Source organism: Bubalus bubalis, chromosome 24 (genome assembly GCF_019923935.1).
Source record: "Bubalus bubalis isolate 160015118507 breed Murrah chromosome 24, NDDB_SH_1, whole genome shotgun sequence".
Lineage (NCBI taxonomy): Eukaryota > Metazoa > Chordata > Mammalia > Artiodactyla > Bovidae > Bubalus > Bubalus bubalis.
In genome coordinates this window covers 25439353-25712999 of record NC_059180.1, presented here as the reverse complement: position 1 = coordinate 25712999, position 273647 = coordinate 25439353, and the positions used below count along the sequence as shown (strand labels likewise).

The window sequence follows — 273647 nt, the reverse complement described above, 5'->3', positions numbered from 1 at the left end:
GCGAGCCGACTGTCCTCCGGCTTCCTGCGCTAGTTGCAGCTCTCCGCGGACCGCGCCGAAGTCCAGCCCCGCCGCGGGGGATCACGGGAGAGGGGATCTCCGCCACCACCCCCACACGCACACCCTCCCACTTACGCCGGGGAAAGCACCTGACCCCCCTGAGGGCCAGGCAGTCAGGTGTAAACCGGCCACCAGTCAAGAACCTGCGGTGCCCTTGAGGGGGTGGGAGGAGCTAGGGGGCGCGCGTGCACGCACACGCACACACACACGTGCCTTCCTCAAGGCACGTGTGTCCACGTTCCTCACCTTCTACGGTAAAAAGTGGAAATTTTTTTAAAACGAGTTGATCTCCACCTACCCTGCCTCTACCTGAAATGTGCACATAGAGTCATGACACCCTGACCATTTCTTCTCATTGCAAAAAAAAAAAGTAGGAAAAGCTAATTACTGACGAGCACCAACCCCATCCCCTGAAACGTGAAATATTCTCTATCTTCTCACGTTAACACTTGCCCACTTTCCCCGCCAAAAAGAGACTGGAGAGTGGTGGGGGTGGTGGACAGCCTAAGCACTCTCTCCCCCATCGCGACAGTCCTCCGAAAGCCTTCAGTAAATCATTTGATACGTAATGCGAATGCCATGTACAATAAAATTTCAGCAAGGTGCACATCAGACAGGTAACAGGAGTTACATTTGGGGAGGTTATTCAAATGGATCTTACCCCTCTCTGCACAGAGGGTCTTAACCTATTCTATGTTGCAAGAGGAAAGTCTATATATTGCTTGTGTGATTAAAAATGGCTACCAAACAAAGTCAAGATTATGAGATGTTACTCATCCTCTTTCCGATCCTTCCTTATGCCCACCAACCCCTCATAAAGGTATGATCCTGCCAGTTGTAGAGGATGGAAAGTTAGATTTTCAAATGCACTTTCTCACCCCCGCCCCCACTCCACCCAGAGGAAAAAAGAAACTCCTCTGAACTGGGGCTGTTTGACTCAACCCAGAAATTCCCACTAGGTCAGATCTAAGTATGGTCACCCACATGCGTAAAAAAAAAAGTTTGTTGTTTTGGTTTTTTTTAATAAAATACCTGTGTGAAAAGAAATACATCTGGAAATTTGCCCTGGGTTCCCCCATACTTACTTGAGGAAGGATCCCACTGTTGTAAAAGGGGGCCCTACTCAACCCCTGTCCAAGAAATTCTGGAAGTAGGGTCAGAGAGATAATCTATTCAATATTATTAGAAATAGCTAAAAAAAAAAAAGGAAGAAGAAGAAGAAATAGCTAAAATTGCTATCGGAGAAGGCAATGGCACCCCACTCCAGTACTCTTGCCTGGAAAATCCCAGGGATGGAGGAGCCTGGTAGGCTGCAGTCCATGGGGTCGCTAAGAGTCGGACACAACTGAGCGACTTCCCTTTCACTTTTCACTTTCATGCATTGGAGAAGGAAATAGCAACCCACTCCAGTGTTCTTGCCTGGAGAATACCAGGAACGGGGGAGCCTGGTGGGCTGCCGTCTATGGGGTCGCACAGAGTCCGACACGACTCTGAAGCGACTTAGCAGCAGCAGTAGCAGCAGCAGCAAAATTGCTATGTTTGCTCAGTCTTCCCTCTCTCCAACATCCTGCAAGCCTGTCTCACAATCTGACTAAAAAAGCCCCCTCGCCCAAAAGCCTTTTCTTAATTCTAAATTTTGAGGCTTCCTTGTACGTGTTTTCCTCAGATTGTTTTCTTTTTGTGCTCCAGGTGAGTTCCTGCCCTCCTCCTCTCTGGGGCTCTCAGACCCCTGAGCAAATGGCTGATGTAGCCAATTAATCATGTTGATTTCCTTCAACAGTTGATTGCAACAGCGGTTCAGTGACCAAATTATGTCAGTTGTTCAAATTCCAAAAGGATTTCCAAAAGACTAATCAGTACCTTAGAACCCTGAGAAAAATTTCGGGAGTCCTCTAACCTTTTCAAATTACAGAACACCAGCAGAGTAATTCAAGGAAGGGCTCTGGGATCAAATTCCAACTCTGTAAAAGCTTGGGCTGAAGGTAGGGGGTTGGGGGGGGGGGGGCGGGGGAGGAGGGGAGGCTGCGTGCCCCAGGTTCTCATCTGTAAAATATAGATGATAATATTAGCACTGACCTCTTCAGGATGTTGAGAGGGCTAATAGCAATCATGCATGTAAAGTGCTTTTCACAGTGCCTGCCACTTGGTAAGCAATCAAAAAATGTTAGCTAAAAATCAGATCCTCCACTTCACTGAAGCACATGGCTATTTGGATAATATATGACCAGTGAAGAATGAGAAAAAAAAAAAGTAGCTGGCAGGGGTTGTGCCCAATTGCTCAAACAATTGCTTTTTATTTATCATTTTTTCCCCTATTGTTTACATAGAAATGATTAACCCTCAAAAACAGTGTTGATACAGAGGAGGTGTAAGGACGCAGAAGGTGAGTGAGTGTCATTTAGCAGCAACTTCCTGGAAAGCAATTTAAGAGTGTGTATCCAAAGACTTAAAATGAATTCCCTTTCCTCCTAGGAGATTCCTCTCCTAGGACTCTATCCTAAGAAGATATGCGACACTGCAAAGTTATTTTCTTCAAATAAAGATCAGATCATGTGACCATCCTGGTTAAAACACATCAATGGCTTCCCATTCTCTAGATAAAATCTAGACTCATCATTACTAACAGCCTGTAAAAACTGGCTTATCCTGCATTGTAAATATCCCAGGGCTGCTCATACCCGTGAACAGGATCCTAATAATGGTTCTAAATTTCTTCATCATAGTAAAATCCTCTCACCTAGGCTGTACCCTAGTTTAAAAAATCAGAATCTCAAAATGTAGACTCAGGCATTAATATTTTTTAGACTTCCCCAGAGGATTCTAATACACACACACACGACTGAGAAACACCATTTTTGAGCACCTAAGAACTGAAAACGCTATTTGGGACTCCACCCTCCACCCTTACCTCCCAATATACGTTGGTTATAAAAATTCTAAACCACTGGGAAAGAAAGATTTAAAAGCTCAGTTTTCCCGTGATGACTACATGGATACTTAAAAATACATATACATCAAATATGATCAATGCTCAAAACTTTAAATTTTTTCTCACTTCTTTTGGTGGTTCAGCTTCTCTGGTTCCATTAGCACTTTTTTAATTCCACTCTGAACACAGAGACCATTTCTGTTCCTGAAACACACTGAGCCTCTCCAGTCCCAGAGTTGGTTGTTTTTTTTTTTTGCTTATTTGTTTTTGTACTTGATGTTGCCTCTGCCTGGAATGCCTTTCGTAACTTTGCTCCCATTAGAGCTGGGACTAAGGTAAAGAGTGGAGTGCCTCTGGTGCTGAATTTAAGGACGTACTCACTCTTGAGACTGTCCAAATGCAACCCTGCACTTGGCACAGGCCTGCAAGTAAGTGCCTCCTTAAATCAGGGCAGCTAGGCACCTCTTTTGTCTCCCCCTAGTCCTGTTTTCCTTGGGCCATCTCAATTCTTTTGAGAGGTTTTCCCTGACCTCCCTCCTCAAAAAAGCAGGCCAGTATCAGAGAAGGCAATGGCACCTCACTCCAGTACTCTTGCCTGGAAAATCCCATGGATGGGGGAGCCTGGTAGGCTGCAGTCCATGGGGTCGCTAAGAGTCAGACATGACTGAGGGACTTCACTTTCACTTTTCACTTTCATGCATTGGAGAAGGAAATGGCAACCCACTCCAGAGTTCTTGCCTGGAGAATCCCAGGAACGGGGGAGCCTGGTGGGCTGCCGTCTACGGGTTGCACAGAGTTGGACACGACTGAAGTGACTTAGCAGCACCCTATCCAGGTGTGCTCTATCACACACCCCATTTCTTTCCTTGGCAACACCCATCACCATCTGCAAGTATTGGGTTTCTTTGCATATTTATTATCTGTCTCACCCTTAGGGTACAAACTGGGTGAGATTCAAGCTCATACCTGTCTCACCTCTACCTCCCCCATCCCCAGCCAACAGCACAGCAGTTGACTTAGAGTAAATAAACACTCAAAAAATAGTTGTTAGTGGAAGGAATGAAATGAACATCAACTAAGATATGGACCAAATTCAGTTCAGTCTCAGTCATGTTTGACTCTGCATGTCTTCAGTCATGCAACCTACGGACTGCAGCACACCAGACTTCCCTGTCCATCACCAATTCCTGGAGCTTCCTCAAACTCATGTGCATAGAGTTAGTGATGCCATCCAACCATCTCATCCTCTGTTGTCCACTTCTCCTCCTACTTAAAGGTTGACCTTTCCCAGCATCAGGGTCTTTTCTCATGAGTCAGTTCTTCACATCAGGTGGCCAAAGTATTGGAGTTTCAGCTTCAGCATCAGTCCTTCCAATGAATACTCAGGGTTGATTTACTTTAAGATTGACTGGTTAGATCTCCTTGCAATCCAAGGAACTCTCAAGAGTTTTCTCCAACACCACAGTTCAGAAGCATCAATTCTTCAGTGCTCAGCTTTCTTTATGGTCCAATTCTCATGTCCATACATGACTACTGGAAAAAAACATAGCTTTGACTAGATGGGCCTTTGTGGGCAAAGAAACGTCTCTGCTTTTTAGTATGCTGTCTAGATTTGTTATAGCTTTTCTTCCAAGGAGCAAGTGTCTTTTAATTTCATGGATGCAGTCACCATCTGCAGTGATTTTGGAGCCCCAAAAAAGAAAGTCTCTCACTGTTTCCATTGTTTCCCCATCTATTTGCCATGATGCTTTGGGACTGATGCTATGATCTTAGTTTTTTGAATGTTGAGTTTTAAGCCAACTTTTTCACTCTACTCTTTACTTTCATCAAGAGGCTCTTTAGTTCCTCTTCGCTTTCTGCCATAAGGGTGGTGTCATTTCCATATCTGAAGTTATTGATATTTCTCCTGGCAATCTTGATTCCAGCTTGTGCTTCATCCAGCCTGGCATTTCCCGTGATGTACTCTGCATATAAGTTAAATAAGCAGGGTGACAATATACAGCCCTGACATACTCCTTACCAATTTGGAACCAGTCCATTGTGAGCTGCATACAGATTTCTCAGGAGGCAAGTAAGGTGGTCTAGTATTCCCATCTCTTTAAGAATTTTCCACAGTTGATTGTGATCCACACAGTCAAAGGCTTTGGCATAGTCAATAAAGCAGAAGTAGATGTTTTTCTGGAATTCTCTTGCTCTTTCAGTGATCCAATGGATGATGGCAATTTGATCTCTGATTCCTTTGCCTTTTCTAAATCCAGTTTGAACATCTGGAAGTTTTCAGTTCATATACTATTGAAGCCTAGCTTGGACAATTTTGAGCATTACCTTGCTAGTGTGTGAGATGAGTGCAGTTGTGCTGTAGTTTGAACATTCTTTGGCATTACCTTTCTTTGGGATTGAAATGAAAACCTTTTCCAGTCCTGTGGCCACTGCTGAGTTTTCCATATTTGCTGGCATACTAAGTGCAGCACTTTCACAGCATCATCTTTTAGGATTTTAATAGCTCAGCTGAAATTCCATCACTTTCACTAGTTTGTTTGTAGTGATGCTTCCTAAGGCCCACTTGACTTCACGTTCCAGGATGTCTGTGTGAGTGGTGTGAGTGATCACACCATTGTGGTTAATTATTTAATTATGGGTAGCATAGATGCTTTTTTTTTTCTATGCAGCTAGTGGAGAAATACAAATTGTTGCCAAGTTTTCAAATGGAAGGTTTATTAAATATATTTCACTACGCAGATTAAAAAAAATCAAGACGTGACATAGTATCTGTGCTTTTGCTGTAGTAATATCAGATTAATTTTTCCCCCAACATTTTTATTTGGATATTTAATCTTAAAATTCAGTTATAAGTTGCAGTTCTCCTTTTCAGTCCTGAGATAACTTCCCCTTGATATATGAGGAGAAGACTCATTTTGCCTCCTCTTTTCTTCCCTCAGTCTCTCATTTAGTATCAGTCAGACTCTCAGGGACTTTCATAGATTAGCAAACATATTGACTAAGGGGTATTTAAATAGATTTGCTTGGTGGCTGGTGACCATGTTGATACTTTATCAGGAAGTTAAAATAACCAAGCAGATCAGTGTCAGTGAGGAGAGATCCCCCAAATTACCATCTATCATGCTGACTGGTAATGGCTTGTATATATGTTGCTAATTTGTGTACAGTAACTTTTGTACATGAGTAAAAGTACATGTGCAGCCAGCCAGTCTTTAGTATATATCATTTCTTTTTTTATCCTTTTTTTTTTTTAAGTTTAAGTAAGAATGATCATTCTTACCCTTATCTGTCAGAGGGCAGACAGAATGAAAACCGCAGTCACAGAAAACTAACCAAACCAATCACATGGATCACAGCTTTGTCTAACTCAATGAAACTATGAGCCATGCCATGTAGGGCCACCCAGGATGGACAGGTCATGGTGGCAACTTCAGACAAAATATGATCCAGCAAAGAAGGGAATGACAAACCCTTTCCGTATTCTTGCCTTGAGAACCCCATGAACAGTATGAAAAGGCAAAAAGATAGGACTCTGAAAGGTGAACTCCCCAGGTTGGTAGGTGCCCAACATGCTACTGGAGAAGAGTGGAGAAATAGCTACAGAAAGAATGAAGAAATGAAGCCAAAGCAAAAATAATGCCCAGTTGTGGATATGACTGGTAATAGAAGTAAAGATATGGACCAAAATTGATTTTTTAAAGTATTGGTCTCAGTTTTACTTATAAAAAGCAAAAAAAAAAAAAAAAAAAAAATTGAGGCATTATCTCAATGTTCAACAACAGGGAGCATTAGGATTTAGCCCATTCGTACTTGTAATTTTCTGCAGTTCATTAGAAATTATAATTATGAAACATTTTAATGGAATTGGGAAAATATTACGTTTACATGTTTTAAAAAGAATATGAATTAGAGAAATGGAAATCAAATGAGGTATCATCTCATACCCGTCAGAATGGCCATCATCAAAAGCCAAGAAACATGGGCTTCCCTGATGGTCCAGTGAGTAAGAACCTATGCTTCTACTGCAACAGGCACTAAATCAATCCATGGTAGGGAAACTGTGGTCCCACATGTCCCATGGCACAGCCAAAAAAAGTCTATAAACAATATGTGCTGGAAAGGGTGTGGAGAAAAGGGAAACCACCTACACTTGCTTGCCCACCTGTGAGTTGGTATAACCATTATGGAGAATAGTGTGGAATTTCCTTAAAAAACTAAAACTGGTGATCCAGCAGTCCTAGTGCTGGGCATGTATCTGGAGAAAACCATAATTCAAAAAGATACTCACACCGCAGTGTTCACTGCAACACTGGTTACAGTAAGACATGAAAGCAACCTCAATCAACAGAGGAGTGGATGAAGAAAGTGTGGTACATGTAGAATATTACTCAGCCATTAAAAAGATTTAACTAATGCCATTTGCAGCAACATGGATGAACCTGGAGATTTTCATACTGAGTGCAGTAAGTCAGACCAGAGATAGACAAGTGACATGCTACCACTTATATGTGGAATCTAAAAAAAAAGAGGGATACAAATGAATTTATCTACAAAATGGAAACAAATTCACAGACTTCGAGAACAAATTTATGGTTACCAAAGGAGAAAGGATAAATTAGGAATTTGGGGTTGACATGTACACACTGCTATATTTAAAATTGATAACCAACAAAGACCTACTGTATAGCACAGGGAACTCTCCTCAAAACTATGTAACAACCTAAATGGGAAAAGAATTTGAAAAATAATAGATAAATGTGTAAATAAAATAAATAAAGTGGCAGAACCAAAAAGAAGAAGAGGAAGAACGAGAAGTGGTACATATATATGATGCAATACTGCTGCTGCTGCTGCTGAGTCACTTCAGTCGTGTCCGACTCTGTGCGACCCCAGAGACGGCATCTCACCAGGCTCCCCCGTCCCTGGGATTCTCCAGGCAAGAACGCTGGAGTGGGTTGCCATTTCCTTCTCCAATGCATGAAAGGGAAAAGTGAAAGTGAAGTCGCTCAGTCGTGTCTGACTCTTAGTGACCCCATGGACTGCAGCCTACCAGGCTCCCCCATCCATGGGATTTTCCAGGCAACAGTACTGGAGTGGGGTGCCATTGCAATACTACTCAGTCATAAAAACAAATGAAATAATTTGCAGAAACATGAATGAATGTAGAGATTATCATGATAAGTGATAAGTGAAGTAAGTCAGACAGAGAAAGAAAATATCATACGATATTGTTTATATGTGGAATCTTTTAAAAAGTAATACAAATGAACTTATTTACAAAACAGAAACAGACTTGTAGACTTTGAAGACAAACTTATGATCACCAGAAGTGAAAGGTGAGGAGGAAGAATAAATTAGGAGTTTGGGATTAACATATCCACACTACTATATATAAAATGGGCTTCCCTGGTAGCTCAGCTGGTAAAGAATCCACCTGCAATGCAGGAGATCCCGGTTCGATTCCCAGGTTGGGACAATCCCCTGGAGAAGGGATAGGCTACCCACTCCAGTATTCTTGGGCTTCCCTAGTGTCTCAGACAGTAAAGAATCCACTTGCAATGCAGGAGACCTGGATTCGACCCCTGGATTGAGAAGATCCCCTGGAGAAGGGCATGGCAACCCACTCCAGTATTCTTGCCTGGAGAACCCCATGGACAGAGGAGCCCGATGGGCTACAGTCCATGGTGTCACAAAGAGTCAGACATGACTGAGCAACTAAGCACAGCACATATGTAAAATAGATAATCAACAAGGACCTACTGTGTAGGACAGAGAACTCTATTCAATATTCTGTAATAATCCATATGAGAAAATAATCTGGAAAAAACATTGAATATATGTATAGCTGAACCACTTTGCTGTACAGCTGAAACTAACACAACATTGTAAATCAACTACAATGTAAAATAAAGATCAAATTAAAAATAAAAAATAAATTTAAAAGAGCATGAGATACAAATGTGAACATGTGCTGTGACCTCAAGTCTGTTTAAAAACAGTTTTATAGAAAAAACAATTAGAAGAAAATGTATTAAATTTACTTAATATTGATGTCCTGGGATAAGTGGAATCATAGGTGATTTTCCCCCTGCTAAATGCTAGTTTCTAATTAAAATACAGAAATAGCATTTGAAAGCACAATTTAAAAAAACTAAAGCATTTGATAAATACGTGTTAAGTGAATGAACAAAGAAAGAATACTCTACCGTGGCAGTGACCCACATAGACTAATTAAATACACTTTGGCCAAAGCATAGAGTCTCAGCTCTATAACAGTGACCAACTCTAGCTAATATTTATTGAGCATTTATTAATGTCTAATTTACTGATTTACTTCACAGAATTCTCCAAAACCATGCTCTGTGGTAATTATCTCTGATGCCAAGAGTAACTGAGCAGCCTGCCCAAAATCACCCAGCTGGTAACACGCGGGGAACTGTCGTAAGAAGGACAGAAGGGACATTTAGTCCCAACTTCACATTCGTCAAGCCCTCAAATTTAGACCCTTGACGCTATTGCCTAGTGAGGTCATATGCAGAGTCCCAGAAACACAGTGATGAGAAAGAAGCCTGGATTTTAAAAATTGTGTCCCTTTACCAGCCACAGACCTGGAGGTAACCCTTTATAATTGCATTACATTATTCACTGGCAAATAGGTAAGTTCTGTTGCCTTGTAGTTTCTTCCTCTAGTATTAAAAACAGTCATTTGGAAAAAGAAAGCTCTTAAAATGTACCACAAATTTTGTGTCCTGTTTGCTATTTCTTGTTTGTTTTTTTTTAATACACCCAGAAACTCTAAAGCTGTAAGTTGACCTGAACCTTTAATTTCTGAAATACAGGGTATAAGAATTTGAACCAGAGGCACTAGGATTTTCCTAGACAGATCTTCAAGATTTCCTAGACAGATACTAAAATGTATATCCTGAGTAAACAAAAGATAAAGCACTCTCTTTTGTTTCCTATAATCCCCAGACCTGGTGCAGGATTGACTCTGATTTGTCTTCAAAAATCGAGGGACCTCATATTCAAATAGAAGACAGGAGTACAAGAGTGATTTTTAAAACACAGCCTTAAAAGCAAATCCACATCATAAAGACATTAAAGCAGATTTTTTAAAAAGAAAAGCAGTAACCCTCTTATTCCTGCTTCCAGCTAGGAAAGCTTTGTCACAGGTCAGGCTCCCTCAGTAAGGTCTATTTTTGTAGCCAGTTTTCAAGTTGGTGCTGAAGGAATTTGGCTGGAAAACCTCTTGACACATTTGAAATCTCCACTCAAGCTGCCTCAGCTTGAGGCAAAGCCAAGCTTCTATGAATCAGGGCACAAGACGTGCTGCCCAGTGACTCGCGCACACTCCAAACAATAAAATAGGAGGGCAGTGATGCCCATCTAAAGCTGTTTGTGACTTGTAAAGTGCTGAAAACATGAGGATGAGGTTCCCACATGCTTGGCTCTGAGGTGCCCTAGAATTTATGTGATGATTCTAAAGGAGCCAGCTCCTTTGCTTATTAAAATTTAAACAATAATAGGCACATATGTGAGCTTCCCAGGTCACTCAGCGGTAAAGAATCTGCCTGCAATGCAGGAGTTGCAGGAGAGGCAGGTTCCATCCTCGGGTTGGAAAGATCCCCTGGAGGAGGGCATGGCAACCCACTCCAGTATTCTTGACTGGAGAATCTCATAGACAGAGGAATTTCAATCCCTGAGTTGGGAAGATTCCCCTGGAGGAAGAGATGGCAACCTTCTCCAGTATTCTTGCCTGTGAAATTCCATGGACAGAAGAGCCTGGTGGGCTACAGTCCATAGGGTCACAAGGAGTTGGACATGACTAAAGCGAGTTAGCATGCACACACGCACACAGGCACAAATGTAAATAAAATGCAGATATGCAAATAAAATATCCCCAGCAAGCCATTTCCATCCATTTTTTGGACAGTTATCTTTTTCTTTTTTTTTTTTTTTTTTTACTCTGCTGGGTCTTTGTAGCTGTGCAGGCTTTTCTCCAGCTGCGGTGCATGGGCTTCGCATTGCGGTGGCTTTTCCTGTTGCAGCACACAGGCTCTAGAGTGAGTGGGCTTCAGCAGTTGCAGCGTGTGGGCTCAGTAGTTGCAGTTTCTGGGCTCTAGAACACACTGGGCTCAATAGATGTGGTGCACGGGCTTAGCTGCTCTGTGACATGTGAGATTTTCCCAGCCCAAGGATGGAATCTGTATCTCCTGCACTGGCAGGCAGATTCTTTACCACTGAGCCACCAGGGAAGCCCTGGACAGTTACCTTTTAACATTTTAAATATATCCTATGTTCTTTTTAATGGCTGAGTAATACTCCACCGTGTATATATACCACAGCTTGCTTATCCATTCATCTGCTGATGGACATCTAGGTTGCTTCCATGTCCTGGCTATTATAAACAGTGCTGTGATGAACATTGGGGTACACGTGTCTCTTTCAATTCTGGTTTCCTCAGTGTGTATGCCCAGCAGTGGGATTGCTGGATCATAAGGCAGTTCTATTTCCAGTTTTTTAAGGAATCTCCACACTGTTCTCCATAGTGGCTGTACTAGTTTGCATTCCCACCAACAGTGTAAGAGGGTTCCCTTTTCTCCACACCCTCTCCAGCATTTATTACTTGTAGACTTTTGGATTGCAGCCATTCTGACTGGCGTGAAATGGTACCTCATAGTGGTTTTGATTTGCATTTCTCTGATAATGAGTGATGTTGAGCATCTTTTCATGTCTTTGTTAGCCATCTGTATGTCTTCTTTGGAGAAATGTCTATTTAGTTCTTTGGCCCATTTTTTGATTGGGTCGTTTATTTTCTGGAATTGAGCTATAGGAGTTGCTTGTATATTTTTGAGATTAGTTGTTTGTCAGTTGCTTCATTTGCTATTATTTTCTCCCATTCTGAAGGCTGTCTTTTCACCTTGCTTATAGTTTCCTTTGTTGTGCAGAAGCTTTTAAATGGTAACAATAACCCTGTATACGAGACAGCAAAAGAGACACTGATGTATAGAACAGTCTTTTGGACTCTGTGGGAGAGGGAGAGGGTGGGATGATTTGGGAGAATGGCATTTAAATATGCATAATATCATATATGAAACGAGTCTCCAGTCCAGGTTCGATGCATGATACTGGATGCTTGGGGCTGGTGCACTGGGACGACCCAGAGGGATGGTATGGGGAAGGAGGAGGGAGGAGGGTTCAGGATGGGGAACCCATGTATACCTGTGGTGGATTCATTTCGATATATGGCAAAACCAATACAATATTGTAAAGTTAAAAAATAAAATAAAATTTAAAAAATATATATATCCTATGTATATTTCCTTCCTGTACCTCATTCCTCATTGGGTGCATGCTCAATCATGTCTGACTCTTTGCGACCACATGGACTATATATAGTCCACCGGGCTGCTTTGTCCATCCCATTTCCCAGGCAAGAATAGTGGAGAGGGTTGTCATTTCCTCCTCCAGGGGATCTTCCTAACCCAGGGATCAAACCTGAGTTTCCTGCAATTCCTGCATTGCAGGTGGATTCTTTACCACTGCACCACCTGGGAAGCCTCTCCTGTATCTAATATATGCCTTTTGGAAGAACTGGATTGTAAGGGAACAAAACTTTTTACTTCTAATGCTAACTGACAAGTAATGTCTGGCTAGAGATAGTTTATCCTCCTTTCTCTCGGGCCTTTAGTGGGAGCTCCTACCAATATAGACTTTGGTTTTCCCTCATTTTTAAATCCATGGCTTCGCCTGTCATTTCCTGGTCTTTTACCAACCTTCAGCCTTCCAAACATTTTGCCTAAGGTCAGGGCCCACCAGGATTGGGTTGAAGAGAAAGGATATTAACATGTGGTGGAGGGTTGGAAGAGGAAGTATACAGATGGCAGCTAACTTGGGACAAAGAAGAGTGGCACCTTTGGTATTTGTTATCACTGCCTGGAAGTCATCCAAGTCTGATGATGATGGTGGTGATGAAGATGATACAACTGGTAATAACAATAGCTGACGTTTACTGATCTCTCACTTCTCTCCAAGCCACTGCTAAGGCTGTACAATAACTAATTCATTGTCCGTGGAATCCTCAAGATGAGGTTGGTTGCTCTTCTTATTCCCATTTTACAGGTGAAGAAGCAGAGGCTTTCAGTGGACATGACTTGCCCAAAGCGACACAGGTAGTATATAGTAGAGCTGAAGCTTTAAATTCACATGCGGTTGCCTGTCCCCATGCTCCCCCTATAATTTACTTTAGCCAACAATCAACTCAATGTATCAATTTGTATGAGTACCCATCTTTCAAAAAGCAAACAGATACTGCACATTTAATTCACTATAGTTAAAGAGTTGAGCCTACCACGTAAGGAAGGGATAAATATTTCCCTGCAGAGCTTCTTGCTGAAATAGAACTCTTTGACCTCTTTAGTGGACTGCTCTATGTGTCGTAACTGAAACTGAAACGATCCCTTCATCCCATGCCAAGGAGCAAATGAAGGCTTATTCTGGAAGGTCTTTTGTGTTACAATGATTTGAAGGTCACTCAACTTGGCCTGGGTGTTTGGACCATCCCCCAGGCATACCACCTCTCAGGGTACCCTCCTGCTGGGGCCCGGAAGAAGCTTCTCAGTAAAAGCATGACTTGAGGTGGTTTTTGGATGCAGGGGAAGCAGATGGCCCAATATGACATCACCTCTGGTAAGGGAAACAGAAACATGAAAATAATGGGATTGTAGGAAAATAATAGCCTAATCTTAGATTATCAGCTAGTGTTTCGGAAGTGTTTATTCCTAGCAATATATCAGGGATGGAAGACAGTTAATAAAAGACCAAGTCTGGCCCTGAGCTCCCCAACTGAAACTCAGAAACCACCTTTTCCACTATTTTGTTAAAATAATAATGATTACTTACAGAGAATTTTAATTATATTTATTTGAAACTGCCACCATTCCTCAAACACTGGGATATAAATATTATCAAATCCTGATTTTTACATAGGAGGAAACTGTACTCAGAAAGCTTAGTGAGTAATTTGCCCCCTGCCACTCAGCTGGTAAATAGCAGAACCTGGTTTTGAATCCTGGGCTATCTGATGTCAAAGATACCCCGTACCTGAAAACCACTTGAGGGGTGTATAATGTGGGAATGTTTTTCTGACCATTCCATAAAGTACCAAAATAATGTGCCTCAAAGGACACTATCAACAGAGTGAAAGGGAGGAAATATTTGTGAATCATGTATCTGAAATGGAGTTAAAATTCAGAATATATAAAGATCTCCTACAGCTCAACAACACCACAAACAAGTCAATTAAAAAATGGGCAAAGGGGGCTTCCCTGGTGGCTCAGTGGTAAAGAATCTGCCTGCCAATGCAGGAGACACGGGTTTGATTCCTGGTCCAGGAAGATCCCACATGCCATGGTGCAACTAAGCCCATGTGCCCCAACTATTGAGCCCGTGCTCTAGAGCCCGAGAACCACAACTACTGCAGCCTGTGTACCCAAGAGCCCATGCTCTGCAACAAGAGAAGCCACCACAATGAGAAGCCCATGCACCACAGCTAGAGAGTAGCCCCTGCTCACTGCAACTAGAGAAAAGTTCGTGCAGCAATGAAGACCCAGTATGGCCAAAAATAGATAAGTAAATTTTTTTTTTTAATGGGCAAAGGACTTGAATAGACATTTCTCCAAAGAAGATGTACAAATGGCCAATAAACACATGAAAAGATGCTCAACATCACTAACCTCAAAACAAAACCACAATAAGATACCACTTTATACCCTTTAAGACAATCATTATAAATGAACAAGCAGAAACCAGCAAGTGTTGGTGAGGATATGGAGAAAATAAGTTTTGTGTGTTGCTGGTGGGCATGTAAAATAGTGCAATCACTGTGAAAAACAGCATGGAAATTCCTTAGAAAATTAAAAAATAAAATTACCATATGATTCATCCATTCTACTTCTGGGTACATGCCCCAAAGAATTGAAAGCAGGCACTCAAACAGGTTTTTCCACACCCATGCTCATAGCAACATTACTCACACAGCCAAAGATAGAAGCAATCCGACTTTCCATTGATGGATGAATGGATAAATAAAATGTGGTATATCCATACAATGGAATATTATTCACCCTTAAAAAGAAAGTCTGACATATGCTACAATATAGATGCTTGCAGGCATTATACTAGATGAAATAAACTAACACAAAAAAATAAATACTGTATGATTCTACTTATATGAGGAACTTAGAGTAATCAACTTCGTATGGACAGAAAGTAGAAGGGTGGTTGCCAGGGCCTGGAAGGAGGGGAGAACAGGGAGTTACTCTCTAAAGGGTGCAAAGTTTCAGTTTGGGAGGATGACAAGTTTCTGGAGATTGATGGTGGTAATGGTAGAACAACAGTGTGAATGTAGTTCATGCCACAGAACTCTACACATAAATGGTGGATTTTATGTTATGTGTATTTTATCTCAAGCTAAAAATGGTAAAAAAAAAAAAATAGAAAAAGAACAAGACATAGGAAATATTACTGTTCTGTACTTAATAATTCTGTCTTCCTAACATTAACAGGAAGCAAAAGTAACAATCTCTCACTTTAAAAAAATTGAATTATTCTTAAAGTAATGAATTAAGGAATTTTTCTTATGTGCCACTTATAGAAATAATTTTTACATTAAAAAATATTGTTAGCACCAGTTGTATCAGAATAGAATTTCAGACATTTTGGAAGACAGAACACGTGAATAAGAGTGGTAGTTTGTACTGACATTATGGTAGCCGTTAGCCACTCGGGGCTATTGAGCACTTGAAATGTGTCTGATTCCCCTTGATATATGATGTAAATAAAATATACACCAGTTTTCAAAGGCTTATTACAAAAAGAGAGTGTAAACTATCTCATTAATAATTTTTACATTGAGTATAAGAAGTGATTGTAGTTTGGATATATTGGATTAAATAAACTTTATTTTTTTAATTAATTTCACTTACGTCTCTTTACACCTTTTTTTGGGTTTGTTTTGGTTTTCTGTTTGTTTGTTTTGGATGTGCTGTGCAGCTTGTGGGATCTTAGTTCCTTGCGTGTGTACATGCTCAGTTGCCTCTGACTCTTTGTGACCCCATGGACTGTAGCCCACCAGGCTCCTCTGTCCATGAGATTTTCCAGGCAAGAATACTGGAGTGGGTTGCCATTTCTTTCTCCAGGGAGTCTTTCCAACCCAAAGATAGAACCTGTATCTCTTGTGCACACGAATTCTTTATCGCCTGGGGAGCAGGGATCAAACCTGGGCCCTGAGCAGTGAAACTGTGGAATCCTAACCACTAGAATTCTTTCTCTACTTTTTAAATGTGGCTACTAGAAAATTTGAAATTATATATGTGGCTCAAATTATATTTCTATTGGACAGAACTGTGCTAGACAAAGGATAAGAGTGTATTTTTATTGAGCATTGTCTAAGGGATGCTGACACTATATCTGGGCACCTCTAGAGGTACAAGCTATCCCTGGGGCCTTGGCAGCTCATCTGCAGTCTCTGCTGAGAATTAACTCCCAGGGTCTCCTCACTGGACCTAACCTTTCTAACCTCCATGGTCCAAATCACCTCTTGCATGCAAATTATCTTTACCTTAAGACCTGAAGGAACTCTTTTTCTGACCCTCTAGAATGATCTTAACCACTCCTGTTGTCACTTAAGTGTATTAAGTCTTAACTCCCCAACCAAGCCAATGTGGGTAGTTTGTGGTGAGGAAATACCCAACAAGCATCCTGTGCCTCCTCCTAGGATGTAGACATCCTAGTAGACATCACAACAGACATCGGCAATCAATCACGGCACTATAACCAAACATTAAGAATCAATCATAGCATATATTCTCTCCAAGCCCATTCAAGGGCTTCTTCTTATTTTTTAATACAGAACTCTAGGCAGCTACCACCCACTGATCAAAGCTGTCATGAGAGAAAAAAACCTATTTGCCATCCCTGTAATAGTCACCTATTGAACTGAATTGTCAGAGTAAATTCAGCAGAGAACCATATGTTTAATACTTTTCTCTCTTTGCACCATAAGCTGTATAACAACAAACTGAGGCCAATAAGAGGATTTTATTTATAGTCTGTCCAAGCATGTTATTGTTGCCTGATACCAGGTGTTTGAGTAATTCCTATATGTCTACTGAAGCCCGGGAAAGTTGTAAAGCACGTTGTCTATTTTCTCTGAGATAGTTTTTAGCAGGTTCCATCATTCCCTCTCCAAGTACATACAGAGCAAAAGGTATTGGCATTATATAACAAGTCAGGCTCTCCAAAAGTGAGTTTCATGAAACACTAGTTCTGTAATTCTGTAGGATGCAAATAAATATTCAATGAAGAATTAATTCTCTAGTCAAGTAGGTGAGACACATTGGGTTTAGAAAATGTTAAAATGATTTATTGTGACTCTCCAAAAGGGGAATCTAGTACACTCCCCAATTTTTTTGATGTAGAGTCCCATTTTCATATCTTGAGAACTATGTTCTAAGATACATATTTTTAGGAAATACTATCCCAAAGATTAGTGCTGATGCTGTGTTTTTGAAAATGGTAGGGGCAGGTGGGAGGCAGGAATGCTGATGGTAAGAATCACTGTAATATCTCCTTTATTTTCAAATTTATTTCTTCAAACACAAGCATTTGTTGCCATCATTTATCTGGTTAACAGGTGATAGATAAATCATATTTATTTAGGGTGGAAGATCAGTAAGCCTGATTCAACCCCTTGAGTTGGCTGATGAGAAAACTAAGGTTCAGAGAGATTAGGTGCCAATAGCCAAAGTCACCAAGCACATCAATGTCTAACAAATTAGGAAGCTTTAAAAAAAAAAAAGGCAAAATATGAAGCGGCCCAGAACTATCATCTCCGTAATTTCCTGTACCTTAGACTACCCTCATCCTTTATTTGTTTACCTGCAAGAGAAAATTACATTTTGGGGGAAGGTCATGAAGGTAGATATACTCCATTCACCCAACAGAAATAGAGGAGAGATTTATTATAGCAAAGAGCAGGAGAGCCTCTTGAGCCCTTAGCCTTCCTGAGGAAACCCAGCAAAGTGAGCTTAGAGTTCTTAACACTAATGATGATACCCGTCAAAGAACTTCTCTGACTTGATTTCTAGAGCTCTGGACATAAGTTTACTGTTCTAAATGCATAGTGTCCTCAAAAGTGGGCCCTGTGACAAGTGAAGGTTAATGGTTGAAGTTGGCCTATCAATGGGGACCTTTACAGACTCTGAAAACTCAGTAGACCTCTACTTGGGGCTTAATTTCAAGACTCTCACTAATAAGATCAAAGAGACCACATGGCATGTGTCCCCCACACTCAATGGCTTCTACTCTTGCACAGCCCAAACATCTTTGCCTCTGGCTAATGCTGTTGGCACTGACCTTGGCTTGGTCAGGTTTTCTCAACGTTAGCACTGTTAGCATTTGGGGCCAGATAATTATCTGTTGTGGGTGCTGTCCTGGGCACTGTAGGATGCTTAGCAACTTTCCTGGCCTCTACTCACTAGATCCCAGTGGTATCCCCTAACTTGTAACAATCAAAAATATGTCCAACAAAAGCCCCTTGGGGAGCAAAATTGCCCCTGGCTGAGAACCATGGTTAGATGAACTCAGTGAGGATGATGAGCACTTTCAACAGAGTCAGTTTCCACTAGATAATGAGCTTTTCAGGCAAGGATGCAGGAAACATATGTTAATAATTTTTTATCTCTCTCCTTGGCACCTAGTAGGTATTCACTCACCAATTCACTGCACAAATATTTATTAAGCACCTATTATGTGCTAGGCCTTCTTGCAGGAGATAAGGATATAGCACTGAATATCAAATAATCCATGGCCTCAAAGAATTTATATTTCAGAGGAGGTAAGATAGATAATAAAAATACAAAACAAAGTATAAATAAATATATGAAGTAATTTTAGTCACTAAGAGCTTTGAAGAAAAAAAGCAGATAAACATGAAAGAGGGCTGCTTAAACCAGAGTAGTCTATCCGTTGGAATTATTTTAGTAACAGGATCCAAAATAACCGTGCCTTCAACAAAATAAAAGTTTATTTCTCTCTCAAGTAGAAGTTCAGAAGCAAGTAATCCAGAACTCTTATGCCAGTTCTGCTCCATGAAGTCCTCAGTGATCCAGGCTCCTTCTATTCTATCCCTCTGCTGTACTTGGCCTCCATTTCCAAGGTTACCTCCTGGTCTGAGGTAACTGCTGCCGCTCCAGCCATCACGTCATGTTCCAGTCAGGAGAATGAATAAATGAGAAGAAAAAGAAGCTAAAAGCATGTACCAATTATTTTTTAAGGATGGTTCTTGGATATTGCCACATAATATTTCTGCTTATACTGCATTGGACAGAACTTGGTCATATAGCTAGAGCCAGTTTTTTTTTCTTTTTTGGCTATGTTGCCTGTGGGATCTTAGTTCCCCAACCAGGGATCGAACCTGTGCCCCCTGCTTTGGAAGAATAGAGTCTTAACCACTGGACCACCAAGGAAGTCACCCGTATTTTTCATAACTACACACAAACACATGTATACAGAGATGAGTGTACAGCCACATCTCCCTTTTGAGATGAGGAAAAAGGCTAAATAAGTGGATTGGGTTAATAAAAAAATATCTTATAGGTTACAAAAATTGCAAGGCATAAAAGTTCTATTGCCTTTGGTCACAAAATCAGCCTATTTTAATCTGGACCTCTTTCACTTTAAGAAAATAGTAAATCCAGGTTAATATTGATTCCAATTATGAGTCATCCTTGGTTTCACTTTCTAAATCATTCAGCAGTGGGTCTGGTGAGATCTTGAAAAGAAACTGGAGGGTGGGGTGGAGAGGGAGAAAGAAACAGCTAGTTTATAGGGAGGCCTCCTGGGAGTAGCTGTTAGACAAGGTGGTAACTAATAACACGATGAACAGAATTTGTCCAGAATACATCCAGATGGTAATTAAAATGTTTCTTCCTCCCTTACTCACTCTGTAGGGCCCCCTTGAGGTGCTCTTTGAATTTATTTCCTTTCCTCCTTTCCTTTCCCTAATCTAAATGGGTGGGGCCGGGGGGAGGGGAGTGTCGCCCGAGAACCAGAAAACAAAATCACCTCTGGACCCGGTTCAGTAAATCATTGATCTAGAAGTCAGAAAGTTTCAGACACACGCTTCAGATTGTGTTTTTTGTACCCCAGGCCAGTGCTTGTCACATTTTAATGTGCTTATGAGTCACTTGGGATCTTGCTAAAGCACAGACTGATTCAGCAGGTCTGGAGTGGGGCCTGAGACCTTGCATTTCCAACAAGCCGCCTCCCGTAGCCCCCCACCCTGTGATGGCTAGTCTGGAGACCTCACTCTTGAGCAGCGAGGTCCCAGATAGAGCAGTGGTTTTCAAACTCGCCTGCCCGTTTGAATTACCTGGAGGATCTTGAACAACTCCTGATGCCTAAGCCTTATGGCCAGCTTCTGACTGAATTAGTGTGGGTGAAGCCTGGGCATGATTGGGATTTTCAAAGCTTCCCAAGAGGTACTAGTATGAAGCACATTTGAGGACTCACCGCCCTAGACTAGAGCCGTTAGTTCTCACACTTTAAAGTGCATCAGGGTCATCTGGAGGGTTTGTTAAATCATACAGATTGCTGGACCCCACCCTGCATGGTTTCAGTGGGTCTGGGTGGGGCCGGACAGAGAATCTGCTTTTCTAATGAAGTGCTTTTTAATTTTTTTTTAACTTTTTATTTTGTATTGGGGTATAGCAGATTAACAAACAATGTTGTCATAGTTTTAGGTGAACAGAGAAGGAACTCAGTCATACATATACATGTATCCATTCTCCCCAAAATTCCCCTCTCATACAGGCTGCCACGTAACATTGAACAGAGTTCCACATGCTGTACAGTAGGTCCTTGTTGGTTACTCATTTTAAATACAGCAGTGTGTACATATCCCAAACTCCCTAACTTTCCCTTCCCCCCAGCAACTATAAGCTTGTTTTCAAAGTCTATGAGTCTGTTCTGCAAGTTCATTTGTATCATTTATTTTTAGATTCCACATATAAGGGATGTCATACAACATTTCTCCTCCTTTCTCTGACTTTTTTCATTCAGTATGATGGTCAGTAGGTCCATTCATGTTTCTGCAAATGGCTTTATTTCACTCTTTTTAATGGCTGAATAATACTCCATCTAACAAAGTGCTTTTGATGCTGTTAGTCTGAAGATTTCACTTTGAGAGGCACCATCTGTGGGCTAGGGAAGAGGAGAAGGAACACACAGCAATGTCACTAAGGGGAGGCATTAATCTTCACTCAAGCAAGCACCTAGGGAAGCATAAATTACCGATGCCTGGAAGTTGCCTTGACTGTCCTCTCACCACCTGGAGAGGACTGACCACCGATTACAGCCAGCCTATGGCCCCTACTTTATGGCACAAGACTTGCCAGCTCTCCCACTCCATGCTGATGACCCCTTTTGCCACAGTTCAGACCAGTAGTAGCCCCTCTAGAATAGAGGGTGGTGGCCTTGTCCTCAGAGAGGTGATACTCTTGGGGAGGATGAATGCTGCATTTGGACAAGCTGCAGATCACCCACCGAGTCTAGATGGAGGTAGAACATCCACCATTGCCTCAGGAAAAGCCCATGACGCCATTTCACAGAGATGCTTTAGTGACCCTGGTTCTTATGCAAACAGTGGAAGACCTCAGTTATAACCACAGGAATGCTGAGATGTGGTGGAATAAAAGAGAATTCTCTTATGGGTAGCAGATAAGAACGTTCAATGACCAGGACTGTCTCCCCAAAACACTGAGCTCCTAAATCCAAAGAGTTATTTTCCATATTTAATGTTTTCTCCAGCTTTTTAAATTAAAAAAGAAGGAAGAAAGAAGCATGCTATAGATTTATAACAAACTTCAAGATAGAGCAGAGGTAAGACTGAGCCGCTCTTTTAAAATATTCACTTTTATCTTCCCCAAAGAAAATTCCTTTACTTACCTATGTATTTTCTTTCAAGGATGTTTTCATAGTCAGCAGTCTGAGTTAAGTCTATGTGTGTTGAGTTGCTAAGTTGTGTACGACTCTTTGTGACCCCATAGACTTGGGAGCCTGGGATCACACCCCATGTGATCCCAGGCTCCTCTGTCCATGGGATTTCCCAGGCAAGAATACCGGAGTGGGTTGCCATTTCCTTCTCTAGGGGATCTTTTCAGCCTAGGAATTGAATTCACACTCCTTCATTGGCAGGCAGATTCTTAGCAGTTTAAAAAAAAAAACAAATATATATGATATATAACATTGTGTACGTTGTACATTGTACAACATGTTGATAAGATTGCTATTGTAGTACCTCTTTCACATCACATAATTATCATTTCCTTTTAAGATCTAGTCTCTCAGCTAGTCTGGTGATTATAATACAATGCTTTATTGTATATATTTACTATAGTATGTATTAGCTCTCTTGGCTTTATTTACTACTTAATTGCAAGTTTGTTTAATCCTTAGAAGAAAATAGCCCTAGAGATGTGGGAAGGAAAGTATCATTTATTAAGCATCTACTATGTTTTAGGGATTCCACAAACCTTTTTGTGTTCATTAACTCATGTATTGTAGTAGAAAGCTCTGCTATCACTGGAATTATAATTGTCTGGAATTTTTTGGAAAAAAATTTTTAAGCAAACTAAAGATAAAGCATTCTTTATCATAGAGAAAATGACATAGACATTAAAGAAGCATGTAGAACTCTGAATCTATGTGGGCCATTAAGCCACAAAAACTTTCTGGACCTTGTATGGTGACCATTCAAATTCCTGCTGAGAGCCTGTTTTCGTTTTTGTTTTTTGTTTTTTTCCTGCGAGATCTTAGTTCCCCCATCAGGGATGGAACCTGTGCCCCCTGCAGTGGAAACATGGAGTCTTAACCACTGGACTAGGGAAGTCCTGAGAGCTACCTGTTTAATCATATCACAAACAAAGTTTTAGCAGTTGCTTCTAATGGGTTTTCAAGGCTTTGGGGTCCCCCAGAATTAGGGGGTGGTATGGCTTATTTTTGGATGTGAGAGTTGGACTGTGAAGAAGGCTGAGTGCCGAAGAATTGATGCTTTTGAACTGTGGTGTTGGAGAAGACTCCTGAGAGTCCCTTGGACTGCAAGGAGATCCAACCAGTCCATTCTAAAGGAGATCAGCCCTGGGTGTTCTTTGGAAGGAATGATGCTAAAGCTGAAACTCCAGTACTTTGGCCACCTCATGCGAAGAGTTGACTCATTGGAAAAGACTCTGATGCTGGGAGGGATTGGGGGCAGGAGGAGAAGGGGACGACAGAGGATGAGATGGCTGGATGGCATCACTGACTTGATGGACGTGAGTCTGAGTGAACTCCGGGAGTTGATGAGGGACAGGGAGGCCTGGCGTGCTGCGATTCATGGGGTCGCAAAGAGTCGGATACGACTGAGCAACTGAACTGAACTGATGGCTTATTTTGCCTGCTGGCAGAAACTTTAAATACAGCAAGTTCCCTACATATGAACCTTCAAGTTGTAAGCTTTCAAAGATGTGAATGTGAGTCACTGCTTTTTTTTTTCCAAGAGGGTAGATAGAATTGAATCCAGCAAGGAACCAGAACCTACGCCATGGTGTGAGTGAACCTGCAGCTTGCCCTCTGTCTCTTCTTGCTGAAAATTCTTCAGTTCTGCCGTCTCCCACCTCCTCTCCCTCCTCCAGTCAGTAACTCTTCCTGCCTGTTCTCTTGATGCCAGCCCCTGGATGTCAGCTGTTGTGCTGTACTACTTACTTTTCAATGTACTGTAGGATTAAAAACATTTTATATTTTGTGTTTGGTTTTTTATGTATTACTTGCATGAAAAGTATTATAAACCTATTATAAGCACCAAAGTACAGTACTATGCAGTCAATTGTGTTAGTTGGGTACCTAGGCTAACTTTGTTGGACTTAACACACAAACTGGACTTACGAATGTGCTCTTGGAATGAAACTTGTTTGTGGGCAGGGGCCTTACTGTAATGTATATACATTTTTGTTACTCTGCTATATGTTGACCATAAATTATATAGCAAAATGAAGCCATGTATTAGGCAAAGGATTTTTCCCCCTCCAAAATACTGTATTAAACATTGACCTTGAATGTGCAAGAGTGGCAGTCGCCATCACTGAAAGTACTGTGGTCAGAGGCAGTGGATGATAAGATGCAGAGACGCCCGGATGTTCCACTTGACCTTGCTCGCCTCTGCTCTGTCCCCAGCCCTGTACCACCAGATGCTCGGTAGGGGCACCACACAGAGGTGCAGCTTGCCAGGGGGCCTTCCCTCGGCTGTCCTATTTTGGTGCTTGGCTGCCCAAATGGACTGGCTGGTGCCTTCTCTGATCCTGTGGCTTCCCTCCTGGACTGTCCTTTCCCCACTCCTTCTAGCACTCTATGTGTTAATTCCTGGGATAAATCTCTCATCCCATCACCCATAGGGTTGTGTGTTGAACCTTGGACCAGACCACAAAGGCCAAGGTGAAGAATGAAGGAAGCTACTGAAGGCCCCTGAGCCAAAGGGTGGCCTATATCTGTGAGTGGGGCTCTTTTGACTGCAGCTAGGGTTCAAGGCCCTTGGGCTTCTCCACAGAGCAGGGTGCTGTGCAGAAAAAATTGCCTTCTGGCTACTTCCCAAGTCTGCCCCACAGCTGGTTCCCTGTGCCCTCTTGCTTCACTGACCAGGGGTCATTATGATTTTGCCCCTCAGTCTTGACAAGAAGGCTTCCCTTGTGGCTTAGCTGGTAAAGAATCCACCTGCAATGCAGGAGACCTGGGTTCGATCCCTGGGTTGGGAAGATCCCATGGAGAAGGGAAAGGCTACCCACTCCAGTATTCTGGCCTGGAGAATTCCATGGACTGTGTATAGTCCATGGGGCTGCAAAGAGTTGGACATGACTGAGCAACTTTCACTTGTTTAAATATATAAATATTCTCACTTCAGGGCTTCCCTGGTAGCTCAGAAGGTAAAGAATCTGCCTGCAATGCGGGAGACCCAGGTTCGATTCCTGGGTTGGGAAGATCCTGTGGAGAAGGAAATGGCAACCCACTCTAGTACTCTTGCCTGGAAAATACCATGGACAGAGGAGCCTGGTAGGCTACAATCCATGGGGTTGAAAAGAGTCAGACACGACTGAACGACTTCATTTTCTTTATTCTCACTTCACTTGACAAGAAGAGTTGGTGTTTGCATTCAACAAATAGAAGGACTGATGTGCAAGAAGATTCTAGTTCTTTATGGCAGTGGTGTTTATATGCAGCTGCTTTGTGGCAGTCACAGGAATAGGTTAAATGAGGTGGCTTTTAAAACAAGAATAGCAGGAAATCTGCCTTCCAGCAGGATATATATACAGCACTCTGGGAAGGAGCACGTGTAATTGGCCAAAAGAGGTATTAGTGGTTACATTTCAGAATCCACTGGGGGGCTTTAAAAATATCCAGGCTCTCCACTGCAGACCATTTAAATTCAGTTTCTGAGGGTGAGGCTCAGACATCTTGGTGGAGGTATTTTTTTCTTTTTTAGTCTAAAGTGATTCCCAAGAGTAGTCAGGATTGAGAATCCATTCAACCACAGTGAAGAGGTTGCAAAAGGGGACCTATGGGCCATATCTGATCGAGGATAGTATTATCTTTCAGAAATTTGGATTTGCTGCTAATACTGAAACAGGGAAATTGCAAATACAAACCTAAATTTCCAGCTTCTTTCCTTTGAGATCCCAGAAGTGGGGCCATAGTCCCCACTAACCCTTAGTGTCTTGCCCAGTCTGTTTCACTCATTCTATTATCTCCCTGTCCACTGTAGACACTGAATTTGGGGACCTCACAGGGATTAAGAGCAGGTGTCAGTAAACTACAGCCCTTGAGCTAAATCTGGCTTGCTGCCTGTTTTTGTATGGCCTGTAAGTTAAGAATGGTTTCTATGTTTTGAAATTGCTGAGGGAAAAAGTGAAAGGGGAATATTTCATGACACATGAAAAATTACATAAAATTCAAATGTCAGTGCCATATTAGAACATGGATCATGGCCATGCTTATTTGCTGATGTGTTGTATGTGGTCACTTTTGTGCTGCAACAGCGGACTGTGTGGTCACAAATCCTGTGACTTTTATCTACTACTTGTCACTTGTTACAGACACAGTTTGCTGATTAAGAGAGTAAGATTTAGAATCAAACAAAGCTAGATTTGGACTCTGTTTCTATTATCAGTTATTGGAGAGAAATTGGGCAAATTCCATCACCTCTTGGTAAAAGGCAGAGAAGAAATCTTACCCTGCGAGCCACCATGATGATGTTCAGATGACTATGTTCAGCTGCCAGCCTAGTGCTGAGAAAGTGCACAATACATTGTATCCAACAGAAGAGGAAGACTGAAAATCATCCGCTTTGAGAATGATAGTGTTTTTCATTGACTAACAGAAAAAGATCCAGGGGTCCTTAACTATTTTAAAAGAAAGCTCATTGCTCTTCTAAAGAGATTACATTACTATGTCATTAAAGTCACTTTGCAACAATTCAATGGAGTTATTATTCTACGTTAAATATCTTTTAAGTGTAAAAGCTGCGATGTTTATCAAATGCAAAATCACCTTTTTACTTGACACTATTGATTATTGGCTTTGTTACCATATGAAAACCTTGGAAATAATTACCATTTAGCATGAATAATAATTCAGTTTATTCAGAAACTGAACTGTCCATGCTGCTGCTGCTAAGTCGCTTCGGTCGTGTCCGACTCTGTGCGACCCCAAAGATGGCAGCCCACCAGGCTCCCCTGTCCCTGGGATTCTCCAGGCAAGAACACTGAAGTGGGTTGCCATTTCCTTCTCCAATGCATGAAAGTGAAAACTGAAAGTGAAGTCGCTCAGTCGTGTCCAACTCTTAGTGACCTCATGGACTGCAGCCTACCAGGCTCCTCCATCCATGGGATTTTCCAGGCAATAGTACTGGAGTGGGTTGCCATTTTACTGAGTGAAAATTGTCTTTTCTGTGATATCACTTTATGTGTTACATTGGAAGTTTATTAATTATCCAGAAGCTGATATTGTTGATTTCCAAAAAGAAAAAAGAAGCAGAATCTTCTTCTGTTTGATGAAAGTTGACCAAATCAAAGACTTGGTTATAAATATTTATCATTTAGTTAAATCATCAGAACTGATCATGCATTTAAAATACTCATAACTTAACATTTACCATTTTAAAATAAACAATCTTATGGCATTAAGTACCATGCACAATGTTGCAGAGCTGTAACCACTATCGAGTTCCAGAACTTTTTCATCACCCCCGCAAAGAAACCTCATACCCACTAAGCAGTCACTCCCAGTTCTCCGCCTCACCCCAGTTCCTAGCAACCACTAACCTGCTCTCTCTCAATGAATTTGCCTATTCTGGATATTTCATTTATATGACCTGGGGTGCCTGGCTTCTTTCACTTAGCATAGCGTTTTCAAGATTTATCTGTGCTGCACTATAGCATGTCCCAGGACTTCCCTGATAGCTCAGTTGGTAAAGAATTCACCTGCAGTGCAGGAGATCCTGGTACAAGTCCTGGGTTGTGAGGATCCGCTGGAGAAGGGATAGGCTACCCACTCTAGTATTCTTGGGCTTCCCTTGTGGCTCAGCTGGTAAAGAATCCATCTGCAATGCAGGAGACCTGGGTTCAATTCCTGGGTTGGGAAGATCCCTGGAGAAGGGAAAGGCTAGCCACTCCACTATTCTGGCTCAGAGAATTCCATGTATAGTCCACGGGGTGCAAAGAGTCAGACACCGCTGAGTGACTTTAACTTTCATTTTTCACAGCCTGTACCAGTTCTATGTTTCTTTTTGTGGCTGAATAAAATTCTATAGCATGGGATTTCCCTGGTGGTCCAGTGGTTAAGAATTCCCCTGCCAATCCAGGAGACACAGATTTGATCCCTGGTCCTGGAAGAACCCCATGCTGTGGGACAACTCGGTCCACACGCTGCAGCTACTGAGCCCACCTGCCCCAGAACCCGAGCTCTGCAGCAAGAGAAGCCACTGCAGTGAGAAGCCTGCACACCTCAGCTAGAGAGTAGCCTCTTCTCCCTGCAACCAGAAAAGCCTGTGCATAGCAAGGAAGACCCAGCACAGCCAAAAATAAATAAAACTTAAAAAAATTAAATTTAAAAATTGTACAGGAGGCAGTGACCTAAAACATCCCAAAGAAAAAGAAATGCAAGAATGCAAAGTGATTGTCTGAGGAGGCTTTACAAATAGCTGAGGAAAGAAGAGAAGTGAAAGGCAAGGGAGAAAGAGAAAGATATACCCAACTGAAAGCAGAATTCCAGAGAACAGCAAGGAGAGATAAGAAGGCCTTCTTAAATGAACAATGCAAAGAAATAGAGAAAAACAATAGAATGGGAAATACTCATGATCTCCTCAAGAAAATTACAGATATAAAGGGAACATTTCATGCAAGGATGGGCACGAAAAAGGACAGAAACAGCAAGGATCTAACAGAAGCAGAAGAGATTAAGAAGAGGTGGCAAGAATACAGAGAAGAACTATACAAAAAAGGTCTTAATGGCTTGCATAACCATGATGCTGTGGTCACTTACCTTAAGCCAAAATTGTGGAGTGTGATGTCAAAGGGACCTTAGGAAGCATCGATACAAACGAAGCTACTGGAGGTGATGAATTCCAGCCGAGCTATTTCAAATCCTAAAAGATTATGCTGTTAAAGTGCTGCACTCAATATGCCAGCAAATTTGAAAAACTCAGCAGTGGCCGCAGGACTGGAAAAGGTCAGTTTTCATTCAAATCCCAAAGTAGGGTAATGTCAAAGAATGTTCAGACTACCATACAAAGTATGGTACTACTTTGTATGTACTACTACACATGTTAGTAAGGTTATGTTGAAAATCCTTCAAGCTAGGCTTCACTAGTATATGAATCAAGAACTTCCAGTTGTACACTGAATTTAGAAAAGGCAGAGGAACCAGAGTTCAGATTGCTAGCATTCACTGGATCATGGAGAAAGCAAGGGAGTTCCAGAAACATATCTGCTTCTGCTTCATTGACTACACTAAAGCCTTTGACTGGGTCACTACAAGCTGAAGCCTTTGACTATGGATCACAACGAGCTGTGGAAAACTCTTAAAGAGATGGGAATACCAGACAAACCTTACCTATCTCCTGAGAAATCTATGTGGGCCGGGAAGCAACGTTAGAATTGGACATGCTACAACTGACTAGTTTCAAATTGGGAAAGGAATATGACAAGCTGTGTATTGTCACCCTGTTTATTTAACTTCGGTGCAGAGTACACCATGCTAAATGCTGGGTTGGATGAATCACAAGCTGGAATCAAGACTGTCAGAAGAAATATCAGTAACTTCAGATATGCAAATGACACAATCCTTATAGCAGAAAGCAAAGAGGAACTAAAGAGCCTCTTGAAAGTGAAAGAGGAAAATGAAAAAGCTTGCTTAAAACTCAACATTCAAAAAACTAAGATCATGGCATCCGGTCCCATTCAGTTCAGTTCAGTTCAGTCGCTCAGTCATGTCTGACTCTTTGCAACTCCATGGATCGCAGCATGCCAGGCCTCCCTGTCCATCACCAACTCCCGGAGTTCACTCAGACTCACATCCATCGAGTCAGTGATGCCATCCAGCCATCTCGTCCTCTGTCGTCCCCTTCTCTTCCTGCCTTCAATCTTTCCCAACATCAGGGTCTTTTCCAATGAGTCAACTCTTCGCATGAGGTGGTCCAAGTATTGGAGTTTCAGCTTCAGCATCAGTCCTTCCAATGAACACCCAGGACTGATCTCCTTTAGTATGGACTGGTTGGATCTCCTTGCAGTCCAAGGGACTCTCAAGAGTCTTCTCCAACACCACAGTTCAAAAGCATCAATTCTTTGGTCCTCAGCTTTCTTCACAGTCCAACTCTCACATCCATACATGACCACTGAAAAAACCATCTAGGTTGGTCATAACTTTCCTTCCAAGAAGTAAGCGTCTTTTAATTTCATGGCTGCAATCACCATCTGCAGTGATTTTGGAGCCCAAAAAAACAAAGTCTGATACTGTTCCCACTGTTTCCCCATCTATTTCCCATGAAGTGATGGGACCAGATGCCATAATCTTAGTTTTCTGAATGTTGAGCTTTAAGCCAACTTTTTCACTCTCCTCTTTCACTTTCATCAAGAGGCTTTTGAGTTCCTCTTCACTTTCTGCCATAAGGGTGGTGTCATCTGCATATCTGAGGTTATTAATATTTTTCCCGGCAATCTTGATTCCAGCTTGTGCTTCTTCCAGCCCAGCATTTCTCATGATGTACTCTGCATATAAGTTAAATAAGCAAGGTGACAATATACTGCCTTGATGTACTCCTTTTCCGGTCCCATTACTTCACAACAAATAGATGGGGTAACAATGCAAACAGTAAGAGACTTCATTTTCTTGGGCTCCAAAATCACTGCAGATGGTAGCTGCAGCCATGAAATTAAAAGACGCCTGCTCCTTGGAAGAAAAGCTATGACCAACCTAGACAGCATATTAAAAAGCAGAGACATTACTTTGCCAAGAAAGATCTGTCTAGTCAAAGCTATGGTTTTTCCAGTAGTCATGTACAGATGTGTGAGCTGGGCCATAAAGAAGGCTGAGCACCAAAGAACTGATGCTTTCAAACTGTGGTGCTGGAGAAGACACTTGAGAGTCCCTTGGACTGCAAGGAGATCCAACCAGTCCATCCTAAAGGAAATCAATCCTGTATATTCATTGGAAGGATTGATGCTGAAGCTGAAGGTCCAATACTTTGGCTACCTGATGTGAAGAACTGACTCATTGGAAAAGACCCTGATGCTGGGAAAGATTGAAGGCAGCAGGAGAAGGGGATGTCAGAGGCTGAGCTGGTTGGATGACATGACTGACTCGATGGACATGAGTTTGAGCAAGCTCCAGGAGCTGGTGATGGACGGGGAAGTCTGGCATGCTCGCAAAGAGTCAGACATGACTCAATGACTGAACTGAACTGAACTGAACTGAAGATCATAGCATCGAGTCCTATCACTTCATGGTAAATATAAGGGGGAAAAGTGGAAGCAGTGACAGATTTTATTTTCTTGGGCTCCATAATCACTGCAGATGATGACTGCAGCCATGAAATTAAAAGACGGTTGGTCCTTGCAAGGAAAGCTATGACAAACCTAGACAGTGCATTAAGTAGCAGAGACATCACTTTACTGACTAAGGTCCATACAGTTAAAGTTAAGGTTTTTCCAGCAGTCATGTACAAATGTGAGAGTTGGACTATAAAGAAGGCTGAGTGCCTAAGAATTGATGCTTTTGAATTGTGTTGCTAGAGAAGATTCTTGAGAGTCCCTTGGACTGCAAGGAGATCACGCTAGTCAATCCTAAAGGAAATCAACCTTGAATATTCATTGGAAGGACTGTTGCTGAAGTTAAGATACCAATATTTTGATCACCTGATGGGAAGAGCTGACTCATTGGGGAAAAAAAACCCTGATGCTGAGAAAGATTGAAGGCAAAAGGAGTAGCAGGCAGCAGAGGATGAGATTGTTAGATAGCTTCACTGATTCAATGGACATGAATCTGAGCAAACTCTGGGAGATAATAGAGGACAGAGGAGCCTGGCATGCTACAATTCATGAGGCTGCAAAGAGTCGGACACGACTTAGCCACTGAACAACAACAATATCATTTAAAAAAATATTTCAGTGTTTGGATATCCCATGTTTTGTTTCTTCATTCATCCACTGATAGATATTTGGATTGTTTCCACTTAGAGCTAGTGTGAATAGTGCTGTGATGAACTTCATGTACATATTTTTTGTTGGAAAACCTGTCAGAATTCTACTATCAAGACCCTTTCAGACAGTGCTAAGTGTCTGAAAGAAAATGAGCTAGAGGAACAGTAAAAGAACTGAAACCTAGATTAAAAAGATTCTTGATAATGCATTTGTTTGCTTGCATAATACTGTCTCACCCCCTTGAATGCAAAGGCCATGAGGGCCGGGACTGTAGGTGTGTTCAGTGCTACACCTTGAGAGAGTGAACATACAGACTGTGCCCGGACCACATATATAAATAGAACTCAGACTCACAGTCTGCAGCAACCAGCCAAGAAGCCAACCCATGACTGCCAGTAACCAGTCCAGGAAACCATTCTGCCGTCTCTAAATCAGACTTGGAGGAAGTCAGACCACTGTCTTCAGCAACCAGCCCAGAAGCCAAATAACAACCCCTGCAACCATCAGCCCTCCATAACCAGGACTTGATTCATAACTGACAACTTCCCTAATTTTTGTTCCCACTTCTAACTAGAGGGACCAACTAGAGAAAGTTAACCATGCAAGCCTAACCAGTTACACAAGGACGTGCTTCTAGTTAGCCCGCCCCACCTTTCCTATGCCAACAGCCTCTTATGGGACACACCTGGATCCTTCTCCCATCCCCTCCTCTTCTTTTTTCAACTATAAAGCTTTCCCACTCCTCTGCCTACCCTTGAGTCTCTGCCAAAAGGCAAATGATAGGGGCTGCGTCCCTTGCTCTAGCAGGCTCTGAATACATGGCTTCTTCATGGTTCCTTCGGATGGTCTTTATCTGTTTCCACAGCCTCCTTCCCCAGGACAGGGCCTGGCGCACAGAGGGGACTGGTCAGTGACTGTGGATGGTGTGAACACACGTTGCTGAGGACAGGTCTGTCCTTTCACAGTCCCTGCCAGGGCCCTCAAGCCCACAGCACACTCTGAGGTCTCATCCCAGCCCCCCTCTCTCTTTAGAACTCTAGACCTGCTTGTGCAGGGCTGACAGGCTGTGTCTGCCGAGACATCCACAGGTCCCGGGATGCAGTGTGTCCACATCTGCTGGTCCCTCCTCTCTTCCTTCTATACCTCTTCACCTGGTGTCATCACCCAGGTCCCCCCCAGTGCCCCGCCTGGAACCTGGGAGTCAGCCTACCCGCTCCTTCTCATTCTCCCCAACCTATTCAGTTCAGTTCAGTCACTCAGTCTTGTCTGACTCTTTGCAACCCCATGGACTGCAGCACGCCAGGCTTCCCTGTCCATCACCAACTCCTGGAACTTGTTCAGACTCATGTCCAATGAGTTGGTGATGCCATCCAACCGTCTCATCCTCTGTCATCCCCTTCACTTTTTGGATTCAATCTTTCCCAGCATCAGGGTCTTTTCTAAGGAGTCCGTTCTTCACATCAAGGGGCCAAAGTATTGGAGCTTCAGCTTCAGCATCAGTCCTTCCAGTGAACACTCAGGGTTGATTTCCTTTAGGATTGACTGGTTATAACCCGTCAGTAAGTCCTGCTGGTTCTACTCCAGAATGCCTGGTGAATCCACATGTTCTTCTAGCTCACTACTGGTCAGGCCCTCATTGCGGCAACAGCCCCAAACTGGTCTAGCTGCCCTCATCCTGGTCTCCTCCAAAAGAGCCAGGGGACACTCCCCTGAACAACCTATTTCTGATCAGGAGACGCCCCCACTGAGTCACCCTCAGGCTAGAGTCTAAACCTAAAAGAAGGGAATTCCCTGGCTGTCCAATAGTTAAGACTCTGCGGTCTCAATGCAGGTGGCACAGATTTGACCCCCAGTCATGGAACCAAGATCCTGCATGCCCTGTGGCATGGCATAGCCAAAATAAAATAAAAATAAACCTAAGAGAAGAGTTTTTCTGGAGCCTCCCAGACCTGGTCCCTGCCCACCTTCCCAGTTTTAACTCTGGTCTAGCCTATATTCTAACCATGGGCATGGCAGGTGATGGCACTCTCTGCCCTCCCTGTCCCCCTCTCTCCCCTCACTTACTTGGCAGGTGGCTTCTCTTCTTCAAGCCTCAGGGAGCCACTGCCTCAATGGTGAAGCCTCATCCTGACTGCCCTGATACCCTCCTGTTATCTGATAGATTATTCTGGGCTCATTTCCCTAGGGCAAGATTTTCTGGTCAGTCCCCTTCCCCACCTCCATGTGTAAATTCCTTGAGGGCACAAAATGTAGTTTTAACCTTTGTCATCTCAGAACCAAATACAATGCCTGGCACTTGGCAGGTATCAGAATGTCAATATTTGTTGAGCAAATAAATGTTTGCACAAGAACTGTATCAAAGCTGGATTACCCAACTGACTTTAGGGCTAGTTAGTGAAAGAGGGGGAACTCCCCAAATTATTTGGAAAGATTTTGATATGTGATAGTTGAATAAAAACAATGAGTCATTATTCTCAGAAAATAGAGGAAATGAGAATTTGGTTGGACTTCCTTACATGCCTCTTGCTGTCTTGGTTTTTCTTATTTTTTAACTTTATTTTATTTCATTTTCTTCCAGTTTTGTTGAGATATAATTGACATGCAGCACTGCACAAGTTTAAGGTATACAGCATCATGAAATGATTATCACGATAAGCTTAATGAACATCCATCATTCCATATAGAGACAAAATGAAAGGAATAGGAAAAAAAAGTATCTTTTCCTTGTGATGAGAACTCAGGGTTTACTCTCTTAATTTTCATATATAACATAGCAGCAGTAATTATATTTACTCTGTTGTCCATTATTCCCCTAATACTCACTTATCTTAGAACTGCCAAGGTTATTTATTTATTTATTTATTTAGATTCCTATTATTATTAGGCTTACCTGGTGGCTCAGATGGTAAAAAATTTACCTGCAAAGCAGGAGACCTGGTTTCAGTCCCTGGGTTGGGAAGATCCCCTGGAGAAGCAAATGGCAATCCACTCCAGTATTCTTGCCTGGAGAATTCCATGTGTCCATGGCTTGTTTTTTTTACTATTATGTTCTCAATTGTATTTGTAATACTTGACATATGAAACTTGCTTTTGAATATGTTTTAGGAATATTGAGAATGTGAACCATTATATAATTTGTTATTACCTTTTTAAAAATTAGGATCCACAGTAAAGATTTCTTTCATAGTTCTTCCTTTCCTTCCAAATACAATCTTAATCCCTACTGTGCAGATATATATATTTTTAATTATTTAATTTTTGGTTGCACTGAGTCTTCGCTGTCGCTCAGGGGCTTTCTCTTCGTTGCAGTGTGTGGGCTTCTCGTTGTGGTGGCTTCTCTTGTTGCAGAGCACAGGCTCCAGGGCATGGAGGCTCAGTAGCTGTGGTGCACGGGCTAAGTTGCTCCGAGGCATGTGGAATCTTCGCGGAGCAGAGACGGAAACTGTGTCCCCTGCATTGGCATGCAGAGTGCTATCCACTGTACCGCCAAGGAAGACTCAGCTATGTGTTTTTCAATCTCATGTCTCCTTTTTTGTCTAGCTTCCATGAAGTGCCACACTGTATCTTTGGGCCATATTTTATAATTACTCAATACTTTCTAACTACTAACTTCTCTGACTATTATTTAACCTTTCTTCTTCTTTTTTTGTCTTTACTTTTAATTTTTTTCTTTTGGCTGCACTAGGTCTTCGCTGCAGCCCTTGGGCTTTCTCTAGTTGCAGACTATGAGTGGGTTCTAGAGGGCGCAGGCTCAGTAGATGCCATGTGCTGGCTTAGTTGCCCCTCAGCATGTGGGATCTTAGTCCCTAATCAGGGATCAAATTTGATCTGCCTGCATTGGAAGGTGGATTCTCCACCACTGGACCACCACGGAAGGCTGTACCATTACTTTTCAAGCTTACCTATTACCGTAGTTGTTCCTGGTTTTTTAGTCAACACACTAATTTTTTTAAATAGCAGTTTTAGAAGAATTGAGCAGAGAGAACATAGAGTTCCTATATATTCTCTCTCTCCTTAAGTTTCACTTATTATTAACAGCTGGCATTGGTATAATACATCTGTTTCAATTGATGACCCCATTGTTGTGTTGTGGAACTCTTCTCGACCTCATGGACTGCAGTACACCAGGCTTCCCTGTCCTTCACTGTCTCCTGGAGTTTGCTCAAACTCATGTCCATTGAGTCAGTGATATCATCCAACCATCTCATCCTCTGTTATCCCCTTCTCCTCCTGCCTTCAATCTTTCCCAGCATCAGGGTTTTTTCCAGTGGGTCAGCTCTTTGCAAAAGGTGACCAAAGTTTTGGACCTTCAGCTTCATCATCAGTCCATCCAATGAATACTCAGGGTTAATTTCCTTGAGGATTGACTGGTTTGAGGTCCTTGCAGTCCAAGGGACTCTCAACAGTCTTCTCCAGCCCCACAGTTCCAAAACATCGATTCTTAGGTGCTCAGCCTTCTTTATTGTCCAACTCTCACATCTGTACATGACTACTGGAAAAACAACAGCTTTCATTATACAGACCTTTGTTGGTAAAGTGATGTCTCTACTGTTTTTTAATATACTATCTAGGTTTGTCATAGCTTTTCTTCCAAGCAACAAGTGTCTTTTAATTTCATGGTTGTAATCACCTTCTGCAATAATTTTGGAGCCCCCAAAAATAAAGTTTATCACTCTTTCCATTGTCTCCTCATCTATTTGTCATGAAGTGATGGGACCAAATGTCATGATCTTAGATTTCTGCATTTTCAGTTTTAAGGCAGCTTTTTTTACTTTCCTCTTTCACCTTTATTAAGAGGCTCTTTAGTTCCTCTTTGCTTTGTGCCATAAGGGTGGTGTCATCTGCGTATCTGAGGTTATTATATTTCTCCCGGCAATCTTGATTCCAACTTGTACTTCATCCAGCCTGGCATTTCACATGATGTACTCTGCATCACGTGAATAAGCAGAGTGACAATATACAGCCTTGACATACTTCTTTCCCGGTTTTGAACCAGTCCGTTGTTACATGTCCAGTTCTAACTGCTGCTTCTTGACCTGCATACAGGTTTCTCAGGAGGTAGGTAAGGTGGTCTGGTACTTTCATCTCTTTCAGAATTTTCCACAGTTTGTTGTGATCCACGTAACTGTGGTGTTGGAGAAGACTCTTGAGAGTCCCTTGGACTGCAAGGAGATCCAACCAGTCTATTCTGAAGGAGATCAGCCCTGGGATTTCTTTGGAGGGAATGATGCTAAAGCTGAAACTCCAGTACTTTGGCCACCTCATGCGAAGAGCTGACTCATTGGAAAAGACTCTGATGCTGGGAGGGATTGGGGGCAGGAGGAGAAGGGGACGCCAGAGGATGAGATGGCTGGATGGCATCACTGACTCGATGGACTTAAGTCTGAGTGAACTCCGGGAGTTTGTGATGGACAGGGAGGCCTGGCGTGCTGCAATTCATAGGGTCGCAAAGAGTCGGACACAACTGAGCGACTGAACTGAACTAAACTAAACATAGTCAAATGTTTTAGCATAGTCAATGAAGCAGAAGTAGATGTTTTTCTGGAATTCCCTTGTTTTTTCTATGATCCAATGGATGTTGGTAATTTGATCTCTGGTTCCTCTGCCTTTTCTAAATCTAGCTTGTACAACTGGAAGTTCTTGGTTCACGTACTGTTGAAGCCTAGCTTGAACGATTTTTAGCATTATGTTGCTAGCCTGTGAAATGAGTGCAATTGCATAGTAGTTTGAACATTCTTTGGCATCGCCCTTCTTTGGGGATTGGAATGAAAACTGACCTTTTCCAGTCCTGTGGCCACTGCTGAGTTTTCCAGATTTGCTGGCATATTGAATGCAGCACTTTCACAGTATCATCTTTTAGGATTTGAAATAGCTCAGCTGGAATTCCATCACCTCCACTAGCTTTCCTCATAGTGATGTTTCCTAAGGCCCACTTGACTTCACTTTCCAGGATGACCCCATATTGATACGTTATTTTAAACTTATCAACCAAGCTCATAGCATGTTTCTTGTTGCTTTAGTCGCTAAGTTGTGTCTGACTCTTTTGTGACCCCGTGGACTGCAGCCTGCCAGGCTCCTCTGTCCATGGGATTTCCCAGGCAAGAATACTGGAGTGGGTTGCCATTTCCTTCTCCAGGAGATCTTCCCAACCCAGGAATCGAATCTGCTTATCTTGCATTGGCAGGCAGATTCTTTACCTATGAGCCACCAGAGAAGCCCTCGTAACTTATATTAGAGTTCACTCGTTGAAGTATACAGTTCTATCCATTTTGACAAATGTATAACATCATGAATCCATCATTTCAGAATCACAGAGAAGAGTTTCACTGCTCTAAAAATCCCTGGTGCTTCCTGCTGCCCCTCACCCCCACCTCTGCACTTTGCTCTTACTTTTTGTTTCTCTTTTGAATTATGTAAGAAAGAGGACAGAGGGGAGTCATAATCACTTTATTCCATCTTCTCATTATATAAATTTTCAAACAGCCCTAAATGTGGAATAAATGAACATCAGTATGCCTTCCACCTGGATTCAACAATCATTAACACTTTGTCACTTTTATTCTCTATTATTTATTTATTTTATTTCACACATTTTTTCTGAACTATTTGCAAGTAAGTTGCAGACAGTGTGGACTGTTGAACTCTAAATGCTTCAGCATGCTTCTACAATAATAAAGACATTCTCCTATACAACCTTAATGCCATTATCATAGCCAAGGAAATTAACTATATTCTATATTGTCATCTAATAGTCACTTCACATTCAAATTCCCCCAGGTGTCTTCAAAATGCCTTTTATGACTGCTTTGTTTTCTCAAACCAGGATGCCATTAAATTTCACGTTTGCCCTCTAATGTTGTATCTTTGGTCATTTTTTATTCAGAACTATCAATTCATCTCCTTCCATTTTTGGGGGGGGGGGACATTCACTATGGAAAAATTTATGTAGAATATACATAGCATAAAATTTTCCATCTTAATCATTATTTTATTTTATTTTATTTGGCTGTGTCTTGCAGCATTCAGGATCTTAGTACCCTGACCTGGGATCCAACATGTGCCCCCTGCAGGGGAAGCATGGAGTCTTAACCACTGGACTGTCAGGGAGCTGCCTTAACCATTTCTAACTGTACTATTCTTGATCCTATATGAAGAAAACCCTAAAGGCTTCACACACACACACACACACACACACACACACACAAACTATTAGAAGTAATAGACAAATTCAGTGAAGTTTCAGGATAGAACATGAAAAAATCAGTAGCGTTTCTTCACACTAACAATGAACTTTCTGAAACAAATAACATTGACTTTTAAAAGCCTCAAGCCAGTTGTCTTCAAATATATCCCCCACCTTCTGAATTTGCTTGTTTCTTCCTAATGGTAATTTCTTCCATCTGACAAACTGGAAGTTAGTTCTAGAGGCTTGATCAAATTCAGGCTAATTGTTTTGGGACAAGAACACTTCAGAGATGGTATGTCCATCAGAGTGCATCACCTCAGGAGGACACGCAGCTTTACATGCTATGTGTGTGTGTGAGTTGCTCAGTCATGTCCAACTCTTTGCGATCCCATGCCAGGTTCCTCTGTCCATGGGATATTCCAGGCAAGAAATACTGGAGAGTGTCGTTATTCCCTTCTCCAGGAAATCTTCTTGACCCAGGGATCAAACCCATGTCTCCTGCATTGTAGGTGGATTCTTTACCGTCTGAGTCACCAGGGAAGCCCATGCTGTAACATAGGAAGGACTCAATCCAGCCTTGAGTTGAATGAAATCTCTGCTTCTCTAATCTCACCTAAGGGTCTTAAAATTTATATCTCTACAGTCTCTATAGCTGTCTCCAGCAAACTTCACGCTGAATTTTCTCTCAGCCACTGTGTCCTGCCTTTAAAAATAACTTTAATCTTTAGCAGCCAAGGATGGAAAGGAAATGAGCTGTAAATGCTCTCCTCTACCCCACTCTGCTCTTCCATATTCAGAGGACTGCTTTAATCTCAAGATGCATTTTTATCCTTTACTTTTTGATCACTAAATGGTTATGACTTTTTTGCTTTGATTTTATTATGTTGGTGCATTTTCCTTCCAAAGGTGTTGAAATAGGCAATTTCTGAAAAGTTCAAAGAGGCATCTTAAGATCTGGCCCCAGTTTCACTCATTGTCTCTGATTCATTAATCAGAAATGTAGTAGTCTAAATTTACTTAAAATTGCAGAAGGAAAGACAAATGGAAAACACTCAGATACTTCTGAAGACGTTTGCAAAGGTTGGAGTAGGGGGTTGTTAATAAAGATTACAAAAATAGCTGTTGTTTACCCAACACCTGCCGCATGCCTGGCTGCCTGGGGTTCTTGTCCAACATGTTTTCTGATTCTCTGACCCCAGGTGGGTGTCCAACAATTCAGTTCCCTTCCTGGAGTTAGGTCTGATCCCATAAGCTCGGTCCCACAAGACTGCCCCCACTTCAAATAGCAGCCTCAAGACCAGGGCCACCCATACTTCTGACCAATGGCTACAAATTTGGGGGTTCTCTCAACTGCCCCCTCAAGTTCAGTAATTTGCTAGAATGGCTCACAGAACTTGAAATCGTGTAACTCAGATTGGACTTGAACCCACAATCTTTTAACTGAGCTCACACACCTGGTTTCAGGACTTAATGAAGCTCAGGTTCTAGACGTCTCATCGCAGAAAGTACTCAGTAAGAGACAAAGTAACAGGTAAGAAATGGATTTATTTAGAGAGAAACACACTCCACAGGGACAGTGAGGGCCATCTCAGAAGGCAAGAGTGGCACCAGGGGGTGGGGTTGCCAGTTTTTACAGGGGAGGGTAATTTCATAGGCTGTTGAGGAGAAGGATTGTTCCAACTGTTTTGGGGAAGCAGTTGGAGGTTTCTAAGAATTGGGTCATCACCCACTTTTTGAACTTTGATGGTCTACCTCAGAACTGTCATGGTACTGGTGAGTGTGCCACTTAGCTTATGATAATGTGTTACAAAAAGCATATAATAAGGTTCAAAGTCCACTGGAATCTTCCACCATCTTGGATCTAGTTAATTCTAACCAGTTCTTGTCATGTCCTGTGTCTCTGTCATTCTTTTAAAGCTTGTACCCTGCCCCCTTCCCTCTTGTTTCGATCTCAGGAATACACTTCATTATATTTACCAATTTATTGTAAAAGATAAAACTCAAAGATGGCAGAGAAGCCCAGGCAAGGTGTGACGGGAGGGCAGCACAGAGCTTCCACACCCTTTTTTGGAAAGTCGCCCTTCCAGCACCAACCCAGGAACTCTCGGAACTCAATCTCATTGGAAAAGTGGAAAAGTTTTTGTACAGCTCACCCCCAGCTCCTCCTCCCCTCCCTGGAGGTCAGTTGTTCCATCATTAAGTCATATCTGACTCTTTGTGTCCCCATGGACTGCAGCACGCCAGGCTCCCTCTCCTTCACTATCTCCTGAAGTTTGCTCAAACTCATATCCGCTGAGTCAGTGATGCCACCCAGCCGTCTCATCCTCTGTCATCCCCCTTCTCCTCCTGCCTTCAATCTTTCTCAGCATCAGGGTCTTTTCTGATGAGTCGGCTCTTTGCATCAGGTGGCCAAAGTATTGGAGCTTCAGTTTTAGCATCAGTCCTTCCAGTGAATACTTAGGGTTGATTTCCTTTAGGATTGACTGGTTTGACCTCCTTGCAGTCCAAGGGACTTTCAAGAGTCTTCTTCAGCACCACATTCAAAACCATCAATCCTTTAACATTCAGTCTTCTTTATGGTCCAGTCCTCACATCTGTATATGACTACTGTAGACCATAACTTTGACTATATGGACATTTTCAGCAAAGTGATGTCTCTGCTTTTTAATATGATGTCTGGAGGTCAGTGGGAGAAGGCAATGGCACCCCACTCCAGTACTGTTGCCCGGAAAATCCCATGGACGGAGAAGCCTGGTAGGCTGCAGTCCATGGGGTCGCACAGAGTTGGACACGACTGAAGCGACTTAGCAGCAGCAGCAGCTGGAGGTCAGTAGGTGGGGCTAAAAGTTCTTACTCTCTAATCAAAGATAGTCAGCCCTCATACAGTATCTTTGGGTTCAGAACACTTGAATTCAACCAACTGAAAATCAAAATTATTTTTTTTAAACATCTGGAAAGATCCAAGAAGCAAAACTTGAATTTGCTGGGTTCTGGCAACTATTTACATATCACTTACATTCTATTTACAACTATTTATATAGCATTTACATTGTATTAGGTATTATAAGTAATCTAGAGACAATTTAAAGTATAAGAGAGGATGTGTATAGGTTATATGCAAATACTACACCATTTTATATGGGGGACTTGAGCATCTGTGGATTTTGGTATCCGAAGGGGTCCTGGAACCATCCCCCATGGATACTGTGGGTTGACTGTGTTCGGTGTTTTCGGTAACCAGCCCCACCTTGAGGCTATATAAGGCCCCATCCTAAATCATCTCATTAGCATACCCTAAGATATGATGAAGACTCCTACCACTCAAGAGATTACAAGGATATTAAGAACCCTGGACAAAGATCCATTGCATTTCTTGGATGTCACACTAGTACATGCTTTCTGATTATCTGCTCTGTGCCAGAGACTGGGTAAAGGGCTGGAGGTACAGTGGACACTGGCAGAGGCGGGGAACAAGAAAGGCATGGTTCCTGTCTTTGCTGATCTTGATATTTAGTTCAGGAAACAGATAACTAAATAGGCAATTACAATTCAACTTTAAAAGTGTTATTGAGAGAGCAGGAAAGAGGGCAAGGCACAACCATTCAAGGAATGACCCGGCCATTAAAGATACAACGAAAACTGGTTAGAACCTACGAGGCCCAAGATGGCAGAAGATTTGACTTCCAGCAGACCTTGAGCCTCATTATATGCTCATTGTACTACATTAGCATGTAATAAACAGGCACCGTGACAGTTTCAAGATTGACCATAAGAGACTAAAAAGTGGGCTGTGGCCCAATTTCTGAAAATAGTTGGAATAACTCTCCCACTATGAAATTACCCAGCCCATAAAAACTAATCACCCCAGCACCCTGGGGCCACTCTTGCCTCTGAGATGGACCTCATTCTGCCTATTAATGTGTAGCTCTCTAAATAAACCTGTTTTCACTTTACCATGGCTTATTCTTGAATTCTTTCATGTGCGAAGCCTACGACCCTCACTTGGAGGCCCACCCCAGGGACTCACCTGAGACCTGGGACACGATCATCCTCTTGCACCCCGTTTTCCTGCAATGATATGAAGAAGATACAAAGAATGTTGGAGTACAGAGGAAAGGGATAAGGGTAAGGACAGAGCACTTATACTATACTGACTGTGAAAACAGAATTTCACATGCAGAAGAATGAAGGTGGATCCTTATTTAATACCATATAAAAATTAACACAAGATGGACTAAAGATGTAAATGTAAGGATTAAAATTATAAAACTCTTAGAAGGAAACATAGAACAAAAGTTTCATGACATCAGATTGGCTTCTTGGATATGACACCAAGAAGCCACAGGTGAAAAAAAGAAAATATAGACAAATCGGGCTTGCTGAAAATTAAAAATTTGTGTGTGTCAAAAGACACTATCAACAGAGTGAAAAGATAATTCACAGAATGGGAGGAAATATTTGCAAACATATATCTGATAAGGGATTCATATCCAGAATATGTAGAGAACTCGTAAAACTTAACAACAAAATAGCTCAATTAAAAAAGGGACAAAGGACCTGAACAGATATTTTTCCAAAGATGATATACACATGGCAAATAAGTACATGAAAAGATGTTCAACATTATTAACTATTAGGGAAATGCAAGTCAAATCTCAATGAGATATCACCTCATCACAATGGCTATTACCAAAAAAACAAACAAAAACTGAAAAAAACACCAAACCCAAGTATTGGTGGGGATGTAGAGAAGGTGCTATACTTGTGGATTGATGGTGGGAATGCAAAATGGTGCAGTCATTATGGAACACAGTATGGTGGCTCCTCAAAAAAGAATTAAACATAGAATTACTGTACGAGCCAGAAATTCTGCTTCTGAAATTCTGAATTTCAATTCTTTCAAAGAATGGAAAGTATGGTCTCTAAGTGACATTTGTACACCCATGTTTTAGCTAAAACATGGACTCAATCCAAATGTCTATCCAAGGATGAATGGATAAACACAACATGATAAATATATGCAATGGATTATCATTCATCCTTAAAAAGTAAGGAGATTCTGACACATACTACAACATGGTTGAACCTTGAATTCTGAAATGTCAGACACACACACACTAAAACACATACTGTATGATTCCACTACGAGGTACTTAGAGTAGCCAAAATCATAGAGACAAAATGTAGATTGATGGTTGTCAGGGGTTGGGCGAAGGGAAATGAGGAGCTATGACTAACAGGTATGGATTTTCAGTTTTGCAAGATGAAAACATACAACAATGGATAGATGGTGGTGGTTGCACAATACAAATGTATCACAATTAAAAAAAAGACAACAACAAATATTGGTGAGGATACGGAGAAATTGTAATAGTCAAACACTGCTGTGGGATTCTAAGATAGCGCAGCTAGTTTAGTTACGGTCTGGCAGTTCTAATAAAAGTTAAATGTAGTTACCATGTGACCCAGAAAATCCACTGCTAGATATATGCTCCAAAAAAAGTGGAAACATATGTCTACATAAAAACTTGTACACAACATTATTCATAATAGCCAGAATGTTGGAACAACCCCAATGTCCATCAATTGATGGGTGGATAAAAAATATGATAGATACATGCAAAGGAATATTATTCATCCATTAAAAAATGAAGTATTGATTTATGCTACAACATGGATGAACCTTAAAAATGTTAATCTAATCCTACTAACCCTTCATCTAACCCTTCTGATTCTTTGCAACCCCATGAACTGCAGCCTGCCAGTCTCCTCTCTCCATGGAATTTTCCAGGCAGGAATACTGGAATGCGTTGCCGCTTCCTCCTCAAGGGGCCTTGGATCATGCTGCCGCTGCTAAGTCGCTTCAGTCATGCCCGACTCTGTGCGACCCCATAGACGGCAGCCCACCAGGCTCCCCCGTCCCTGGGATTCTCCAGGCAAGAACACTGGAGTGGGTTGCCATTGCCTTCTCCAATGCATGAAAGTGAGAGTGAAGTCGCTCAGTAGTGTCTGACTCTTCGCGACCGCATGGACTGCAGCCTACCAGACTCCTCCGCCCATGGGATTTTCCAGGCAAGAGTACTGGAGTGGGGTGCCACTGCCTTCTTCCGCCTTGGATCATACTAAGTAGCAAATCGAGGCTCTAGCCTGCTCTTGACTTAGCAGTTCAGCTTACACAAACAGCTCTATCTCCGGAGCTCCTGAAAGGGCAAGTGCCCAGGAATAGGACCCTGAAATCAAGTGCACTTCAGCCCCCTCAGTCACCTAGTGTAATATACACAGTAGCTGTAACTGGACAGTGTCAGGAGGTCAATGGCTCCTGCTGTGAGAACGATCTCTGTGGCTTGGCCTGGGCATTTATAAGCAGCAAGAGACCATTACATAGCACTGGCCTTGTATTATGGTCCCAGAACACGTATAAAAAGTGTAAACGAAAGAGAAAGTTCACAGGCTTATTTAAGTTATTGCTTCTTGTGACTGAATAAAAAGTTAGTATTTTGATACCTTCCAAAAATCTTCTAGCTACAGTTATTAATCTCATGCCAGAAATCTCAGTTCTTTCAATTTTAGTCCACAGCCTATGTTGCTGAGGCCTTGTTTTAATTTCTTTTTTGAAGCCTGGAATAATGTTATATTGGAAAAATAGACACAATAGATTGAATCCCAGATGTAAACCCATTGAAAGAGCCATAGACCCAAACCAAAGGTCAACTAACACTCAAAGAAATTTCTTCCTTTTCCAGAAATGATCAGATAAGATCAGATCAGATCAGATCAGTCGCTCAGTCGTGTCCGACTCTTTGCGACCCCATGAATCGCAGCACGCCAGGCCTCCCTGTCCATCCCGGAGTTCACTCAGACTCACATCCATTGAGTCAGTGATGCCATCCAGCCATCTCATCCTCTGTCATCCCCTTCTCCTCCTGCCCCCAATCCCTCCCAGCATCAGAGTCTTTTCCAATGAGTCAACTCTTTGCATGAGGTGGCCAAAGTACTGGAGTTTCAGCTTTAGCATCATTGCTTCCAAAGAAATCCCAGGGCTGATCTCCTTCAGAACGGACTGATTGGATCTCCTTGCAGTCCAAGGGACTCTCAAGAGTCTTTTCCAACACCACAGTTCAAAAGCATCAATTCTTTGGTTCTCAGCCTTCTTCACGGTCCAACCCTCACATCCATACATGACCACAGGAAAAACCATAGCCTTGACTAGATGGACCTTTGTTGGCAAAGTAATGTCTCTGCTTTTGAATATGCTATCTAGGTTGGTCATAACTTTCCTTCCAAGGAATAAGCATCTTTTAATTTCATGGCTGCACTCACCATCTGCAGTGATTTTGGAGCCCCCCCCAAAATAAAGTCTGACACTGTTTCCACTGTTTCCCCATCTATTTCCCATGAAGTGATGGGACCAGATGCCATGATCTTCGTTTTCTGAATGTTGAGCTTTAAGCCAACTTTTTCACTCTCCACTTTCACTTTCATCAAGAGGCTTTTGAGTTCCTCTTCACTTTCTGCCATAAGGGTGGGGTCATCTGCATATCTGAGGTTATTGATATTTCTCCTGGCAATCTTGATTCCAGTTTGTGTTTCTTCCAGTCCAGTGTTTCTCATGATGTGCTCTGCATATAAGTTAAATAAACAGGGTGACAATATACAGCCTTGACGTACTCCTTTTCCTATTTGGAACCAGTCTGTTGTTCCATGTCCAGTTCTAACTGTTGCTTCCTGACCTGCATACAAATTTCTCAAGAGGCAGGTCAGGTGGTCTGGTATTCCCATCTCTTTCAGGATTTCCCACAGTTTATTGTGATGCACACAGTCAAAAGCTTTGGCATAGTCAATAAAGCAGAAATAGATGTTTTTCTGGAACTCTCTTGCTTTTTACAGAAAGGATACTGTTTATTTAATCATCTGATATTTATTTAATCCAATAGGTACCAGGTACTGTACCTCATGTATTCATGTATTGCCTTGTTTATATTTGTTAAAGCCTTCAGGTATGAGCAAGAGAATACTTGACTGGGATGTAGTCATCAGTTATTGCTGGATAACAAACAATCCCTGAATCTCAGTTGCTTATTATAGCAAACTTTTTTTTTCCCCTCCTTGCTCATACATCTGTGGATTGGCTGGAATTGACTGTTCTAGGTTGGGCTTAGCATCAGGTCATGAGTTTGGTTAAATCCTGCTTCACACATCTCTTCTGAGACTAGCAGGTTTCTTGAGGCACATTCTTTCATGGAGACGGCAGAGGTTCAAGAGGGCAAGCCCAGCTGTGTAAGCATACGTTTCATTGGCCAATATCCCAAAGGCCCGTTCAAGTCACCTGACCAAGCCCAAAGTTAAGACATGGTGAAGGACACCCTGACCTTCATGAGGCCAAGAGTGTAGATGGATAATTCTACCACAGGACAAGAAATAATTGGGACCAACCTGCCAATATATCTCTGCTGTTGTTGTTGTTCAGTCACTTAGTCGTGTCCAACTCTTTGCGATCCCATGGACTGAAGCATGCCAGACTTCCCTGTCTTATACCATCTCTTGGAGTTTGTTCAAACTCATGTCTATTGAGTTTGTGATGCTATCCAGCTATCTCATCTTCTGTTGCCCCCTTCTCCTCCTGCCCTCAATCTTTCCCAGAATCAGGGTCTTTATATCTCTGTATCTCTCTCTCTCTCTCTCTCTCTCTATATATATATATATATATATATGGTCTATATATCACCATGGCATAGGGTTATATATCACCATGGCATAGCCACATAGGCACTTTTCCCATAGGAAGTCCAGAAGCAGGCAGCAGGCAGCCCACGGCTGGTAAGGCTGTTCAATGATGGTGCCCTCCCGGGGCTTTTCTCTTTCCTCTTTGCCATCTTCAGCATGTTGGAGTCTGCCTTGATGAATACATTTCCTGGCTTGGGATATGGCTGCTCCACTTGCTGCCCTACTTCTGCAAGAGCAAGCAGGAAGCAGGTAGGGACAGAGCCTGATTCCATTAGACAAAAGCTTTCCCAGAAACCCTCAGCTTATTAGTCATTGACAGAAACTGTGTCACTTCCACCACGGAGATGAGCCTGCTTACAAAGGCACATTGCTGCCCCAGACAAAATCGGGGTCCTTTCAGGAAGAAGAGGTGGCAGACATTGGGTAGGAGTTGCAGTGTCTGCCATGCTGAGGAAGTGTCCTGAAAACTCTTATGAAATAAGCATTATTGCCATTCCAAAGATGGAGAAATCCTGGCTCAGAAACGTTAACTCATCCAAGTTGCCTCAGCCAGGATATAGGGCTATAATAGGATTGAGATTTGGACATAGTACATTTATTTCACAGCAAATCACTCCTTCCCACTAAGCTGGGGCCCAATACACTTAGTTCTTGTCTTTCTGTCTGCCACTAATGCAAATGTGTGACTTTGGATGTATCAGCCAATAAGAGTGAGTCTCAATTTCTGCAGCTTCCCCAAGTCCAGGTGGCAGTAGAAGAACTTTGAGTTCTTCTTCAAGCTTGAGTATTCTGTGCTACTTCTTTTTTAAAAAGTATTTATTTATTTATTTGACTGCTCCAGGTCTTAGTTGCAGCGTGTGGGATCTAGTTTGAACCTGGGTCCCCTGCACTGGGAGTGTGGGGTCTTAGCCACTGGATCACAGGAGAAGTCCCTTATGTGTTACTTCTAAAACAGATGATGAAGATATAGACCCTTCCTTCCTGCAGTGTGTTCAGTCATTTATTATACACTTGAGATTGAAGAGCAAGTTGATCCATTGTGGCCTATTTCATATTTCAAGTTTTTACGTTTTCAAGTGTTTCTTCTAGCTCAATTCAATTACTTGGCAATCTATTGAAAACTAATACTACAGAAAAATTGATGTTTAGATCAATATAGACATCATATTTTCCCCCAGAACATATATATCTAGTAAATTACTTCTCTCTGGTGTTTTGTTTTTAAAGAACTACTTGTTTATTTAGTTACAGCTATGGTGAATGCACGAGGGCTTTCTCTAGTTGTGGTGAGTGGGGCTACTCTCGAGTTGCGGGGGTGGGTTTTTCATTGTGGTGGCTTCTCTTGCTGCAGAGCACAGGCTCTAGGCACTCGGGCTTTAGTAGCTGTGCCACATGGACTTAGTTATTTCACAGCATGTGGGGTCTTCCCAGAACAGTTATTTCACAGCATGTGGGATCTTCCCAGAACAGTGACTGAACCGGCATCCCCTGCATTGCAAGATGGATTCTTAACCACCTGACCCCGAGGGAAGCCTTTTTAAGTCTTAAAAACAAACCCCCACACACATTTAGGGTCTTTTTAGCTACACCAAAAGAAATTAAAATTTACCCATAGTTCCAATCACTCAAAGATAATGAATATGTCTAGAATATTTACATGTATAGAAATAATTTATTTTATACATGTACAGAGGAACCTGGTGGACTACATTCCCTAGGGTCACAAAAAGTCAGACACGACTGAGAAACTGAACATGTATGATTATATGTTATACACATCTATATATGTAAATGCTGCTGCTGCTGCTGCTGCTGCTAACTCACTTCAGTCGTGTCTGACTCTATGCGACCCCATAGACGGCAGCCCACCAGGCTCCCCCGTCTCTGGGATTCTCCAGGCAAGAACACTGGAGTGGGTTGCCATTTCCTTCTCCAATGCATGAAAGTGAAAAGTGAGAGTGAAGTCGCTCAGTGGTGATCGACTCTTCGCAACCCCATGGAGTGCAGCTTACCAGGCTCCTCCATCCATGGGATTTTCCAGGCACGAGTACTGACTGGAGTGGGGTGCCATTGCTTTCTCCAACATATGTAAATGGATAACATTATTTTGGATCTGCTTTGTTTTCAATTCATAAGCATATTTCTATGACAATAAATATACACTATATCATTACTTGCAATGCCTATTAACATGCCTTTAATTTACACAAATATACTACTACAATTTGGTTAACTGTTGCTGTTGTTTTCAGGTTTTTGATATTAAAAAGTAGTAATTTCCCACAATGTAATACAAGTAACTGGAGTAATGCAATGTGATGTCAGATAGCACATTGATGAAGTCTTAAACATTTAAATAGTTATATATTTATTTGTATTTTATAATACATTTGTGTGTATATTATGTATTTATTATAAACACCATAACTAGACTTTTGATAGTCATATAATGTTTGATTTTAAAATAAAATGAATTTAACTAAGTGTCCTGGGTCATTTAGAAAATAGTATGCTGGTATGTAGATATAACACAGAACACAAACACAGAGCTTGAATGAGCCAAGTTTAGAAAACACTTCCACAAACAATGCTACGATAAATATCCCTGGGCACCTGTCTCTGTGTACTTGTTTGATGCTTTCCTTAGGACGAATTCTTAGAATTGCTCAAAAAGGAGGCACATTTTTCAGGTTTTAAATATGTTCTGCCAAACTTTTCTGCATAAAGGATGCCCCAACTTACCCTCCCACATTCCACCCCACTGATAGAAGCTTCAGGAAGGTAGATACTTTGTTCAATTCTGTAGACCTGGTATTTAGAGTAGTACTTAGAAAATAATGGGTTCTCAATTAAAAAAGTGCACTAGGTGGATTTGTCAAGGACTTTGAAGAGCCTGAGATCTTATTCCACTTGTAACTGAACAAGTTGGCATGCCACAGCTTTGTGAACGTGGCGCTGAAAGCTCAGCTTCTCTGTACACCCGTGCCAAGTCAAATTTTGGAGACAGAGTTTTGGGTGAAGTAGGAAAGAGTGGCTTTATTATTTGCCAGGGAAAGGGGAACACAGTGGGCTGATGCCCTCAAAACCATGTGTTCCAACTTGTGGAAGATAGTGAGAAGTTTTATAACAATTGTCCAAAGAGGGTGTGATCAGCTCGTGCACATTCTTCTGATGGGTTGATAGTGAGGTAAGTGGGAGTCAACATTATCAACCTTCAAGTCCAGTCGGTCTGGGGTCTGCAGGCTTGTGGGCAGCATACCATGATTAAGGGTTAAATTCTCCCACCTGGAGGGGGTTTCAGTCTCTGCAAAATCTCTCAAAGATATTGCCGTCTGTATCCATTGAAAGGGAAATAGGACCTTGCCTCAAGGCTGCTCCTGATGGTTTGTTTCTCCCTTGTCTCACACCCGCTGCCTTTGCTAATTAACAACTGCTTGAATCTGCCCATTGGAACGCAGGGAAGGTCATGGAGGCTGAAGGAAGGCTGCTTCCTGTAATACAAAAAATGGGGGACACAGATAGTCTTTGTACCCAGAAGCCCTACTGGGCCCTGCTTGGCATCTGATGCTGCAGAGCAAACAAGATTCTCAGCTCTGAGACAAAAGGCCTCATCACTCACTGCAATAGCAGTGGTTGGTGTACAGTATTCATGCTGGTTCCCCAAGCCCCAGTTCCCCAAGGGTGATGCCAAAGGGGGACAGGCGGCCGGCAGACACGACAGGCTGTGTTACAGAAAAGAGACCTTGAGCTTAGAGATGCTCATCATACATAATGGACAATAAGCCTGCCTGGCCTTTGCCCAGAAGTGAGTGAAGTCGCTCAGTCGTGTCCGACTCTTTGCGACCCCATGGACTGTAGCCTACCAGATTCCTCCATCCATGGGATTTTCCAGGCAAGAATACTGGAGTGGGTTGCCATTTCCTTCTCTAGGAGATCTTCCCGACCCAGGGATTGAACCTGGGTCTCCCGCATTGTAGGCAGACACTTTACCATCTGAGCAACCAGGGAAGTCCAGAGGGAGATGTTAATTTCTTCCTCTCTTCCTCCCCTCCCTGCCCCTCCCCCTCATCCTTCTTCCTCCTCACCTTTGCCTTCCCCTCTCCCTTCTTCATCTCCTCCTATCCTCCTTCTCTTCCTCTCCTTCTTTTTTGAGATACTACCTTCTTTGTACTATGCGTGTATGCTCAGTCACTCAGTCACGTCTGACTCCATGCGACCCCATGGTCTGTAGCCCGCCAGGCTCCTCTCTCCCTGGGATTTCCCAAGCAAGAATACTGGAGCAGGGTGCCATTTGCTCCTCCAGGGGATCTTCCCAACCCAGGGATTGAACCCGCATTTCCTGCATTGGTAGGCAGATTCTTTACCACTATGCCACCTGGGAAGTCCTACGTTCTCATACTGGACAGTAAACTAAATTTGATCTTTGCTCTGTCTCAATCTTCCAAGGCTGTTATAAACATTCTTAAAAATACACTCTGGAAAAATTCTGTTCAAAAAACATGCAGGAAAACTAGACCCATGGAGAATTGTCTCCCAACAACATCCGTCCTTCATTTCTATACTGTCCTGGCTTTTGGTAAATTCTTCCATGAGTATGCCACTCCACTGGCCATGTCAGTTCATCTGATCAACAGAAGCTAGAACCAAATCCATCCATTTTGTCTCATACAGCACTTAATTAAGCCTAGTGTCAATCGACTTGAACCAACAGTATTGTCCTTGGCAATTCCCATGGTCCTGGACTTGGCCAGCTGAACAAGTCCCATAAACCATCTGGGTCATTCTTGGAAATCCAGGTGACTTTCTCCTTAAATGGTTGTGTTGACCTTTCCTCTTGGCCTAAGGCATTGGTCCCCATGCAGCCCGATGTTCTAGAGGTTGCACAGATTCCACTGTGACCTGCAGAAAAGAAACTATGGCAATCACATTATCCATAACAACCCTGGCCAGTGAGATGAGGCTGACCTAAATGTCTTCTAGGGATGAGGTGGTACCACTGATCACTTTGGCTAAAATCAGGGATTGGTTCCATACCATCTATCCCAACTGGATGACTTCCTTTTCGTGGATAACTGAAAAATAACAAGTATGAAAAACAATGGATCATAGCCTCGTTTTGAAGGGATCCCTGCAGCTATGCCAGATATTGTGGCATTTTCTTAAATACTTGAAGATCTCTTCTGACCACCCCGATGGTGTTTTCAGGAAGGAGACATGTCAATGCCTGACTTGCACAAAAGAAGTACCTTCCCAGGGTTACACATGGTGCTCCTGAAAAGATCATTGCTTACAATTGTGGGGGCCTCCAAAGTGGGATGTACATCAGTCAGAGGGGACAGGGTGATGAACCGGTAGGTCTAAAGGTGCCAGTTCGGTTTGAGTAATTAAGGAACTGCCTGAGGGCAACCTGTCTTGTGCATCCACGCCGCCAACTGGGGCATTTGCCCAAATGACTGAGCAATGGCTATGGGAAAGGAGGCGGACAGGAGGTAGACAGGTGATTTGCATGGGAGGTACAAGAGCTGGGGCCAACTCCTGCTGTTCCCAGACTTTTCTGTCAGATTAAGGAGCATGCTAAGTTGCTTTAGTTGTATCCGACTCTGCACTCCCATGGACTGTAGCCCCCCAGTCTCCTCTGTCCACGGGGTTCTCCAGAACACTGGAGTGGATTGCCATTTCCTCCTCCAGGGGATCTTCTGGACCCCGGGATCAAACCTACCTGTGTCTCTCATGTCTCCTGCATTGGCAGGCGGGTTTCTTTACAATTAGTCCCACCTGGGAAGCTCAAGGTTAAGGAGACCCATGATCAAACCACCACTAGAGCCACCTAGTGGGGAATGGCAGGCCAGCTGACAGATTTCAGACATGTGCAGCCGCTTGAGATCAGGGCGTTTTCCTTCCTGAGGAAAGCTCGAGAGGTGGCTCTGAAAGACAAGATTGCTAATGTGCTTTCCTTCTCTCCACCTTCTGGGGTCCAAGGCGCCTCCTCCACAGTGCCTGTGCCCGTGCTGTTCCTCCACCTCCATGAATCACCGTCCACCTCCTAGTAGATATAACCTCACCCTTTCCAATCAGCCCCTCCATCTGAGGCCAGTGCAAGGACAAAGATGCTTTTATAAAGCTTAAAGAGAATGATTATGATCCCGCTTTAGGGGCTACTACCTGGGTACTCAAAGAAGTATTCATTATTTTTATGATCTCAGTTCAGTCGCTCAGTCATGTCCGACTCTTTGCGACCCCATGAACCGCAGCACGCCAGGCCTCCCTGTCCATCACCAACTCCCAGAGTCCACCCAAACTCATGTCCATCAAGTTGGTGATGCCATCCAACCATCTCATCCTCTGTTGTCCCCTTCTCCTCCTGCCCTCAATCTTTCCCAGCATCAGGGTCTTTTTTTTTATGATCTAGGGCCATATTAATCCAACAGGTGAGTCCAGGTGGCTGAGGCACAATTGAGTTTGAATCTCCTAGTCCCCTTCAGTCAGGTTTCTACCTTGCAATGATTAATTTCATATGTCAGCTTGACTGGGCCACTGAGGGACCCAGACAAATATTATTCTGGGTGTGTCTGTGCTGGTGTGTCTGGATTAGACTGCCTGTCTGTCTTCCCTTTGGGACATCAGTCTTCTGTCTTTGGAATTGAACCCAGATGGGAGCTCATATCATTATCCCTCCTGGTTCTCAGGGCTCTGGACTCAGACGAGAACTACACCATCACCGGCGGCTCTCTTGCATCACCAGCCTCATGTCTGCAGGTCTCGGACTTCAGCCTTCATCATAGCGTGAGTCTCTCATATGTATCATATATCTCTATGTCTGTACATACTCATCTCCTGCTATTTCTGTTTCTCTGGAGAAGCCCCACTAATACATTCCAGGAGAAGGTAAACTTGGTTGCAATGAGCCCAGAAATGGTTCAGATGAAATTCTGATTTTTTAAAAAAAAAAGTCACTCCCTAACACTTTCATTTTGAGCATTATTCAAGATGCGGCCAAGAGCAGATGATCCCTTTCCAGGGACATCTGTATTCAGTGGCCAGACAGCCTAACTAGGTGCTGGGACCAGGAGAAGGGGAGAGAGGGAGAGCCAGAAACCTCCCCGAGTCGGTTAGTTAGAACTTAATACTACAAGGGGCTTATGGATGGTAGGGAGCGTTATGGGATAAACTGCGTCTCTCCAAAATTCATATGTCGAAATCCTACTATCTCACTCACAATGTGACAATATTTGGAGATAGGGCCTTTAAAGAGGTAATTATGGTAAAATGGAGTCACAAGGGTGAGCCCTAATTCAATTTATATATAATATATATTTATGTGTGTGTGTTAAGTTGCTTTAGTCTTGCCTGACTCTTTGCAACCCCATGGACTGTAGCCCACCAGATTCCTCTGTCCACAGGATTCTCCAGGCAAGAATACTGGAGTGGGTTGTTTGTCCAAATATACACTACCCTTCTGCCACAACAGCTACAGGATTTTGGCAGGAGCAGACCCTTTACTGTGTCACCCCACCCCCTGGAGTAAACCAGGATGACGGCTGCAGCAGAATAGGACTTAAACATCTTCTGTGTTGCTACCGACTAGGAGGTCGCTCTCCAGAGGGTCCTGCCAGCGTCCTTTATTGGCTTCTGAGCATCTGTTGTGGCTTGAGAGTCACAGTCAAGTCACTCAGCACAAAGCCTCCAAGGCCCGTAAAGAAGCAAAAACCAGGAAGGTGAGACTTCTCAGGGAACGTCCAAGTGACTTTCCTTTCTGTTTTCCCTCTCTGCATCCTGCAGATAAAAGGGCTCTACTGTTTGGGTAAACTCCAGGAGATAGTGGAGGACAGAGGAACCTGGTGGGCTACAGTCCATGGGGTCGAGAACAGTCGGACACGACAGAGCAACTGAACAACAACAGCTGTTTTTCACAAACCCCAGAGTCCTCTGACTCCCAAAGTGGCATCACTCAACAGAGGTATCAAATTGAAACTGGTTAAAACAGGACTTAAGATTTGGGATGTGGATAGAGAAGATGGATGCCTCCAGAAAGAACAGAATGAGTTGGGAGCGTCCAGTATCTCTAGATTCAAGGTATCGCATGTGAGTGTGAATAAATGAATAAACATATATGATGTGCCCAAGGTCACACAGCCAGTTAGCCAGGGCTGGGACTCAATCCCAGGGCGCTGGCTGAGGCTGCTGGAAACTTCTGAACAGTATTGTCGTCTGGAATCTCGTCTTTCGCCTAGCATGTGTCTGCCAGGGCATTGCTCACACCAGAATGGAAGAATTTATTGTCTGTCCCTCCCACATGACTCCAAGCACATTGTTTCTTTACCTATTGATTTATTTTCAATCGACTCCCATTAGGATGCAAACTTTATAAGGGCGGGGCTGTTTTCTTTTCTTTTTAATTGATATGAAACTCACATAGCAAAGTTAACTCTTAGAAAGTGTGTACAATTCCCTAGCATTAAATACATTCACAGTGTTGTGGAACCGGCACCTCTCTCTAGTTCCAAAACATTGTAATCATCTTAAAGGAGACTGTACCCATTAAGCAGTCCCTCCCCCATCAATTCCTCTAGCCAGCCCCTGGCAACCACTAAGCTATTAATAACTTTCTCTCTTTAAGGGTTTGCCTGTTCTGGACATTTCAAATAAACGAAGTCATACAATATGTGTCTGACCTCTTTCACTTAGCATGATGTGTTTGAGATTTATCCAAGATATAGCATGCATCAGTATTTCATTTCTTTTTATGGCTGAATAATACAATATTCCACTGTATGGATATGCTGCATTTTGTTTATCCATTCATTCATTAACAGCTTTCCGGGACTGCGAAAACGTAGGGTTTTTTCTCCTTTTTTTTTTTTTTTTTTTTTTTTTTGGTCCACTGCTTTCCCTTAATGCGAGAACTGAGAAATTAAGGAGGGGCCAGGTGTTATTCATTTTATCCTCTCCAGTTGATAAGGGGCATTACTAGGTTTGTAGTGGAGAAGGCAATGGCACCCCACACCAGTACTCTTGCCTGGAGAATCCCATGGATGGAGGAGCCTGGTGGGCTGCAGTCCATGGGGTCGCTAAGAGTCGGACACGACTGAGCGACTTCACTTTCATTTTTCTCTTTCATGCATTGGAGAAGGAAATGGCAACCCACTCCAGTGTTCTTGCCTGGAGAATCCCAGGGATGGGGGAGCCTGGTGGGCTGCCATCTTTGGGGTTGCACAGAGTCGGACAGGACTGAAGTGACTTAGCAGCTTAGCAGCAGGTTTGTAGATCTGAGCTCAGAAGAATAAATAACCAGAGAGGCAGTACCAGAGGAAGCCACTGTGAAGGAAGAAGGGAGGGGCCCAACTGGAGAAAGCTTTCTATCTTCTCCCTTTTGAACTTGAAAACGTGAATCATGATGGTCACAGAGAGACATCTTAATACGCCCAGTTCTGAGGAAGGAGATTATTTATCATCACACAGCAAAGGCAGAATGATGCATTATGATGTTAACAGGTTCACAGTAAATCACAAGTAGGCGTAGAAGGCAGATTCTACCTACCAGGGGAACTCTAGGGAGAAAGTCATCCAAATTCAATGGTTTCGCCATAAAGGACTTCATTAAATGGCTGAAATTATCAGGAGTCTATTGCAAAAAAAAAAGAAAGAGAAAGGGCGAGGGGAATAATTTCCCTTTAATTGTTCGTACAGTTTAGAAGAAATTAAATTGCAATTATGTTCGTTTATTTAGGAGGAGACCGAGTGTGAGCACCCAGTAGGGACTCCATCAGCCTTTTGAAAATAAGATTGCTTTTTGTTCTGGATTGTTCTCAGGGTTCCCCCCCCCTCCTCCCCACCCCAACCCCTCAACTGGCTCCTCAGCGAGTTTGGCTACTTCAGCGCGCCCTCTCGTGGCCATGTATGGAAGGTTCGGCATCGCCCTTCGTTCTCCAGCGCAGTGTGCAAACCAAAGGGACCGGTTCAGCAAATTGTCACATTTAAACTAGACCCGCATATTGTTGAGCGACTGAACTGACTGACTGAACTGAAACTGGAAAGTCTGTCTCAGCATGTGCCACTTTGGGGGTGGGGGCAGAAAGAACTGTCTAGATCAACAGACTTTAAAGAATTGTAATTACAAGGTTAATTATGATTATAATTTCAAATACTTTCGAAGCTTATAATGTAAAAGATCAGTTTCCCCAGACAGTTTTCTCACATCTCAAATGGTATCACTTGTGTATTTCAGAAACCTCTATAATTTTCTTCTGCATAAGCACGCCTTTATGTCTACCTTTCCCCCACTAAATGGGATCATATTATATATACTGTTTGGCACTTTGCTGCTTCTTCAGGCTCTTCTCTTACTAGTATACGTTGGAGAGAGTACCATGTGAGCACATACAGATCCATTTGTTTTGATCATCTTGCATTTCATGGAAGTACCATAATTTTTTAACCACTCCCCTGTTGATGAACATATAGCTTTGTTGCAGCTATTTCTTTTTTAATTGGTAGAAAATTGCTTTACAATTTTTCTGTTGGTTTCTGCTGTATGATAACTCAAATCAGTCATAATTATATATAATCCTTCCCTCCTGAGCCTCCGTCTTCTCCCCCCATCTACCCCCTTACGTCATCACAGAGCACCAGGCTGGGCTCCCTATGTTATGTAGCAACTTCCCACTACCTATCTTACACGTGATAGTGTATATGTCAATACCACTTTCTCAATTCGTCCCACTCTCACCTTCCCCTACTCTATCCATAAGTCCATTCTCTACTAAGTTCATCAGAAACATTTTTCTAGATTCCATATATTAATATATATGTTAATATATGATACTTGTTTTTCTCTTTCTGACTTACTTCACTCTGAATAAGAGGTTCTAGGTTCACACACCTCACTACAATGGACTCAAATTCATTCCTTTTTATGGCTGAGTAATATTCCATTGTATAAATATACCACAACTTCTTTATCTGTAGATAGACATCGAGGTTGCTTCCATGTCCTGGCTTCTGTAAATATTGCAGCTACTTCTTTTTAATTACAACAGACCAGCACTGAATATTTTTGTTTATCTGTGCACATATTCCTGGAAGTGGGCACATTTCTGCTGAAATGATAAAGCTGAAATGGCCACCAAGGACAGTGTTGGTGCCTATCTGCTGCCCCTCTCCGGATTTCCTTTCACAGGCATTCACTGAGGACCTCCTGATTGCTGGACTGGGAGCTGAGGATACATACATAGGCTCCATAAGCCATGCTCCTCACTCTAAGGTGCCCACCGTATCTGTGCAGTTGGACCAGTCAACAAACAAACACCTGTAATATAATATGGTCTATGGTCTCCAGGCTATGTAAGAGGTAGAATGGAATGCACATTTCCTATGTGTGAGACACACAAGAAAGCTGTGCTCAAGCCTGGGGGAAGTCAGGAAGGCATCCGAGAGAAGGTGATAAGACTTAGGTGTCACAACAAGTTTCTATGATGGGGCACGAAGAGGCCCTGCGGGATGGAGGGGAAGAAAGAGGAAAAAAGATTCTTTGCGCATGAGCAGAGGTGAGCTGCCCCTGGAGTTCTACATCAGTATGACAGAGTGATGGGAGGAGCTAGTCAGGAGAGGGGAGGGGGCCAGGTAATCAGGGGCTTTGTCAATCACTCCAGGGAGCCTGGGTCTCATGCGGTAGGACAAATTTTCTCAAAGTGGACTCTGGAGACCACCAGCTTCAGAATTCTCTATGGGAGAAGGATATCTTTATTTACAAATGGAGCTTCTCAGGACCCGCCTGGATCTGTTGATGTGTGCTCTGTGGAGACAAATCTTTGCAATCTGTTTTTTTAAAATCAACTCTCTGGCCCATTTTTAGATTTACTAAAGTTGGAGAACCTTGCTGTTGGCAGTTGTAAATACACAATTTTTCATTAGCAGGTGTCAATGTTTATTTAAATCACTACCAGTCAGAAAGTCAAAAAAGTTGATTTAAAGAGTATTCAAGGGACAAAGTCTATGTATCATTCAGGGGGAAAAATGCAGGAAATAAGATTGCTAAGTTAGTTATAAGACTAGCTAGTTTTCTCAAAGGCAAAAACTAAAAATCATGTTTGGGGTTGACTCTGTTTATGAGCTATAAAATTATAGCTGATCATACATCATACTCTTAGACTACGAGAACTGCATTTGATCAGTTGTGCGTTGCTCATCAAAATCCTGTGACTATATTTCCTATGTGAAAAAGCTATGTTTTTCAAAGTGTCAGCTGAGGGACAAGCCATTTAATTAGTAAATGTGCTAACTCAAGGCTCCTCACATCTTTTCTGTAAAGGGCCAGATGGTGAGTAATTTAAGCTTTCTGGGTCAAACATCTGTTTGATTACCCAACTCTGTCTTTTGTAGGACTGCAGTCATAGGTAATATGTGAATGGACATGGCTGTGTCCATTTGTAAAACTTTATTTACAAAAACAGGTAGCAGGCCATATTTGGCCTGTTAACCTCTGCTGGTACTTCAACTCCAGGAACTCTGCCCACAACCACTGTGTGAACTGCCTCAAGTGCATACTTCTGGAGCTATTATGGAAATCTCAGGTGAGAGCGCCACTTTTAAGAGTAAGCACCAAGCACTCACTGCTATTCAAGAACCTTCTTTTCTCATCAGAAGATGTCAAGCTACATAGAATAGTTCTTTGTAGCAGATGATTGCAAATTACCTGGGAATAAATTCTGGACTGATTAGGCTTGCATTTTACAATCAGAACTACAGTCATGGCAGCAACCCCAGGTCAACTCGAGTTTTGGGCATTTTCATCTAAGGAAGTCCCTGCTGATGACAGCCGTATCAACTGGAACCCTGAATAATTCGCCAAGATTGGAGATCCTCAGCTGCCCTGAATCCTAGCGACCTAGGATGCAAGCGAATGACTAGGTCCCAAACACAGACATTGGTGAACAGCCTAGTGCTTCCGCAGACTTATCAGAGTTTGTGGCGTGGCTGAGGGGAGTCAGCCTCCCAGGGAGGCTGTGGACTGGAGGCCTTGGCTTCTCACCACAGCGACATTTCCACGGGGCTCTTTGAGTGCCCTCACAATGTGAGGGCTGACTTTCCTCCAGTGAGATTCAAGACAAAGAAGGAGGGCATCTGGACTCGGAAGCCACATGCTTCCATTTCGCCATCATCCTTTGGGTTCCACAGCCCACTCTCTACTCAGTGTGACGCCAGGAGATGACACTCACTGGAGTCCTCTTGGAGGCTGGCCACAGAGTCACATTCTAGGGGAGAAGCTGAGTCTCTAGGGCAGATGTGGCAGGAATCATGGATGGAAAAGCAGCTTGGAGCTAGGGTTCCAAGGCCTATCCTAGCCAAGTCTAAGTTTTAACTAGGAACCAACAACTGTAATTATTACAGGGATGTGACATGATCACTTTGCATGTAGGATGCTGGTGCTGCTGGGAGTACCATCAGAAGACGAGAGGTGAGGGGTTAGAGGCACAGATCCATTTGGGAGCTATTGTAATAATGTAAATAGAGAGAGTAAGATGGTAAGGGGACAGGTAGGCTGCTATAACAAAGAAACAACCTAAGATGGTTGTTTCTCTCACACCTTGCAGTCCATGTTGGAGGTCTAGGGCTGGAATTGTGGTATGAAAGGGTTGGGGACCCAGGCTTCTTCCATCGTTTGTTTCTGTATCCTCAATACATGCTTCCACCTTATGATCCAAGATCCTGCCAGCATGCCTACCTTCCAGTCAGAGTGAAGAGAGAAAAGTGACAGTGGAGGACAAGCTCCTCACCTATAGGAGCACAACCCAGAAACTGCATGCATCACTTCTGCTCCACACTTCATAGGTCAGAACTGAGTCACGTGACCACACCAGAAGCAAAGGAGGCTGGGAAATGTAGTCTTTATTTTGATCAGCCATGTGTTCAGGGAGGAAGAAGGTGAGGTTAATCATGCGGGACAACTAGCTCCCGCTATTCAGAAGCGACTATGGTGAGGGAGATGAGGCACCAGAATCAAGTGCTCTTTCTGAGGGAGATATAAAAGGATTCAGTGATTGAATGAATGAGGGAGATGAGGGAAAGGGAAGCACCTCAGATAACAATGACCTTGCCTGGAAGTCTGGAACATGCACCCCCCCCCCCCCCCCCCCTTCAGCCACTGATACCGCCTCTCTTTCCTTGGAAAATGTGAGCCCTCTGATGATTCTTCTCTTCCCCCAGCTCACCAGGGCTGCTCACCACCCCCAAATGTACTGCCAGCTGCTGTTTACTTAGGAAATGAAAACTAATTTTAGTGTTAGCTTTAGCACAACCTAATCTCGAAGCGAATCAGCTGCTGCCATTGAATAAGTATAAGGGACTTGAGAGTCAAATAGAAATGACTTCTGACTTACAGGCTGTATGCAGTCATCTACATCATAGCACAACCTTACTCTGGAGATAAAAATAACCATTTCCCCACTGAATTCTGAAAATACCATCTTCATTAGATTTGTTTTTTTTCTCCACCTGGGATGCTCTTCCTTTAAAGTCTCTGCTCAAATGCCACCTTATCAGTGACAGGTGGTGACCACACTGTGTAAATCAGCACCCACTCACTCCACTGTGCTCAGAGTTACCACCCCCTTTACCACTCTAGAGTTCATTAGAACACCTATCACCATCTGACAAATGGTGTATTTTCTTGTCAAGTAGTTTATTATGTCTTTTTGCCCTTTTAATAGAGTACAAGCTCCATGAAGGTAGCAGCGTATGCCTGCTGGTCACTGCTGTGTCTCCGGTGCCTAGATCAGTGAAAAATCTTGACGTTTATTTGAATATGGAAAATCTTGACATTTATTTGCATAATGGCCATTGCCAGCAAAAGCGGAAGGTATGAGAAATGGACTCTTGCAAATTCCTGGTGGCAATGTTATTCAAAATCAATTTTCTAGAAAACAATTTGGCTTGATTCTCTGTGCTTATCTTAAGGATACCATCAGCAGTGTAGACAAATATTTAGAACAGAGATTGGAAGATCTTTTCTGTAAAGAGGCAGATCATAAATACTCGATGCTTTGTGGGACATAGAATCTCTCTTGGAACTAGGAAACTCTGCTAGTGTAGACAATGAATGGGTATGGCTATGTGCCAATAAAACTTTATTTACAAGCATAGGCCAAGGGCTGGATTTGACTTGTAGGGCCATAATTTGTTGATTTAGATTTAGAAGAAAATGTCATTTATAATGGCATATATTGAGGATATTCTGAATATTTAACAATTGGGAATTACTTAAGTTATACTACATCCATAAGATGGAAATGATGTAGCTATTAAACATGGTGTTTTCAGAGAAATTGTAATGAACTGAGGATATGTTTAGAGATAATCATGTAGACGAGAATCAGATTAGCCATTAATTAAAAGCACAACCTCTGGAGTCAAAGAAATCTAAGCTTGACTCCAAATTGGACACTTGTGGTATTTGGTCCTGGGAAAATCGCTTAATTTCTGATAAATCCTAGTTTTTTCATTTGAAAAATGGAGACAAAATATTACATATCCTGGAAGATAGTTGAGAGCTTATTAACTTAGTTTATTGTTGACTGTTACTTGTTGACTGTTGACTTAGTTCACTGTTAATATTGACCAGTGCATAAGTGCTTAGCAAGTAATTGTTTGCAAGTGGGTAACTTCAAAATGGATTTATTTTTATAACTTCACAGTTTGCGAAGCTGGGAGGAAACATCTGAGGAACAAGCCTCTCAAAGGAGGTGCTCAGTAAACGTATCCCAGCCTGTTTCCACAAGGCTAGAGAAGGGCTGTGATTGGTTCATTTTGAGTCACTTGTCAACATCTTGACCAATCAGTGTGTCAGAAAGTCAAAGTGCTGCCCATTGTCTCAGACTTGCTCACCTGCCTGTTCCTGTAGCAGGGAGCATGGAAGGGCAACCTGGATGCAATGGGTCATTGCTGGGAGCACCCGTGAGTGGCACACTGTAGAGAAAGTGGCAGGTGAGTCTCTGTCATGCTGGAGCTTACAGGCTAGTGTGCTCTTGGGGAACTTGCTAGACTTTGGGGTGTAATGGGGTAGAAAAATTTCCAAGGTATGTATCCTGGAGCTCGCTTCCTGTTATGGCCATATGTTCCAACAGGTACTGAAGTTATGGTTACCGTTTTGGTTCTTTGGACTCCTAAAATGTATATATGGTGTGGTGATTTCCAATAGTAGGGGCTGAGTAACCTGGTGTGGTTTTTAAGTGAAGGACTGCGTTTTTGAAGTTTTAATTATTCTCTTGCTTTTTCTTCCCTTCTCCCTCCACACAAAACTCCATTCTCTGCTTTATATTCTGTTTTACTTCTCTTTGTCTTTTCAAAATATTCTACAGCTTTCTTCAGTTATAACTGCCCTCCTACTGACGATTTCCACCTGACTTCTTTGCTTAACTCAGATTTTCACTCTTCACGCATTTAAAATCGAATTCAATTTTCAAAGCTCCCTTTACACCTAACACTTGCAAGATTAATCTAAGGTGTCCATATTCATTCGTGCATCAGAAATCTAATTGGATGTTAGTAGAAAATACAGATACTCCCTGGGCCCTGCCATAGGCTTATGAACTCATATCTCTGAGAGTGAGTTTTTTGGTAGCATCCAGTCCCATCACTTCATGGCAAATAGAAGGGTTAAAAGTGGAAGCAGTGACAGATTTTCTTTTCTTGGGCTCCAAAATCACTGCAGATGGTGACTGCAGCCAGGAAATTAAAAGACGCTTGCTCCTTGGAAGGAAAGCTATGACAAACCTAGATAGCGTATTAAAAAGCAGGGACATCAGTTTGCCAACAAAGGTCCATATAGTCAAAGCTATAGTTTGTTTTTTTTTTTTTCCCAATAGTCATGTATGGATGTGAGAGTTAAACCACAAAGAAGGCAGAGTGGTAAAGAATTGATGCTTTCAAATTGTGGTGCTGGAGAAGACTCCTGAGAGTCCCTTGGACTGCAAGAAGATCAAACCAGTCAATTCTAAAGGAAATCAGTCCTGAATATTCATTGGAAGGACTAATGCTGAAGCTGAAGCGCCAATACTTTGGCCACCTGATGTGAAGAGCTGACATTGGAAAAGATCCTGATGCTGGGAAGGATTGAAGGAGAAAGGATAAGTGGGTGATAGAGGATGAGATGGTTAGATAGCATCATCAACTCAATGGACATGAATTTGAGCAAACACTGGGAGATAATGGAGTCTGACGTGCAGCAGTCCGTGGTGCTGCAAAGACTCTCACATGACTTAGCGACTGAACAACAACAAATTCTAACAAAATTTTCAGACGGGATTTAATGAATAGCTAGTTTGGGAAATCACTTGTCGCTACTGAATTTATTACACTTGTAGTTTTACATTAATTATATGTGGATGAATGTCTGTCTCCTCTGCAAGATCCTGAGCCTTATGAACATGAGAACGTGTCCACTCACTGTGCTGTTGTGCTCAGTCACTCAGTCGTGTCCGACTCTGTGACCCCATGCACTGTAGCCCCCCAGGCTCCGCTGTCCATGGAATTTTCCAGACAAGCATACTAGAGAGGGTTATCATCTCCTCTTCAGGGGATCTTCCCCACCCAGAAATCGAACCCATGTCTCTTGTATCTCCGGCCTTAGCAAGTGAATTTTTTACCACTGAGGCGCCCAGAAAGCCCATACTGTGTTCAGTATGTATCCAGCACATACTGCATGTTAATACTGTATGTTTGTGGAAAAAAAATGAACCTCCTCCAACAGGATATGATAGTGAGGTTTTCTCAGTCAACCAGCAGGTGGCGCAAGAGGCTAGGCCACGGTTAAGAATTACAAACCCATGTTTCAGTTCATTTAGGTCATGGGTGGGTTTACATTTTTAAAAAATTGCTTTTTACGAACAGTTTCACAAATTTATGGAATACATTCTGTGCACAATACATTAAAATCCTCTTGGAGATCCTTTTAAAATTCAGTTAAAATGGAACTGTTAGATCAATACCCCTAGAAGAGGAATGCATTTCTGTTCTCTGACAATCTCCTTTAAGTACTTTAGAAAAGTACATGGTATATTTAAAAAATAAAAATATGACGGTACTGCTTGCACCTTTTTAGGCCTCTTTGCTTCCTTCTGTAAAGTGGAGAAGAAAAGATGGTTTCCAAAGTCACTTTCTTAGCATATGCAGGGATCTTGGGTGGGCTGAAGTGGCTTAAAAATTTTAGTCTTGATCTGAATGCTGGTTATACAGGCCTGCTCAGATAGTGAAAAATGTATCAAGCTGTATGCTTATGTTGTGTACATTTTTATAATATATCTGTTATTTTCCATATTCTTTTCCATTATAGGTATTCTATATTGAATGTGCTATGCAGTAGGTCCTTGTTGTTTATCTAATTTATATATAATAGCATGCATTTGTTAGTCCCAAACTCCTAATTTGACCCTCTCCCCCCTTTCCCCTTTGATAACCATAAGTTTGTTTTCTATGTCTGTGAGTCATAATGGGTGTACTTTTATGTGTGTATGTTATACTTCAGAAAAGTTAAAAAGAAAAAGCAAAACCAATAAAGGTCCACTATGAGTTTCCTATTACTGCCTTAACAAATTATCACAAATTTAGTGGCTTAAAACAACACAAATTTATGGTGCAGTTGCTATGGAAAACAGTATGTAGGTTCCCTAAAAAAATTATATATAGAATTACCATATGATCCAGCAATACCATTTCTAGGTATATATTTAAAATAATTGAAGACAGTATCTTGAAGAAATATTTGCACATTCATATTCATCACAGCAATATTCACTACAGCCAAGAGGTAGAAACAACTTGAATGTGCATAAACTGATGGATGGATAAACGAAATATGGTCTTTACATGCAGTGGAATATCATTCAGTCTTAAAAAGGGAGGGTGAAATCCTACAGCATGGGTGAAACTTGGGGACATTATGCTTAGTGAGATGAGCCCATCACAGGAGGACAAAAGCTCATGCTTCCATTTATATGAGGTACTGAAAGGGGTCCAGTTCTTACAGAACAGAACGTAGAATGGTGATTGACAGGCCCGGGGGCAGGCATGGAGGGTTGTCCAATGGGTATGAAGTTTTACTCTATGAAAAGAGAATGCATAGGTTTAACATAGCACCACTGTGTACCTAAAAATGCCTAACATGGTAGAGTTTGTGTAATGTGTTTTTCACAAATAATAATAGTAATAAGAACAACCCCACAGATTTACTGTCTTACAGGGCAGAAGTCTGAAATGGATCTTCCTGAGCTCAAATCAAGGTGTCTGCAGGACATCCGTTTCTGGAAGTTCTAGGGGAGATTCAGTTTTCTGCCCATGTGAGTTTTGGCAGAATTTGGTTCCTTGCAGTTACAGAGCGGGAGTCCCAGTTTTCCGGCTGGCAGTCAGCTGAGGGTCACTCTTAGCTTCTAGAGCTGTCGCGTTTCTTGACGCCCTTCCTCTATCTACAAAGCCAGCAGTGGTGAGTTGAGTCTTTCTCATGTGGAATCTCTTGGACCTACTCTTCTACCTCCCTCTTCCATTTTTAAGGACTTGTGTGATTAAATTGGGCTTCCCAGGTGGTGCTAGCGGTAAAGAACCCGCCTGCCAGTGCAGGATACACAGGAAGTGAGGGTTCGATCCCTGGATGGGGAAGATCCCCTGTAGGAGAGCATGGCAACCCACTCCAGTATTCTTGCCTGGAGAATCCCATGGACAGAGGAACCTGGCGGGCTACAGTCCATGGGATCATATAGAGTCAAACACAACTGAAGTGACTTTGTATGCACCCACGTGATTAGATTGGGCCCATCTCCATAATCTCCCCATTTCAAGATCTGTAACTTAAATCTGCAAACTCCTTTGTGTCATGTTAGGTAACTTATTCATGATTTCTGGAGAATTAGGATGTGGGCCTCTTGGGGGTGTTCTTTATTCTGCCCACTACAGGCTCCTTCCAGCCCTCACCTGATCATTCTCATTTACCTGCACGTGATGGCAGGAGAGAAGATAATCACGAGATTGGATGCCAATATTGGTCCTCATATGAATATAAGGGTCTGTCTTTATTGAGACTTTATTATATGCCAGGCACATTTGAAGCATATCAGAGGCCTCATATAAGTCTTCTCAGGGGTAAATGTCATTATTTTACAGCCAAGGAAACAGAAGCTTAGCGCAGTTAATTAACCTGTTTAATGTCTCAATGACACTAATAACGAATTTGCTGTAAATTTGGGATTTACATTCATACAGTCTGCATGCTTAATCAATTGGCTTTACTGCCTTTTTAATAAATATAATGATATTGATGGCAAAATATTAATTTAAAAGATGATTATACTTGTGCATTTAAAAGAAATATGAGTAAGAAGTAAGTTCAAAAAAGTGTGAATTAGACATAGTATCACATTTATTTTATAATCAAACACATCAGAGCTAATAGAGAAGGCAGTTACTTGTCCAAGTTCCCACAGCCAGTTGCAGTTTTAGAATCTTAGTCTCTTCAGACTAGAAGGGTCTTGAACTGGTAATCTTTTTCATTTGGGTAGGACCTTGTATATAGCTAGCATGCAGAGAAAATCCAGCTTTGAGGGTGTATATGTGGTGATGGGAGCATAATTATTAACTTGATTCTCTAATTGCATGTGAAAGGAGGCATTCTTTCAACTCTTGCTTGTGTTCAGGAGACCACAGTTGCCCTCCTGCAACCAGAGTCCTGATTTTAATCCTGTGTCTAGCCCTCTCCATGTGACTCCAGAATAAATCCTGATTGGTCTAAGCCCACAATGATAGCCTGGGCTTGCTGCTGCTGCTGCTAAGTTGCTTCAGTCGTGTCTGACTCTGTGCAACCCCATAGACGGCAGCCCACCAGGCTCCCCCGTCCCTGGGATTCTCCAGGCAAGAACACTGGAGTGGGTTGCCATTTCCTTCTCCAATGCATGAAAGCGAAAAGTGAAAGTGAAGTCGCTCAGCCGGGTCCGACTCCTAGCGACCCCATGGACTGCAGTCCACCAGGCCCCTCCGTCCATGGGATTTTCCAGGCAAGAGTACTGGAGTGGGGTGCCATTGCTTTCTCCCAGCCTGGGCTTAGCAATGGGCATTTGGTCCTGATCTGCCCGATGGGACGAGAGGGGAATCTGCTGGGGGCTCCTGGGAAAGAATCTCTGTTCTTCTTCAAAAGAAATGTGTAAGAAGAAGAGGTCCCCTTCCTCCTGCTCTGAACATTGTTGAGCACTAAACTAATCTGCCCCCTGATTTCCTCTGTTTAAGCCACTGGCAGCTGGCTTTCTGCATACTTGCAGATGGACCATCCCAAATGGCTCACACTTGCCTATTTAGTCTCTGTTTTCCCCATCATTTACAGTTTGTCTCAAGACCAATAGCAATAACTCTGTTGGATGGCATCAACAGCTTACTGAGCCCTCTGATTCTCACCGTGAGATGCTCCAGGACGTTTCTCGTGCCACACTTGTTGAATATCCACTTCATGTCCAGCACTGCACATACATTTTCAGACTCAGAGAAATGAAATGTTTGATCAGTGTCACAAAGCTAGTAAATATCTGAGCTGCACAACACTATTTTTTTGGGCCCCAGGGAAGCTGCCTCATCTTTCCCAAATGCAGGAAGGAGTCCATTTAGTAAAGACAGTGATGAGAATGGCTGACCCTGTTCCAGACACAGTTCTCAGCTCTACCCCATTGCTGTTGTTCAGTAGCTGTGGTGTCCAACTCTTTGAGACTCCATGAACCGCAGCACACCAGGCTTCCCTGTCCTTTACTATCTCCCAGAGTTTGTGCAAATTCATGTTCATTGAGTCAATGATGCCATCCAATCATCTCATCCTCTGTTGCCCCCTTTTCCTCCTACCCTCAATCTTCCCCAGCATCAGCCGAGCACTGGGTCTTTCCCAGTGAGCTGGCTCTTCGCATCAGATGGCCAAAGTATTGAAGCATCAGCATCAGTCCTTCCAGTGAATATTCAGGGTGGACTTTCTTTAGGACTGGCTACCCCATTAAGTCACAGAAAATATGTGTGTGGTAGTGATCTTCTTAACATCTCCATTTTACAGATAAGAAAAATGAGGCGCAATGCACTTAATAACTTGGCAGAGTTAGCATTTGAGACTCCCTCCTCATAAGCTAATTGACAGAAAGGAACTAGCAACTGTTGAGGAAATCTTGATCTGGGGAGTTGAAGGTGGTTGTTAATTAAAAACAAACACCACCACCACAAAATCAACTTTTTTCCAGGTTTATAGAGAGATACTTAAAAGAAAGCAGTCCTGTAGTTCCCCAGAGGCAACCACTCATCAGTTTCTTGTATTTCTTTTCTTGGGAATTAAAGATTGTTTGAACCAAAGCCATGCCCAAGGTATTGGTCTGAGAAGAAAAAAGGAAGCAAAAGGAGAGATGAGATAAATACTTTCCATGAGAAAGGCAATAGGTGCTGGGCAGTTGGTGGGAGATAACATTCCCTCTTCTGTTCTGTGATGTATCTTCCCCACACAAATGTGTTACTTATTTAAAAGTCTGTTTTTTTTAAATTTCCAGATAATAAGAGTAAATTCCAAAATAATTAGATTGATTACTAGAACACTGATTTTTTTTTCCTTTTACTTTGGATTTCTATAACTAGTGTATCAAGATATAATCTATGGGGGGAAATATAGGGGTGAGGGAGTGGAAGTTACAAATTATTGGGCATAAGATAGGCTACAGGGATGTAGTTTACAACATGGGAAAAGAGCTGATATTTTGTAATAACTGTAAATGGAATGTAACCTTTAAAACTGTAAAAGAAAGATCTGTATACCATGAAGTTCACTCATTTAGATGGAATAATTCAATGGTTCTTATATTTTACAGTTGGTTTGTTCAAATCTGGATCTAAACAAGGGTGACACGTTGCATTCAACTATTACGTCTCTTAAATCCCACTCCTTTCTTCTTTCTCTTTGAACATCTTTTGGTGGTAAATTTTTATTATAAATGGAACAGACATTGGAAGCCACACACAAAAGACTAGCTTAGTGAATCATGATCAAGCAAACTTTTGACATCAGAGAATGCCTTCAAACCACTTATGTCACCAGATTGCTTGTTAAGCTTTAATTGTCATGGAGAATTACAATGCTTTCTCCCTCTCCTCCAATTTCTTGATTAATTTTTCTAGGGATTCAAAAAAGTGTATGAAATTTCCGAGAAATACTCATGGAAATACCACTGTCCAGTGGGTTTTTGAATGAAGCCCAGGCACAGGGTTGCCAGCTAAAATACAGGATGCTTGTTTAACCCAAATTTCAGATAGACAGCAATCTTCTAGCACAACTATGTCCCAAATCATCCATGGGGTATACTACAAAAGTATTCATTATATATTTGAAATTCAAACTCACCTGGGTGTCTTGGGGTTTATTTGCTTAATCTGGCAACCCTGCTGCTGCAGCTGCTGCTGCTAAGTCGCTTCAGTCGTGTCCAACTCTGTGCAGCCGCATAGACAGCAGCCCACCAGGATCCCCCGTCACTGGGATTCTCCAGGCAAGAACACTGGAGTGGGTTGCCATTTCCTTCTCCAATGCATGAAAGTGAAAAGTGAAAAGTGAAAGTGAAGTCGCTCAGTCGTGTCCGACTCTTAGCGACCCCATGGACTGCGGCCCGTCAGGGTCCTCCGTCCATGGGATTTTTCAGGCAAGATTACTGGAGTGGGGTGCCATTGCCTTCTCCGCTGGCAGCCCTACCAGGCAGCTAATCAGGCTAGGATCCTGGGACATAGAAAAAACACACCTAGGCAGCTGGTTTCTCAATGAGCTGCAGAATCGATAGCCCTGGTGTTGGTACTGTCTTTAAGACTTGGATTCACCCTTACTCAGTTGACTACCTAATTACATTACCCATGTCCTGTCTCCATTTAAAACTGGATATTTTCTCTGAATGCCAGCTTAACTTGTTTGGGCCCCTGAGTAACACCTCTTTCTATTTTTTTCTTTTTAAAAATATAAACATTTTTTACAGAATAGTTTTAGATTTATAGACAAATTACAAAGACAGTACAGAGAGTTCTCATATATCCCATACCCAAATCCCCTATTGTTAACACCTTACCTTCATGCCGTACATTTGTCACAATTAATAAATCAATATTGATAAGTTACTATTAACTGGAGTTCATACTTTATTCAAGTGTTTTTAGTTTTTAACCTAAGGTCATATTTCTGCTCCAGAAGCTCATCCAGAAATACCGTATTTCATCCAGAAATACCGATGTCATCCAGAAATACCATATAGGCGTCCCTTGGCAGTGGCAGTTTCTCAGATTTTCCTTGTTTTTGAGGACCTTAACAGTTTTGAGGAGTACTAGACAGGTATTTTAGAGAAGGTCACTGAACTCAAGGTCGTCTAAAGTTTTTCTCATAATTAGACTGTGGGTTACGGGTTTCAGGAGGAGGGCCATGTGCGTGGGTTTTTCTCATCACATCGCACCATGGGTGCATAGCGTCGCCATGCTTCTCACTGTGCTGCGGCCTTCATCACCTGGCTGGGCAGTATGTGTTCGGTTTCTCCACTGTAAGGGTGCTCGTCCCCCCTTTTCATACTGTGCTCTTTGGAAGGAAGTCACTGTGCGTAGCCCACACTTAAAAAGTGTACCTTACACTCTACCTCCTGGAGGTCAGAGCATCTGTGTAAATTATTCAGAATTTGCTTGCTTGAGAGAATCTCTTGTCCATGCTCCTTATTTATTTAATCATTTATTTCTATCAATATGAACTCTCATGAGTTTTAATTTTTTTTTACGTAAGGTTGTAACCCAATACTTAATTTTGGTGCTCAAATTATTCCAGCTTTGGCCATGGGTGCTCTCAGTTGGCTCCTGTGTCCTGTTGACATCCCGCTTTGTGGTTTTTCATTGGAGTGCTTCATTACTTCCTGCATTATAAGATGCTCTGGGCTCATCTTGCGTATTTCTTGTTCCTATCCTTGAATCAGCCATCTCTCTAAGGAGCCCTATCTCCTTGTATTGGAGAATGGTATTAAACATCTAGATCCGAGAGCTCTAAATGCTTATTGCTTCTGAGGTGTCCTTGCTTCTCAGCCCTCTCAGTGGACAGTGCAAAGAAAAATATCTGCATACTAACTTGTGTATTTGCATGTGACAGTAAATATTTCTATACGGAACCATCTGAGTGTATATTAAGCTAAACATGCATTTATACTGAGGTTTTCAAGGCGAATGCATCGCCACATGGGTCACTCCAGCCTTCTCTGCTGATCTGTACTCTCCCACTCCAACAATGAGAGCCTTGACTTTCACCATGGCCATCAATTTACTTCATTGTTCAGTTCAGATTGACACATTGTGGGGTGTCTTTGTTATGACCAGTGATTCTACTCATGGAAATTTATCCTATTGAGATATTCCCCCAAGAAGATAAAGATGCATATGAGAGGAAGTTCATTGGTAGACTGACTCTTTGCCAAAATTTGGTTCCCCTTCTTTTGTGGGAGGATTACACTTCTCTGTCATTTGAACTCAGGCAAGACCAGGTGACTTGTTTGAGTCAAAAATGTGAACAGGTTACACATGTCACTTTCTGGTAGAAGGTTTAAGCCTTTGTGTGTTTTGTCACCCTCTCTTTCCTTTGTGCTACATCGTTCTGCTAATTGCTGCTGCTGCTAAGTCGCTTCGGTCGTGTCTGACTCTGTGCAACCCCATAGACGGCAGCCCACCAGGATCCCCTTCCCTGGGATTCTCCAGGCAAGAACACTGGAGTGGGTTGCCATTTCCTTCTCCAATGCATAAAAGTGAAAAGTGAAAGTGAAGTCACTCAGTCGTCTCTGACTCTTAGCAACCCCATGGACTGCAGCCTACCAGGCTCCTCCGCCCATGGGATTTTCCAGGCAAGAGTACTGGAGTGGGTTGCCATTGCCTTCTCCGTCTGCTAATTGCAGATAATGGCAACTCCAGCAGCCTGGTTCTGGAAGTGAGGATGACAGAGAGCAGAGCCCCAGCTGACGAAGGATGGAAATGTATCATGTTGGTGTTGTTCAGTTGCTAAGTTGTGTCTAACTCTTTGTGATCCCATGGACTGTGGCACACCAGGCTTCCCTGTCCTTCACTATCTCCCGGAGTTTTGTCAAACTCATGTCCACTGAGTTTCAGTGATGCCATCCAACCATCTCATCCTCTGTCGTCCCCTTCTCCTCCTGCCCTCAATCTTTCCCAGCATCAGGGTCTTTTCTAATGAGTCAGCTCTTTGCATCAGGGGGCCAAACTATTGGAGCTTCAGCTTCAGCAACAGTCCTTCCAATGAACAGTCCTTCCAATGTTCCAATCAAAGGAACAGTCCTTCCTTTGATTTCCTTTAGGATTGACTGGTTTGATCTCCTTGCAGTCCAAGGGACTTTCAAGAGTCTTCTCCAGCACCACAGTTTGAAAGTATGAAGTCCTTGTGCTCAGCCTTCTTTATGGTCCAGCTCTTACATCCATACATGACTACTGTAAAAACCATAGCTTTGACTATACGGCTTTTTGTTGGCAAAATGATGTCTCTGCTTTTTAATATGCTGTCTAGGTTTGTCATAGCTTTTCTTCCAAGGAGCAAGTGTCTTTTAATTTCATGGCTGCAGTTGCCACCTGCAGTGATTTTGGAGCCCAAGAAAATAAAGTCTCCTACTGTTTCCATTTCCCCCCCATCTACTAGCCATGAAGTGATGGGACCAGATGCAGGAAATAAAACTTTCTCAGCTACTGAGGCTTGAAATGTTCATTATAGTTTACCTAAACTAGCCCTTCAGAGAAGGCAATGGCACCCCACACCAGTACTCTTGCCTGGAAAATCCCATGGATGGAGGAGCCTGGTGGGCTGCAGTCCATGGCGTCGCTAAGAGTCAGACACGACTGAGCGACTTCACTTTCACTTTTCACTTTCATGTCTTGGAGAAGGAAATGGCAACCCACTTCAGTGTTCTTGCCTGGAGAATCCCAGGGATGGGAGAGCCTGGTGGGCTGCCGTCTATGGGGTCACACAGAGTTGGACACGACTGAAGTGACTTAGCATTAGCAGTAAACTAGCCCATCCTGACTGAGTTTGTAACACTGAAACTGGAAGTAATGCAAATATCTATCAATAAGAGTCTAAGTTAATACATTATGGTGCACTTCAAAGATAGTCTATTAGTGCAGCCCTTGTCAAAAAAAGAGAAAAGGCTATTACTAAGGTGGAAAATGTCCATATTGTTAAGTGAAAAAAATATGTATAACAGTTTATTCAGTATGATCACATTGTTGTCAAAGAAATAATTTATAGTCATATGTTACTATGTGTGTAGGGAAAAAACTGCTGGAGGAATATATTCCAAACTGTCAGCAGCAGCTCTCTGTACATTTTAGATTTCTGTATTGTTTGAATTTTTACAAGTCCTGAATCTAGATTCCCTCTGCTCTGGGCTGGATCTGTTTCATCTGTCATTTGGCAGCTACTAGATTATGCAAATTGGCTTTCCTCTTGGATGGATTTGACAGTCTACCAGGTTAAGCCTGGAGGCAAACACGAGGACTTGTTGTTAAGTGCGGACAGGCTAATAAGTAAGGCAATTTGAGCATCATTCCTGGAATTTTTTCCAAGCCCATCAAAAGCACAGAATGTAATTAGTACTTATCTTAATTCTCAGCGTAAACAATGGTGATTATAAGCTGATGAAGACTTAGATGGTTTCTGCACCTCCATTTGTCACTTATGATTCTTGGCTAATTATTTTCACGGAGTAGTTTTAATAAGGAGACAGGATGGGGGTGAGGGACTGGTCTTATTCATCTTTAAATCCTCAGTATCTGGCTCTGGGTTGACCCAAAGTAGGTATTCAATTCATGTGGCTCAGAAAATATCTGTTTTCAATAATATTGTTATTTTTAAAATATTTATTTTATTAAAAATCATCATACATTAAAATTTACTTTTTGGTGTGCAGATCTATGAATTTTAACCCATGCATAGATTTCTGTAACATCATCACAATCAAAATACAGAACTGTTTCATCACCTCAAAAACCCCACTGTGTTTTTTTGTTATAATTACATACTTTCCCACCCAACTCTTGGTAAACACTGACATGCTCTAGGTCAGATACAGATTTATCGTCTCAAAAATGTCATATAGGTATGTTTGTCTATATGGAGACCTGGGTTCAACCCTTGGGTTGGGAAGATCCCCTGGAGAAGGAAATAGCTATCCACTCCAGTATTCTTGCCTGGAGAATTCCATGGACAGAGAAGCCTGGCAGGCTACAGTCTGTGGGGTCACAAAGAGTCAGACACGACTGAGCGATTTTCACTCGCACTTTATAGATGATCATTGGAGACTGGCCTCTGTCACTCAGTTTTTTGTTACTGAATAGTATTTATTGGATGGTCTCACCGACTCTATGGACACGAGTCTGAGCAAGCTCCAGGAGTTGGTGATGGACAGGGAAGCCTGGTGTACTTCAGTCCATGGGGTTGCAAAGAGTCAGCATGACTGAGTGACTGAACTGACTGATTCTTCAATAACATTGTATTTTGAGCACCAACTATGTGCCAGGTGCTGTAGGTATTGGGGACAGAAACCAAAGGCGGGGCTGATATGGATCCTATAGGTTTAGAGCTTAGAGACGGGGCAGATATGGATCCTATGGGTTTAGAGCTTAGAGACATCCACAGTGGATTCACAGAATCTCATAGCCGTAAGGGGGCTCAGAGATGATGGAATTGCTAGATACTCAAAGTGTGATCTATGCTCCAGGAACACCAACCCTCCCTGAGAACTTGTTAAAAATTACAGACCCTCAGGCCCCTCTCCAGAACAACTGAGTCACAGTCTGTACAGTAACAAGATTCCCAGGTGACTCCTCTGCATCATTCACAGAGTGCAGACATTCCTACATCCCTTTACATGAATATCCTGTCACCAGCTTTTAGTGCTCGGCAGTAAAAGTTCAGTTTATGCTTCAGCAGTCAGCCCCTTCCATGATGAGCAGATCCAATTATTTGCAGTTTTTCTTAGTCTAAATGGAAATTTGCTTTTGTGTAAATTCCACACTGTCATCCGACTTCTGACTTTTGGGTCAATCCAAAACACACATACTCTTCTTTCATCTAATATCTCTTTAGTTATTTACAGACTTCATGTTATTTTCTCCAGATGAGGCACCTCCAGATGCTGTGATCATTCTTTATATTCATTTATTCATCACTTAAGATATTTTTATTGGTACCTACTACGTGCAGTTAACAGATCTGACTTACTTCAGAAAATTTTTTAGAGTTAAAGTGGGTTATCTGGCTGTTAAAGTGCTGAGTATTTCTGATAAGATATAAATGAAGAAAAGTTTTTTTTTTTTTTTTTGCAGAATGCTGAAAACTTTATTCTTTTTTTTTTTCCCCCCCATTGGTGTTTTTTTTTTTTTATTCTTAAATTTTATTTTATTTTTAAACTTTACATAACTGTATTAGATTTGCCAAATATCAAAATGAATCCGCCACAGGTATACATGTGTTCCCCATCCTGAACCCTCCTCCCTCCTCCCTCCCCATTCCATCCCTCTGGGTCGTCCCAGTGCACCAGCCCCAAGCCTCCAGTATCATGCATCGAACCTGGACTGGCAACTCATTTCATACATGATATTTTACAAGTTTCAATGCCATTCTCCCAAATCTTCCCACCCTCTCCCTCTCCCACAGAGTCCATAAGACTGTTCTATACATCAGTGTCTCTTTTGCTGTCTCGTACACAGGGTTATTGTTACCATCTTTCTAAATTCCATATATATGCGTTAGTATACTGTATTGGTGTTTTTCTTTCTGGCTTACTTCACTCTGTATAATAGGCTCCAGTTTCATCCACCTCATTAGAACTGATTCAAATGTATTCTTTTTAATGGCTGAGTAATACTCCATTGTGTATATGTACCACAGCTTTCTTATCCATTCATCTGCTGATGGACATCTAGGTTGCTTCCATGTCCTGGCTATTATAAACAGTGCTGCGATGAACATTGGGGTACTCATGTCTCTTTCCCTTCTGGTTTTCTCAGTGTGTATGCCCAGCAGTGGGATTGCTGGATCATAAGGCATGTCTATTTCCAGTTTTTTAAGGAATCTCCACACTGTTCTCCATAGTGGCTGTACTAGCTTGCATTCCCACCAACAGTGTAAAAGGGTTCCCTTTTCTCCACACCCTCTCCAGCATTTATTACTTGTAGACTTTTGGATCGCAGCCATTCTGACTGGTGTGAAATGGTACCTCATAGTGGTTTTGATTTGCATTTCTCTGATAATGAGTGATGTTGAGCATCTTTTCATGTGTTTGTTAGCCATCTGTATGTCTTCTTTGGAGAAATGTCTATTTAGTTCTTTGGCCCATTTTTTGATTGGGTCATTTATTTTTCTGGAGTTGAGCTGTAGGAGTTGCTTGTATATTCTCAAGATTAGTTTTAAAGGAAGTATTTAATATGGATAGCTAGAACTGGAAGAACAAGCCCAGGTGCTACTTAGGTAGGTAACCACAATATACCGTTTAAAGAAAGCTTGTTCACTGCTATTCAGCTCTGTTACCGTATAATCCTCTGATTTTTCAAGACAAATCAGAAATGTGGATTTTGATATGAATTTTCTGATTTTTAGATGTGTGCAATTATACCATCAGGGTTACCAACTGCTAACTGAATCTTCTAAGGATGGATTAGCAGAAAAAGGGTTTATGGAAAAGGTTTATTAGGTGGCTCAGAAAATTAGCTGCACGGTGGGGAACTGAACTCAGAAGATGGGCAACATCCACAAGAGGTCCAGCAGCTAAGAACTCGGCCAGGTCATGTCAAGAGAGCAGGCTGGTAAAAAGCTAACATCGGCACCACTGCCACAGGACATTGAGAAATGCCCCCCTAATCAATCCCATCGCCTTTGGCATCTTCCAATTGCTGCTATGTTCAGAACACTGGGTGTGAACTTCAACTGGCACAACGTAGTTTGCATGTTCCACCAACCCTGGCTTTCAGGGAACTGAGAGAGAATATTTGCCCTTCTCTAATACTTTGAAAAGGGGGTACGGAGTTATTTAGGGGCTTTCCTGGTAGCTCAGCTGGTAAGAAATCCGCCTTCAATGCAGGAGACCCTGATTTGATTTCTGGATTGGGAAATAACCCTGGAGAACGGATAGGCTACCCACTCCAGTATTCTTGGGTTTCCCTGGTGGCTCAGACGCTGAAGAATCCACCTGCAACATGGGAGACCTGGGTTCAATCCTTGGGTTGGGAAAATCCCCTGGAGGAGGGCATGGTAACCCACTCCAGTATTCTTGCCTGGAGAATCCCCATGGACAGAAGAACCTGGAGGGGTACAATCCATGGTGTCGCAGAGTTGGACACGACTGAGTGATTAAGCACAGCACAGCACAAGGACTTATTTAGGAAGTTTAAATAGAAAGAGTTGAGCACAGAAACTGTATTAGGAATGCTTTTGGCTGCAAGTTGCTATAAATAGCTTAAAACACAAGCACACAAGAAACTAGAGACCGGGAGTGTTTATACTGATCTGACTCAGTATTTCCCCAGTGTAATCAAGGACCGGGCTCTTTCTCTTACTCACACATCGTTCAGATACTGACTTTTTTTTTTTTAGACCTTTTTTTTTCTACTGGGGTATAGCTGATTAACAATGTTGTGATAGTTCCGGTGAACAGCCAAGAGACTCAGTCATTCATATACATGTATCCATTCTCCCCCAAATTCTCCTCCCATCCAGGCTGCCACATAACACTGAAGGTCTTTGTTGGTTATCCATTTTAAATATAGCAGTGTGTACATGTCCATCTCAAACTCTCTAACTACCCCTTCCCCTTTTCCTTCCTCCCAGCAACCATAAATTCATTGTCTAAGTCTGTCTCTATTTTGTAAGTTCATTTGTATCATTTCTTTTTAGATTCCACAAATGAGGGATGTCATATCATATTTCTCCTTCTCTGACTTCACTCAGTATGACAATCTCTAGATACATCCATATTGCTGCAAATGGCATTATTTTATTCTTTTTCATGGTTGAGTTATAGTCCATTGTATGTGTACACACAACATCTTCTTTATCCATTCTTCTGTTGATGGACATTCAGGCTTCTTCCATGTCTTGGTTACTGTAAACAGTGCTGCAATGAACACAGAGGTGCATGGATACTTTTGGATCATGTTTTTTTGCAGGTATATGCCCAGGAGTGGGATTGCAGGGTCCTATGTTAACTCTATTTTTACTTTTTTAAGAAACCTCCATACTGTTCTCCATAGCAGCTGTATCAATTTACACTCCCATCAACAGTGTAGGAGGGTTCCCTTCTCTCTATACCCTCTCCAGCATTTAGTGTTTGTGGATTTTTGGATGATAGCCATTTTGATTGGTGTGAGGTGATAGCTCATTGTAGTTTTGATTTACATCTCTCTAATAATTAGTGATGCTGAACATCTTTTCATGTGCCTCTTGGCCATCTGTATGTCTTTTTGGAGAAATGTCTATTTAGGTCTTCTGCCCACTTTTTGATTGGGTTGTTTGTTTTGATGCTGTTAAGCATCATGAGCTGTTTGTAGATTTTGGAGACTAAGCCCTTCTTGGTTACATCATTTGCAAATATTTTCTCTCAGTCTGTGAGTTGTCTTTTCATTTTGTTTATTGTTTCTTTTGCTTGCAAAAACTTTAAGTAGATCCCATTTGTTTATTTTTGGTTTTGTTTCCATTATTTTGGGAGATAGATCAAAAAAGATATTGTGATTTATGTCAGAGAGTGTTCTGTCTGTTTTCCTCTAGGAGTTTTATAGTGTCTGGTCTCATATTTAGGTCTTTAATCCATTTTGAGATTATTTTTGTATATGGTATTAAGGAATGATCTAATTTCCTATTTTTTACATGTATCTGTCCAGTTTTTCCAGCATCATTGTTGAAGAGACAGACTGTCTTTCCAACATTGTGTAGTCTTGCCTCCTTTGTCATAGATTAATTAACCATAGATGTATGGGTTTATTTCTGGGTTTTCTATTCTGTTCCATTGATCTATATTTCTATTTTTGTGCCAGTACTGTTTTGATGACTGTAGCTTTGTAGAATAGCCTGAATGAAGCCAGGAAGCCTGATTCCTCCAGGTCCATTTTTCTTTCTCAAGATTGCTTTGGCTATTTGGGGTCTTTTGTGTTTCTATACAAATTTTGAGAGTTTCTTGGTTTAGTTATGTGAAAAATGCCATTGGTAATTTGACAGGGATTGCATTGAATCTGTAGATTACCTGGGTAGTATACTAATTTTCACAATGTTGATTCTTCCAATCCAAGATATGGTATATCTCGCCATCTATTTGTGCCTTCCTCGTTTTCTTTTCTCAGTATCTTATAGTTTTCAGAGCACAGATACTTTGTCTCCTTAGGTAGATTTATTTCCAGGTATTTTATATTTTTTGATGTAATAATTAATGAAATCATTTCTTTAATTTCTCTTTCTGATCTTTCATTGTTAGTGTATAGAAATGCAACAGATTTCTGTGTGTTAATGTTGTAACCTACAACTTCATCAAATTCTTTGATGAGTTTCTAGTAATTTTCTGGTAGCATCTTTAGGATATTCTATGTATAGTATGGCATCTGCAAACAGTGACAGTTTAATTTCCTCTTTTTCAATTTGGATTCCCTTTGCTTCTTTTTCTTCTCTGATTGCCATAGGTGGGACGTCCAAAACTATTTGAATAAAAGTGGTGGGAGTGGACATCTTTGTCGTGTTCCTGATCTTAGTGGAAATGCTTTCAGCTTTTCAATACTGAGTGTAATGTTGGCTGTCGGTTTGTCATATGTGGCTTTTATTATGTTGAATGTGTTCCCTTTGTGTAGATGCTGGCTTTTTTCACACTGAGTCCTGTTGTCTCATGATCATTAAACGGCTACCACACTGCCACCACCATGTCTGCATCCCAGCTGTAAAGAAGGGGATGGGATGGCAACCTTCAGTGCTCTTCATGAGGGTCAAAGAAGCCCAGCAGGTCTTGACTTATAATTACTGGGCCGAAGTTTGGTCACACGACCACATTTAGCTTCAAGGTGGGCTAGGACAGTGAGTATCTCACTTTCTTTTTCTTCAAACTTTTTTCTTATTTTTGATAACTTTAGTTTGAAATAATTTCAAACACAGCACACTTGCACGAATAATATAAAGAACATCCATACACCCTTCACCCACATTCTCCAATTAACTTTTTGCCACATTTGCTTTATAATTCTCTATTTTTCTGAATTATATAAAAATAAAGTGCAAACAGACTGCTCTTTATCTCTACATATTTCAGAGTATATTTCACAAGTTTATTCTTATATAAAACCACAGTAGAATAACCCAAATCAGGAAATGACAAAAGTACCTGGATTTTTTCAATCTCTATAGTGGATATGGGCAGAGAGAAAGGGACTGGGAATAGCCGTTAGGGTTCCAACCATAGCAACTAATTTTTTAAAAGTTTTCACTGGGACGCCCCTGGTGGTGCAGTGGTTAGGACTTGGTGATTTCACTGCCACGGGCCTGGGTTCAATCCCTGGTTGGGGGAACTAAGATCCCCACAAGCCGTGCAGCACAGTCCAAAAAGGTTTCCACTATACAAAAGAAGGAGATCCAACCAGTCAATCCTAAAGGAAATCAGTCCTGAATATTCATTGGAAGGACTGACGCTGAAGCTGAAGCTCCAATACTTTGGCCACCTGATGCAAAGAACTGACTCATTGGAAAAGACCCTGATGCTGGGAAAGATTGAAGGCGGGAGACGAAGGAGATGACAGAGAATGAAATGGTTGGATTGCATCACCAGCTCGATGGACATGAGTTTGAGTACACACTGGGAGTTGGTGATGGACAGGGAAGCCTGGTGTGCTGCAGTCCATGGGGTCACAAAGAGTCAGACACGACTAAGTGAACTGAATTGAGATGATACAAAACAAACTGTGTCTATGAACTAAATCTAGCCAGTGTGAAAGTCACTAATTTGCTTTAACCTCTTTAAACTTCTTGCTGAACTATCTTTGTTTTGATTGGAATACTGAGAAAAGTTGCTCAGTATACATTTCTACTTTTCATGTTGATATCATTTACTCTCTGAATGGTGTTAGAATCCATTGGAGATAACAGATAAGTCTGGTTAAAGGGTATTATTCTGTCCAAATTTTATCAAAATAGGTAAAAAATGGACAGTTTCTTTTCCTTCAATTCACTTTTAATGTCAATTTCCTGAAAATGTCCCTGAATTATATAATTACATTGCTTTAATTCTCACAATTTATAATAAAATCAGAAGAAACAAGAGGGATATTGAGAGTTCTTCCTTTTCTGCCTGCAAAATTAAATTCAAGTTGTGCTGGAGAGATAGGAGGTAGGACACATGGACTAATATTTTTATATTATCCTTTTTAGTGAAATGGAAAATATAAAGTGTTATTTAAAAAGTGGATGAAACAAGGGCATGGCCTCTGGTCTGTTTAGGGGTGTGGGAAAAGTTATGTTTGACTTGCTGATGGGAGACTCAGGGATGGGTGAGTAGTGAAGGAGTGAGCCGGGCTGGCAGGGAATTTTCAGATGGGGAGAAGGACAAACATCTTGACCATGTGCAGCCTTTGCTCACCTAAAACTGCTCCCCTTCTTGCCATTGTTTTCATGGATACACCAGAGCTCTGGGTTAAGTGTTTAAGCATGGAACAGGAAAGAATGGAATGAATAGAATTGGTTTCTTCACTCTAACAGGGAGGCAGACCTTATTAGAAGTGGGGTCTCAGAGGTTTGGCGGACCTAAGCAGGATCTTTGCTCACAGGTGGGTAGGTACCACAACCAGGTTCCCAGAGTGGTGGCCAGAAAAAGGACATCGAGAATTGGCTTAATTTCCAAAATATACAAACAGCTCATATAACTCAACAGCCAAAGAACAAACAGCCCAATCAAAAAGTGGGCAGAAGATCTAAATACACATTTTTTTCCAAAGAAGAAATCCAGATGGCCAACAGGCATATGAAAAGATGCTCAACATCACTAATTCTTAGAGAAATGCAATCAAAACTGTAATAAGGTACCACCTCACACTGGTCAGGATGGCCATCATTAAAAAGTCTACAAATAAGAAAAGATAGAGAAGGTATAAAGTGCAAGTTGGGGCAGCCATGGAAAACAGTATGGTGGTTCCTCAGAAAACTAAAAGTAGAATTACATATGATCAGTAACCCCATTCCCGGGCATATAGTTACACAAAACTCCAATTTGGAAAGATATCAGATCAGATCAGTCGCTCAGTCGTTTCCGACTCTTTGCGACCCCATGAATCGCAGCATGCCAGGCCTCCCTGTCCATCACCAACTCACGGAGTTCACTCAGACTCACGTCCATCGAGTCAGTGATGCCATCCAGCCATCTCATCCTCTGTCATCCCCTTCTCCTCCTGCCCCCAATCCCTCCCAGCATCAGAGTCTTTTCCAATGAGTCAACTCTTCACATCAGGTGGCCAAAGTACTGCAGTTTCAGCTTTAGCATCATTCCTTCCAAAGAAATCCCAGGGCTGATCTCCTTCAGAATGGACTGGTTGGATCTCCTTGCGGTCCAACGGACTCTCAAGAGTCTTCTCCAACACCACAGTTCAAAAGCATCAATTCTTCGGTGCTCAGCCTTCTTCACAGTCCAACTCTCACATCCATACATGACCACAGGAAAAACCATAGCCTTGACTAGACGGACCTTTGTTGGCAAAGTAATGTCTCTGCTTTTGAATATGCTATCTAGGTTGGTCATAACTTTCCTTCCAAGGAGTAAGTGTCTTTTAATTTCATGGCTGCAGTCACCATCTGTAGTGATTTTGGAGCCCAGAAAAATTAAGTCTGACACTGTTTCCACTGTTTCCCCATCTATTTCCCATGAAGTGGTGGGACCAGATGCCATGATCTTTGTTTTCTGAATGTTGAGCTTTAAGCCAACTTTTTCACTCTCCACTTTCACTTTCATCAAGAGGCTTTTGAGTTCCTCTTCACTTTCTGCCATAAGGGTGGTGTCATCTGCATATCTGAGGTTATTGATATTTCTCCCGGCAATCTTGATTCCAGCTTGTGTTTCTTCCAGTCCAGCGTTTCTCATGATGTACTCTGCATATAAGTTAAATAAACAGGGTGACAATATACAGCCTTGATGGACTCCTTTTCCTATTTGGAACCAGTCTGTTGTTCCATGTCCAGTTCTAACTGTTGCTTCCTGACCTGCATACAGATTTCTCAAGAGGCAGATCAGGTGGTCTGGTATTTCCATCTCTTTCAGAATTTTCCACAGTTTATTGTGATCCACACAGTCAAAGGCTTTGGCATAGTCAATAAAGCAGAAATAGATGTTTTTCTGGAACTCTCTTGCTTTTTCTATGATCCAGCAGATGTTATATACACCCCTAAATTCATAGCAGCACTTTTCATGATAGCCAAGACATGCAGACAACCGAAATGTGCATCGGCAGATGAATGGATAAAGAAGATGTTACATCTGGAATGAAATACTACTCAGCCATAAAAAGAATGAAATAACACCATTTGGTGTAATACAGATGGACCCAGAGAATATCATACTAAGTGAAGTAAGTCAGAAAGAGAAAGACAAATGCTATATGATATCACTTATTTGTGAAATCCAGAATATGACACAAATGAACCTATCTACGAAATGGAAGCAGACCCACAGGCATAGAAAACAGACTTGTGGTTGCCACGGGGGAGATGGTTTGGGGACAGATAGAAAGAGAGGTTGGGGTTAGCAGATGTAAGCCATTACATACAGAATGGATAAACAGCACGGCCCTACTGAACAGCAGGGGGATGTATATTCAATATCCTATGATAAACCATAAATGGAGAAGAATATAAAAAAAGAATGTATAACTGAATCAGTTTTCTGTATAGCAGAAATTAACACATTGTAAGTCAACCCTCTTGATGAGGGTCAAGGAGGAGAGTGAAAGAGCCAGCTTCAGACTAACTATTAAAAAAACTAAGATCATGGCATCCATTATAGCATGGCAAATAGAGGGGGAAAAGATGGAAGTAGTGACAGATTTCCTCTTCTTGGACTCTAGGATCACTGCAGATGGTGACTGCAGCCATGAACTCAGAAGGTGATTGTTTCTTGGCAGGAAAGCAATGACAAACCTAGACAGTGTGTTGAAAAGCAGAGACATTACCCTGCCGACAAAGGTCTGTACAGTCAGGGCTATGGTCTTCCCAGTGGTCATATCTCAAAACTTTGAGAGCTGGACTGTAAAGAAGGCAGAACGCCAAAGAATTGATGCCTTTGAACTGTGATGCTGGAGGTGACTCCTGGGAATCCCTTGGACAGCAAGGAGATCAAACCAGTCAATCGTAAGGGAGATCAACACTGAATATTCACTGGAAGGACTGATGCTGAAGCTGAAGCTCAAGTATTTTGGTCATCTGATGCCAACAGATGACTCATTGAAAAAGTCCCTGATGCTGGGAAAGATTGAGGGCAGAAGGAGAAGAGGGCATCAGAGGATGAGATGGCTGGAAGGCATCACTGATGCAATGAACATGAACTTGTGCAAATTTCAGGAGATGGTGAGAGACAGGGAGGCCTGGTGTATTGCAGTCCATGGGGTCACAAAGAGTTGGACATGACTGGGTGACTGAACAACAACAAGTCAACTATACTTCAATAGAAAAAAAAAGAATCGGATTCAAGGAGTGACATGCAGCTGGAAAGAAGAAATATTAGTCTCAGAGTTGGAAGTCAAGAAGGTCCAGAATTTATTCTTTGTGAGTGAAAGGCAAGTTGAAGCAGATAGTACAGGACCAAGATCGTGTAGGATATGTGGGGGCCTAGGATATAAGTTGCAGGTTGTGAGGATGGTGGGGTGGGGTGAGGGTTGGAGTTTCTGCCTTTCAACACTATTCTAATCTGTGATGACATGGGTAAAAACTTCAAGGGGATTATTGGATGAGTTACTCTCTAAAAGAGTCAAGCTGAGTATAGGCATTTGGGACCAGATGATTTAAAAAGGAAAAAAAGAAATCTACTTTAGAAGTTAAAGAAGATGGGATTAGGGGCTCAGGTAGACCCCTGTCCTGGCTCTGCCATTTACTAGCTGTGTGACTATAGACAAGTTGCCTAACTTCTCTAAGTCCTCCTTTATAAAATGGGAATAGTAATAAAATATACCTCACTGTTTTCCAGTGAAAATTAGATGAACTCGGGCAAACCCCAGGAGATGGTGAGGGACAGGGAGGCTGACAAATACGAGACAACGCATGTAAAGTGCCTAGCAGATCCTGGGTTCGGAGGTCATCAATATATGGTGTTTTTTGTTTCTGGTGACTTTTGGTTGTTGTTCAGTCGCTCAGTCATATCGGACTCTTTGTGACCGCCTGGACTGCAGCGCACCAGGCTCCCCTTCCTTCACCATTTGCCAGTTTGCTCAAACTCATGTCCATTGAGTCAGTGATACCATCCAACCATCTCATCCTCTGTTGCCCCCTTTTCTTCCTGCCTTCAATCTTTCCCAGCATTAAGGTCTTTTCCAGTGAGTTGGCTCTTTGCATCAGGTGGCCAGAGTACTGGAGCTTCAGCTTCAGCATCAGTTCTTCCAATGAATATTCAGGGTTGATTTCCTTTTGGATTGACTGTTTGATCTCCTTGCAGTCCAAGGGACTCTCAAGAGTCTTCTCCAGCACCAGAGTTCAAAAGCATGAGTTCTTCAGCAGTCATCCTTCTTTATGATCCAACTCTCACATCCATACATGCTGCTACTGCTGCTGCTGCTGCTGCTAAGTTGCTTCAGTCATGTCTGACTCTGTGCAACCCCATAGACGGTAGCCCACCAGGCTCTCCCTCCCTGGGATTTTCCAGGCAAGAACACTGGAGTGGGCTGCCATTTCCTTCTCCAATGCATAAAAGTGAAAAGTGAAAGTGAAGTTGCTCAGTTGTGTCCGACTCTTAGCGACCCCATGGACTGCAGCTTACCAGGCTCCTCCGCCCATGGGATTTTCCAGGCAAGAGTACTGGAGTGGGGTGCCATTGCCTTCTCCTCATCCATACACGACTACTGGAAAAACCATAGCTTTGCAGATTATACCTTTGTCTGCAAAGTGATGTCTCAGGACATTATTTAATGTACTGCTGCTTCTTGGGGTTGATTGTGTGGCAAGAATAATACAAAGGATGGGAAATTGCCTCCAAAAGTTAAAAATGTACTTATGAATGGAAGAATTTTTTTATCAGTTAGGAATATATAGCTGAAAGATTTTGCTGGTTGAGTTGAAATTCAGAAAGGGTGTGGAGGCCACCCTAAGAAACAGACATCAATGCCCACAGAAGCTAAAATTTCATAAATGACCAGCTTGGAGCTGCCCAACAGTTTCATTCCTGGAAATTGTGTGGGATATCATTGCAGGTACTGTTGGCTCCTTATCTGATAGCTACTTTTCCTTTTTTATTCATCAGTCAAATTCTGGTTTTGTTGGCTATCCTGTGGCCATGACCTGTAAGGAATACAGTCCCTCTCCTCAACCTCACTGAATAGGGAGCGTGAGCCCTGAATATTTCAAGCCACTCATGGTAATTCTGCTTCCATGGCCAGCCACTGGTTCATAAATGGGCATGTGACATCATTCCAGCTAATGAAGGAAAGCATGGGGGCAGCAGGGCTCTGAGAAAGTTTTCTCATCTCATAAATAGACACAAGGCAGAACCATGTTTTTTTCTTGCTCTGGTCTTTGGATATTGCTTTGGGGGGATGTGACGTTTGGAGCTGTGTCAGTCATCTTGAAACCATGAAGATCAATGTTATATTTGACAATGTGGAATACAAAAAAGAACTTGGGTCTTTGATGATATTGTCGAGCCCCTGGGACCCCTCCCCTCTTGAGGCATCTTGTTATATGATTATTTTATGTATCTTGGATTCTGCAGCCTTGATAAACTCACTTATTAGTTCTAGCAGTTGTTTCATAGATTCTTTAGGCTTTTCTATGTAAATGATCATGTCATCTGCAAATAGAGACAGTTTTCCTTCTTACTTTATAATTTGTATGCTTTTATTTCTTTTTCTTGCAATGGCCAGGACTGCCAATACAATGTTGAATAAAAATAGTGAGAATAAGCATTCTTGCCTTGTATGTGATTTCATATTTTTATGTTAGATTATACACTTAACATTGTTTAGGTCAGTGGAAATGGGTTTTCTGCAAGCTTTAATGCTTCCAGATAAAAGCATTGTAGCTGACAGTGGTATTAAGGAGAAGTTTGATCCAGGAAGACTTGGTTATATACAGGTTAGAATTATCAGCGATGCAGTTAAAATATTATTAAGTCAAGCTACTTCTACTTGTAGTCATGTTGGGTTCCACATGAGAATATAGCTTCTTTGCTCGTGGGAGGCCCCTGCTGTTCTCAGAAATGCTGAGAACGAGAGTTTGAAGTGAGGTGGCCTGATGAGGCCTAACATTTATATCTCACGGAGAACCAGAAGTCTGGCTACATTCCCCACAGAATCAAGAAAGTATTTTTACTGCTGTGTATTTCTGAGACAGGCTCCCCCATCTCCTAGGAAAAGAGGCTGGAATTATGGAGCTGGCTGATGCCAATTATCCAAAGAGGATGTGATCCAGAAGCATGAGAAGGATCAATACAGCTCAGCTGGGATTTGGCCTTGTCCACGTGGAAGGAATAAATCCTGTGATTAGCTCCAAAAATAAAAACTGAACAAAATCTCAGACAATCACAGATACAGTTCTTTGCTGTCTATAAGCTTTAAAAAATTGAAACGATGCTAAGATTTGCCTGTGTGCACCTTAGAGTCCAGCTTTTGCACTGAAGGCTACCATCGGATTCAAAGCGGCTGCAGGCTATATGCGCTCCAGCAGGGCTGTGGGAATGTCAGGAGGGCCACGGGGTATGTTCAGTCCCCCCCTATTACTGCAGCGGTCTCCAACCTTTTTGGCACCAGGAACCAATGTCGTGGAAGACAATTATTCCACAGACCAGAGTCGGGGGGCTGGTTTCAGGCTGATTCAAGCACACTACATTTTTCGTGCACTTTATTTCTACTGTTGTTATATCAGCTCCACCTCAGACCATCAGGAATGAGATCCCAGAGGTTGGGGACCCCTGTTCTGCCACATGAGAGCTCCAGGTTTGCAGGCCACTAGTGCTTCCCTGAGCAGAAACCTTGCCAAAATGTAAGGCCAAGTAAGATGAACAGAGGGCACCTGGCTTTTGCCTGCAGTGGTCAACTTTCAGACCCCTGAGGTTTGGGGTCCTCGGCTCTAAAAGCCATGGGGCAGTTCTTAACCAGAGAGAAGGCACGTGGGACAGATTGCATTCTTCCAAAGTTGTTGTTTCAGTCATTTTACATAACTGGGCTTTAAATAAACTTGATTTCAAACTGGTGCCTGTCATATCTTTTCCAGTCTGATACTTTGGGGGAGGTGTGTTTAACTTTACAAATTTATGGTGCAATGTGAACCACAGAGAAGTCCCTTAAAAATGGACTCAAGTGGCTTCTAAAGGGCTACTCCTATGGCTGTGGAACACGGTTGCAACAATGCTTGGAGGGGGCTGTAAACAGTCATGCCTCTTGTGGCTGGCCCTGTATCTGAACAGGCCCTGGATCCTGGGCTGCCCTTACTTATGACCCCACTGTCAGTAAGGCATGTTCACAAGACCTCAGGCCAGGACAACTGCTCTCATAGCAGTGGGAACAGTTCCACTTGCTCAAATATCACTGTATGGTCAGCAGTATTCTTTGAATAAAATAATACTATAACGCAGAGAGTGGTGCTTCCTTTATAGCTCAGTCAGTAAAGAATCTACCTGCAATGCAGAAGACCCGAGTTCGATTCCTGGGTTGGGAAGATCCCCTGGAGAAGGAAATGGCAACCCATTCCAGTATTCTTGCCTGGAGAAACCCATGGACAGAGGAGCCTGGCAGGGTGCAGTTCATGGGGTCACAGTGTCAGACACAACTGAACTCAGCACAGCAAAATACACATAACATAAATTTTGCCATTTTATACTAAATGCCACTGAATCATATATAATACCCACTCTATTATTAATTGTTATGTTGTAATAAGACTTTGGTTAAAATGAATTCATTTGGCAGAATCTTAATATCCACCTGCCAAAGTCAAGTTCAAGGTTGAAATGGACATGCAGTCTCTCTGCTACCATGATTTTAAGTGATATTATGAGTATTTAGTTTGCACCAGTGTCCTAAACCTTTGTATATTTTAACTAATTAATATGTGGGTATTATTAGTATCCCCTCTTTACAGATGACGTTTTGGGGATTTACTAAAGAATGTGGAGGACTATACAGCTTAAACCCAAACGGGCTCTAAAGTCTGTGTACTTGACCAACAGGATAACTGCAACAATTACCGCTGTGTCACTTCTGCCGCTGTCATGAATTGAGGGCTGACAGTGTGCCTTTATCTACACAGTGTTTGTTTATTTTAGTCACTAATTTGTGTCCGACTCTTTGTGACCCTACCGGGCTCCTCTGTCCATGGGATTCTCCAGGCAAGAATACTGGAGGGGGTTGTCATTTCCTTCTCCAGGGGAATCTTCCTGACCCAGGGATTGAACCTGTGACTCCTGCATTGCAGGAGGATACTTTATCACAGAGCCGCCTGGGAAGCTCAGGTGAGGGGGCATTTATATCTACATTATGTTTACCTATCTGTCTATTCTGAACAGTCAAACAGTCAGCAAGGTACTCATCATTACTGTCCTTTTTCAGGCAAGGAAACTGAAGTTTAGGGAGGTAAGTGCTTAAGGCCAGAGGCAGTGGGAAAGCAAGGGTCTGAACTTGTTCCCCTGCTCCGCCTCCTCACCCCATACTGCCTCTGTTGATGGAATTAACTAGTGGAAAGTAGCACCTTGAGCCCTGCAGGGGGAGCAGGAAGATGGCTGGTCCTGCTTTGAAACCCAGCATCACTACCCACTTGGGGACCAGTTCAAAACCAGTTCCAGAAAGAGGAAGATGTTGACAGTCACTGACCTTTTCTTCTTGGACTGATTTATTCATTTATTTTTCTTAGGGAAAAAGGATCTTTAAATCAGAGGTGTCTTTTTTGGGAAACCTTTCCATTTTAACCAGTTTTCTTTCCTAGAGAACTTGCCCCTAAAATCTGTATCCCATTTGTGATGCAGAGAGCGTGAAAGCAAATGAGGAAGAAAAAGAGCTGCCACTAAGAATGGATTCGCTCTTCAGGCAGTTGCTCAGTCCCTCTTGACTCACCAGAGAGATACATTTTAGCTGTCATCTCTATTTAGGAAACTGCTGTGATTCTGAAGCCTCTTTAACCCTAGTCACAGTCTGAAATAGAAAGTCTTTTTGTTGGGTAGTTCTTAAAGGCTTTGGGAAATACCAGGGTGGCTTTTTTTCTCAGCTTACTCTTTTTCCTTCTATAGGTGCTATCGTCAGGGTTGGACCCAGACACATGGACACCTGCTCAGGCTAATGATATTGAGGCAGGTGGTCAGGATTAAAAATCTGGCTTCATCACCTACCAGGTTTGTGGCTTTGAGCAAGTGACCACAGCGCCATGCCTCAGTTTCCTCATGTGTAAAATGCTATAATTAATAATGCCTACCTCGTAAAGTTGTAATGAAGATTAAATCATCTGTCAGTATAGTAAGAACCCTGTAAATCAGTGTAAAAAAAAAATGACAATTTTCTCTACCTGCTTAGATTTCTAGGGATATCTTAGCACCATCCCTGCGGTTTGGCACGGAATGTCCCATCTCTTAATCCAGTTCAGGCTAACGCTTTTCAGTCCCAGCCACTTTGCTAATCAGGATTTTATCACATCTCAGTCTGGGCTCTCCCAGACCAGGCAGGGAGCCCCTGGGTCCTGCCAGCCTGCTGTCACCGTCTGCGTGGCTCTTAGCTGGGGAGACAGAAACCAAATCCTCCCAAAGATGCTGGGAAATTAGTTTAGCATCGTCTGCCAGTGTGCAGTGACTCAGAGACTGCCAGCCCAGGGGGGGCTCATGGGCTCTGGGGTTGGAACAAGATTGATGTTGTCATGAATGCAAAACAGAGCAAGAGAGCTGTGGGCCTGGGAGGCAGGGAGAGAGAGGGAGAGGCAGGGCCTTCTGCTGCCTCTTGCTCCCCTTTTAGGTGAGCAGAGATTTCAGGCAGTGGAAGGGAGGTACGGAGCAGGGGAAAGCTAGCAGCTGGTTGAGCTGATGTGACGTGGGCATCCTGATCAGGTCACTTACTGTGTAACCGTGGGCAAACAGCTGAAGCTCTCTGAGCCTCCCTTTCCTTGTCAGTCAAATGGATATACTAGCAACTGGGCTTGCTGGAAGGATGACTGCAATGATGCACATAATGCGCTTAGCTTAGCACGGCACCTGGAACACTGTGTGTGCTCAGTAATTGGGAGCAATTGATAAGATCTGGCTTTACAAGCTCCCTAGCCCTTTTTCTAGTTAAACTTCCTCATCCCTTCACATCCTTCCAAACTACTCTCTGAAAGCAAATATTCACCAAAAGATGGAGGGAGGAAAGGCCTGAGGAGAGGTGGGGTGTGTGTGTGTGTGTGTGTAAGTGTAAGAAAGAGAGAGGGGGAGAAACACACACAAAGAAAAGGACACACACAGACATGCACATGAGCATAGAGAGACACAAACACAGAGACACAGAGAGAAATAGGAGAGGCCCATATGGGGGCCTGAACCCTTGCTCTGCCCCTCACTTATTTGTGTGACCCCAGTCTCTTAACCACTTGGTGCCCCGTCTTGCTCAGGTATACACTGGGGACAGAAATAGCCCCTCCTTCACGGGACTGATGTGTGGATTAAATGAGTACAATAAAGCAGTTTGTAGAGGAGAAGGCAATGGCACCCCACTCCAGTACTCTTGCCTGGAAAATCCCATAGGCGGAGGAGCCTGGCAGGCTGCAGTCCATGGGGTCGCACAGAGTCGGACACGACTGAGCGACTTCACTTTCACTTTTCACCTTCATGCATTGGAGGAGGAGGTGGCAACCTACTCCAGTATTCTTGCCTGGAGAATCCCAGGGACGGGGGAGCCTGGTGGGCTGCTGTCTACGGGGTCACACAGAGTTGGACACGACTGAAGCGACTTAGCAGCAGCAGCGGCAGCAGAGAGACTGGTATATAGTAAAGTGAAAGGTGAAAGTGAAGTCACTCAGTCGTGTCCGACTCTTTGCGACCCCATGGACCGGAGCCTACGAGGCTCCTCCATCCATGGAATTTTCCAGGCAAGAGTACTGAAGTGGGTTGTCATTTCCTTCTCCAGGGGATCTTCTCCACCCAGGGATCGAACCCCCGTCTCCCGCACTGCAAACAGACGCTTTTACCGTCTGAGCCCCCAGGGAAGCTCCCGGTATATACTAAAGGCTCAATAAATTTGGCACTGGCGCCCCCTGGAGTACATTCCCGGTACAACCCCCTCCCCTTGAGTGTGGGTGTACCTTGTGAATACTTGGGCCATCACTGATTCAGTTCCATTGTAATGGCAAAGGTGAAAGGATTTTGTCAATGTATCAATAATTGAGGTCCCTAAATCTGTTGACTTTAGGTTAATCAAAAGGGATAGTATCCTGAGTGGGTCTGAATTAATTACAGGAACCCTTAGAATCTGGGTCTAGTGGTCAGAGACAGGTCAAGAAATTCAAGCCTCACTGTTGTTACCCAGTTGACCCTGAAGAAGCCAGCTGCCATGTGTGGAGACGGCCAGGTGTTAGAGAGCAGTGGGAGCCTTCAGGAGCTGAGGGCCTCAGACCTACAGCTACAAGCTCTGTCAACAACCAATAAAGCTTGGAAGAGGACCCGAGCCTCAGGTGGGACCTTGACTTCAGCCAGGTGAGACTCAGCCAGGTGTGGACTTCTGAACCACAGGAGCTGTGAGATAACACGTTTGTTTTGACTTAGGCCACGACAATTGTGGTCATTTGTCATGCAGCATTGAAAATTGGTACTCTGTTTTTTCAAACTGTGTTTAAAAATAACTGTGATAAAATATGTAATAATAATATAAATTTTAAGTTACATCAAAGATGGCAGGAAAATCATTATCTATGAACAAAAAACAAAGACAAATCAACATCTATTTTTTATCTCATGTTTCTGCAGGTCAGAGGAGTCAGGCAGGCTTGGCTGGATTCACTGCTTAGAGTCTCACAAGGTTGAAATTAAGGTGCCGGCTGGGCTGGGTTTTTTCTGGAGGCCCTGGTGAAGCACATTCAGGTGGGTGGGATAATCCAATGTCCTGTGTCTGTACCCTGGCCTCCTGCTGGCCATTAGCTGGGGCCATGCTCACTTCTGAGCACCCCTCCTTCTCTGAAGCCAGCAATGGGGCTCCAAATATTTCTTGCACTGGAAGAGAGTCTCTCTGATTTCTGCTACCAGCCAGAGAAAACTCTGCTTTCAAAGAGCTCATGTGATTAGATTAGGCCCACCTGGAAAATCTCCCTTTTTATGAACCCAGAGTACAGATTAGTAGCCTTAATTACATCTGCAAAAATCAATTTTGCCAAATAACTAATGTCAGCATCGATGTGCTGTCTCATCAAATTCACAGATCCCACCCACATTTAAAAGGTTGGTGGGAGATTATACAAGGGTGAGGATCCACTGAGGGTCGTCCTTAGAATCCTGTCTACCTCACTGAGCCTGTTCCTGTCCTTTTCAAGTCCTGGTTCTCCCATTTTTCATTCCTTCCTGTGAGATAGTCCGTATACTTTCCCTAAGTTTTTGCTTCTTTCAGGCAGCGATTGTTGGCCCCCAAACCTAACTAATCCATCTCCATTTGCCAAGATTTGCATGTACACACATGGTAAGTCCGAAGCAAGGCCTTGAGTCTTATGACCTCGGAACCCTCTATGTCCATTCATCTGGACTTAGATGTGTGTTTTGCAGAAAGTTTTCACTTTCGTCTCAGGTTCAAAGGATTTGTTAACAAAATAAGCCACTCATTCTATACAAATAAATAATACTAATATTTATTAGAGAATTATCTAGCTTATTTTCAATAGAAACAGTAGAGGATACATCACCAAGTCGGGTTTTGACCAACATCCAGACTCAAACGGCGCTGGGAAGTCCCATGACACAGCACATCTGGAGTCCCAGAAAAGGTCCCAGGCTGCGCGTCCATGGGTGAGACTTCAAAAATTGCAGTTCTGGGGTTCTCACTTATAATCCCAGGATGGAAACTGATACCATCATCAATCTGTCAGCAAATTGAAGCCCTGGTTTCATGGTAATGCTGTTTGTTTTGTCTTGTAAAACTTGGCATGCTGTTAAGCCTGGGGCTTGGTTGACCAGGGGCCCTGCAGGGGCTCAACAATTTCAAGATTTGCCCCCTATCTTCTTGCAGTTACAGCAGTCATGTTAGGGGAAGCACATTGATTGAAACTGCCCACCCTGGCCAGGCACCATAGTAACCATTTGCGTGAGTTTTTTTATGACAGGAGATCCTGATAAGAAATACGGAACTAATAAGCCAACACCAACCGGAAGAGATTGGGAAAGGTTGAAAGGAGACACCCGTTATCCGTCCACTTCCCAGAATCCCTCTCGCTAGCATCCATCTTGGCTGAGCAATGCGTGCGCCACCAGGAAAGACTCTGAATTAGAATGATTGGCCAAAGACCACCCGGAAACTAATCCCATCACCATAAAACCCGAGACTGCGAGCCACACAGCAGAGCAGTTCTCCTGGGTTCCCTTACCCTACTGCTCACCACCCGGGTGCCCTTTCCCAATAAAATCTCTTACTTTGTCAGCACACGTGTCTCCTCGGACAATTCATTTCCGAATGTTAGACAAGAGCCCAGTTTCGGGCCCTGGAAGGGGTCCGCCTTCCTACAGCAGTCACACTCAGGGCAGTGCCCAGGCAGGTTAGAAGCAAGGTCAGAGTCCTGCTCTGCTTTGTCTCTGAAGCCTAAAGAAGACTGTCCATTTAATTTCCTTAAGAATTGACGCTTTTGAACTGTGGTGCTGGAGAAGACTCTTGAGAGTCCCTTGGGCAGCAAGGAGATCAAACCAGTCAATCCTAAAGGAAATCAGCCCTGAATATTCATCAGAAAGACTGATGCTGAAGCTCCAATACCTTGGCCACCTGATGCGAAGAGCTGATTCATTGGATTAGACCCTGATGCTGGGAAAGGTTGAGGGTAAGAGAAGGGAGTGACAGAGGATGAGATGGTTGGATGGCATCACTGACTCAGTGGACATGAGTTTGAGTAAACTCCGGGAGATAGCGGAAGACAGAGAAGCCTGGTGTGCTACAGTTCATGGGGTCCCAAAGAGTCGGACACGACTGAGCGGCTGAACAGCAACCTCACAACGCGGTGACTCTCAGACTTGGCTGTCTCACCCTCAGAGGGAGGGGGCCCCTGGAAGGGGTGGAGGAGCTTCTGAACATTTATCTAGGACACCAAACACAGTGCTTGTGCCTCAGATTCAGTCGAGGGCAATTTAGGAATGGTTTGATGAAGAAGCAGGAATTTACTTCCCCAGGAGCTGGCCCCGAGGTGGCTTGTACACAAACTGAGAGGCTATGAGAATCCAGTGGAAGAAACTGGGACTGAATCCCATGCAAACTGGCACAGCCTCAGGCTCTGCTTCCCCAAGCAGCAGGTCTCTGCTGAGTGCCAGTTTCTTCCTTAGGTGTCTTATGTGCAAGAGTGTAATCTTGAAGCCCCATGGCAGCACTTCAAAGAAAGACACTTATACACATTTTTCAGATGGGGATCCTGAGGCACAAAGTGGCTTATTAAACTAGTTGGCTGTGTGAATTCCATCAAACAGATGGCACTGGAAGTTTGAGCAGCCTTTTCTTGCAATTTAGAGGGAGTGATGACCATTTCTGGGTTACACTAGAGCAGGTATCAGCCAACTTTCTCTGTCAAAGTCCAGATAAGCCACTAGTTTAGGCTTTGAGGGGAGGGTGGTCTCTGCCACAGTTACTCAAGTCTGCTGTCATGGTGGGGACACAGCCATAGACAACACGTAAACAAATGGGCATGGCCATGTACCAATAAAACTTTATTTACAAAACCAAGTGGTGGGCCAGATTTGGCCAGTGGCTCATAGTTTGCTTCTTGCATTGGATCATGAGACAGGGGATGGAGTCAGTGACATTTTAAAACCTTTTCAGTCCTAACATTCTCCTTTCTGAAATAATAGCAATCTTAATAGTGTTCTAATAAAACAACTTGTATTAACTGATGACTCAGAGCACAAGAAAATTCACTATAACTTGCACTTTGAGAGGAGGAAGAAGATTAAGGAAGAAGTGGAAGCTAGTCTGCAGACTCACAAAATGTCTACCCTTCCTGGGTTCTTTCTAGATTGCCTTTTAATGGTTCTCAACCTGGTTGCCCCTATAAATCCCCTGAGAAGTTGGGAAAAAAAAAAAAAAAAACACTGATGCCCGAAACTCACACTAAGGATTCTAGTTTACTTGGTCTGGGTGCAGCACTGGGATTTTATTACTTTTTTTTCTTGAAACATTGGGATTTCTCCAGTGATTCTAATGCACAAGCAGGGTGGAGAAATACTGGTTATAATGTTGCTTTTCAGTATGCCACAAAGCCAGTGGTTTCTCTTGTTTTGTCGAAAGTTTTTACTTTCGTCTCAGGTTCAAAGGATTTGTTAACAAAATAAGGCACTTATTCTATACAAATAAATAATACAAATATTTATTACAGAATTATCTGGCTTACTTTCAATATACTAACATTAAAAAAAAAAAAGAGAAAGCAGAGGATACATCACCAAATTGGGTTTTGACCAACATCCAGACTCAAACAACGCTGCGAAGTCCCTCGACACAACACATCTGGAGTCCCAACTGGGAAAAGGTCCCAAACGGTGTGTCCACTCTGTGGGTGAGACTTTAAAGATTGCAGTTAGGGGGTTCCTGATTATAATCCCAGGAGGCAAACTGATTTCATCATGAATCTGTGACCAAATTGCAAGCCTGGTTTCATGTTAATGCTGTTTGTTTTGTCTTGTAAAACTTAGAGTGTTGCTAAGCCTGGGGCTTGGTTGGCCAGGCCCCTCCAGGGTCTCAACAATCTCAAGATTCCTCCCCCGTCTTATCTTTGGTGCTGCAAGTCCTGCACTCACAGCAGGTAGTCACTCCCAGTCAGGGCAGTGTCCAGGCAGGTTAGAAGCAAGGTCAGAGGCCTGCTTTGCTTTGTCTCTGAAGCCTAAACAAGACTATTTATTTAATTTCCCTAACACCTCCAAGTTAGGCATTTGAAGTCCCTAAAAACTACTTTGCTTTAGTGTTTCTGCTTCCAGGTAGCTATTTACACAAAGGTTTGCTACACAAAGGAAAGCTAACTGATGGAGAATGCATTTCCTGCTAGTATGTAAATAGGTACCTATAGACTATTTTCCAGAGAACACACTTCTTAGAATATTCATGAAAGAAAGTGAAAGTGAAGTCACTCTGTTGTGTCCGACTCATTGTGACCCCATGGACTGTAGCCTACCAGGCTCCTCCATCCATGGGATTTTCTAGGCAAGAGTACTGGAGTGGGTTGCCATTTCCTTCTCCAGGGGATCTTCCCAACTCAGGGATGGAACCCTGATCTCCCGCATTGCAGGCAGATGCTTTAACCGGTAGGGCTTCCCTAGTGGCTCAACTAGTAAAGAATCCACCTGCAATGCAGGAGACCTGGGTTCAATCCCTGGGTTGGGAAGACCCCCTAGAGAAGGGAATGGCTATCCACTCCAGTATTCTGGCCTGGAGAGTTCCATGGACTATATAGTCCATGGGGTTCCAAAGAGTAGGACATGACTGAGTGACTTTCATTTTCACTTTTCATATTCATCATAACACACAAAAAAGAGGTCCAGAATCAAATAAATTAGGGAAACAGCAGGTTAATGAGAGTTTAACAAGGTTTTTTTATTGCAGGACTTCTCAGAGCCTTTAGCACATTAACGTGCACTCATCTATCCAACCAGCATATAGTCAGTGTCTACCGTGTGCCAGACACTGTGATGGTGTGACCTGGTGGTGAGCAAAATAAAGCATAGACCCTGCCCTTATGGAACTTACACTCTAGTAGGAAAAGTAAGGAACAAATAAACAGATTAAGCACAAATTGTGGCAAATACTGCAAAGAAAAAGAAAAGGATGTTAGGAGAGTGCGTATGCGTGCATGCTAAGTGGCTCAGTCATGTCCAACTCTTTGTGACCCTATGGACCATAGCCTGCCAGGCTCCTTTGTCCATGGGATTTTCCAGGCAAGAATACTGGAGTGGGTTGCCATGCCCTCCTCCAGGGGATCTTTCTGACACAGGGATCAAACTGGCATCTCTTACATCTCCTGCATTGGCAGGCAGGTTCTTTACCACTAGTGTGCAAGGAGAGAGACCCACAGAATGGATGTGCTTTAGATGAGGCAGAGGTGAAGGAACACCTTCTTGACTGCCATTAAGAAGATAGTGCCACAACTACTGAGCCTGCGTGCTCCAGAGCCCATGCTCTGCAACTGGAGAAAGACCACATGCTGCATGAAGACCTAGTGCAGCCCCCCAAAAAGACAGTTTATTATGCTCACACACCCCAAGAGAAGAAGTACATGTCACACAATGGGAGCACACAGGGAAGCACCAGGGTCAGTCATTAGGCAGAAGGAGCAGGGAGTTGTGGGTGAGGGCCTGTATTGTGGTTTCTGCAGGAAGGAAGGGAGAAGCTGGGTAAACAGACTTTTGATTGGCTAGTGTGAATAATTTCAGTGAGCTCTGGAGCATGCGGGTGTCCTCAGTTTCTTGGAACCTGGCTCTGGGGTCATTAGGGTAGATGTATAGTGGCCCAGAGTGTGAAAGCTCAATAATGGAGGTGGTTAGATGTGTAGACTCTGGATTGGTTGGTTCGTATTTGAAAAGTGTGTCCAAGGAGAAGGACTCTTCCTCAGGAGGGTGGTGGATGAAGGAAGGCAGGAGGTCAAGGCAAGGAGACTTAGGACTTGGGCAGAATATCGAATCGTCTGGAGCAAAGTGTGTCCAGCACAGGAGTGCAGGACAGATGTTAAAGCATCAAGTTGGAGGAGCTGGAAGCATGGTGAGTATGGTCCCTGGATCCAGCCACGTCTTGATTTTGCACTTTGCCAGTTACATGAGCTAAAAAATCCCCTGCTCTTTTGCTGAAGCTGCTTTTCGTGTTGTCAGTGACAAACAAAAGTGAATCACACAGCTTAAAGGCTGGTTCAGGACTAAGAAATCAGATGTCTTAATATTCAGGCCAGTGTTTCTTCCAGCATTTCTGAGAGTGCTCAACTGTGTCCGAAATACATGCCACATGTCCTCTGGGCTGCAAGAAACAGTGGATGACACGACTCAGTGGAGATCATAACGGCATCTGGGTAATCAATCACGGCTGCTGCCACCGCCTGATGGGAGAACAGAGGAGTAGCTATGTGCTCAGCCAGCCCATGGGCAGAGCCTCGGCACCTACAGTCTCCTCCCCTTCTCCCCAGGATGACTGTTAAATTTCAGAAATACGCACCTGTTCTGTATTCAGAAGATTGTTCTTGTGCATGAGGAGACCACTTGAGGCCCCGGAAGCAAAGACTAGTGCAGCTGAGTCAAAGCCTGGGAATTTGGTGAATGAACGTCCTCAGATGGAGAGGGTCTGCGGGCGTGGATTGACAGAGTAAATGCCTTGAGGCTGTGATGACCCTGCATTTAAAAGTGCTTTCCTGTCCTTCAGGGTCTGCTACCAAAACAGAGCAGATGCTCGGCCTCTCCAGAGGGTATTTACCAGGTCTAGAAGTTCTCTGATCGCAGGAAGGGGAGGGGCATATCACACTGAGCTGGTTGCACAAGGATCTGACAGCTGTAACCAAGACTCGAAATAACTGTGGCTCTAACTCGATGACAGTTTGTCTTTCTCTTGCAGGCAAAAGTCCCAGCGGGTGTGTTGGCTCATTCTCCAGAGTCACCAGGGGTGCAGAGTTCTCCCATCTTTGTCTGCCACCCCAGGGGCGCCGTCCCCATCTGTAAGTTCCAGGATGGCCATGTCCGAAGTCCAGACATTAGGAGGCAGGAGAAGAGGAAAGGGAGGGTGCACTGCCCCCTTTTTAAGGGCCCAGGACAGAAGTTGTTCACATCCCATTGGCCAGAACTTAGTCCCATGTGGTCATTATCCTGGCAGTCCTGTGCCCAGCTAAAAATCCGGGCTCTATTCCTATAGAATTGGGTGTTTCAATCTCAGCACAACTGACATTTTGAGGCAAATAATTCTGTGTTGTGGGGGCTGTCCTGTGCATTATAGGATGGTCGGCAATGTCCCTGAACTCTACCCACTAGAAGCCAGGAGTACCCCTCCTCCAAGTCGTGATGACCCAAAACCTCAGTCATTGCCTAGTGTCCCCTTGGAGACAAAATGGTCCCTGCTGGAGAGCCACAGCTGTAGAAAAAAGAGACAACAGATGCTGGGGGGAAGTTAGTCCTCTCTGCCATATACTAGTCAGTAGTTTTCATTTATTTCCTCCTCACAGACAGAAGGTGGTAGTTAAGAGGCAAGTGGACCTGAATTCAAGTTCTACCTATGAGACAATGGACCTCGGCTTTCTCATGAGGAAAGACTGGCTAGGGGCTGGATGCATCAAAATAAGATGATAAATAGCAAATGCTCAGCATGATGCCTGGCACATAATATATACTCAAAAATACTGATAATGTACAGGCTGGTTTTGTTTGGATGATGGTGGAGGAGGTCAGATGAACTTTTCTGCTGGGAGAAGATGTGAGGGTTGTAGGAAGTTGTAAAAGATGAAGGGTGCTGATGGTGAGCACGCCTTGATGGGGAAAGGATAGTGAAGAACCTAGTGATGGTCAGAATGGGGACAGCAAGGTCATAAACACTTTCTTATATAAAAGAGAGACCTGGGAGTAGGTCCCCGAGTTCCACACTACTGTTTCCTTCTTTGTCTTTTCAATGTGACTCTGGGTAACGATGGTGCAGATACTGGTTCTATACTGGTTCTAGGCTGATTAGTCTCCTGAATGTAGCCTTGACTAACCTTCTGTTTCAGGGTGAGGTTCAGCTACACAAAACAGCAAATCCAATTAATGGTGGCTTACAAAGACAAGGCTTCCCTGATGGCTCAGCTGGTAAAGAATCTGTCTGCAATGTAGGAGAAGTGGGTTGGATCCCTGGGTCAGGAAGATCCCTTGGAAAAGGAAATGGCAGCCCACTCTAGTATTCTTTCCTGGGAAATCTCATGGACAGAGAAGCCTGGTGGGCTACAGTCCACGGCGTCCCAAGAGTTGGACATGACTTAGCAACTAAACCATCACCACAAAGATAAAACCCTGGGGAATTCCCTGGTAGTCCAGTTGTTGAGAATTTGCCTTTCAATGCAGGGGACATGGGTTCAATCCCTGGCTGGGGATCTCACATGCTGTGGGGCAACTGAGCTGAGGTGCTGCAACTACTGAGCCCTTGTGCCTCAACTGGAGAGCCCACGTGCTCTAAAGCCCATGCACCACAACCACAGAGAAGCCTGTGGGCTGCAACAAAAGATCCTGAGCACTGCAACTGGACTTGACACAGCCAAATTAATTATTTAATTTTTAAAAAGGATAAAGCATTGTCTCTCACATGAAAAAATTCCGGAGGCAGCTGTCCAGGGTTGGTATGACACCTTGGGAATGTCAGCAGAGATTCAGGTTCCTTTGGCTTTCTGCCCCACCATCGTTAGCATGGGCCTTTCAATCTCAAGGTTGTTTCATGGTCACAAGTGATAGCTCCTCTCCTCTCCATGTGCCAATTAGCAGAAAGGAAGAAAGAGACAAGAGCAAAAGCATGACCTTCATCTGAGTCAGACTCCCTTTTAGAGAGTTTTACCAGAAATGCTATCTAACAACTTCTCATTGGCCAGCATTCTCTCTAAAAGGGAGTCCAGGAAATGTAATTTAGCCAGGCGTGTCATTTCTCCCAACATAATCAGTTTTTTCTTTAGAAGGAACAGGGGGGTGAAATGGTATTGGGTAGGCAATCAGAACTTCCTGCTGCAGCTTCCAGGAGGGGAGTCTGTGAGTGACTGGAGGAGAGGGTAATGGAAAGGGGGAATGAGAGAAAGAGAAAAAGAAGAGGAGAGAGAAAATATTCGCCACGCCCAATTCTGAAGGGAGGGATCTGTTCTGGGGGCTGTTTGAACTGGCTTTTGGAGACTGGGTAGAATTTTGACAAATACCATGACAATTAGGGTTCTTTGTAGGATTCCAGCTAACATTAGAAAAAAGCAATTTGTTAGAAAGATAGAAGAATGTCTAAAGAATTATTTTTAAAAGGAGAGGGGATGCATGTAGATCCTTAGGTGGAACAACCAAGAGACTTGTCAGTTCAAACCATCTTGCTGTTGGAGGTGGTACCTTCCTCTTCTGAAGAGCCTGTCTCAGGAGACAGCATCCGATTGGCTTATTTGTATCACGTGACTGAGAGGCGGCACCACAAACGCTGGAAAGGACTTCCCAAGAGGAAGTAGAGGGGCTGTACCAAACGGTCCCAGGGCTAGCACCACCGGTGTCCACTGGCAGAAGTGATGGGAAGAGAGACTATTCTGGATAAGCAAGGCTAGGAATAAAAGCACAAGAGCTGGAGGGTAGGAGTTATTTTTGTTGGTTGAGTCTTCATTGGTGTGCTTGGGCTTTCTCTAGTTGCGGCAAGTCGGGGCTACTCGCTAGTTGCGGTGCATGGGTTTCTCACTGCAGTGGCTTCTTTTGTGGCGGAGCATGGGCTCTGAGGCGTGCTGGCTTCAGTAGTTGTGATACGGGGCTTGGTTGCTCCAAGGCATGTGTGATCTTCCTGGACCAGGGATCGAACCCATGTGCCCTGCATTGGCAGGTGGATTCTTATCCAGTGTACTACCAAGGAAGTCCAGGAGACATTTTTAAGGAACATCTAGTTGGCCAGTTGGACAAGCAAGAAGAGGAGGTAAGGTTCGTGGGGTGGGTTAAGGCCAGATTCTAGAGAGCTTGGAATATCAGGCTGAGGCATGCATGTTTTTGTCAGGTGGCTCATGGGGCGCTACTGACAGTTTTTATACAATGGAGTAGAGCCATTAGGTCTGACCCAGGCTGTAAAGACTGGTCTAGATTGTCACATATGTGTGGGGAAAGGCAAGGGTCTCTCTGCATCTTGGACATTAGATTTCAGGGACTCGAATGCTCCCAGGCCTCTCTCTTTCCCTCCATCCCGATCCTTTCCTCCTCACCACTTCTCTTTTGCTGGCTTCTTCTTCCCAGATCTTCCTCACATGGATGAGCTCCTCAGCGCGGCTCCTGTTGCCTCCCTCCACTTACATCTCATCCCCCCTGCTCCATGGGGTACTGAGCCTTGGTCCTTCCTGTCCTAAGTTGAAATATCCAGAGACGGCCCCTGATTGGCTTAGGTGATGCCACCAGCCCATCAACGGGGCCCAAAGGAATGGACGTGAGAGGAGAGGGTAGCTCCCGTTCAGTGAGGAAGGGGTCACAGTCCATGCCAGCCTGCCACCATCTCAGCTTGGTATTCCAGAGGCAGGGCAGAGCTTCTCTCTCCTGGTAAAATCTTGGAGAACCAACTGATTAGCCTTCCCTTGAACCAACCACAGTGATGGGGAAGATGGGACACACCACGAACACCTGCAGTTGTGTCTGCAGGACAGGCTGCTCCCGGAGTGCAGAAGCCACATCATCTCCCTGTCTCTTCAGCCTTTTCACAGGGGCACGACACAGAGTAAGCACCTTACCTGGTGAGGACCCAGGTGTTAGCTTCCCCCAGCTCACTGGGCTTCCTCCACCCGGCTCTGAGTCAGAACCCGAGCCCTACACCAGAGTTCCACAGAGATCTGATCACACCAAGAATATGGAGATGATGGACTCCACTGAAGAGTTGTGGGGTCACATGGAAGAGGGGTCATGTAAAACAACCACGTTGTATCCCCCTATATGTCCACAATGGGTGCTACATCTCAAGGTCTTCATCCAGGAAACTTCCAAACACACACTTTCCCTCCACTTTCCACACCCTGCTCCTGGCCTTGCTGTCTGCTCCTCTTGGATTTCTGTTCAAACTCGCCATCCCTTTAGTATGGAGAGCATTTCATTTTCTCCATCCAGTTGCGCATCCAAACACATATGATGATACTAAACAAAACAGAGTTTCCTCCATGGATAAGATCCTTCACCTTGGAAGGTACCTTAGAGAGACAGGTTTTGTTATTTGAGCCTGTCTCTGGTGGCTCAGATGGTAAAGAATCTGCCTGCAATGCAGGAGACCTAGGTTCAGGCCCTGGGTTGGGAAGATCCCCCGGAGAAGAGAATGGCTACCCACTCCAGTATTCCTGCCTGGAGAATTCCATGGACAGAGGAGCCTGGCAGGCTACAGTCCGTGGAGTTGCAGAGACGGACACAACTGAGCAACTGACACTTTCACTTTTTCACTTTCTGGGGAAAGGGCATAGTGTGGTCTCATTCCAAAACATCATGGCATTTTATCTAAAGAAATACAATTTTTTTTCTAAATAGATATATTTCCCATGTAAACGTAAGAAAATAAATATGGATTTCCCAACTGGCTACTGAGACTTTAACAAATAGCGCTCACCACATGCCAGATACTGTTCACAAATATTAACTGATTAAATTTATCAAAACATCCTATTTGTAGGTGACTGAGGCCTGGAGACGTTAAGTAACTGGCCCAAGGTCACCCAGTTGGCAAATGTGAGAGCTGAGATTCAGACCCGGCCAGTCTAGCTCCAGAGTTTAATGTCATCTTCTCATCATCTGAAGAGATGACTGGGGACTTCCCTGGTGGCCCAGTGGTTAAGAAACCACCTCACAATGCAAGGGATGAGGGTTTGATCCCTGGTTCGGGAAGATGCCACATGCCACAGTGCAACTAACCTCAAAATTACTGAGCCCACAAGCTCTAGAGCCCAAGTGCCACAACTAGAGAGCTCACGTGTCACACTAAAAGATCTTGCATGATGCAGCGACCATTCCTCATGCTGCAAATAAGACTCGACACAGCCAAATAAATACATAAATATAAAAAACAGAGAGGATTGACACTTAAGCTGTTCTGTCGGTATCTCCTCTACACACAAGCTTGCTCTCTCTTCAGGTGGCTTTGCATTTTGAGGGATGTACAAATTAAGTCAGGAATCCAATTAGAGGTGCCTGTTAAATATATAAAATTGAGACAGCCCTGTCCCTGGGCAGTGGCTCCCCACGGCCGCTCCCAGGGACTTATCAGAATTTGGGCACCAAGGCTTCCCTGGTGGTCCAGTGGTAAAGAATCTGCCTGCCAATGCAGGATTCCATCCACACGCCATGGGGCAACCAAACCTGTGTGCCACGACTACTGAGCCCACACTCTGGAACCTGAGCTTTGTGACCAGAGAAGTCACCCAATGAGAAGCCCAAGCAACGCAAGGAAGAGTAGCCCCTGCTTGCTGCAGCTAGAGGAAGTTTTTACACAGCAATGAAGACCCAGCCCAGCCAAAACAAATAAATTAAAAGAAAAGAATTTGGGCGCCTTAATGAAGTAGCGCAGGAAGACAATGATGCTACGACGTGGAAGGCTCCGGTTTTGGAGTCAGCCAGCCTTGAGTGAGAATCTTCACTCTGCCAATTTATTAGTCATGAGACTTTGGGCTAGCTATGTAAGTTGTCCAGGACTCAGTTTTTATATCTGTAAAATGGGGGTGATAACGGCCCACTGTGTACTTGGAAGGCTGCTGAGATAATGCAAGTCAAGTGCCTGGCACACAGGGGCCTCGATGAGCACCAGCTCCTGGGGCGGTCTCTCCCCTGCAACACTCGGTCTATTGTTTGCCTGTTAACTGGATTGTAAGCTCCTCGAGAGTGGAGTCTGGCTGTAATGAACCCCGTGTTTTTAGAACCACAGCAGCCTGTCAGGCACTAGAGGAGGTTGAAAAAACAGTGAACAACATTTCTTTAGGTCTGTCCCATGCCCTGCTATAGAACTCTAGGCTACCTTGGAGTGCAGTTCGATTTCTGGTTCAGGAATATGCCATGAGCCGTGGGGCCACTAATCTCAAAACTATTGAGCCCGTGAGCTCTGGAGCTGACATGCCACAACTAGAGAGGCTACCAGTTCCTTCACGACGTATAACCCAAATCCTGGGATTACATGTACTCAGAACCCAGACTTCTCACTTTTTATGTCAGTTCCTCTGTTTGCCTCTTTCCTTCATGCTGGGCTCTTGGAAGCAAATGGCTGAGTCGGGGCCATCCAACACCTCACAACTCTTGATTGAAACTGACAAATTGCCTCCACAAAAACTTTATGGATGAACCCACCCAACATTATCTGGGGAGGTCCATTTCACACGTCGCCAGCACCAGATCTTTCCCATTGTTTACCTTTTTGCTTGTGTGAAAGATGAAACACTGCATTTTGCTGATAGTTTGCTTCCTTCATGGAATCTGGGCATCGTTTCCTATGGTTACTAGCCATGCGTTTTTCTCTAAGACACACTTTTGAGCAGTGAGGGTCCTTGCAGCTTGGAGGACCACCTTGGGACATCTTTTTCAGGTTTCAAATCCCTGTGCTCCCGCCAACCACAGGGCATGGGACAAGGCTGGCATTCATTTGTGTCTGTTGAAGGGCATTGAATCTCTCTGCGGTCAGCACGGGTCTAAGTTTTTCCCTGGGGTTGGAAACCCTCCAGCTCTAGAAATCATACAAAACAAATGGCTAAGTGTGAGTGGAATAAATATTTGAACATCTCAGAGCCACAGTGGCTTGGATTGTCAAGCAGAGCATCCCGTTGAGGGGCCAGTATCTAGACTGACAGGCTACAGAGCCCTTTGTGGGCTGGACCCGCTGTGCTGTTTGGCAAGTCTGCCCCTAAGGACTCATTTGCTGTAGAGCGAATAATCCGCCGTTACTGGGGGATGTGCTGCCTTGCAGGGTGTGTGTTGGAGGCAGCCTGCTGTGTGAGTCAGAGGCTTCTTAGCTACAAGGAATCCAGAGGGACCAACAGAAACCTACCCTGACCACCAGCCAGTCTGCACCAACCACACCCTCCATGATTGCCAGGCTGCCGTATCATTCCCCAGGAGTCCTTCATCCCAGCCCCTGCCTTCCCTCCCAGCCCCACCTACTGTTGTTTCCATTCCTGCATCTTGAGTGTGATCCACCCCCCACCCCATCCTTCCTCAGCTTTGAGCGTGAGATTTGGAACCAGAGAGTTCCACATGCCACGTGCGGAGCATGGTGCCAGGCATGTCAGGAGAACTCAATCAATAGTTAAAAACAAAGGACTTCTTGCTGCTCAAAGTATGGTCCCGGGACCAGAGGCATAGGCGTCTCCGGGGTTCTTGTTAGAAATGCAGAGTTTCAGGCCCTCTCCAGACCTCCTGCAGTGGGATGTGCATTTTAATAAGATCCCCCAGTAATTCAGAGGCACCTTTGAGTCTCAGAGGCACTGGCCTCATTGACAGACTTGTTCTGAAAATCAGTGACATCAGGTGTATACCTGCCTGGCAAAGAGCTTAGTTCATTACAGATGCTAAAATAATATGAGTCATTTCCTACATGTCCCTACTGGCCTAGAATGTAAACTCTCTAAAGCTTGGAGCCTGTCTCATTTCTCTTAAGATCTCCAAGTAAGTTTAGCACTTGTTTTTTTTTTTTTTTTTTCCTAATTTTTATTTTATGGCCTGTGAGATCTTTGTTCCCGGATCAGGGATTGAACCCATGACCCCTGCATTGGAAGCACAGAGTCTTAACCACTGGACTATCAGAAAAGTCTCTCAGTAAGTTGTTAAATGTTGAAGATGTACTATAGCTTAGTAAAGTGACTTTTCAAACTGCAGTTTGCCACTCACTAGTGGGTGGGAGTGAGAAATAATTTAGTGGGTTATCACCTTTCTCCTTTCCAGGTGGCTCAACAGTATATAATCTGCTTGCCATTGCAGGAGATGTGGGTCAGGAAGATTCCCTGGAGAAGGAAATGGCAACTGACTCCAGTATTCTTGTGTGGGAAATCCCAAAGACAGAGGAGCCTGCCAGACTATAGTCCATGGGGTTGCAGAGTCGGGCACGACTGAGCATGTACACGGGGCTCAGAGGGTGATGCCTCCTCCGCTCCCTGGAATGGATGGTAGTGAGTGTCACAACCAGCAGGGATATCCCTTTCTTTGGGGCTGGAATTAACCTGCCCAGTTGACAGGAGGCTCTCTGGGCAGGGATATTTTTATTTGGTGAGAAGGTTCTGTTGGGACCAGGGTAAAAATGGCCCTCCATCTGCCCAGCTGGATCATTAGCATCCGCGTGTAGGAGGCAGGGTTGGGAAACCCAGCCTGGATGCCTAGCAACGAGTTCTTTTTTCTCTGTGCAAATCCTCTGGATTCGGGCTCTAGTTCAAGTCAGACACCGTGGGAGGGAAAGGTGCTTTCCCAAGAACAAGCAGGTACCAATCACGTACTTCTAAAATTGTGGTAAAATATATATCAGATCAGTCGCTCAGTCGTGTCCGACTCTTTGCGACCCCATGAATCGCAGCACGCCAGGCCTCCCTGTCCATCACCAACTCACGGAGTTCGCTCAGACTCACATCCATCGAGTCAGTGATGCCATCCAGCCATCTCATCCTCTGTCGTCCCCTTCTCCTCCTGCCCCTAATCCCTCCCAGCATCAGAGTCTTTTCCAATGAGTCAACTCTTCACATGAGGTGGCCAAAGTACTGGAGTTTTAGCTTTAGCATCATTCCTCCCAAAGAAATCCCAGAGCTGATCTCCTTCAGAATGGACTGGTTGGATCTCCTTGCAGTCCAAGGGACTCTCAAGAGTCTTCTCCAACACCACAGTTCAAAAGCATCAATTCTTCGGCACTCAGCTTTCTTCACAGTTCAACTCTCACATCCATACATGACCACTGGAAAAACCATAGCCTTGACGAGACGGACCTTTGTTGGCAAAGTAATGTCTCTGCTTTTGAATATGCTATCTAGGTTGGTCATAACTTTCCTTCCAAGGAGTAAGCGTCTTTTAATTTCATGGCTGCAGTCACCATCTGCAGTGATTTTGGAGCCCAGAAAAATAAAGTCTGACAGTTTTCGCTGTTTCCCCATCTATTTCCCATGAAGTGATGGGACCGGATGCCATGATCTTAGTTTTCTGAATGTTGAGCTTTAAGCCAACCTTTTCACTCTCCACTTTCACTTTCATCAAGAGGCTTTTGAGTTCCTCTTCACTTTCTGCCATAAGCGTGGTGTCATCTGCATATCTGAGGTTACTGATATTTCTCCCGGCAATCTTGATTCCAGCTTGTGTTTCTTCCAGTCCAGCGTTTCTCATGATGTACTCTGCATATAAGTTAAATAAACAGGGTGATAATATACAGCCTTGACGAACTCCTTTTCCTATTTGGAACCAGTCTGTTGTTCCATGTCCAGTTCTAACTGTTGCTTCTTGACCTGCATACAGCTTTCTCAAGAAGCAGATCAGGTGGTCTGGTATTCCCATCTCTTTCAGAATTTTCCACAGTTGATTGTGATCCACACAGTCAAAGGCTTTGGCATAGTCAATAAAGCAGAAATAGATGTTTTTCTGGAACTCTCTTGCTTTTTCTATGATCCAGCGGATGTTGGCAATTTGATCTCTGATTCCTCTGCCTTTTCTAAAACCAGCTTGAACATCTGGAAGTTCACGGTTCACATGTTGCTGAAGCCTGGCTTGGAGAATTTTGAGCATTACTTTCTAGTGTGTGAGATGAGTGCAATTGTGTGGTAGTTTGAGCATTCTTTGGCATTGCCTTTCTTTGGGATTGGAATGAAAACTGACCTTTTCCAGTCCTGTGGCCACTGCTGAGTTTTCCAAATTTGCTGGCATATAGAGTGCAGCACTTTCACAGCATCATCTTTCAGGATTTGGAATAGCTCAACTGGAATTCCATCACCTCCACTAGCTTTGTTCGTAGTGATGCTTTCTAAGGCCCACTTGACTTCACATTCCAGGATGTCTGGCTCTAGGTCAGTGATCACACCATCGTGATTATCTGGGTCGTGAAGATCTTTTTTGTACAGTTCTTCTGTGTATTCTTGCCATCTCTTCTTAATATCGTCTGCTTCTGTTAGGTCCATACAATTTCTGTCCTTTATCGAGCTCATCTTTGCATGAAATGTTCCTTTGGTATCTCTGATTTTCTTGAAGAGATCCCTAGTCTTTCCCATTCTGTTGTTTTCCTCTATTTCTTTGCATTGATCACTGAGGAAGGCTTTCTTATCTCTTCTTGCTATTCTTTGGAACTCTGCATTCAGATGTTTATATCTTTCCTTTTCTCCTTTGCTTTTCACTTCTCTTCTTTTCACAGCTATTTGTAAGGCCTCCCCAGACAGCCATTTTGCTTTTTTGCATTTCTTTTCCATGGGAATGGTCTTGATCCGTCTCCTGTACAATGTCACGAACCTCATTCCATAGTTCATCAGGCACTCTATCTATCAGATGTAGGCCCTTAAATCTATTTCTCACTTCCACTGTATAATCATAAGGGATTTGATTTAGGTCATACCTGAATGGTCTAGTGGTTTTCCCTACTTTCTTCAAGTTAAGTCTGAATTTGGCAATAAGGAGTTCATGATCTGAGCCACAGTCAGCTCCTGGTCTTGTTTTTGCTGACTGTATAGAGCTTCTCCATCTTTGGCTGCAAAGAATATAATCAATCTGATTTTGGTGTTGACCATCTGGTGATGTCCATGTAGAGTCTTCTCTTGTGTTGGAAGAGGGTGTTTGTTATGACCAGTGCATTTTCTTGGCAAAATTCTATTAGTCTTTGCCCTGCTTCATTCCGTATTCCAAGGCCAAATTTGCCTGTTACTCCAGGTGTTTGTTTCTTGACTTCCTACTTTTGCATTCCAGTCCCCTATAATGAAAAGGACATCTTTTTTGGGTGTTAGTTCTAAAAGGTCTTGTAGGTCTTCATAGAACCGTTCAACTTCAGCTTCTTCAGCGTTACTGGTTGGGGCATAGACTTGGATTACTGTGATATTGAATGGTTTGCCTTGGTAACGAACAGGGATCATTCTGTTGTTTTTGAGATTGCATCCAAGTACGCATTTCAGACTCTTTTGTTGACCATGATGGCCACTCCATTTCTTCTGAGGGATTCCTGCCCGCAGTAGTAGATATAATGGTCATCTGAGTTAAATTCACCCATTCCAGTCCATTTCAGTTCGCTGATTCCTAGAATGTCGACATTCATTCTTGTCATCTCTTGTTTGACCACTTCCAATTTGCCTTGATTCATGGACCTGACATTCCAGGTTCCTATGCAGTATTGCTCTTTACAGCATCAGACCTTGCTTCTATCACCAGTCACATCCACAGCTGGCTATTCTTTTTGCTTTGGCTCCATCCCTTCATTCTTTCTGGAGTTATTTTTCCACTGATCTCCAGTAGCATATTGGGCACCTACTGACCTGGGGAGTTTCTCTTTCAGTATCCTATCATTTTGCCTTTTCATACTGTTCATGGGATTCTCAAGGCAAGAATACTGAAGTGGTTTGCCATTCCCTTCTCCAGTGGACCACATTCTGTCAAATCTCTCCACCATGACCCACCCGTCTTGGGTTGCCCCACAGACATGGCTTAGTTTCATTGAGTTAGACAAGCCTGTGGTCCTAGTGTGATTAGATTGACTAGTTTTCTGTGAGTATGGTTTCAGTGTGTTTTCCCTCTGATGCCCTTTTGCAATACCTACTGTCTTACTTGGGTTTCTCTTACCTTGGGCGTGGGGTATCTCTTCATGGCTGCTCCAGCAAAGCGCAGCCATTGCTCCTTACCTTGGACGAGGGGTATCTCCTCACTGCCGCCCTTCCTGACCTTCAATGTGGGATAGCTCCTCTAGGCCCTCCTGCGCCCGTGCAAATATGTAACATTAATGGTGTTTAAGGGTGCAGTTCAGTGGTTAGCAATTAGCAATGCTGTGCCACCGTCACCACTATCCATTTCCAGATCTTTGTCATCATCCCAAACAGAAATCCTGCACCCATTAAACACGAACTCCCCATACCCACCCAACCCCACCCCCCAGTCTGTGATGCTTTCTAATCCACTTTCTGCCCCTATGAATTTGCCTGTTCTAGGTACCTCACAGAAGAAGAATCATATAATACTTGTCCTTCTATGTCATGATTTCACTTAGCATAATGTTCTTCAAAAATTTTAAAGTCTATACTTTTTTTAAACAAAATTAATTTTATTCTACAACTTTAAACACTAATAAAATGAATTCCACATCTCAGTCAAGCTCAGGAGTATTTATTCATTCTCTGGTTAACTATTCTCTATAGTTCTTTTTTCCTAAGACTTCTTTTTTTTGGAGAAGTTTTAGGTGAAGAGGAACTAAAGAGCCTCTTGATGAAAGTAAAAGAGGAGAGTGAAAAAGTTGGCTTAAAACTCAACATTCAAAAAACAAGGATCATGGCTTCCAGTCCCATCAGTTCAGTTCAGTTGCTCAGTCATGTCTGACTCTTTGCAACCCCATGAATCGCAGCACGCCAGGCCTCCCTGTCCATCACCAACTCCTGGAGTTCACTGAGACTCACATCCATCCAGTCAGTGATGCCATCCAGCCATTTCATCCTCTGTCGTCCCCTTCTCCTCCTGCCCCCAATCCCTCCCAGCATCAGAGTCTTTTCCAATGAGTCAACTCTTTGCATCAGGTGGCCAAAGTACTGGAGTTTCAGCTTCAGCATCAGTCCTACTAATGAACACCCAGGACTGATCTCCTTTAGGATGGACTGGTTGGATCTCCTTGCAGTCCAAGGGACTCTCAAGAGTCTTCTCCAACACCACAGTTCAAAAGCATCAATTCTTCGGCACTCAGCTTTCTTCACAGTCCAACTCTCACATCCATGCATGACCACTGGAAAAACCATAGCCTTGACTAAATGGACCTTTGTTGGCAAAGTAATGTCTCTGCTTTTGAATATGCTATCTAGGTTGGTCATAACTTTCCTTCCAAGGAGTAAGCATCTTTTAATTTCATGGCTGCAGTCACCATCTGCAGTGATTTTGGAGCCCAAAAAAATAAAGTCTGACACTGTTTCCACTGTTTCCCCATCTATTTCCCATGAAGTGATGGGACCAGATGCCATGATCTTAGTTTTCTGAATGTTGAGCTTTAAGCCAACTTTTTCACTCTCCTCTTTCACTTTCATCAAGAGGCTTTTTAGTTCCTCTTCACTCCATGGCAAATAGATGAGGAAACAATGGAAACAGTGATAGACTTTATTTTCTTGGCTCCAAAATCACTGCAGATGGTGACTGCAGCCATGAAATTAAAAGATGCTTGCTCTTTGGAAGGAAAGCTATGACCAACCTAGACAGCATATTAAAAGCAGAGACATTACTTTGCTGACCAAGGTCCATCTAGTCAAAGCTATGGTTTTTCCAGTGTCATGTATGGATGTGAGAGTTGGACTATAAAGAAAGTTGAGCGCCGAAGAATTGATGCTTTTGAACTGTGGTGTTGGAGAAGACTCTTGAGAGTCCCTTGGACTGCAAAGAGATCCAACGAGTCCATCCTAAAGGAAATCAGTCCTGAATATTCATTGGAAGGACTGATGCTAAAACTAAAACCCCAATACTTTGGCCATCTGATGTGAAGAGCTGACTCATTGGAAAAGACCCTGATGTTGGGAAAGACTGAAGGGAGGAGGAGAAGGGGACAACAGAGAGGATGATATGGTTGGATGGCACCAGTGACTCGATGGACATGAGTTTGAGCAAGCTTCGGGAGTTGGTGATGGACAGAGAAGCCTGGTGTGCTGCAGTCCATGGGGTCACAAAGAATCAGACACGACTGAGTGACTGAACTGAACTGAACTGTGAGCTATTTGTTTGTGGCACGTGGGCTCCAGAGCTCTCAGCCTCAGTAGTTTTGAGATTAGTTGTCTCGTGGCATGTGGCATTTTCCCAAATCAGGGATGTAACCTTCATGCCCTGCACTGTAAGGTGGATTCTTAACCACTGGACCACTAGGGCAGTCCTTGCTCATTTATTTTCAGTGCTGAACTATATTCCATTGGCTTGAAGGACCACGGTTGATTTTCCATTCACCTATTGAAGGTCATCTTGGTTGTCTCCAAATTTGGACAATTATAAATAAAGTTGCTATAAACATACATGTGCAGGTTTTTGTGTGGACATAAGTTTTCAGCTCTGTTGGGCAAATACCAAGGAGCGCAATTGCTGAATTACCTGGAAAGAGTAAGTTTAGTTTTGTAAGAACCTGACAAACCACTTTCAAAAGTGTCTGCATTCCCACCAGCAGGGAAAGTGAGTTCCTGTTGCTCCACACCCTCACCAGCAGTTAGTGTTCTCAGGACTCTGGATTTTGGCCATTCTATTAAGTGTGGCAAGAGTGAACATTAATGTTTTAGGAAACAGTGAACTAAAAAGGACTGGAATGGGCGAATTTAATTCAGATGACCATTATATCTACTACTGTGGGCAAGAATCCCTTAGAAAAAATGGAATAGCCCTCATAGTCAACAAAATAATCTGAAATGCAGTCCTTGGATGCAATCTCAAAAATGACAGAATGATCTGTGTTCATTTCCAAGGCAACTCACTCTGTATCACAGTAATCCAACTCTATGTCCCAACCACTAATGCTGAAGAACCTGAAGTTCTATGGTTCTATAAAGACCTACAAGATATTCTAGAACTAACACTAACAAAAGATGTCCTTTTCCTCATAAGGGATTGGAATGCAAAAGTAGGAAGTCAAGAGATACTTGGAGTGATAGGCAAGTTTGGCCTTGGTGTACAAAATAAAGTAGGGCAAAGGCTAACAGAGTTTTGCCAAGAGAATGCACTGGTCATAGCAAACACCCTCTTCCAACAACACAAGAGACAATTCTACACATGGACATCACCAGATGGTCAATACTGAAATCAGATTGATTATATTCTTTACAGTTGAAGACGGAGAAGCTCTAGACAGTCAGCAAAAATAAGACCAGGAGCTGACAGAGTCTCAGATCATGAACTCCTTATTGCAAAATTCAGACTTAAATTGAAGAAAGTAGGGAAAAACACTAGGCCATTCAGGTATTTCCTAAATCAAATCCCATATGATTATACAATGGAAGTAACAAATAGATTCAAGGGATTAGATGTGATAGAGTGCCTGAAGAACTATGAACGGAAGTTTGTGACATCGTACAGGAGGCGGTGATCAAAAGCACCCTCAAGGAAAAGAAATGCAAAAAGGCAAAATGGCTGTCTGAGGAGGCCTTACAAATATCTGAGAAAAGACAGGCAAAAGGCAGAGGAGAAAAGGAAAGATATACCCATCTGAATGCAGAGTGCCAAAAAATAGCAAGAAGAGATAAGAAAGCCTTCCTAAAAACAATGCAAAGAAATAGAGGAAAACAATAGAATGGGAAAGACTAGAGATCTCTTAAAAAAATTAGAGACACCAAGGGAATATTTCATGCAAAGATGGGCTCAATAAAGGACAGAAATGGTAGGGTCCTAACAGAAGCAGAAAATATTAAGAAGAGGTGGCAAGAATACACAGAGGAACTGTACAAAAAAGATCTTCATGACCCAGGTAATCATGAAGATGTGCTCACTCACCTAGAGCCAGACATCCTGGAATGCAAAGTCAAGTGGGCCTTAGGAAGCATCACTATGAACAAAGCTAGTGGAGGTGATGGAATTCCAGCTGAGCTATTTCAGATCCTAAAAGATAATGCTGTGAAAGTGCTGCACTCTATATGCCAGCAAATTTGGAAAACTCATGGCATTTGGTCCCATCACTTCATGGCAAACAGATGGGGAAACAATGGAAACAGTGACAGACTTTATTTTCTGGGGCTCCAAAATCACTGAAGATGGTGACTGCAGCCACAAAATTAAAAGACTCTTCCTCCTTTGAAGAAAAACTATGACAAACCTAGACAGCATATTAAAAAGCAGAGACATTACTTGGCCGACAAAGGTCCATCTAGCCAAAGCTATGGTTTTTCCAGTAGTCATGTATGGATGTGAGAGTTGGGCCATAAAGAAGGCTGAGCACCAAAGAATTGATGCTTTTGAGCTGTGGTGTTTGAGAAGACTCTTGAGGGTCTCTTGGACTGCAAGGAGATCTAACCAGTCAATCCCAAAGGAAATCAGTCCTGAATATTCATTGGAAGGACTGATACTGAAGCTGAAACTTCAATACTTTGGCCACCTAATGTGAAGAGCTGACTCGTTGGAAAAGACCCTGATGCTGGGAAAGATTGAAGGCAGGAGGAGAAAGGGGTGACAGGATGAGATGGTTGGATGGCATCACCAACTTGATGGACATGAGTTTGAGCAAGCTCCGGGAGATGGTGAAGGACAGGAAAACCTGGTGTGCTGCAGTCCATGGGGTCACAAAGAGTTGGACATGACTGAGTGATTGAACAACAACAAATTAAGTAGGTAGTGATATCTCATTATTGTTTTAATTTGTATTTCCCTCATGACACATGATGGGGATTAAGCATAATGTTTTCCAGGTTCATTTATGTTGTAATACGTATCACTACTTCATTCCTCTTTGTGGTTGAATAAAATTCTCAATTATTTTTAGTAGAAGTGAAGGAAGTTGGACCTGGGTTTTTCAAAGGGCTTCAGCAATTGTACAGGGAAAAGTAAACGTCAGTCAGTTCAGTTGCTCAGTCATGTCCGACTCTTTGCAACCTCACGGACTGCAGCACACCAGGCTTCTCTGTCCATCACCAACTCCCACTCAAACTCATGTCCATTGAGTCAGTGACGCCCCCCAACCATCTCATCCTCTGTCATCCCCCTTCTCCTCCTGCCTTCAATCTTTTCCAGCTTCAGGGTCTTTTCCAATGAGTCAGCTCTTCACATCAGGTGGCCAAAGTATTGACATTTCAGCTTCAGCATTAGTCCTTTCAAAGAATATTTAGGACTGATTTCTTTAGGATTGAACTGTTTGATCTCCTTGCAGTCCAAGAGACCCTCAAGAGTCTTCTCCAACACCACAGCTCAAAAACATCAATTCTTTGGCACTCAGCTTTCTTTATAGTCCAACTCTCACATCTATACATGACTACAGGAAAAACCATAGCTTTGACTAGATGGACCTTTGCTGGCAAAGTAATATCTGCTTTTTAATGTGCTGTCTAGGTTGGTCATAGCTTTTCTTCCAAGAAGCAAGCGTCTTTTAATTTCATGGCTGCAGTCACCATCTGCAGTGATTTTTGGAGCCCAAGAAATAAAGTCTGTCACTGTTTCCATTGTTTCCCCATCTATTTGCTATGGAGTGATGGGACCAGATTCCATGATCTTCATTTTTTGAATGTTGAGTTTTAAGCCAGGTTTTTCACTCTCCTCTTTTACCTTCATCAAGAGGCTCTTTAGTTTCTCTTTGCTTTCTGCCATAAGGGTGGTGTTATCTGCTTATCTGAGGTTACTGCTATTTCTCCTAGCAATCTTGATTCCAGATTGTGCTTCATCCAGCCCAGCATTTTGCATGATGTAGTCTGCACATAAGTTAAATAAGCAGGGTGACAATATACAGCTTTGATAAACTCCATTTCAAAGTTGGAGCCAGTTGATTGTTCCATGTCTGGTTCTAACTATTGCTTCTTGAGCTGCATACAGATTTCTCAGGAGGCAGGTAAGATGGTCTGGTATTCCCATTCTTTATGGATTTTCCACAGTTTGTTGTGATCCACACAGTCAAAGGCTTTAGTGTAGTCAATGAAGCAGAAGTAGATGTTTTTCTGGAATTCTCTTGCTTTTTCTATGATGCAATGGAGGTTGATAATTTGTTCTCTGGTTCCTCTGCCTTTTCTAAATCCATCTTGAACATCTATAAGTTCTTGGTTCAGGTACTGTTGAAGCTTAGCTTGGAGAATAAGTAAAAGTCACGTGTGTCTAATTTTCAGGATGGTGCCATCACCTCCACTGTACAAAGCTGTTTGGTGGCTCTAATATTCTTCTGGCTAAATTAGCTCTGCTGGGAAGAAGTGATTTGGTTTTTTCCACTTTCACTGGGCCAGTAATTTGGAGCTGACAAATTGTGGTGGATTTGTACTGTGTCAAGTTATCTGCAATGAGATGGCCTTTCTCAGAACTCCCTTTCTGGCAGAGACCCTGGTTGGCTAAGCATTGAGACACTTGTGGAAGATGCGACAGGATGTGGGGTGTCTTCTCCCTATGCAGCGGGGAAGGGGTGGGGTGTGGGGAGTGGGTTGGAGTCTGCACAGCTATCATTTGCTGTTCCCTTTTTCAAATCTCCTCCTAGCTCACGTTTGTTAAACTGTGTGATGAAGAGTTGTGGCTGCTCCTGCAGGACCGCGCCCCCCCCACCACAAACGCCAAGACCAAGGGAGAGCTCCATGATCCCACCTGTCCTCGGGGCTCCAGCCTCGCAGGTTCCCATTGGTCCTTGCCCTCCTCCCCTTCACATCCACGGTCCTTTCCTGTCTGCTTGCCCTGTGGAAACAGGTTCCAGCACAAGACACACAAACAGCAGCCTCTTGAAGCTGGAATGTGTGCCCGGCTCTCAGATCCCTAATGTTAATCCCCTACAATACACATCTCTGGTGGCTTTACTTCTCTGAAGCCCTGACTGGTGTGCAGATTCCCAGACCTCTGTTAACTCATTTAGTATTTACACTCAAGTCCGGATGTAGGCAGGATGCAGGCAGGGGAAGTATCATTGTCTTCTTATTATTGGAGAATAGATAGAAGCTTGAGCAATAGGCAAAATATGCAGAACTAGTTAAGCGGTGGAAGCTGGTGAGAACAGGTTCTTTCTGACTCCCAGCCCGGGCTCCTTCTGCTATGCTCTGGGGCTTTCTCTCACCTTGCCAGGCCCACAGTCCCAAAGGCGAGGCTATGGAAACCCAGTCCATCTACCTCTTTCTGTGCTTCTGTGTTTTGCTCTGCAATGGCCAGATGGGCTTCTGTATGGGAGAACAAGAGAGACCCACACTCAGCGATGGTGAGCAGCCCTGCTGGCCAGCGGGGGCTCTGCAGAACCTCTGAAGGGCCTGACATGACTCCCTGTGGTCCTCTCCTTTGAAGAGGGTGGACATTGAACCCCTTTGCCTGATTCTTTGCTGTTTTCCTTCCTGTTTCTACTTCTCAAAGATGAACTGTCACTGATACAGATAACAAGGCATCCATTTCTAGTGGCCACAGTCACTGTTCATTGAAAGATGTGATCAGGGTTCTTTCTCCAGAGCAATAGAACCACAGGATGTGAGTGAAATGAATGAATGGATGAGGGGTTTTTTTCTTGTTGTTTTTAAGGAACTGGCTTATTTGACTGTGGAGGCTGGCAAGTCCAAAACCTGCAGTTAAGGCTGGCAGATGGGAGACCCTGAGAAAAGCAGTTGATGTTGCAGTTCAAGTCCAAAGGCAGCCCATTCTCTCTTCTTTGGAGGAAATTGTCAACTGATTGAATGAGGCCCACCCACATAGTAGAGGTATGCTATTCAGGCTTCTCTAGAGAAAGAGATGCAATTTGTATGTATGTGTGTAGGCATGTATGTACCTATCTCTCTCTCTACCTACCTATTTATTATAAGGAATTGGCTCACATGATTACAGAGACCCCAAGATTTGGAGGGTGAGTTGCAAGCTGCAGATCCAGGAAGAGCTGATGTTTCAGTCTGAGTCCAAAGGCAGATAAAAAACCAATGTCCCAGCTCAAAGACAGTCAGATAGGAAGAATTCTCTCTTACTCGGGAGAGGATTAGTCTTTTTGTTCTGTTCAGGCTCTCAAGGAGTTGGCTGAGGCCCTCCCACATGAGGGAGGGCCACCTGCTTTACTCAGTCTATTGATTCAAATGTTAATCTCATCCAGAGACACCCAGACTAATGTTCGACCAAATGTCTGGGTATCAAATTGACACATAAAGTTAACCATCACGGACAGTGATGTGAATATGCCTTCTCTCTAGTCCATGTGGGACTGGTAAACAGAGCCAGGCTTCTCTTAGGGCCCAGCCATCACTCCCTCTTGGTGGCTCAGATGGTAAAGAGTCTGCCTGCAATGCAGGAGACCTGGGTTTGAGCCCTGGGTAGGGAATATCCCCTGGAGAAGGGAATCGCTACCCACTCCAGTAGTCTTGCTTGGAGAATTCCATGGACAGAGGAGCCTGGCAGGCTACAGGGTTGCAAAGAGTCAGACACGACTGAGAAACTAACACTAACACACATCACTCCTTATGCATGCTCACCTCACGTGGCCATTTAAAATATGGTCCCAAGATTGTTTGGCACTTCTCTCATGAGAAGATGGGATGTATGTCATCTTCCCTTGACTACCTAATGCAAAGAATGTGACAGAAACAGTGTCAGTTTCCAGGTCTAAGCCTCAAGAGATCTGAAGCTTTTATTTCCTGTCTTTTAGGATTTGGAATCCAGCCATCATGCTGTGAGAAAGTCCAAATGGCCAGTGGAGACCCTCCCACTGAGTGGAACTGACATACAATCTTAGTACTGGCTGCCAGCCCAGCTGAAAGCCAGTACCAGCTTTCCAGCCACGTGAGTGAGCCACCTTAAAGAGCCTCCAGCCCCCAGTCAAACCACTCCTGCTGATGCCTCATGGGGAAGAAACGAACTGTGCCCACTTAGAAAATAAATGATCGTTGTTTTTTAAAATTTAAGTTTCAGAGGGTTTTGTTATGCAGCAGTAGTAACAGGAATGCCTAGGAAGGCTGGCTTTGGACATCAGGAAAGAAGGAAGGCTCCCAGCCCAGTTCCATTAGAGCTCTGCCAGGGGTTATTGGTCCAGCTCATAATCAAGGGGTACTTTGACTTCTGTTCTGCTCTTGTTCGTTCTGTATTCAGCTCCCTTAGGAGCTGCATGTGTATGGGATAACTAGAAAACTAGCGGAGCAGATGCAGGGCAAAGATGCTCCTCGGGCCCCACCACATCCCCTAGGAGCCTTTCCACCTGTTCAGTAGACCCATTATCCAGCCTCTGCAGGTGTTGCTGCTAAGGTAGTTCAGTCACTCATTCGTGTCCGACTCTTTGCACCCCATGGACTGCAGCACTCCAGGCTTCCCTGTCCTTCACTATCTCCCAGAGTTTGCTCAAACTCATGTCCATCCAGTCGGTGATGCCATCCAACCATCTCATCCTCTGTCTTCCCTTTCTCCTCCTGCCTTCAATTTTCCCCAGCATCAGGGTCATTTCCAATAAGTTGGCTCTTCGCATCAGGTGGCCAAAGTATTAGGGCTTCAGCTTCAATGTTAGTCCTTCCAGTGACTATTCATGGTTGATTTCCTTTAGGATTGACTGGTTTGATCTCCTTGCAGTCCAAGGGACTTTAGCTGCTAATGACTTTTGCTATTATATTCTTGCTGCTAATGGTTCACGTGGAAAACCTTCTCCAAAAATTGCTATGGGTAACTGGAGCTGCCTTGGCTCCCTGGAGGTGCCTGGGGGTTAGGCTCTCCCTCACTAAGGGGCTATAGCCAATGGCTGGCTGGTGTGGGTTTATGGAGGCCCAGTTCCTTACCTCAAAGAAACTTCCATCTGGAGCTATCCATGGGGTCAGGCTGGGGCCAGGCTTCAACCTCTTGGTTAATTTCTCCCCAACCCTATCCTGCTTCTCTTCCTCCCATACAAGTCTTCCTGAGAGCACTCCGTCCATAAGTTGCTCTCATAAACATCCTTGTTTTAGGTCCTGCTTTTAGGATTGTGACTCATTGGAAAAGACTCTGATGCTGGGAGGGATTGGGGGCAGGAGGGATTGAGAAGCAGGAGTGCTTTCTTAGCACAAATTCTTGGATGCTCAGAAATCGTACCTCCTTGGTGCTGGTCTGGGGTCTTGAGTAGGTGGTAGATGATAATGACTCTTACCCATCCCTCTGTGAACAGGTGTTAATGTTTCTCAAGTGCCAAATTCTGACATATTTATGTCAGCAGGTCTATGTCTATGTCATAAATCCCCCAAACCGTCATGCCCCTTAGATGTTTCTATACTAATAGGATACAGGAGGGAAAAAGTGGTGAGAGTGATGGCACCATACGGTGACTTCATCCTCCTGCCACTCATCTCAGAAAGGTATCTAGGAGCAAGACTGGGGGTGGTTGGGGGAGTGGAAGCTGGAAGCAGAAGAAATATCTGGGGTTTGCATGAACATTCCAGTGGGATAAATTTTCAATGTTGGAAGCAAATTGTGAGATCCATGCGTGGGCAGCGTCTCCATGATATTTTGACATGTTTAAGCTTCTGACTCACGTACAATTAAAAAAAAACCACTTGGCTTAGAGCTGGGGTGCTGGAGGGTGATGGCTAAGGGGTTTCATTTTGAGGGTAAAGTATTCTAAAAGTGATTATGGTGATAGTTGCACAAATCTGTGAATGCTCTAAAAGCCATTGAAATATACACTTTATTTATTTATTTATTTTTATGGACCATTTTAAGTCTTTATTAAATCTTTTATAATATTGTTTTTGCTCTATGTTTTGGGCTTTTGGCCATGAGGCATGCAGGATCTTTGTTCCCTGGTGGTAGTGGTGTGTGTGTGTGTGTGTTTTTTTTTTTTTAACTTTACAATATTGTATTGGTTTTGCCATATATCAAAATGAATCTGTCACAGGCATACATGTGTTCCCCATCCTGAACCCTCCTCCCTCCTCCCTCCCCATACCCTCCCTCTGGGTCGTCCCAGTGCACCAGCCCCAAGCATCCAGTATCATGCATCAAACCTGGACTGGCGACTCGTTTCATATATGGTTTTATACATATTTCAATGCCATTCTCCCAAATCATCCCACCCTCTCCCTCTCCCACAGAGTCCAAAAGACTGTTCTATACACCTGTGTCTCTTTTACTGTCTCGCATACAAGGTTATCGTTACCATCTTTCTAAATTCCATATATATGTGTTAGTATACTGTATTGGTGTTTTTCTTTCTGGCTTACTTCACTCTGTATAATAGGCTCCAGTTTCATCCACCTCATTAGAACTGATTCAAAGGTATTCTTTTTAATGGCTGAGTAATACTCCATTGTGTATATGTACCACAGCTTTCTTATCCATTCATCTGCTGATGAACATCTAGGTTGCTTCCATGTCCTGGCTATTATAAACAGTGCTGCGATGAACATTGGGGTACACGTGTCTCTTTCAATTCTGGTTTCCTCAGTGTGTATGCCCAGCAGTGGGATTGCTGGATCATAAGGCAGTTCTATTTCCAGTTTTTTAAGGAATCTCCACACTGTTCTCCATAGTGGCTGTACTAGTTTGCATTCCCACCAACAGTGTAAGAGGGTTTTCTTTTCTCCACACCCTCTCCAGCATTTATTGCTTGTAGACTTTTGGATCGCAGCCATTCTGACTGGCGTGAAATGGTACCTCATAGTGGTTTTGATTTGCATTTCTCTGATAATGAGTGATGTTGAGCATCTTTTCATGTGTTTGTTAGCCATCTGTATGTCTTCTTTGGAGAAATGTCTATTTAGTTCTTTGGCCCATTTTTTGATTGGGTCATTTATTTTTCTGGAGTTGAGCTGTAGGAGTTGCTTGTATATTCTAGAGATTAGTTGTTTGTCAGTTGCTTCATTTGCTATTAGTTTCTCCCATTCTGAAGGCTGTCTTTTCACCTTGCTTATAGTTTCCTTTGTTGTGCAGAAGCTTTTAAGTTTAATTAGGTCCCATTTGTTTATTTTTGCTTTTATTTCCAATATTCTGGGAGGTGGGTCATAGAGGATCCTGCTGTGATGTATGTCGGAGAGTGTTTTGTCTATGTTCTCCTCTAGGAGTTTTATAGTTTCTGGTCTTATGTTTAGATCTTTAATCCATTTTGAGCTTATTTTTGTATATGGTGTTAGAAAGTGCTCTAGTTTCATTCTTTTACAAGTGGTTGACTAGTTTTCCCAGCACCACTCGTTAAAGAGATTGTCTTTAATCCATTGTATATTCTTGCCTCCTTTGTCAAAGATAAGGTGTCCATATGTGCGTGGATTTATCTCTGGGCTTTCTATTTTGTTCCATTGATCTATATTTCTGTCTTTGTGCCAGTACCATACTGTCTTGATGACTATGGCTTTGTAGTAGAGCCTGAAGTCAGGCAGGTTGATTCCTCTAGTTCCATTCTTCTTTCTCAAGATAGCTTTGGCTATTCAAGGTTTTTTGTATTTCCATACAAATTGTGAAATTATTTGTTCTAGCTCTGTGAAGAATACCGTTGGTAGCTTGATAGGGATTGCATTGAATCTATAGATTGCTTTGGGTAGTATACTCATTTTCACTATACTGATTCTTCCAATCCATGAACATGGTATATTTCTCCATCTATTAGTGTCCTCTTTGATTTCTTTCACCAGTGTTTTATAGTTTTCTATATATAGGCCTTTAGTTTCTTTAGGCAGATATATTCCTAAGTATTTTATTCTTCTCGTTGCAATGGTGAATGGAATTGTTTCCTTGATTTCTCTTTCTATTTTCTCGTTATTAGTGTATAGGAATGCAAGGGATTTCTGTGTGTTGATTTAATATCCTGCAACTTTACTATATTCATTGATTAGTTCTAGTAATTTTCTGGTGGAATCTTTAGGGTTTTCTGTGTAGAGGATCATGTCATCTGCAAACAGTGAGAGTTTTACTTCTTCTTTTCCAATTTGGATTCCTTTTATTTCTTTTTCTGCTCTGATTGCTGTGGCCAAAACTTCCAAAACTATGTTGAATAGTAATGGTGAAAGTGGGCACCCTTGTCTTGTTCCTGACTTTAGAGGAAATGCTTTCAATTTTTCACCATTGAGGATAATGTTTGCTGTGGGTTTGTCATATATAGGTTTTATTATGTTGAGGTATGTTCCTTCTATTCCTGCTTTCTGGAGAGTTTTTATCATAAATGGATGTTGAATTTTGTCAAAAGCTTTCTCTGCATCTATTGAGATAATCATATGGTTTTTATTTTTAAATTTGTTAATGTGGTGTATTACATTGATTGATTTGCGGATATTGAAGAATCCTTGCATCCCTGGAATAAAGCCCACTTGGTCATGGTGTATGATCTTTTTAATGTGTTGTTGGATTCTGATTGCTAGAATTTTGTTAAGGATTTTTCTGGTCTGATGTGTTCTATCTACTGAATGTTTATTGCTGTTGTTTAGTGGCTAAGTTGTGTCCAACTGTTTAATGACCCCATGGACTGTAGCCCACCAGGCTTCTCTGTCCATGGGATTTCCCAGGCAAGAATACTGGAGTGGGTTGCTAATTCCTTTTCCAGGGAATCTTCCCCACCCAAGGATTGAACCCACATCTTCTGCATTGGCAGGCAGTTTCATTATCACTGAGCCACGAGGGAAGCCCAAATGTTTGTGCCCTCTTCAGATTCATATGTTGAAACCTAATCCATCAATATCTCAATGTAATGGTTTTTGGAGGTAGAGTCTACAGCAGGTTATTAGGTCATGAGAATGAAGCCCTTGTGAATGGGATTAGTATCCTTATAAAGGAGACCAAAGACAGCTTCCTTGCCTTCTCTACCACTTGAGGACACATCAAGAAAAGTCAGTCATCCGATTAGGATGTGGGCCCTCGCGACACTAAATCTGCCAGTGCCTTGATCTTTACAGCCTCCAGAACATTGGGAAATAAATTTCTTTTGTTTATAAGCCACCCAGTCTATGATGTTCTGTCACAGCAGCCTGAATTAAGACAGTGTATCAATTATAGCTCAGTTCAGTTCAGTTCAGTCACTCAGTCGTGTCCGACTCTTTATGACCCCATGAATCGCAGCACGCCAGGCCTCCCTGTCCATCACCAACTCCCGGAGTTCACTCAGACTCATGTCCATCAAGTCAGTGATGCTATCCAACCATCTCATCCTCTGTTGTCCCCTTTTCCTCCTGCCCCCAATCCCTCCCAGCATCAGAGTCTTTTCCAATGAGTCAACTCTTCACATCAGGTGGCCAAAGTACTGGAGTTTCAGCTTTAGCATCATTCCTTCCAAAGAAATCCCAGGGCTGATCTCCTTCAGAATGGACTGGTTGGATCTCCTTGCAGTCCAAGGGACTCTCCAGAGTCTTCTCCAACACCACAGTTCAAAAGCATCAATTCTTCAGTGCTCAGCTTTCTTCATAGTCCAACTCTCACATCCATACATGACCACAGGAAAAACCATAGCCTTGACTAGACGGACCTTTGTTGGCAAAGTAATGTCTCTGCTTTAAGTTATGTCTCATAACTTTCCTTCCAAGGAGTAAGCGTCTTTTAATTTCATGGCTGCAGTCACCATCTGCAGTGATTTTGGAGCCCCCAAAAATAAAGTCTGACATTGTTTCCACTGTTTCCCCATCTATTTCCCATGAAGTGATGGGACCAGACGCCATGATCTTCGTTTTCTGAATGTTGAGCTTTAAGCCAACTTTTTCACTCTCCTCTTTCACTTTCATCAAGAGGCTTTTTAGTTCCTCTTCATTTTCTGCCATAAGGGTGGTGTCATCTGCATATCTGAGGTTATTGATATTTCTCCCGGCAGTCTTGATTCCAGCTTGTGTTTCTTCCAGTCCAGCTCAAATACACATAAATCTTTCTGAAAAAGAAACCCACCCGGATTTATTTCTGGCACACTCCAGTGGTGCTGGCAGTGCTGGTGTGGAGGGTGGGCCACTAAATATATGCAGTCTGTGGCTGGGAATAAATAGTGGGGAGTGTGAACTGTCCCTGAGCTACTGGAGAGCAGCTACTAAGTCTAGGACAGTCTCTATAATAATCAATATACCTAACCAACAATAATGAAATGCTACCCAATCCCTGGGTTTCCCAGGTGGCTCAGAGGTAAAGAACCTGCCTGTCAATGCAGGAGCTGCAGGAGACATGGATTCTATCCCTGGATTGGAAAGATCCCCTGTAGAAGGAAATGGCAACCTACTCCAGTATTCTTGCCTGGAGAATCCCATGAACAGAGGAACCTGGTGGGCTACAGTCCATAGGGTTGCAAAGAGTCGAATATGACTGAACGACCGAGCACATACCCAACCCCCAACATACTCCAAAGCCATCTTGCTATCATTTGGGGCTTTGCCCCTCTCTGTCCCCTCCCCTGCAACCCTCCCCTACTCCCCGTTCTTTTAGGCTGACATATATCAACCTTCAGAGTAGCTCAGCATGCCAGCCTTTCCCCCAGTCTGTCCTATTTCCAGCAATTCCGATTGTCCTCTGTCTGCTCAGAGTGAGAAGTCACCTTGTTTCATGAGTATCTTTCAGATCTTCAGTTCTGAAACTCTCTAGAAGGAAGCATTGTTGATCATTTCAGATCACTGGGTTTGTATAACTTAATGATCTTTGTTTTCTAAGTATTAAGAACAAATACCCAAAAGCTTGAAATAAAGTATAAAGATGACTATATAACTTTTCAGAATCAAATGAAAACAGTCTGATTAAAGGTTATCTGACTCTCTAGGAGGTTTCCCAGGTGACTCAACCTAGATAACTCAGTTGGTAGAGAATGAGACTCTTAATCTCAGGGTCATGGGTTTGAGCCCACATTGGGCACATGTTTTAGGGCTTCCCAGGTGGCTCAGTGGTAAAGATGTAGGAGAACCAGGTTCAATCCCTGGGTTGGGAAGATCCCCTGAAATAGGAAATGGCAACCCACTCCAATATTCTTGCCTGGAGAACTCCATGGACAGAGGAGCCTGGTGGGCTCCAGTCCACGGGGTTGCAGAGAGTTGGACATGACCATCGTGACTGAACATGATGGTTGCACATGACTCTCCAGGGGATGTCGCTTTGTTTGACTTTGCTATTGATTAGTTTCAGATTTGATAAAGTTAGATGTTAACGTGTAGAAAATTGATTTTTGTCCTGTGAAGGTGCAAATGGCTTTTGTCCCACAGAGAACATAATCCCCAAGTATTGACATGTTATTATCCTGTCGGTAAGCTTTTCTTGTAAAGGCTCAGAGGATAAACATTCTAGGCTTTGTGGGCTATATAGTCTCTGCCCCAACTACTGAACTCTGCCATGAACAAGCTTGCCTGAGCAATAAAATTATATTTACAGACATTGAAATTTAAATTTCATGTCATTTTCACATGTTATGAAATATTGTTCTTTATTTTTCTAACTGTTGTAAAATGTAAAAAAAAAAAAGTTCTTAGCTTGTGGGCATACAAAAACAGGTGCTTGGTGTGATTTGATCAGCAGGTTATAGTTTGTTGATTCTTGGCCTAAAGATTTTATTGCCCTGTAGGTCATTAATTAGTTTCATATTTAACTTGGACCCTGATTCAGCATTCTCTTTTTGCACTAAACGTGTGTGTGGATGTCGGTGTATATACGGTGTGGGGGGGGGGGGGGGTGTGTGTGTGTTAGTTTCTTTTATCCTCTTTGAACCTGTTTTGCCATCATGCTGATCCCTTCATTAATGAGTTAAATAGGTTTGACAGATGCTTGCCATACATTTCCAATTCACTTGGAATGTGGAGGAGTTTGAGCATCTCTTTTGTTGCCTTGGCTCTCGTCCCAAGTGATTTATCAAGATGTTGTCCTAAATAAAGACAGGTCTGTTCCTAAGAGAAAGTCTCATGCCTACAGTTTTCCCTACTCTATCATTATGAGGCTCTTTTGGCAACAACATCCTCCTTCATGAGGCCCGTGGCTGGGGCTGGCGGTGGGCGGGCCTGCATGGATGAAAGATAATGAGTTCATGACACTGGTGGTGTGGATGCACAGCGGGGCTTGGGTACCAGCAAACGTCAAGTTGCCAGGGCCCGCGTGGAGGAGGACAGTGCACCCAGAGCCTCCGAGGACTCCCACAGGGTTTCTCACCATCTCTCTCCTGCATCCATGATTTCAGTGCAGCTGGGGACTCGCCCCTGCGGATATATGGTATCATTAATATGGACCAGTGTTCCCTAGAAGACTTGGCTCTGACAGGGCAATGTTACTGTTGGAGTCTTTCTATTGTAAAGGGAGTAGCAATGACTCCAGTGGGTGTGGGGAAAGTATAGGTTCCTGCAGGGGGAAAGTTCACTGAGTGCCTGGTTTTTGTTTGCTTCCCTGGGGGCAGGTGTTAATTAAATAGTCCCTGGGCTGTGGGAGCTGGGCATTTCCCAGGGAGGAGGAAGTGGGAAAAAGGCACCCCTTCCCTTAGTTTAAGATGCCTAAGAGCACGGTGAAAAAATGTTCACCCTCAGTGGTTGTCAAAGGACTATTGATTGAAACCAGTAACAGCAATGAATATTATTATCTTTGTCATCTTTCCACTGATTGGGGTGGAAATTGGTTTTGCCTTCTTGAAAGCATCTTGGCAATAAGTATATTGAACATACCCGTGTTTGTCCCAATCACTGTCGCCAAGTCCAATCTAGTCCTAAAGGTTTCAGAGAGAATGGGCTGAAATTTATTTTATATTCAAAGTAGCTACATATTTTAAACTCATGATGCACAAACATGTGATCATTGTAAAAAAGAAAACATTATGGATAAAACTAAAACTCTCCCTTGAGACCATCACTCCTATCTCTGAAGTCCCCAATTTTGTCAGTTTTGTGTCTGTCCAGACTTTTAATTATGTATTTGCTGATATATGTGTCTGCAGAAATATGAAGTATAATTCTTTGGGGGATAATCTGGGTATATAAATGATATAATATTTTATGCTTTTTCTTGCAACTTTTATCACTCAATAATACACCTAAAACATATTTCATATCTGTACATAAAGGCTGCATACCATTCCACTGAGCACATATCATAGCTTATTCAACTGATCCTTATTTTATTTAGGGTAATGGGTTTTAACCTTGTTTATCTGCCATACTACTGTGCCATCAATGATGGAAGATGTTCACATTTCATTACACATTCTCTAGACATGCAGCATTACATGTAATAGCCAAGACCCTCTGCCCTCACTGGGCTTCCCTGGTGGCTCAGCTGGTAAAGAATCTGCCTGCAATGAGGAGACCTGGGTTCAATCCCTGGGTTGGGAAGATCCCCTGGAGAAGGGAAAGACTACTCACTCCAGTGTTCTGGTCTGGAGAATCCCATGGACTGTATAGTCCAGGGGGTCACAAAGAGTCAGACCCAACTGAGCGGCTTGCACTCACTCTGCCCTTACTCTGGCCCTTCCTTTATCTCTTGGGAATGCATATCAGAAGGTGAGCAAAGAGTGACTGTTGCTATTATTGGGGTAAATTTGAACTCAGTCTTAAAAAGAAAAAGTAAGTTACTGACAGACCTTCCAGTTTAATTACTATTATTGTTAAATATCTTGGAACTTAGCTTGTAACTGGTCTCTATATGCTTGTTTTATCCCATCCAATAGGAGAAAGAGGAAAACCTCCCCTCCCACTATGAAACTGAATGCTTCCTTACATGCTAGGCTATCTGGCCATTCTGATTTAGGACTTCAGGCTCCTTCTGTATAGGAAAAAAGAAGTTTCCCAAGTTGCCAATCCCAGCTTATGGAGGTCTATGAGGGTGAGTCTTAGGATTAAGTGAGAAGGCAGTTCAGCTCATGGGGCCTGCAAACTGAGGGAGAGGAGGTGCACCCCAGCACAGGGGTGGTCAATGCTGAGGATCCAGCCACCACTGCAGGGGTCCCTCACTGAAATGTGGATCTGAGTCCGTGCCACTTGTGGTTGAGGTTCAGGGAGAAGAGAACCGGACTGAGTGGGACCCATGGGGACTGAGTGGGACCCACGGGGGCTGAGTGCTCACAGTCTTGCTCGTTGTGGAAAGTGCCTGCCCAGAAGGCTCTGTCGAGATAAGCAGGCAGCTGCCTTGACACCAGGTGTCAGCAGAGTCGTGTGCCCAGGCCCTCACAGGTGGCAGAGGGGAAGGTGGACAGCTCAGGACTCCTGTGTTACAGCAGTGATATCGACAAGTGTCAAGAGGACCAGGATTCCGGGGCTGCTCACGGGGGTGGACAGATTTCTTTCTTTGAAGAGATAATAAATTCGATGAACATCCCTTAGAGATCTCAGAGTATTACAGAAGGAAGGGGCTGTGGCAACACAGACATTCTCAAGATTCTGGGGCAAAGTCATCCAGCTTGAAAGCTAAATGCTCTTTCTTTGTCCTCAATGATGAAGCAGGACACCTCAACTACCGTAATAATGAGAGTGAACACTTTCTAAGTGTCTATCACGTGCAAACATGGAATCTCTCACTCCACTCTCACAACCTTACGGGGAGCATCAGCATTCCTAACTGGCAGTGTGGAAGGCTGGAGGAGCCTGTCCAAGGTTACATCTTGCAAGTGGCGCCCCTGGGATTTGAGCCATAAGTCCGACTCTGAGCTCTCTCTCTCACTTTCCATGACAGGCAGAGAGCCCCTGTGAAGTTGTTGAAAGAAATAAATGAGTTTCCATGGCCAAGGTACCTGACCCTCAGGAGATGCTAGGAGGAAGTGCTGTTTGGCTAAACCTGGGTTGGAAGGGAAAGCACTGGAATCTTCTGTTAACATTTGTGTATTTGTGAGGATTGGGGAGGGAAGATATGGCTTCCTCAAGAAAACCCCCAGCTGGTCGAAGCCTTCTTAAAAAGATGGATGGTGGGCTGTTGGCTCTGAAATTTTCTTCCAAATAACAGAAGGCTGACTTCCCTGGTTTTTAAAATTATTATTATTATCATTATCTTTCAAATTGGGCAAACCACTAAACTATGCCCCCAAGTGTGTTTATTTTGACAGTTGATACATCTCCTGATTCTTTTGTAGCTTTACGGATAAACAACTTATAAACTGAGAACAGGAGAAAAATATTCCCTCCAAGGACTCCTGATGGCAGCAAGAGGCTGGTCCTGCCCGTCTCTGAGAAGACTGCCCTGAGGTTGCGGTTAGCCCTCCATGTTTTCAGCATTCCCTCCAGTGTGAAATTTAGAGCTGGTTCCTCGTTGCCTTTTTGTAATAGTTTTTTTTTTTTTTTTTTTTCAAAATGACTTTCAATATTAACTCTCTTTTGAGAAAACAGCACCTCCAGTTCCTTTGGGGAAGTCATCTTCCTTCAGCTTGATTGCATAGACCTGATTGGCTAAAGCAATCAGGCTCTCTTCCTGGCCGGTTGTTTGTTGTTGTTGTTCAGCTGCTAAATCATCTTCAACTCGTTGTGACCCAATGGACTGCAGCAAGCATGCTAGGCTTCCCTGTTCTTCACTATCTCCCAGAGTCTGCTCAAATTTATGTCCACTGAGTCAGTGATGCTATCTAACCATCTCATTCATTGCCACCTCCTTCTCCTTTTGCCTTCAACCTTTCCCAGCATCAGGGTCTTTTCCAATGAATAAATCTCCTGGCCAGAGTGATTGGTTAAAAGTTGGCCAAGTAACCTGGTCCAGCCAATGAGAAAAGAAGAGATGACTGCTAGGGCTTCTGTAAAATAAACACCCCTCCTTCTCTTGAAGGGTATAAGATCTAGAGTTACACTGGCCATTTTTGCTTCCCCAAGGGGAGAGAATGCAGCTTTAGGATCAAGCCAACAGCATGGAGGCAGAGCAGGGAGACATTTCCTTTGGTGATATCATTTAAACTCCTGGATCAAGCCGAGCCTGAAGTCAGATGACTCTGGACTTTTCAAGCATATGAGTAAATGAAAGTTCTTTTGTGTTTAAGACAGTTTGAGTTGAGTTTTCTGTCACCAGCCATTAAAACAGTCTCAATGATGCCCTTGCCAATAGTGTGCCTCTGAGGGCTGTCATGGGAGTTGAAGGAGTGTCCACCTGCTCACTGATGGTTCAATTTGAAAGTGGGATCAATGTAAGTCAGGGGAAGAGGGGCTCTTGTACACCATGGGTGGAATATTATTTAGTGCAGACTTTTGGGAGGGCTGTCTGACTAAACTATATGTATTACTCTGGGTCCTTTGAGAAGCAGGTGCCAAGATAAATTAAGTGTACAAGGATTTTCTTAGAGGAAATGCCTGTGTGGGAAAAAAAAAAAAGCAGGAAGGAAGCCAAGGCTGGTAAAGTCATCAGACTTGGATGCAAGTCTGACCCCCCAGTGAAGGAGAGAAGGTGGACGCGTCCTAGACAGCCTTGCAGTCTAAGGCAAGTCCTCGCTCTCTCCTCCTTCAAATTACTCTCAGGCTTGGTTGCCTGGCTTCCCAGCCCACAGCATCTCAGTGGCAACAACCTAGAAAAGATCAGGGACTCTGTGGGCTGTCAGAGACTAGCACAGTGACACCCAGTTAGGACGAAAGGAGACAAAAATATCTGAAGTTGATGCAGCCCACATGACCCAGAGTCATCAAGAAAAGACTAATCTTCTTGAGTATCTTCTGCTTAAAGGAAACAGGAAAATATGTAACACGGTTTAGAAAGATTTCTACCCAAAGTGGAATAAGTAGATACAGTTGTTTTAAGAATGAGATTTAGTTTGCTGGAAAAGTCCCCTATGGAGAACTCTTCATTTCCCAAAGCTGCCTGATGAATTAGTCAAAGCTGGAAGGGTCTACATCTCCATATTACAAAGGAGAAAACCGAATCAGAGAGGTTAAGCCACTTCCAAGAGGTCACAAAGTAAGTGGCACTGGTGAGATTTGAACCAATGTCTTTTTTTTTTTTTTTTTTAGAAAACACCCTGATTGTTATTTTTAAATTTATTTTAATTAATTTGCTTATTTGGGTGTGCCGGGCCTTAGTTGTGGCATGCAGGATATAGTTCCCTGACCAGGGCCCCCTTGCATTGGGAGCACAGAGTCTTAGCCACCGGACCACCAGGGAAATCCTTGAACCAATCTCTTCTTGAAAATTTGTTTTTATTGAATTGTAGCTGATTTACAATGTTGTGTCAGTTTCTGGTGTACAGCAAACTGATTCAGTTACATATATATATATAAGAATCTATATTCTTTTTCATATTCTTTTCCATTATAGTTTCTTATAGGATATTGAATACTGTTCCCTGTGCTATATGGTAGGACCTTGCTGTTTATTTATTTTATGTATAGTAGCTTGTATCTGCTAATCCCAGACTCCTAATTTATCCTTCCCTCCACCTTTCCTCTTTGGTAGCCATAGATTTATTTTCTATGTCTATGAGCCTGCTTCTGTGTTGTAAATAAGTTTATTTATATCACATTTTAGATCCCACATATAAGTAATATCATATAATACTTGTTTTTCTCTGTCTAGTTTACTTCACTTATTATAATAATCTTTAGGTCCATCCATGTTGCTGCAAATGATATTATTTCATTCTCTTTTATGCCTGAGTAGTATTCCACTACTCAGGAATAAAACACATCTTCTTTATCCATTCATCTATCGATGGGCATTTAGATTATTTCTGTGTTGACTATTGTAAATAGTGCCACTATGAACATAAGGATGCATGTATCTTTTTGAATTATAGTTTTGTTTGGATATATGCTCAGGAGTGAGATTGCTGAATCATACGCAACTCTTATTTTTAGTTTTTTTAAGGAACCTCTAGTGTTTTCCATACTGGCTACACCAGTTTACATTCCCACCAAGAGTGTAGGAGGGTTCCCTTGTCTCCATCCTCTATCTAACACTTATTATTTGTAGACTTTTTAATGATGACCATTCTGACCACCGTGAGGTGATACCCATTGTGATTTTGGTTGCATTGCTCTGATAATTAGCAGTATTGAGCATCTTTTCACGTGCCTATAGGCCATCTGTATGACTTCTTTGGAGAAATATCTATGTAGGTCTTCTGCCCATTTTTTGATTGTGAGCCCATGTCTTTTATATTCCAGATCTGGTAACACAGAGATGTATCACCCAGCTCCGCTGCTTCAAGGAAGTGGGTGGAGGGGCCTCCAGCTGTCAGCTCCCACAGGGTCAGCCTCAGCTGCAGAGACCTGCCTTAATCGAAGTCACATCCTTTCCAGGGAGCCCACATCAGTGATTCTTGCCTTGGAAATCTCATGGACAGAGGAGCCTGGCAGGCTACAGCTTATGGGGTTGCAAAGAGTCGGACACGACTTAGTGACTAAACCACCACCACCACCACCACATCAGTGACTGAGTGGAACATGGGGCTAAAGGTCTGGCCATTTCAGCTCTATGTGGTCCACTTTGATGGCCACTATTTGCCCCTTGGCTTACCCCCAGGCTCAGTGGAGGTGGGCGGAATGACAGTCCCTGGTGTGAGGTAGTGTCCAACTGTTCAGACTTCCATGGAGTGAACTGGGAAGGTGTATGGGGAAAGGATACACCAGCAGGAGCAAAGTATCAGGTAGTGATGGACACAGAAGAGTACGTATAAGCATCACTAGATTGTGGCTATTGCTAAAAGACTGATTTTCTACAGAAAGTAAACAGCTAGGACAAGTATTAGGTGCTTGGTCAGGAATGAAAGTCAAGAGCCCCTTTGGTTGCAGACAAAGAAGTTCTCATCTTTTGTGGCAGGAGGCAGATGAAGCCTGAGCCTCAGAGTGTCCGAACTTCAAAGGCGGGGGCTTCCCTGGTGGCTCACCTGGTAAAGAATCTGTCTGCAATGCAGGAGACCCCGGGTTGATTCCTGGGTTGGGATGTTCCCCTGGAGAAGGGAAAGGCTACCCACTCCAGTATTCTTGGGCTTTCCTGGTGGCTCAGACAGTAAAGGATCCACCTGCAATGCAGGAGACGTGGGTTTGATTCCTGGGTTGGGAAGATCCTGAGCTCCCAACCAAGGGAGCATGTTATGCTACAGTCAACAGCTACCAGCTGTTGTGCTACAGCTGGTTGGGACCTTGACAGTGGGGATGGGGTCATCTGGGTGCTCTCCTCAGTGATGTTTCCACTTTTGGGGCTACTGTGAGTAATGTGTGTATGACTGTGAGTAATACTATGGCCATTTATATTTGAAAACCTGTTTTCAATTTTGTTGAGTACATGCTGAGAATTGGAATTGCTGGGCCCATGTGGCAATTCTGTGTTTAATTTTTTAAGGAAGTGCTGAACTGTCTTCCAGAATGGTTTCTCCATTTTACATTCCCAGCAGCAATGTATGAGTCTGGTAATATTTTTATTTTCTTTGGGGAGCCACCTTCCTATTTGGGCTCATGTGGATTAGACACTATTGACCCCTCTGCCTCAGCCATGTGCATCCAAGCAGAGTCTAGCCAACCAGCATGTGCCAAAGAGACTGCTTCAAGAATGAGCATGTTCTCCAAGTCAGGGCAGTGAGATTCAACTCTGAATCTAGAACAACCCTGGGCTTTTATTACTTGTACCAATAAATCGACCATCCTTCATGTATCAGGCCAGTCTGAGTTGGGTTTCCTGTCACTGGTGACCAGCTGATTACATCGTATCTTAAGATTTGCTTGTAGAAAATCTCTGTCTGGGATATTTGTCTCCACTGTGTGTTGGACATTTATTGAGCGTCGACTTTACATCAGATACAGCTACAAGTCCATGCTGGAGTTGGGCTAGCGCCGTTAGAGTGAGAATGGATCAGTGAATAGTCAGAGCTGCGATCTTGCAGACAAAAGGGAACTTCCGGCTGCAGGTGTTATCATTCCATGACCTCAGAGCTGTGGCAGGGAAAAAGCAGAAACTCTGTGTGAAGGTACACCTACCACAGTAAAAGTGACCCCACCATCCCACCAAAGTAAAAGTCCTCTCCCATAAGCCTGGTGTCTGCACTGGCATCCCTTTCTTGCCGATGCTTGATGAGGCTGCTGTCCAGCCTTACTCTCTCCTAATAGGGCTAGTGTTGATTTGCTACTGTGGAGAGGCAGGACAAGCCTCGCTCAGAGGCTTGACCCAGCTCTGACTCCCAGGCTCCCAGACGGCTCCCAGAAGAGCAATTTGCTGTTCCATGCCTCCCTCCCCTAATCAGAAGAAGAAAAAGGAGCAGTTCAGTGTTTGGATCTGGAGTAGATATCGAAACCCAGCTCCACAAATTGCTTGCTGTGAAAACTCAAACAAATCACTTAACTTCTCTGAGCCTCAGTTTCTTCATCTATAAAGTGGAAACATTAATAATTTTTATTTCTTGAATTGGTATGAGCAGTGACGATGTTCACGATGATGGTGATGACTGCTGACAGCACATGCAAACCACTGTAGTCGCTTTATGTCCCTTATCTTCTTTCTCCTTCCCATCAACCCTGTGAGTTAAGTGTCACTAGCCTGGAGAATCCCAGGGATGGGGGAGCCTGGTGGGCTGCCGTCTATGGGGTCGCACAAAGTCGGACACGACTGAAGCGACTTAGCAGCAGTAGCCCCATTTTATGGATGAAGAATCTGAGGCACCAAGAAGTTGGCTACCCAATTTATAAGCGGTGGAGCTGGAGTTCAGACAAGGACATTCAACTCTGCAGTCCACGCTCTTGCCACTGGGCGAATCCGCTGTATCTCCTTCAGTGCTCAGAAGAGCCCTGTGGGTAGGACCGAAGATTAAATACATTTTATAGACAAGGAAAGCGAATCTCAGAGAGAATAAGCTATTGCCTCAAGGACACAGAGTTAGAACGCAACATGGCCGGGACTTCAGCCTGACCGGGCACTCACTACTGCGCCTGCGCCCTCTTCCTAGCTTCTGTTTGTTCTAATGTCCGTGAGCGCAAGCCACATTTAGTGCGTTGGTGAGCTGACATAAAAGCACCATCCTTTGGTCTCTGTACAAGTTTCTTGCTTTCTTTCTTTTCATGCTTCTGTCTCTAATGTCTTTTCATCCAAATCACAGTTTGCATGTCAACAACACACCATTAAATATTATTTAAAATGCATCCACCACAGAGAATGGCCGCGTCCCTAACACCCACAAGGGACCTCTGGCCACTCTCCAAGGTGTTTAACTCACAGTGCCTCGACCACCCCTGGTGCCTCCCAGCACCCCTGCAAGAACCCTGGTCTCAGGGGCACCCACCGCTGGTGGGCCGGTACCATATCTGCACGCAGTCCTCCTCTTCTGGGTCTGCATGGATGCCGTCATCCGGCTGGCTCCCATCCCAGTAGCTGTAGTCATAGGGTGAGCCGTCTGTCCATTCAAACTTCCCTTCCTGGGGGGGTCGCATCCAGAGGCAAGGAAGCGAGCCAAGGAGAGAAAGATCAGGCATTCAGGCCATCTCCAGCTTGGAGTAACATCTAATGCCTTCATACCTAACAGTGCAGAAGCCCTGACTTTTATCTGATATACTATTATTACCACCATAACTGGTAATGGTGAAACCATGTGGGCACAAAAGCCCCTCCATGTCCCCTGCCTCTTGCTTGTAGAAAAGCGCTAGTCTCCCAGGCCTCTCGTGAGTCACAGAAGAGCAGGTTCAAACAGTTAATGGTTAGGACACTGGAATCACAGAATCTTCAGTTCCTCCCTGAAGATACAGATGACAGTGTCCAATGCACGTTCCCGAGGCGTTTTGCAACGACTGTAATTGGCACAAGAGGGGAAAAGCTGGCTGCATGATGACCAGACTGAAACTCTGACAAGCTTCTCCATCGTGTGCAGTACTGGATCTATGGCTAGACAGTACCCAGAACTGGCTTCAAGGAAATGAGGACAAACTGATCCTGGAGTTGAAGGATCAAGATGATGCTGATCTGACCACTGCGTGACAAGTTTCATGATGACTGTGGGAGCTGCTTGTGCTGTTCTGCATGCAGCCCCCTGCCTGTGCACTCCTGAAACTCCCCTTTGAAACCTTTGCCTCCTAACCAGCAACGGGGAGACAGTTTGGGGGACCCATCCGCCATCTCCCCAGGTTTTCAAAATACAGCATCTTTCTTATCCCACCAACCCTGTCTCTCAAACACTGTCTTTTTTTTTTTTTCAGGGTTTCAAATTTTTTTTAATTTTATTTTATTTTTAAACTTTACAATATTGTATTGGTTTTGCCAAATATCGAAATGAATCCACCACAGGTATACATGTGTTCCCCATCCTGAACCCTCCTCCCTCCTCCCTCCCCATACCATCCCTCTAGGTCGTCCCAGTGCACCAGCCCCAAGCATCCAGTATAGTGCATTGAACCTGGACTGGCGACTCGTTTCATATATGATATTATATATATTTCAATGCCATTCTCCCAAATCATCCCACCCTCTCCCTCTCCCACAGAGTCCAAAAGACTGTTCTATACATCAGTGTCTCTTTTGCTGTCTTGTATACAGGGTTATTGTTACCATCTTTCTAAATTCCATATATATGTGTTAGTATACTGTATTGGTGTTTTTCTTTCTGGCTTACTTCACTCTGTACAATAGGCTCCAGTTTCATCCACCTCATTAGAACTGATTCAAAGGTATTCTTTTTAATGGCTGAGTAATACTCCATTGTGTATATGTACCACAGCTTTCTTATCCATTCATCTGTTGATGGACATCTAGGTTGTTTCCATGTCCTGGCTATTATAAACAGTGCTGCGATGAACATTGGGGTACACGTGTCTCTTTCCCTTCTGGTTTCCTCAGTGTGTATGCCCAGCAGTGGGATTGCTGGATCATAAGGCAGTTCTATTTCCAGTTTTTTAAGGAATCTCCATACTGTTCTCCATAGTGGCTGTACTAGTTTGCATTCCCACCAACAGTGTAAGAGGGTTCCCTTTTCTCCACACCTCTCCAGCATTTATTGCTTATAGACTTTTGGATCACAGCCATTCTGACTGGCGTCAAACACTGTCTTTTGAGCAATGAGCAGCCAAGCCTGAGTTTGGTTCCAGCTCTGGCTGGTAATATTACTAGCTGTTGTTTATTGAGGGCTTATTATATATCATGACAGGTGGGCAATTTGTCCTCACCATCCTGCAAAGCAGAAATTGTCATCTCCATTTTACAGATGAAAAGACTGGGACTTAGTCTACCCAAATTCACATAGTCAATAAAGCATTAGTGCCAGGATGTAAACCCAGGTTATCTGACTCCAGTACTCAAGACCATATGCTATGCTATGCTAAGTCACTTCAGTCATGTCCAACTCTGTGTGACCCCATAGACAGTAGCCTACCAGGCTCCCCTGTCCCTGGGATTCTCCAGGCAAGAACACTGGAGTGGGTTGCCATTTCCTTCTCCAATGCATGAAAGTGAAAAGTGAAAGGGAAATCTCTCAGTCATGTCTGACTCTTAGCGACCCCATGGACTGCAGCCTACCAGGCTCCTCCATCCATGGGATTTTCCAGGCAAGAGTACTGGAATGGGGCACCATTGCCTTCTCCACTCAAGACCCTAACTATTACATTAAAAAATTTTTTTCTACCAGTGAGTGGAAATCATCCTTCATCTTTTTTTCTATCTGTCCAAATAGTGTGTATTTTTCTTGCCTGCTGTGGAACCACTCTGACCAATTGCAAGAAAAGTCCTGTTGGGAATCTGATTTGTGTTGCAATAAATGTGCAAATTAACTGTGGAAAGAATGACATCTTTGCAATGCCCCGGAACAAAAGTCATTTCTCCATTTATTTAAGTTTTTAGAAGAGTCTCTCCTGACGCATCGATGATTATGGAAGCCATGTTGTATGATGGAAATTGCACACACCTTCTGGGAGAGAGACCAGAGCCTGGGATTCCAGCTCTTCTCACTTCCTAATGCTGCAATCTAACCAACTTACTTAACTTCTTTGAGCCTCAGTTTCCACACCTGTAAAATGGACTGAATATCTCCCTCAGAGAATTATTATGAGAACTGAATGAGGTTAAAAGCACTAAGAGACTTAATTAGTGCCTTACATGTGGTGCCTAGGACTGAAAAGAAAAATATAAAAGCAAGTCCTTTTACTGTATCACTTGTTATTATTAGTCTTAAGTCTTTTTTTTTTAAACTTTACATAATTGTATTAGTTTTGCCAAATATCAAAATGAATCCACAAATTCCTTAACTCTAAGTGTATTCATAAGCCAATTTTAAAATTACTATTATAATGGGACATTTTGGTTCTTTTTTTAATTTACAACTTCTATACAAGTTCTTGCCAGGTCAATTCTACTGATTGTTAAACTATCTTTACTGAGCCTGGCCACTATTGCTACTTCTGCTCACTGATAGCAAGTTCAACCACCCAAAATGAGCTCTTGTGTCAAGAGAGCTTGTGCCAAGCACAGGCTAAATCTTTTACATATATTGGCCCATTTACTTTGTACAACCAGGCACTGTTATTATCACTCCATTTCATAGCTGAGAAAACTGAAGCCCAGAGATGTAAAAAAAAAAAAAAAATTGTCTCAAAGTCACCTGTGTGTGTGTGTGCTAAGCTGCTTCAGTCGTGTCTGACTCTTTGTGACGCTATGGACTGTAACTTGCCAGGCTCCTCTGTCCATGGGACTCTCCAGGCAATAATACTGGAGTGGGTGGCCATGCCCTCCTCCAGGGGATCTTCCCAATCCAGGGATTGAGCCTGTGTCTCTTACATCTCCTGCATTGGTAGGTGGGTTCTTTACCACTAGCGCCACCTGGGAAGGCCCCAGAGTCAGCTGCTGCTGCTGCTGCTAAGTTGCTTCAGTCGTGTCCGACTCTGTGCGACCCCATAGACGGCAGCTCACCAGGCTCCCCCGTCCCTGGGATTCTCCAGGCAAGAACACTGGAATGGGTTGCCATTTCCTCCTCCAATGCATGAGAGTGAAAAGTGAAAGTGAAAAGTGAAAGTGAAGTCGCTCAGTCATGTCCGACTCTTAGCGACCCCATGGACTGCAGCCTACCAGGCTCCTCCATCCATGGGATTTTTCAGGCAAGAGTACTGGAGTGGGGTGCCATTGCCTTCTCTGCCAGAGTCAGCTGCTGCTGCTGCTGCTAAGTCGCTTCAGTCGTGTCCGACTCTGTGCGACCCCATAGACGGCAGCCCACCAGGCTCCCCCGTCCCTGGGATTCTCCAGGCAAGAACACTGGAGTGGGTTGCCATTTCCTTCTCCAATGCATGAAAGTGAAAAGTGAAAGTGAAGTCACTCAGTCGTGTCCGACTCTATCGACCCCATGGACTGCAGCCCACCAGGCTCCTCCGTCCATGGGATTTTCCAGGCAAGAGTACTGGAGTGGGTTGCCATTGACTTCTCCACTACAGTCAGCTACCATAAACTAAATGGTAGAACAGGTGCTGGAAATGGAATCCTATTCCCTGCAGTGCTCCGAGGCAGGGTTGGAGGTGTACATATAGGAGAGATGCTCAGGATGCAGCTTGCCCGGGGTAAGTCAGCAGACAAAATCTCCAGGTGAAGTCTGCTGTGATAGTGCCAGGTATGTGAGCTGGCCCAAGCCAGCCCTCTTTGGCCTTGTTCTCCCATCATCATTCCACCTACTCTTGCCCCATTGCCTCCCAGACACACTGGTCTTTAGTGTCCTTGAATGTGCTGTGACTCTCCCGCCTCAAGACCTTTGCTCATGCTGTGCTCTCTGCCTGGACTGTTCTTCCTCTGACTGACTCCTATTTGTCCACTGGACATTAGCTTAAATGTTTCTTACTCAGGGAGGCTGCGGCAGCTGTAGCCCTGCTCAGACCTCCTTCAGGAGGACCTGTTGGGGGAGCATGGCTGAGTGACAGCTGCTTGGACCCAGCACTGCATTCACAGGGAGAACATGCTTCCTTCATGATCACAGGTATGAGTGCTGGCCCACTCCTGCCCAAGTGGGAGTCCTGGAATGGGCATCCTCTGCCAGGGGACATCCCGTTGGCTTAGCCAAGACTTTCCAGAGTGTTCTGCAATCTGAGGCTCTCCCCATCCCGCCCTCCCCCATCTCCTTTCACAGGGCTCATCATGGGCTGAAGGTCTTCCCTCCTGCCACATACCTGCCTTCTTTTTCTCCTTTGCAGATATTTTCCCTCAAAAGCCTCTTACCCATCTAATCAAGTTTTTGTGTCTGTTTTTTTGAGAATCCAAACCTAAATGTAGCCCATCACTGCCCATCTGATATGTTTCCATCCTCCTCTCTTTCACAACGCTTATTGTATTCTAACTGGGGTGTCTTGGTGTATGATTTCTCTGTATGCAGGGCATGTGGCAGGGACCAGGCGTGTAGGTTCCACATGAAAAGCTGGTTAAATCAAAGTGGAATCTTGGCTGGAGCTCCCAAGAGGGCCTGATGGCCAGCACTTCCTCACCTGCCTGTGATCGTGAAGCCCTGTCCAGATGTCAGCTGGGATCCCAGGAACACAGCTGTTCACAAGGTCGTACACAAAGACGTTCTCCTCCCAGCTGCAAAGGTAAGAAACCCAGGTGCATGTTACTCGTTGCCTCTTGGTGCAGGATTGAGTTGCAAATCGACAGCAGCCTTTGTTAACCCTCCTGGATCAAAGTAAATAGAGGATGTGATGCAATCTGGTTTTTCTCCTTTTTCTTTTTTAACTAGGGCACCCACATGGGCTGTCCTGTCAGGGGCATTTCTGCGTTTTTTCCATGCCAGTGCAAAGCAGGACTCAGCACTGTTATTCAGCCTATAAATTTAAGTCTATCTCAAAAACAATAGTAAATAAGGTGGATTATACTGAAGAGACAAAAAAAGGAATTGACATTGTATTGCACATACCAAATAACAAAAATCTCCACTGGATGTTCTTGCTCTTTCTCAAAAGCCCCCCGTACAGTGCCAGTCCTTACATAGCCTCCTCTCTCCTAATTCTTTTTCTCATAGAACGTCTTCAAAATCTTTGGGTTTGCTGGAAAATTCAGCTAGAGGCGTGAACTTGCATAGTTGACTCAGCAAAACCAAATCCTGCAATTAACTATCCACCCTCTTCAACAGGTGTCTTAGGCCATTCAGGCTGCTACAACAAAATACCACAGTCTGGGTGGTTTATGAACTATAGGAATTTATTTCTCACAGTTCTGGAGGCTGGAAAATGCAGGATCAGGGTGCCAGCATGGCCAGGTGAGTGCACTTTCTGGGTACATACTTCTTGCTGTGCCCTCACATGGGAGCAGGGGACAGGGGAGCTCTGTGGAACTTCTTTTATAAAGGCACTAATCCTATTCATGAGGGCATCACCGTCAGAGCGTAAGCATCTCCCAAAGGCCCCACTTCCTAACACCATCACATGGGGCATTAGAATTTCAACATATGAATCTTGTGGGGACCAAAACATTTAAAACACAGCAGAAAGCATTGGTGAGATTCTCACCTCCTATTTCAAAGAGCTTATAAAGTAATTTACCTAACAAAAGAAATTGGTGGAGGACCCTGGAAGTAGTCTGTGCTGCCTAAAAGAACACTTAATCCATAACTCCTTTCAAAACAGGATTATGTTGAGGTATCCTTTACGTTGCAACAGATTACATCTGCTCCTGATGGGTTCTTCTAAGTGACCACTCTCTATAGGCTGCCACCTTGTCTAGAACACCTGCCCATCAATTTCATTTTGCTTAAGGTGTTGGTAGCAAGTCAAAGCACACATAATGCTGTGCTGTGCTGTTCTGTGTGTGCTTAGTCATGTCTGACTCTTGCAACCCTATAGACTGTAGCCTGCCAGGCTCCTCTGTCCATGGGATTCTCCAGGCAAGAATACTGGAGTGGGCTGCCATTCTCTTCTCCAGGGGATCTTCCTGACCCAGGAATTGAACCCAGGTCTCCTGCATTGCAGGCAGACTCTTTACTGACTGAGCTATAAAGGAAGCCCTAAGCACACATAATAACTCTCCTTAATTATGTGTTTGTGGAAGACATTACTAATCCATCCCAGAAGCACTCAGAATTCTGGTTCTCAGAATCTTTTTCAACACAGTGTTCTAGGCAGTGTCATACTAGGAGTTGCTAATCAAAATTGTTATAAATTGAATGTGCCCCTCCCCCAAATTCATTTATTGAAATGCTAACTCCTGATGTCACTGTATTAAGAGGTGGGGCCCTTGGGAGGTGATTAGTTCATGAGGGTGAAGCCCTCATGAATTGGATTAGTGCCCTTATAAAAGAGGCTCTAGAGAGTGTCCTTGCCCCTTCTGCCTTGTGAGGATGCAGCGTGCAGATGCCCATCTGCAAACTGGGGGGTGAGCCCTCACCAGAACTTGACAGTACAAGGCGCTCTGATCTTGGGCTCCAGAACTGTGAGAAACACATTTCTGTTGTTTATCAGTGACCCGGTCTGTGATATTTTTGTAACAGCAGCCTAAATGGACCAAGATAGATATTATTAGAAGCAGTGGAGAGGAAAGATGGCAGGTGAGGCAAGGCTTACTTGCCCTCAGAAAGATCTGATGTGCACACTAAGTAAGTGCTGACCTCTTGATACACCCATGATTAAGTGAAAGTGAAGTCACTCAGTCGTGTCCGACTCTCTGAGACCCCATGGACTATATATATAGCCCACCAGGCTCCTCCTTCCATGGGCTTCTCCAGGCAGGAATACTGGAGTGGGGTTGCCATGTCCTTCTCCAGGGGATCTTCCTGACCCAGGGATCGAACCCAGGTCTCCCGCATTGCTTTAGCTTCTGAGCCACCAGGGTAGCCCATGATTACAATTAATAAAAATAATTAACAACTCTCACTATGAAGCATTGTATTACCTGAGTGCTTGTGCAAGAACTTCAGATCCATTATCTCCTCTAAAATCCTTAATCTTAAAAGCTCAGTGTAACTATTGATGTTTCCCAGCTGAGGATTCTGACTCGGAGAGTTTATGTGATTGAGTAAGATCACCAGGTAGGAAGTGGTGGAGTGGGGTCTAGCCTATGGCTGCCTAACTCTAAAGCCCTCTTAATTTCCTCCTTTATAACATCTGCTGTCCCTATCCCCTAAGCTTCCCAAACCTTTAAGATCCTGATTCAGGACTAGTTCTTCCAGGCAACATTCTGTGAGCACCCTCTATATAATCCTTGAACACCTGTAGCAGAAAGTTTCCATGCTCCCCAGGCTGGGCTGGTTGGCTTAGTTCTCTGCTTCTCGAGGTTGTGTGCGCATGCTAAGTCACTCTAGTCCTGTCTGACTCTTTGTGACACTGTGGACTATAGCCTGCCAGGCTCTTCAGTCCATAGGATTCTCCAGGCAAGAATACTGGAGTGGGTTGTCATGCCTTCCTCCAGGGGATCTTCCCAAAGCAGGGATCGAACCCGTGCCTCTTATGTCCCCTGCGTTGGCAGGCGGGTTCTTTACCACTAGTGCCATCTGGGAGGCCATTTCCCAAGGTTTCTTCTCTACAAATGGGCTGCAAGGACCACATGGACCAATCTCACACCTTATTTCTATATGGCATCTTATCTCACACCATCACCAGTCTATGTTCAGTGTCGATGTTCCAAGACCACGTGTTTTGTCTAACATTAGAGTGGTATGATTTGCAGGGGGGACAAAGTATTCTTCAGTCCAATGTGTCTTTGCTGTTGGTCCTATCCAGCGAAGCTCTGGCATCCCCATGTGCTCCTCTCATGCACAATTCACGGTGTCCTAGATTAACTGCTGACCATGCATGGTGAGTGGTCATCTAGGGGAGTGGCTGCCCTGCCATTAAAATGGCAGTAGATCCACCTGGGCTGGGTGGATGGATCCAACACTGGGCTGGACGAAGCACAAGCTGGAATCAAGATTGCCAGGAGAAATCAGTAACCTCAGATATGCAGATAACACTGCCCTTATGGCAGAAAGTGAAGAGGAACTAAAGAGCCTCTTGATGAAAGTGAAAGAGGAGAGTGAAAAAGTTGGCTTAGAGCTCAACATTCAGAAAACTAAGATCATGGCAGCTGGTCTCATCACTTCATGGCAAATAGATGGGGAAACAGTGGAAACAGTGGAAACAGTGGCTGACTTTATTTTTTGGGGCTCCAAAATCACTGCAGATGGTGACTGCAGCTATGAAATTAAAAGATGCTTACTCCTTGGAAGGAAAGTTATGACCAACCTAGACAGCATATTAAAAAGCAGAGACATTATTTTGTCAACAAAGGTCTGTCTAGTCAAGGCTATGGTTTTTCTTGTGGTCACGTATGGATGTGAGAGTTGGACTGTGAAGAAAGCTGAGCACCGAAGAATTGATGCTTTTGAACTGTGGTGTTGGAGAAGACTCTTGGGAGTCCCTTGGCCTACAAGGAGATCCAACCAGTCCATCCTAAAGGAAATCAGTCCTGGGTGTTCATTGGAAGGACTGATGAAGCTGAAACTCCAGTATTTTGGCCACCTGATGTGAAGAGCTGACTCATTTGAAAAGACCCTGATGTTGGGAAAGATTGAAGGCAGGAGGAGAAGGGGACGACAGAGGATGAGAAGGTTAGATGGCATCACCGACTCAATGGACATGAGTTTGGGTAAACTCCAGGAGTTGGTGATGGACAGGAGGCCTGGCGTGCTGTGGTTCATGGGGTCGCAAAGAGTCAGACACAACTGAGCGACTGAAATGACAGCCACTTTTGTTCAATGGCACCTGCTTGGAAAACTATTTCAATATTTTATTGTATTTTCCCCATATGTGGTCAAAATAACTGGGAGATAGAAATGCCCGAGGTGCTACTGTTAAGTAATAAGGAGCGAAAATCAAATGAACTTAATTCAATTCAACTGTCACTTGAAGCAAAAATGGAAATTATTAGGTAAGCTGAAAGGATGAGAAACTTAAACTTTAATTAGATGCTCCATGAACATAAGTTGATTGTGTGTTTAATTATGAAGGAAAAGAACAAAATTACAAAGCATGAAAAAAATGCCAGAATTAGAGAATTGGATTGTGTCTCAGAGACAAGATGTAATTAGAGATTTTATAATATTGTCTAGCTTTATGGGCACTGAACTGGGTTAATAACAGATGAATGTGCTGTGCAAATTCAACTTTTCTACATGTTTTCAGGAAAGTATCATATGCCAGAGTGGAAAACTACCTGTATAAGAGAGGAGATGCTAGCATAACATTTGGGGAACATTTATATAAGAGAAAAAAAAAGAGGGATGTCAGGAGTTGAGAAGAGAGAAAGGAGGCAAGTTGAGGCAGAAAAGAACAGAATTTGAGTCAGGGGCTGCTGGAAAACCCCCAAATCTACCTGGAATCATAGTGCCCATTAAACCAAGGGCTCCATGGGGCAGGCTGGGCTGTCCTTCCTGTGGACCGCCAAAGGGAAATCATGTGGAATCACCTTTAAATTTCCTCTTTATTACATATATTTAATTTTCCTCTGCCGCTACTACTGCTAAGTCGCTTCAGTCGTGTCCGACTCTGTGCGACTCCATAGACAGCAGCCCACCAGGTTCCCCGTCCCTGGGATTCTCCAGGCAAGAACACTGGAGTGGGTTACCATTTCCTTCTCCAATGCATGAAAGTGAAAAGTGAAAGTGAAGTCGCTCAGTCATGTCCGACTCTTCGCGACCCCATGGACTAAGTTTTTGGGAACTTATTTTATCCATCTTTATACGTGCCAGTCATATACTGCATTGAGCTCTGTATCACAGGGGATTTGACTCTGAAGACTGCCTTGCTCAGGCTTCCACATCAGCTGCCTTCCATGCAAGGGGAGGCACTGATGGAGGCTGGGAGGGAGAGAGAAGCCAGGGTGATTCGTTCCCTCTCTGCCTGGGGAGGTGCTGTCAGGGGCTGCCTGGTTTCTGCGGCTCCAGCTCCCATAGGACTGAACTGCCCTCCAGTTAGGGGTAGAGCTAGCTTCCTGCTGGTGTGAATCTTTAGAAAAACTACTGCGTCTTTAAGTTCTCAGAGTCTATCACTTGCAAATATATGAAACTCCATGTTAAATGTTCATAGAGGTTCCTGTTTTCCTGGTCAGATGTTGATTGCCTCACTATATTCTTCAGCACCACCAAGGATATAGTGGATACACAGCTAGATGAATCAATGTGAGTATTCAAGAGGTGTTTTTTTTTTTTTTTAACTAAGATTGAGGACCCCTTCCCTGTTTGTAACAAAATTCGGCAACTCTAAAGATAAAGAACCAACCAGGGTTCTAACTTCAAGGCTTGGAGATTCTTGGAAAATCAGGCAAGATTGTGAATTTGTAGCTGTGGCAATGGAACGCATCACATCTGGCTTCAAAGAACCCACAAATCAGCAAGGAAGTCATATGTGAAAAGAAATCACGAAAGTGATGAAGAAAGTGCTCCTGGGCAGGTGGATGTGTGCAGTCAGTTGCTACCAAGTCTGGGGTGACTTCAGTGCAGAGATGGCAGAGCTGAGTCTGGAAGGTTAAGGAAGAGTCTACCTGGAGAAGACAGGGATGGGAGTTCCCAGTGGGGGTAACAGAATGTGCAAATATGCAGGAGTAAATGGGCTAGACCACACTGGAGAATGTCAAGATGGTCAGTGTGGCTGGGGCTTGGGAGGCATGGAGGAATGTTGAAGGAGGCTTGGTGGGTGGGCTATGGAACCCAGCTGCTCAGGTTCAAATCCTGGCTCCACCATTTCATAGCAAGATACCTTCTTGGAGCCTTAGGTTCCTATCTGTGACATGAGGGTACCAACCTAATATGGTTTGCAGGAACTTGATGCTTAGCATGCATGCTAAGTCACTTCAGTTGTGTCTGACTCTTTGCAACCCCATGGACTGTAGCCTGCCAGGCTCCTCTGTCCATGGGACTCTCCAGGCAAGAATGCTGGAGTGGGGTGCCAGGGGATCTTCTCAACCCAGGGATCAAACTTGGATCTCTTGTGTCTCCTGCTTTGGCAGGCAGGTTCTTTACCATTAGTGCCACCTGGAAAGCCCAAATCTTAGGAAATAAATGTCAGTTATTATGCTTTATGTTATGCTATTTACATGTATGTTATATGGATTGTTTCATTGGTTCAACCCTGCTGTGATACTGAAAAAGGCATGGCATGAGTTTGGCACTTATAAAAATGGACCTTCCAGCCTGCTGTTTGCAACTCTTGCTAAATGCTTTGTCCTCTACTGCCAAGGCCAGTTTCAATGACAGTAACAGCTGAAATCACCAAATACCAGTGGAAGACACCATTCTCTACATCCCTTTCCAAGGGGGTGCTTGACTGGGCTACAAAGGACAGAGGAGTCCACTCACCTGTGGATGGAGGCCAGTTTGGCAGACTTCCTGCCGATGGAGAACTCCGAGCAGTAGAAGTCAGCCTCAGCCCAGGTCTTATTAAGAGGGAAAAATCTGTAGCAGTGGCCTTTGAACTCCATCCAGAACAGTGGGCACAGGGAAGCCTGGGGCAGCTCTGGCATGGCTGGGGACAGAGAGAAAACGGACTGGGAAGAAGGCTGCCATGCAAACATTGATGCTATGGCTTAGGACATCTTTTAAAGTATAAAAGTAAAAAGTGATCCCAGTATGATTAACACATGCACAAAATTTACAAAATAGTAAAGGTAATATGTACTCATTATAGAATCCTTGGAAAACGTTACTGCCTTAGAGTGTTTTTCCTCTTGTCATGTTGAAGGCAGTGATTTTTTAAAATGCAATTGTGATTATATTGTCCATAAACCCCTATCTGTATTCTGATTTCTAAAAATTAGAGTATAAGCATTTTCCCTCATATCATTATAAATTTCTGTAAACATTGTTTCAAACAGCTCTTGAATACTCCCCTGAGTGTCCACCCCCTCCCCCCCCCCCCCCCCCCCCGTTTATTTAATCATTCCCCTATTTTGGTCTAATTAGATTGTTTCCTCTTTTTAAAAGAAACAATTAGACAAAGTGCTGAGATGAACAGACTTGTCTACAAAGGTTTTGCAGCATTTCTGATTTTCTGGGGAGAGATTTTTAAGGCTTTGATACAATTTGCTAAATTGCCTCCTGAAAGCAATTTCTACTCCCACAGTGATGTCTGAGAATGCCCACCTCATCGCGCCCTTGCCGGCACTCTTCCCACTTTAATGGCACTCTTTGCAAATTTTACAGGCAAAAAAATGGTATCTTATTTCAATCTGCAATTCTGGGCTCTCTGGCGAAAGTGGCTATTTCCCTACATGTTTAATGACAAACAGCAGCCAAGACTATTTATATATTTAGCCCATGACTACTAGGGTTCAGGATGTGTTCTTAATTCTGAAAGGGGACAGTAAAGTTCTCCAAAGTCTCGGCCCCTCTGGGGGGCCTCTTCGTGTGGTTTGGAAAACCACGATTGAAGAAGACCAAGCCGGGGAGAAAGGCGTGCTGAGAATCGGCCTGGAACTTGGATGTATGGCTCATCTGTGATAGCAGGTACCAGGCAGTGGTGAAATTGTTAGACTGGGATCCAGAAGCCTGGGTCCCAGCCCCAGCTCTGCATCTTAATGCCATATAATGCTGGCACCTTCCTTTCCTTCTCAGCGGTCAGGCTGGCACCTCTTGAGGTACCCGGGGTGTGGATCTTCAAAACCACTCTGTTAGTGGGCTGGGCTCATGAATAAGGAAGTAGTGGATTTCGTTTACTGAGCATTTATGATGTGCCAAAGATTTGCTGGGGCTTCCCTGGTGGCTCAGTGGTAAAGAACTCGCCTGCCAATGCAGGAGATGCAGGTTCGACCCCTGGGTGGGGAAGATCCCCCCGAGAAGGAAATGGCAAGCCAATCCAGTAGTCTTGCCTTGGAAATCCCAGAGACAGAGGAGCCTGGTGGGCTACAGTCCGTGGGGTCACAGAGAGTTGGACACAACTGAGGCTAATGAGCACAAGCAGTATATGTGCACATACAATTCTATGAATTTTTCGGGGAAGGAAACGGACAGTTGCTTTAATCAACATACTCTTTATGTTGAGTATGCCTGCAATTCGGGAGAACCAGGTTCAATTCCTGGGTCAGGAAGATCCCCTGGAGAAGGAAATGGCAACCCACTCCAGTATTTTTGCCTGGAAAATCCCATGGATGGAGGAGCCTGGTGGGCTATAACCCATGGGGTCGCAAAGAGGTGGACATGACTGAGCGGCAGCTTTCAGCTGGGGGCTATCTGTCCCTGATGAAAACCACTGGGCTTTTCTGTTTGACCAGAACCAGCCCTCCCCTCATCCCAGGCTGCTGTACTGGTCAATCCTGGCTTGTCCCACCCTTCCCCGCCAGTCCTGGCCAATCGTCTTTCAAAGAGTGCCAGTATCCAAACTGGGGTCAGCTGATCCAAAATCTGCTCTCTTAACCCTCCCTTATATGCAAAGGGAGTTATGGACTTAGTGGGCTCAGTACCCCTGGCTCTTCCCTGCTCCACTCCGGACCTCGGTCTCCTCCCTTCTCAGTTGAGAGCACTGGTCTAGAAGGACATTGCCTCGATGCTGAGAGGGCTGAAGGACCCCTTGTGAGGCTGGGTGTTGCTGAGCTCCCTGTGGGGACTTTGCCAGTGCCTTCCTCACAGAGAGAGGCAGCTGAATCTGCCTCTCTCAGGGGTCACCTTTTGGAGCACTTCCCCCTTTAGCAGCAGCAGCAGCAGCCCCGTTGCATGAATGAGAAGCAGCAAGTCATTTCCATCTGCTATTCACCCATCACTTATAACCAAGGACACACACTGGTGAGCACTTGGCCATGTCTGTGCAGGAGTTGGCTGGAACAACTGGCCCAAGACGATATTTGCTGATGCTAAATGACTTTCCCCACTCTCACCCACCCTACAATTATTTTACATCCTAAGTATTCATACTAGAGATGGAAGTAAAGGATATAACCATCCCAGTTTGCCCAGGACTGTCCCAGTTCTAAATCTGAAAGCGGCACATCCCAGCCCCCAACCCCCACCCCTTATTTGATCTCCTGGAGCAGTGGTTCTCAACCACGGGTGATTTCGAATCCCAGGGGACAGGAAGCAATGCCCAGAGACATTCTTGGTGGTGGGCCTATTGGTATCCAATGGGTAGAGGCCAGAAATGCTGCTAAACATCCTACAATGCCCAGGACAGCCCCCACAACAAAGCATTTTCTCACCCGAAATGTCAATAGGGGGACTTCCTGGTGGTCCAGGGGTGGTCCACACTCCCAATACAGGGAGCCTGGGTTCAATTCCTACTTGCCGCAACTAAATATCCTGCATGACACAAGCAAGATCAAAGACCTTGCATGCTGCAACTAAGAGCTGGGGCAGTAGAATAAATAAACAAACATTAAAAAAAAAAAAACCCCAAACAACAACAAAATGTCAATAGAATCCCTGCCCTAGATGGAAAGCCAAATTCCAAAATGTAAAATAACCTCACGGAGCCACAACACAAAACATCACAGCAAATGTCCACACTCCTCAGCCCGTCTGTAGTTTCTTCAACAAAAATGCACCAGAAAACCGATTAGAAGTAGAGTTAGGGTTCTTTTCTAATTTTAGAGTTAAAAATGTAAAACTGTCACAAACCCGTGGCTTAAAAGCCCCGGGGCTAGAACACTGTGGTTAAATTTAACCATACAGACTTCATGGAAGGATGGGACAGAGGGCAAGCCTTGTTTTCATCCCAAGTCTGAGATAAAGCAGACAAACTTCTTTGTCATCTCTCCCACGGCGGGAGGATTGTCCGCTCCTCATCCAGTGTAATCTTCCCCAGAAGGTGGAACTTTTTACCTTCTCTCTGCTCTATGAGAGGTCTCTGCTCTATGAGAGGTCTCTGCTCTATGAGGGGATGCCGCTCTCAATGCTCTGCTTCAAATGGCTCAGCCATCATCCCCCCGGCCCAGGTGGATATAAAACCCTGCTGCTGCTGCTGCTAAGTCGTTTCCGTTGTGTCCGACTCTGTGCGACCCCATAGATGGCTAGCCTCGGTGTTGGGGAGGCTGACTCCGCACCCAGAGCGCTGCTGCGCATGTGCCCACTGCTTTGGTTTCTTTCTTTCCTTTCCTGCCCCTGGGCGCCCCAAACATTTTCCTGGAAGTCCAGCTTACTTTTCAGTGGATGTTTGTAAAGTTTATCCTCTTCCTAGATGTCTATAGTGGAGCCATTTTCTGCTCTCCAATTTACCATAAGGTCTGACCTGGAAGTTTCTACCCTCGTTGTCCTCTCTTTCCTTTTCCTTCATTTAAAAAAAACCCACAACTTTTAATTTTGGAATAAATTTAGCTTTACAGATAAGTTGCAAAAATGGTATACAGAGTCCTTGAATATACTTCATTCAATTTCTCCTAATGTCACCATCTTAACATTTCCATGGTACATTTGTCACAACTAAGAAATCAGTATAGGTACATACTCTTTGGGGCTTCCCAGGTGGTGCTAGTGGTAAAGAACCTGGTTGCCAATGCAGGAGACATAAGAGACTAGGGTTCGACCCCTGGGTGGAGCAGATCCCCTAGAGGAGGGCACTGGCAACCGGCTCCAGGAGAATTCCAGGGACAGAGGAACCTGGCGGGCTACAGTCCCTGGGGTGACCAAGAGTCAGATGCGACTGAAGCAACTTAGCACGCATGCACTCTTCACTCAACTTCAGGTTTTATTCAGATTTCACCAGTTTTTTCTTTACCTGTTCCCAGATCCAGCCTAGGAAACCCCATATATTCATTCTACCCTTGTGTTTTATTTGATATCAACTACCTTTGATATCAAATACTATCACTATCTTGTTAAAGCAATTGTTCCTTTCTTTCCCTAGAAAAATGCACAGTGATGTGTACACACACACACACAAACATACACAGTCTCCCCCTATTATTTTTGGCCTCACTGCGTGGCATGTGGGATCTTAGTTCCTGACCAGGCATTGAACCCTTGCCTCCTCAGCAGAAGCAAGGAATCTTAACCACTGGACTCCCAGGCAAGTCCTATACACACACACTTTTGATTAGACAAAACTGACAACAATTGGCTGGAACTGGCCAGAATTGTCTGGCATTGTTGGATATCTTCCCCAAATCATCTTTACCTCTTCTCTTTCCCTCTCCTCGTATCCAATCAGTTTTTAAGTCTTGATTATTCCACCTCCCAGTACCTCTCCAATTCCTTTCTCTCTCTCCTTCTTTTTCTTCCTTCCTTCCTTCTTTCCTGTCTTCCTCTCTCCTCCTTCTCCTTCCCTCCTTCTCTCTGTCTGTGTCTCTCCCTTCCACATTCTTCCTTCCCCATAGTCTCTAACAGAAACTTCCTCACTTGTCTCTTGGCTGTTCTTTCTGCCTCATCTCACCTTGCAGATTCAGAGAGCCTTCCAACACCCTGAGCTGGTCCTCATAGACGCCCTCCAGGAGTGCCCATCGCCTTTGGGACCAGCGCTCCCTCCTGCCCCTGCAGCTTATCCCATCCCTCACAACATGCTCCAGATTTGCTTCAGCTCTTGTGTGTTCAGTTCTGCAGATACTTGCCTTGGCCTGTCTTCAGCCGATCTGAGTTTCTTCCTTGAGTCTTGGCTGTGTGGTGGCTTCTTTAGGGAGGACGAGGTAGGAGCCTCTCTGAGAGCCCCTAGAGCCCCTGCACCCGCTGTTCACACGTCCCCATCAATTCTTGTTCAGTCTGGCCTCCCCCTGCTCAAGGTCTTCTGTGATCATCCTTCTCCTTGGTGCCTGGCACATAGGAGGTAACTAGTTTTGAATGACTAAATGCATGCCTGGGAATCAAACACTGCTCCTTTGAGCCAACTGTCCCTTTGAGGGTGGGGGGACAGTAGTGAGAAGGGTGTGGGCACCACCCATGTGTCCTGATGCCTCCAAAGTGGTCTATCTTGACTCTAGGATGGTGTGCCTGGACTTTTCCAGCTGAGCACTGAGGGCATTGACTGACCCTGTTTTTCCATATTGTTTAGCACAATGGCTGCTGGAGAAGGGGTATCAGCCTTACCACGGAGCTCGTTAGCAATGGAGAGCCTCAGCCCCCACCTTCCCGCCCTCCTCCCCACTCCTGGTCCCTTTGATTTTCTCCACTGAGCAAGCGGTGGTTATGGATGCCTGGGGTGAAACCTACCAGAAAATGGGGCTGTGACAGGTCACTGCTCAATTAATCCCCTTTCCACCTGGGCAGGCAAAGGCCTTTAATTGGGAGGACCTGGGAGGCACAAAGGAGCCGCTTGCCTGCAGTGGAATGGTAATGAACTCCACCCTGCCTGGCATCCCACAGCTCCGTGCCCCCCACCCCCCCCACCCCCCCAAACTTCCTTTACCTCTGGGATTTTAGAAACAAGCATTAGAAGGGTTTCAGAGGACTTTCATCAACCTGCAGCTCAAAGTAGCCTTGGCTAAGCTGTGTCTCCTTTGTAAAGAGATGTCTATAGCTTTACAGCTTGACAGGGAGTGGTGGCAACATAATGACCAGGGCCCACCCTACTGAGCTTCCACCTGAGCCACGCGATGTGTCAGGTATTTTGTGCATAACAACTCATTTCGTCTTCCCACATCTTATAAGGTAGGTATCATGATTCCCCCCTGCCTCCCGCCTTTATAGATGAAGAAACCACAGAAAGCACAGAGAGTTTGAATGACTTGCCTGAGGTCACACAGCACCTAAGTGGCAGACCTGCATGGCTCCAGACCTAATTTAGAAATTCCTGCTATATTGAAACCTATTGCCCTGTCTCAAGCTTGATGGTCTGGTCATTCATTCATTCCCTTATTTGTTCAGAAAGTCTTATTTGAGCACCTATTTGGTCTCAGTAGTTGGTATGTACTGGAGATACTGTGGCATATTATATAGAGGTAACCTCTGGCCTCATGGGTATTACACTCTATGGAGACTGACCTTAAGAAAAATAAACACAAAAATAAAATGTCATTAATACATAGTTAATATGGCTTTCAGAGAAAGCAATGGCACCCCATTCCAGTACTCTTGCCTGGAAAATCCCATGGATGGAGGAGTCTGCTGGGCTGCAGTCCATGAGGTCGCTAAGAGTCGGACATGACTGAGTGACTTCACTTTCACTTTTCACTTTCATGCATTGGAGAAGGAAATGGCAAGCCACTCCAGTGTTCTTGCCTGGAGAATCCCAGGGATGGGGGAGCCTGGTGGGCTGCCGTCTATGGGGTCACACAGAGTCGGACACGACTGAAGCGACTCAGCAGCAGCAGCAATATGGCTTTGTGTTGTACAGGCAAAAACTTGAGGGAGCAGCTCCAAATAATTTCAGAAATTTGTCAATTGTTTGCCCCTTTTCTCTCCCGAGTTGAACTGGGTGTCATCCCCACCCTGCCTGCAGGGTGCCCACCGGTGATTACAATGACACCAGAGTGAGTCCCCTTCCTGGATGGGGAAAATGCAGGGTGTATAACACCCATTATACAGGATACAGGATCACCTGAAAGTGGTACATAACCCAGATTTAGAAACCCAGAGAGCTTCCTGGAGGGGGTGATGTGAGACCCCTACTGAGACCTGAAGGATGAGGAAGAGTCAGAAGAGTGTTCCAAGTGGAGGGCATAGCATGTGCAAAGGCCCAGAGGTATGAGAGAGAAGGGAGCATTTGGAGAATTGCAAATGGTTCAGCCTGGCTGGGAATTTGAGAGAGGGATAAAGCTGGAGGTGATGGGCCAGGGGGGTTGGATGTGGGGGCGGGATGCACAAAGAAGCTTGTTGCTCTGGAAACCAAGAGGCCAAACTACATGGTATTTTACCTCAATTAGCAGCACCAAAGGCCCCCAAGGTCTCCCAGCTGGGGTGGGAGTCAAAGCTTTTGGAAGCTTTGAGCTTGTTAAGGAAAGAGGACACGCCAGCAGAGTTTGGGGCTCATTTTTTTAATCTCTCTTTTTTAAAAGAATAAATTGTCACCTTCCCACACGATCTGGCTGTTCACTCCCCTGGCCCCAATCCAGCCTCCCACAAACACACTACCCTGCTGCCTGCTACCCAGATCAGCCTTGGGAGCCAGCCGGGAGAGAAGGGGGCTCTGGGGGCTACATTTGCCCCCCTCCACATCACTACTGGGCCCTAGATGTCCCAGGGGGTCAGAAGTGTCTCCCAGTGTCTGGGAAGCTGGCCCTTGGGAAAGCTCAGTCAGCTTCAGCACCTCCCTGGTCCATACACCCCACCCCCAGGGGGCCTTCCCACTGAGTCCTGGCTGTGGTGTGCAGAACTACTGGCCCCAGGCCTCTCACGCCTGACCGTTGCTTTCCCTTCTCCAGGGCTGCTCTTGTGGCCATATGATACAGAGGAGACAGCACTGGGTGGTTTTTTATTTTGCTCATAAGGGTGGCCATTCATTGCATGCTAAGTATATCTGTTGAGACCAAACTGGGAGTGGGTATATGTATCAGCCTCCCTTTACAGATGCAGAAACTGAGGCTCAAAGAGGTTAAGCTCCCACTGCTAAAAAGTAGCAGTGTCAGGATGAAACTCAGGTCTGAAGCACTCCAGTGCCTCCAGAAAATATCTTTTTTTGGTCTTGTTTTCTCATTTGTAAGACAAACATATTAAACACCAAATTTAACAGTGTAATGGACTGAATGTTTGCGCCCCACCCTCAGGTTCATATCTTGAAATCCTACCCCCTAATGTGATGGTATTTGGAGATGGAGCCTCCAGGAAGAAACTGGGGTCATAGGATGTCATAAGGGTGGACCCCTGTGATGGGGTTAGTGCCCTTATGAGAAGAGAAGAGACAGAGCTCTCCTCTCTGTGGCCATTTGCAAGATAGGAAAAGAGATCTCACCAGGAACTGAATTGGTCAACACCTCAGTTTCGGAGTTCCCAGACTTTAGAACTGTGAGAAATAAATTCCAGAGTGTTAAGCCTCCCAGTCTATGGTACTAGGTTGCCAAAATTTCCTTTGGGTTTTTCCAAAATGTCTTATGGAAAAACATGAATGAACTTTTTGGCCAGCCCAATATTTTGTGATAGCAGCCTGAGCTGACTAAGAGCATCATAATCAAGCAAATAATTCAACGTTTCCTGGGTGCTTATTTGGCTTGAGGTCTGTGGCCTCAAGTCACAGTCTGGAGGCAGGAACACATGGCACACCTCGCCATGAGTCCTTACATGCTAAGGGACATTCTAGAAGTGTGTAGAGGGCTCTGTGACCATAGACGGGGGACAGGGAATAGGCTAGCATGTCCAGGTCAGGGGGGCACTCTAGGATCCAACTCTATGATCCAGACTAGAGGGTGCAGAGGGATGTACTCTGGGAAGCAGTGACTCTCTGTTGCCCAAGCCTCTGTGTGCCAGCCTCAGAGCTTAGACTCTGGAGTTAGATTACTCTACTTAGAAACTCAACTCTTTGTGCCTCAGTTTTCTTCTCTGTAAAATGGGCATGATGATAGTGTCTACTTCACAGGTAAGCCAGTGCCTGACTCATAGTAGGTGTTCTAGTAAACATGAGATATTATTACAGCAGAAACAGCCTCAGCCCTGGGATATTCCTGGAGCTGGGAATATTCCTGGTGCAGGAAAAGAAGACGAACCAGGCCCACTGTCAATAAGGACTGTGTTTTGGCTGTGTGCCCACCTTCATGATCTGCACAGGCTCACCAAGACCCCAGCTAAGCGCTCTCTAGTTCCACATCAGCACACACACTCACACTTACACACCCAAACACTATTCCACAGTGCCAGCTTTTTGGCGGGGAGAGGAAGAGGCTACAGAACATAACTGATTCTCCCTCCCCAACCCTGAAGCCCTGTAGGAGCAGGCTCTGAGCATCAAAACACTTTGTTAGAATTTCCTTTGCTGTGAAAAGTTCTTGGCTCATGAGCCAAGGAAAGGAAGCTTTTTGATGGTTATGGTTGAAGAATCATAATAGCAAATGTTTTGGTAGACTTTACCAGGTGCCAGGCCCTCTTTTCGGAGAAGGCAATGGAACCCCACTCCAGTACTCTTAGCTGGAAAATCCCATGGACAGAGGAGCCTGGTAGGCTGAAGTTCATGGGGTCGCTCAGAGTTGGACACGACTGAGTGACTTCACTTTCATGCATTGGAGAAGGAAATGGCAACCCACTCCAGTGTTCTTGCCTGGAGAATCCCAGGGACGGGGGAGCCTGGTGGGCTGCCGTCTATGGGGTCGCACAGAGTCAGACACGATTGAGGTGACTTAGCAGCAGCAGCAGGCCCTCTTTTAAGCACTTAATATTTGTGAATCCACATAAGGTGATCAAAGCCAGGTTCTGAGAAAGATTTTAGGAAAAGGATCTAGTCTGGCTAAATCCTCCCAAGTCTCTCAGAATTGTCTAAAGCAGGGAGCAGGGGTCCCCAACCCCTAGGCTATGGACCAGAACCAGCCTGTGGCTTGTTAAGAACCAGGCTGCACAGCAGTAGGTGAGAGGTGGGTGAGTGAGCAAAGCTTCATCTATTTACAGCCTCTCCCCATCACTCACACCACTTGAGCTCCACCTCTGGTCAGATCAGCGGCGACATTAGATCCTTATATAAGCACAAACCCAACTCTGTCTGTGAAGGATCTAAGTTTGCGCGCCCCTTATGAGAACCATCCTACCCCTCCCCAAAGCTGCCTCACCACTAGTCCACGGGAAAACTGTCTTCCAGGAAACCGGTCCCTGGTGCCAAAAAGATTGGGGACCACTGGTCTAAAGGTTTGTTTCCAAAGCAGATCTAGGGGTATGGCTGAGTTGTACAATTTGCATATATTTGCATGTTCATGAAAGATCCAGAGCAGTGGGATTAAGGGGGAATTTTACACCTAGAGGTTAGGGGTGCAGGAGAAGAAGAAGAACCAGGCCCACTCTCATTAAGGACGGGTTTTGGCTGTGTGCCCACCTTCATGGTCTGCATGGGCTCACCAAGACCCCAGCTAAGCGCTCTCTAGTCCCACATCAACACACACACACTCACACTTACACCCCCAAACACTTAGCTCACACATTCTCTTCCGAAATCACTTTGCTCTAGTGGATTTGTCCACTCAGGCTTGAATTGGGCTTTCCGCTGGGCTGGATGGATGATGACCTTGGCCAGATTATTTGGCTTCCATAGGCCTCAGTGTGTACAACTGTAATGTGGAAGGATCAGGCTGAGTGGACTTCTGGGACCCGTCCTTCCAACTCTAACTCTGAGGTCTCCAAAGTTGCTGGGTTGGCAGGGATATCAATCTCCCTATCAGTACAGTGGGACTGAGGCATGGGGCTAGATGTCTGAAAGTGCCTTTTTGAAGGCATTTCTGTCACAGCAGAAAACTGTGTCTTTTGGCCAATTCTATCATAATATCAACAACCACAGTGGCAGAAGTAGTAAGGTAAAAGCCATTTTTCAAGTGCTTACTATGTGCTAAGCTCTTCATTTGCGTGATCTTCTTGAAGATTCTCTAAAACCATTATTATCTCCACTTGCCAGAGGAGGAAACTTGAAGCTCTGAGAAAGGTCCCACGGGCACAAACTAGTGAGAGAGGAGGACTTCCCTAGTTGCTCCCACTCTCAAACTCAGCCTCAGGCCTTTGCACTTACTGCTGGGCAGAAAGGCAAGATCTTGGAACACACAAATATCCTTTGAAGATATTCTGTCCAATTTCCCTCCTGTTCACCCATTGCTCAGATGAGAAAGTTGAGGCACAAGAACAAGGGTGCAAAGACACCATTATGGACTGAATGTCTGCGTGCCCTCCCAAATTCCCATGTCAAAGCCCCAACCCCCAGTGTGATGGTGTTTGCAGGTGGAGCCTTTGGAAGATGATGAAGGTTAGATAGAGTCCTGGGGTCCCCAAGATGGGATTAGTGGACTTATAAGAAGAGGAAGAGAGACCAGAGCACTCTCTGTCTCTCTACCATGTGGCCACTTGCAAGCCAGGAAGAAGGCCCTCTCGAGGTAACAGATCAGGTGGCATCTTGATCTTGGACACGAAGCTTCCAGAATGCTTCTTGTAGTTGAAGCCACCCAGTCTGTGGTATTTTGTTATGGCAGCCTGAGCTGACTAATACAAACACTCAGAGAGTTTATGGCAGACCAGAGCCCCTGAAGCTTGCCCAAATGAACTGACCACGCTTTACATCCTTCATCACTAGGGTTGCTAGATTAAAAAATGCCCAGTAAAATTTGAATTTCAGATAAACAAGTAATTTTTAGCATAAGGCATGTCCCATGCAATATTTGAGACATATTAAAAAATGATTTATTGTTTACCTAAAATTCAAGTTTACCTGGACATCAGGTATCTATCTGGTAATCCTATCACCCTTCTGTTTAGTTTCACCCCAACACTGTAACAGCTCAATAATATGGTCTTATGGGGATCTTACGGATGTTTTATTACAATATTAGTTCTATTTTAATAGGGACAGAAATAGTGTCTATGCCATAGAGTTATTGTGAGGATTAAATAATTCCATATATAAAAAGTGCTTAAAACAGTGCCTGGCATATAGTGAGGGCTATACAAGCATCAGTTGTTGTTACTGGTATTATTAATAGTTTTAAAACAATGTTTGGAAATCACCCTCCTGGTAGAGGTGACAGGCAAGATCCTCTGCCTTGAAGGGATTAAAGGACTCAGGACTCTTCCTACCCCAGAGTCAGCACCCTGACCTCCCTATTGAGTTGAAGCCCAGTGTCCTTCAAGTGGGACACTGGGAGGCCACATGCCTGTGTCTGATGGGTCCCAATTCCAGGGGATCCAGAAAATTTGCAGAGCTGAGTGTCACTAGGCCAGGCGCCAGGGAGGTCACTAGAGGGATCCCTGTGTCCTCCTGTGTTACCAACGCTATGGCACAGCAGCAAGTCTGAAAGCTCCCTGGGAACAGCTATCACAGCCAAGGTGAGGGTGGGCAGCTCAGATGCCAAATCCCTAACAAAAACATCATTTTTAGATCTTCTTATAGTGTCAGGCATTTTCCTCACATTATCTCATCTTCCTTGCACAGCAGCCCCAGAGGGGGCCATTGTGACCACTGTTTTCTAAAGGCAACCGAGGCTCAGAGAGGTCAAGAAACTTGTGCCAGGTCACACAGCTTTCAAGATGCAATGCTGGGCTTTTTTACCAGGTCTCTTTGGGTCTGGCCCTAGGACAATGTCCATCAGCTGGAGGGAGAGGATCTCGAGGGGGGCTGTCAGGAAGCTCGGCTTGCTCCCCCAATATTCCTTGGGTCAGGCAGGCCTGCAGCCTAGTCAGTGAGGCCTCAGTGACAACTCAAGTATTGCAGATGTCCTCCTCTCCACCTGCTCCCCGCCCTGGCCCCAGTACTCACCTGGGCTGATGTTGATGTCCGTCTGGGGAAAGGCCTGCGCGGAGAGAAGGGTCAAGACGGCCACGGTCCACAGCCCCCACTTCTGCATCCTGGTCCCCGAGAAAGCCGCCTCCTGGCTTGAGCAGGGGAAAGAGGCCCTGCCAGGTCCGACGGCTCTCCTGCCTGGAACTCAGGAGGACTGGGTAGAGAGACCCCAGTCTCCGCCCTCTCCCCTCCCCTCCTTCTCCCACCTCCCTTCCCGCACACCCTCAGAGTGACAGCCCAAAGGCTGCCCCTGGCCGGGCCGCTTCGGAGAACTAAAAGGAAGCACAGTCCTGCTTCCAAGCCACAAGTGACCTTGGGCCTGGGTTTGCATCCCTTGGGACTGTAAGATGGGACAATAGCAACATGCACGTCCCAGCCTGGCACAGGAGACAAAGCATCTCGGTGCCCTCAGACAAAGTGAAAATATAAGCTCAGTCGTGTCTGACTCTTAGCAACCCCATGGACTGCAGCCCACCAGGCCCCTCCGTCCATGGGATTTTCCAGGCAAGAGTACTGGAGTGGGTTGCCATTGCCTTCCCTGCAATGGACATGAGTTTGAGTAAACTCCGGGAGTTGATGCTGGACAGGGAGGCCTGGCGTGCTGCAGTCCATGGGGTCGCAAACAGTGTGACACGACTGAGCGACTGAACTGAACTGAACTGAGAGAGGGCGCCCCCTTCAGGCAGGGCCTCAGCACTTGGGCTCAGCCGGTCTGCGCCTGAGCCCTGGATTCCCCGCAGCCAGGAGGAAGGCCAGGTGTGGCAACTCCTCCCCGGTCTTTCAGAGGTTAAAGAAGGCACTGGTAGAAGGTTCTTGAAGTAGAGGAAGTGTTCAACAAAGAGAAGCAAATGTTATTGTTAGTGTATGGTTCTAGTGTGTTCAAACTTGAATGATGGTGTTTTATTGGAATCTTGTTGCATTTATGAATTGATACCTCTAAAAATCAGAGTCTTCCTGTATCCTCAGGCAAGTCACTCTGCCTTTCTGAGCCTCTCTTTCCTCCTTTATAAAATAGGGATAATAACTACCTGAAAGTGTTTGTTGCTCAGTCGTGTCCGACTCTTTGCCACCCTATGGACTGTAGCCCCCAGGCTCCTCTGTCCATGGGATTCTCCAGGCAAAAATACTGGAGTGTGTTGCCATTTTCTTCTCCAGGGGATCTTCCTGACCCAGGGATTGAACCCAGGTCTCCTGCACTGCAGGCAGATAATCTTGACCGTCTGAGCCACCAGGGAAGCCCCCAGTAATAGTGCCTACCTCACCAAGTTTAAATGTAATCATTTTTCTGTAATACTCAGCATAGAAGCTGCCAAATAGCAGGTGTTGAATGCATGATAGCAAATGTTGCTGTGATTGTCATTGATTCTGTGCAAGTCTTTACCTGGCCTTCTCTGAACACTACCCCCTTTCTCTCCTGAAATGCTCAGCCAGGTGCCCTGACATTTTGTGTGGCTGGCATACAGGCACAAACGTGTCCCAATCACTCACTTTCTTGTTGCACCACCCAGCTGTGCCTGCGAGGAATAACTTAACTCGTGCCCACATAGTGTGCTTTGCCAGCCCACGCAGGGCTGAAAGCCTGCCAAGGCCTGACTCATGCTAGGAGCACAGCCCAGGCCCGTTTTCAGCCATAGCAGAACTCTTGTCTACCCCTTGCCTCCAAGCTTTGTGGGGGTGTGCCCTGGAGCATGCACATTTATTCATTTAGAAATGACATGTTTATTATATGTGATATGCACATACAACTTACTGTACTAATATACCCTGTTATAAAACAGCCCTCCCCGAAATTGACTTATTTTAAAAGTTGATACAAAAACATAAACACGGAAGACAGTTGGGATGCTTTCTCCCCACTCTCCATCATCTGGTGCGCTGACTGTTCTTCAGGGGCCCCCGCTGTCGTGTCAAACACCCTCTGTGTGAATGGACCAGGTGGACAAGGAGGGTCAGCAGACACAGGGCACTGGAAATGCTTTTGAAAAGTGGAGGGTCCTTTGATTTGGCAAATAAACCACCTAAATGATCCGTGTTGATAATATGTGGTGGCTGGAGATTTTGGTAAATGGAATCATGAACCTGCTCTGAAGGAAACATGACAAGTATTTGTGACATGCTCAGTCCAGCATGTGGCTCATGGATGAGCAGCGGCAGCATCTCCTGGGAGCTCATTAAAAGTGCATAATCTCAGGCCCCAGCCCTGACCTGCTGAATTGGAACCTGCATTTTGACTAGATCCCCGGGGAGTCATATGTACATCCATGTTACCTTACTCTAGACAGGGGCAAGCAAACTTTCTTAAAAATTCTATTTTTTAAGAAGAATTAAGAATTCTTTTAAGAAAACTATATTTAAGGTGTACAACATGATGATGTGACATATATATATATAGTGAAATGATATAGCAAACTAATTAACATATCATCTCCTTTTGTGTGTGCTGAGTGCACCTGAAATCTACTCTTTGCAAATTTCCAGCATTCAGTACTGTGTTGTTAATTATAACCATCATGCTGTACCTTTGACCCCTAGACTTATTCATCCTACCTAACTGCAACTTAATTTTTTTCTGTAAAGAGCCAGATAGTAGTGGCTTTGCAGGCCACAACTCTGAATCTTAGGAATGAGCCTGATTGGGTTCCAGTAAAACTTTATTTACAAAAAAGAGCAGTGGGCTGGATTTGGCCTGCAGGCCATAGTTTGTAGCCCCTGCTCCAGACTTCAAGTTTACTGTCTAGAACATAGACAATTTATTCACTTAACATATAGGATTTTTGCTGCCATTTGGAGGTTGTAGAGGTCTCTTTGTAACACAATATGTATTTTCTGGTTTCTTAAAGACATTACTCTCCCCTCAACCCTATACATGCACACATACACCCACTGTGCTCATGGTGGCCTGCGGGTTCAGCAAAGATCTGTTTCTTTCTTCCTATCATCCATCTATCATCTCCTTTAGTTTCTTACCTTTTAAAAATTGTCATTTATTTACTAGTAAGTCAAATAAAGTTCCCTGCCCCCCACCACCATTATAAAAGGGACAGTAGAGGCTGGTTTATTTCATACTTTCCAATTCAGGCATATCTGTATCTGTGTTTAAATTTCAGACCTGCTTCTGTGTGACCACACACTGATTATTTAATCCCTCTTAACTTTGGTTTCCTCATCTGAAAAATGGAAATAAATCAATACCTTCCCTCATACAAGTGCTTAGAACAATGCCTGACACCTAAGCGCTCAATATACATTAAACTACCATGAGATCACTATAGGACCCTCAAAAACACTGAAGAGGAAGGTATAAAATTGTAGCAAAATGACTTCCCAAAAGATAACCCCTGCGACCTTCAGGGCAATGTCTTCCAGTCTTTTTTCTAGGCATAAGTTTAAAATTTTTGCTTAGTGGTGCTCATTCCTAATTCTTTTAAATGGCATTTTTGACCCTGAAAAAAGGACAGCGATCGCATTGGCAGTGGAAGGCAGGCCACCCAGAAAGGAAAGGAATCAGGAGGCTGGACGGCTGTAACACCTGTGCTTCGCTGTTCTGTCTATAATCAGCAAGCACTGCCCGATGCGTGTCCAGTAGGAACAGCCAGCAAGTGCCGTGTGTTAAGATCTTGCCAGCATTATCCTGGCTCATCCTCATACCACCTGCAGCCTTGCGGGGTAGAAACTGCCATCCTATTTTCAGATGAGTCAGTCCAGCACAGTGGTCAGCCACACTGGCTCTGAGTTAAGTGTGTTAGGGCTGCTACAACAAAGTTCCAGAGATGGGGTGCCCCAAATAGCACAGCTTCACTGCCTCACAGTTCTGGAGGCCAGAAGTCCCAAGTCCAGGTGTTGGCAGAAGCGGTTCCTGGGAAGGCGCTGTCCTCGGCCTGGGTCTCCAGGCCTCTCTCCTTGACTTGTAGATGCCGCCTTCTCCCCATGTCTCCGCACATCACCTTCCCTCAGTGCGTGTCTGTCTCTGTGTCCTCACCTCCCCTTAATGTAAGGACACCAGTTGTATTGGATCAGGGCCCTGATGACTTCATTTAACCTGAATCACCTTTAAGGAGCCCCATCTCTCAACACAGTCACACGCTGAGGTCATGGGGGTTAAGGTTTCAGTACACGAGCTTGGGGGAGCTACAATTTAGCTCATACCAGGCTCTAGAGTCAGCCAGGCCTGGGCTGGCATTCTAGCTCCACTGCTTACTCACCACTTAATCTCATGAAGCCTCAGCTTCCTCATTTATAAGAGGGAACTAACAACATCTCCCACGTGGGTTGCTGCAGGAGGATGAAATGAGACACTTAGCACTTGGCACTGTGCTTGGTCAGCCCTCTGGTTATTGGGAACGAGGGTGGCAGGTGTTGGGGATGCCCCACTTGCAACCCTCATTACCCAAGTGCCCACGAGGCTGCCGTGGGCTGGACCACCCATGGGGACAGCTCACCTGCTCAAGCACACCCTCGTTCTCTGCCCGGGGAATTCTCTATGCTACCCAAGTTGGCTCAGCCCAACAGGACAGTGCTAAAGTGTCCAACGCTGAATGCCAACAGGGGCACCCCTCAGGCCCTGAGCAATAAGATGCAGTAGTCAAAAAGTCCAGTTTCCCTGTAGTGGTCACTCTCAAGTGTATTCTATTAATATGTGGGTCCCCAGCATGACTGAGCCCTAGCTACTCACAATGCCAATTAAAGCAGGCTTTGATGGTGTTCCTCCTTCCCCTGACTTATCCTTCCATTTATGATTCCTGGGATCACCTCCCAAATAAGCCATCACACCCAAGTCCTTGCATCCAAGTCAATCCTAAAGGAAATTAGTCCTGAATATTCATTGGAAGGACTGATGCTGAAGCTGAAACTCCAATACTTTGGTCACCTGATGGGAAGAGCTACCTTGTTTGAAAAGACCCTGATGCTGGGGAAGATTGAAGGCGGGAGGAGGGTATGACAGAGGACGAGATGATTGGATGGCATCACCAACTTGATGGATATGAGTCTTAGTAAGCTCCAGGAATTGGTGACAGACAGGGAAGCCTGGCGTGCTGCAGTCCATGGGGTCGCAAAGAGTCGGACACGACTGAGTGACTGAACTGCGCTGAACTGAACCCAAGTCCTTGCCTCAACATCAGCTTCAAAAGTGTCCCACCTGAGATAATGAGGAACCTGGGTCCCAGAGCAGCTCTGAGACTTGATGAGGGTGCAGGCAGGGAGTGCTGGGCCTGAGGTCTGAACCGTGGCTTCTCTGGCTCCAAAGCCAATCACCGTGTAACATCTTTAGTCCTGTTTTCCCTCATTCTGTTTATTCTCTCATATTTCTCTCCTCTTCTGTGCAACCACGGGCAGGAAGCCATTTTATAAAGAAGGAAAAGCTTCTCCTTTTCTCTCCTTAGAAACATAACCTAAGGCAATCTCCCTGTCTTTCCCCCTTGACCTTCATGCCACCTCCACTCCAGAGCGGGAGGCACCAGAGGACCCACGAGGGGATCCTGGAAAGCCCAATGCGGCCAGGAGTGGACCCATCTCAGCCCACGAGGTTTACCTAGGTCAAGCCCCTTTTACTGGACATGGCCAATAGAAAGCTAAGTAGCCATGGCTCTTGTCCTGAACAAGTGAACAGTTTTATAGGAAAAAACTCTTCCTTTCCTCACCTGGAAAATGGGGATAATAATAGCTCCCTTGTCAAGAGGTTGTTGTGAGAATTAAATGAGGCTGTGCTGGCATTGGGCTTAGTACACAGTAAGGCCTTAGTTAGAGGTAGTTGTTGTTAAAAAAGTTAAACAGAAAAGCTTCTTGTGGGGAGGACAGGAAGGAGCTGTCATTTCTGTCTTGGCAATTGAAGCTGGGTCTTAACGATGAGTACGAGTTGAAATTATTAAGCTGCTGGTAACCATGATGCTCCCTGAATGGGGAGAGCCTGTCCAGGAGAGCCTCTGGATCCAGCTATGCCTAAAGCCAGGACTTCCTTTGTGGCTTAAACAATTTGGTGTTAAGTTCCCATTGCTTGGAACAGGAGGGACCTAACATAAATCCTTATCTTCTTTTACACAAGTTCTCCTGTCAGTTGTCAGATGAATATACCTTAATGTTTTAACTGTCCTTTCTGCCTAGACCACACACAAGTCTTACCAACAATGTCCAGCATGACTGGCTGTCTGGTTATACCCACTGTGGCCCTTGAGTGTTCCAAGTGAGACCCTAGGTATCATGGGGCAGGGACAAGCCATCCCTGTGCCTGGTCTGAATTCTGGACCCATGAGATCTGTGAGCACGATAAACACCAGTGCTTTGAGTTTTTACACAGAGACAGTAACTGAAATACCCTCCTACCCTCCATGCCCATGTTCATGAAGAAAAAGATAACTCAAATGCATGGCACAAATAAATAATCTTTAATTTCAATAAACAGCTCCCCATTATACCAGACAACACGCTGTGGGAAGAGATACAGAAGCATCCAACAGAGAGAGAGAGAGATCTATTCTAACTACACTAATTTCTTAGCACAAGAGAAGTGACTTTGGTTCACACACAAAACACAGCGAGACTCTCAGAGTGTGACACGAGGGAGACTCTTGGGTGGGGGCGTGGTGGGCGTGGTGGCCTTTTTATTCCATGTAACCGTCCTCTGCAGGTCTTCTGGGAGTCACAATCACCATGGTTCGGTCAAAAAATGTTACTTCTGCTCTATCATATTCTATTAACTTGCTATTCACACACGCTACTGTTACTGAGGTGGGGTCTTGACACACAGGAGGGTGGTGAGTGAAACTTCACTGACGGGCAAGGCAGACAGGAGGAGTGCTCAGGCCTGAGGTCCCAGCCAGTGCCTCGCTCACCAAGGGGACACACATGCACACACACACACACACACACACGCTCACCTGAGGGCACACACGCCAGAACATCCACACACATACCCCCGGGGAGTCCCCAGGGAGAAGCTAACACAAGGACGGCTTCAGGGAAGCCAGGAGAGGCTTCTGACACTGGACTATTTTTTGTTGCCGTTTGGTTTCTTCAGATAGTCTAATCTATGTATCACACCCACTAAAGAGAAGACAAAGTACTTACACGTTGGGGCAAAGGTAGCAGGTTTGAGGAACCTCTGGGAACAGCAGGCTGTTCGGGAGTCACCCAGTGGGTGCGCATTTTGGGGTTGGGGGGGGTGGTTAGGCCTCCCAACACTGGCCAAAGTGAAAATGAAGTGAAAGTGTCAGTCACTCAGTCATGTCCAACTCTGAGACACTGGCCAGACTCTTGGAAAACTTCATCTCAGTGGAGGTTGGCACCCTCGGGGAGGTCTTTTCTCTGGCCTGAGGGTTGAAAGAGCATTTTAGGGCAGAAGGATCCAGGAGAGCAAGCACTGTCCATAGGTCTCACGGCAGAGCCTGCTCAGTTTGCAGCTGATGGATGGATGGGGCTTCTGGAAAGTTCTCAGGCCTCACTCCTCAAGGGCGGCCAGTGTGTGATCAATAGTCAGTGTCCTCTTGGTTCTGAGAGGAGTTGGGTGTGTATGGGTGTGTGTGTGGTGTGTGTGTGTGGATGGAACAGTATACACATATGGCATTTTTTTGTCCTAAGTTTTCTTCCTTGTTTCCACAGGCGACAGCTACCGTCCCCGCGGCCCTCAGGTCACCTCCAGCGAGGCAGGGGACACGCGGTCGCACTCGGCCCGGGACCGCAGGCTGTGCCACTGCTCCACGGCCGTGCGGTGGGCGCTGAGCATCCGCCGCCAGTGGTTCGATTCCGAGGGGCCGGAGGAGTACTGGCCGATGACGATCCTCCCGATGAAGTCGTTGCTGCTCTTCATGTTGTGGCCGAACACTAACCAGAGGGGCAGGGGAGGCAGGACAGAGGCGTTAGTCTCCATACGCCTCGACGACAGGCGCGAGTCCTTGTTTTCAGAACACTGTTTCTTTTAACCCCGGAAAATTCCCCGATTCCCTCCTCATCCTCCCGTAAGTCCCTTGGCTGCAGCTTTTAACCTCTGACCCTGCAGCCTCACCACGCTGCCCTCAGGGCATGACAGCCGGGTAGTCCCGGTGGAACCGCCCAGCCACCACTGGAGTCCAGCTGAGTGCTTGAACCAGGTTCTGAAGGCCGCACTGCTCACGCAGGGGCTGGAAATTCCCTGTGGGGGCAGCCTGTGCGCTGTAGGCTGTCCAGCAGCACTTCAGGCCTCTACCACCAGCTGCCATTTTCACCCACAATCCCCAAATCTCCACACAGGGCCCAGTATCTCCAGGGCGTCAATTCACCCCAGATAAGAACCACCTGGTTAAGCTGTAGGTCATGAGAACAGACATCCTAGGTGAATCCTAGGGCTTCCTTCATAGCTCAGTTGGTAAAGAGTCTGCCTGCAATGCAGGAGACCCTGGTTCGATTCCTAGGTCGGGAAGAGCCTTTGGAGAAGGGATAGGCTACTGACTCCAGTATTCTCGGGCTTCCCTTGTGGCTCAGCTGGTAAAGAATCCACTGCAATGTGGGAGGCGTGGGTTCGATCCCTGGGTTGGGAAGATCCCCTGGAGAAGGGAAAGGCTACCCACTCCAGTATTCTGGCCTGGAGAATTCCATGGACTATACAGCCCATGGGGTCGCAAAGAGTGAATCCTGGCTCTGTCATTCGACAGCTCTGGGACCCCTGAGATAAGCAAAGGAGCCCCTCTGACACTCAGTTTCCTCCTTGGTTACACGGGAATCTTAACTACCTTAGGAGCCTGCACTGAGGTTCTGGCACTTAATGTTGTTCGGTTGCTAAGCTGTGTCCGACTCTTTGCAACCCCATGGACTGTAGCACGCCCGACTTCCCTGTCCTTCACTGTCTCCCAGAGTTTGCTCAAATTCATGTTCATTGAGTAGGTGATGCTTTCTAACCATCTCATCCTCTGCCGCCCTCTTCTTAGTAAGTGCAGCCTTGGCACTTAATAAGTACTCAATAAACACTACACTGCTCTTTCAATCCTCAATTTCTACCTGTTGACCTTTATGAAAGAGACAGGCCGCAGAGGCAAGGCTCCTGAGAGAAAGGGCTCTGGCAATTTCTTCTCCCTTTGTTGCACTGTATGTCCTTTCGGAAGGCTGTTAATTCCCATGCAAGCTTAATTCGTGTCTTTCAAGCCTAATGAGATAGCTTGATTTATCTTTCCAGCCGAGTTCTGCCTAATTCCTTATCTGCATGTGGGGAGTCAGGGCATGCCATCTCGCTGATGGGAAAGCAGGCTGTGTTTGTGTTATAAATGAAGGACTACAGAATGGGGACTATCAAAGATTCACCCAGCGTGAGCAGAGCACAGGCGAGCAGATCCCAGAAGGGGTGCCCATTATCAAACAAACCAGCTAAAATATGCAACCCAAAACAGAGACTGAATGCTAACAAATCTCTGTTCTCCTCTGTGGGATTCACATCAAGAATTCCAAATGATAAAAATAAGGGGAAAAGAAGAAAAGTGGAAAAACAAAAACTCTATCCACTGTTTTAAGCCCCAGAAGACCAAGAGTGAACTGGGCTAAGTGACATCTCCATCCACAGTGTCCCATACCTATCAGCTCCATGAACAAAAATTGGACCATGTTCATTTTTCGTACATCTGGTAAAGTGGTCACTATGCATAGGAAGAGCTTATTTATAGGGAAACCCCTTACAGAAGAGAAAAATTAGGACTAGTCTTTGCTTAATAAAGGAAACTGCTGAGAAGCTCTCTGATGCATCTGAAAAAACCAACAAGCACAACTTTTTTGAATAGGCAACATGCAGGACTCTTGAACCACATCTTGTAGGGAATGGAAGGTTAAACTTTCACCAAATGAAAACAAGTTACCAGAGTCCCTTTTCCTGTAGGCCTCACATCTAAAGCAAGATATCAGGAGACCATTTCAGGCCCCATTTGGACTTTTTCCCTGGGGATAAAATGTTCACACAATGCCTGCAGCTGCTTCTGTGCTACAGCAGCAGAGCTGAATAGCTGCAAGAGGGACTGTGTGGCCTTCAAAGCTGAAAATATTTACTATCTGGTCCTTTACAAAGATGTTTGCCAACCCCTCCTCTAGAACATCATTTATGAGCATGAAAAATGGAAACAACAAAAACACTTCACGAGCAAGTGTGAGTGAGGCTGTTGATATCCTGCCCACCCTGAAGGCTACCCCTAGCCTTTGTTGCTGGCATCCCTAGGTGAGCGCCCGCTGCTCTCTGCCTGGGACATGCCAGTGTATGCTGACCATGTGACTTTCGCAGGGGCCTTGGGCCACACAAGAGCAACTTGACCTCAGAAAAGGCTGGGGACTAGGGTCAGCCACCCGGACTGTCAGCCATGCTTGCATGACTGACCCCTAAACCAAATTCTAGACACGAAGCCTTCAGTGAGCTTCCCTGGTTGGTGATCCTCCGAGCATGTTGCCACACGTCATTATTGGGAGAATGAAATGCTGTCCACGTGACATTTGTAACTCATGCCTGGTCTCTCCTGGACTCTTCCTTTTGCTGGTTTGAGTCTGTATCTTTTCACTGCAGTGAACTATAACCATGAGTATAACAGCTTTTCCAAGTTCTGTGAGTCCTGGAGGATCAATGAACCTGCCAGTGGTCCCGCCTCCCAAGCTCCAGTTACCCACTCATGGATCATCCTTCACTGGCCTGCCTCCCTTTCTGGTCTCACTTGCCCAATCTCTTATCAGTATTTCCTGGGATCACCTTCCTAGTAGCCTGCTTGCACCCAAGTCTTGTCTTAGGATCAGCTTTGGGAGCACCCAGACAAACACTGGAGAGGATTAATAATTTCTGATGTGACAATACCATGGAAACCAGCACCATGGTTAAAAATGAGACAGACCTATATATACAAGATGGAAATGTCTCCAAGACATATTGCTAGGAGACAAAATCTAGTTGCAAAAACAGTATATGTAAACACAATCTCTTTTTGCTTAAAAAAAAAAAAAAGAAAAAAAACGATATTGGGTTGGCCAAAACGTTCGTTCAGATTTTTCCATAAGATCGTATGGAAAAACCCAAATGAATATTTTGGTCAACCCAATATATAGATTAGAAAACAATATCTGGAAAACTATTCACAAAATTGTTAAGAGCAGCTCTCTCTAGGGAAGGGAAACAGAACTTTCTACTTTCTGTACTTATTATATAAGTGTGTACAGTTTGAGCTTCTAATAAGAATATATAATTTGGGGGAAAAAAAAAACAAAGGAAAAAATAAGCCTCTATTAGAGAATCTACATCGAAATCAGCAGAAGGGGCAGAAGTATGAACGGAAATCTGATAGCCTACGCTTCTTATCCCAATGTGCAAAGGAACTTGGCTTGGTGAATCATTCAGCTCTTGAAGGGTGGTCGCTCTTCAGTGATTCAGCCTTTCTGACGGGAAGCAGTCGTTGCTACGGCCATCTGAGCTAATTGGCAGGCTTCGGGACTTGCAAATCACTTGGAAAAGTTGTGGCAATCTTAACAGTCTTTTAAAAGCCAAACATTTAAAATGCAAATTGTAATACCCTGAATAAAACTAATGACTTCTATCATAAACGTTGCCTGGGAGAACATCAAGTTTGCCATCTCTCTCAATTCCAGGGATTGTGTTGGTGGAGAGCATAGGGAATTACACTGGATATTGACTGAATCCAGAGAGCGGCTCAGAGACAGGAGGCTAGATATCCCTGGCCCACTCCACCCTGTACACAGGGAAGCCAAGTCACTGAGCGAGCTGGTGGCAACATGCAGTATTTGCAGCAAAAAAAAAAACAAACCCTGTATATGAAGTAAATTCCTCATAACTAGATCCCTATATTTCTCCGTTTCAAAAACCATAATATCTAGAAATTTTATTGTGAGGCACCCCAAATATCCCCACTGACTGTCATGGGGACTCATTTTACTACCATCATTTGTGTATATCTTCACAATGTATATGCTCTAATTTATCCTCATCGTCTGGAGGGATTTTCTGAACAACCTGAATAATCCAGAGAGTGACAGAAAGGGACAGATGTCAACAAGGACCTATTGTATAGCACAGGGAACTATACTCAATATCTTGAGTAACCTATAATGGAAAATAATCAAAAAGAATGTGTGTGTATGTGTGTAACTGAATCACTTTGCTGTACACTTGACTTAACACAACATAGCAAATTAACCATATTCAATTTTTAAAAAGGCATAGATGTCACAAAGTCCAAGCACAAAACCTATGCAGAGGGGGCCTCACATTTTCCCTTAGATCTTATTTATTCTTCATGAATTTAGACATAATTCAAATATACTTGGTCATCTGCTTTCCCCATCTGGAGTAATTTTAATCAATTTAGTGGACTGTGACTACCAGCCAGATACCAGAACTTAGAGTAGTACAGGGCCATTTGATGAAGGGGCAAACAATCCTTTCCTCCTTCACAGAGCCCGGGGATAGTCACTGTGTGATCATTTATTTATTTATTTGAACTTTTTATTTTGTATTCGGGTATAGCCAATTAACAATGCTGTAAGTTTCAGGTGAATAGCAAATAGACTCTGTCATATATATACATGTATCCATTCTCCCTGAAACCCGCCTCCCATCCAGGCTGCCACATAACACTGAGCAGAGTTCCATGTGCTATATTAATATAATATGTCCTTTTTGGTTATCCATTTTAAATACAGCTGTGTGTACCTGTCACCATCCCTTCCAAAGATCCCTTCCACCTGGAAACTGTAAGTTCATTTTCTAAGTTTGTGAGTCTATTTCTGTTTTGTAAATAAGTTCATTTGTATCACTTTTTAGATTCCACAGACAAGAGATGTCCTATGATATTTCTCCTTCTCTGTTTGACTTAATTCACTCAGTATGACTCTGATGGTTCACTGTTATGGGGGGCTGCTCCGAGCCCCTAGGTCCATCCATGTTGCTGCAAATGGCATTATTTCATTCCTTTCAGTGACTAAGTAATATTCCATTGAAAGCCTTCCTAAGAGAACAATGGAAAGAAGTAGAGGAAAATAACAGAATGGGAAAGACTAGAGATCTCTTCAAGAAAATTAGAGATACCAAGGGAACACGTCACACAAAAATGCGCACAATAAAGGACAAAAATGGTATGGACCTAACAGAAACAAAAGATATCAAGAAGAGGTGGCAAGAATACCCAGAAGAAGTATACAAAAAAGATCTTAATGACTCAGATAACCATGATGGTGTGATCACTCACCTAGAGCCAGACATCCTGGAGTGTGAAGTCACATTAGGCCTTAGGAAGCATCACTATGAACAAAGCTAATGGAGGTGATAGAATTCTAGCTGAGTTATTCCAGAATCCTAAATCTGTTAAAGTGCTGTAGTTAATATATCAGCAAATTTGGAAAACTCAGCAGTAGCCACAGGACTGGAAAAGGTCAGTTTTCAATCCAATCCCAGAGAAAGGCAATGCCAAAGAATGTTCAAACTACTGCACAACTGCACTAATTTCACATGCTAGCAAGGTCATGCTCAAAATCCTCCAAGCCAGGCTTCAGCCTACGTGAAAGGAGAAATTCCAGATGTACAAGCTGGATTTAGAAAAGGCAGAGGACCAGAGATCAAACTGCCAACATCTGTTGGATCACAGAAAAAGCAAGAGATTCCAGAAAAACATCTGCTTCATTGACTGTGCTAAAGCCCTTAATGGTGTGAATCACAACAAACTGTGGAAAATTCTCCAAGAGATGGGAGTACTAGACCAATTTATCTGTCTCCTGAGAAACCTGTATGCAGGTTAAGAAGCAACAGTTAGAACTGAACATGGAACAGCAGACTAGTTCAAAACTGGGAAAGAAGTACGTCAAGGCTGTATATTGTCACCCTGTTTATTTAATTTATATGCAGAGTACATCTTGCAAAATGCTGGGCTGGATGAAGCACAAGCTGGAATCAAGATTGCCGGGAGAAATATCAATCACCTCAGATACGCAGATGACACCACCCTATGACAGAAAGCAAGAGGAACTAAAGAGCCTCATGATGAAGGTGAAAGAGAAGAGTGAAAAAGCTGGCTTAAAACTCAGCATTCAGAAAACTAAGATCATGGCATCTGGTCCCATCACTTCATGGCAAATAGATGGGGAAACAATGGAAATAGTGACAGACTATTTTCTTGGGCTCCAAAATCACTGCAGATGGTGACGGCAGCCATGAAATTAAAAGACACTTGTTCCTTGGAAGAAAAGCTATGACAATCCTAGAGAGCACATTAAAAGGCAGAGATTTTACTTTGCTGATAAAGGTCCATATAGTCCAAGCTATGGTTTTTCCAGTAGTCGTGTACGGACCATATAGAAGGCTGAGCACCGAAGTATTGATGCTTTTGAACTGTGGTGTTGGAAAAGAGTCTTGAGAGTCCCTTGGACTGCAAGGAGATCAAACCAGTCAATCTTAAAGGTAATCAATCCCAAATATTCATTGGAAGGACTGATGCTGAATCTGAAGCTCCAACACGTTGGCCACCTGATGCGAAGAGCTGACTTGTTAGAAAAGACCCTGATGCTGGGAAAGATGGAAGGCAAGAGGAGAAGGGGACAACAGAGGACGAGATGGTTGGATGGCATCACCGACTCAATGGACATGAGTTTGAGCAAGCTTCGGGAGCTGGTGATGGACAGGGAGGCCTGGCGTACTGCGGTCCATGGTGTCACAAAGAGTTGGACACGACTGAGAGACTGAACAACAACAAATATTCCACTGTATATATGTGCTACATCTTCTTTACCCACTCCTCTGTTGATGGACATTTAGGCTGCTTCCATGTCTTGGCTATTGTAAACAGAGCTGCAATGAACACTGGGATGCATGTATCCTTTCAGATCATGTTTTTCTCTGACACATGCCCAGGAGTATGGTAGCTCTGTCTTTAGTCTTTTAAGAAACCTTCATACTGTTCTCCATAGTGGCTGTACCAATTTACACCCCCACCAACAGTATAGGAGGGTTCCCTTCTCTCCACACCCTCTCCAGCATTTATAATTTGTGGCTTTTTTTCTGTTAGCTACTCTCGCTTGTGTGGGGTGATATCTCATTGTCGTTCTGATTTGCATTTCTCTAATAATTAGCGATGTTAACATTTTTTTCATGTGCCTATTGGTCATCTGTATGTCTTCTTTGGAGAAATATCTGTTCAGGTCTTCTGCCCACTTTCTGAGTGGGTTATTTGTTTTAATGATGTTAAGCATCATGTGATCATTTGTTTTTATAATTTAAGATTCTGAATCTGTAGGAAGGCTCAGTGTCTGGGTTAATGGGTCAAATGAAGTACAAACAGTTTTCTATCAAACAGTTAAAACTTTAAAGCCTTTTTTAAAGTGTAAGTGGAAAGCGTTTGGGAAATAGAAAATTTACTCAAACCCCTTTACTTCTCCTCCCTACCTGATTACAGGAGAGTAGCAGCTGTGCCAGGAATACGCTCTGAGGTTGGAGGGAGCTCTCCCTCCAACCTCAACAGACCTCAAACACCCTGACAGCCACAGTCTCTGAGCATCGCCCTCTGTGTGGACCAGTGAGTCACCAAAGTCCATCTCTCTCCATCCTCAGATGCAGAGTGGACACAACCGGCACATTACACTTTCTGGAATTTCTCTCTACAGAATCACCAACATATGTGCCTCTGTGGTGCCAGTCACCACGGCCATGCAGCTGAGGAAGTCCCAACTGGCAAAACCAAAGCAGGATGAGAGCCTCAAGGCTTTGAAGGAGCGTGGAGAGTACCACTTCTCTACTAAGCACCTACTGTGTATATGGCCCAGGACTAAGCACATCACATGGATTAACTCACTTAATCTTCACACCAAGCCTCTAGAGTGGCATTGCCCACCCTTTGCACTGCTGACATTGGGGCCAGATCACTCTCTGTAATGGGGGGCTCTTCTGAGCACTGCAGGATGCCCTGTAGTGCCCCAGCCTCTGCCCACTGGACGCCACTAGCAGTCCTCTCCCAGCTGTGACAACCCAAAGCAACTCCAGACACGGCCAAACACAATCCACCCCCTCCTCTTCCACTGAGAACCACTGCTCTAAGGCAGCTGCTGTCATCGGTCCATTTTACAGCTGGGGAGACCGAGGCCCAGAGGTGCAGGGAGATTCCTGCTCCAGTCAACATCTAGGTGCCCCGAGTGAGTCAGGGGCAAGATGAGGCTTGCACATGTTGATATTTGCTGTAAAAACGATTTTGTTCTTTCCTGAAAGAGCTAAACTCTTGGCTGCTAATTTAGTTTGCCAAGGCAGACGGTTCTGGAAGGGAAGCTAGATGACTTAAGAGTGTGGGTGTGATAAACACTGCAAATGGGAAAAAAAAAAATCTTGATCTTTTACCAGCAGGAGCAGACTTGGCTGCTCCCCACTTTGCATGCTTGGTTCACAAGGTGATGCCCCCATAAGCAGGGAGGGCCCCACTCATGGAACCCCACCTTGTCACTGTTCCCTGAAAGCCACCTCTTGGGTGCTGAGTGGAGCTGCTCCCCTGTTTTCGAAAAAACTGCACTAAGTGACCAAAACCCATCCTCGCTGTTCCACAGTCCTCCCAAACTCTTCACTAGGGATGGATCCTCACGCTTCATCAGGCTGATATGACTTAGCTCTTGGGGGAACCCAAAGCAGTCTACATGTCCCTGCTTCCTCTCCTTCCCCCTCCCCATGGGTCAGCACTGACACCCCACAAATGTGGTACCCATTCAACTTCTGCAAAACCTCCTCAAACTTTAGTTGGTCTCCTGCGTTTGTGGATGTGGAGGCTGAGCATACCCCACCATTTGGTATAAGGGGCCTGAGCAACCACAGAGTTTGGGATTGGAAGTGAGCCTGGAACCAACAGCCTGCAAATACCTCTTTTTTCTTCTCCCTGAGACCTAGAAGCTGTTTCAGGTTTTTCTTTAAAACCAGGTAGATCATTCTTTTCTGGAGCCTTGGTTTCTCCATTTATACAATAAGTGGGGATTTAAGGTCCCTTTCAGCTTTGAGATGTCTTTGGTTCGAAGACGTTTCATCCATGACTTAAGGATGATGTTTTTTACCCTTTCCTGGCTCATTCTGTGATTCATAGGAGCTGCTTGGACAGAACTTTTTCTCCATGTCTTCTAACAGTCATTGTGACAATTTAGATAACAGTATTACAATAATTTAAAATCAGCAATGCTGAATCCTGACTTCTTTTTACTAGGCACTGAATAAATATCAATACCTTACCGACATTTCTGACTTAACACCACCATCCTGTTAGGGAAGATGCTATTTATACCCCCGTCTTACAGATGGGGAATTAGAGGCTCACAGGGCTTAGGAGGTTGAGTGTCTAAGGTCACACAGGCAGCATGGGCACAGAGGGAAGTGAAACTCAAAGCTCATTTCGTCTCCTCCCATCTCAGAAAGAAGAGACGTCTCACCCATTCCTCCCTTCCACGGACCCTGACACAAGACAAACACAAGATGAGTGAAAATATTCACGACAGGCCCTCCAGCCAGCATGTCAAGGCCAGAGGTGCTGAGAGTCAGAATGGCCCTAAATCTCCTCATGATGGTGCCTGGTTGGAGACCTTCACACCACCTCTCTGAGGCCCAGCAGGGCCAGGTTCACCTCCAACATCTGAATGGATGGCTGCTTCTTCAGTAGCGCAGCAGCCAAGGAAGTTTTCTCATGTTTAGGGACTATTGAAAAGTATAATAATAGCAGTTAATGCTTATATAGAGCTTATCATGTGCTAACCCTGTTCTACAGACTATTGATACACTAAATTATTTTGTCCACACAACTCTAGTTACAAGGAGAGGACTATTATTATCTGCTCAGGTCTAGAGGTCATACACTGGCATCATGGCTTGCCTCCCAGAAGATGGACCTGGAGAAAGCCTTAAGCAGGCTTGGGTCATGTGGGTGGAAAATTCTGGGATACCAGTCCTCTGAAGTGATCTAGAAAGGGAGATGTGGACAGCAGGTGGGGACACCTCCTGGACTCCCTAGACTCCTTGCCTTCAGACCTGTCACCACATTTAAAGTACAAGGCCTAGGAGAGAGGCTCCTCTTGCCCAGGTATGCAGGCGATGCTGGCTTAAAGTGTTGGATTCCTTTAATGCAGTGGTTCTCAGTTGAGGCCAATTCTGTCCCCCAAATTTGGCACTGTCAAGAGACAACTGGTTGCCACAAGTAGGGGTGAGGGGTAGCCACTGGCATCTAGAGGGCAGAAGGCAGGGATGCTCCTAACCATCATACAATGCACAGGACAACCCCCCAGCAGAGAACTGTGGCCAGAAGCTGGCCCAAAATGTCAACAAGTACAGGGGTTAAGAAACTCTGCCGCAAGGGAAAAGCATGTGTTTGGGGTTTCCTTTCTTTAAGACCGAATCCATCGACATCAAAGGAAAGTCACGGAGACCCAAGAAGCTACAAATATCTGCAGGGAAAGAGAGCTGGGAGGGGAGATGGAGGGAGAGAAGCCACCTCATTGAGCTCAGGAGGGTTTGGGAGCTCAGCAGAGAAGAAATTTCAGAGAAAATTCAGGGAAAGAGGAAACTGGGGTGAAGGGGGAAGGTGCTGCTGAGAATGTCGCCATGGCTTATGAATCAGATCGTCCTCCTTTCCCAAGAGAAAGAAGTCAAGGTTGAGATTTGTTTGACAATTCCTTCAGACCACGGCCGGACCACTTCTACATGCCTATGTGGAAACCGAGCCACGTGGAGCCTGCATTTACAGGGACAACATATGGGTTGGAGAATCACATTCCGATCTGTGTGTGAATCACACCGTCTAGGAGGAAGAAGCATTTAAAAGTGTGACTATAATGTAATGTGCTTGTTTTTACATGAACAACCAAAACTTACACATCTGAATGAGGATCATCTTTGTACATCTGTCTCAGAGATGCTGGCCCTGCTTTGGGAGAAAATGTTCACGGCAAACCGTCTTCTGAGCTAGTTACGAGACACCTGTTAAAGCTTTAGAAGATGCCCCTTGTCTTCTAAAATAATTGAGGAAATAAAGGAGAAATACCACGAACATGATAATCACTTGGAAGACTTTTAAAGAGACCAGTGCCTGGGCCTCACCCCAAGAAATTCTGTTGACTGGTTCAGGGGTGGGAGACTAGATGCCAGTGTTCTGGAACTGCTCCCCAGAGGATTCTCATGTATGGTCAGGTTAGACACTCTGCATTAGAAGCAGATCGAAATATCCATTGGATTGGTAGTTGAACTGGGAAAAAAAAAATCCCACATGTTTGGTGTCAGAAATGTTGTGAGTAGGGAAAGACAGATTTTTGTTTTCACTGTGTTCCAATAAAACTTTATTAATAAAAACAGGAAGTGGGCCAGATTTGACCCAGGGGCTGTGATTTGCCCATCCCTGATCTATATGAGGCAGTGATGCTCAAAGTATGGTCCCCAAACCAGCAGCTTCATCATCACCTGGAGCCTGTTAAAAATGCAAGTTCCCAGGCCCCATCATGGATCTACTGAATCAGTCCCTTGTCCTATATAATTTTTCTTATTTCCCACCAGGCACTCTTTCTTAATCTGCAATGTGGGTCAACGCAGCATGTGTCTTGAATCCTAGAGCAAGACAAGGTATCAAATCCTAGTGACAGGTAGAGGCCCAGGTTGGATCCAGCCAGCATGACAGTGGTAGAGCTGGGGGTGAACTCAGGTCCTGATGACCTCCTGGGTCTCTACTCTTAACTTCTCTTGGCACTTACAACATCCCAAATTATGCTTTGAAAGCCATGACACTAATTTGAATGGGCACATTCCTTTTTTTTTTTGCCATACCCTGGCATGTGGGATCTTAAGTTTTCTGACCAGGGATCGAACACACTCCCCCTACATTGGAAGCACAGAGTCTTAACCACTGGACCACCAGGGAAGTCTTAAGGGCACATTCTAGTACATTTAAATATCACTCTACTTTTAGAATAGATATATAAATTGTTGTATAGTTATACACAAATCGGAGAAGGCAATGGCACCCCACTCCAGTACTCTTGCCTGGAAAATCCCATGGGCGGAGGAGCCTGGTGGGCTGCAGTCCATGGGGTCACTAAGAGTCAGACATGACTGAGCGACTTCCCTTTCACTTTTCACTTTCATGCATTAGAGAAGGAAATGGCAACCCACTCCAGTGTTCTTGCCTGGAGAATCCCAGGGACGGGGGAGCCTGGTGGGCTTCCGTCTATGGGGTCGCACAGAGTCTGACATGACTGAAGCGACTTAGCAGCAGTAGCAGCAGCATACACAGAAATACTATATTAAAAATGTGATGGAAAACTACAAGTACACATAATTATATGAATAAATTTCATAAGGATAATGTCGAGTGAAAGAAGTGGTGATTCCATTTCCATAAAGGTCAAAAAGAAGCAAAATGAATGTATGGTAAGAGAAGTCATCACAGTGGTTCCCCTAGGGGAGGAAGCAGTAACTGAAAGGGGCCCAGGAAAATTTCTGGGAACATTCTCTTTCTTGATCTGAGTGCCAGTCACATGGGGTGTGTTCATTTTATAAAAATTCATGAAATGTATGCTTAAGACTGATGCACTTTTTCTATATGTATATTACACTGCAACAAAAAGTCAATATTAAAAAACAAGAAATGGGACTAACATCTACAAGTGACCTTGAAATGCATGAAAGAAAATGAATTAAGAGACAGAGAGTTGGAGATATGTGATGATAAAGCAAACAGAAATCTAGGTGGTGGGAATATGGATGTTGACTGAAACATTCTTTCAAAATTTTTAAAGTTTCTTAATAAAATGTTGAGATTAAAAAAAAAAAAAAAAAAAAACCCAGGGACTTTCCTGGTGGTCCAGTGGCTAAGACTCCATGCTCCCGATGCAGGGAGCCTAGGTTTGATCCCTGGTCAGGGAACTAACTAAGACCTGGTACAGCCAAATAAATTCAAAAATTAATGAAAGAATTGAAAAAAAAAAAAAACCCCAAACACATAAACAGCTCAACTGTCCTACTTTTATATTTCATAGCCTTTACTTGCTTCTTTATAGCACAGAAATATCAACTTCCAGGTCTGTATGACCACGTGGTTTGTAGGCTGGTCACAGGGCCTCTGGATCCTGCGGCAGGAAGGCAGCGTGGTTGACTCACTGCGGACACAGACGGGAGCAGGACAAGACTCCCTGGGGAGGCGGTGAAGCGTCCGCAGCGGGTCCTGCCAGCTTGTCCCAAAGACCACGGTAACCAGACCACACTCTGCCAGAAACACTGTCCTGCGCCTGAACTGAGGGGTTGAGCCCCCTGGGGATCTGTCCACTCACACCACCAAACAAAATTCAGGTCAACTTTGGACCGCTGACCACAGAGCACACCCCTGCCTTCAGTGTCTTCCTCCTTCCACATGAAAAGCTGATCCACACCACGCGTCACTGGGGAACTGCAAGTTAAAATCACAGCCACTTGTTTCATTCAAAAAAATCACCTATGTAGAATAAAACCCATTCATTTTAAGTATATCAAGTTTTCTCCCTAGTGCTTAACATCATTCCTACTTGGCATAATTCAGCCATTTTTTTACTGCCTGTTTTGTTTACAACATTGGAGCATTCACCTGGTGAAACTTGGATTTTTGTCCAATTCATTCACTGTTGCAAGTACAGCACCTGACTCACAAGAGAGACTCCATGAATATTTGCTGAATGAATATATACATTAATATGGAAAATGTCCAAGATATATTATGTGCAAATAGCAAGTTGCAGAAAAATATATTTATATATTCTGGATGTTAACAACAGAGGATGGAGATCTATACACACACATGTGCACACATATCACACACACACACACACATAGGTGCACACATTCCTGGAAAGAAGGCTACAGTAAATTGTTAAGAGTTGTGACCTTTAAGTAGGGGGACTGAGGGATTTTTATTCTACTGTCTCCTGTATGTTTGTATTATATACACATATGTATTATACATACATATATGTATATACATTTATACATACATATAATAACAACATAAAAAAAAACCCTGTATTGGCAAGGGAGAAAGGGAAAGATATACCCAAATGAATGCAGAGTTTCAGAGACAAGAAAGAAGGGATAAGAAGGCCTTCTTAAATGAATGATGCAAAGAAATACAGGAAAACAATAGAATGGGAAAGACTAGAGATCTCTTCAAGAAAATTGGAGCTTTCAAGGGAGTATTTCATGTTTGGATGGGCATGATAAAGGACAGAAATGATAAGGACCTAGCAGAAGCAGAAGAGATTAAGAAGAGGTGGCAGGAATACACAGAAGAACTGTGCAATAAAGGTCTTCAGTTCAGTTCAGTTCAGTCGCTCAGTTGTGTCGACTCTTTGCGACCCCAAGAATTGCAGCACGCCAGGCCTCCCTGTCCATCACCAACTTCCGGAGTTCACTCAGACTCACGTCCGTCGAGTCAGTGATGCCATCCAGCCATCTCATCCTCTGTCATCCCCTTCTCCTCCTGCCCCCAGTCCCTCCCAGCATCAGGGTCTTTTCCAATGAGTCAACTCTTTGCATGAGGTGGCCAAAGTACTGGAGTTTCAGCTTTAGCATCATTCCTTCCAAAGAAATCCCAGGGCTGATCTCCTTCAGAATGGACTGGTTGGATCTCCTTACAGTCCAAGGGACTCTCAAGAGTCTTCTCCAACACCACAGTTCAAAAGCATCAATTCTTCGGCACTCAGCCTTCTTCACAGTCCAACTCTCACATCCATACATGACCAGTGGAAAAACCATAGCCTTGACTAGACGAACCTTTGTTGGCAAAGTAATGTCTCTGCTTTTGAATATGCTATCTAGGTTGGTCATAACTTTCCTTCCAAGGAGTAAGCATCTTTTAATTTCATGGCAGCAGTCACCATTTGCAGTGATTTTGGAGCCCAAAAAAATAAAGTCTGACACTGTTTCCACTGTTTCCCCATCTATTTCCCATGAAGTGATGGGACCAGATGCCATGATTTTCGTTTTCTGAATGTTGAGCCAACTTTTTCACTCTCCACTTTCACCTTCATCAAGAGGCTTTTTAGTTCCTCTTCACTTTCTGCCATGAGGGTGATGTCATCTGCATATCTGAGGTTATTGCTATTTCTCCCGGCAATCTTGATTCCAGCTTGTGTTTCTTCCAGTCCCCAGATAATCACAATGGTGTGGTCACTCACCTAGAGCCAGACATCCTGGAGTGCGAAGTCAAGTGGGCCTTAGGAAGCATTATGACGAACAAAGCTATTAGAGGTGACAGAATTCCAGCTGAACTATTTCAAATCCTAAAAGATGATGCTGTTAAAGTGCTCTAGTTAATATGTCAGCAAATTTAGAAAACTCAGCAATGGCCAAAGGACTGGAAAAGGTCAGTTTTCATTCCAATCCCAAAGAAAGTCCAGACTACCATACAACTGTGCTCATTTCACATGCTAGCAAGGTTTGCTCAAAATCCTTCAAGCTGGGCTAAAACAGTATATGAATAGAGAACTTCCAGATGTACAAGCTGGGTTTAGAAAAGGGAGGGGAACCAGAGATCAAATTGCCAACATTCATTGGATCATGGAGAAAGCAGGGATTTCCAGAAATAGCTACTTCTGCTTCATTGACCATACTAAAGCCTTTGACTGTGTGGATCATAACAAACTGTGGAAAATTCTTAAAGAGATGGGAATACCAGACACCTTACCTGCCTCCTGAGAAACCTGTATGTAGGACAAGAAGCAACAGTTAGAACCAGATACGGAACAAGTGACTGGTTCAGAATTGGGAAAGGAGTTAAGACATTGTATATTGTTACCCTGCTTATTTAACTTATATGCAGAGTACATCATAAGAAATGCTAGGTTGGATGAATTACAAGCTGGAATCAAGATTGCCTGGAGACGTATCAACAACCTCAGATATGCAAATAAAAGCACTCTAATGACAGAAAGTGAAGAGGAACTAAACAGCTTCTTGTTGAGGGTGAAAGAAGAGAGTGAAAAAGCTGGCTTGAAACTCAAAACAGCTTCTTGATGACGGTGAAAGAAGAGAGTGAAAAAGCTGGTTTGAAACTCAACATCCAAAAAACTAAGATCATGGCCTCTGGTCCCATCACTTCATGACAAATAGAACGGGGAAAATGGAAACAGTGACAGAGTTTCTTTTCTTGGGCTCCAAAATCCCTGCAGATGGTGGCTGTAGCCATGAAATTAAAAGAGGCTTGGTACTTGGACGGAAAGCTATGAAAAACCTAGACAGTGTATTAAAAAACAGAGACATCACCTTACCAACAAAGGTCTGTGCAGTCAAAGCTATGGTTTTTCCAGTAGTCATGTACGGGTGTGAGAGTTGGACCATAAAGAAGGCTGAGTGCTGAAGAATTGATGCTTTTGAATTGTGATGCTGGAGAAGCCTCTGGAGAGTTCCTTGGACTGCAGAGAGATCAAATCAGTCAATCCTAAAGGAAATCAACTCTGAATGTTCATTGGAAGGATTAATGCTGAAGCTGAAGCTCTAATACTTTGGCCACCTGATATGAAGAGCTAATTCACTGGAAAAGACCCTGATGTTGGGAAAGACTGAAGACAAAAGGAGAAGTGGGCAGCAGAAGATGAGACGGTTAGATAGCATCACTGACTCAATAGATAAGACTTTGAGCAAACTCCAGGATATAAAGGAGCCTGGCATACTGCAGTCCATGGGGTCGCAATGAGTTGTACTTAGTGACTGAACAACAACCAACAACATTCCATGTCCCGTGTGACCCTGTCCCATCACCACATAAGGATGACAGGGACCCATAAACCACAATGTGGGGTGGAGTTGAGACCAGAGTGAAAAGTACTGCACTCATCATCCCAGAAGGGTCACCCGGCCCCGCCTCCCACTGAGTCAGGCCACACCACCTGCGACATGGGGCTTGTTTGCAGAGTGAGATATTTCTGTCTGACCCAATGTTGATGGGCAGAAACAGGAAAGCTGTTTGCAATTACACAGATGAGCACAAATTCAGCCAACATGCTCTGCCGAGGAACTCTTCACACTCAGATGGCTAAAGCAAAACCTCGAAGAATGATGAGAGGCCACAATGCCATAAGGAGAAGAAACACTCCCCAAACAGGTGCATTACAGGAGTGGACCGGCTCCGAGTCCATGCCAACGTGCCCTTCACAGTTCCTGGAGGCCACAGCCCCACCCACAAACCCCAAGGAGACCAGCAGAGTCACTGACCTCTGCTCAGCGTGTCCCAACCTCAGCACCCCTGATCTCCTCCTCTGTTCTGTGCACTGTAGGATGTTGAGCAGAATCCATGGCCTCTGCCTCCTAGATGCCAATAGCTTCTCCCAAGTTGTGACCACCAAAACTGCCTCTGGACAGTGCCAGACGTCCCCTCAGTGACAAAAATTAGCTCAGCTGAGAACCAGCAGTCTAACTGCTTTTCTAAGTCAGTAGGTGCCCAGGGGTAGCCAGACAAAATGTATTTGGTGAATTCAGTGCAAGAACTGCTCTTGTTAGGCTGAATTCCCCAAACCTGGAACTTGGTGGTATGGGATCTCCTGCTGACACTGACCATGAACCCAGAAGTAACACGTGCTTAGGGAGGCAGAGGAGCAAGCTGGTTCAGGGTCTGGCTTGCTCAGTTGTTTGCCTCTTGGGTGCCTGTGGCAGAGATAGCCGTGTGGTCTCCAAAGCCTTTTCTTCCTGGACAAGCAACTGGACTACATTTTCCAGCCTCCTCTGCAGGGAGCTGTAGCCAAAAGAGCTTGGGTGGAAGTGGAAGTGATAGTGGTAACTTCAAGGTCCGCCTCATAAAAACTTCCCACGAAAAGCTCAATCCTCAACTCTCTCCCAATCACCAGCTGGAGATGAAACCCTCCAAGGCCTGAGAAGATGGCAGAGCCACAAGATGGAAGAAGTCTGGGTTGCTGAATCACTGCATGGAAGGCCACAGGGTAGAAGACCCACAAAGGGCTTGCAAGCAAGAAATAAGGACCACAAAATCTTGGCGGCTGATCTATTGCAGCTGTTACCCTTAAGTAATAACGGCGCCTTTTGATCGGGTCACTTGAGCTCTCCAAGCTTCAGTTTCCTCCTCTGTAAAATGTGGATAACACCAGTACCTTCCTCATTTGGTTGTGAAGACCAACTGAGAGAGCACTTGGGACAGTGCCTGGAGCACAGTAAGCCTTGATGTGTGCATGCTCAGTCATGTCCAATTCTTTGCAATCCCATGGCCTGTAGCCCACCAGGCTCCTCTGTTCATGGGGGTTTCCCAGGCAAGAATACCACAGTGGGTTGCCATGCCGTGCTCCAGGGGATATTCCCAATCCAGGGATCAAACCCATGTCTCCTGTGGCTCCTGCATTGGCAGGTGAATTCTTTACCACTGAGCCACCTGGGAAGCCCAAGCCTAATGATTAGTGTGGAGAAGAGCCACAACTGAACTCCGGCCCCTTGCATTATCCCTTCCATGAATTCTTTTCCAAGTCACACTCAGTCACACTCCAGATCACTGGAGAATAACCTGCCCCATCTTCAAACACCTTAGGGACACTTTGGCCTTTTAGGGACAATTCTTGGGCTTCCCTTGTGGCTCAGCTGATAAAGAATCCACCTGTAATGCAGGAGACCTGGGTTCAATCCCTAGGTTGGGAAGATCCCTGGGAGAAGAGAAAGGCTACCCACTCCCGTATCCTGGCCTGGAGAATTCCATGGACTGTATAGTCCATGGGGTCACAAAGAGTTGGACATGACTGAGTGACTTTCAGTTTCACTTTTCTTGTAATGAGGCTAGGGACCCTCATTTTATCACGTGGTTGTCCATGCATTTCTTAAGCATCTTGGCCCCTCTGTACCAAAGGGGCCACTGAGAAGTCAACGTGACCCTGAACAAGGATGGAAGAGAACCCCACCCATGAATCATCCACAGGATGTCTCTCCTCTGCTTCTCCAGCCCCAACAAAATGAGGCAGAATAAAATCTGAAAGCAGACACATAATGGGATCTTTGGCACCAAGCCAATGGACACCCTTCCTGGATCTCTGTAACTTGGGATCCTAAAGGGAGTGGCTGAGAGTTAAGCCCCAAAGACACCCCTCCACACCCTGCTCCTCCCCTTCTCCAGCCAGTGTAGACACCAGCTCCTGGAGACAGAGGGAAGGCTGAGCCTTTCCACCCACTCTGCCTATTCTTCACCCACTTGTGTGCTTTTTTTTCCCCTGGTAAATCATGTCCTTGCCTAAGGCCATCTCTAGACATAATTGCCATTATAAGTCAACTACATTCTGTCCTGATTTAATGCAGGGGGTGGGGGTCAGGCAGACACCCAGGGAGGCAGTTTTCATGTCAACTTACAAAGAGGGAAAGAAAATTACACCCACTGTGCATCTGCTGTATGCTAAGTGTCCTGCACTCATGTCAGCTCACCCATCCTTCATGAAGGCAGGAGCCGTATCTGCCTTGCTCACCTCTGTGTCTCCAGTGCTACACAATCTTGGGCATGCGGGAGGTGGTCAGTAAGTACTTATCCCCTAAGCCCCCTCCCACGGCCCTACTTATCACTGACCTCACTGCATGAGTTACTCCCCTCATTAATGTGCTCTGGTCACTTAACCTTCCTTCTTTTCTTTGAATAAGGTCATTGTTACCTCAGGGCCTTTGCATATGCCATTTCTTCTGCCTAGCATGTCCCTCTCTCCCATCTCTGCAGGGCTGGTCCTCTCTCAGCTTCCCTGGTGGTCTAGTGGCTAAGACCCTGTAGCTCCCAAAACAGGGGGTGTGGGTTCAATTCCTGGTCACGGAACTAGATCCCACATGTCACAACTAAAGATCCCGTGCGCTGCAACTAAGATCCAGCTCAGCTAACTAAATAAATATTAAAAAAATAATAATAAAGTAATGCTCCAGGTCCCCTCTGTTGCCTTCCTTTACTTTTCTTTAGGTGTGTGTTTGTTTTTTGTTTATCTCACCCCAACTAGAATGCCATCCATGAAAGGATGGATTATTTCTATCTTTCTGTTATTTCTCTAGCAACTAAGCACAGCATTGCAGCACAGTAGGGGCTTGATAAATATTTGAGGCTATCCAAAATCACTGCAGATGGTGATTGTACCCATGAAATTAAAAGACACTTACTCCTTGGAAGGAAAGTTATGACCAACCTAGATAGCATATTCAAAAGCAGAGACATTACTTTGCCAACAAAGGTCCATCTAGTCAAAGCTATGGTTGTTCCAGTGGTCATGTATGGATGTGAGAATTGGACTGTGAAGAAGGCTGAGCGCCAAAGAATTGATGCTTTTGAACTGTGGTGTTGGAGAAGACTCTTGAGAGTCCCTTGGACTGCAAGGAGATCCAACCAATCCGTTCTAAAGGAGATCAGCCCTGGGATTTCTTTGGAAGGAATGATGCTAAAGCTGAAACTCCAGTACTTTGGCCACCTCATGCAAACAGTTGACTCATTGGAAAAGACCCTAATGCTGGGAGGGACTGGGGACGGGAGGAGAAGGGGATGACAGAGGATGAGATGGCTGGATGGCATCAGCAACTCGATGGACATGAGTTTGAGTGAACTCCGGGAGTTGGTGATGGACAGGGAGGCCTGGCGTGCTGCGATTCATGGGGTCGCAAAGAGTCGGACATGACTGAGCGACTGAACTGAACTGAACTGGGCAGTGGCGAGCCCGGACTCTGGATCCAGACAACCCGAGTCTGAATGCTGGCTCCAGGGTCTTGAACCTGGTGCTCATCTATCACTCAGTCTCCTCACTAACCTGATGACGACACCCCCATCATAGTGTTTGCGTGAGGATTAAATAAGTTAATTCAAGTGAAAACAGTTGGAGTAGCTCCTGGCATATAGGAGATGCTATATGTGTCATTATCCTTGTTAAAAACTGAATGAACAGGGTGGGGAGTGGAGGGGTGAGGAAGAAGGCAGTCAAAAGGTACAAACTTCCAGTTGTAAGATAAATAAGTACTGGGCATGTAACGTGCAACATGTTGACTATAGTTAACACAGTATGATACACAGGAAAGTTAAGAGTTCTCATCATAGGGGGAAATTTTTTTCTTTTATAAAATTGTATCTATAGGAGATGATAGATGTTAGAAGCCTATTGTGGTGATCGTTTCACAATTTATATGTAAATCAAACCATCCTGCTGTACGTCTTAAACATGCGCACTGATGGATGTCAATTACTTCCCAATAAAACTGGGGAAAAAAAGAAATTTAAAATAAGAAACCGGGGGGGAAATGAACACCTCAAAGATAGTTTCTATATGCATCTGGAAAATGAAGAATGGCAGCTCAAAGATATTAAAAGTGATATAGCAACCAAACTCTGGAATCTGGTTTTCTGATTTTGAAGACACAGCAAATAGCTCTGGAAATACCACTACAGCAAAGGCTATCCTTGAAATATAGAGAGACAGGTAACACTACAGCTTGTGCCCTGCAGGCCCTGGCATTTTAAAGGTTAAGCCTTCTCCAGCTGACTGGCAGCTCTGGGTTGGCAGGGCCAGGATGAGGCAATGGACAGAAGGGATGTCTGAAAGGATACTCTCAATTTCTGCCTTTATTCCACACACAAGCCAGCCCCCTCTCCCAGTTGCTGGCCTCGGCTGCCAAGCCTGACTGCTTGCAGCCAGCATTGAGGTACAGGCGAGGCCGAACCTGGCCTCCACTGGCTCCCCTTTCTCAGGCCCTGAGGGACACGGACGACTGGATAAATCCCCAGCCCCCTGATGGTGGCCCTCATGGGGACTTGTCTGGAATGAGGCTTCATCCAAAGGCACCAAAATCATTAAACAGCCATGGAAGTGGAATAAAGGTCCCCAGGAACTCAGGCAGCTGGCCTGGTCTTCAAAGGCTGCCACTGCAACCCAAAATGAATGTTTAATATCCAGCCAAGTTTTACCCCCTGAGTGGACTCTGGTAGCCTCAAGGAGCTCTCTGGAGGAGAGGTGAGGTGGGGGTGCTGCTGGGGGCTCCATGTTCTGCCAGGGGAGCCCCACTATGACAGGTCTCCACCTCCACCTCCTGATGACTTGGCCTCTACCCATGTGCAAGGTCAAAGCCACAATCCACAGAACCCTCACCAAGCACTGTGCCAAGCCTGTGGCAAACACGATTTCCTTTTGTCCCTGCAACACCCTGTGAGGTGGCAGCTGAGATCTACAAACAAGGAAATCCTAGTTCAGAGTCAAGTACCTTGCCAAGATAGGGAATTGTCCTTTACATCTAATCCACTGGCATGTTTTGTTGTCTCTGCCAACGTAATTACATCCCATCGTGTCATTTCTCTGAATCCCCTCTGCCACCTCCCTGGCCCAAGCCACCTTTACCTCTCCCCTGGATCATCAGCATACAGCCTCACACATGGACTTCTCACTCCCCTACCAGCTCCCTGACAGCCCATTCTCGACTCAACAGCTGGAATGAAACTTTAGAACATTATCCAAATCCTATCACTTCCCAGGCAAAACCCCTCAAAAGTGTTGCAAAGCACCTGGAAAAAGTTGCAAACTTCTGGCTCTACAGGTTCTATTTGATCTGCCCCCTCCTGCTTCTCCATATATTGGAGTAACGTGGGAGAACAGAGGAGGGTCTTCTTGCTATTCAAACTGTGGTCCCCATACCAGCACTGGTGCCATGCAACGTATTAGAAATATAGATGCTCAAGTCCTATCTCAGACTGGTTGGGAATCTGCATTTTAACAAGATTCCCCCAGGTGACTCATACACACATAAGTGTATGCTGAAGAGTCAGTTGGAACCAAACAGACTGAGTGGGAAGCTTGGCTCAGCCACTCACCAGCTGGGTGACTTGGCACAAGTGACTAGTGACTTGCTAGTGACTAGTGCAATGAAGAATTCACTTACCCAAAGCGTGGTCTGGTCTATGCCCTTGGCTCCCGGGAGGTGATCTCCAAGACCCTGGGATGTCTGGCAGGCATGCCTTTGTGTGCCTGGGGGCTCTGGCCGTGGGACTAACAATGTGATTTATGATGGGAGCTTTCAGTCACTCAGTTCAGTTCAGACCCGTCATGACTGAGGCACAAGTTGGACCTCTAGGCGGTGCTGGAGACAGAAGGTCGGCCACTGGACAGAGTGTGATCAAGCCCCAGTTAAAACTCTAGATATCAAAGGCTCCTTGGTTGGCAATACTCTATGCACACTGTTACCCCCTTGTGACCAGGTGGAGGTACTGCCACCCATGACTCCACAGGAAGAGGATGACAGGACCCTCTGGACTCTGCCCTGAGCGTCTCTTTCCTCAGTTCAGTTCAGTCGCTCAGTCGCGTCCGACCTTTGCGACCCCATGAACTGCAGCACTCCAGGCCTCCCTGTCCATCACCAACTCCTGGAGTCTACCCAAACCCATGTCCATCAAGTCGGTGGACAGATTCTAATTTGCATCCTTTCACTATCATAAAACTGTGGTCATAAATAGTGCTTTCCTGAGTCCTGTGTATCATTCTGGTAACATATTAAACCTGAGTGTGGTCACAGAGCTTGTGAATTTGTAGCCAATTGGCCTGAAGTGAAGGTGGTTCTGGGGATTCCTGAGCTGGGTGTCTGAATCGAGGACAGCCTTGTGGGGATGCTCTCTCAGTCTTTGCAGTTGATTCAACTCATCTCATTTCCCTTCTCTGAGCTTCAGTTTCCCCAGCTGAAAAATAGCCATCAAAGAGACCATACCTTATATGGTGTTGAAAGATAAGTGAGATAATGAATACATAGGAGGCTCACAATAACCTCAAATATTACTGTTCCCATCGTTCAGACGGAGAAGGCAATGGCACCCCACTCCAGTACTCTTGCCTGGAAAATTCCATGGACGGAGGAGCCTGGTAGGCTGCAGTCCATGGGGTCGCTAAGAGTCGGACATGACTGAGTGACTTCACTTTCACTTTCCACTTTCATGCATTGGAGAAGGAAATGGCAACCTACTCCAGTGTTCTTGCTTGGAGAATCCCAAGGACGGAGAAGCCTGGTAGGCTGCAGTCCATGGGGTCGCACAGAGTCGGACACGACTGAAGCGACTGAGCAGCAGCAGCAGCATCGTTCAGACAAGAAAATTGAGGCTCGGAGAGGTAAAGCAGCTTGCCTGCAGTCACACAGAGTGTGAAGCTAGATCTAGCTGACCTTGTCCACATGCAGTACTGTCTACTCATGACATGTTGATGCTTTCTGGGAAGGGAAGGACAGTACTGGTTCTGTTGAGTTGGAGTCATTCACCCCCATCCCAATGCTCCCCACTGTTTCTCTTCTCTCCTGAGATCCATGTGACATGAATATTAGACTTTTTAATATTTCTCCATAGGTCTTTTTTCTATTCTTTCCCTCTCCCCTGCCACCACTCAGAGAATTTTTTATTCTCTGTTGTTCAGATTGCCTAATTTCTCCTGATCTCGCTTCAAGTTCACAAACTCTTCCCTCTGTTATTTCCATTTTGCTATTGAGTCCATCCAATGAATATTTTATTTCAGTTATTGTACTTTTCAGCTCTAAATTTTCCATTTGGTTCTTTTTTATACCTTCTATTCCTGTATCTGCTGGTCTGTTGATCTTCTCTATCTTACCGTTCTTTTCAAGATGGTTCACCCTTACTTTCTGAAGCATGGTTATAATAGCTGTTTTAATGTCTTTGATAATTTCAATATCTGGGTCATCTTGTGGTTAATGTTTGTTGATTATATTAACTCTAGGAATTTGTCAAATTTTGCTCGGTCTTCATACATCAGGTAATTTGGGATTGCAACCTGGGTATTTCAAATCTTATGACAGTATAGGTGTTGTCCCAATTCTACTGAATATGTTGATCTTTTTTACTTCTAGCAGGCAGATGATCACAGGCTAGGCTCAGAGCACAAGTTCTAACCTGCCTTCATGTGCCGTTACTCCAGCAACTGGTCAGTTTTCAAAGCCTCTGCAGTGTTATTACTATCTGCCCGTCACGTGCGTTCCCCAGGGGCCAGCTCAGGACATGGTGGTCTACCCTGCAGTTCTGGTCTCAGTCTCTGATACACTGTGTGGGGTCATCTCCACTCCTGCACAGCCTGAGGATGAGTTTAGCAGTTCACACACAAGCTTACTGGATGGATCCCTTCTGGAGCTGCATCCTCTCTGCATCTTTCCCACTCTGGCTCCCAGGGATCCACTTTCAAGGCCCTCTGGCTAGAAAGCCAAGGCTCTAGTTTCTCCACTCTGCTGCGCACTGCCCATGACCAGGTCTGGATGGAGCCAAGTGCCCACTGCCAGCTCCTCACATGCTTCCACCCCCAGGGCACTGCAGGCAACACAAGCTGGCCTGGTTCTGGCGCTGAGTCCACACAGCTTTAGTGTCCAGCCCTGGTTGCTGGACACTGTAGCTTCTGGCAGATGTGGGATGCTGGTGTTTAGGTGAGGAGTCAGATGCTGGGCTGAGCGGCTAACCTCAAAAGTGTCAGCGTTTTGATTCTCATGCACTTTGCAATGATTAGAACAGCAGGTATGAATTTCCAAGTGGTCATTTCTGGATGGACAGGTCCACAAGCTGACCTGTGTTTAATTCCCATAATAGGAATGACATGCTGGATTTTACACAAGAGAAAGCTGAGATTCAAAGAGGTGGGGTAATTTTCTTAAAGTCACACAGCTGGTTCACAATGGAGCCAAGGTTCAAACCCAAGTCTGGGTCATTCCAGGGTCCCCTCCTCTATGGCAGATCCATCCATCTCACCATCATCATCATAATCAATCCGGTATTTATTGAGCAACACCTAAGTACAAGGCACTGCCCAAAGCTTTTTACCTGAACTGTTGAGACTGGAAGAAACAGAGGAGGAACCTGAGGCTCAGAAGAGAGATCTCAATCGCCCAAGGTCACGCGCACTTGCTGAGTGGTAAAGGTGATATCTGAACCAAATTGCACACTTCAATCCATACTCTGAGCAACCATCTCTCTAGGAGGCAGAGATGGGCCTGCTGCCCAGTGAGTAGGTCCAGGAGGGGAGAAGTCAGAGCATGCAGGAGGCTGCAGAGAGGAGGCAGAGCATAGGTGGGCCAAGGCCAGATGTTGGGGAACATCTGTACCCTGGAACAAATCCACGGCATCTCGATCTCAAGGGAGTTTCTGTCTCTCACTGAATGGCTATGCTCCTCTCAGACTGGCTTGCCCTCCTCTCCTCCACTGGAAAACTACTGCCCCATGTCCCAAACCCTGACACTTTTCCAGCATGTCCTCTGGTACCCATTCAACTCTGAGGTCTTTCCAGGCAAGAGGGCAGCACACTGTGCTCCAGACCTCCCTTCTCATTCTCCTCCATGCCTCTCTACCCGTCTCATCTCACCAGCAGATTCAATTAACCAATTTGATGCTACAGCTGCAGAAAGCCAAGCAATTATGGAAAACAGACCAGGTGCCTTGGAACTCACTCTCAGAGAGGGGTCTGGGAGGCCTCCAAGCAGACAGCGGGATGGGGAGGGAGGCAGAACAGGAAGGCAAATGCTTGCCAGTCCAGACTGCACAAGAGATCCACGTGGGGAGCTTTGAAAGATACACCCACCCCATCCAAGATACAGGTGCTCCAGCTGATGTAGTTGCTCCAGGCCTGGGCATCAAGATATTTTTAAGACCCCATGTAATACTAACGTACAGATGGGGTTAGAAAATCTAATGACGTGCAGAGGTTAGGATCACTGCTGCAGAGTTTGATTCTTTCTAACACAGACAGAAAGATGGTCACTCACCCTAAAGCACTTCCTGGGTCTCTATGTATCTGCTCCCCAAAGTGTGGTCTGCAGACCTCAGCATCTGCATCACTTGGGTGCTGCCAGAAATGCAGAATCCCAGGCCCCACCCCAGACGGAGTCAGAATCTGCATTTTAACAAACCCCTGGTGGATGCCTGTGCATGTGAAAGTTTGAGGCACCAAGTTTTCTAGTTCTAACTACAGACGCTGAGAGTTGGTAAAAAGCTAGGAGTGTCAGTCATTGCCTGGTTTCCCTTCCCGGGTGCTGTGCAGCTGCTCAGAGCTGGTTATCACTGAAGGCTCCCTTTCTAAGCCTATGTACAGGTCAATTCCTGTAGCAGCTGCCTTGAGAAACTCTAGCAGGTTTGGGGGGTCAGCAGGGCACGGGTCTTCCCTGCTGACCCCTGGCAGCCCGTGAGCACCAGGCTGAAGTGTGAAGTCAGGCTCAGTTTCTCCTCTAGCCCTGCCTGACCTCGCCTCCCTCCCTACACCCTACAGTTCCCAGCCCCCACGTTGCCTCCTCTCACTCCCCAGACTGGCTTGGGCACTCTGCAACAGGCCCTGCTCTCTGCCTCATAACCCTCAGACCAATTCACAATGAGTTTGTACTGCTGTGGCATTTGATTAATGTCCCTCTGCTAGAAGTAAGCTCTGTGAGAACATGTGTCATGAACGTCTGGTGGTCTACTGAGTAAGGAGCATCTAGCAGCAGAGGATGAGATGGTCGGATGGCATCACTGACTCAGTGGACATGCATTTGAGCAAACTCCGGGAGATAGTGAAAGGCAGGGAAGCCTGGCATGCTGCAGTCCCTGGGGTCACAGAGAGTCAGACATGATATACCGACTGAACAGCAACAGCACACAGAATTTGCTCAAAAAGAGTCTTTCAGTGGGGACTGATGCCTAGTTGGCTCCTGGCCCAGGGAGCTGGACCCTGCCTGCCCCCCGCTCTGGCATCAGAGGCCACCTGTAGGCAGTGGTCCCTACTCCTGCTGCCCCCAGGTGCTGGGAACCTTTCCTAAGCTAACTGCCTCTTGACTACAGTCACCAGATGAGGTCGAGTTTTGAATGCTTTTCAGAAGGCCAGGCCAGAGGATCAGGACATGAACTTCAGTTACTTCTAATCTAGCAAGCACCCCAAAACTTCAGCTCCAAGCAGACAGACGGCCTTCTTCTGACACCAGGAAGGAGAGTGACTAGAAGAGAAAATACCCAACCCAGGTAAGTCTACAAAATAAGTGCTTCCTTCCCTTTTTGAGCTTTCCACAGAATCTCAGAGTCCAAACTGATAAAGTGGCTAGAACAAAGTATTTATTTATATATAATAACCCATCTTCTTTCAGAAGCTTTAAGATGGCATCTAGCTGCATAAATTTGGTGTCTGTCTAGTAGTAATAATAGTAGCCAATACTTAAGGAGCACTTTCTCTGAGCCGAGCACCATTCTAAGCCTTCATATGTATTAATTCATTTTGGGCTTGACCACAATCTACTGAAGTCAGGACGACTGTCCCCATTTTACAGATGAGGAAGCTGAGGCAAAGAGAAGCTGAGAAGAGTGCCAAGATCACAGAGTGAACCCTGGGAATCTTGCTCAAGGATCTGGCCCCTAACCACTGTTCTAAACCCCTTAGAGAGGACAGTCTTCGAGGCTCTGGCCTCAGCCTCCAGGAACTACTAGGAAACCCTGGGGTTCTATGGAGCTTAAGCTGCATTTCTTATCTTCTTGCTTTTTAAAATTGTGGTAAAATGCATGTAACATAAAATTTACCATTTTAACCATTTTAAGGTATGCGTGCACGCACAGTTGTTTCAGTCAAGTCTGACTCTTTGCAACCCTATGGACTGCAGCCCAGCAGCCTCCTCCGTCCATGGGATTCTGCAGGCAAGAATACTGGAGTGGGTTGCCATGCCCTCCTCCAGGGGCTCTTCCCAACCCAGGGATTGAACTCGCGTCTCCTACATCTCCTGCACTGCTGGCGGACTTTTCACTGCTGAGCCATCCAGGAAGCCCCAAGGTGTACAGTGGCATTAAGACAATCCACATGGTGCAGCCATCACCACCATCCATCTCCAAAATCTTTACATGCTCCCAAACTAAAATTCTCTACCCATTAAACACTAACTTTCCGTTCTCCCCTCCCCTCCACCCCTGATAACCTATGCTGCTTTCTGTCTCTTATCAGTTTGATTACTCTAAGTACTTCATATAAGGGGAATGATACAGTATTTGTCCTTTTGTATCTGGCTTATTACTTAGCAATGGCACCCCACTCCAGTACTCTTGCCTGGAAAATCCCATGGATGGAGGAGCCTGGAAGGCTGCAGTCCATGGCGTCGCTAAGAGTCGGACACAACTGAGCAACTTCACTTTCACTTTCACTATTACTTAGCATAATGTCCTCTAGGCTCACTCATGTTGGAGCATGTATCAGTTTCCCTTCTTTTAAGGCTGAGCAACATGCCACTGTATGTATACACCACATTCTGTTCATCCATTTATGCACCCATCAGTGGACATTTAGGTTGGCCACTCCTCAACTCCCACCCCTCCTCCTCTGCTCTTTTTAGCTGTTGTGAATAAGGCTGCTATGAACACGAGTGTGCAAATGTCTTGAATTCTGCTTTCAATTCTTTTGGGCATATACCCAGAAGCAGAAATGCTGGATCATATGGCAATTCTATTTTTAATTTTTCAAAGAGCTGTTATCAAGCTACATTTCTTTTTTTCTTTCCTTTCTTTTTAGCTCCTACTTCCAATAACAGCCCAGTAACCTCAGTGGCCAACTCCATTTTACTTTCTAGAAGGTCTCTGGACCACACGCTGCTGTCTCAGGAATCAAAAAGCCATTTCCCCTCTCTTTTCTTTTAAACTTCAGCTGCAAAATTACCTGATTGAAAACTGCTGAAGAACCTCATCCCACACAGGAACGAACTGCTCAGAAAGTCCAGCCCACCGGCTAATTACAGGCTTTTACCAGGATTCTCCGCAAACGCTTAAATTGCAGATCAACCTTCCCTTTGTTAGGAAGTGTTTGGAAACATGCTAATGGGCTGGGTTTCAGATCCTTAGCCTGGAGGTGACAGCTCTTTCCCCAGTGGATAAATAAAGCAAGTTAGAACCTCATGGATTCAAATTCCGGAGAGTCACAGTTTTGCTGAGATAGCTCCCAGCTCAAATCCACATTTCTCTATTATTCCAGCTGGTGGTCTTTCTGCAAATGCCACCCCAGCGGGGATTTTCACTCAAAACTGTGGTTCGGAACCCTGACTGAGCATTAGAAATATCTAGGGTGCTTTAAAATACAGATATTTCTAAAGAGCCCAGGACCCCAGCTAACCTAGCTGAACCAGAGTCTCTGTGGTGGGATCTGGCCACTGGCAGCAGGTGAAAACTCCCATCTGATTCCAAAGCGCAGCCAGGCTTGAGACTCCCTCGCTTAGGGGGACACAGAAGTCTGCAATCCTTCCTACCCTACAAAGAATATTTTCAATGGGCTTTTAACCTGAAAAACCTGAGCTAAGGCCTTTAAAGGAGAGAAGTGGGTCTTCCACGAATGGAGAGTACAGGCCTTGTCTGATGGCCACAGACGAGAACAGCCCCCTGGAGCTGGGGGTGGAGGGTGTCAAAGCAGGGATGTAGGGTATGGCTGGGGTGGGGGATGGGAGTGCCGCTATGGTTTTGAGACTTCGGCCGTATGGGCTTCACATATGGGATCTAAAGTGGCTCAAAAAATAAATAGACTCAAGTCAATGTATGGCAAAACCAATACAATATTGTAAAGTAAAATAAATAAATAAATAAACAGAAGAATAAATAAATAAATAAATAAACTCAGAACTGTATGCAATTATTTTCTGTCCTCCGGGGAGGGTCCTGCAGAGTTCCTCTCACAGGCTCTGATGCTCTGTCACACACTTCCATCCCTGCTCCTTGGCTTTTTATCCTAGTCTGCCACATGATGGTATATGATGTAGTTATTAAAAATAAGGACTTAGATCCATCCATATCTGCATTGACCTGGAGGGACTGAACACACTCACTGTTCCTGAAACAGGAGCAAGTTTCAGAATGACATCCACAGAATGGTCCAGAAACTTTCACAAGAGAGCAGAGATTGCTAAATACACAGTTTTGGAATTAATGAATAACTCTTTAAAAGAACTGACTCTTCCATATGTGGATGACATTTGTGTGAACAAGGAGAAAAGTGTGGAGTGGGACACACCAGGTGGTGACTTCTGGGAGAAGGGCCTGGAAGGAGGTGAGGAAGACAGTATGATTTCCTGAGGGCTGAGGGCTTGATCTGCGCTTGACACAGTGCTTAGCAGTGATTACGAATGGATCTCTTTTAATCTAGGTAATAGTCCTTTGAGGTCTCCTTGTATGGTTTCCCTGTTTTACAGATAAGAGAACTGAAACACACAGATCTTGCCCAAGGCCACAAAGGACCCAAGCTATGCAGTGCACCCCTCTGTTCTTCTGATTCTCCATTCATACACTTCCTTCAGTTGTATCACTCACAACGATGTGATATTTTGGTCATAAAATTTTAAGTAAAATATAAAAGTGTCAGGACTTTCCACATGGGCTCTCACAATGCCCCACTCCCCCAATCCCTTCCTGATCTAAACATGCAATAGGTCCTTTATTCTCAGGAGGGAGGGAGGAGTCGTATTCCATGCTTGGATCCAGTCTTGGTTCAATATGGCTCCCACTGCCTGCTCGCCACCTTTAAGGAGTCGATGGAATCCCTGTCTTCTGTCTTGACCTGAAACACTGTGGAGAGCGAGGTCCCAGTTTGTTGGTAACTCAATCTGGACAGAAGCCATCACAGGTTCTATCAGAAATCATTACCTCTGCTAGGGCAGGCGGCCCTGATTGGATGCAGACTCTCGGGGTGACAGGTCTTGACAAACCCCAGACCAGCCTGCCTGGAGGGGTCTTGGAGCATGGAATATCTGCAGTCTTGTGGATGAGAGGCAATAAGGTTGTTCAGTGGAAGGACTGCATGCAAGGATTTTTCAGTTACGGCCTGCTTTCTTGGGAGACCTGTAAGCCAAGGATTCTAGACTGGATCTAAACAGATGATGGTTTCCAATTAGTCTGGAGCAAGACTCCTCAAAATATGAGGTCAGATCCCTAATGCCCTCATGACCTTGGTGCTTGAGGAAATGCAGAGCCCTTGATCTTAGGAGCTAGCAAGACCAGAGCTTGAATCCTGTCTACCAGCTGGAGCCCCTGGGTCGATTGCTCATGTTTTAAGCCTCAGCTGCTTGCCCTGTAAATTGATGAGGATGATGATGACTTGACAGGGTGGACTATGATGAATATTAGCAATGATACAGGTGAAGTCTGTGAAAAGGACACAGGAATTAGTAACCATTACTTCTATTAAATCTACGTTGTGGTGGTGGATGAGGGCAGCTTCTAAATGGCTTCAGTGATCCTTACCTCCCAGTATCCACACCCTTGTATAATCCCCGACTCTTGAATGTGAGCTGGACCTAGTGAGTTGCTTCTAATGAGTGGAATATGGCAAAAGGGATAGGTTGTCACTTCCAAGACTAGGTTACAAAAGGACTATAGCTTCCCTCTTGCCCATCCTCTCTTACCCCTTCATTTGCCCACTTTAAGCCAGTTGCCATATTGTAAGTTGCGCTATGAAGCAGACCATGTGGTAAGTAACTGGGCAAGGTCACTGGCCAACATCCAGGAAGGACCTGAGGCCCCAAGCCAACATTCTGCAAGGAACTGAATCCTGCCAACAACTATGTGAAGAAGATTGAAAACAGATCCCCACCCGATCTTCAGGTGAGCCTTCAGATGAGACTGAAGCCCAAGCCAATACCTTAACGGCAGCCCTGTCAGAGAACCTCAGCCAGAAGCACCGAGCAAAGCTATGCCTGGATTCTTGACCCACAGCAAATATGAGATAATAAATATTGATTGTTTTGAACCACTAAAGTTTGGGGTGATTTTGCAGCAATAGATAACCAATACATCCTGGAAACAGTAGATTAAATTATACTTTGGAAACAATAGATTCAGCCAGAGTGTGGCACCTGAAGTCTTTACTTAAATGCCATGTCCTCTGGGAAGCCTTTCAAAATCCTCCTCTCTGAGTTAGGTGATCATATTTTCTTATGTTTCCCTACTAGACCATAAGCTACTTGAATCATCATATCATCAAAGCTCTCATAGTACTTAGGATTATCTCAAAGTCATAAGTCACTTCATCTTCACAACAAACCTATGAAACAAGTACTATTATTGCCCACATTTTGTAGATGACAGAAACTGAAGCTCAGAGAGGCTAAGTAACTTGCCTAAGACTTTAGTAATTATGTGGAAGTGCCAGGAAATCTGGCTTCAAAATTCACATTTGCAATGATTATACTTTGTGGTTCTATAAATCTTTTCCAAATTCACAAATGGTGAGTTCAAACCCAGGCAGCTAAATACCAGACATGAAGTTCTTAAATATCACCCTCTCGAGATCACCTTCTATCCCTAGGACAATACGTTGAATATGTCTCACCTGTAGTTCTCAATGTCTGGAACACTACCTACCTGTAAACACTAGGCTGGCATTTTCCAGTTCTTCTTGGGGAACTTTGAAGCTGAAGGATTCATTGTAAAAGGGATCGATTGTGCCTCTTAAGAAGGATGTCTTCTTTGTTTTCACAAGCTTGAGTCCATGTACCAGCTGAATTTTCACAAATGGGTCTGAGAATAGAGTGTTGGAGATCATGAAACCCAATCCATCCATTTACCTAACTTTCCAACCATTTGACCCAGTGACCTACCCATTCTTTCATCTTTCATCAGTCCATCCATTCCAGGTTTCCACTCCTTCTTTCATTCATCCATTTCCCCATCTATCCACATATTTTTTTCTTTTTCCCACCCAGCTTCTTCTCTGCTCACCCTTTTCTCTCTTTCTCTAGACATGCAAGATTTACTGAGCTCCCCGCATGTGTCAGGCATTGTGTTCATTTTACAGATGAAGAAACTGAGAACTCAAATAGGAAATGATTTGCATTAAGATAAGGCTAGTGAAAGAATAGCTAGATCCAGAGCCTGTCCTAGTTTTTCTGCCCTTAGAAGCCCATCATCATGTCAGTGAGCCCAAAGCCCATACAGGGGAAAATAGAGATGGCAGAATTATAACTATTATTCTTAGATCACTTTACAGCTTACAAAGAAATTCATGTACATTATCTAATTTTATGTTTGTCTAAACAACCCAATGAGATAAATGCTGTTATCTCAATTTTTCAGATGGAGAATTGAGGTTTATAGAGGTTAAGTAACTTCCCCAAGGCCACATCATTTATAAGAAGTAGAACTAGGATTTGATTCCAGGCAGTTTTACTCAGGAGCCCTTAATCATCCTATCATACTGACTCTCCCACTATGGTGAATCTGAAACTCTCCAGCTTTAATACCATTCCCTCCACTGGCCCCTTCAAAATCTGTTTTTAATATGTGGTTTTTGAGAATACAAGTTGTCTTCTAAATTCAGCTGTCACTTTATGGCAAAAGTAATTTATTTTAGCTATTGCACTTAGAAAAGACTATATTTCCACCACTGAGCTGAAGAGATCCCAGCAACCATGACTGCTTTCATAATATCCTTTGCTGTCCTGGGAAAGCTACATAAGGAGGGAATGTAATCTGTTCTATTTCATTAAAAGTCACGTTCAAATTGGTGTGTTATAGACACTTGAAATACAGCAGTGTTTTCGGAGCTGGCATTTATAAAGATGTATGCTACATTTGAAATGAGCTAGAAAAAGAACCTCAGAGGGTGTCCACTGGTCTCACGGACTAGAAAGCATCGTCAGTGCTCACTACCGCCACCTGGAGCATGGTGTCTCCACTGCAGGCATAGCATCTGGAAAGAGAACGTGGCTCTCTCATGAACCACTCTTTGCAACCCCATGGACTATGCAGTCCATGGAATGAATTCTCCAGGCCGGAATACTGGAGTGGGTAGCCTTTCCCTTCTCCAGGGAATCTTCCTGACCCAGGAATCGAACCAGGGTCTGCTGCATTGCAGGCAGATTCTTTATCAGCTGAGCTACCAGGGAAGCATAGCATCTGGACAGGCAAGTAACTTCCTCCAGGCTGCATGTGTACAAGGAGGATCTAGATTTCAATAGTTATCACACCTGGTCTCGATCAAACCCCCACTTCAAATGGAATGGTATCATTTACCTGCCTCATCCCAAATGATCAGACATCTGATCATTTATTTTATCTCTTGAACTAACAGACTAGATCTGGATACTATTTTATCCTCAGAAGGTCCTATTAATTAACAGCATCCAGGATGCAGAAAAAGAAAATCAGGTCCCTTGTGTCAAACAAACATAGACGCCTTGTTAAAGCAATGGCAGAAGGAGGGGCCACACTGTACCTGAACCTTGGCTCACATCTGTCTGAAGAAGTTGCTTGGCTCGAATGACGTCAACATTCAGCCTCCCAGCACTCGGGAGATAATTCAGTGACAGAAGCAGCTCCCCGAGTTCTACCTCATTCTGTGGAGAAAGGATATAATCAGGAAGTTGCATTTTTCTTGTATTTCTTTTGCACCTCTCATGCAGGAAATTGATTCCAGCAGCTCACAAATGGACTTCTATGGGTGGATCAGCTGACAGAAGGTACCTCTTTTTCTGAGTTATTTTAGCCTCTTTCCCCAATTATTTTCTTCCGTCCATCTCAGAAAGTTTGTTCTGCTTTTAGAATATTTAAGAGCAGCAACAACATAGTAAGAACAAAAGCATCAATAATGATAATAAATAAATGCCACATGCCAAGTACTGTGCTGAGTACTTTACATGAAATTATTAGTTCAATCTTCACATTTAACAGAAGAGGAAACTGAGGCTTGGAGGAGACAGAGGCTCAGAAACATGTCCCAGGCCACAGAGCTAGAGAGTGGTAGTTCTGACACTTGGACCTAGGGAGGCTGATTCCAGACTCTCTGGCCACTGTGCTATTCTGCCTCCCAGCAGGATACCGGGGAGGCAGACCACCCTGCAGGGAAACCATCCTGCAGGTTCTCATACTGTTTTGAAGTAATTCCCAGACATTACATTATTTATCTGTAACATTTTAGCAGGTTGAGAAATCTGTTCTCAACCTGCAGGCTGAGCCCACAAAAAGCCTGTGCTTCTAGCCTCACCACAGCAAGCTCGGACTGTGACGTCACTTGTTGAAGATTATCTGTTCCTTTGCTGTTAATACAACCAAATTGTGGGAAGCTGTGGGAAGTTCACATACGCACCCAGTGCACGACTCCATCCTTCCAACAGTACCAAGAAACAAGAGGCCCCCACTTCTTTATCCCTGTAAACATTTTTTTAATTGTAGAGAATTTCAAATACAAGTTAAATAGTCTAGTTTAATTAATCTCCATATACCTATCACCCAATTATACCAATTATCAACACGTTGCAACATGTTTCATCTTGTCTTAGTCCGTACAGGCTGCTATAATAACAAAATACCACAGACTGGGGAGCTTATAAACAACAGGAATTTCTCTCTCACAGTTCTGGACACTGGTAGATCAGAGTACCTGCATGGTTGGGTGAGGGCCCTCTTCAGGGTGGCAGACTCCTTAGCAGAGGGCTGGGAAGCTCTCTGGAGTTTTAATAAGGGCACTAATTCCATTAATGGGGGGCTCCACCTTCATGACCTAATCACTTCCCAAAGGCTGAGCATTCTAACACCGTTACATTTCATGTTAGTATTCCAACATGTGAACTTCCCAGGGGGTGGGGGGAGTGGACCACGACATTCAGACCATAGCACATCTATACACTGACTTGTAAAAAACTTTAGCTGCATATTTTAAACCAAGTCCTAGACATGATGCTATTTTACCTATGTATCTTTTAGAGTGCTTTTCTGGTAAGGACATTAAAACAAATATTTTGGACTTCCATGGTGATTTAGTGGTTGAGAATCTGCCTGCTCATGCAGGGGACACGGGTTCGATCCCTAGTCCGGGAGGAGTCCACATGCTGCAGAGCAACTAAGCCCAAGCACCACAACTACTGAAGCCTGCACCCTAGAGCCTGGGCTCTGCAACAAAAGACATCACAATGAAAAGCCCGTGCACCGCAATGAAGAGTAGCCCCCGTTTGTCTAAACTAGAGAAAGCCCATGAGCAGCAACGGGGACCCAGCACAGCCAGAAATAAATAAATAAAAACCCAAGTATTTTTAGTATGGGAAATCTCCAATCACATTTAAAAGAAAACAGAAGCGTATAAGGGGCTTCCTCATAGCACCATCACTCATCTTCAACAATTCCATCACATGGCCAATCTTGATTCACCTAAACCCTCATCCAACTCCTTATCTTATTCTGAAGTAATTCCCAAACATCATATTATTTTATCTGTAATATTCTAGCATGTATCTCTCAATGATGAGATTGATGTATCTGTCTATCCATCCATCCATTCTTTGTCCACCCACACACTCGCCCACCCCTAATCTCTATCTCTTTTGGTGTCAGTCACTCGAACAAGTCAATACCAAGTGGCAGCTCTAGAACAATGCTTGGAACATCAGATCAGATCAGATCAGATCAGTCGCTCAGTCGTGTCCGACTCTTTGCGACCCCATGAATCGCAGCACGCCAGGCCTCCCTGTCCATCACCAACTCCTGGAGTTCACTCAGACTCACGTCCATTGAGTCAGTGATGCCATCCAGCCATCTCATCCTCTGTCGTCCCCTTCTGCTCCTGCCCCCAATCCCTCCCAGCGTCAGAGTCTTTTCCAATGAGTCAACTCTTCGCATCTGGTCGCCAAAGTACTGGAGTTTCAGCTTTAGCATCATTCCTTCCAAAGAAATCCCAGGGCTGATCTCCTGCAGATACTCAATAAACATTTGTTGACTGGATGAAGAGTCAAACCAAAATATTTCTGAACCCACTGAGTTAGTCACCAAACATGAAACAACCTTGGAAATCAACTCAGAGGATGCTGACTGGCAGCCTGTAGATATGTTTTGTTTGGTTCACATCATGTTTAAACAGATAATTTGGAGAAGGCAATGGCAACCCACTCCAGTACTCTTGCCTGGAAGATCCCATGGATGGAGGAGCCTGGTAGGCTGCAGTCCTTGGGGTCGCGAAGAGTCAGACACGACTGAGCGACTTCACTTTCACTTTTCACTTTCATGCATTGGAGAAGGAAACGGCAACCCAGTCCAGTGTTCTTGCCTGGAGGATTCCAGGGATGGGGGAGCCTGGTGGGCTGCCATCTATGGGGTCGCACAGAGTCAGACACGACTGAAGCGACTTAGCAGCAGCAGCAAACAGATAATTACTTGCTAACATTTATAAAATTCAAGAATCAAGATTTTTCACACACAAAAAAGCCTAGATTTCTAGCCTTTCTTGAAAAACAGGATGGTCTGGCAAGGCTGAGCCCACATCCCCACCTGGCAACATCTGGGCACAATGCAGTGCCCTCCAGACGGGATCTGTCTCCTCATGTCACAAGGTTCCCACGTGTCTTCCTTCACCCTTGACATTCTTGCTGTCCAGCTCTGGGCACACAAGCTTGCAGATTTTTCAAGAAAGAAATGGCCAACTCAGTGTCTTGAGTAATCAGAGATGTTCAGAGCACTTTACACATTTGCTAAGGGTTTCCTTCTTGTTCTTGAAGGCCTGGAATACATGTTTGTTCCCAGGCAAGGAGTGCTGTGCATTATGCTGGTGCCCAGGCCAGGGAGATGCCATTTGAAAGTCCTGTGGGTTTGGTTTCTCCCAGGTTTGTAAGTCAGAGTGATGCCTTCCCTGCTTCTAAAATGAGCAAGCATCTCATCTCATAATGCAACTGTATACACAGGGATCAGGATTTGTAATTCAGTCAGCTGAGCTGCATAAAGAGGTTCAACCAGATTCAACCAATCTAGTCATCGAGGGTAGTTTAGAGATGGGCTCAACTGAGGAACAATTTAGGATGGCAAGAAATTAGCCTATATACACAGACCAGTGGTTCTCAACTGGGGACAGTTTTGTCCCCAGGACACGTTTGCCAATGTCTGAAGTCATCTTGGGTTGCCACAGCTACGGTGGGGGATGCTCCTGGTACCCCTCCCTTTGTAGAATACCCATATCTAGTGGACAGCCACCGCCCCAAAGAATGACCCAACCTCAAATGGCAACAGTGCTGAGGTTGAGAAACGCTGGGTACACAAGAGAAAGGGAGCCAGCAGTCTCCTTTGCATTAACAAAAAGAGAGTAAATATTCTTTCACCCAACAGTTCCATCTCCAGCAACCTACCCTACAGACATCGTCACACAAAATGTGTCAGGATGTGAGCACACAAGGGTAGTGAGTACTTATCATGGCTTCCATTGATTGCCTGTGGGCCTACTATGTGCCTGGGCTAGAATGAGATATGATGCCTGCGTCATGGAATATACATTCTAGAAGTGGAGACAGTACACTAAAAAAAAAGTCATGAATGAGGTGATTTCAGATAATGCTGAGTACTAGGAAGAAAACTCCAGCAGGGCAAGGGAGATGCAGGCCTTTCTGGGGAAGATAGAGATAGTCTATATCTTGATTGTGGTAGTTGCTTCGCAGGTCCACTTGCCCCCAAATCAATACACTATATACTTAAAACGTATGTGTTTACGGCATATGGGCTTCCCTGGTGGCTCAGACGGTAAAGAATCTGCCTGCGATGCAGGAGGCTGGGGTTCAGTCCCTGGGTTAGAAAGATTCCCTGGAGAAGGAAATGGCAACCCATTCTAGTATTCTAGCCTGGAGAATTGCATGGACAGAGGAGCCTGGTGGGCTACAGTCCATGGTGCCACAAAGAACTGGACACAACTGAGTGACTAACACTTCCACTTTTCATTTATTGTATATAAATTATACCTCAGTAAAGTAGGGGGCAGAAATCTAAAGCCAGCACGCAGAGCAGAATATTAGCCCTTGCCAAGTCTGGGAGATGGGCATGTGGGTATTGTTGTATTGTTTTCTGTTAGAAATATTTCATTTAAAAACACAAATAAAAATAAACAGTAAAAAAGAAAGCAAGAAAATCAGGCAGAGATGGTGACTGACGGGGCACACACGGGGGCTGCCACATCACCCAGGGTGGTTGGTGGGCAAGGCCTCTCTGTGAAGGGAGATTGTTCAGTTCAGTTCAGTCGCTCAGTCATGTCCAATTCTTTGCAACCCCATGAACCACAGCACTCCAGGCCTCCCTGTCCATCACCAACTCCCAGAGTTTACCCAAACTCATGTCCATTGAGTCGGTGATACCATCCAACCATCTCATCCTCTGTCCTCCCCTTCTCTTGCCCTCAATCTTTCCCAGCATCAGGGTCTTTTTAAATGAGTCAACTCTTCGCATCAGGTGGCTAAAGTATTGGAGTTTCAGCTTCAACATCAGTCCTTCCAATGAAAACCCAGGACAGATCTCCTTTACAATGGACTGGTTGGATCTCCTTGCAGTCCAAGGGACTCTCAAAAGTCTTCTCCAACATCACAGTTCAAAAGCATCGATTCTTCTGCACTCAGCTTTCTTTCTAGTTCAACTCTCACAGTCATACATGACTACTGGAAAAACCATAGCCTTGACTAGACGGATCTTTGTTGACAAAGTAATGTCTCTGCTTTTTAATATGCTGTCTAGGTTGGTCATAACTTTCCTTTCAAGCAGTAAGCGTCTTTTAATTTCATGGCTGAAGTCACCATCTGCAGTGATTTTGGAGCCCAAGAAAATAAAGTCAGCCACTCTTTCGACTGAGGGGAGATTGGAGGCATGTTAAGTGCGGAGGGGGACACGCCAGGCAGAGAGAAGAACAAGTGAAAAGAGGGAGGAACAAAGCCAGTGGGTTTGAGGGTGAGAGGAGGTGGATTCTGGAAGGGTCCACAGAGCCAGAGAAAGCTGCCCCGTGGCTGACCCAGTGGGAGCCTGCTCACGGCCCAGCTGCCAGTGCAAAGAGACGGATGAAAAGAGAAGGACCCAAGGCCAGTTCCCAGCCCTCAGCTCCTAAGAGGCCCTCAAGCCCTCTCTAAGTAGAGTGCTTCCCAGAGAGGGCTGCTCGCCTCCTCCCAGGGGCCATTGACTGAACCCTCAACAAGGCAGCTTCCTGATGTCATCACCTTTCTGAGAAGGTTGTTTTTCATCTAAAGGAAAAAGCTCTTTTAGCCTTCACTCCATTAGTAGGATACAAGCTGGCAGCCCTCTCCCGTGCCCCCCACCCCACCCTACACAAGCACATCAAGGTTTTCATGCTGTTTTTCCAGGAAAGCAGGTCCATTGATCTAGCCGTTCTTTCTCTCTGTCTCAGGAGTGATCAACTTGCAAGACAGTTGTCTGGAACTCGGGCAACAGTTGGTAGAAATAAAAAAGGAGACTAACTGAGCAATAGCGAAGGCTTGATTTATTTAACAAACATTTATTCAACAGTTACTGGGGCCTGGGCCTGGGAAGTCATGAACATAGTAATTACAGCAAACCTTTACAAAGAAAGCACCCTGGACCAGGCATTGATCCTGGCAAGCTAAGGCTCAATCTCATTTCTTCCCCTAATAGCCTAGAGATTTCCATTTTACAGATGAAGAGATTCCAGCTCAGGGACACCAGTGAGGAAGGACAGGAAGCAAGCTCAGTCCCTGTATTAACTCTTACGTTGTGTTGCTGCTAATTAAAGCATGATCCCAGCCATCAACAAGTCAGTCGGCTGGTGAAGACTAGGGAAAATATGAAAGAAAAAAAAGAAAAGAATAAGTGTTGGCACAGATGTGGAGAAACTGGAACCCTGTACACTGCTGCTGGGCACGTAAAATGCCATAGCCACTCTTCTACGAAACAGTGTGGCCATTCCATGAAACATACAGATATGGAATGACCCAGCAACTTCACTCCTAGGTATATACCCAAGAGAACAGAAAAATGTGCACATGAATTTCACAGTTGCACCATTCATAGTAGCCAAAGGGGGAAACAGCCCAAATGTCCGTCAATGGATGAATAGATTAACAAACTATGATTCATACAGAGGTGTTATTCAGTCATGAAAATGAATGAAGTAGTGATATGTGCTTCAGTATTGTGTAGTACAGCCTCAAAAACATGATGCTAGGTGAAAGAAGCCAGACACAAAATCACATATTGTGTGGTTCCATTTATGAGATACCCAGAATCAGTAAATCCATAGAGACAAAAATCAGATTAGTGGTTGCCAGGATCTGGGAGGAGGGGAAGATGGGAGTGACTGCTTAGTGGGTACAGGGTCTCCCCTGGAGATAGAAATGTTTTGGAATGAAAGGCGATGGTCTTACAACATCGAGAATGTACTAAGTGCCACTGAAATGTATACTTTCGGATGGTTAAACTGATGTTATGTGAATTTCACCTCAATTAAAAAATATAATATGTCCTAGGTGTTAATAAGCCATATGAACCAGACCAAGTACAAGACTGAAGCACAATCCACTCTGGGAAGGGGCGTGATCAGGGAAGGCTACTTCACTCAGGATGCATTTGAGTTAATCCCCAACAGACAGGTAGGATGTGTTGACTCAGCTGATCATGACAGTCACTTCAAAATACATACAAAATACATACAAAATTCTATATATGTCATCACATTGTATATCTTAAACTTACACAGTGTTATATGTCAATTATATCTCAATAAAGTTAGAAAAAAGAAAGGGAAGTAGGATTTTGTCCATCAAATGATGCAGGAAGGGGTACCCCTTGCAGATGAAACAGAATGAAGGAATCCTTCACTGCAACCCTGGCACCCTTTGCTGCTCTGGTCCTGAACAATCTTGATGTCACTAACATAAACTCCCGAGTTGTTGCTGTTGTTTAGTTGTTAAGTCATGTCCAAGTCTTTTGTGACCCCATGGACTGTAGCCCACCAGGCTCCTCTGTCCTTGGATCTCCAAGTAACTTGCTATTAATAACAAAGTAGCCAAAGAGGATTAATAACTTATATTTCTCAAATAAATTAGTGAGGATTCTCTTTACAAATAGGGGCTTCCCAGGTGGCTCAGTGGGTAAAGAATCCACTTTCAATGCAGGAGACACAGAAGATGAGGGTTTGATCCCTGGGTTGGGAAGATCCCTGGAGAAGGAAATAGCAACCCACTCCAGTATTCTTGTCTAGGAAACCTCATGGACTGAGGAGCCTGGCAGGCTACAGCCCATGGGGTCACAAAGAGTCAGACACGACTAAAGCAAATGAGCATTCATTAGTGCTCATTACAGGTAATATTATCTTCACTCATTTGCATTCTTGGTTTTTGTTTGTCTGTTTTTTAAGTGGGAAAGACAATGCTGGCTGAAGAGGTGTGCTCTGAACCCCTACAAGTGGGGGATGCTCCCCATCTCCACTCCAAGTAAAAAAGACAGAAATATATTTTTTGGCAAGAATCTGATATTTCAGAAGCTATCCTGAAGTGCCCTTTGCGGGGAATTTAGACCACTGCTGGGATAAACAGTTGAGAATAACCATCTTGAACAACAAATGATGAGAGGCTCTATCATTATCTCAAGGTCAAGCCTTAACCCAGCTCTGAAAGTGGAGTGTCTTTGCTACCCTGGGGGCCTCTGCCCGTGAATGTGCCCACATATGGAGAACACGTACTGGACATCAAGCCCAAGGGCGGAATGTTCTTGGAGGGTTCCTGGAGCCAGTGTCCCCTTAGTCCCTCTTCCCTAGAAGAAGAAGTACCTGGTGCTAAATTTAAAAGCTGACCAGCACAGCTGGTAAGGAGCTCAGAACATGGCCACAGAAAAAAGCAGGACCACCTACTTCAGTAGCTCCCCAACCTGACCCCCGCCCCGAAGGGTCATGGAATTTATAGCGATCTTTGTGGACACCCATGACACACTGACTCATTAAACTTTCATCAATCTTGGGCAATTATGCCTTCCCCGCAACCTAATTCTGCCGTCCCCACAACCTCCTGAGACACCGGCAGTGTCTGGAGACATTTTTGGTTATCACAATTGGGGAAGGGGTTGCTACTGACACCTAGTGGGTGGAGGCCAGCAATGCAGCTAAATATCCTACAAAACACAGCACACCTCCCCTCCCCCCACCCTAACAAACACATACACACAACACAGAATGACCTGGCCCAAAATATCAATAGTGCTGAGGCTGAGAAATCGTAATAAAACCTACGAACCTCGTCCTGGTTCAGATTCTTCTCTTATACGTGATTCTAGCCTGAACACATGTTAACAGCAACTAAAGACTTTGAATTTTCCTCCAATGACTAGGAGCGAAGTCCACTCACTGTCTCTGCTGAACTTGTCTTGGGTAGTCTCTCCAGACTGGAAGATGCCACAGCACCAGCTGTAAGTCAAAGATAAAGCTACAACTCCCATCCTTTTCTTCACTGCAAGCAGAAAACCAAGCACCAGATACAAACTCCTTCTGGGAGATGTGTTCAACCAGCCCAAGGAGAATGGATTGATTACTTTGAGGGGATCTCCAATGCTATGAAGTCTTCTTTCTCCAACTCAAATTTCATCTGATAAGGTTGGCATGTCAGAGCTGGAAGAACTGGATTCAGTACTCTAGGTTTGTAAAAGAAAAACAGAGCCAGGCCTTTCTCTCACTTCCCTGCTTAATACCCTCCATCACTCTTAGAATGAAATTCAAAATCCTTAGCCTAGTCTTCAACATGATTTGTCAACCTTGGCCCTACTGCCATTTGGGGAAGGATCATTCTGTGTTGATCTCCAATACTTTGGCCACCATATGCAAAAAGCCATCTCCCTGGAAAAGACCCTGATGCTGGGAAAGATTTGAGAGCAGGAGGAGAAGAGGGCAACAGAGGACGAGATGGTTGGATGGCATCATCGACTCAATGGACATGAGTGTGAGCAAACTCCAGGAGATGGTGAAGGACAGAGAAATCTGGCATGCCACATCCACAGGGTCGCAAAGAGTTGGACACAACTTAGTGATTCAACAACAGCAACATTCTGTGTTGTGGGGCTGTCCTGGCCACCGTAGGATGTTTATCAGCATCCCTGGTCCCCACCCACTAGATGCCAGCAGCACACCACCCCTAACTGTGATAACCCGGGATGTCTCTAGACCTTGCCAAAGGTTCCCTTGGGGCAAAAATCACCCAGTTGAGAACCACTTATCTACCAGGATCTAAATAATCTGACTGCTGCTTCCATCTCAGACCTCATCCGGCTGCCACAACTGCCTCTGCTCTATTCCTTGAAAAGGAAATTCCTTGAAAAGGAAAGGCCATTCCCACCCCAAGGCTTGCTGTTCCCTAAGCCTGGGAATCTCAACTCAAATGTCACCTCCTACTCTAGGCTTTCCACGACCACCCAATGGAAAAGAGCCCCCCACCCCTATCACTTTCTACCACATCACCTTGTTCTCTTTCCTTCATGGCGCTCACCCATGTCCGTCTCTCCACCACTATCTGCAGAGCACCAGGAAGAATTTGAGGCCAGAGGCCATGAGACCAAGCTATGTGGCCCCAACAGGGAGGCCCCCTGCACCACATCCCGGACAAGAGGGGTCATCGTCACAACGTCTGTCACCGGCCCTACCCAAGAAAACTGAGGCTGAGGTGGGAGAAGGACCTGGGTGACTGGTACCACACCTGCCTTCTCCCGATTCAAGGCAACGTCGCAAATAGGTCTCATTTCCTTTTTAAAGGGCCCGATGAACTTCATTTGGTTGAACCACGTTGGGTGGGCTTAGGAAAACGGAAATAGTTCATCTGTAAATTACTCAAATGAATCCAGAAGCCATCCTGCTAGCCCCCCAGAAGCCCTGCTTTCCACCCAGAGAAAAACTCTGCCTGCCTGAAACCTCTGAACACAGCTAAGTCTTCATCAATAAAAGTGAAATCAAAGAAAACCATTTGGAACAAAAACACTTTCTGGGAAAAAACAGCGGGCTCTCCTCCTGACAGACTTCCTTTGTAGTGCTTTGAGGGCACCCTTGCTCTCACTCACCTAGCAGAGGGTATCAGATGTGTGCACACACTTTTAATGATGCCCAAACACAGCTGCTGTGTGCTCATGCCTTTGTTCCCATGAGTCAGGAGAAACCTTTTGTCTCTTAATTTACTGCACAAACAATATGAAATTAGGAATGGATTTTTTTTTAAAAGCAAAATTCAGCCACAATCCCAGCACATTACACATTTCATCAAAAGCTTTCTTTTCTCCACCGCCACCCTTTCAGATTCTTCTTCCAGTCCCTGTCAATAACCAAAACAATATTTGCATAGCTGCATTGACAACACAGGTGAATTCTGAAATATCGCCCCTGGCCTTTTTAAAACTTAAATAGACACACACGTTTTCCAAGTTATTACCCAGACATCACAAATATCTTTTGTAATGTCTACTTAGAATATTCCATTAGGCTGAAACGCTGTAATTTACTTTAACCACTTTCTATTGCTAGGTACTTAGGTTATTTTTAATGACCTAAAACAGGGCACTTTGGCACTTTTCCTCTTTTAGATTACATCCCTCTAATAAAACCCAAGGGTGATATCACTGGGTCAAAGAATATATTAAACCATGAAAAACGTCCAGATATTTGTCTGCTGTTCAGTATGAACCACCAGACCGTTTGTCAAAAGGGCCGAACTAACTTCACAACCACCAGGAAAGGGAGAGGGCAGAAGTGTCTCCACAGCATCACCAGCACCGAATATTAACATGTGACGGTAGGGTGTGGGACCAGTGTGGCTGCCAAAACAATTTTTGCTTGCGTTTCTTTGATTGACTATCTAGCCACATACTGAATTACATCTCCTCCTCTGTGTGGAAACACTGATTTTCTTTCTATGTGAGTTCAATGCTCCTCCTTGCTATGCTCATGGCATGGCTGACCACACACATTTTACACTGGATTGTATCTGTTACTGTCAGGCTTCCTAATTATTCCTGCCCACGGGATATCTTATGATGGATTCGGTTTGTATTTCTCTGCCTGCTAAAAGGACTGAGCATCTTTTCATGTTCATCAGCTATTCATCTTTTTTCCTCTTCTATGAAGGCTCTGTTCATTTCTTTTGGCCCATTTTTCTATTGGCCACCTAATGATTTATAAGAAGGCCTTCAAATATTTGGAAAACTCAGCAGTGGCCACAGGACTGGAAAAGGTCAGCTTTCATTCCAATCCCAAAGAAAGGCAATGCCAAAGAATGCTCAAACTACCATACAATTATACTCATCTCACATGCTTGCAAAGTAATGCTCAAAATTCTCCAAGCCCGACTTCAACAGTTTGTGAACCATGAACTTCCAGATGTTCAAGCTGGATTTAGAAAAGGCAGAGGAACCAGAGATCAAATTGCCAACATCCATTGGATCATAGGAAAAGCAAGAGTTCCAGAAAAACATCTACTTCTGCTGTATTGACTACGGCAAAGCCTTTGACTGTGTGGATCACAACAAACTGTGGAATATTCTTAAAGAGATGGGAATACAGACCACCTGACCTGCCTCCTGAGAAATCTGTATGCAGGTCAAGAAGCAACAGTTAGAACTGGACATGAAACAACAGACTGGTTCCAAATTGGGAGAGGAGTATGTCAAGTCTATATACTGTCACCCTGCTTATTTAACTTCTATGCAGAGTACATCATGTGAAATGCCGGGCTGGAAGAAGCACAAGCTGCAATCAAGATTGCTGGGAGAAATATCAATAACCTCAGATATGCAGATGATAGCACCCTTATGGTAGAAAGCAAGAGGAACTAAAGAGCTTCTTGATGAAGGTAAAAGAGGAGAGTGAAAAAGCTGGCTTAAAGCTCAACATTCAGAAAACTAAGATCATGGCATCTGGTCCCATCACTTCATGGGAAATAGATGGAGAAACAATGTAAACAGTGACAGACTATATTTTCTTGGGCTCCAAAATCACTGCAGATGGTGACTGCAGCCATGAAATTAAAAGACGCTTGTTCCTTGGAAGAAAAGCTATGACCAACCTAGACAGCATATTAAAAAGCAGAGACATTACTTTGCCGACAAAGGTCGGTCTAGTCAGAGCTATGGTTTTTCCTGTAGTCATGTATGGATATGAGAATTTAATGATAAAAAAGCTGAGCACCGAAGAACTGATGCTTTTGAACTGTGGTGCTGGAGAAGCCTCTTGAGAGTCTCCTGGACTGCAACTCCTTTCAAACCAGTCAATCCTAAAGGAAATCAGTCCTGAATATTCATTGGAAGGACTGATGCCAAAACTGAGGCTCCAATACTTTGTCCACCTGATGAGAAGAACTGACTCATTGGAAAAGACCCTGATCCTGGGAAAGATTGAAGGCAGGAGGAAAAGGGGACGATAGAGGATGAGATGGTTGGATGGCATCACTGACTCAATGGACATGAGTTTGAACAAGCTCCTGGAGTTGGTGATGGACAGGGAAGCCTGGCATGCTGCAGTCCATGGGGACACAAAGAGTCAGACATGACAGAGTGACTGAACTGAACCTCAAATATTATGACTACAAAATTATTCACCAGTTATGGGTTGAACTATATTCCTTCCCAAATTCATATGCTTAAGTTCCACTTCTGAGAGCCTGAGAATGTGACATTATTTGAGAATAAAGTGTGAAAGTGTTGTCTCTCAACCATGTCCAACTCTTTGTAACACTATGAACTGTACCCTGCCATGCTCCTCTGTCCATGGAACTCTCCAGGCAAGAATACTGGAGTGGGTAGCCATTCCCTTCTCCAGAGGATCCTCCCAACCCAGAAATCAAACCCAGGTCTCTTGCATTGTAGGCAGATTCTTCACCATCTGAGTCACAAGAGGAGAACAGGGTCACTGCAGAAGTCATTAGTTAAGACGGGTCGTACAACAGTAGGGTGGGCCTTTGACCCAATATGACTGGTGTTCTTACAAGGAGGGGAAAGTCTGGACACTGATATGCACACAGGGAGAATGCCATGATTCTCAAGGAACTCCCATGAGCCAGGAGAGAGATCTAGAGTAGATTCTTCCTAGAACCTTCAGAGGGAGTGACCCTGTTGACCTCTGGATCTTGAGAACTGTGCTATGGTAAATTTCTTTTGTTTAAGCCAGTGTGTGGTACTGTGTTAAAAACAGCCTTAGACAACTAATGCATATGTATAGTTCTCCCAGTTTGTGGTTTGTTTTTAAATTTTTTTCTACCACATTTTCTGATGAGTAGAAGTTCATAGCTTTAAAGTGGCAGAATGCAGTCACCCTTTTCCTCTGTGGTTTACACTCTAGGATCTTTTCAGATATGCTTGGCTCCACTTAGGTCATAAATATACTCTCCTTTTTTTCCTTCCAAAACTTGAAATTTGGCTTTTCAAAAGTAAGTGCTTGGACCACCTGGACTTGGCTTTGGTGTGTGGTGTGAGGTAAGGCTCTGTTTTCATTTCTGAGGGAGTGCCCTTCTTTTCTCCTGTCTCTCTTCCTATCAGGTAAGTTCCTTGAAGGTAGTGATTTTATGTTACCTCCAGCCATCTCCCCAGGTACAGAACAGACCCTGAGTGAATGCAAGCCAAGAGAAACATCTGTTTATATCCTGTGTGTGAAGCTAATCCTTTCAGGGAAGATGGGAGAGAGGCTTAATCTTTTGATGTCTGAAGAACGTAAGGCTCAATGGCCATCCAAATTAGTAACCTACTTCAGATCCATTCAAGCATCTTGAAAGAATGAGATACTGACTCTCTTCCAAATTGGGCCCCCAGTGAGCATCTTGCAGCAGGGACAGCTGTTCTAGCAGAGATGGTTCCAGAATATGTAACACTATCAACCCAAACCTGAATGGCAGGCATGAGGCTACCAGTGTCTATAATGAAGGACCAACAGTGGACAGTTAGGGAGAACTGTCTCTAGTAGAAGCAGCAGCAGCAGCCAGGATAGGCCAGGACACTTACAAGGAAGTGGCTCTGCCAGCTAGGGGAGGGCCTCCGAGTCAGCAGGGTCCAGCCCCTAGACCTTTCTTCCATGAACTCATGCCACTTCTGCATAGAAAGCCCCCCTTTGGCTTCTCTGCATCTTAGTCACCTGATTAGGCCACCCCTTACCCAACCATCCAGTCCACAGATATTTAAAGTGTCTACCACATGTCAGGCACAGGGCAAGCATACAGTAGGTGCTCAGTAATGATCTGTTGATTGGGCAGTCGTGCTAGACACAGAGGACACAGCAGTAAGCAAGACATCAAGGTCACTATAATGTAATTCCTGATAGTAAACATTCGTCAATGAATTATTATGTAGAACTAATTCATTATAAGATGATTTAATTAGCAGTGTGGTGTGTGCCGTGAAGAATTACAAGGTGCTGTGGGAACCAACCTTCCTAAAACTCTCCAGCAGGAGCAGACAGAGGGCCAAGGGGGCAGGCCCACTGAACAGTGGAGAAGGCCAGCATGGGCAAGTAAAGGGGGTCCAGGGGAGGGCTGGGGCCGGGGCCAAAACAGGTCAGCTCATGCCTTGCAGCCAAGTAATGAGTCTGGACTTATTCTGAGAAATAGGGAGCCACTGAAGGCTTTAGACAGTCACCGAATTAGACGTGCATGTTAAAGAGATCTCTCTAGGGCGCTCCCCTAGTGATCCCAGAGGTTAAGACTCCATACTTGCACTGCAGGGCATGGGTTCACATGCCCCATGGTGCGATCAAAAAATAAAATAAAATACAAGTTCTCTCTGGCTGCACTTCCTTCCTCTTCCAACAGAAGCTGTCTCTCCTTCTGACTCCCCTTTCCACTCATGTTGTCATTAGTTACTTCTCTGCATCTCGTTCACAAACTCTCTTATGAGCCTATTGTACTTTTCATCTGCTATCATTTTTCCAGCGCAAGACCACACCTTCTATGTTCTCACTTACTTCTCTTTCCTACTCCAAGTATTTGGAGGTAGGAGGGTTGTTACATGTTGAACTGTATCCCTCAAAAAGATCACGGAACCAAATCTCCCTCAAGGCCTCCAGAAGCAATATGACTCTGCCGACACCTTGACTTTGGACTTCTAGCCTCCAGAACCGGGAGGGAACACATTCCTCTTGTTTTAAGCCACATGATTGGTTGTCATTTGTCACAGCCGCCACAGGAAACTGATGCCATGATATGCTAATCAGGACTGAGTCACAGCCCTACATCCCAATGCCAGCTCCATCATGGACCTACTGTGTGACCTTGGACATGCTGCTGAACCCCTCTGAGCCTCACTTCCTTTCCTCCTGGGGAAAATGGGGGCCAAACCACAAAGTTCTAGGGGAGACCAGCTCTTCTTTTTTTTCCTTTTCTTATAAACGTTCTTTTTTTAGAGAAATCAACCTGATGGAGTTAACCAGTCACTCCAATAAATTCTCATTTGAAATGTATTTTGAGGAACTGACATAAGCTTGTGATCATTAAATTTCAATCTAGCTTGTTTGGGCTGTTTAAGTTTTTACAAATTGTCCTTATATTTTTAACCTTGATGACTCACATCTTTTATTTTTATTTTTTAAAGTTTCTATTGGAGTATAGAGACCAGCTCTTCTTACGCTTCTGTTGCTATGCATGACAGGGTTCTCGCCTACCTTCCCTCCCAGTCTAGCTCCTGTCTCCTGGTCTTCATCATTCCTAATCCTTTTCCCTTGCCTGCAAATGCAGTTTTTCCAAGAATTCAACTTGTGGTCCCCTTTTCTTCTCACATTATATATACAGTGTTTCTTATATAAGAATACTGTTGATGCCTAGGGTTTCAACTATCATACTTTCCGTGTGTCCCAAACATGCTGATTTCTTTTGAGCTCTAGTCCTGCCTAAGCCTTATATGTTTTCTTTCCTCCTTCTCCTTTTCTTTCTCCCTTACTTGATTCTCTTCCATAAATGCTTTTATTAAATATTTATTATGTAGCAGGCACTGGAGAACCAGCAGTGAACAAGACAGAAAAAAAAAAATCCCCATCCTCTTGATCTTCACATTGTAGAAGAAGAAAGAGACAGTAAAGAAACCAACTTGTAATGTCTGCTAGTGGTAGGTACTGTGAATAAAAATAAAGCTGCCTAAGGGGATAGAAAGTGACAGGGCTGCCCCTAAAGAAGGACGGCCTCTCTGAGATGGTGACGCTGAGGCCAGAACTGAATGAAGAAAGGAGAGAGCCATGCAGGTATCTGGAGGGACAGCATTCCAAGCAGAGACAGCAAGTGCAAAGGCCCTGAGGCAGGATCATGCTTGGTGTGCTTGAGAAACCCAACAAAGTTGGTACGGCTGGAGCAGAGTGAAGGAGGCCACCAATGGGGTAAAAAGGTTGGAGGGAGAAGGGATTGGGTCTTGTTTCCATTTTTATCTTTAATGAGATGGGAAACCACTGGAAAGTTAGAAGCAGGAGAAAGACCTAACTGATACTCGTTTTACTAGCTTCCCCTGGCTGCTCTGTTGAGAATATATTGAGGGAAGCAAAGGGATGAAGCAGACAAACCCATAAGGAGAGTTATGATAACCCGGGTGAGAGGCGATGGTGGGTTGGAGGTGGTCAGAGTGGAGGGGACTGGAGTGGTGGGTACGGCTGGCATGGTTTGCTGATGGGTATAAGATAAGATGGAGAAGGCAATGGCACCCCACTCCAGTACTCTTGCCTGGAAAATCCCATGGACAGAGGAGCCTGGTAGGCTGCAGTCCATGGGGTCGCAAAGAGTCGGACACGACTGAGCGACTTCACTTTCACTTCTCACTTTCATGCATTGGAGAAGGAAATGGCAACCCACTCCAGTGTTCTTGCCTGGAGAATCCCAGGGATGGGGGAGCCTGGTGGGCTGCCGTCTATGGGGTCGCACAGAGTCGGACATGACTGAAGTGACTTAGCAGCAGCATAAGATAAGACTTCTAGGTTTGACAGTAAATGGTGATATCACTGATGGATATGGAGAACATGCAGGCAGAGCAATTTAGTTCAATCTTGAATATGTTCTGAGTGAGGCACCAGCCACCATCCAGGCCGGGGACAGGCCTAGGCTTATAAAGTTCCATGTTTCCATAGCCACCCTCCTCAGAAACGTCACTGAGGATGCTTATAAAACACAGGTTTGTAGGGCCTCCTTGAACCTACTTGACCAGATTCTTCAGAAGAGGAGACTGGGAATTCATATTTTAAACAAGTGCCCAAGAAAAGCTGATAACATGGGTATTTCTAGTGATGGGATCAGACCTAAATCAAATCTCTTATGATTATACAGTGGAGGCGACAAATTGATTCAAAGGATTAGATCTGGTAGACAGAGTACCTGAAGAAATATGGACAGAGGTTCATAACATTGTATAGGAGGCGGTGACCAAAACCATCCCAAAGGAAAAGAAATGCAAGAAGGCAAAGCAGTTGTCTATCGAGGCTTTACAAACAGCTGAGGAAAGAAGAGAAGCAAAAAGCAAGGGAGAAAGGAGAAGATATACCCCCAAATGAAAGCAGAGTTTCAGAGAATAGCAAGGAGAGATAAGAGGGCTTTTAAAATAACAATGCAAAGAAATATAAGAAAATTATAGAAAGGGAAAGACTAGAGATCTCTTCAAGAAAACTGGAGTATCAGGGGACTATTACATGCAAGGATGGGCATAGTAAAGGACAGAAACATTAAGGACCTAACAGAAGCAGAAGAGATTAAAAAGAGGTAGCAAGAATAAACAGAAGAACTTTACAAAAAAAGGGCCTAATGACCAGGATAACCACGAAGGCATGGTCACTCACCTAGAGTCAGAATTCCTGGAGCGTGAAGTCAAGTGGGCCTTAGGAGGTATTACTATGTACAAATCTAGTGGAGGTGATGGAATTCCAGCTGAGCTATTTCAAATCCTAAAAGATGATTCTGTTAAAGTGCTGAGCTTAATATGTCAGCAAATTTGGAAAACTCAGCAGTAGTCACAGAAGTGGAAAAGGTCAGTTTTCATTCCAATCCCAAAGAAGGGCAATGCCAAAGAATGTTCAATCTACTATACAATTGCACTTATTTTACATGTTACTAAGGTTATGCTCAAAATTCTTCAAGATAGGCTTTAGTAGTATGTGAACTGAGAACTTCTAGATGTACAAGCTGGGTTTAGAAAAGGCAGAGGAACCAGAAATCAAATTGCTAACACTTGCTGCATCATAGAGAAAGCAAGGGAATTCCAGAAAAACATCTACTTCTGCTTCACTGACTATGCTATAGCCCTTGACTGTGTGGATCACAACAAACTGTGGAAAATTCTTCAAGAGATGGGAATACCAGACCACCTTATCTGTCTCCTGAGAAACCTGTATGCAGGTCAAGAAGCAACAGTTAGAACCGGACATGGAACAGCAGACTGGTTCAAAATTGGGAAAGGAATATGTCAAGGCTGTAAATTGTTACCCTGTTTATTTAACTTATATGCAGAGTACATCATGAGAAATGCTGGGCTGGATGAATCACAGGCTGGAATCAAGCCAGGAAAAATATCAACAACCTCAGATATGCAGATGATACCACCCTAAAGGCAGAAAGTGAAGAGGAACTAAAGAGCCTCCTGATATGGATAAAAGAGGAGAGTGAAAAAGCTGGCTTAAAACTCAGCATTCAAGAAACTAAGATCATGGCATCCAGTCCCATCATTTCATGGCAAATAGATGAGGAAAACTGGAAGCAGTGACAGATTTTCTTCTCTTGTTCTTCAGAATCACTGCAGATGGTGCCTGCAGCCATGAAATTAAAAGACACTTGCTCCTTGGAAGAAAAGCTATGACAAACCTAGACAGAATATTAAAAAGCAGAGGCATTACTTTGCCGACAAAGATCTGTATAGTCTAAGCTATGGTTTTTCCAGTAGTTATATATGGATGTGACAGTTGGACATTAAAGTAGGCTGAACACTGAAGAATTCATGTTTTTGAATTGTGGTACTGGAAAAGACTCTGAAGAGTCCCTTGGACAGCAAGATCAAACCAGTCAATCCTAAAGGAAATCAAACCTGAGTATTCATTGGAAGGACTGATGCTGAAGCTGAAGCGCCAATACTTTGGCCATCTGATGTGAAGAACTGACTCATTTGAAAAGACCCTGATGCTGGGAAAGATTGAAGGCGGGAGGAGAAGGGAGCAACAGAGGATGAGATGGTTGGATGGCATCACTGACTCAAGGGACATGAGTTTGAACAAACTCCAGGAGACAGTGAAGGACAAGGAAGCCTGGCACACTGCAGTCCACAGGGTCACAAAGAGCTGAACAGGACTTAGCGGCTGAACAACAACAATGGAGTAACAGAAAACGAACACCGGGTACCAGGCTATGAGCTGGTGAGTGGTTGTCTAACAATAGTTAAGAGTCTATCTGAGTGATGCAGAAAGTGAAAAAGCGGGCCCAGATGACAAGGCTTGAGTCCTTGGATCCGGTTGTGCCTGAAGCTCAGGAAACTCCTGGGGTTCTTAGTGCCAGAACCTCTCCTCCCATCTCCTACAAAGGACACCTGAGTTGGGATTGTGTCCCTGGCGGTCCAAAGGGTCTCAACACACCTCACTAACGTCACAGCAGGCAAGTCCCAGCCCCCATTCCTGCCAGAAGATGAGGGGTGGCAGGTCTCTCTGTGCTACAGATAAGCAGCCTCCGTTAGCACTGTGTTGCCAACCAGAAAGCAATTTCCCGTATCACGCAAGCTTGAAGTGCAGGTTGCATGGTCACCTGGACCATCCAGGGGTGGTCAGGGCCACAGTGGGCCTGCTGCTGAAGGGGACCTCTGCCATGGGCCTTGAGAACATGGGAGAGGCCAATGAGAGAGCCCTGGATGGTGAGAATCAGAGCTATTCTCCAGTGGGTTCCCCCCACTGGCATGTGCAGCCTTTCTTCCAGATGTGTTTGCAAGCTGATCTGACCTTCAGCCTCCACAAACCGACCCGTCTGCCTGGTTTAACTTCTAGGCCAGTACAGAGCCAAAAGAGCTGGAGTTACCAGCATAGGCAGAAACACTTCAGGAAGTGAATCGTGTGTCCCATCTCTCCTTCTCTCCTTCCCCCCAGCGCTGGATGACACACATCTTGAGGCCAAAGCAGGAATAACTTTCCAGATCAAACAGGACCATGCCTTCTGGAGGCGGCTGAGCAGCCCCTTATATCCAATGGTGCAGTACAGCTGCCTTCTGTATCCATGGCTTCTCATCCACAGATTCAACCAAGTGGATCTGGATTCGGAATTCGTGTATATGGAGAGTTGCCTGTATGATGATGGAGTCTTAAAGGCAAGGACCAGGTCTCACTCACATTGGTAGCCCTAGAACCTGCATCTGGATGTGTTCAACCAACTGGGACAGTCATGGAAATTTTCAGCCTCTCCCTCTTTGAACAGAGCCCCAGCATCCTTGCTAATCCTCTCTGCAGCTCACCGCCAGATGCCTGGACCACCCACCCTGCTGGCCACTCAGAGCGAGAGCCTCATCTTCTCAATGCCAGCTGGAGAGGATGGATTGCTTGGTTGGCAACAGTTGCTTTAATTTCCTTGGTCAGTCTGAGCTGCAGTCCTTTGGCTGGGAAGGTTTTAGCACAATCTTCACGGTAACAATGGACAGCGACATTCACTCAGTGTTACCCAGCAGTAAGTGCCAATTAACCGAGACCCTGCCGTGTGTGGGCCTGTGTAGACAGCACAGGCGTTATCACACGCCACAATCTCTGAGCTCGGGGTTGCGGTGCCTGCCATTTTCCAAAAAAGGAAGCTGAACCTCAATGAGACAGGGTGGCGGCCAAGAGCAGATGCTGGCATCAGAATGGAGCCTCCTTTCTTCACGAACTGCATGGCCTTGGGCAAGTTACTCAAATTTTCTGTGTCTTACTTTCTTTAACTGTTAAATGGGAATACTGATAGTCTCTGGTGGTGGTTTTCAAACTTACATGGAAAGCCCTAGAATGGTATCTGGTCTATGGGAAGCACTCAGGAAGAGTCAACGATTTCACTACCAGTGACCCTGAGTAACTGCCCAAGTTAACGCCACTGGAAGTGGCGGGACTGACTCCAGCCTGAAGATTTTGGGGACTGCAGGGTCGTGCTCTTGACCACAGCATGGCACCACTGTATACATGTGTCAGGCTCTGTGGTTTGAATCTCACGTGAACTAGCTTTATGGCTGCCCATTAAAACATAGAAGTATTACTATGATCAGTGGTATGCTGGTAAATGTTTAATTCTTTGGGGAGGGGAGTGCGAGGGGGGAGGTTCTGACTAAAATACTACAGTATTTGTCAATTTCATACACAATAGCTGATTTTCAATCTACCAACATGAAGTCAGCTGGTTTGTGAAATTCCTAAAAATTCCTCTACAAGCTAGTGCAGACTAGTTCCAGCATACCACACAATCCCCATTTTATAGACAAAGAAACTGAGACTTAGAAATGATAAGTTAACTTTCCCAGGCGCCTATCTGTGGAAGGTGGCAAAGCTAGGACTTGAAGCCAGGTCTGTATGACTTTATGGCCTGTGCTCTTAGGCACCATCCCTCCTCTTGTGGGGTGAAGCAGTATGTGCTGGTGGTAAGACCTCCTGCCTGGTGATCAGGTGACCTAACTCTAGTCTCCTTTCTGTCACTGAGGGCTGTGTGACCTTGGACAAGTCACTTAACCTCTCTGTGCTGCAGTTCTCTCATCTATAAACTAGGGTTGGTTCAAACCATCTCTGGCTCCCCTTCTAGTTCACATTATAACTATGAATCAAAAGCTTGTGTTAAGGCCTGAAATGTAACCTACATTTCTCTTTTAGGAGGAAGAAACAAGAAGGACCATATAGATAGAAACTTCTAGCTAATGCTACCTTGTAAGGCTCTGGACTGAGTCCAGCCCTGGCTACACAGTGTTGCCAAAAAACAGCTGTTCACCAAACCTGGGCAGGAAACCCTTTTAACAAACACACAGAGGCCAGGATTATACCAAGAGAATCAAGACTGACAACAGCTCCGGACAAGTTAAAGACGGATTCTCATTAAAAACCTGACATCTGCTTTGTTGAGGGCCTTGCCTATTAAGGTGTCAGGTGGTATGTATGGTTGTATGCTCAGTCGTGTCTGACTCTTTGTAACCCCATGGACTGTAGCCCGCCAGGCTTCTCTGTCCATGGGATTCTCTAGGCAAGAATATTGGAGTGGGTTGCCATGCTCTCTTCCAGGGGATCTTTCAAACCCAGGGATCAAACTCTCATCTTTTATGTCTCCCGCACTGGCAGATGGGATGATACACTAGCACCATCTGGGAAGCCCCATCAGGGGGTGAGTGATCACCAAATACAGTATGCAACCAGGGGAGGCTGGGGCATGCATGGCCCCCAAGCAGATTCCAGCTACTAGGCCCAATCAACACATGACTCTGGGTGCTTCAAATCATCACCATTTTTGCTATTAAAAGATGTCCTAAATTGGCTGGAACATGGTTAAGACCAAAGTAAATTATATACTGAAACACCAATTGGATTCTACGGCCAGTTCCTCACAGCTCAATCTCAATTGCTTCCCAACCTCTTCTGCCTCATTTTTGGCCTCCTCCCTCCTCAGTTCCCTCTCCCAACCTTCTGGTGCCTGAGTTCCTGGTCACTACTATTCAGTGCAATAACATACGCCAGATGCTTTGTCAGCCAGATCTTGGTTTATTAAGAGGCAATGTAGTAAAGTAGCTAAGAGCACAGCCTCTGAAGTGAACCAGCATGGGTTCAAATCCCATTTCTGTGGCCTTGGGCATATTACTCAATACATGCCTCAGTTTCCACATCCATAAAATGGGATGATGATAATAGTGATTACAACAGAAGCTTTAGCACTGTGCCTAGCACATGGTGAGTGCTCTGTAAGTCAACTCAAATTACTCTTATCGTCACAATACTCCCCCAACTCCCCTCGCAGTAGAATTATCATCCCTGATTTACTGGTGAGGAGCAGGACCCAAGTTTATGCAGATGGTAATGAAGCCAGGACCGTAACCAGGTCAGTCTAACTCAAAAGCTAATACTCTTTACACATGATATTTATTCAATTAAAAAAAACCTATCAAGTTCCTTCAAGTTCCTTCCTATCAAGTTCCTTCTAAAAAGATATAAAGAATAAATCACAAAAGCTGATGTTACAGAGGGTCTGGCCAAGCCTTTAGCTGTACATGGACAGAATGCAGTGGGGGGTGGGTGGACTTTGCCTATTGACCACAGAGTGACTGCCTGGGCCCAAAGCTAGGGACCAATTGCCTCCCTTTGGGATTTGTAAGAGGCACAGACTGGGTCCAGCAGTTTTCAAAACCATCCCCCTTCCCCACCTCTATGAGCAGAGGGGAGACACTGGCCAAGTGGGAAGGGCTGGTGACTGTCCCTGCCCACCCACTCAAAACGGAGAGAGATGGCTGCCTGGTCACTTGCAAAGGTCAGGTGCCTCCTCAAGGAGGGGAGACCAGAGTCTTTTTTTCCATGGGCATCTGCATAGCCAGCGGTCTTGCTCACCTGCTTTACACCTTCCTGCCAAGGGCAAAAGAGAATGGAGAGGGAAGGGGGAACATGGATGACCCTACACTCGGAGCCCTCAACGTGACGAGGTCAAGTGTGGTGATACTGTGGGTGCTGGCCCCTAGTGCTGGCCAGCCCTCAGACTCTCTGCCCATGGAGTCTCTGGATGCCAGGGTCCTCTTGAGACGGCTGCTGCTGCTGCTAAGTCGCTTCAGTCGTGTCTGACTCCATGCGACCCCATAGACGGCAGCCCATCAGGCTCCCCCATCCCTGGGATTCTCCAGGCAAGAACACTGGAGTGGCTTGCCATTTCCTTCTCCAATGCATGAAAGTGAAAAGTGAAAGTGAAGTTGCTCAGTCATGTACGACTCTTAGCGACCCCACGGACGGCAGCCCACCAGGCTCCTCCATCCATGGGATTTTCCAGGCAAGAGTACTGGAGTGGGGTGCCATTGCCTTCTCCGTCTTGAGACGGAGTCCCCCCTAAAACTGAGCTCCTCTCCTGAGTTTATGATTAGCCTCTTGATCCAAAACTTTACTTCCTTTCTTTTCCTGAACCTGCTCCCCTCAAGATTGTGGAGCATCAAAGAAAAGGGGGGGACTGAAACCACACAGTAGACCCAGGTCCTTGTCCTTTGAAGTCAAGGACTTGCTTTAGTCTACCAGGCCTCCCCTGAGTCTCTAAAGACTGGCTCAGAAGTTGATGATTAGAAAACTGAAGATGTAGAAACAAAGAAGAGCTACTGGACTCAGAAACTGGTAACAATTTAGACTATAAATCTACAGATCAAAAAACTCCCAATTCCCTGAAAGACATGTAATAGATAAAGACTTGACACACATTCCTAAGTTGTTTTTACGGGAAGTAGACCTCTCCCCTCAATAGATGGAAAAAGCTGACTGCAAGAACATAGATCCTAGACTAGTTGAAATCAGAAAGTCTGATGATGCTTGAAACTTCACCTTGATGCCAACCTATCTGAGAACCGTGCACAAGCTGATTATGTACCCTGAAGCCCCCTCTTACACAATGCCTTTAAAACTCCTTCCCTAAAAGTCATTGGGAAGTTTGGGTCTATTGAGCATGAGCTGCCCATTCTCCTTGTTTGGTGTCCTGAAATAAAGGCTGTACTTTCCTTCACCACAACCTGATGTTAGTAAACTGGCTTTACTGCTTGAGGGCAAGTGGACCCTGCTGCTGCTGCTGCTAAGTTGCTTCAGTCGTGTCCGACTCAGTGCGACCCCAGAGACAGCCCACCCGTCCCTGTGATTCTCCAGGCAAGAACACTGGAGTGGGTTGCCATTTCCTTCTCCAGTGCATGAAAGTGAAAAGTAAAAGTGAAGTCGTGCAGTCGTGTCCAACTCTTAGCGACCCCATGGACTGCAGCCTACCAGGCTCCTCCGTCCATGGGATTTTCCAGGCACTAGTTTGGTTCAATAACACACTCTCCTTGGGTATATGGATTCCTGGAAGCATCCTTCAACCTGTGTCTGTTGGGCAATGGTGAACATATGCTCCACCACCCTCACCCCAGGGGCAACCTATACCAAGAACCCAGGAGGATCATGATCCAGATGTCCACTGTGGTAACTTGCCTGATAACACTGGTTTTTCCTGACAAGACTCCTTAAATAAAATACTTGCACTTAAAATCTTGGTCTCAGGGTCTACTTCTAGGGAACCCAACCTAGCCAAGAGATGACTCTCGTAGGGGGTAGTGAGCCCCAGAGAAGGTAGCTGGGATTGGACCATCTGACCACCATCCACCTTCCAGGGCTGCCCTTCTAGAGAAGGGACCCCAACAGTAAGAGGCCATGGGAGACACTCCCAGGGCTAGAAGTCCACCCACTTCCAGGACCTTCCAAACAGCTGACAAGTGCCTGCCACCAGGGCCAGCTCTTGAACCCCAGCCCGCCAACATCCTTCAGTGGGGACATCAGCCAGAGAAGAGGCAGCAAGAACAAAGAGAAAACTGTGGCCACGAATGCAAAGTAAGGAGCCAGTCATGCTCCTTCTCTGAAACCACAGTCCTTCTCACTTCCAGGCCTCCAAGGGCTGTGATGAGCCAGCCTCCACTGTGCATGAGGAGGGGGCGGTTAGGGGAGCCAGGCCCCTGAGAAGCCTCCCTGGGACTCCTGGAACTTTACACAAGTACTGCCCAACTGGCAGGAGGTAAGCCCGGGGCAACTCGCAGCCACTTTTGCTTCCCCAGGGGAAGCACCTTCCTGAGAAGAAAGACAACAGAGGGCGGCAGGCTGAGGAACATTCCAGCTGAGGGCTCCCAGGACAACCAGACCCCTCAGACTCGGTGGTAGCTGGAGCTCACACAGCCAGACTTTTGTCTTTGGCGGAAGGAAGTTTAAGACAGGGTTCTGTCAGTTGTAACCAAGATTTGGAGCCACATAAGAAAGTAAACTTATTTACTTCAGAGTCATGCAATTTTGCTTCTATTGCTCAACCGAAACAGAAGTCCCCACACTGATATTTCTCTTGGTTACCGAATCAGACTATCCTTTGGCCATTTCCAAAAATCCAATCAGTTTGGTGCCCCTAAGGATGGCCACCAGCTCACTCCTTAGACTCTGAAGGCACTTAAGAGGTTCCAAGCAAACAGAATTTTTTTAAGAAAGAAGCAAGATACATACTGAGATAATAATCTGGGTATACTTATGAGGAATACAGTCTTATCACATTCAAGTTACACTTATCAAGTTAAGTCAGTTTTGAAAGTCCTCAGCCAGGATTTTCCCCTTAATTAGATTAATTTGCAGTGGTCAAGGATGTGGGCTTGGAGTCAGTCTCGGGTTCAAGTCCCTACCACAGCTGTGCAATTTTGGGTAAGTTTCTCAACCTCCCTGAGGCTCAGAAAAGTGAAAGTGAGTCACTCAGCCATGTCCAACTCTTTGTGACCCCATGGACTATACAGTCCATGGAATTCACCAGCCCAGAATGCTGGAGTGGGTAGCCTTTCCCTTCTCCAGGGGATCTTCCCAACCCAGGGAATGACTGAAGGCGGATTCTTTACCAGCTGAGCCATAAAGGAAACCCTCCTGAGGCTCAGGATCCCCAACTATAACATGCAGGTGCCAATGGCATCTATCTGGAGGGGTATCATAAGAGTCACACTGAGCCCAGGGTCCGGCACGTGGTGAGAACCAGAACACAATTATTACTACCACCTCTGACTTTTTGAAGCTCCAATACTTTGGCCACCTAATGAAACTGATTTATTGGAAAAGATCTTGATGCCGGGAAAGATTGAAGGAAGGAGGAGAAAGGGACGACAGAGGATGAGATGGTTGGATGGCATCACTGACTCGACAGACACGAATTTGAGCAAGCTCTGGAAGTTGGTGATGGACAGGGAAGCCTGGTATGCTGCAGTTCATGGGGTCGCAAAGAGTCAGACACGACTGAGTGACTGAACTGAACTGAACTGGACTGATTTATCTGCAGCAAAGGAAACACACACAGGATTCACTTCCAAGGCTCTGAGTTATAGGCATCGAAGATCTAAGAGGGAGGGGTTCCTTTGGATAAAACAAGTCTCACATTAAAGTAGTTTTCAAAACATAAATATCCAGCAGCCAGGTGTGCAAATATCACTTTTCACTAAGCACATTTTCTTTTAGGCTCAAAGCAAACATTCTTCCTCAGCAGGCAATCTGGCTTTCTAATAAAAGATACCACACCCTACACAAGTCAGAATTATCTCCCAAGAATGTCTAAGAGCACACCACCCTGAGCCTGCTCGAATGGCTCCATAAAATACAATGGTAACAACAGCCAGACTGGCCCATTAAACCATCATAGTAGCTGACCAGTGAGACCACACCTCAGACATGTCTGTCCAGCTCTAACAGCCAAGCCCTTTCTGCCTTCCAATGGCCACTCAAGTGCTTCCCAGAATGAGGTCCACGGTTCACCTGCATCAGAATCTCCCAGCGCATTCACTCAAGAGCAGGTTCACTCAAGTCTTAGGAAACTGGAATCTGGGAGGCTGACATCTGGGAGCCCCACGGCCACAGCTCCTGACTGATTCTGATTGCTGGTGAAGACAACGGTGGCATCCCCTGTTTGAAAATCCCCCCTCTGCTTGAAAGCTCTCCATAACAGCACCCCTGAAGCTGGAGTGTAAAGTCTAAGGGCTGGTTCTGGGCATCAAAGACTGCCTTCAAATCGTCTCCCAAGCTGGCCACTTGTCTACTCCTCCTTCTACCCAGGTCCAGCCAGCACCACCTCCCGCCTCGAAGCCCGCAGCATATTACTCCTAACTGGTGTTCCCCAACATTTTCAAATACAGAGAAGCTGAAATAACTATACTATGGACCTGTTTAAATACATCATCAAGACTCTAAAATGAACAGTTATTAATGTTAATTCTGCAACTAATATTTTAAAAGCATGCTGTAATTGCTTTACTGCATATCTATTGATCTTTTTTGAGTGCATTTTAAAGTAAGCTGCAGGCACTAGGGCCCTGGACACTTCAGCAGGCATATCATTAACCAAAATGCATTTATGGCTGTTTCATTTTCCAGATAGAATTTATATGCAACGAAGTGTGTAAACCTTAAGTGATGAGTTTGAAAGTGCATACACCTGTGTACCCAATGCCCCATCACTATGTGTCCAGAAATTTCCCTTTGGCTCCTTTCCAGTCAATCCCCTTCTCCAGTCACAACCACCATCTCAATTTTTTACCATAGATTAATTTTGTGATTCTTGAACTTTCAGTTCAGTTCAGTCACTCAGTCGTGTCCGACTCTTTGCGACCCCATGAATTGCAGCACACCAGGCCTCCCTGTCCCGGAGAAGGCAATGGCACCCCACTCCAGTACTCTTGCCTGGAAAATCCCATGGAAGGAGGACCCTGGTAGGCTGCAGTCCATGGGGTCGCTAGAGTCGGACACAACTGAGCGACTTCACTTTCACTTTTCACTTTCATGCATTGGAGATGGAAATGGCAACCCACTCCAGTGTTCTTGCCTGGAGAATCCCAGGGAAGGGGGAGCCTGGTGGGCTGCCGTCTATGGGGTCACACAGAGTAGGACACGACTGAAGTGGCTTAGCATAGCATAGCATAGCATAGGCCTCCCTGTCCATCACCAACTCTCAGAGTTCACTCAAACTCACGTCCATCGAGTCGGTGATGCCATCCAGCCATCTCATCCTCTGTCATCCCCTTTTCCTTCTGCCCCCAATCCCTCCTAGCATCAGAGCCTTTTCCAATGAGTCAACTCTTCGCACGAGGTGGCCAAAGTACTGGAGTTTCAGCTTTAGCATCATTCCTTCCAAAGAAATCCCAGGGCTGATCTCCTTCAGAATGGACTGGTTGGATCTCCTTGCAGTCCAAGGGACTCTCAAGAGTCTTCTCCAACACCACAGTTCAAAAGCATCAATTCTTCGGCGCTCAGCTTTCTTCACAGTCCAACTCTCACATCCATACATGACCACTGGAAAAACCATAGCCTTGACTAGACGGATCTTTGTTGGCAAAGTAATGTCTCTGCTTTTGAATATGCTATCTAGGTTGGTCATAACGTTCCTTCCAAGGAGTAAACGTCTTTTAATTTCATGGTTGCAGTCACCATCTGCAGTGATTTTGGACCCCCAAAAATAAAGTCTGACACTGTTTCCACTGTTTACCCATCTATTTGCCATGAAGTGATGGGACCAGATGCCATGATCTTCGTTTTCTGAATGTTGAGCTTTAAGCCAACTTTTTCACTTTCCTCTTTCACTTTCATCAAGAGGCTTTTTAGTTCCTCTTCACTTTCTGCCATAAGGGTGGTGTCATCTACATATCTGAGGTTATTGATATTTCTCCCAGCAATCTTGATTCCAGCTTGTGCTTCTTCCAGCCCTTCTCTTGAACTTGAAGGGCTTGAAGTTCTTGAAACTTCTTCCAGTGTTTCTCATGATGTACTCTGCATATAAGTTAAATAAGCAGGGTGACAGTATACAGCCTTGATGTACTCAGCAGTGGCCACAGGACTGGAAAAGGTCAGTTTTCATTCCAATCCCAAAGAAAGGCAATGCCAAAGAATGCTCAAACTACTGCACAATTGCACTCATCTCACACGCTAGTAAAGTAATGCTCAAAATTCTCCAAGCCAGGCTTCAGCAATACATGAACCGTGAACTTCCAGATGTTCAAGCTGGTTTTAGAAAAGGCAGAGGAACCAGAGATCAAATTGCCAACATACACTGGATCATTGAAAAAGCAAGAGAGTCCCAGAAAAACATCTATTTCTGCTTTATTGACTATGCCAAAGCCTTTGACTGTGTGGATCACAATAACCTGTGGAAAATTCTGAAAGAGATGGGAATACCAGACCACCTGACCTGTCTCTTGAGAAACCTATATGCAGGCCAGGAAGCAACAGTTAGAACTGGACATGGAACAACAGACTGGTTCCAAATAGGAAAAGGAGTACGTCAAGGCTGTATACTGTCTTGAACTTTATATATATGCAACTTTATATATATGCAGTTCTTAAACTTTAAATATATGCAAGTCATGCTCTCTTCGGTCTGGCTTCTATTTTGCATAATGGTTGTCAGCAGGATGTTCTACTTAGCATAATGTTTGTGACATTCATCCATGCTGTGTGTATCAATATCTGTGTGTATCCTTTTTCCTTTATTGCTGAATAATGTTTCATTATATGAATAAACAATAAATTTGTTATCCCTTACTCTGATGATGAGCACCTGGGCGATTTCTAGTTTGGGGCCATCTATCACATATAGAGTTTTTTTGAATGTGCATGTACAAGTTTTTGTGTAGACGCAACATTTTCATTTCTCTTTGGGGTGGCACTGCTCGTTCATGGGGTAGATTTGCTTAGTTTTACAAGCAACTACTAGAATTTCTTCCTAAGGGGGTTACATCACGTGATGTGCCCACAACACAGTCTGAGAGTTCCGGTGGCTCCACGTGCTCACCAGCACTGCGTGTTGTCAGTCTCTGTGATTTTAGTCATTCTGATAGGTGTGGTCTGACTAAGGTTTTAACCTGCATTTCTCTAATGGATAATGAAGCTGAGCACTTTTCCATGTGCTTTTAGATCACTGCATGTGTCTTCTGTGAAACATCTGTTCAAAACTATTGCCCATTTAAAAACTGAACTTTGTCTTTTATTTATGAGTCATTGGAGTACTTTATATATTTTGGAAATTAAGTATGGTGTCTCCCCAACTGATAGGTCTCTCCAGGCAGCCTGGCTGGGTCACCCCTCCTTCTCAAAACACTCCAGGGCTTCTCACACCCACAGGAATAAAATCCAAGTCTTTACCTCAGCCTACAAGGTCGATGTGATGTGGCCTTTTTTCCCAGTTCAACCTCACCTCCTGGTGCTCTCCCCTCACTCACTCTCTAGCCTCACACCCGGCCTCAGGGCCTTTGCACTTTCTGTACTCACTGTTTAAATGCTCTTCCCTGAACATCCCCCAGGCTCACTCCTTCAGTCCTCCTGGCTCTCTACTTAAATGCCATCTCCTCACCCACCTGGAACAGCTTCCCCATTCTCACCAGCTGGCCACCCCTCTCCAGCCCCTAATCCTGCTTTATTTTTCCTCTTGGCAGAGACAATGCCAAGAGGCAGGATGTGTTAACTCATTCACTCACTGCCCACCTCTGTCCACTAGAACATAAGCTCCCTGAGGTCAGCGCCTTTGTTTTGCTTGCTGCAGAGAACCAGTCTAATGTCTTGGTTATGACACATCATTTTTCAAGCCAAAGGCCCTCAGTTCTACTACTGAGCATGGACAAATCACTTAACTTTTCTCTGTCTTAAGGGGCTGAGAGAACTTACTGAGGTCTGGGAGACCCACAGCCCATTTTCCCCTTTTGTAAAATGAATGCTTATGAGATAAACAAGTGAGCATGTTTAGAACATTGCTTAGCTCATAGTAGACACTCATGAGTATAGAGTGAAATTAGTAGCCCCAGCCCCTAGAAAATGACAAGCACCCAACAAATACTCATTGACTAAATATATGGATGGTTTATGTATGTACAATACTTTTACTGCATATTTATAATGTACAGTCTATTTACAATTTTCCTTAATTTGAGGGCTTTCACAGTCAGAAGTTAATTTCTCTTGAGAAGAGTTTACATCCCAAGAGATGCACTGCAAGGGAGAGGGCAGTAGGTACCATGTCTCCACTCGACACGAGCAAACCAAGATCCATGAGGCTACATGACGCCAGTCCCAGTGGAACTCGTGAAAGGGCTGGAAGAAGACCTCTGGCTCCTCCTAATGCTCTGTGAGTTTCCAGCATGTCCACAGGGCCTCTCCAGCTCCCTCCTCCTTCCTTCCCCAAACAACACGATCTCTAGAGAAATGAATATCCTTCATCCTGAATTTTTTTCTGACTTAAAAAAAACAATAAAGAAATAATTGTATATCCATGTTCACAGGAGCATTAATCACAATAACCAAAAGGTAGAAACAACCAAGCTTCCATCAATGGATGTATGAACAAACAATATGTGATCTACCCACACAATGGAATACTACCCAGCCTTCAAAAGGAAATCCTGCCACAGGTGACAACATGGATGAACCTTGAGAACATTATGCTACATGAAATAAACCAGCCTCAAATAGAAAATATTGTGTCATTCCATTTATAACAAGTACCCAGAGTAGTCAAACAGAAAGTTGAGTGGTGGCTGCCAGGGGCTGGGGCCAGCAGAGTATGGGGAGCTACTGTTTAATGAAGACACAGCTTTATTTTGTGAGATGAGAGTTTGGATATGAATGGGGATGACGATGTATGTGTATGTACTCAATACCACTGAACTGTACACTTAAAAGTGGATAAGATGGTTAATTTTATGTGTGTTTTGTCACAATTATTAATAATTTTTTTTAAAAGAGTTGAGACTACACGGATTTCACCTCTAAATGGCCAAAGCATCAATTCATTTCAATCCACTCGGATGAGAGAATTTCTCTTGGCGTCCAGTATAACTTCATACCACATCAATCATCCCACACACTTCATATTCCTATGTCTTCATTTCCACTATCTTTTGAGCCAACCTTCTCAATGAGGCCCAGTCTGCAGTAGTTCCATTAGCTGCTGATTCCCTGAATGCCAAGATCAAAGACACACTCATGTCTTGTGTTCAAAGGCACAAAACAGCTGAGACATTCTGCCATGAGCCAGAGGATGCCTACAAGCTGGTCCTACAACCAGCAACCCATGTCCGCATGGGGTCCCCACGGTGGAGACTGTAGGACTAACAGATCCTAGGAGTCACTCTGACCCACAAACTGTGAAGTCAGGCTGAAAACGAGAAACTGCTTCCACCCCACACACAGCTGCATCCTCGGAGCACTTTGTTGAAGACAGACGCCCGCCTCCAGTGGAAATCAGCGGTGATGGCCATGTGACTGCCTGGGCACACTGTGTGTGGATTTTATTTTCTGTCTCCAATGCAGGCCTATTTTGCCTGATGTGGATTTTTGTTCAAAACCAGTATCTCCTTTCCCACATTTGGAATGAAAAGCAAAGTAGCTCCCTGGAGCTCTGCCCTGTGGCCTGACCCTGACCACTGTCTCTCCCTGGAAAACCCTCCTTCCCCAACAGGGAACAGTCCAGCTCCCATCTCACCTTTTCATGGCAGACCCTGTTCTGTCCTCCACCCTCCACCCTCCCCTTCACCACACAGCAGGCTTTCTCGCCCTCGGCACTATGGACCATCTGGGGCTAGATCTTCTGTGTTGTGGGGTCTGTCTTGTGCTTTGCAGGCAGTTTAGCAGCATTCCTAATCTCTACCCACCAGAACTATCCCAACCACCAAACCTCAAATTTCTCCCAGCACTGCCAAATGTCCTGGGACCAAAACTACCCCTGTTTAGAACCACTGTTTCAAAGAAACAGAGGCTTCAGGGAGGCCCAGGGCTGCCCAGCTAAAAATCAGATTTCCCAGTATGGTCCCCGCCAGAAACCTGTGATCAGGGCTGGCTGGCTCCCTTGTCTAAAGGAAGAAACGCTGCAGTGAAGTCCAGGATCCAGAGTTCCCCTCCCAACCACACACCAGGCAGAGGCTCAGCCTCGCTTGGCAGTCACCCTCACCTAGGCCATTTCACAGCCTGCCTTGCAGAGTTTTCTCCTGCATCCCTTTGTGGGTTGAATTGTGTCCCCTAAAGGTGACCCGACATCCCGGCCCCCAGGACCTCAGGATGTGACCTTCTTTCCAGATGTGATTAGATGAGGTCATCCTGGAACAGGGTGGCCCCTAATCCAACATGACTAATGTCCTTGTAAGAAAAGACACAGAAACACACAGAGAGAAGGCCATGGGAGGAGGGAGGCAGAGATCAGAGTGATGCAGTTGTAATCCAAGATTGCCAACAACCACTAGAAGCTGGAAAGAGGCAAGGAAGGATCCCCTCCAGGCTTCAGAGGAAGCACGGCCCCACCAGCACCTTGATCTTGGACTCAAAACCTCCAAATTGTAAAACAATAAACTACAGTTTTAAGCCACCCAGTTTGTGGTGCTTTGTCACAACAACCCTAAGGAAACTAAGCCACCTCGAAATTCTATCTCAAGCTCTGCTTCTAGACACCCCAACAGACAGTTGACGTGCCCACTCAAAGAGCATCTACTCCAGAGCAAGCTTGAGATGGGAGTCTAGACTCTCGCTTCGATTTCCATGAGCCTCTCATTACATGAGAAGGAAGAAGAAGAAGGAAGGGAGGAAAGAGGGAGGGAGGGAAGAAGGAAATTCGCTTTGGGGATCATTCCATCCTCCACTCATTCAGTAAATATTGCTGAGCACCATCAGCTGCTCATCACTGCTCATCACGGAGAAAGACGTGAACAAAACAGACAAAAGTTACTGCCCTCGTGAGGTTCACATACCAGCAGGGGACGCAGACCATAAAATACACAGTCTATGGGATGGTAAGTGCCATGGAGAAAAACAAAGCAGAAGGGGACGGGGAGTGCCCAGGGCGGGGGTGAAGTGACGGATGCTCCCACAGACCAGTCTCAGTTCAGGCAGACAGCAGCACACCTGGGCGCCTTCGCTTTTCTGCCCCAGCCCTTCTGTGAGGTTTGGGGAGCCCACCTGGCCGCTGGGCAAGGATGGAGTCCATACCCACCCCAGTGCCAGAAGGGCGCCCTTCAGAACCACCCCTGGCTTTGATGTCCCTCCTTCTCTGTCTCCTCCCCAACCCTTCCTCTTGCTTCCTGGGATCACCTCCTAAATTAACGACCTGCACCCACCCCCAGCCCCTGGCCCCAGCTTTCAGGAACCGCACCAGGGGAGGTGCACCCGGAACTTTCCATTTCAGCCAAGATAACACTCAGCCAAGACCTAGAGGAACCAACCTGTGGGCATGTCCAGACCCTCCCCCTCCAGGGCTCTGCCCTGACACAAAGAGTGGAAACTGGAATTTATCGTGTTTGGTGGGTCTCCCTCTGTCCACATAATTTTCTTGACAGCTGAAAACCTCGATCTCAAATATCGAGGAGGATACATGACATGATCCCATATATCCTGATTGTGTGATGGGAAGGCAAACTTAGGATTACAGCAGACACTAACTACCTTCTCCCGGCCACGATCATTCCTGCCTACACGGATCTGCCAGCTCTTGTACATATTTTGCATCTGTGGATGTCAAGGGTCTCTGTACCGGCCAGTGTCACAAGCCAGAAATACCAGGAAATGAACCTCCCCACCCCCCAGCCCTTGTTCAGTGACTGACAGGAGGTGGTGTATTAACACCCAGGCTCCCTTGCCTCTTGGGAGGAAAGGCTCTTAGGCCTATGTCCGACACTGGCTCCTGGCTCCCCTAGCAGGTTTCTGCTCCAGGCACCACAGTGGTGGCTGGCCTGATACCTGCATCTTTTAAATGACATTCCTACCTGCTCTTGGTATTTCCTCCAGTGTCACCTCCCTATTAAATGACTCCCTTGCCTGAGAGTCTTCTTTTTCTTGGGGAATCCAAACTAAGAGAGTGACAGCTTTGAAGATGTGTATATACACACATACAATGTAGCAGCCCCTCCAGTCCTCATGTTTAACACGTGCATCCCAAAAGTGATGCTGGATCATCAACTCCCTGGCCAGCAGAGCTCAGCTTTAGAAGCACCTTGGCGTATTCGATGCAAAGTAACCCCATTTGCATTACAAGGATCACTGTCTGTCATCGATGGTCTTGACCAGCCTCCAACTGGGTCTTTTTCCCCTGGACTCCCCCCGCATCTTTCCACCCACAGTAAACGCACTGCTGTCCTCCGGCCCACAGAATGCCCCAGGAAGGGACCCTAAAGCCCACTGGGGAGAGGGCTTGGTTCATGGTTAGCTCCCCAGGCAGCCCACTGCGTGTCACTGGGCTGGAAAAGGGAAGGAAGCTAATCTTACAATTCACCTGAAAAACAATCACCCATCATCCCGGTCTTCAGCCCTCATCTTGTTTTTCCCAGATCAATTTCTGAAAGTCAAAATGACAGATAGCTTCGTACTCTGGACAATAATTCTCCTTAGTAAATAACCCAGCATCAATGACAAAAAGCTCCCAGGGGTAGTGCTGGTTACCTGAATCCACACATGTGATATAATTTCATAGAACTACACACACACACACACACACTTGCATGCACACCCACACAGGAGATGCTGGTGAAGGGACTTCCCTGGTGGTCCAGTGGCCAGGACTCTGCACTCCCAATGCAGGGGACCTGGGTTTGACCCTGGCCGGGGAACTAGATCCCACATGCCACAACTAAAGATCCTACAGGATGCAACAAAGATTCACGATCTTGTGTGCCGCAACTAACACCCAATGCAGCCAAATAAATAAATGAACATAAAAAAAAAAACTGGTGAAAATTGCATAAAGTCTAGTTTAGCTACCAACAGCAGTTTCTTGGTATCCTAGTGTACACAGATCATATGAGATTTACCATCCAGGAAGCTGGATGAAGAACACACAGGACTCCCTGTACTGTTCTTGCAACTTCTTGGGAGTCAAAAAATTATTTCAAAATCAAAAGTTTTAAAAATGCAAAAAAAAAAAAAAAAAAAACACCTCCAAAACTTAAATATTGAGATTAAAAAAATAATAATCATTTTTTACAAAGCTCCTAGTAGGAGACACTGCCAACCCGCCCCTTACCTGAGAACTGGGAATCAGCGCCTTCCACCAGTGTCCGCCCTTCACCAGGTCGACCTCGCACAAAGGCACAGCCACCTTGCCGATGACGCAGTGGCGTGAGAACTTATCGAAGTCCAGCACGGTCAGGAGCAGGGTCCTCCTCTGAGCCTCCAGGAAGGGGATCTCGAAAGTGTAGCGCTCCTCGAACACCGGCTTCTGGGTCTTGCGTTTGACTCCGGTCTGCTTGGAGTTCTTCTGGTCCGGCAGCAGGCAGATCTTGACGTAGGGGTTGGAGTGCGCCATGTCCTGGCGCGTGCCGTCGTGGGAGATGGGGGGCGGCAGGTCCCGGGCCTCGATCACACGCACGGTCAGGTGGTTGTGCAGCAGGTCGTACTGCGTGCTGAAGTGCAGCATGCCCAGCTGGTACTTGGACAGGATCTCCGCGTCCGTCAGGAAGTCCACGTCATCACTGTTGGAATCGAGGGAGTACAGGCGGGGCTCGAACTTTCTGAAGTAATCATCTGGCGTATAGGTCCGTCTGAGCACCGAGGGCTGGATGGGCTCTTTCTTGGCGCTGAGAACGCCGAACTCGATGGGCTTAATATCAATCAGTGGGGAACTGGGCCGTCTGGACTCGAGACCTACACACCCAGCAGAAATAACAATTAACACCACCAAGAACTGGACTGGATCTGGGCCGATGTGTGAGATCAAGGACCTTTCGTAGATTCTCACATTGTTTGCTCTGCTTCATAATGCTCTTTGCATGTGCTCTCCACTCCTGGAAATCCTCTTATTTACTCTATGAAAGGAAGGGCAGCGGCACAAACATCCCCATCTCCACGGCAGCTAATTGCCAGGCACTGCTCTAAATGCCCTGCATACATGGAGAAGGGAATGGTTACCCATTCCAGTATTCTTGCCTGGAGAATTCCATGGACAGAGAAGCCTGGCGGGCTACAGTCCATGGGCTTGCAAAGAGTCGGACACGACTGAGCGACTAACACTTTCACACTCACAGCCTTCACAAGGTATTAGCCAGTGACTATTACCTTCACTTTACAGATGAGGAAACAGAAACTCTAAGTAACTCGCCAAGCACACAACTTGTAGGAGGAGCCAGGATCTGAGCCCCACTATCTGGCCCCAGGGTCCGACTCTAACCATTCCCCCATACTGCCTCCACTTTCACAGAGTGGGCTCTGGGGCCAGTGTCTGGATCAAATTCCAACCCAGCTACTTCCTTGTGATCCATGTGACTCCCTAGTAACAAGCCAAGTGACTCCAGGCACATTTGACACACTCGGTTTTCCCATCTGTAACATGGAGCCAATCATAGCAACCACATCAAAGATAGTGGTGAAAACTCACTGAGCGATGCTTGGAGAGGGCTCAGCACAGAACGTGCACGTGGTGAGAGGCACTGAATGGTAACTATTACACTCTTCAAGGATCACATTCACAGCTTGTCACTTTCGGGGTGCCTCTCCCCTCCCCGTTAAGCAGAAGAGTTTGCCGCTCCCAGGTTCATTGTTGCCATCTTTGCTCATCTCTCTATTCTAGCAATAACCTCATGGCACTCTTTTCTCTTTTAAAGCACTTAATTGAGGTATGACTGACACACAAAAAGTTGTCCATATTCAATCTACACAACTTGATGGCTTTGATGATAAGTATGCACCCGTGACTCCATCACCACAGTTTATTCCATAAACTATCCATCACTTTCAAAAGCTTCCTCCTGCCTTCTTCATTTACTTACTTTTGTGTGTTTGTTAAGAACATAAGATCTACTCTCTTAGCAAATGTTTAGGTGCTCCACATAGTACTGTTAATTTTACACCCTCTGCTGGAGTGGATTTCTAGAATTTACTCATCTGGCATAAGTGAAACCAACACCTGCCTGGTTCAAGCTCCCCGGGTAACCATGTCCTACTCTGCAGATGCTTAGGAGTCTGACTATGAGATTCCTCATGTGGTTGGGAAAATGGCATAGTATTTGTTCTTTCATGGCATCTTGTTGATTGCCCAAATACCTGCCTGTTGGCTAAAACCATGAGCCCTTGCCAGTGCATGGTTGCACCCTGATAACTCTGTGCTAAATGCGGTCATCTCTGTATAGAGCTGGAAGCAAGATTTAGGAATCATCTAGACCAGCGCTATACAAGAGAAAATAAAACGTGAACCAGATACAGACATACAAGGCCACACTTCAGTTCAGTCACTCAGTCATGTCCGACTCTTTGTGACCCCATGGCCTGCAGCACGCCAGGCTTCCCTGTCCATCACCAACTCCCGAAGCATGCTCAAACTCATGTCCATCGAAGCCCACAAAGGCAACTTAAAATTTTCTTGTAGCCACAATTATGTAAAAGTACAAAGAAGAAGGTGAAATTAATTTTTATATTTTATTTAAACCAATATATCCAAAATATAATCATTTCAACATGTAACCAATATAAAAACATTTTAGTGAGACATTCTAAATTCTCTCTTTTTTCTTACTGGCTTCAAAATCCAGTGGGTATGTAACACGTACAGTGCATCTCAATTCAGCTACATGCCTGTGGTGGCCACTGTATTGGACAGTGGTCCGCACAGGGCAGACAGGCCGTCTTATTCTACAGATGAAAAGATGGAGGCTACAGAAGCCAGATACCCATTCTGTTTCACTATTTTAAGCTCTTGAAATTTACTTCTTTCTGCTTCCCCATCCACTCCCAGAAAAGATCAGAGATCTCAATCATTTCCAGCTGAGTGGATTAGTTTCATGAATTTAAGCCTTTTCCCTCTGTTAAGTGAATTTCAGACATCAGCTGCATGAGACAGAGGAGATACACTTGGCTAGTGACAAGAGGCTGGGAGACTCTTGGCTTTATCACCCTTTCTCCTCCCCACCCAAATCACACCCTCTGGTCTACACCCAGGCTACAGTGTGTGTGTGTGTGTGTGTGCTGAGTGGCCACTCTAGAGTGGGCCAAGGGCCAAATTCAACCCAGAGATACATTCTGTTTGGGTTGAAAAGTAAGGAAGTTTCATATAAAAACCCAGACTGCCAGTTTCTCTTTAGAAAGGTCAGGTAATACAATCCCATGTGGCTGCAGCTGAGTAGCAGCTGCTCCCCTTCAATGAGACACTGGCTTCCCAACTGGCCCCAGTCCCCACCCTGCCCTAGTGCCAGGCCAAGAGTTGGCTGCCATTTGTCACTCACTAGGGTGATATTTATCTCCCTCCAGCCCTTGGCACTTAGCCACTGACACAATCCACCTGGCCCCTCAAGTCACTTGAATTTGCAGGCCCTGCTGTGTAACATGGTAACTAACACTCGCCTTTCGGGGTCTAAAATGATATATGCTGACAACATCATCAACTGAGCCAATTCAATGAAACTTGTGATCAGTGTAAACAAAAATCAGTCAAATGATTGCTTCTGCCTGAACTTGGCAGAAATCAAGTATGATGCCCTCCTCTGTCACACTGCCGTTACCTTTCTGTCATCCTGTCTCCTGGCTGTCACACCACATTCCACTCCCTCGCCAGAGGCAACCCTGTCCTTCATGTCTCTCCCTGGGGGTGCTGTTGAGCATCTGGGAATCCCAGCTCTTTCCCTTTATCCTGGGGACCCAGATAACAGGGTTGTACTTCATGGACCCCAAGGGGCAGCTGACTTGAACCAGGACCCCCAACAGTCAGAGCAGAGAGGCTTACTTGAAATCCTCCGGGTCAGGCTGTATGTAGACTTAGATGTGTCTGAGGATGAGCATCTCCGATCTGGGGAGTTGGTCCGTGGGGTCAGCGGGACGTCACTGGCTGTGTGCACAGAGTCCCCATCCTTGTCACTGCTCCGGCTGGCCAACCTGTAGGAGGGAAGAGGTCTCAGTGACTGTCAGAGAATCCCCAGGGACTGGCACCTCTGTCCCATGGGGGACAGACCAAGGATGAAATTGCTCTCAGGCCCAGTCTATGCAACTCGGAATAATGCAAATTTGAAATAAATTCTCAATAGCCCTTAATTCTCAATAATGTCTTGCTTTTTGCACAAAAGTGATGTGAAATAAATGAATATTTCCCAATTAGAACAATCTGCCAAGAATTTGCATAATTTCAAAGCTGAGGCTGGGGTGGGGGAAGGGATATGTAAACTTATTCAGGATATTGCCACACGGGCACCACCTGACTAAACCAAGATCAGTTCAGTTCAGTCACTCAGTCATGTCTGACTCTTTTCGACTCCATGGACTGCAGCACACCAGGCCTCTCTGTCCATCACCAACTCCCAGAGTTCACTCAAACTCATGTCCATTGAGTTGGTGATGCCATCAAGATGGGACCTCTCAGTCTTCAGTCTGGAAGGAACCACGTGGCTGTTTAAATGCATTAGAACTTCTGCAAGTAGTTTTTGGTAAGAATTATCTTGTTATTTCAACAGTCACTATGTCTATAACATCTTAAAAAAACATCCTGTAACGATGTCACTCAAAGGTTCTTGGGACTTTTGTGGTGGTCCAGCAGCTAAGACTCTGTGCTACAAAATGGCCCTGAGAATCAATAATTTAAGAACAACAGTTGGGTGCATAGAAACACCAGTAAATAGCAGCAACCACAACTCAATGTTCTCCTAATAAAGATTAGAAATGCTGGAAAAATAGAAAGTACACTCTTTGTGGGTTGGGGTACAAAGTAGTACTTAAGGGCTGGCTCAAGGCAAGTCCCTCTCTCTCCCTCCATCTCCCTGTCTGTAAAATGGGACTAATAATAGTACCTGCCTTACATGGTTACTTTGAAGATCGAGCTAACATATATAAAATGATTAGAACAGTGTTTGGTATGTTCTAGGTAGGTGCTCGACTGAGCGACTTCACTTTCACTTTCCACTTTCTTGCCTTAGAGAAGGAAATGGCAACCCACTCCAGTGTTCTTGCCTGGAGAATCCCATGGACGGAGAAGCCTGGTAGGCTGCAGTCCATGGGGTTGCACAGAGTCGGACACAACTGAAGAGACTTAGCAGCAGCAGCAGCAGCAGGTAGATGCTCAATACATTTTAGCTGATGTTAGCAATATTATAGCAGAGGTGGCTTTAATATCCCCCAATACTCACATAGCTAGTGAGGATGCTGGGAGTGGGGGTAAGAGGAGGGGAGAGAGCTGGCAAAGTGGCCGTGAGATTGATGCTGTTGATAACAAGCCGCTCAGCCATCACAGCCACAGACCAATACCTTCCAAGACTGCATCCCCCAAGTTGACATTTAAACCTGCGGAGAAACCAATCTCGAAAAATGCAAATTTCAAGTTCTGGGAGGTCAGAGGCATCCTGTGCATGACATGAAATGGATCTGATGTTCTTCCAAAGCTAGGGTCACAGCTGGGACAAGCAGGCATGTTACGGGGGCAATGCCCAGTGCCTCCCACTCCTGGTCAAGAATAGGAGTACACAGCAGATGAAACGTGGGGCCGGTGGGGGCATGGAAGGGAGACGGGATCACACTAGATCAGTCTTTCTCTCCCGTAAAGCGAACTCCCATCAGTCTTCAAGGGACAGTTTAAATGCCATTGCTTCCTGAAGCCTTGGCTGCCTCCTCTCAGACATAGTACCAGGGTATACTGGGCCACCCCTGCCTGCTCTGCCACCACCAAACCTCCATGCCCTCTGTCCCTTCTACCTGGAATGCTCGTCCTGCCCCATCACCTGTCTCATTCCTCCTTATCATTCAGCTCTCAGCTGCAACAGCACCTCCTCAGAGAGGACCCAGCAGTCCAGTTGCCTCTTCCCAGCCCGTCTCCCCTTACCCCTGCACCTATTTTTTTGTCCCCCTCCAGCACATACCTCGTTTTCAGTGTGGCCTGCCTGCTTCTCCTTTGCATCTGAGACTAAGCCAGAGGCCCATGCAGGCAGAGGCAGTGTCTTTTTCGTTCACCACTGCCCTCCTAGCATGGCCCCTGGCACATGTGGGGTGCTCTGATTTATTTTTTCAGTGAATGAATGAATACACATTTCTGGTGGCTTTTATCTGACTTACTTTGTGTCACAGTCACCTGAGTGCATGGCTTGTCGCCCCTCCCATAACAGGCTACAAATCTTAATGTTGGCATCTGCTTTATTAGGATCAAAGGTGGCAGCAGCTACTGAGCACCTACTATGTGCCAGGCACTGTGCTAAATGCTCTATCTGAACCGTCATTTCAGGCTTGAAACAATCCAGGAGTTAGGTGTTATGAACCACCCCTACCCCTTTTACAGACAGGGAAACGGAGCCCTGGTCAGGTGGCGGGAGGGAAGGAGAATGCATCTGCACCACGGAATGGCAGAACCCCAGTGGAGTCCAGCAGTACCAGACTCCGGACTACATGCCCCACAGTAACGAGCTGGGCATCCCCTAGGAGACCTGGAAGAACCCTGCACATAGTAGGTATTTTTGGACAAAGAAATAACCTAATTCACTCTTCAGTGGGGGTCTTTCTGGCACTGCCATAGAAGGAGCCAGTCGGATGGTACCATATGGTGAGTTGGTTTTCCTGACTCTCATCAGCCCAGTCCAGCCCAGGAAAGCTGCAGGTCCCACACGACAAAAGCATATGTGACAATTAATGGTGTGTCCCCTCCGATCACACAGGCAAAGACCCAGCTCATCTGCCACATGCCACCCCACAGAGAGACACATTCTGTGGTTCCCGGCTCAAATGGCACAGTAGGAATGTACTGCAAAGCCTGTACTCTTTGACATTTCTGCTCCCTGCCTGTTTGATAACATGCAACTGCCCGCTTGGTAAATAAATCTGGGGAAAGCACAAGCTGTAAATTCTCTTTCTGGAGGATTCAACCTGCCTCCTCCTTACAGATTTCTCTTAACATTTGGTATGATGTTTACTATCAAAAATGTCCTCGGTGCTATCCAGGATTGAAGGAAGACCTGGGTCACCTTGGGAAGCACACAGGTCATATACAGCTGTTCAGACGTGCACCACACAAGTCTAGGTGGTCTCGCTCACCATGACCACCATGTGAAGGGTGCCCCCTGAAGCTATGTGGTGAGTTGGCTGCTGGAAGTTTCCAGCTCACTTCTCTGTTTGTAGCATAACCAAAACAAGTGTCTTCCCTGAGGGTGCCATCCCAGAAAGAACCCCCCGCTTGCACAAAGGGTCAGCGACCTGAGCAAAACACAACTGTCCTCCAGCTTAGTAGCCATACATCTGTAACACTCACCATCTGAGGCAAACAGGCTGTGATTTTCAGTGTCTATCAGGGGTCTCCTCTGGTTCAAAAGAAAATCCAAATTCCTTAATCTGGCATTTGAGACCCCACAGAACCTGAACTTGCAGGCTCCTTTTGTCTGATTTCCCCAACTCTTCCGAGATGCAGTGTCCCACCTGTGGTGTTTGTCTACCCTGGATCTAGTCACAGTATCCAAATTGTTTATTACCCAAGCCAGCAAACTTGGGGCCCACTGCCTGATTTTGTAGAAGTGTTATTGGAGCATAGCCATGCCCATTCACTAGTGAATTGCCTGTGGTTGCTTTTGCACTACAAGGATGGAAGTGAGTGGCTGCAATAAAAACTAGTCCATGAGGCTAATATATGTACTCTCTGGCCCTTTATAGGAAAAGTCTGCCAACTCCTGTTCAACTAGCTTAGTTCATGTGTTTCAGGTAGAATAACCCTCTCCTTGGTTTCAGGTCAGGAAACCCAGACATTATCCCAGAGCTTTTTCCTCCAAGCAAAAGTGACTGGATCAAGTGATTGGCATGTGACCCAAACCAGAGCAATGAGAGCCTTTCCTGATATTTTGCTGCTGTCAAACATAATGCAAAGAAAAAAGAAGGCTTAAGAATGAGGGCAATACAGAAGAAACAGAAAGAAAGACAGAGAGAGCACATACACGCACATCCATGACATCATCTGAGCCCCTGGATACAGTTATGCCTGAAGCCATTTTCCCAGAACTTTTCCATAACAAAATTCTATGCAGAACTGTCATATGTGTGTGCAGGATGTGAATACACAACTAATTTATTTACCTGCTTTATCTCCTATAGTGAAGTGAAAGAAAGTGAAAGTCACTCTGTCGTGTCCGACTCTTTGTGATCCCATGGACTGTACAGTCCGTGGAATTCCCCAGGGCCAGCATACTGGAGTGGGTAGCTGTTCCCTTCTCCAGGGGATCTTCCCAACCCAGGGATCAAACCCAGGTCTTCCAAATTGCAGGTGTATTCTTTACCAGCTGAGCCACAAGGGAAGTCGAAGAATACTGGAGTGGGTAACCTATCCCTTCTCCAGCGGATCTTCCCGACCCAGGAATCAAACTGGGGTCTCCTCCATTGCAGGTGGATTCTTTACCAGCTGAGCTACCAGGGAAGCCCTTATCTTCTATACTAGATATTAAATCCCCTGAGCATGGGAACAGGACTCCATCTAGTCTTGTGCCTCCTGTAGTACCTGGTACATAGGACAACCTCAAGAAATAACTACCAAAAAAACCTGAGCTTAACTTTTCAACAGCATAATTGACACTTTCAGGACTCAGTTTCTGCCTTCAGGTTAATCAGCTGGTCAATAACTATTTTTTGGAATGAAAAAAGACAGATAATTGCCGTGCCGTCACAGAGCTGGAATTCTTCTGAGCATGGCTTTAAAGACACCAGATGGGCTGAGCCAACCTCCATCACTAGAAAATGGGAACAATCCCTTGATTAATGAGCTGGTTTCACCAAACATCTCAACTCTGTGCACAACTGAAGGATGCAGGCTACAACCTGTGAGTCAGGGAAGGTTCCTTCACATAGTCATTACATCAATTTAAAGAATCTCTCAATAACTTAATAATGATAGAGATGAATACTTACTACTGTGCTAAGCATGTTACATGCATATGTCACTATTATTAATAGCAACCCTATAAAATAAGTTCTATTACTTCCCCTACTTTACAGATGAGGAAACCCAGACCAAAATAGGGTAAAAAGAATCACTTATGTTTATGATTGCCAACAAGGTATTTTTCCATAAACTAATTCATGCAATCATCACAACAACTCTATAAGATAAATACTATTTTTTTTTATCATCCCCATTTGACAGATGGGAAATCAAGGCACAGAGAGATCAAGCAACTTGCCTGAGGTCACAGAACTGGAAAAAATTAGGAGAAGTAGGATTTGAACTCACAGATTGTGACCCAGAGCCATTCTGCTATGAAAATATTCGATACTTGCTTCTCGAAAAAAAAAATCAGAGGATTGAGGCACAACCCCCAGGGAAAAGATGGGGTGCCAGAGGCTTCTGGAATCTTAGCCCAAGGATTTACCTGAGACAGCACAGGATCCCCACTGAGGCTCCAGCTGCGGGCCCTCACACCATCTTCCTGCCTCCCTGGGTGTCCTTCTCTACATCGTGGGAAGCTGCACTTGATGATTCCCAGGCCCTGGCCCTCTAGATTCAACCCAGACTCTGGCCACGCTCCTCTCCCAGCCACAGAGAGGTGGCCCAGACACGTGGCTGAAAAGCTTCAAAACTGCATTCCCAAAATATCTGAGCGACTGGCAGATGGAGATGTTGTATGCAGGCGCGGGAGGAGAGCGAATTGGAAATAAAACGAAAGATGCCAGAGAGAGCATAAACAGCGTTGGAGGACACGATGGAGCCTGGAGGTGTGTTCTGCTTCCCTGTTTCTGAAGTTCTTGCTCAGATCAGCAAAGAGGCACTTGTTTGTTCATGTCATCCATACCAAACACTCAGAGTGTTTAGCATGGGCCAGGTGCTAGGATGGTTTGTCATACTGACTTGGATGGAAAACCTTCAGGATCTGGACATTCGTTGAAGAACAGAGACGCTCACAGATCTCTTTTTCCACTTGGAACGACACTCAACATGATTAAAAGCGCCCACATGCTTAGCATTACACGGTTCGTATCTCAGAAGACCGGTTGTGAAAACCAGCTGAACCGAAGCCCCACCCCGAGCTGGTCTCACCAGCTTGCCAAACGCAATGAGGCACACAGCACAAACCATCAGTGACTAAGAGGTCAATGGAAACACGGCCTTTCCCCCCTCCATACCCCTAGTTGTCCCAGACCCCTCGCAGAAACAGAGAAAAGAAAGGTCTTAAGGTGGCTTTCCAGGAAGTTTGGAGCACTTTTACTTACAGCCAGGGAGGAGTCTGGGCAGGGAAAGGTCCCAGAATCTCAACTTCATCCTCACTCGACTGGCAGCAGCTGGACTCATAGCACTTCTGACAGCAGTGGCGGCAAGTCCATCTGCAGAGCAGCAGGTCGGAGATTCTAGAAAGGAAACCCTGAGCCCATGGCAGGAGGTGGGCAGAGGAGAGATGGGAAGAGGAGGAAGAAGAGGAAAAACACCCACAGTTACAAGCAGCTGATCCCTGATGAGAAATAACGACATTCAGGAGGTCTGTCTCCACGGCTGATCTCTTAGAACAAACTGTTTTCTGTTCCTATTTACCGACTGCAGGTACAAAGATGGCAAACACCAACCAGCTCGAGCCATTAATAGCAAGCAAAACGTTTGCAGGTATTTTCCTTTGTATATGAACGTCTTTCTTGACATGTGGGTGGTTTATTCAACATCGTGAGGGCTATGCAATATGTTCGCAAAACACAATGATTATTACTCTGTCTTCTTGAAAGCAAAGCACAAATATTTTTTTAAAAATAATTTCATGATATTAAAGTAAACAGAGATAATCAAATGGAATAAGTAGAGGGTGGGAAGGAAATCTAGTCTTATTAACTAGTATCTTTTCACTGGGATCTCCCTTCCCTAGAATGGCATGGAAACCGAGCTGTTATCAACATCCGGTTGTTGTTTAATATTCAGCATCCCCACAGCCCCACAAAAGGCTCCAAAATGAAAAGCAAGCATTTCTTGATTAGAAGCCAGACGAAACAAATCACCGAATTCACTCACCTCGTTTAAAGGTTCCAACTGCCCTTTTAGAGATCCACGTGAAGCCAAGGGGCACAGGGGGCAAGGGATGACACAGAGAGAGAGACAAGACCAGTTTAGCAATATTCCTGCAACTCAAAAAAAGAAAAAAAAAAAAAAACAAAAAAAAGCCCTGCTTCTTTCCACTTACCATCCTGGGAAGGGAGCTGACCTCCTAACAAGGTGCTGCTACCTTCAGGGCTGCTGGTAGCCTCCTGGCTAACCAACACCGAATAAATGGGAAACTTTAGCATTTCGATTTGATTTGCACCGTATGCTGTTATGAATCAGAGCGGGTGGATAGATAGTCATGCTATCCAATGCAGCCACACTTCAGGAGAGGAGCAAACCTTCCTATACAGAAATAGCCATGAAGCCAACCCAGAAGGACATGATTAGCTAACTTGCAGGCAGGCACAGCATGGATGTCACTTGGCTCCCCCGCCCTCCCAGAGGCCCTACCTTCCAATTCTGCTCCAATGGTGGGGAGCTTCATATGACCACCCACAAATAGAGGGAGCGGAAAAGAAAGCCATAGTCTGGTCCCCGGGAAGAAGGGAGGGGCTCCCTTCCATCTTCAGCCCCAGCCCCACCCCAGCCTCTTCTCATCGGTTCCCAAAGCACAGACTCCCCCCACCCCCTTTCTGGGAAGGGTCTTCACAGTTTTCCAAAAGGCCAAGTAAACCAAATAGGTTAGGAGGAGTCTCCCATGGAACTCAGAACTTTGAGTCAAGGAAAAAGCTAATCATCGTTCTCAATTCTTTTGCAAGGTGAAGAAGGTCTTAATTTGGTACCACTATATGTAACATCTTTCTAACAGTTGCAAATCCCACCCCTGCCTTCCTTTTTAAACAGACAGCAGACCCCAGCTCAGAGCCTTGCAGACAGACTAGCTAGCTAGAATCCAAGAATGTGGCATTATTCTCATTGTATTTTTCCTATTGCCTTCAGTTTCTATCAGGTGACCCTGGTTTTCTATTATGGTAGTGACATGACGTTTCCTTTTCATATTAAAGTTAAAATAAAGCACAAGTCCATTTATAGAAAAGAAATTAAGTAAATAACATCACAGGTGGTACATAGCTCGTGAAAAACTCAAAATCCTTGAAGTGATAAGGGATTTACTACAGTTTGGGGGGAAGAAGTCTTGGACACCAATCACAAGGGGCAGGGGGAGATACAAAACTGGGAAAAGAGGCACTCGTCCTGGCCTCATCAGTGGCTATTAGTCATGTGACTCAGGCAAGTTGGGAGTCTGAGCCTCAGCTACCTCTTTGCTTTAATGGAAGGGCTAAGCGAGGACACTATGAAAAGGCTCTGTGCTGCCTAGTATCTGCATGCTTTCTGTGGCTTATGAGAACCAGACAGTTTGTCAAGTCCACTTGGATCCTGTCAGGCACTGGGGACTGTCCTGGCCGACAGAGTGGTGAGGCGAAGAAAGCAGCAAACAGCTATGCCCTCATGGGGCTTACATGAGAAAGCACTTCAACATGCTCACGGCAAACTGCAGGGTTAAAGGGATGCTTTATCACAACGATCCAGGCTCACAGGAAGGCGTTTCCTGGGCATACAGTGATCAAAAGAGAACCATTTCTAAAACCATGATGAGCAAAGGCAAAGCTACCTCAGGGGTCCTGCCTAGGTGCAAGGTGAGTGTTAGGGGGCAGAGAAACCAAGGAAGAGGAAGGGGAAAGGGAGATGCGCTGAGGCACCCAAGCGTGCTGAGTCTTTGAGCCCTAGGCTCAGGTGTTTGACCCAATGGAGGAGAACTGATTCGAGCCAGAAAAAAAAAGGAGGAAGGAAAGTCCGGATATTCTAGAACAAGGGGTGCAAGCTATGACTCAAAGACCAAATTCAGCCTGCAGCCTGTTTTTCTATGACCCTCCAGCTAAGAAGTGTTTGTATATTTTTAATTGGTTGAAAAAACTTTAAAGATGAATACTTCTTGACTCGTACAAAGTATATGAAATTCAGTTTCAGTGTCCACAAATAAAGTTTTATTTAAACATAGCCATGCTCATTCATTTACTAGTGTCTCTGTGTAGTGCCATAATCAAGAGGTGAAGTGTTGTGATACAGACCACTCAGCCCTCAAAGAAAAACAAATATTTACTATGTAGGCCTTTACAGAAAAAGTTAAACACCTTGTTCTAGAAGAAAAGTCAACATCACCGGGCCATCCTCATACCAGATGCTTAACAAATCCCTCACCAATCCCCATCCCACCCCACTCCTAGGCCTCACCACAACCGCTAAGCCCCTGAGTGGCCTTGGGCAAGTCACTTCATTACTCGGTGCGGAAGACAGTCATTAAGAGCCGTAGAAGCCCGTTCTAACGTGGTCCAGGTCTCAGTGCGTGGTCCTTGATGGGCAGGGACCATGCTGCTTTCTCAGCTGTGTTCCCGGGGCCCACACATATTACATGTCACCCAAGTGTTTGCTGAACGTGTTCAGTGGCCACTCCCCCCCCAACAACATCCCCACAGTAGGTGAACAGTAAATGTGACCTTCATTGAACTTGAAAAGATGACCTAAGGATTCCATGAAAGGGAAGTCAATGGAGCGAATCTAAGGCAGGAGAGGGATGGGGCGGCTATGAGCGGATGGCAGGGCAGAGGTCCCCGGCAGGTGGAAAAGACTAAGGGCAGGAGGAGGTGCGAGTGTGAGCCAAAGTGGGAGAAGGTACCAGGAGCCCCTCCAGTGGTGGGCGAGGGCAGAAGCGAGCCCAGAGGCACCCGTCTGCCTCTGGGGAGGCAGAATGTAGGAGCCCGTGGGTATCACTGCCAGGGGCAAAAGACCCAGTGCCAGAACAAGCAGCTCAGCGGGTCTGACCGCATGACCTTGGCGCTGACCCGTCGCCGCTTCCCCCCTCGTACTGAGGAGACAGGTCTCTTAGTCAAGCATGCCCTCCTCAAGAAAAGGAGCCTGGAAATTATTTCAGCCTAAGGATTCTTGCGGGGTGTCCCCAAGATGAAGGGAAGGGGGGTCCACAACTCCCAAGGCAATGGCCCAAAGTAATCGGCTGCCCCCCAACACCACCAGCGCGCCTCCAGGGTGTCCCCCACCCCTCAGCACCCAGTGCCCGGGAGAGACGATGTCCTTGTCCCTCCCGGCCGGAACAGCTGCCTCCGGCTCGCTCCGCCGGCCAATTAGCCAGAGCCGTCACCAAGGCAACGACAGCTGGCGGGCCGGGCGGCTGGCGCGCCCCGGGCCGCCCTCCCCGCGGCCCCTCCCCTGGGGTGGGGTGCCCGAGAGACGGGGTGGGGGAAGGGGGAGGAAGAAAAGTCCGCCCCACCCCCATTCCTTCCCCAGGAGGTGAGGGCGCGCGTGCAGAGAGTCCACTTGGGGCCCTTCATCCCGGGGTGTGGGGGGGGTCCCCAGCCTCTTCTCCTGGGGCGCACCCCCGCTGCTGCACAGGTTGCCTTGCGCTCAGGCACCCTTTTTCTCGAGGCAAGTTTTTGGCAGCCCAGCCGTGTGCCCTCCCTTCCGCGCGCTCACAGTCAGAGGGGGCGCGGCACCCCCCCACCCCACACCGCGGACCTGGCCCCCCGGCCTCAGCCCTACCTGGATGTACGCCATTTTCGCCCGCGCGCACTCACTCCGGCCCGGGCATGGCGCCGCCACGGCCACTTTGCCCTCGCCAACCGGAGAGAGGGGAGAAAGCAAAGGGGGAAAGGAAGAAAAAGGCAGCCGGGTGGCCCCAGACGTGACTGGCGTGGCTGATGAGCGGCGCCCGCCCCTCCGCCGGCCGCCCCGTCCTTGCCTTCCCCTGCGTTCCGGCTCCGGGAGTCGGGGCCGCCTCCCAGGTTGGGATAGCTCGGGCGCCCAGGGCCCCCGCCTCGGCCTCCCTCGCCGTCCCGCGCTCCCCCCGAGGCTCTCCCCAGGCGGGATTAAGGCCGGGGCGCCTGGGGAGGGAGCCCGGGGCAGCCGCGGGGACTGCAGCGACCCCAGCGCAGGCGGGGCCGGAGACGCTGGGGCCCGGGCGCGCCAGAGGCGGGGGAGGGGACCGGGACGGGCAAGGAGGTGGGAGGGGGCGGTGCGCGGGTCAGCCCATCCGGTCGGCACCGGGGCTGGCACCTACCGAGAGCAGGGCCCCCGGGGCGGCAGTGAAGCTGAAAGGGCACGGTCCAGCCCGCAGCAGAGTCTGGAGCCGGGAGGGTCCTCCCCATCCAGCCCTTTCCTAGACCGGGTTGGAAAAACTTTATTCCCGCCCCACCCGACGCGCCTAGAACTGTTGCGGTGAGGAATGCAGAGGCCAAGCGAATGGAAGCCTCAAGTTAAGATGGGGCCTTGGGAGCCCCGAGGGAGATGCACTGGCGAGGGCGGCAGGTGCGCGCGGAGAGACCCGAGCGTCCCTTTACCCTAAACCTGCTCGACTTGCGCCCTGGGCGCAACAGGTCTGGCGCGGGGCGGCCCAGCAGCGCCACCCAGCGTCGCGCCCAGCGTCCTGCGCGTCTCTGCCCGCTGGAAGCTCCGCGCCAGCGAGCGTGCGCCCCCGGGCGTGTCCACCCGCCAGCCTGCCTGCCCACGTGGCTGGGGCGCCCTGGGCCTGGAGGCTTCCCCCAAACCGGTCCTCCCACCCCAAGGCCACAGAGCTGGGGCTGACTCTCCACTGCGGTATCTGAGGTGGAACACTACCCTCTGCAAGTTCTCTTTTTAAAATGTCCAGACATTTTCAGTTGCCAGTTTACCAACCATTTAACCTTCCAGCGACTCTTATCTTTTCATCAATAAAAACAGCATAAAATTTCTGCCCTGCCTATCCTCCAGGACTGTTTTTGTGGGAGTAAATGAGGAAATGAACGCGGAAGTTATGAACAAAAGGTGTAATACACATATGTGTAAATATTTCATGTAAATATCTACCATACATACACATTTCTAAGTATGATTTCATTTGTAGCACATGGCATGTAACATATGTCGAGTGCTTATAATTTCGCAGGCATCTCGCTCAAACATTTCGTCTTGTCCTCCCCTGCCTTGCTCATTCCTGTATGTCTGGCAGAGTGCTGGTGTGTGTGGATGCTCAGTCAAGTCCTCTGTCCATGGGATTTTCCAGGCAAGAATACTGGAGTGGGCTGCCATTCCCTCCTCCAAGGGATCTTCCTGACCCAGGGGTTGAACCAGGTCTCTTGTGTCTCCTGCACTGGCGGGTGGATTCTTTACCACTGAACCCACCTAGGAAGCCCAGCAGAGTGCTTGACTCCTCTTATCTTTCTGAGGAGGGGGGCACTGCAGCTCTCCCCAGTTTACAGATGGGGAAATTGAGATGCACAGAGGGAAAGTCACTACCAAAGCAGGACAGGTGGCAGCTGACGGCACTGGCATTTGAACCCACATGGTCTGCACTCCTAAAACTTGGTGCGTATCCACGATGTTTCTTTTGCAGTGATGGGAAGTGATGCTTGGTGGGGAGAGGGCTTCACAGAGGAGGGGTTCCTCCTGGGATGGGTGCTCCCCCGGGGTACTTAAGGGAAGCAGAGGAGTTCCCCAGGTGTTCCTGTGAGGAATAGCTAAGTGTTTTGAGACTGTGCCGGTCTCAAACCTTTTAACATTTTAAAACCTTTCACAACAAATTCTATCTTTTAATTCTCTGATAGGCTTGAGGTGGGTACTGTTACTGTTCCACTCTTTTAGATGAGAAAAAAAAAATGGAGTCACAAAGCAGTGAAGTTGCCCAGGGGCTGTCCATACAGCATCAAGGAGCTGGAATTCAAGCCTAGATTCCCTAAACCCAAATCCTTTCCTAGCCACTGCCGGATATTAGGGAGAGGGGGGTGAAATCCTTAGGGTTAGTTTCATGCTTTAATCTGTAAAAATTTAAAGCTGTCTCAGAATATCGAACACCCCTCTGCCAATGAAGAAGATTATTTGAAATGGGGATAAGAGAACAAACCCCTGGAATTACATCAATAAAGCACTTTCATGTATGTCAAGCACCTGGTAGGCAATGGGTACGTAATAAATGCTTGTTGAATAAATACATCGATGGTATTATTAGCTAATGTGGGTGCCTCCAACATATGTGCCTCCACATACGTTCTTGTATAATCCTCACCAGAGCCCTACAAAGTGGGTACTGTCATCACCCATTTTACAAGTGAAGAAGTTGAAGTTCCTGGAGGGGAAGGGAGTCACCCAACGTAAACAGGGAGAAAGTGACAGAGACAGGAGAAAAGTGCAGATCTGGTTGACTGGAAAGGTCCGACTCTTTAGGGCTGCACCATCCTGCTTCCAGTGAAAGAAGGAACAAAGAAATGGGTCCTGCGTCATTCAAGAGGGGAGTGTCAGAAGTCACTTCAGGGTCCCCAGCTCTGCTAGCCTCTCCCTGCCCTAGAGAGGACCCACAGTCCAGCTTTGAGGTGTAGCCTGGACTCAGACCAAGGCTGCGCCTGTTTGGACAAGGCAGCTGGCACCTTCACGGATCTCAGTAGAGAAGCCCCAGGCCAGGACAAATGTGTGGGATTGCATGTGACCTGTGGTGTGATAAAGGGAGGTCCAGGGGGCTATCAGGGTACCAAGTATTTGTGGCCCCCACTAGTGTGGTGAGACTCAGAGAATGCTTCTTGAGGTGTGACCTTAAGTGTGAAGTGTTAGTCGCTCAATCATGTCCGAGTCTTTGCGACCCCATGAACTGTAGGCTCCTCTGTGCATGGAATTCTCCAGGCCAGAATACTGGAGTGGGTAGCCTTTCCCTTCTCCAGGGGATCTTCCCAACCCAGGGATCAAACCCAGGTCTCCCACATTGCAGGTGGATTCTTTACCAGCTGAGCCATAAGGGAAGCCCAAGAATACTGGAGTGGGTAGCCTATCCCTTCTCCAGCGGATCTTTATAACCCAGGAATCAAACTAGGGTTTCCTGAATTGCAGGTGGATTCTTTACCAGCTAAGCTACCAGGGAAGCCCTGCCTGGGACTTTATCACCAACAGAAATCATGTATATTCCTATCACATTACAGTTGTTGCAAATAACTTGACATTTCATTGACACTCTTTACTGTTTGAAAATTACACCCATTATTGGGCCTCCATGCTAGATCTTTCTGTTTAATGCATTAATGAAGAAGCACATGTGCTGTGCTTCATTGCTCAGTTGTGTCTGACTCTGCGACCCCATGGACTGTAGCCCACCAGGCACCTCTGTCCATGGGGATTCTCCAGGCAAGAAAACTGGAGTGGTTTGCCATGCCCTCCTCCAGGGAATCTTCCCAACCCGGGGATCGAACCCAGGTCTCCTGCAATGCAGGCGGATTGTTTACCATCTGAGCCACCAGGGAAGCCCAAGAATACTGGAGTGGGTGAAGTGAAGTGAAGTTGCTCAGTCATGTCCGACTCTTTGCAACCCCATGGACTGTAGCCTGTGAGGTTCCTCCATCCATGGGATTTTCCAGGCAAGAATACTCGATTGGGTTGCCATTTCGTTTTCCAGGGGATCTTCCTAACCCAGGGATTGAACCCAGGTCTCCCGCAGTCCGCAGACTCTTTACCATCTGAGCCACCAGAGAAGCCCAAGAATACTGAAGTGGGTAGCCTGTCCCTTTTCCTGGGGATTGAACCAGGGTCTCCTGCATTGCAGGTGGCTTCTTTACCAGCTGAGCTACCAGAGAAGCCTGAAAAAGCACATATATTACCATATTTAAATTTAAATTTGGTTTTAATATTTTGATAAATATATATCAGTATAATTTCACTATAATCGTATATACCCTACTCTATGTTGAAAAGACATTATTCCAAGGTGGGGTCTATAGGCTTCAAAAGACTGGCAGGATGTCCATGGCAGAGAAAGGATTAAGAAGCCCTGGAGGTTGCTTAGAGGTCAGAGGGCAACTCCAAGGAGCTTTTTAGCTAAAGTGAGGGGAGGGAGATGCCAGGTGAGATTTAACAAGTAGGAGGGGCCGGATGTCTGGTAGCTTTGTCAGTTACCCAGTAGAAGATCAGTATGGTAAGGTTGAGAAAGATTTTGGCATGAGTGTGTGTGTGTGTGTGTGTATGTGTGTGTGTGTCTGCAGGCCTGAAGGCAGAGAGACTGATGCAGCAAACCAGGTAAGAAGCAGTGTGAGTCTAAACCAAGGTCATGGCAATGTATCAATGCCTGAAAGTGAATAGACAATGATAAGGGTGTGGAAGGCAGGAGAGGCTGGAGGAGGGCAGGTTTGCCGGGAGAGGAATTCAGGTTTTGTGTTTGAATATGTTGATCCTCAGATATGTATTGTCTAGGGTTCCTGAAAGAAACCCAGTTCAATTCAACTTGAGCTAAAAAGAACTTATGGGCTCATTAACTTGGAAGGCCAAGGGCAAATCCCAGTCACGGCTGGATTTAGGGCTGCAATGAAATCACTTTCTCTCCATATCTCACCTCTTCACAGCTTCTCTCGGAACTCTGGATTTTTTGCCCCCTGAAGTAGGTTTGATTCACATGGCAGAAAAATGGCTACTCGTGCCTTGAGCTTATATTTTAACAGTTTATGCTCCAAAGGGAAGAGAGACTTTGTACACAATCTTAGGGAAAAACTCTAATTGGGCCTGCTTAGGTCACGTGCTTACCTTGGGACCAAGCACCGTGTCCAGAGGATCCAGCACTGTGTCTGAGTCAGCCTGGACCAGGTGACCGGATATGTGTGGGTATCATGAGCCAGCATGACCTCACAAGGACCCAGAGAGGAGGAGAAGCAGTTCTCTAAGAAAGATTCTGGGAGACAAAACAACAACAAAAAACACCCATAATGATATGCAGTGGAATATCAGATGGAGATGCCAATGGGCAGGAGATGCCAATGGTTCATGTTCAGCCCCTCCTAACACAGAAGGACAGAGTCGAAGATCAGGAGATGAGGCTTCAGTCACCTCCTGGTGGCACTCCTGGGCTCATCACTATCTACAGGGTCTAAAAGGAACCTGGCCTCTCACCTTCTTCCCTCAGAGACCCAGCTCTGGATGGCAGAGGCAGGCACATAATAATGATTTTCTCTTTATGATCCCTAAGAAGGTAGTGAGAGGTGGCACTGCAAACCACAGACCTCAGGATACCTATTATAATCAAAAGCACCAGAACAAAAGCAGTCGGTGGCATCCATATGGGCAACACACATCCTGGTTAGGTGACTTTCTATTTCTGCCCTACGGGCTGACGGCATCATCTCCCAAGTCAGTTTTAATTATACAGCTTCCAGAACATGCCATTTAGCGCCAACCCTGGGCAGTGTTTCTGAACACCGTGGAAATAAGAAGTCTCTGGGCTAATTAAACAGCTGGTCTGGAAATAGGAAGGGCGGCCCCAGGGCTGACATCCCAGAGTAACCCTCTGAGGAACCCTGCGTAGGAGTCAGACCTCTTTCATCCCTATCCTCATCAGGGACAGTATGGTCTGAAAGCTTTGAGTCCAACCTCACCCACAAAATAACTGTGTGGCCTCAGGCAAGCCATTTAATCCCTTAGTTTTCCTCACCTGCAGAATGGGTGTAATGCTTCTCTCCCAGGGAAGATATGAGATGAGGCCAATGAGAAAAATGCATATGAAACACTAGCACGTAATTCAAAACTAGTGGCTTATTTCCCCCATCAGATCACATCAGATCAGTCGCTCAGTCGTGTCCGACTCTTTGCGACCCCATGAATCGCAGCACGCCAGGCCTCCCTGTCCATCACCAACTCCCGGAGTTCACTCAGACTCACGTCCATCGAGTCAGTGATGCCATCCAGCCATCTCATCCTCTGTCGTCCCCTTCTCCTCCTGCCCCCAATCCCTCCCAGCATCAGAGTCTTTTCCAATGAGTCAACTCTTCGCATGAGGTGGCCAAAGTACTGGAGTTTCAGCTTTAGCATCATTCCTTCCAAAGAAATCCCAGGGCTGATCTCCTTCAGAATGGACTGGTTGGATCTCCTTGCATCTGCAACCATGGTGCCTCTTCCTGTTTTACAGTTGGAAGGGAAGAGTGTGTTAGGGAGGAGGAAGGGATAACTTGGAGGTTAAAGTCCTCACTTCTGGAGGCAGATGGACCTGGGTCTAAGTCATACCACCTGCCACTTAGCAGCTGTGTGATTTCACACCTTCTGAGCACCTCCACTTCCTCCTCTGTGAATGGGATGCTAAGAGTCACTGTTTCCTGGAGACGAGGATTCTACAGGCCACCTTCTATTCATTCCTTAGTACAGTGCCTGCCACCAAGGAAGGTCTTAAGAAATGCTATCGCTACTTTTCACTTTCAAAATATATTCACACCACACAAACAAGTCACTCTATTATTACTAGTCACTGTACTAGATGTTTCGTCTACCCTGAACCGTCATTGTCCTTTTCTGCTCATGGCCAAGAAAGGGAAGAGAGGGAGCTGGATCACACGCTAGGACATTCATCCTCAAACCTGACTGCACGGAAGAGTAGGGGAGTGGCTCTCTTGTTAATTTCCCCATTCTTAGACTCCTCACCCGAAATTCTGGTGCAGTGGAGTCTGGGGAATGTGCATTTCCTAACAAGCCTCTTAGGGTACGCTGATGCAGGTGGTCCAAAGATTGACCTTGACCTCTGCACACTAGAACAGTATCTTTATGAAGGTCACACATTTCCACTGAGGATGATCACCACCAGCCAGGCTACCCCGGGAGAGTCATTACATTGGCTTCAAAGGATCAGGGTGGGAGGTTGCATGGAGGCCTGATGGTGCCCATAAGCCCTGAAGATGTTTGACTCACCAGTGATGCTTGACCTCCAGCTGATCCCTGCATCCCACTGAACATCCCTTATCTTGCCTGCTGCCTGCTGGCATCACTTCTCAGGCTCTTGCTCAGATGAAGAAGTCTGAAGGTCTAGCCTTTGAAACCCCGCTGAAGCCCCTACCCTGTATCACCTCCAGCTCCCACAGGGGTTCAAGAATTTCTACCACATATGCTCCTGAGGCTGGTAGCTATAGTCAGCCCAATCCTCTCCACCCCATGATTCAGAGAAGGGTAATTATTTAGCCTTCAAGAAGGAAAATCTGAGGGCGATTTAATAATGGGCTGCAAACATATGAAGAGTTGTTAGCAGGGAGCTAGTGACCACCTGTTCCCTCTCTCCGCTGTGACTAGGAGACACAGAGATGGGATTACGCCAGGGTAAGCATGGGCCTACATCACTGATGTGATTTCAAGGGGCAGCATATAAAATCTACCTTCCTGGAATTTATGGCAGGGAAGGAGTTTTGGATCTGGTGTGTCATCTCCCTCCCAGAGGCTGGAGAAAGACCTGAGGCTGTGAGCCACATCAAGACAGGGATTTTATCTTATTTGGCCCTGGGCCCTGGCACTGGGCACATGTAGACCAGCGGTTCTAAAGAAGGGCCCCTGGCCCGGCAGCATCAGCATCATCTGGGCTCTTGCTACAAGTGCAGAATCACAGAAGTCACCCCCATCTACTAAATCAGAAACTTGGGGAGTTAGGGGGACCAGCAAGCTGCAGTTCAACAACCGCTCCAGGTGATTCTGACATCACTACTATGCATTCCACTCACCTGGGGCTCTTGTTAAATACAGTTTCTGATGCAGTTGGCCTGGGGTGGGGCCGAGATTCTGCATCGCTAGTGAGCTTTAGTGGGCTTCCCTGGTGGCTCAGTGCTAAGGACCCCACCTGCCAATGCAGGAGACCCAGGTTCGATCCCTGGGTTGGGAAGATCCCCTGGAGAAGGAAATGGCAACCTGATCCAGTATTCCTGCCTGGGAAATCCCATGGACAGAGGAGCCTGGTGGGCTACAGTCCACGGGGTTGTGAGAGTTGGACACGACTGAACGACTGAACAACAGCAATGCAATGAGCTTTAAGTGATGCCGATGCTACTAGTCCCTGGACCAAAGTTTTGAGTATTGAGGATCCAGAACAATGCCAGTTTATGTCATTGCTCTGCTTCAAATCTTCCAATGACTCCCTTCTCATTTAAAGTAAAGTCAAGAGGTCCCACGTAACCTGGCCCCCATTATCTACCCGCTGTGCTCATCTCTGTTCCCCTACCCTTTTCTCACTATACTTCAGCCACACTGGCCTCCTTGCTGTTCCTTGAACACAACAGCAAGTTCCCACCCAGGACTTTTGTATTTATTCCTTCTGCCTGTAACACTCCTCCACCTAGGCTCCACCATGGCTCACTCTTTCAGCTCTATGACAGGGAGCTTCTCGGATGGTCCACTGTTACTCTGCTTCCTGCTATTGACACCTTCTCCTCATCTCCTAACCACTGACTGTGAGTGGGATCTGTCATAAGCCTAGAGATGTCAATTCTGTGATTAGGTTACATAAAGCAGTAATTTCTACCTTGGTAGCAGACACTTTCCCTGGCTGGCTTTCATGACAAAAGTTCCCACGTGAGGACTGATGCTGAAGCTCCAATAATTTGCCCATCTGATACGAAGAGCTGACTCATTGGAAAAGACCCTGATGCTGGCAAAGACTGAGGGCAGGAGAAGGGGGCAACAGAGCATGAGATGGTTGGATGTGGCTTCATTGACTCAGTGGACATGAATTTGAGCAAACTCGAGAAGATAGTGAAGGACAGTGTAGCCTGGTGTGCTGCAGTCCATGGGGTCACAAAGTGTCAAACAAAATTGACCAACTGAACAACGACAACAACCTATGTCAGAGAGACCCACCCACGTGACAAGGAAATAGGGGTGATTAGGAAGGAGTTGAGACCCTCAGTCCAATTCCCAAAAGGAACCGAAATTCTGACAACAACCATGTGAACTTTGAAGCAGATCCTTCCCCAGCTGAGCTTTTGAGTGAGACACCCAACCCCATTAGACATTTTGATTAAAGACTTGTAAGAGACCCTGAAGCGGAGGGTCCAGCTAAGCCATGCTCAGCCCCCTGACACATAGAAACTGTGAGATTCAAAATAAATGTTGTTTGAAAGCAGCTTGAGGCTGTGGTAATTTGTTAGCATTAGATACCTTCAGGTTTGGCTCAGATGTCTCCATTTCAGTTGAATCTTCCCGACTTTCCTCTTTATAATAGCAACCTCCACTTTCTGCCACGAACACCCTATTCCTTTTCACCACTTAATTTTCCCCCATAATACATATCACCATGTGATAGAGCTTATATTTTTCATATTTTTATGGCCTGTCTCTCCCACTGAAAGTAAGCTTTCTGATCTCAGGGTTTGTTTTTTGTTTGTTTGTTTTCTGTCTTTTTCTCCCATACCCATATCCCTAGTACCTAGAGTAGCGCCGAGCATGTAGAAAGCACTCAGTAATACTGCTGAATGAATGAATGAATTCAGCTGACTGTCTTCCTCCACACAGTGGGGGAAGCCTTACAGTTTTTCACTATAGCAACCTGGTGAAGAAGGAGGTTTTTCCAGACATCTGTACACAGTGGTCCTCCCTTATCTGCAGTTTCAGTTACAGGGGTCAACTGTGTTTCAAAAATATTAAATGAAAAATTCCAGAAATAAACAATCCATCTGTTTTCAATTGCATGCTCTTCCGAGAAGTGTGATGAAATCTTGTGCCGTCACATTCTGTCCTCCTGGGCCAAGAACCATCCCTTTGTCCAGCATCTCCTACCCACTGGTCACTTAGTGGCAGCTCAGTTATCAGGTGGACTGTTGCTGTATATCAGTGCTTGTGTTCCAGTAACTCTTCTTTTACTTAATAATAATCCCCAAAGCCCCCTTCAAGTCCCCAAAGCCCTGTTATGGTGAATAGGCTTGCATAACTCAGTGAAGCTATGAGCCATGCCATGCAGGGTCAGCCAAAATAGATCCTAGTGAAGAGTTCTGACAAAATGTGGTCCACTGGAGGAGGAAGTGGCAACCCACTCCACTATTCTTGCCTGGAGAGCCCCAAGAACAGTAGGAAAAGATATGACACCAGAAGATGAGCCCCCCAGGTTGGAAGGTGTCCAGTATGCTACTGGGGAAGAACGGAGGGCAATTACTAATAACTCCAGAAAGAATGAAGTAGCTGAGCCAAAGCAGAAAAAAAGCTCAGCTATGGATGTGTCTGGTGGTAAAAGTAAAGCCTGTTGCTATAAAGAACAATATTGCATAGGCACCTTGAATTTTAGGTCCATGAATCAATTTTAGGTCCATGATACAGTCAAGCAGGAGATGGCAAGGTTGAATATCAACATTTTAGGAATCAGTGAACTAAAATGGATAGGAATGGGTGAATTTAATTCAGATGACCATTATATCTACTACTGTGGGCAAGAATCCCTTAGAAGAAATGGAGTAGCCCTCATTGTCCACAAAAGAGTCTGAAATGTGAAATGTAGTACTTGGGTGCAATCTCAAAAATAACAGAATCATCTCAGTTCCTTTCCAAGGCAAACCATTCAACATCCCAGTAATCCAAGTCTATGCCCCAGCCACTGATGTCAAAGAAGCTGAAGTTGGCCTTGGAGTACAAAATGAAGCAGGGCAAAGGCTAACAGAGTTTTGTTTACTATGACATGCTGGTCATAGTAAACACCATTTTCAAACAACACACAGGACGACTCTACACATGGACATCACCACATGGTCAATACCAAAATCAGATTATGTCTTTGCAGCTGAATATGAAGAAGTTCTGTATAGTCAGTAAAATGCAAGACCTGGAGCTGACTATAGCTCAGACCATGACCTCCTTATCGCAAAATATTGGCTTAAATTGAAGAAAGTAGGGAAAACCACAAGGTCATTCAGGTGACCTAAGTCAAATCTCTTATGATTATATAGTGGAGGGGAAGAATAGATTCAAGGGGTTAGATCTGGTAGACAGAGTGCCTGAAGAACTATGGATAGAGTTTTATAACATTGTACAGGAGGCAGTGACCAAAACCATCCCAAAGTTAAAGAAATACAAGAATGCAAAGTGGTTGTCATGAGATGGTTGGATGGCATCACCGACTTGATGGGCGTTAGTTTAAGCAAGCTCTGGGAGTTAGTGATGGACAGGGAAACCTGGCGTGCTGCAGTCCATGGGGCTGCAAAGAGTTGGACACTACTGACTGACTGAACTGTACTGATACCCAAATGAATGCACAGTTCCAGAGAATAGCAAGGAGTGAAGAGAAGGTCTTAAAAAGAATACTGCAAATAAATACAGGAAAATGATAGAATGGGAATGATTAGAAAGCTCTTCAAGAAAATTGGAGATACCAAGGAAACATTTCATGCAAAGATGGGCATAATAAAGGACAGAAACAGCAAGGACCTAACAGAAGCAGAAAATATTAAGAAGTGGCAAGAATATATAGAAGAATTGTACAAAAAAGGTCTTAATGACCTGAATAACCACGATGGTGTGGTCACTCACCTAGAGCCAGACATCCTGGAGTGTGAAGCCAAGTGGGCCTTAGGAAGCATTACTACAAACAAAGCTAGTGGAGGCAATGGAATTCCAGCTAAGCAATTTCAAATCCTAAAAAATAATGCTGTGAAAGTGCTGCAAATCAGGAAAACTCAGCAGTGGCCATAGGACTGGAAAAGGTCAGTTTTCATTCCAATCCCAAAGAAGGGCAATGCCAAAGAATATTCAATCTACTGTAAAATTGCATTCATTTCACATGCTAGCAAGGTCATGCTCAAAATTCTTCAAACTAGGCTGTAGCAGTTTGTGAACCAAGAACTTTTAGATGTACAAACTGGTTTAAAAGAGGCAGCAGAACCAGAAATCAAATTGCCAACATCTGTTGAATCATAGAAAAAGCAAGAGAATTTCAGAAAAATATCTATTGCTGCTTCACTGACTGCACTAAAGCCTTTGACTGTGTGGATCACAACAAACTGTGGAAAATTCTTAAAGAGATGGGAATACCAGACCACATTATCTGTCTCCTGAAAAACCTGTATACAGGTCAAGAAGCAACAGTTAGAACTGGATATGGAAAAACAGACTGGCTCCAAATTGGAAAAGAAGTACATCAAGGCTGTATATTGTCACCCTGCTTATTTAACTTATATGCAGAGTACCTCGTGCAAAATGCTGGGCTGGATGAATCACAAGCTGGAATCAAGATTGCTAGGAGAAATACCAATAATCTCAAATAGCAGATGATATCACTCTAATGGCAGAAAGTGAAAAGGAATTAAAGAGCCTCATAATGAGACTGAAAGAGGAGAGTGAAAAAGCTGACTTAAATCTTGATATTTAAAAAAATTAAGATCATGGCATCCAGTCCCGTGTTTTTTGGAAGTTAGTTCTAGAAGGTCCTGTAGGTCTTCATCGAATCATTCAGCTTCAGCTTTTTCAGCATTACTGGTTAAGGCATAGACTTGGATTACTGTGATATTGAATGGTTTGTCTTAGAAACAGATACCATTCTGCCGTTATTGAGACTTCATTCAAGTACTGCATTTTGGACTTTTTGTTGACTATGAGGGCTACTCCATTTCTCCTAAGGGATTCGTGCTTACAGTAGTAGATATAATTTTTTTTTTAAAAGATGTTCTTTTCATTATAGGGGACTGGAATGCAAAAGTAGGAAGTCAAGAGATACCTGGAGTAACAGGCAAATTTGGCCTTGGAGTACAGAATGAAGCAGGGCAAAGGTTAAAAGAATTTTGCCAAGAGAACACACTGGTTATAGCAAACACCCTCTTCCAACAACACAAGAGAAGACTCTACACATGGACATCACCAGATGGTCAATACCGAAATCAGATTGATAATATTTTTTGCAGCCGAAGATGGAGAAGCTGTATACAGTCAGCAAAAACAAGACTGGGAGCTGACAGTGGCTCAGATCATGAGCTCCTTATTGCAAAATTCAGACTTAAACGAGAAAGTAGGGAAAACCACTAGACCATTCATGTATGACCTAAATAAAATCCCTTACAATTATACAATGGAAGTGAGAAATAGATTCAAGGGATTAGATCTGATAGATAGAGTGCCTGAAGAACTATGGACAGAGGTTCATGACATTGTACAGGAGGCAGTGATCAAGACCATCCCCAAGGAAAAGAAATACAAAAAAGGCCAAATGGTTGTCTGATGAGGCCTTACACATAGCTAAGAAAAGAAGAGAAGCTAAAGGCAAAGGAGAAAAGGAAAGATATACCTATATGAATGCAGAATTCCAAAGAATAGCAAGGAGAGATAAGAAAGCCTTTCTCAGTGATCAATGCAAAGAAATAGAGAAAAACAACAGAATGGGGAAGACTAGAGATCTCTTCAAGAAAATTAGAGATACCAAGGGAACATTTCATGCAAAGATGGGCACAATAAAGGACAGAAATGGTATGACCTAACAGAAGCAGAAGAGATTAAGAAGAGGTGGCAAGAATACACAGAACTATACAAAAAAGATCTTCATGACTCAGGTTACCAGGATGGTGTGATCACTGACCTAGAGCCAGACATCCTGGAGGGTGAAGTGGGCCTTAGGAAGCATCACTATGAACAAAGCTAGTGGAGGTGATGGAATTCCAGCTGAGCTATTTCAAATCCTGAAAGATGATGCTGTGAAAGTGCTGCACTCAATATGCCAGCAAATTTGGAAAACTCAGCAGTGGCCACAGGAGTGGAAAAGGTCAGTTTTCATTCCGGTCCCAAAGAAAGGCAATGCCAAAGAATGTTCAAACTACCGCACAATTGCACTCATCTCATACGCTAGCAAGGAGAAGGCAATGGCAACCCACTCCAGTATTCTTGCCTGGAGAATCCCAGGGATGGGGGAACCTGGTGGGCTGCCATCTATGGGGTCTCACAGAGTCGGACCTGACTGAAGTGACTTAGCAGCAGTAGCAGCAGCATATGCTAGCAAAGTAATGCTCAAAATCCTCCAAGCAAGGCTTCAACAGTACATGAACCGTGAACTTCCAGACGTTCAAGCTGAATTTTAAAAAGGCAGAGGAACCAGAGATCAAATTGTCAACATCCGTTGGATTATCAAAAAAGCAAGAGTTCCAGAAAAGTATCTACTTCTGCTTTATTGACTGTGTGGATCACAACAAACTGTGGAAAATTCTTAAAGAGATGGGAATACCAGACCACCTGACCTGCCTCTTGAGAAATCTGTATGCAGATCAAGA

The 273647-nt window shown here is 44.9% G+C and overlaps 2 protein-coding genes and 3 long non-coding RNA genes across 9 annotated transcripts; 1 reads left to right on the top strand and 4 right to left on the bottom strand.

Moving 5' to 3' along the window:
- Positions 1-20983: 20983 nt before the first annotated feature.
- Positions 20984-33972, bottom strand: LOC112581813. Its single transcript, XR_003106452.2, has 3 exons — positions 33835-33972; positions 28616-28718; positions 20984-21253 (listed from the first exon to the last, which is right to left on the bottom strand). It is a non-coding gene; the product is annotated as an uncharacterized LOC112581813 (long non-coding RNA).
- Positions 33973-94115: 60143 nt separating this feature from the next.
- Positions 94116-96228, top strand: LOC112581830. The gene is made up of 3 exons (XR_006548277.1): positions 94116-94581; positions 94852-94965; positions 95486-96228. It is a non-coding gene; the product is annotated as an uncharacterized LOC112581830 (long non-coding RNA).
- A 41703-nt stretch (positions 96229-137931) lies between these two features.
- On the bottom strand, positions 137932-164637 carry CLEC19A (C-type lectin domain containing 19A). The gene is made up of 5 exons (XM_006047008.4): positions 164436-164637; positions 151517-151682; positions 144684-144777; positions 139529-139661; positions 137932-138188 (listed from the first exon to the last, which is right to left on the bottom strand). The coding sequence occupies exons 1-5, from the start codon at positions 164521-164523 to the stop codon at positions 138109-138111; spliced, it is 561 nt and encodes a 186-aa protein (XP_006047070.1). The 5' UTR covers positions 164524-164637; the 3' UTR covers positions 137932-138108.
- Positions 164638-170816: 6179 nt separating this feature from the next.
- SYT17 (synaptotagmin 17) lies at positions 170817-259649 on the bottom strand. 5 transcript variants are annotated; one of them, XM_025274659.3, is made up of 8 exons: positions 259216-259649; positions 255634-255651; positions 254853-255001; positions 248425-248573; positions 244738-245357; positions 207561-207681; positions 205709-205864; positions 170817-172274 (listed from the first exon to the last, which is right to left on the bottom strand). In XM_025274659.3, the coding sequence occupies exons 1-8, from the start codon at positions 259228-259230 to the stop codon at positions 172078-172080; spliced, it is 1425 nt and encodes a 474-aa protein (XP_025130444.1). In that variant the 5' UTR covers positions 259231-259649; the 3' UTR covers positions 170817-172077. The 5 variants fall into 5 exon arrangements, with proteins under 5 accessions (XP_025130444.1, XP_025130442.1, XP_025130446.1 ...); XM_025274657.3 differs by lacking the exon at positions 259216-259649 and adding an exon at positions 255803-258758 and having other exon boundaries at positions 255634-255656; XM_025274661.3 differs by lacking the exon at positions 259216-259649 and adding an exon at positions 255803-258753.
- Positions 259650-265456: 5807 nt separating this feature from the next.
- LOC123331593 lies at positions 265457-268116 on the bottom strand. Its single transcript, XR_006548315.1, has 2 exons — positions 266347-268116; positions 265457-265565 (listed from the first exon to the last, which is right to left on the bottom strand). It is a non-coding gene; the product is annotated as an uncharacterized LOC123331593 (long non-coding RNA).
- Between the last annotated feature and the right edge of the window lie 5531 nt (positions 268117-273647).

Bases quoted from the DNA above. Each gene is read 5' to 3' on its own strand.
- CLEC19A (XM_006047008.4), bottom strand. From the start codon at position 164,523: ATGCAGAAGTGGGGGCTGTGGACCGTGGCCGTCTTGACCCTTCTCTCC. The intron at 139,662-144,683 runs GTGAGGAAGTGC...CGACCCCCCCAG, and splicing joins GGCTTCACGATCACAGGCAG to GAAGGGAAGTTTGAATGGAC. The intron at 138,189-139,528 runs GTGGGTGCCCCT...TCCCTGCCACAG, and splicing joins ATGGTACCGGCCCACCAGCG to CTCTGAGGTCATGGAATGAT.
- SYT17 (XM_025274657.3), bottom strand. From the start codon at position 255,905: ATGCTAAAGTTTCCCATTTATTCGGTGTTGGTTAGCCAGGAGGCTACC. The intron at 205,865-207,560 runs GTACAGTGTGGC...CTCTATTCTCAG, and splicing joins AGATGTGAGCCAAGGTTCAG to ACCCATTTGTGAAAATTCAG. The intron at 172,275-205,708 runs GTAGGTAGTGTT...CCCTCTGGTTAG, and splicing joins TGCCAGCCTAGTGTTTACAG to TGTTCGGCCACAACATGAAG.